The following is a 288,358-nucleotide window of genomic DNA, read 5'->3' as shown; positions in this document are numbered from 1 at the left end:
CTGTGGTCCAACCTGATTAGCTTGTATCTACCCCAGGACTTAGAACAGTGCTTCACCCATAGTAAGCACTTAACAAATACCATCATCGTTATTATTATTATTACTACTGAGTCTTTGAAACATTTCCTCTGCCCTCCTTGCTTTCACGTCCTAATTTCAGCTCTCCAAACAGCACTTGCTTAGGGTATCCTGCTGTCATTCATTCCCTTCACACGTCCTATCCAGCATAGCTGGGTTTCGATTCATCCCTTCATTCAGTTGTATTATTGAGCATTTACTGTGTGCCTAGCACTGTACTAAGCATTTGGGAAAGTACAACAATAAACAGTCACATTCCCTGCCCACAGCGAGCTTAAATGAGCAAAGCTTTGATGTGAAGAGACTGGCTGCTTTCCAGATGCTGATAGAACTGCTCAGGGAGCCAGTTGTGGGGTCCTGTCCAGCCCAGGTCTTACAGCCTTAGAGAGGGTTGGACAACACTACAGATCTGCAATCAATCAATCGATCAAGCTATGGTATTAGCTGAGTGCTTACTAGGTGCAGAGTAATGTACTAAGCGCTTGGCAGTGTACAATACAACGAAGTTGGTAGACCCGTTCTCTGCCACAGCGAGCCTATAGCTTGGTCTGGAGCCTGTTCGACAGTCTTCCAAAGAATCTGTTGCTCCTCTTGATTTGGGTTTCAGTTTCTTTATCTCTTATTGATTAGGTCATTGGTCAGTGATGCCAGCAGAAATTTGGGGGGTTTCTAGAGTCTACCATCTCTGTTATAGTGTATTCTCCCAAGCGCTTAGTAATGATAATGTTGGTATTTGTTAAGCGCTTACTATGTGCAGAGCACTGTTCTAAGCGCTGGGGTAGATACAGGGTAATCAGGTTGTCCCACGTGAGGCTCACAATCTTCATCCCCATTTTACAGATGAGGTAACTAAGGCACAGAGAAGTTAAGTGACTTTCCCACAGTCACACAACTGACAAGTGGAAGAGCAAGATTCAAACCCATGACCTCTGACTCCCAAGCCCGGGCTCTTTCCACTGAGCCACGCTTAGTACAGTGCTCTGCACACAGTAAGTGCTCAGTATGGATCATGGATTGATAGTTCAGGGTGATCCATTACCTTGATTTTCTTTTTAACCCCTGGCTGATTTGGCAAAAGTGTTTCAACAATCATTTTAATTCTGCAAATCTTATCCTCTGGAGAAATCTGAGGCCCTGGACACAAGGAAAGAGGGGAGATGGTAAGACTGGAATATAAGGAAGTCTGGAATCAAAATTGGGCTTCCAGGAGACTCTGCATCTCCGGAAATGATCCTTGGAGGGGAAATTGCCTGCCGCCAAACGGCACCCAGCTTGGGGGAGTAGATGCCCCCTATTTCTCAATTTATCTTTCCGGGCTGAGGTTGGACCCATTCCAAGCTGAGGAGAAGTGTGGCCTAGTTGAAAGTGCACAGGCCTGGGAGTGAGAGGACCTAGGTTCTAATGCCAGCTCCACCACGTGCCTGCTATGTGACACTGGGCAAGTCACTTCACTTCTCTGTGCCCAGTTAGCCTATCTGTAAAATGGGGGTTGTCAATGCCTGTCCTCCTTCTTACTGAGATTGTGAGCCCTGTTTGAGACAGGGACTGTTTTCGACATCATTATCGTGCATCTTCCCCAGCGCTTAGAACAGTGCTTGACACATAGTATGCACTTAACAAATATCGCAATTATTATCATTTTTATTCTGCAGGCCAGAAAACAGCTGAACATTTTGGGCATAGATTGGTTGAGAAAACAGAAAACCCTCTTTTAAAAAGGGAATGAAAATGGAGCTGAAAGGTACAGGGCTCTGCACAAAGGAAACAATAATTACCACCAACTGGAGTATTGCCAGTAGCTCTAGAGAGCTCCCATTCCAGTTGGTGACACCACCATGCTTATCCATTTCTCCATCTTTTTCAACTCCCTTTTTCAGTCTGTCACCAAATCCTGTCAATTCTTCCTCCAGCTTACTTCCAGAATCCATCCCTTCCCTTCCATCTAAATTCCCCCCACCCTGGCCCAGGCACTGCTCATATGCCAGCTTGACTACTTCAGCAGCTTCCTTATTAGTTTCCAATCTCTCCCCTCTCCAGCCCATACTTCATTCTGCTCCCTGGATTACTATTCTGAAATGATGTTCTGTTCACATCTCCCCACTCCTCAGAAACTCCAAAGTCTGTCCAGTCCTATCTGAATCAAGCAAGCAGTAGCATTGGCTTTAAAGCATTCACTCAGACCTTTTCCCCAATACTTACCTGTTCTCTTCTCCTACTACAGTCCACTCACAATCTTTGTTCCTCTCAAAGTAACCTATTCACTGCACCTTGTTCTCATCTCTCCCACTACCCACTTCTTGTTCATGCTCCTCTACTACTTGTAACTCCCTTCTCCCTTTGTAACCAACAGTCCACAGCTCTTTCCCCATCCGACAGTGCCCTTTTGAGACATCTTCTCCAGGAAGTCTTTTCTGAGTAATTTCAGTTCTTCCCACCTTCTATCTCCCAAATCCCACTTCAGTTCTTCCTGGCCACCTAAACACAAATTACCACAACCTCATAGCATTTGTAATACCTTATATATTCTATTATTCCTCCTATCTCTGATGGGAGAAGCAGCATGGCATAGTGGATAGAGCACAGGCCTGGGACTCAGAAGGTCATGGATTCTAATCCCGGCTCTGCCACTTGTCTGCTGTGTGACCATGGTCAAGTCACTTCACTTCTCTGTGCCTCAGTTCCCTTATCTGTAAAATGGGGATTAAGATTGTGAGCCTTGTGTGGGACAAGGACTGTGTCCAATCTTGTATCTGCCCCAGTACTTAGACCAGTGCCTGGCACATAGTAAGAGCTTAGCAAATCCCGTAATTATTTATGTGACATGTCTTTTAATTCTTTTGTACTCTCCCAAGTGCTCTTTACATAGTAGGCACTCATTAAATGCTACTGAGTGATTAAGAAAAAAGATTATCCTCTCCCTTTCTTCTCCCCTCAGATAGCCTCTTTCAAATGAGAATGCTGTTCCCTGGGAACCTCTTTGTTCTCTCATTGCACCACCTTTCAACTGCTTCCAGGCTAATGCCACATACGTATGCTTGTTCAACATGCTTGGTTGCCCTTTTTCTTGCATGGTGAGCCCTGTGTGGGATAGGGACTGTATTCAGTCTGATCATCTTCTATCTACTCCAGCACTTAGTCTAAGTACTTAATATAATAATAATAATAATAATAATAATTGTGGTATTTAAGCACTCACTTTGTGCCAAGCACGGTAGTGAGTGCTGGTGTAGATGAAACACGATAATCAGGTCAGACACAGGCTGAAACAGCTACGATGTAATCAGACTTCTCACAGCCGAAGAGGGAGAGTAAGCAGGAAATATCTCCATTTTACACATAAGGAAACTGAGTCACAGAGAACTTGAGTTGCACAAGGTCATACAGCAGGTAAGTGGCAGAGCTGGAACTAGAACCCAGATCTCCTGACTTCTAGTCCCTTGCTCTTTCCACTAGGCCATGTTGTGTCCATATATACATTGGCAATATATGCAACAGTCTCCTAGTGGTCTAAAAGAGTTAATTCTCCTCTTAAAGGGCAAATTAAGCAGCGTGATTGAGAAGCAAATCGAGAAGCATTGTGTCCCAGTGGGCGAAGCATGGGCCTGGGAGTCAGAGGACCTGAGTTCTAATCCCAGCTCCACCACTTGTTTGCTGTGTGGCTATGGGCAAGTCACTTCTCTATGCCTCAGTTACCTCATCTGTAAAATGGGGATTAATGCTATGAGCCCCAGGTGGGATATGGAATGTTTCCAACCTGATTAGCTTGTATCTATCCCAGTGCTTAGTACAGTGCCTGGCACATAATAAATGCTAAAATCTATCATAAAATATTAATTAAAAAATTGCCTAGGACAGATAGTATAGGGAGCAGTAGAAGGATGCAAGACTGAGTGGTTGTATTGATTAAGATCAAAACCCTCTTCAAAACCCTACTTAAAACTCACCTCCTCCAAGAGGTGAGACTGAGCTCCTCTTCTCCCTCTACTCCCTCTGCCATCCCCCCTTTACCTCTCCGCAGCTAAACCCTCTTTTTCCCCTTTTCCCTCTGCTCCTCCACCTCTCCCTTCCCATCCCCACAGCACTGTACTCGTCCGCTCAACTGTATGTATTTTCTTTACCCTATTTATTTTGTTAATGAATTGTACATCGCCTTGATTCTATTTAGTCGCCATTGTTTTTACGAGATGTTCTTCCCCTTGACTCTATTTATTGCCATTGTTCTTGTCTGTCCGTCTCCCCCGATTAGACTGTAAGCCCGCCAAACGGCAGGGACTGTCTCTATCTGTTGCCGACTTGTTCATCCCAAGCGCTTAGTACAGTGCTCTGCACATAGTAAGCGCTCAATAAATACTATTGAATGAATGAATAAGATAAGGTTTGCAAAATATGCAAACCCGATTAACTTTTTACAGCTATAACCAAATTCTAGGAAGTATTTGTAAAGCTGATATAATTCATATCAACTGAAAATGGAACTCGATTGAATCCCCTAAAAATAGTAAAATAGCATTGTGAAGTTTTTACAGTTTGGTCATTTAACATGTCTCTATTCTACCATTGGGATCTTGTTCCAAGTTACGAAAAGGTTGATATATTAGCCTGCAAAGCAGTAATTCAGGGTATGGTGTCTTTTTAATAACCATAGGCAGACAATGCAATATTTTGCCAGTGTTTATTCATGAAATGAAATGACAAGTTGTTAGTCCTAGAACTGATCGATAAAAGAGAAACATGCATATATATTCATTTCATTAGATAGATGAATTCATGAAAGACTATAAGAGGCAATTATATAAGTTTATATAGGATGTCTGAGGTGGTTTTTTATTTTTTATATCATTACCCTGAAATTGATTTATATTGTTAACCAATTATTTTTTAATGGTACTTGTTAAGTGCTTACTAAGTGCCAGGCACTATACCAAACACTGGAGTGGATGTAACATCATCAGGTTGGACACAGTCCCTCTCCCACGTGGTAGTCAAATTAGGAGGGAGGAGTATTTTACAGATGAGGTAAGTGGGGTGCAAAGTTAAGTGACTTGCCCACTTCACACAGCAGAGAAGTGGCAGAGCTGGGATTAGAACCCAGGTCCTGTGAGTCTCAGGCCCATGCTCTTTCCAGCTGGCCCATGCTGTGTCACTCATTCATTCCACTGTATTTACTGCAAGCTTACTGTGTGCAGAGCCCTGTACTAAATCTTTGGGAGAGTACAGTTCAACAATAAGCAGCCACATTCCCCGCCCACAGTGAGTTTACATTAGCATAAACCCTGTAAGAGGACTCATTTTTTCCCAAGTGGGGCAGTATATCAGAAAAACAATTTCAGCCTCAAGAGAAAAAATACAGAATTTGGACATTAATTCCCAGTTAAGTTGGGAATTAAAAATTTTCAGTGGCCTGATCTCTTTCAACCTGGTCTTAGCCATTTGTAAACAACTTTGAATTATCTTTGAACTATCAATATAGTTAAAAGGAGTGGCATTTTTGCAGCACCAAATGACCGGGTCCTGATTTTTGCATGTGTTTTCTGTTTCTTATTAACAAATATTGGGTCAGGAGGCTCCCCAGAAAAAGGGAATATATCTGCCCCAAGCCAGATTGTTCCAAAGGTGTCTGTAGGCCCCTCTGGTCACCCCCAATCCTGGGCTGGTCCAGGATTTCTAAACCACTATGGAGTTTGCAGACTCTGGACCTGGAGCACCCTGGATACACACTAAAAGAGGCATATATATCTTGAGAAGCGGCATGGCCTAGTGGATAGATTATGGGCATGGGAGTAAGAGGACCTGGGTTCTAATTCCAGCTCTGCCACTTGCTTGTTGGGTGAACTTGGGCAAGACACAACTTCTCTGGCCTCAGTTTCCTCAACTCTAAAATGGGGATTAAATACCTGTTCTCCCTCCTACTTAGAATGTGAGCCCCATGCGGGAAAAGGACTGTGTCCAACATAATTAACTTGTACCTACCGCAGCACTTAAAACAGTGCTTGATACATAGTAAGCACTTAACAATTATCATATATACATATGGCTCAGTGGAAAGAGCATGGGCGTGGGAGTCAGAGGTCATGGGTTCTAATCCCGGCTCCGCCACTTGTCAGCTGTATGACTTTGGGCAAGTCACTTCACTTCTCTGGGCCTCAGTTACCTCATCTGTAAAATGGGGATGAAGACTGTGAGCCCCATGAGGGATAACCTGATCACCTTTTATCCCCCCAGCACTTAGAACAGTGCTTTGCATATAGTAAGCACTTAACAAATACCAACATTATTATTATTATCATTATTATCTATATACACACACACCTGGACTCTTAAGGCCCAATCTGGCTAGGGTTGCCCAGGTGTTTGAATCACTGCTAATCTGCCCTGTCTAAAATGTGACTGCATTCCATTGGAATCTCCATGCAGGGTTTTTGGAAAAAAGTGATCCTCTTTCTTAGGCCTGCTTCATACCCCATCTGCGGATGGCCCTCTCCCAAAAGTTTTAGGCTCTAGTCAAACACCCACCTTTGGAATGGCTAGGCATAGTAGTAAGTCTAATTCTGCCTTAATGTTCCCTAAATTTACTCTCTCTTTCATAATGAAAAGTTTGAGGTAGATTGGAGTGCTTGTTTCCATATCTGTGGGGACTTTGTCCTTGGCCTTTCTTTTGAGGCTCTAGTGCCATAAAGCAGCAGATGTCATCTGGTGGCCTTTCACAAGTATTTCCTTTTTTTAAAGCCTGAATTCAATACTAATAGTCAAAGCTCAACAAATATACTTTTCTCCTATCAGTGAGGATCAAAAAGTCAAGATATGTGTAATTAGCAAACAGTATGGAAGGTAGAGAGGTATTGAGCGAACACAGCAAACAAATTCAAACAGACAGATAAGTAGAGGTAAAGATCCCTGAGAGTGGTGATTTTAAGTGACTGGTGAACTAAGCCAACATTTGTTGAACCTTGATAATAGTTGTAATGTATGTTATCTCAGAAATATGAGAGCTCTTGTTAGCTTTTAAAGAGAGAAAACCCAGCAGCAGGACCACATCAGCAAGTCAGTTTTCCTGCTCTGTAAATCAAAAAATCATAGTCTTTTTGTGTTTTTACCTTTTGATAAGGACAATCCCTTAAAGATTTGGAGTTCACATCCCTATTATAGGACTAACTCATTGCTTATTATATTGGGATGATGTTGGTTTTGCCTGAAACTCACCTGGGTCTTTATCCACTGCCAAGTTTGGCCTCAGCTTTCAAATTTATACCGATATCGGCCACCACCTTTTGGAAATCAAGACATTTAGCAAAGATTTCCTAATCCAAGGTATTTGCTGAGTGCCTTCTCTGATTTCATTTTAAGAGAAATTGTATTGCTTCAAATGCCATCAGGGAATTTTCCATATTGTTTTGTCAGCCAAAATGTCAAAAATGTTAGTCCACATAGGACATATATGTGTATACATATATGTTGCCATTCTACATAATGAAGTTACTGATGGTGAGGTCCTAGCTATTCAGGGGAAAATGGCTGTATAGACCATTGTGGGGTCAAGATTCTTCCCCACATTGTTTCCAAACGAGGCTAGACCCCTGGTGGTTTTTATGTTGTTGTTGTTGTTAGTGGGTTTGTTCAGAGTGCAGCCTTTGTCTGTGTTCTACTTTGCCTACTTTTGTCTCGGTCTTCTTGAAGCCTTTGCTCCAATCTCACCATCAGCAGTATCGTTTTTGAATAGAAGGACAACGCTACTGTTGCTTTAAGGAGAGCAATCCTCTCCTGAGGTTTCTGCCTGCCAATATGTCAGCAGTGGACAAATAGTCATCCTAAAGATGCCCTGTCAAACCTGGAAGAATTGTCAACCAGAACTGCTCAACAAGGAGCGATCCTCATGTGGTGTACACATTCTCTATTTATTACACACATTCATCAACTAGAAAGACCTACCCAATAACATGTACATATGACTACATATACATGCTATGTGTCCATTTGAGGTGGCAAGAGAAAAATGAAGGTGAAGAGATTGGAATGTGTTCCTAGTCATTAGATTGTATGCCTTCCTTTCATCAGAAATGGAATCTTTTCCTTCTTTTGTATGCTTCCCAAGCAACTCATCTAAGTGCTCTACCCAGGATTTTTAACAAGTTGATACTGAGTGTTCTCAACTATGCATCTTAATTTTAGTATTGATATTTATAAACAGTAACAGGTATTGTGCAAGAGTTAAGTATCTAAATGTTATATTTGGGATAAGAGCATTTGTTCTATTAAAGACTGCTAAATTATTATAATTTTCATAGGAAATCACACATCTAATGATGAATGTGTCAGTTTTGAAATCTTTAATAATTGGGAATAAGAGATTGATGAAAAACAGTGATGTGGAGAGGGAAATGCATTTCCACTGATAGTTATCTGAGTACCCAGACTTGGTAAAATTTCATAAAGGAAAGGTAATATGCAAAAGGATAGTTCACCCCATGAAAGAATTCTTAGGCCTATAAAAAAAATTTAGCCAAATAATTGTGGAAACACTGATATTTACATTTATTAGATATTTTGCTTTAGGGGAGAAAAGGGACCCGTGGCTCTTATTGAAAAACTCTGACAATTGATGGTTCTGCGAAGAAATTGGTGATAAATTAAGTTAATCTCCATCAGGATTACTTTGCAGCTGGGATTTAAGCAAATTGAATCAGAGGCCCGAATAGTGACAGTGAATATCTATTAGACTGTAAACATTATAATGGGCTCTGTGGATTTTAATGAATGAAGTGAATGGCTAAACTTTCACTGTTTAGGGATAGCATATGGTTAGTGATGCACAAAGTAACACAAGAATATAATGTAGGCATCTTAGTGGCTAGAATTTTGATTCCTAGAAATGTTTAAAGATCAGACTTTCCATCATCTGGTAGCTTTCAAAGGGCTTGCAGTCCTATCAGTACAACATGGCAAAATTACTTGTATAGGTAAACCATTTGGATTACCGCTTTGTAATCTCTCTCTCTATATATATAAATATATATATATATGTATGTATTTCTAGGGTTTGATTTTATCTAATCACATGGGAATGGCAGTGAAAAATATTGCAGAAGTGGCAATTGTTTATGGGTCACATTACCCAGGTACAGCCACTGGAAATTGCTCCAACTCCACCAGATACCACAAGTAGTTCTTGACCTTCCATTTGAATATAAAGACTCTAAATACTAAGCTATTTATTTGGCTACCGATACATTTCAGAGGAGTCAGATGCCCCAAACTCCGCTCCTCTAACCACCATACCTACTGCTTTTGAGTTCATCATCGTTCTTGTCTTTTACACTGGTGGTAGCTTTTTTTTCATCTTTCTTTAGGTGCCCGATGCTAATCCACCCTCTCCTATTTTTTTTATTATGAGTCCCTTGGGGACCAGGGTTTATGTCCAGTTCTCGTCCACTTATTTGTTTCCCCAGCCCTAAGTACAGTGCGTAGCCCACAGCTGGCACTTGATAAATGCTATTATTTTTACTATTACTTGCATCCCTGTCGGTCATAACAGCATCTCTTGTCCCACCTCCATCTCCTTCTGTTGCTTCCTCACTGCCACTTCTCAACTGCTCTCTCCCCATGCCTGCCATACCGCATGTTCACTCTTCCGGTTAAAGGATTTTTTTTTTTAATCTGTGGCTTTCAGCCATATCATGTTTTTGGATTGTGACTCTTTAGTTCATGAGGCTTGGCCACCCCTAATCCAGACCACAAGAAATGAACTAATAAAGAAAGGAATAAGTTAAAACGAATTTAGAGGTAATGCACTGTGGTGCACTGTGGACAGATATAGGGATAAGCAGATTTGCCTCTTGGATAAAAAGATGTTATTGTGCTCTCAGAAGTACAAGTTGAACATCATTCAAACTGTATCACTTCTTAAAAATGTGGTAAATCTGGGAAATGCACTATTAGTGTTCTGAGTTTGTTACTCTTCACTCCATTGTCTGCATTTTTTTTCAATTCTTGGCATTAACTGTATATAATAAAATGAATCTCATGTCTTGTGTAATGAGATTTTCAAATATTTACCAAGACAAAATACCTGCTGTGTGATACAGAGTTTGCTGTCATGACTGCTTTTTTGTTGTCTTAGATTTTTGGAGCTTATATAGCTTTTTAAAAAACTAAATGCTTACTTCTATGTTTTAGGCATTAGCCCAAGCGTTACAAAGTAATATCCAAGAAATGAGGAGAAGAATCAGACAAACTAAAAAAATGCACTATAACAGGAAACTTTCCAAAGGGTCAGTACACAGAGCCCAGTCCTTGGCAGCTTCTATCCTTAACATTTCTAAGACTGATCTAGAGGAAATACTAGACACAGAAGATGAAGAGGTAAGGATTATAAAGATCTTCTTCAAGTCCAATTCTTGCATTGATTCCTTTAAAGCTTATAAGTAGTTTTAAGTATTTGATTATTCTTATTAATTTCAACTGTAAAGAAGAAAAATGATCATGGCTATTGAAGAATGACAGATCTTTTGGAGCTCAAAGATAGGGCATACAGGGCCAGGTCTTCCAAGAGGGAGGTCAATGTTCCAAGCTTAGAAAAGTATTCAATCGTATTTCAATTGTATTTACTGAGCGCTTTACCATGTGCAAAGCACTGTACTAATCACTTGACTTAATGGACTGACAGACAAGAAGGTAGGCAGCGTGAAAGACACAAACTCTGACATATATGCAGAAAAACAGAGAAGCCTCCTCCCACCCCACCCAGGTTACCTCATCTGCTTAGGGTAGCTGACTAAACAGCAAGAAGCAGGGGGAGAGTTATGCTAGGGAAGAATGCTGCTTCAGCTGTTGCTGGTGCAGTTGCCATGAACTCATACTCTTCTGTCTTCTCCTACCTGTAATTTATTTTAGTGTCTATAGTCCCCAGTAGATTTGTAAACTTCTTGAAGTTAGGGATTGTTTCTTTAAGGCTATTGTAATAGCCCCAACCTAAGTGCTTAGGTCAGTGCTCTGTACACAGTAAACACTCAATAAATACCATTGATCGATTTTATCTCAGTGCTTTGTACCGAGTAAGCACTCAATAAATGCCATTGATTGACTGCACCCCATGGGCTGTCAGCTTGAGGTTTGAAGGTATGCCAAATGCCCATTCCCTTCTCAGTGATAGAACTCGAAACATAAATGGGACTGAAGCACACAGATTATACAAGCATGCCTTTGGTTATAAGCAGGTGTGCTAAGCTCTGGTCTTACCCCAGCTAAATTTTTGCAGTAGCCTCTTCACTGGTCTCCCAGCTTCTAGCCCCTACCCTCTCTCCACTCCTATCTGCTGCCTGGATCGTCTTCTTGAAGCATCACTCAGCCCACATCTCTCCTCTCCTCAAGACCCTCAAGTGACTCTCTTCTCATCAAGACCCTCAAGTGACTTCCTGTGTCTCTCTGCACCACACAAATACACCTCACAGTCGACTTCAACTCACCAACATCTGGCTCCGTCTTACCTATGTCTGCCCTCTTTACCCGCTATTTCCCAACATGCTGTGTTGGTTGCTCCCAAGCAATCTTCTTCTTATACCTCCCCCCCATTCTTCCACCTTTGTCCTCTTGCTAATGCTGTTCTCTTGGCTTGGAACCTAATTCCTCCCTCCCCACATCAGACAGACCATAGCTTTCCATGCGTTTCTATCCCTCCTAAAATATAACCTTTTCCAACAAGCTTTCCCCAAATAATGACCCAGCACCCCGAGCCCTGTCATCCTTTTATTCAACTCTAATACTTATCAATTTACCCCACTCAACATTCAAGGATTATATATGTATAGATATATATAGATATATATAGATAGATATAGATAGATATATATACATACTCAATTATTCATTTCGACCAGTTTAGTGGTAAATATTTTAATGTTTTTCTCTCCCGATAGACCGTAAACTCTTTTTGGCAGGGGACATTTCACTTCATTATTCTGTACTTCCCAAATACGTAGTATAAGGAAAGGCACTGAGTGGACCCTCAAAAAATACTACTTCTAGGTAACCAGTACTTAGTTAAGGATCACAACAGCAAGAGTCAGGAATAACCCCCATCATTAATCTTACAGTTGTTCCTATCTTAACCCTTGACTTTTCTGACCCCTGAACCTGCTGTGCTACTGTACGTCTCTTAATAACTCTTTCTGGGGCGCAGTACCCTCAGGATCTTCCCTCAGAGTTCACCCTGCTGGATCCTCTGCCTTTCTGGTGAACAGCAACTTGACACATTTCCACCCTCCAGACCATAAGCGCCTTGTGACCAGGGAATGTATCTGTCAAGTATTGTACTGTCCCAAGAGCATAGCGCAGTGCTCTGCACCTAGTAAGTGCTCAATAAATACCATTGATGATGATGATGCTCCCAGTGAACACCGGAATGGAAGCCTCTCCCCACATGCTTTCCCTTCAAATGCCTAAGATGGAGTGCCTCTAAGAGGACTGTGGAATTTTTTGCTTTGCTAGTCCCCTCCTCCTTGTCCAGCTTCTTACCTGAAGTTCACCATGCTCCTACTGGCGTCAACTGGTGGGTCATTTACATCCTAAGCAAAAATCCTTTCCCTTTGGTAAGAGTTCGGAGGAATGGACAATTTCCCTGTTCTAGCAACTTCTATGGTTCTAGCCTAGCTTGGACCCTCACATGGTGATCTCTTGAACTCCTAACCCAAAGATTCTCAATGGTACTATAATGGAATTTATCTGTGATAAGAGTTCATGAAGAACACCAGATCTTGATTGTTATGTTACTATAAACAACTTCGTCCCAAGAAGAACCCTCCACTAAACTCCATGAAATAACAAAGCTTTAAGAAAGATCCAATGTGCCCGAACCTTATATTCCATGGAGACAGTGGGATAGTTGGGTGTCGATAAGCTTATCACAATGCAATTCACAGGTAAATGATAAGACTCCTGCTCTGTATCTTTTTGCCTATGGGATTTTTTGTGCTGTCTCTGGGATGTAGGTCTGGCCTGGTCTAGTCTCAGAGTAATTCCTCCTACATAATAATCCTTCAGAAAGTGCACATTGAATCAAACTTAGTCTGAGCCCTAGCTAAATTTGTTAGCTAGGGCTCATTCATTCGTTCATTCAGTTGTATTTATTGAGCGCTTACTGTGTGCAAAGCACTGTACTAAGTGCTTGAGAGGAGTGTAGGGGAAGTGTTCTGGATCAGACTGTGCCCAAGCTTGGAGTGGGCCCCATGAATAAGCTATAGACTGGACCAAACCTATTCCAGAGTCTCAAGATTCACCCAGGGTCCAAGGGATTCAGACTGAAAATTTCAGTCTTGTAGTTTTGTTTTTTTTAATAGTATTTGTTAAGCACCCAATATGTGCCAGCCACTGTACTAAGCACTGGAATAGATAAAAACTAATCAAATTGGACAAAGTCCATGTCCCACATGGGGCTCACAGTCTTAATCCCAATTTTACAGATGAGGTAACTGAGACACAGAGAAGGTAAGTGACTTGTTCAAGGTCACACAGCAGACAATGAGTAGAGCCAGGATTAGAACCCAGGTCTTCTGACCTCTGGGTCTGTCCTCTTTCTACTAGGCTTCTCTTTACCATTTGGAAGAGAAGAAGCCCATTTAGTGGGAACTGAACTCCCATTGGTGGTATTTCTTATTTCCTGAACCTTCTCTTTTTGAAGATTCTGAACAGTTTTCAAGAACATCCTCAAGAACAACATCCCATAGAAGATATTTGGGAGTTAACAAAATAGGCAGATAACTGGCAAGGCATATCTTTTAATAAAGAACATGACCTCTACAACAAAGTCAGGGGAAATTCCTGGCTATCACTGCTGCCTGAGATAGCTGGAACAGAGGAGGCATCTGTTATAACTCCGAATTATAAAATCTTCAAGTTTAGTGCTTCCTATAGGAAGAGCATTGCAACCCAATGGGGGAAGACAATCGCACTGTGATGACAAAAAAGAAATATTTAAGAGCACATGAAAGGGTGAATAAATGAGAAAATGAGACATGAGTCCTGAGATGCCTGCAAGGATCATGTGGTTGGAATAATGAAGGAATTGACTGGGGGATGCGTCATAGACAAATCCTTGGTAGGCAGCATGACCTAGGGGAAAGAGCAAGGCTAGATGTTAGGAGACCTGAATTCTAGTCTTGGTTCCACGCTTAGGCCTGCTGTGTGACCTTAGGCAAGTCCTTTAATATCTCTGATCCTCAGTTACTTCATCTGTAAAATAAGGATAAAATACCTGTTCTCCCTCCTGCTTGGGCTGTGAGCCCTTGCGGGATGGATTGTGTCCGATCTGATTATCTTATATTCTCACCAGTACTTAGCACAGTGCTTGGCACATAGTAAATGCTTACTAACTACCGTCATTATTAGTATTTCCATTATTATGATTGTCAATAATAATAAATGACTCTTTAGAATCAAAATTGTCATTGCAGGCATTTGATTGAGTGTTACTGTGTGCAAGCCTACTGTGTATTTGATGTTTGGGAACAAAAAGATGGAAAAAAAATCTTCCAGGAGTTTAAAATCTAATGGGAGAGACAAAAAACATAAATTGAGAAATATAAAATAGTTAAAAGTATAAGAATAGATAGAAAACCAAGTGGATAAATTAATAATATATAGACAAGGATAATTCTGGGAAAAAAAAGGAATCCACCATGTAAACACAGACATAAGAACTTGATTGGGGGCTAATGTGTTCACTATTGTCTAACATATATACTTCATCAGTATCTTCCAATCAAAAGTATCCAAATGAAGGCTCAAATTCAAGATGCGAGAGGCACTGCTTAGACACGGATAGAACAGTAGGCATCCAGCCCCTCCCCAGATGCAACTGATGTTTTCAGGCCAGTTCCCCTTCTCCACTGAAAGGGTTTTTTTTTAAAATGCCTAATGATATGGTCAAGAATGTCTGCGTGTATGTGATTTCCATATTCTAGTCCCACGTTTCTCCTTATTCTTTGTTTAGGAAATTGAAAAGGCAAAGATGGCCTCTGAAAATGACAGGGCATGGCTTCATTACATTCAAAAGCTTCTGGAAGGAAAGGTATTTCTTTATTCCACTTCAAACATTTAAAATGTGTTTTAATTCTAAACCTTCCATTTTGCCACCTTTGTCTTTTTCTAAACCTGTTCATATTATCCACATCTCTTCAGCAAAGAACTGTTGAAGAAATCAGTGTTCGGAAAAATAAGTTAACACCATATTTGTACTTGCTAACTTAACAAATGAAACAAATACCTAGGGAAAACCAACACAGATCTTGGCAAATGTATTAATTAAATTATTGAGTCAGGCTGTGTGCTTGCTAAACTAAAAGGATCCATTCTCCCAGACCTCTTAGGAAAAGAGTTTCTTTATTATGTGTCTTTAAAGTTAGTTGTTGATATGGACACCTGAGGAGTTCATGGGTTTCAGTGACCTTTTACTATGGCCCTGTTTCCAGTCAATTCATGTTTTCCTCACAGCCAGACAGCTGTTTATTACTGTGTCTTCCCGCATTCTCTACAATATTTTCTACTGAGACCTCGAGCAGCTTGTTAGTGGGAAGTAAATATTGATTTGGCATCCTGTCAATGCAGAAAGAATGAAAAAATTTCCACCAGAGGCCCCTCAAACATTTTCCTATCGACATTTTCTGGGCAGAGTGGAAAGCTGCATAGAGGATGACAAGGCTGAGACCAGTTGAAGTCCCAGAGGGGTCTATTGAGACTGCTGCTGTGACCTGTGTGATACTTTTTCTTCCCTTTCAAGTAATTTTTTTTAATACACATATAGTCTGCTGGGATGCGCCCCTCTTGTAAGTGATCAAGGGCAGTTTATTGGCAGGTGAGAGTCCTGCTTTTCTAGTCCTACTCAGCTTTTGTTTTGACATTACTGACAGGAAGTAATATATTCTAAAACTTTCTTGTTGCTGTTAATTCTTTCAGTTATTTTGATTCTTTTTTTCACAGCTAAATGGAAAGAAGGTAAAGAGTGAGCTAAAACATGTAAGAGGCTATTTATATTTCCAAAATAAGATTATAAATACATTTGAAATATTTCCATCACAATGATATTTAGTCAGAATCTCCTTACAGTCCTCTCACCCCCTCTTATCTCCTCACTGATCTCCTACTACAACCCAACCTGCACACTTGGCCCCCTAACACCAATCTACTCTCTGTGCCCCGATCTCATCTATCCTGCCGCCAACCTCTTGCCCACGTCCTTCCTCGGGCCCCGGAACCCCCTTCCTATCTGACAGACCATCACTCTCCCCATCTTCAAAACCCTACTAAAATTGCATTTCCTCCAAGAGGCCTTCCCTAATTAACCCCAAACTTGCTCTATTTGCCCTCCCTTCTGGGTCAACTATGCACTTGGGTTTGTATTCCTTAAGCACTTGATATTCACCCCACTTCCAGCCTTACAGCACATCTGTACATATCTTTTACTCTGCCATTTCCCCTCTTTTATTCTGCAATTTCCCCTTTAATTTATTTTAATGTCTGTTTCGCCCAGTAGACTGTAAACTCCTTGTCAGCAGGGATCGTGTCTACCTGCTCTATTGTATTGTACTCTTCTAAGTGCTTAGGACAGTGCTCTGCATACAGTAGGTGCTCAATAAATACCACTGATTAATTGGAATATGTAACCCATTCTTTGGATTCATAGTCATAAAATTATTTTGGCCCCATATTGGCATAATGAGAAGCAGCATAGCTTAGTGGAAAGAGCACGGGCTTGGGAGTCAGAGGATGTGGGTTCTAATCCCACCTCCGCCACTTGTCTGCTGTGTGACCCTGAGCAAGTTACTTAACTTCTCTGTGTCTCAGTTACCTCACCTGGAAAATGGGGATTAAGACTGTGAGCCCCACGTGGGACAACCTGATAACCTTGTATCTACCCAGAGCTTAGAACAGTGCTTGGCACATAGGAAGGGCTTAACAAATACCATCATCATTATTATTATTATTATAAATGATCATGTATTTCTTAAGTGCATACTAAGTGCCAAGCACTGAACTAAGAACTGGGGTAGATACAAGATAATCAGGTTGAACACAGTCTCTCTCCCTCATGGAGCTCACAGTCTAAGGAGGAAGGAGTAAATAATACCTAGAGTATAATGTTTAGTATCTTATTCGAGTTGAAGGAATGTTAATCAACCGGTATCACTAAGGTAAAGAATAACCAATGTAATTAGCAATCTGTCATTTCAGTTTCAGAGCAAAAACACAGAAGTTCCGTCTTTTATAATGCACCCTCTTAGAAGTGACTAATCAGAAAATCTAATTCTAGGTTTTGATTTTCTTGCATGGAGAACATAAATCAAATTGGATAATGTATTTTAAAGTGCTCAGTTTTGATGTTGATGAATAAACCTATATTTTCTTTTTGATTTGGGATTTTCCAAAAGCATCACTTATTGAGTGAACCATTCAATTTAAGGGCAAAATTGGAATTTTTTTTGATGTAGTGATATTAGCAATGTCTTTACTGTTTGCCATTCTGTCGATGGGCAAACTTGACACTGTATGCTACTCACTGTCCAGTTAGCCTAAGAAAATGTCCTGTTGAAAATTGCATTGGACCACTTAATACTGCAGTTTGATATAGTGTCTTTTTGTGCCACTGAGACTGGACTCTGGAACATAATTGCCCAACAGTATTGATTTAATTGCCTAGGTTTATTTGTGGACTCCTAATTATTGACTGGAGGTAAATTTAATGGAGCAGCCTTTATGAACACTGGGAAACTGCTGCTGTTGCTGTTATACATAATGAACTGCATCATATCCCTATAGATCATTTTTCAAGCTAATTTTATTCCTCCGTGACAATAAGAAAACATTTTAAAAGTCAAAGATTTGTATTTTTATTACTGACATAGGAGGTTTTACTGATGTGTTAGGAATTTTTTAGGAGAAGAAAGAGGGACTTTGGTGGTTGATCTTGAATGTCACTTTATAATTACACTCAAGGGGGAAGTCTACGAAGAATAGCACTCTTCTGTTTTACCCTTTTTTTTCTTTAAGTTGCGTATGAAGATTAGTTTCATTAGAATGTCCCTGGATGGTTTCCTTTGGGTGTGAGAACCAAACCCCTTAATTCTCTTTGCCTCAGTTAGCCAGTGATTGTTAATTTGCCAGTCAGCAAATTGACAATGGTTAGTACAGTGCCTGGCACATAGTAAGCATGTAAAAAATACCATTAAAAAATCATGGTGAATTGCTGGGTATTTTAGATTACAACCCAGCAAGATTATCAGAAAAGTCCTTTCAGAAAGGATACGCAGAGGATGTGTACTCTAATACCTATTTGCTTTTCGGTCACTCAATAAATAGCATTAATTGAGCACCTATAGGGAGCAGAACTCTATAGTAAGTGCTTGGGAGAGTAAAATAGAATTAGTATTCATGAGCCCTGCCCTCAAGGAGCTTACAGTTTAGCAAGGGGATACAGACAGATTACAGATAGAAGGAACAAATGTATGGAAGTGTTTACGAAGCTGTGAGTGTTCGCTTGCTGTCTAATTCTTTTCAAGGCACTGAGCCTCATTGATTTCCCTCCATTTTTTCAGCTGTAAAGAGAAATGGTAAAAAAGTATCTGGGCCTCAGTTTCCTCATCTGTAAAACAGGGATTACATGCTTGTTCTTTGTCCTACTTAGACCGTAAGTCCTATGTAGGACAGGGACTTGTCTAACCATATTATCTTGCACCTACCCCATACTTGACACATAATAAGCACTTAAGAAAATACCATATTTATTTTCAAATGTGACCTCAAAACCTTTCTTGCCCAGGTCCCGTAAAAGCAAAGTCCTGTGCAAAAGGTGTTTTGGGGACTGAACTGCTCAGAATGTTGTTCTCTTTAGACTGCAATATTGGTCTATTTGAGTAGTCTTCCCAAGTAACTGAAACTCTGTCTAAGGTATCTTTGACTGACTCACTGTTTAGAAATGTTGAAACTGATAATCTATTCATCATAAAATAGAAAGATATTCCTCAGTGGGAGAGGTCAGTGCTGAAATATATTCTATGTTCCCCCACAGAGTATTGAACAATCACATGATGGGATCAAAAAATAAGCATTCCACACATTTTAATTGCTTGATAATTATATGAACTTAAATATTTTTCTCCAGGCTTTCTGGCAAAGTAATATATCCTATCTATGACTGATTGTGTGTGTGTGTGTGTGTGTGTGTGTGTGTGTGTGTGTACACACATCGAGAAAATCTGTTTGGTTGAATGAAATTTCTGAGTTTTACAGTAATGACAGGGGTTGAGTGGTTAAAGACTTATTTAATGCTTGTGTATTTCATTCATTTCATTTGGTATGTGGTGAGAAATTTGCAGCAATAATTATTTTTTCTGTGAAATTGATATTTTTCATTTTGACATACCAAACCTGAGTTCATATTCAGTTTTAATCCTTCAGATGGTAATCTGGAACTATAGCCTAGGGAATGAAAGGATGTGTTCTCCTTTAAGAATCCAAGAAATTCCCAAAATAATTTCACTTGTTTAAAAGTACAATTGTAAGTCACCTTTCTGAAAAGTCCACTTTTTCCTTTTTCAGGTTATGCTCCTAATAGTTTTCTATAGCTGTTAGGCTATAGATTGTAAACTCCTTGTGGCCAGGGATCACCCATAGGTACAACTAGTAAAATGTACTGTACTTTCCCTAGCACTTAGTAAGTACAGTGCTCTGCACCCAGTAAGAGCTCAATAAATAACATTGATTAAATGATTTCTATCTTTGCAATTCCTTAATATAGAGCAGGGACCACACCATTTTATCTGCCACCTTCCTCCAACTCCCCCATTTATCTCAGGGACTTAGGTACCCGTGATTTGTACAAGCACCGAGGCCTAATGGAAAGAACAAGTTCTTGGGAATCAGAGGACATGGGTCCTAATCCTGGCTTGCCTTTTGCCTGCTGTGTGACTTTGGGCAAATCAGCTCACTTCTCTGTGCCTCAGTTGCCTCATCTGCAAAAGGGAGATTCAGTACCTTCCTCCTTAGAGTGTGAACCCCATGTGGGACAGGGACTGCATCCAAACTGATTATATTACACCAACTCCATTACTTGGCACCATGTTTGGCACATTTTAAGCACCAGATTCCATTATTTTTACCATTATTAGTTTAGTACTTTGTACACAATAAACAAATATTTATTGATAATTCACTAATTTTTGTAATGTCTTAACTCTCACCTGAGGACTGCCTCTGGGTATGGCCTCAAATAGGTCTAGTTTTAGCCCTAGGACTTCAGGAATGACATCAATCCAGGTCTAGATTTGGGAGGAAAAGCAGGTTAGGCCTGAAGACAGCAGGAAAGGGCATAGAGGGCAGAGCTAGCAGACATTTTTGATCACATGACCACACATTTTACCCATTAGCAAAGTATCTCATTCTGCTCACATATCCCCGCTCCTAAAACATCTTCAGTGGTTAGCCATTCTTCTTTGCATCAAGCAGAAAGTCCTGACCATTGGCTAGAAAGCCCCCCCCATCAACCGTTTGCCCACTAAGTACCTTCTCTTTTCTCCCATACACCCCAGCTTGCATATCAGCAGCATTTATTGAGTGCTTCCCATGTGCAGGTCACTATAGTAAGTGCTTGGGAGAGTACAGTACAACAGATTCAGCATACTGCCTGGAACTCCCTCCCAATTTACATCTGGCAGACCACTACTACTCTCTCCATCTTCAAAGCTTCTTGAAAACCATCCCTGAAAGTAGGCCTTCCCTGATTAATCTCTCATCCCCCACCCTATTTCCTGCTTACTACCAGTTCAGCACTTCCCTGTCACCTAAGCACTTGGTACTTACCCTTCTTCGCCCTGTAGCACTTAAGTCCATCTCTTTACACTGTGCTGCTTCCTCCTACCTGTAATTTTTTTATGGGATTTGTTAAGCGCTTACTATATGCCCAGCACTGTTCTAAACGCTGGAATAGATAATCAGGTTGGATACAGGCCATGTCCCACATGGGGCTCCCAGTCTTAATCTCCATTTTACAGATGAGGTAACTGAGGGCCAGAGAAGAGAAGTGACTTGCCCAAGGTCACACACCAGACAAGTGACAGACCCGGGATTAGAACCCAGGTCTTTCTGAGTCCCAGGACTATGCCTGGCAGGTTGGGGAAGTTGACTGTAAACTCCTCGAGGGCAGCGATCATGTCTACCAACTCTATTGTATTGTACTCACTCATGCTCTTCTTGAGCACAGTAAGTGCTCAATAAATACCATTGATTGGAGTGGGATTTCAGAGTGTCGAGTTTAGAAATGGTACAAAAGAACTATTCATTCCTGTAGTTATTCTCAGAGGGTTGTTGGATCAAAGGTTTACTGGGAGTTCATCAGTGTTTACTGAGTATTGCACGCCAAACAGCAGTTCAGTACAGTCCAGAGGCTATCCTGGGTCCACACAAATTCCTTGAGTTTGTATCAGTACCAAGCTCGTCTAGGATTTTCCTGAGAGGGCTGCTTTCTTTGGCAAATGCTCCTACATTTCCAGGAAGTGTCTAGGAGGTCCTAGGCCTCCAGAATCCGGGGGGCTCAGATCAATTTGGCCCAGAAATGTAGCTCACTTTTGGGAAACCAATTTAAAAGGAAATCCAGAGTTTTCATCAAAGCTGATAGTAACTCATCAACTCCCTGCTGATGTTACATTATTCTTCATGTTGTTTAACTTCATTCCTACCATCCCTTTCACCAGTGTGCTCAATAGTATCTTGTTTTTGTAATGCCTACAACATGTATTTGTGCATTCACTTTTAAAAGTTGGAGCACTCCTCTTCAATTACACATAAGCAGTACATCAAACTCATATGAGTCACCCTAAACATAAAGAATTTCCTCTAGAAGCCTAAAGTAGTTTAGGAGCAATTCTACCAGAAAGGAGGAGGATGGATGGGCTGTATTTTACAGTTGTTTTCTAACCTTATTGTTCTCTAATCAAAATGGGGCTTGTAAAATTGAGAAATATGAAAGAAGATGAAAAATGTAGCCCTAACCATACTCAGTTTACCCATACTCCTAGTAGGTATCCTTTGCCTCATGGAAATCTTTCTTTGAGGTTTGTGAGACCATAGGGAGAGTGTGTGGTAAAAGGGGATGTTCATCAGGCACCACAGAGAAATCTTTTGTATTTACGGTAAATAACATTTGGGACCTATCTGGCAACATCACTTTTCTCAGAATTCTATGCCAAAGGAAAAAAAACAACAAATAAAAACAGCCCTCTTTGTATGTATGTTATTTTTTGTTTAACTTTAATTCATTCTAATTGAGCTTAATGGCCAGGCCAGTCAGTTCTACAAAGTCAAGTCACTTTCCTGAAATCTGTTGCTTTAAATTTTCCTAAAGACTGATTGATGGGCTTGGCATAATATAAACTGCTTTTAAATTGGCTCAAACCAATGCTATTTTGAAGAGAAAAGCTATAAATATTTAAAAGCCAACTTGCTTTCACTAACATTCAGCACCAGTTGGGAGTCAGAAAGACCTGGGTTCTAATCCCAGGTCCCCCATTTGTCTGCTGTGTAAACTTGGGTAAGTCACTTCACTTCTCTGTGCCTCAGTTACCTCATCTATAAAATGGAGATTAAGACCGTCAGCCCCCATGTGGAACAGGGACTGCTTCCAAATCGATTAGTTTATGTCAACTCCAGCTTTTAGAAACCTGTCTGGCACAAAGTATAAGCACTTGACAAAATGCCATGAAAAAAACAAAAAGCAAGAGGAAAATGATATTAATCTAGTGTTATCACTGAAGTATAACTTTCTCAAATAGTGGGGTTTTTTCCCCACATAAAAATCTGTAATCTAGCAATTTGGAGGCCATTTTCCTCCTATCATTGATAAGGCATGAGCTAAATGCTGGGATCTACGAATTGAATGAAAGACTGATTTTTTTTTTCAGGATTCATAACATCTGATCATCAAACCAAACTTAAGCCTGCTCAAACTGTCCTGCTAATAAAACCTTTTCTGTTTACCTTTAATGTCTTCTTTAAAGTTTCTTAAATTTCCAGAAGAGGTGAGGAAGGGTGCTGGGTAATTGGGGTAGGGTTTGCTTTGCTAGCTTTTGGAATTAGAGAAGGGAAATGCCTGGAAGGTGAGAGAAATGGGAGGCAACCCAAGATCAAAGGGAGAGAAGGCAAACCAGAGCGAAACAGTTGTGAAGAGAACGTGTATTATTGATAAGATTAACTTCTGAATATTGGGATTGTGGAAGCCAATGCATCATCATCTGTGGAACAGGAAATGCTGCAAAGCTCCTTGCTTAGAAAACGGTGTCACCGATGCATTCATTTATATTGTAGGGATCAAGTTTATCAACTTTGAAACAAAAGTTTGGGGTCATGTGGGGGACGGTTTTATATACTATTTTTCAGTTATACTAGTATTTCTTAAGTTTTGGAGCCCTCTTGTTGCTCTTTGATTTGAAAAATACAAAACTATATATGACATGTCAATTGAAGTTCCCATTTCATTTTAATGTATAGCAGATGCGATGGAATGAAAAACGTACATATAAATGAAAAATGGATTCAGAACAGATGTCATTGCTATAACTTAATCAATCCGTATGGTGAAATTTAAGGAAGGGTTCATGTAAAAAGGAAAAAAAAAAGGAACAGTAAAGAAAATTAAATTCCAAAATGGACGAGTGAGCCTCAATAGGTCAAACGTTTTATTTTCCCTTTATATTCAATCTCTTCAAAATAATTTGATTATTTTACAGGAATTGGTATATTCTAAATATCAAAATACGCCTGAAACATGCAGCAATCAAGTAGTAATTAGGTAAAACCAGAAGAAAATTGTATGGCTGAAGTATAGCAGTTCAGTTCATAATTGTTCAAGGCAATGCAGTCTAGTGGAACCACCACTGGTCTCAGGAGACCCAGGTTCTGGTCCTAGGTTTACCACTAACTTGCTGAGTGAATTGGCCTAATTACTTTACCTCTCCGGAATTCAGTTTCCCCATAAAAAGAGAGGAAAGTGATCATTCTTACCCTGCCTCCCTACCTTTCAGGATGTGAGAATCAATGAGCTTCTGACAAAAACTCTTGAGTTCTTCTAGAAGAAGGTACTCTAGGAAATCTTGATGGATTGTATACTTTCCATCCCCTCTACATTCCGACCATCCAATGTTTCTCCCACTGCGTTTTCGAAATTGGCAGTGTTATGGGAGCTAGTCTTTTCCCCACATTGGGAAGAAATCACTTGACAAAAGTAGGAGTTCATTCTTTTAATCATATCGTTTCTTTGGAAAGATCTCTTTTCATTTTGATGGTTTTACCTGGTATTATTCATATTGGTAAGCTCTGTTGTCCTCAGTGATAGGCTTCCCATAAAGCAATGAGCTAAAGGGGCAATATTGCACCATTTCCATAATGTATTGCCGTCAGAGGTGGTTTGTTGGCTTTTTTGTGTGTTGGTTTGTTTTTTAAGCAAGGAGAGGAAAAACAGGTAGGCCCCAAAATAGGGTTTTTAAACCATTTAATTATCCTGAAGGTTCAGAGTGCCAGAAAACCGATTTACAGACTAAAATTCTGAATTTCTAGGAATTGCTTCAAATTTCTTTGTACTGAGAGTAATGGTTCTGCATGCTCAAGGCAAGAAACATGAGACGATTCATTTTGGCCAAAAGTTGTGTCAGTTACAAATCCCTGCAAAAATCTTACTCAGCAATCCATACACTCGGCAATATGCCACACATTCCTCCAAACTGACTTCTTTTTAACCTCCTAATCAGTGGAGATTTTTTCTTCATTTATCCACTCAAGTTTCACTATATAACTCTTAAGATATTTGGCCGTATTTGCGGGGTGATAATATTGATGATTCTCTCTCGCTCTTTTGTGAGTGATGAACATAAAGTACTACTTGTACTGATCTTTGTGCCCTGGAGATGACTGTAACCTGTTATTGATCACCAGATTGAAGATAAATGGCAGAGCTGCTAGTATTGCAGATTACATCATTAACATGGTCAGTAAACCATGAATTGTTCAATAAGGCGTTTATCTTTTTTCATTTTACTTCTGCTCTTTTATCATTTTTATGATAAAGAACAAAATTACACACAGTAACCAGGAAGATCAGTTTAAGAGAGATCAGATAAGGAACTGTAATGTGTGCACAGTTGTCAGAAATAACTGAAGTCTAATGGTTTAAAGATATTTAGTGTATATTTTTAACCTGAAGAAAATATAGTTTTGCTCTTCATCTTTCTTTCTCCATTTCTCTTTCAGTTTCCTTTTTCCTCATATTTAATAGGTGCAGTATTGGAGAAACTAAATGAAAAGAAGAAGCTGGTAGAAGAATATATCACAATTATGAAAGATAGCAGATGATATCACTATGGACTGCTTTTCAGAATGCAAGAAGTTTTATGTGGTGTGATTGGAAAAACATGAATTGTAATCCTGATACTGTATCTTTCTCCTTCCAGTGGAAAGCTATCAATAGACACAGGTTCAATACAAAAATAAGTAGTCTCTGAGACCTAATGAATTGCTGAACAAGGGAAATTAATTACATGCATGACCATTTAAAAGGAAATAGTGTAGCATTTGATTGTGGAAGATAAATATTTTCACCAATCAATACATTTGAAAAAGCCAGCACCAGCTCACTCCACAGAGTAGGTACTAAGGGGCTGTTGGGTCGTGTGTTTGAAAACAAAGAATTGGACTTAAACGTCTTTCATCTCGGAACAGATTATTGTAAACGTAGGCTTAAGACTGAACTTGAAGAACGTCTGCTGTAAAGAGGTACCAAGTGAAATGTCAGGAGTTAAGGATGAGATATGAATAAAGTCTCAGATTGGTATCTGTGGAGACAATGGTCAGATTTCCTCTGTTCCCAGGGTTGGTGACCAAACTGCCTCACACACAATCCTTCTTCACTGGCTGGGTGGTTCAAGGAGACAGATTAGATAACCTGTGCTTCATTCATTCAGTCGGATTTATTGAGTGCTTACTGCGTGCAAAGCACTATAGGAAGTGCTTGGGTGAGTACAAGAACCAACAGACACACCCCCTGCCCACAACGAGTTTATATCCTCTTACTTTGGGTCCCCGGCAGTGGCAAGTGGCACCGTGCCCTGCTCTGACCCTTTGAGAGGAGAAGCTTTCCCCACCCATGTGGTCCCAGGCCTGGGATGGGTGTGACATTTGCCCCCCACCTACAGTTCCCTGCCCTGCCTCTCTCTTGCTAGTCCTACTGCTCCATGCTGCTCTGCTACTCCTCCCCCAGGAATGCCTGCCTGCCCTTCCCTTACCATTAAAGGATTATTTTTTTGATCGGCAGGTATTGGGCATATTACATTTTTTTGGTTTGGGGCTCTTCTGTTTATGGAAGACAGCAAGACTTAGTGGAAAGACCACCATTTTTATTATTTTCAACATTATTATTATCATCATCATCATTAAGAGGTTTGTCCACATCTGTACTACATCATGGATTCTTTTTACTTGAAATGTAACTTGCCAAAATAAAAATTATGAATGGTCAGCATATCTATAAATTGTATACTAGAAATATATTCATATTAATGTCTATCTTGCCCTCTAGAATGTAAGTTCGTTGTGGGCAGGGAACGTGTCTACCAACTCTGTATTGTAATAGGAACAGTAATGGCATTTGTTAAGTGCTTAATGTGTGCAAGGCACTGTACTAAACTCTGGGGTAGATACAAGATCATCAGGTTGGACTCAGTCCCTGACCCACATGGGGCTCACAGTCTCGATCCCCATTTTACAGATGATGTAACTGAGGCACAGAGAAGTGAAGTGATTTGCCCAAGCTTCATTCATTCATTCAATCGTATTTATTGAGCACTTACTGTGTGCAGAGCACTGTACTAAGCGCTTGGAAAGTACAATACAGTAAATAAAGAGAGACAATCCCTGCCCACATTGGACTCACAGTCTAGGGGGAGAAGACAGACACTGATACCAGTAAACAGGCATCAGCAGAAATGAGTAGAATTATAGATATACACATATACAGGGTAAACAGCAGACAAGTGGCAGGGTCGGGATTAGAATCCATGACCTTCCAACTCCCAGACCCATGCTCTATCCACTAGGCCACACTACTCACTTGGTACGGTGCTCGCACAATGTAAGTGCTCAGTAAATACCATTGGCGACGATGATGATCTGCTTTCCAGCTTCTGAAGTTCCAGTCAACACATACCTAATCACAAAAGAAAAATCAGCACCCTTTGCGGTCGCCATAATTTTCTGATCAAGTTAAGTTTCATTCTAAGAGTCAGTCCTTGGGTGGGTATAGACTAGGCTTACATCAGCGTCCTTAGAGCTGCTTTGAAAGGTTGTCACAGAGGGTGCTCCCAGCTGCTTGCACTGATGGCAGAATCACAACAGGGTTGCATAAGCTATCCTGCTCTGGACCCAGTCTTCAAGTGAGGAATGGCTGCGTAGCAATTCTTGCCCCCCGTATGAGTTACAGAGGCTCACCTCTACATAATGGGGAGACAGGGTTAGTATTTTCTTTCTTTCCCCCAGGAAATTGTGCAGCCATGCAAATTAGAATGGGCTTAGGCTCAGAATCTGAAAGGATCCTCTAAACTGTAACCTTGTCCCTCTAGACTGTAAACTCGTTGTGGGCAGAGAATGTGTCCGTTTATTGTTGTATTGTACTCTGCCGAGCGCTTAGTACACTGCTCCGCACACGGTAAGTGCTCAGTAAGTATGATTGAATGAATTAGCCAGTGCTGGTATGGCTTGGGGGGCTGCCCAGGCCACAGCTGCCCTCTGGAAGATTTGGTCCCTACCTGGAACCATTTGGAACCCCACTGGGAGTCCACTACCTGCACCCCACCTCCATCCCCTTGGGATTCCATGATCCAGCTGTCCTAGACCTACCCCTGAAATTTTCCGCTGGGCTCTGCTGTGTTACAGGCTGCCTTTGGTGAGCTCTATTTGTCGAACTATCCAGAGAGTTGGTTAAAAACCGGCAAGAGAATTGCAGAGAAGGAAAGGAGAAGCTACAGTTTCCATGAAACTAAGGGGCTGGCTCACTATATTTCCCAATATCAAGGGTTTTTTCTGCCACAGCCAAGTTTCAGAGTTGCCTTTGAAGGGTGAAGATGGGAGCTGGCTTAGCTTCTTTCCTGGCTGTGGCATAGATAGGGTGCATCTCCTAGACCTCCTAAAAGTGAGGTATTCAAAGTTGCCTATTATCACCTAATTTAAGCACTTAGGAAGGTAGGCCTTGGGAGGAGCAGGGGTTTCTTTCTCTTGTTTCTTAGAGTGGTTTACTGTGGAAGTCAACATAGTACACCATAGTTAATTGTTGATAATGAAAACTAAATTTTGGAAAGTCCATAACTGGTAAGGAAAAGCTATAGGTTATTTCTTTTGTTTGTGGAGTTTTGCCTTGGCCATGTTCTTTCTCAATATACTGAGGAGCAGCATGGCTTAGTTGAAAGAGCATGGGCTTGGCAGCCAGAGAACCTAGGTTCTAATTCTGGCTCCAATACCTGCTATGTGTGTGACCTTGAGCAAGGCCCTTAACCGCTCTGTGCCTCAGTTCCCTCAACTGTAAAATGGGGATTCAATACCTGCTTTCCTTCCTACTTAAACTGTGAGCCCCATGTGGGACAAGGACCGTATCTGATCTGACTTCCTGTGTCTACTCCAGTGCTTGGCATCTAGCAGCACTTAACATATACCACTACTATTGTCGTCATCATCATCAAGGGGCTTGGCCACTCTGTAGTATATCATGTATTTTTAAAATTTGAGAGATTTCCTCTTCCCTCCTTTCAGTTTCCCCATTTCAGCTCTCCATACAGCAGCAGTTTGGATATCAAGCATATTGTGAAGTGGATGAAATAATTTTATTTAGAAAGCCCCTTGTAAGCTGCCCCAAGCAGAGTGCCCACACTGTGCCATAGATCAGCAAGTGCTCTCCAGGAGAGACTCTGTGACTACGATGGCCTTTGCTGCCCATGTTAGCCAGCTATTTTCAGGATTCTGTCAACTCGCTGTGGGCAGGGAATGTGTTTGTTATATTGCTCTATAGTACTGCCGTAGGGGCTTAGTACAGTGCTCTATGCAGTCAGTGCTCGATAAATACGATTGATTACAAAGTCCAAATAATACTTCCTGCAGTGTGGGAGTGAAAGAGGCAGAAGTAGAGGGAGGCCTTCTGGGTTTATGCCATCAGCATTCTCCCAAGCACTTAGTACAGTGCTTTACACGCGGCACTCAAGAAATACAATTGAATGAATGAATCAGTAGTGAAGGTTTCTGACCGAAGATGTCTCTTGTGGTGGACAGGTTCCAACTCTCGACTCTCCCGGCCCCTACCCTTGCTTCCAACTGCCCCTCCGTCTGGAACTCCCTCCATCACAAATCCAATCTCAATCAATCAATAGTATTTATTGAGCACTTCCTATGTGCAGAGCACTGTACTAAGCTCTTGGGAGAGTACAATGTAATGGAATTAGCAGACACATTCCCTGCCCATAATGAGCTTACAGTCTAGAGGGGCAGTGGATATGGAGGAGAGGTCGGTCGGAGAAGGCTTCCTGGAGGAGGTGTGATTGGAAGACGGGGGGGCGGGCTATACCAAAGTCCTTCTAAAAATTGCAGTTCCTTTAGGAAGTGGGTTATACCACAGCCCTTCTAAAAATTGCAATTCAGTTAGGAAGGTTTGCCCAATTAATTCCCAACGTCTAAAATCTTATCAACCCAACAGCCTCCCCGCGACTTATGTATTTATATCCCTCCTCGGCACTTGGGTATCGTCTATATACAGCTGCATATTTACTTACTATATTTATTGTGTATTTCATCCTGGCATACTTGTTCAACTATCTAATCCTTGATCTTCCACTATTCCCAACATCTATAAATATATTTTGTTGTGCGTCTGCCCCGTTGGAACGTGGGTTTGGCTTCTGTTGTATTACTTTCCCAAGCACTTTAGTACAGGTTGTTGCACTCAATCAATCAATCGTATTTATTGAGTGCTTACTGTGTGTAGAGCGCTACACTAAGCGCTTGGGAGACGCAGAGTGGTTCCACGGCAGGGCCGCACATTTTTCTCCATGGCACGTCACTCGGGAGAAATCCTTCAAGATGATATATCAGGTGGGGCTTTTAAATATCTTCGGGGCGATCTGTCTCTCCGTTTGAATTTCGAGGTCTTCCGAGCTGGCCAGCAGGAGGAGGGGCTGGGAAACCGGGAGGCGGGGACTTTCCATGACGCTGGGGAGGAAGGAAACCAGGATGATCGAAACCGCAGGGCGAGGGGGGAAACCTGGAGCGGGAGGGAAGGAGCCGGGGAGCGGCCGTTTCTGTTGCCCAAAATGCAACATAAATCCCTTGGCTACCCTGCCTGTGGATATGACCGGCTTGGGGGGGAAGGGGGGTATCGGCGGACATGCTTTGTATTTAAAAATAAATTAAAAATCCCCCGGCGCTGGTGAGGCCGGCTTCAACCCCCCTCTCCCGGCCTCCCTCCGCGGAGCCGGGGAAGCGGAGAGGAGGGCTCAATCAGGGAAGCCTTCCTGGAGGAGATGTGCCTTTGCAGCGGCATGGGCTAGTGGCAAGAGCACGGGCTTGGGAATCAGAGAACGTGGGTTCTAATCCCGACGCCACCATTTGCCTGCCGTGTGACCTTGGGCTAGTCACTTCACTTCTCTGCACCTCAGTTACCTCATCTGTAAAATGGGGATAAAGACTGTGAGCCCCAGGTGGGACAGGGACTGTGTCCAACCTGATTACTTTGTATCTACCCCAGGGCTTAGAACAGTGCTCGGCACAAAGTAAGCGCTTAACATACCATTATTATTATTATTCAGTAAGGCTTGGGGAGGGGAGAGGGGAAGCAATTATCTGTCTGATGTGAGGAGGGAGGGCATTCCGGGCCAGATGTAGGATGTGGGCGAGACGAGAGGAGATGGAGGTACAGATACAGGTACGAGATAATACACTGTTCTAAGCGCTGGGGTAGATACAGGGTAATCAGGTTGTCCCACGTGAGGCTCACAGTTAATCCCCATTTTACAGCGGAGGTAACTTAGGCACAGAGAAGTAAAGTGACTTGCCAACAGTCACACAGCTGACAAGTGGCAGAGTCGGAATTCGAACCCATGACCTCTGACTCCCAAGCCCGGGCTCTTTCCATTGAGCCACGCTGCTTCTCATTGGAGGTACAGGGAGAAGGTTGGCATTAGAGGAGCCAAATGTGTGGGCTGGGCTGTAGTAGGAGAGCAGGGAGGTGAGGTAGGAGAGGGTAATGGAGTGCTCTAAAGCCGATGGTGAGGACTTTTTGCTCGATGCGGAGATGGGGAAGGAGACTGATTGTGACTTTTCAGCAACGTTCTCCCAGGCTGTAGGTTTCAGATCCTGTTGGCAGGAGGGACCCGACTCCAAACCCCTCGGGCAGCAGGGACAATTGAGCTGCGAATGGGGAACCAATTTGTTAAAAAAAAAAAAAAAAAGCGACTCGTGTCAGCAGCAACCAATCTAATCAAGTGGCTCATTACGGGAACGTAAATTAATCCCTTTAACTGGGTGAAGGAAGATCAGATAGGGGCGCCCGGGAAGGCCTTAACCCATCAGACTGAGTTTAGGCACCCCCATCGTCTACCCCCGGGGGACTTCCTTAAGTACCATGACTACAGCTACTATCCCTGCTCCTGTGGCTTCTACTCATTCATTCAATAGTATTTATTGAGCGCTTACTATTTGCAGAGCACTGTACTAAGCGCGTGAAATGTACAATTCGGCAACAGAGACAATCCTTACCCAATCCCTGCCCTACTCCTACAGTGGCTACTACTACCATGACTACTATCGGTCAGTCAGTCGATTGTATTCGTTCATTTATTCTGTCGTATTTATTGAGCACCGACTGTGTGCGGAGCACTGTACTAAGCGCCTGGAAAATACAATTCGGCAACAAAGACGATCCCTGCCCACAGTGGTCTAGAAGGGGGAGACAGACATCACAACAAGTAAACAGGCATCAGTAGCATTAAATCGAAACCCAGTTCTGCCACCCGCCACCAGGGACTGACCCAGAGTGGGTCAGACAAGCCAGGGTGGGAATGGAGGCCCAGGAAGGACCCCAATGTCACCTACCCTACCTTCCCCACATGCAACGCCCTGGACCCAGATAGCTGTAGGGACCAAAGGCAAGGGAAGACAGGAAAGGGGAAACCGTCATTGTGCCCTCCCAGGCCTTTTCCTTAACCCCAATAAGTCTGTCTCAGCATGGCTATAGAGGTCCTGGGAGACAGGGAGGAGTTTTGCAGCTGGGCAAAGAATGGCAGCTCAGCCGTGAAACAAGTTTAAAAATCATGAAAATGAAGCACCGTGCAGGGTACCGCCAGGTGGAGTCACGGGGGGGGGGGGGGGGGGGGGGGCAACATGACTGTTTTCCTTCCATTGAAGTTGCTTATCCTACAGTGTAACCTCTTTGACTCTGTTTACAGTAATTTAGTCATATTACTCATCTAGAACCCATTGAAGACCCAGAGTTGTGTAATTTTGGGAAAAATAAGCCATGTGAACTTCGTTCAGCAGTCAAGTTCACATTTATAACATTGTTCCTATGAGAAAATTCATTCTCACTTAAGTTTGGACATTTTCCAGGAACCAACTGGGTCCTAAACCCAAATACTACTTGGTTTTACATTCTCAATTTCTCTCATGATGACACTGAAATTTGGGTGAGCAATTACTGTGTGCAGAGCACTGTACTAAGCATTTGGGAGAATGAAATACGACAAGAGTTGCTGGACATGTTCCCTCCCCGCAACTTGCTTACAGTCTAGAGGGGGAGACAGTCATTGATATAAATAAATTATGGAGATGTACATAAGTGCTGTGGCACTGAGAGAGGGGTGACTAAAGGGTATAAATCCAAGTTCAGGAGTGATGCAGAAGGGTGTGGGGGAAGAGGAAATGAGGGCTTAGTCAGGGAAGGCCTCTTGGAGGAGGTGTGCTTTTAAATACAGCTTTGAAGGTGGAGAGAACGATCATCTGTCAGATATGAAGAGGGAGGGCGTTCCAGGCCACAGGCAGGATGTGGGCAAGAGATCAGCGGTGAGATAGATGAGATTGAGGGATGGTGAATTGGTTGCCATTAGAGGAGCGAAGGTTGTGGGCTGGGTTGGAGTAAGAAATCAGGTAGGTAAGGTAGGAGAGGGCAATGCAACGAAATGTTTTAAAACCAATGCTAAGGAGTTTCTATTTACTCTTCCTCCTCCTCCTTCTCACTGCTCCTCCTCCTCCTCCTCCTCCTCCTCCTCCTCACTGCTACTCCTACTTCCCCTTAAACTTCTAGGCTACCCTTTAAGTGACAAGAACTTCTCCCCTGGGAGGAAGGATCTCAGTTTAATATTGATGATAGTACCCTCTTGCAGGAAATGCCCCACTTTATTCTGAACCTCTTCCAATGCTATTTCCCAATGATGTTGCTGCTGTATATTCTCACTCAGCTCCCAGTAGATCTTCAAAAGATTATTTTTGATGATAATTCATTCATTCATTCAATCGTATTCATTGAGAGCTTACTGTGTGCAAAGCATTGTACTAAGCACTTGGAGAGTACAATATAATATCACATTCCCTGCCCACAATGAGCTCACAGTCCAGAGGTGGAAACAGACATTAATATAAATAAAGATAGATTCCAGATATATACATATATGCTTTGGGGAAGGGAGGGAGGATGAAGGAGGGAGCAAGTATGAGTGACACAGAAGGAGAGGTGAGGGCTCAGTCAGGGAAGGATTCCTGGAGGAGTTGTGCCTTCAATAAGCTTTGAAGTGGGGGAGAGCAATTATCTGGCTGATATGGTGTGGGAGGCGTTCCAGGCCAGAGGTAAGATGTGGGCAAAAGGTCAGCGGCAAGATGTAGAAGCAGCGTGGCTCAGCGGAAAGAGCCCGGGCTTGGGAGTCAGAGGTCATGGGTTCTAATCCCGACTCCACTGCTTGCCAGCTGTGTGACTCTAGGTGAGTCACTTAACTTCTCTGTGCCTCAGTTACCTCATCTGTAAAATGGAGCTTAAGACTGTGAGCCCCACGTGGGACAACCTGATCACCTTGTATCCCCTCAGCGCTTAGAACAGTGCTTTGCACATAGTAAGCGCTTAACAAATACCATCATCATTATTATTATTATTGAGATAGATGAGAGCGAGTTACAGTGAGAAGCTTAGCACCAAAGGAACGAAGTGTGCCAGCTGGGTTGTAGTAGGAGAGCAGCGAGGTGAGATAGGAAAGGGCAAGGTGATTAAGTGCTTTAAAGCCAATGGTGAGGAGTTTTTGCTTGATGTGGAGGTGAATGGGCAACCACTGGAATTTCTTGGGGAGTGGGGAAGCATGGTCTGAACGTTTTTGAAGGAAAATAATTCGGGCAGCAGAATGGAGTATGGAGCGGAGTGGAAAGAGACACGAGACAGGGAGGTCAGCAAGAAGGCTGATACAGTAATCAAGGCGGGATGGGATAAGTGCTTGCATTGAAGCAGTTTGGATGGAGAGGAAGGGGACGGATTTGGTGAAATCTGTTCTTGGTGAAGCAGCTGATGGCTAAGGGCAGCCACATTCCCCGCCCCACATCCTAATCTGAAGAGGTCAGGAGGTGGCCAAGGGAGGAGATTACTATGGACATATATTGGGTTGAAGAGGACCTGGAAGGCATGACTTAATTTTTTAAGGGTTTTACTTGCACACTTGACTGAGAGATAAACAAAAGAAAATAATGTGTAATTGCAATTTCAAGGAATATTTCTGATATGCAAAATATAACAAATCATTCCAAGTATAATACTTTAATCAGTCTGGTGTATTTTTCACACACTTAGCAGTTTGGAAAATTGAACTCAGTTCAGTGTTGTATGCTTTTCAGGTGCATTTTTAGAAATAAACGTCTTGACTAATATTATGATGTATGACTTTAGAAACTGATGCAAGATTTATTCTTTTTCTTAATCTCATACGGCGCTTTCCAGTTGGCAAAGCAACTGACTTAATGACTTCTAACCAATTCTCAGTTCTGCTTTAACTAAATGAGGCATTGGTTGAAGTGTGACTCTATTTCTTTTATTTCTCTGCAAAAAAATCTGAAATTGCTACTTTGAAATACTTGCACTAAGATTTATTACTGGGTTTCAATTGTGTTTATAAAATTCAATATAGCATAGCCACTCTGGGTTACAAAATCTGCTATTCAGTTTGCCATGAAGTTTTAGAATTTTCACCATACTTCCCTGGCATGATAATCCATATTAAAAATAACAAAAGGAATGATAAAGAATTAGATTCACAAAATATACACTGGAGGTGGAAAAATAAGCCACAAGATGAGAAATGACTATTCAACGGAATGGCAATAGCCTTCAATTTAGTAGGCTTATTTAAAAAACTTAGATACTGAGTTGCATAAACAGAATTCTGGGCCTTGTAGAAATCATGAAGTTCTGGTTAAAGGATACTTGAAGATTCTAGGTAAAGGTTAATTGAATAGGAAGTGATTAGAGGAAAAGAGAAGACCGAAGGTACTAATAATAGTCTTTCAGTATATGCCTGGAGACCAGATGTTTGCAACATGAACATAAGAGAAGATGAGTTTAAATCAGCAGCAGGAGGAATCACAGAGCCCTTATCAACCTTTATTATGCAAAATGAAACAAGCTAAGAAGCCTGTTTGACGAGAAGTGGAATGCCAAAGACATAGAAATACCACGTAACTCAGATCGAAACCAAACCAAGGACTTCTTCCCATCCCTCGGTGGCCTCCCAGGTTCTTTCGGTTGTCTTGGATAACATTTCCAAGCCACAGGACTATAATTATTACCCATATGGCCTTCGTTGAGAGCTCACCTATAAGGGTTATTGGAGAAGGGGACTGAGAAAAGTTCAAGGACCTCTAGCCGTTTCCCAAAGGCTTGGAGTTTAGACAAAGAATGTTAGTTTATTGCCCAAGGAGAGAAAAAAGAGAGAAAGCTAAACCAGGTCCAAATGGTTATAGATACCCAGCTATATGGGCTTCTATATACCCACAGCTATAATAACTATACCAACTTCCTTGAATACACAAAGATCTGAGCATGAGTACTCACAAGTCGACCTCCTCCCGGTGGACTCCCTCCTGCACCACCCCCCCTTCTCTAAGTCAGTTTCTCACCTATGTGTATCATTCAAAATAGCTTATGGGCCGATTGAGCATTGACTGTGTAGGAACTGTAACTGCTCATCAAAGATTCCTGGTGTGAGGAAATAACCCTCCCACTGTGAGAGAGTCTGTCATTTTTTTTTATGACTAAGCCTCATTTGGGGCCATAGAGACCTTTTCTGATGTTTTATAAGTCTGTCATCAGAACCTAGTACATAGACTCTCCAAACCTTCTTCCCTCAGGTCATACCTTTGTTCAGACTGTGCTAGACTGTGAGCTCCAATGTATCTGTTTATTGTTGTATTGTTCTCTCCCAAGCATTTAGTACAATGCTCTGCTCTCAGTAAGCGCTCAATAAATACCATTGACTGACTGACAAGGACAAAGTCCAATCTGCTTACATTGTATTTACCCCAGCACTTAGCACAGTGCCTGGCACATAGTAAGCACATAACAAAGACCAGAAAAAAGGACTTACAGTGTGGGCGGGGGAGGTGGGGGGGGGGAACGGGGACAGACATAATAAATAATTTAAGGATAATACTGTGGAGGGTGGGGTGAATATCAAATCCTTCAAGGGTACAGATCCAAGTGCATAGGTCCCACAGAAGCAAGAGGGAGTAGGACAAAATATGGTTAATCAGGGAAATGGAGGAGTATAAGGATACGTACATAAGTGCTATGTGGCTGGGTGAGGAGTTAATATCAATGTAATGTTGGTATTTGTTAAGCATTTACTATGTGCAGAGCACTGTTCTAAGCACTGGGGGAGATACAGGGTAATCAGGTTGTCCCACTTGAGGCTCACAATCTTAATCCCCATTTTACAGATGAGGGACCTGAGGCACAGAGAAGTTAAGTGACTTGCCCACAGTCACGCAGCTGACAAGTGGCATTGCTTAAAGGTACAAGTTCCAAGTGCATAAACAACACAGGATGACTAAGACAGGGAAGTGAGTGCCTAGTTGGGGAAGGCTTCTTGGAGGAGATGTGATATTAGGAAAGTTTTGAAGGTGGGGAGAGTGATGGTCTGTTGGATATGATGAGGGGGGGAGTTCCAGGCTAGAGGGAGGATGTGGGCAAGGGATTGGAGGTGAGATAGATGAGGTTGAGGTACAGTGAGAATCTTGGTGTTAAAGGAATGAAGTGTGCGGGTCGGGTCTTCCAGCACTTGGCAATCACTCGGCATCAGGAACTGTGGAAATAGTTCTAATATTTGAATCCTAGTAATGGTGGAGTCATCAAAAGAAAACGGTGGATCAACCTCAGTCCTGACACTTCTGGTGGATTGCGAGAAGTGCAGAGGCCGAGGCAGGCAATATATAACTAACCATGTAAGTGTAAAGGTTAGCACTTGGTTGGGGCTGTGTCTATGCCTCAAAGTTGCAAAGCCATGGTGTGACAACAGCAGCATGGTAGATGACGATCTTTGTCTTCAGTCTGACTCCCCTTTCCTCCCAGAGCCGATAATGCCCCTTTCCAAATTCTGTGCCAGTCATATGGATACATCTCGCGATGACATCTATAAACACTATTTTGCAAGAGCATGCTGCCCAAGTAACAATGTTTTAATGGCCTTAAGCCATACAGTACAAATGGATACCACCAAAGCAGGCATAGTGGTTTGGGGCTTTAACTGGGCCAAAGTTTTAGTCTTTTTCAGACTGTCAGTCCAATGTGTTTACCAGCTCATGCAAAACATTCTTTGAACAATTTTATGGCTCCATGAGTGTTGGCCACCTTTAAGCAGTCACCTGTGAATTCATGGATGAGACTTGCAGTGGCACAAAATCACTGTAAATGCAAGTGTTCAACTTGACTGCATGTAGTCCCCCACATTTCAAGCCTGGTAACATATAAATCAATTGAAGATACGAGGATCCTGGTGTACCACCTGAAATGAAAATTTGTTCTAAGTATATTAAACAAGGGAGGTTGAAGCTTCTTTGGCCACAGAAAAAAGTAGAAGAAAATTATAATTGCTTGATTGTTTAAGTTTGTGATAGCTCTTCTGCTGTTAATTTGTAGGGGCGGATTCCTCATTAACTGTTCCTAGACTTAATAATAATAATGGTATTTGTTAAGCGCTTACATGTGCAAAGCACGGTTCTAAGCGCTGGTGGGATACAAGGTAATCATGTTGTCCCTTGTGGGGCTCACAGTCTTAATCCCCATTTTACAGATGAGGTAACTGAGGCACAGGGAAGTTAAGTGACTTACCCAAAGTCACATAGCTGACAAGTGGCGGGGGCAGCATTAGAACCCATGACCTCTGACTCCCAAGCCTGGGCTCTTTCCACTGAGTGATGCTGCTTCTAATAAATAAAGATAAATATTGACAAATTATAACAAAGTAATGGTCCCCTGATAAACTCCCAACACCCCAAATCACATCAACCCATCACCTCTAGCTTTTACATTTTCATTGATTTATACCATTGTTATGAACTGTATTTAAGCACCCAATGGTCATCTTTCTGGCTCTCTCTCAGGAGAACTCCCACTTGCTCTTTAAATCTACCCCAATCTATGTATTTCCATTTCCTCTTCTACCAAGCACTGTACTAAGCACTGAGGTAGATTCAAGACAATCAGGCCAGACACTGTACCTGTTCCACATGAGGCTCACAGTCTAAGGCTGGCAAAGAACAGGTATTTATTTCCCATTTTACACAAGGGGAAACTGGGACACAGAGAAATTAAGTGACTTGCCACAGGTCACAAAGCAGGGAATTGGGGGAGCCAGAATTACAACTCAGGTCCCGCAACTCCTAGGCCTGTGGTCATTCCACTAGTCCATGCTTCTTCCCATAATAATAAGGAAGGGGTTCCATCCTTAAGCCCTCTTTTCTCCTACTCTCTCTCCTGTCTATGCCACCTATGCATTTGGATCTGTACCTTTGCAGCACTTGATATTCACCCCACCCTCAGCCCTACGGCTCTTATGTACATATTCTTAATTTTTTATGTACATTAATGTCTGTTTCCCCCTCCAGCCTGTAAGTTCCTTGTGGGCAGGGAACATGTCTACCCACTCTGTCTTACTGTACTCTCCCAAGTGCTTGATACAGTGCTCTGCACACAGTAAGCACTCAATAAATACCACTGATCCATTTTATAATCACTTTTCAATTCGGTGCTATTTCATAATGAATATACTGTTTTCCGTTGATTTTTTTTTACCTACTTCTTCAAAACCAATTTTGGATGGATTGCTATATGCCTGTCTCATTACAAATCATCCCCGCCATGTAATTTCAAGTGGTGGCGTGTGCTGCAGCAACAATTATATTATGATGTATGCTGCTTGAAAAGTAATTCTGAAAATGACCTCAAGATGGCAGGGTTTTATAAACTATTTACAATTTTATAGTGTCTGAAACCAAATTATTCCCTCTGTAACTTTATTTACTGAATTAAAATGCCTCTGTTCATCAGTCTCTTTCTTCTCCTGGATCTATTTCTTCAGCAGCTTGCCCTGCTCCTGTTCCTGCTTTCTTGTAAGTGGATCGTTGTCTAATGGCATTCTCCAGGTTAGAGGGGACTGTGGAAATAACAATGCCAACAGGAGGTGTCATTTTTGAACTACCTCAAAGATCAAACAAATATCCCCATTACTTCCTCTGGCCCTGCCTCTTCCACTTCTAAAGTAAAAAGCCTCGAAGTCATTTACAAGAACATAAGATCTCTCCTTCCACTTCAGTTGACTATTGGCCATGCCCAAACAGGACTGCAGCCTCAGCCTGCAAGCTTCTGGACCCATCAGTCAAATAACTTCTGCTCTCACAAAGGAGTGGGTGAGAAGCAGTGTGGCTTAGTGGAAAGAGCACAGGCTTGGGAGTCAGAGGACGCAGGTTCTAACCTCGTCTCCGCCTCTTGTCTGCTGTGTAACCTTGGGCAAGCCACTTAACTTCTCTGTGCCTCAGTTACCTCATCTGTAAAATGGGAATGAAGACTGTGAGCCCCATGTGAGACAACCTGATGACCTTGTATCTACCCCAGTGCTTAGAACAGTGCTTGGCACATAGTAAGCGCTTCACAAATACCATTATTATTATTAAGTAAAGTTTGGGTTCTTTTTCCCTGAGTTGTGAGGAGGCTCCTTCTCTCCCAACCTGAACTGGGGTGGAAGGATGGTATTGGATTTTCTTTTTCATCCCTTTTTCCTAACCCAAGCAGTTTCCTTTTAACCCAAGCAGTTTCCTTTTACTTCCTCGTACTTTCTTTTAATTTATTCTGCAGGCAGCTTAATTGTGGTCGAGATAAGGTGAAGAGCAATGATACTACTGATGATATCATTAGTCCTACTCTCTCACCAAGTCTTCCATTACATCTTCGAACAAGTAACAAGTAATGATATTGACTTAATTTAGCTTTATCTCCTCTTTTTTCCTCCTGACCTCACTCTGGGGAAGAGATAGGGTTAAAGGTATGTGTTAAGTACCTACTGGGTGCGATGCACTTCGGAAAGTATGACAGAAGCATGATTAACTGTGTTATTTGTTAAGCGCTCATTGTGTGCCAAGCACTGAACTGAGCACTGGGGTAGATGCAAGATAATCAGGTTGGACATAGTAGGACATGAGGCTCACAGTCTAAGTAGGAAGGAGAATAGGTATTTCATTTCCATTTTACAGATGGAGAACTGAGGCACAGAGATAATCATTCATTCATTCAATAGTATTTATTGAGCGCTTTCTATGTGCAGAGCACTGTACCTTGGAATGTACAATAATAATGATGCCATTTGTTAAGCACTTACTATGTGCCAAGCACTGTTCTAAGCATTGGGGTAGATACAAGGTAATCAGATTGTCCCACTTTGGGGCTCACAGTCTTCATCCCCATTTTCCAGATGATGTAACTGAGGCACAGAGAAGTTAAGTGACTTGCCCAAAGTCACACAGCTGACAAGTGGCAGAACTGGGATTAGAACCCATGATCTCTGACTCCCAAACGCGGGCTCTTTCCACTGAGCCACACTGCTTCTCTAAGATGTTAGATGAATTGCCCAAGGTCATGCATCAGGCCTCTGACTCCCAACCCCAGGCTCTTTCCACTTTTCCATGAGGCCATTCCACTTCTCTGCCCACAAGGAGCTTGCACTGTAATGGGGCAGACAGATATTAAATATTTACAGAGTAGCAGGAAAAGAAATAATTGAATGCAAACTTTAGTATGCAGATGCGCAAGATATTCCTCCAACATACACCTGGCTCCTACCCCTCCTTGACCTCTCTGCTGCCTTTGACACTGTCGACCATCCCCTCCTCCTCCATACCTTATCTCACCTTGGCTTCACGGACTCTGTCCTCTCCTGGTTCTCCTCTTACCTCTCTGGCCGATCATTCTCGGTCTCCTACGCCGGAGCCTCCTCCCCCTCCCATCCTTTAACTGTTGGAGTTCCTCAAGGGTCAGTTCTTGGCCCTCTTCTGTTCTCCATTTACACTCACTCCCTCGGTGAACTCATCCGCTCTCACGGCTTTGACTACCATCTCTACGCAGATGACACGCAGATCTACATCTCCGCCCCTGTCCTCTCCCCCTCCCTTCAGGCTCGCATCTCCTCCTGCCTCCGGGACGTCTCCACCTGGATGTCGGCCCGCCACCTAAAACTCAACATGAGCAAGACTGAGCTCCTCATCTTCCCTCCCAAGCCCGGTCCGCTCCCAGACTTCTCCATCACCGTGGATGGCACGACCATCCTTCCCGTCCCGCAGGCCCGCAATCTCGGTGTCATCCTTGACTCGTCCCTCTCGTTCACCCCACACATCCTATCCGTTACCAAGACCTGCCGGTTTCACCTCTACAATATCGCCAAGATCCGCCCTTTCCTCTCCACCCAAATGGCTACCTTACTATTACGGGCTCTCGTTATATCCCGGCTAGACTACTGTGTCAGCCTTCTCTCTGACCTCCCTTCCTCCTCTCTCGCCCCGCTCCGGTCTATTCTTCACTCCGCTGCCCGGCTCATCTTCCTGCAGAAACGATCTGGGCATGTCACTCCCCTTCTTAAACAACTCCAGTGGTTGCCTATCGACCTCCGCTCCAAACAAAAACTCCTCACTCTAGGCTTCGAGGCTCTCCATCACCTTGCCCCTTCCTACCTCTCCTCCCTTCTCTCTTTCTACCGCCCACCCCGCACGCTCCGCTCCTCTGCCGCCCACCTCCTCACCGTCCCTCGGTCTCGCCTATCCCGCCGTCGACCCCTGGGTCACGTCCTCCCGCGGTCCTGGAACGCCCTCCCTCCTCACCTCCGCCAAACTGATTCTCTTTCCCTCTTCAAAACCTTACTTAAAAATCACCTCCTCCAAGAGGCGTTCCCAGACTGAGCTCCTCTTCCCCCCTACTCCCTCTGCCATCCCCCCTTTACCTCTCCGCAGCTAAAGCCTCATTTTCCCCTTTTCCCTCTGCTCCTCCACCTCTCCCTTCCCATCCCCACAGCACTGTACTCGTCCGCTCAACTGTATATATTTTCGTTACCCTATTTATTTTGTTAATGAATTGTACATCGCCTTGATTCTATTTAGTTGCCACTGTTTTTACGAGATGTTCTTCCCCTTGACGCTGTTTAGTGCCATTGTTCTTGTCTGTCCGTCTCCCCCGATTAGACTGTAAGCCCGTCAAACGGCAGGGACTGTCTCTATCTGTTGCCGATTTGTTCATCCCAAGCGCTTAGTACAGTGCTCTGCACATAGTAAGCGCTCAATAAATACTATTGAATGAATGAATGAATGAATACCCACTGACGTTGGGCAAGACACTCACCGGGCCCGTGGGCCTTTCCTCAGTGCGCTGGTCCTGGTTGCAGAGTGGCCGTCTGGCAGAGAAAGACACGTGGCCTGCTGCTGCCCAAAGGGTCAGAGGCGACAGGTATTTATTACCTGTGGCTTGGGCCGGCCAGCTTCCATCCTCCGCTTGCTCCATCTTCACCCCTTTCATCCCCCACACCTCCTTTGGTCAGCCCGGAGGGGAGAGTCACCTACCTTTCCGTCCCGCCCCCTCCAGCCAGAGAAGGTACGTCACAAGTAGCATTTTGACCTTGGGATAGCCGGTGACCAGATTCACCTTGGCACGGGAATTACAGGCCAGTGGAACAGTGTGATTGAGGAGACAGAGGCAGGAGAGTCAGGAACAGGTTAAATAAGAGTTGGGCTTGGGAGCAGTGAAGAGTGCAAGCTGGGGAGTAGCAGTGAAAACTGATAAATAAGATGGGAAAGTGAGTGGAGAGATTTGAAGCCAATTACGAGACATTTTTACATGATGCGGAGGGCGATGGACAAACACTGGATGTTTGTGGGAGTGCAGAGACATGTACTGAATGGTGTTTCGGGAGGATGATTCAGGTAGCAGTGTGGTGTATAGACTGAAGAGGAGAGAGTCAGGGTGCAGGGCTACCAGTGAGGAGGCTGACACAGTAGATAGATGATGGTGACTAGGGAAAGAGCCAAAGAGTAAAACCTGAGAGAGGAGAAATAACAATAAACCACAGAATTAACTCCTGTATAATTGAGAATTTGCTGGACTGCTAAATTTTCACTAATGGGATCCTAGGCCTCAACAATGAAAGCTTTTTTTTTTAAAAAAAGGTATTTTTAAAAAATGCTTACTACATGCCAGGCACTGTTCTAAGCGCTGGGTAGATGCACATTAATCAGGTTGGACACAGTCCCTGTCCCGCATAGGACTCACTGTCTTAATCTTACAGATGAGGTAACTGAAGCATAAATAAGTGAAGTGACTTGCCCAAGGTCCCACAGCAGACAAGTGGAGGAGCAGGGATTAGAACTCAGGTCCTTCAGACTTGCAGGCCCGTGCTCTATCCACCAGGGCATGCAGCTTCTCTTGATTGTACCAAGGTGATCATGATCCTAATGACTCATGGAGTTTATTGCCTTATGGGTGCATTGTAAATTAGCACGGCCTAGTGGACAGGGCACAGGACTAGGAGTCAGTAGACCTAGTTCTTACCCCAGCTCTATCACTGATATGCTGTGTAACCCTGGGCAAGTTACTTGACTTCTCTGTGTTTCTCACTGCTCCTCTGTAAAATGGGTATTACATACCTGGTCTTCCTCCGCATTAGGCCCGTGTGTAGGACAAGGAAGCAGTATGGCCTTGTGGATAAAGTATGGGCCTGGGAATCAGAAGACCTGGGTTTTAATCCCAAATTTGCCACTTGACTGCTGTGTGACCTCGGGCAAGTCACTTAACTTCTCTATGCCTCATTTTCCACAACTGCAAAATGGAGATTCAATACCTGTTCTCCCTCCTACATAGACTATGAACCCCATGTGGGACAGGGACTGTGTCCAATCTGATTAACTTTTATGTACCCCAGGGCTTAGAACAATGCCTGACACATAGTAAGCATTTTAAAAAATAAAATAGGACCGAGACTGGGCGTGAGCTCCTTGTGGGCAGGGAATGTGTCCACCAACTTTATTATACTATACTCTACCAAGCTCTTAGTACAGTGTTCTGTACGAAGTATGCACTTAATAAATACCATTGATTGATTAGTATCTACCCCAGTGGGTGACATACAGTAAATGCCACAAATGCTACATTTATTATTATTACTATTATTTTGTTTCCAGAGAGTACCATAAAAGGCATTTGCTAGCCAAAGAGGTAAGATGAAGTTAGTTATTGTGGTTCAAAAGATATTCCGTTTAACGAATCGCCTTCCCAAAGCAGAAGAGCAGAATCAATATGGACATCTGACACGAGATGGCAGTAAAGTACACAACATAGTACTTGGTGATTCTTTTGGGGGATTGGATGACTGACCTCCCTTCCCAAAGACAATGGATGGGGTGACCATTTTCCTCGCTATTAACTCTGCTACAAATGGGTTGTGTAGTACAGACAATTCTGCATAGCGTTTTGACCCGAGAAATATTTCAGTTAGATTAGCAAGTCGTTCATGAGGTTTGAAATTTGGAATTTACTGAAGGTTCATTTGTAAAGGGAATGATTAATTTAGGAATTTCTTAAAACAAAACCAAAAACCACTACTAGATAGGTGTTATTAAAAACTATGAACTGAAGGGAAGGACTTTGGTAAATTGGGACAGAGGCAAGGCAAATCTGTGGGCCAAATGAAAGTTTTGATGGTCTATAATGACTTTGGAAAAATAATCCGCAAGTCTGTTCTAAAGTCAAAGTCACTCCAACTAAAAAGGTGTAAAGGAAAGGCATAGATTTCCCTCTGTGGATTAAAGATGACATTGGCACTTCTAAAGCAGAAGCAGCATGTCTTAGTGGATAGAGCATGGGCCTGGGAGTCAGAAGCTCATGAGTTCTAATCCCAGCTCCGCCACCTGTCCGCTGTGTGACCATGGTCAAGTCATTTAACTTCTTTTGGCCTCAGCTCCCCTCATCTGTAAAATGGGGATTAAGACTGTGAGTCCTATATGGGGCGGGGGCTGGGTCCAACCTGATTAGCTTGTATCTATCCCAGCACTTAGAACAGTGCCTGGCACATAGGAAGTGCTTAAGAAATACCATAATTATTATTAGTAGTATTATTATGACTGACTCCTACTCCATAAATATGACTGATGGTTAGGATGATGAGAGTTAGATAGTTTGGAATGAAAAGATTAAAAACTCACTGGTTCAGTGGAAAATACTTTACTCTATATATGCCACTATGAATTTATCACTAGTAAATAATTCCAATGCCCTTTTAAATTCACAGTAGAAAGATCACAGGCCTGGGAGTCAGAGGCTCTGAGTTCTAATTCCAACTCTGCCACTTGTCTGCTGTGTGACCTTGGGCAAGTCACTTAACTTCTCTGTGTCTCGGTTTCCTCATCTGTAAAAATGGGGATTAAATCCTACCTAGACTGTGAGTCCCAGGAAGAACAAGGACTCTGTCCAACGTCATAACCTTGTATCTATCCCAGTGCTTAGAACAGTACTTGGCATGTAGTAAGTGCTTAACAAACAGCATTAAAAAAACTATTTAAAAACTATATTCAGCAATGCAAGGATAGGAAGAGGTAGAAAACTTAATCAAAAAAGCTAGCATGTCTTATGATTGGCTCAAAGTCACAGAAAGGGGCTGACATGGCAATAAGATTCAGACACAACTGAAGGTGCATAGGGAAAATGTCGTGTCCATCTTTCTTTCTGTCAGTGAGAGCTGAACTCACTACAGAGGACACATTTAACCTCAGGAATGATTCCAGAGGCCCTGGCATGTATTCAGGCCACCACAATCTAAGCGCATAAAGTACGGAGGCAGGTGCTCTGGTATTTCCATTGCTGGTGGTTATGATTTTAAAGGGCCTGGGTCTATTGAGCCGGGCGGAACCTCCTTACCAGCAAAACATGGAAATTTCTATCCCACAGGTGTATAGAGTCAGAGCAGAAGCCACAATAGGCGAGGTGAAAGAGGTGGCCATAGGCTCTAGGTAAATCCAAGCCTTCAAGCTTGTCCTCTAGACTATGAGCTCATTTTGGGCAGGGAATATGTCTATTGTTTGTATTGTACTCTCCCAAGTGCTTAGTACAGTGTTTTGCACATAGTAAGCACTTAATAAATATGATTGAATGTATGAATATATTTCCAGTGCCTCTGGCACTTTTGGAGAGGAAAAAAGCCACTTTTTTTTCTTTTAATGGTACTATGAGCCTCACCTGGGACAGGGACTATGTCCGACATGATTAGCTTGTATCTAATCCAGTGCTTAGTACAGTGCTTGGAACATAGTGAGTATTTTACAAATACTATTAAAAAAAAAAACTAAGGAGAGCCTGGTTGACTTGGAGAACATGGGGAGGAAGACAAAAGCATCATTCCTGCCCTCAGTGAATTTTTACTATAATGGGAAAAGCCAGGGGGTGAGTGGAAGCCCAGGGCCTCGTGGCCCAGAGCTCCCCCTCCAGCAAATTTCAGGCTCCACGAGGAGTACCATTCTCCCAACAGTAACCTTGGGTGAGAAGCCCCATCCCCTCCAGAAGGTCTTCTCAATCGACCATTTAAAAGGGTAGGAAGGTTGTGGCAACTTGGACTGGGCAACTCAGATGGAGGAGATAAGGATGACTACTACTCCTGCTCCTGCTAATGATGATTGAAATCATTGCTTTTTGCTCAGTCTACACTTGACATATAAAGGCCTAATCCTAAACCTAAGGTTAGGTTAGGTGTCCTTCACTTTCAACTAAGTCTGCATTCTGAGATAAGGTGGAATTTGGGCTGTGAGCCCAGTTCCAGAACAGCAAATGAATGTGGAAGACCAAAAAGAAGTAATGTACAGTGAAGGACAGTGAAAGTGAGAGAACGTTGTTTACAGAGATGCACCTCTTAACGATCAATCAATAGCATTACTGAATAACTACTGTGTGTAGAACATTATATTAAACACTTTTACTAAGCACAAAATAATTTGAAGGCACAATCACTGCCCTAAGGAGCTTACAGTCTAGTAAGGGAGACAGACAAATGAGAGAAAAAAGAGTAATCACGTATATATGATCTGTACATATGCATTCTGGGCTGTGGGAACTTACATGCTTAGGTGGCCCAGAGAAGGTGAAGTGTAAGTAGGGGGATATAAATTGGGGAAACTAGAGATTACCTGGGGAAGGTCTCCTAGAGGGGATGTGATCTCAGAGGGGCAGAGAACATGGGGAGGACTGTGGTTTTTTGGAGGAAGCGCAGAGGGATCAGGCACTGGAAAGATGAGAACGAGGCACAGTGAGTAGGTTAGCTTGAGAGGAATGTAGAATGGGAGCTGGGGAGAAATGGAAAAATAGAGTGGTTAAGTAGGAGGAAAAAAGCTGATTGGATGCTTTAAAGTCAGTGGTAATGAGTTCCGTTTGGAGGTTCTTGAGGTATGGAAAGAAGTGTGCAGAATGACATTTGAGAAAAATGACCTGGGCAGAAGAGTGAAGTATGGACTGAAGAGGGGAGAGACACTGAAGGCAGGAAGGTTAGCAAGGATTCAGTTGTCAAGCCAAGATATGACAAGTGCCTGGACAGTTACAAACGCAATACAGAATTGCAGTCTTGAGCGTATATGTGGGTAAGAAGCCTAATATATGATGTGTTTGAAAACAATTGCTGGAAATTCAATGAAGTGCTACCAAGCCCAACTTCAAGATGATAAAGCTCCATAGACGGAAGGAGGCAAATAAAAACACTATGGAGAAAACTGAATTCATGTCATCTATGGAAAAAAAAGTGTTACATTCAAAATTGACCAGATGGAGTGGAAGAGGCAGATTCTGGAATTGTGGAGGAAATCCCGACAGTGATATTTTGGGGGATGCAATTCCTGCCTGGAGATGTACAAAAGTAGCTTTTAGGGATAAGAGCTTCTGTTACATCACATAGACATCTTCCATCCCCGCTAACCAAGAACCTGTGACCTAGTCCTGTCTGCTCTGGATTATTCATGAGACTGCAGAACAGTAAATCAAATTTGTAGCCAATGCAAATACCTCATTTTAACCCACTTAAATGGTAAGTTCCTTGAGGGCAGAGATGGTGTCTATTTTTTCTACTGTACAGTACCTTTGACTGATTTAGCCACGAGTTTCGACCTCCTCCCAACCAACCTTTTAGAGACATTGCTGCCAAATAGTAAATGTGATTGATTTGTGTTTCATATCCTTTTATGCCCCCTGCCCGCCCACCCACCAATGGAGGGGTTGTGAGCTGGCAAATGGCCAACAGCCAGTGGCAAAAAGAGGAGAAGCAAAGGGCCAGGAGAACCCCAAAGCAAATAATTAGCTGCTGGCAAACTGAGAATTGGCAGAACCAAGCCAAATTAGGGAGATTGTATGGTCTGTTTTCTAGATGCATTGGCAGAAGTTTTAAAAGCTCTTTTTTTTGCTGGAAATAAAGGATTTGATAAAGCTCTTTTCCTTTTCCACAGAGATAGAGTAAATAGAAAGAGTTCATATTATAAAGCAGAGCTTTGTGCTTTTATGTGGACAATGCAATGAAACATGTTAAGGGAGAAAGAAAAAGGGGGTGGGAGGGATTTAAAATTGCCTTTTTTCAAATGAAGGCTTGTAAGAAAACTGCCTTTCCATTGTGTATGGGGGGAAAAAAATGCTTTTCCTTGACTGGATCCTGCCAGGCCATGCCTAGGAAGGGTCATTGTTTTGTGGTTAAACTGGAAACAGGACAAATGAAGCAACATGTGCCGTAGGTTGGGGTGAGTTGTCGGGTTAAAAGCATGAATAGGATGACACCCAGATGCCTGACTACAAGTGGACTACAGTGGCCCTGCACCGTGTACTCCAACTTTTAAGTAGGTTGAGGCAATGGAATGGTGCTGTGTTTGGCAGAAGCCCCCCTCATAACCCAAGTTCCTGGATGGCAGTTTAAAATGCCTTGCTGCCCCCCACCCCTACCCCCCACTCAAGGAGAGAACCCATAGGATGCTCACCCCTGGTGCAGAACATGGGGAAGATTATAACAAGTTCTCACTTAGGACTGTTGGCCTGGAGTGGTGAGATACCCCAATATCATCCCCTCCACGTACTGTTTACTTGACATGTTTTACAGGGGCATTTTTGATGGTTGAATTTCAACTTGTGTTCACTGTTGTTTGGATTATATTTTCTCGTTATTATGTATCTACCCTTCCCCATTCAGATTATGAGTCCCTGGTGGGCCAGGTAGCAGATGTTAATTGATTTCTGTGAAGTTACCCCAGTGCTTGGTTCTGTACTCTGCACGTAGGAAGTGCTGAATAAATGTTAGTAATAATAATAAGTAAGTTATGTATGATTGGGTTGACAGTCCCAGACCTGTACTTTCTTCATGCTCTCCATCTGGGGGTCTTTTGGAATATGCTGGATGTGAGTCTGTGGTTCCATCTTTTTGGGAAATCAGTCTGGTAGATTGGATACCAAGTAAGATCAATATGCTCTGAATACAAAATTCATTGGCTAGAGTTTTCAATTTATTGCCCACATGAAAAAAACCCACTTTATTAAGAAAAAAATCATTACAAAACAATTAGTTTCTCAGATTAGGTATCATCAATCTTAGAGATGCAATTTAGCATGGAAAGTACTTGAAATAATTAAAAAGGAAGATAATGAACTTACAGGTGACTAGGGTACTAAGAAAACAACAAACCCTTTGAATAAAAAGGAACTATAAGCCTTGCTTACTACTCTTTGATTATTTTATTGTAAGATCTTAGAACTACTTTGGTATTAATCTCATCCATACTGGGTATATCGATAATTTCTTTAGCACAGCACATAAAGATTTGTTTGCATAAATACTTTTTGGTGGAATGATGTTTCCATAGCAGCAAATGATTACAGATTGTGAGAAAAAAAGTGCTAGCAATGGCAGCCAAATCTGAAATTCTGTAAATTCTTTAAGCCCTTTCAGAATTTGTGACCTTTTCTATAGCACAAAATTGTGTATCAGTCAATTAATTTATTGTATCCAAGTGCTGTGTGCAGAGCACTTGTATCAAGCATATGTGAACATAATTGTGCTTACAGTTCCCTCACTTGTGGTGAATAAGCAGATAGAAGTTTATGCCCTCCTTCTTCCTAAGATTTGAGGACCTGAGAAGAGATATCTTTTGAGTAGCAGTACTAGTAGAAGCATTTATTGAGTATCCACTTGGTGCATTGCATTTACTAGACACTTGGGAAGTACAGAGTAAAGAAGTGACACGTTCCCTGCCCATAGTAGCTGAAACTCTAAAGGGGAAGAAAAACATAAAAGTATTTACAACTCAAGTGGTCAAAATGAGGATGCACAGAGATATTAGGACTTGATGGACACTGGGGGGAGTTATTCCCAGCGGGTGGAAGGGGAAGCTCTTCATCAACCTGGCTCCAGTTGCTGTTGAATAGTTGGACTTGGGGTATTTATTGGGTTATATGATGTGAGGAGGAGGAGGAGGGAAGACTATGCCAAGAGGCAGCAGGGAGTGGGGAGAGGAAGTAGGTCTGGGGGAAGTCAGTTTGAGGTGGTAGGAACTAGAGGCAGTGGGAGGAAGAGGAGTGGCTGAACAGACCACTGGCATTTATTCAATGGCCAGACCAGCCATGGGTCCACAGAGTCTTAATCTTACATTTTGCAGATGAGGAATCTGAAACACAGAGAGTTTAAGTGATTTAATCACCTCTAAGGTCACAGGGCAGGCCAGTGGCAGAATTGGAATTAATTTCATACGCTCTCCCCACTCTCTGCTGCCTCTTGCCATTGTCTTCTCTCCTCCTCCTCTCTCATGTAATCCGATAAGTACCCCAAGTCCAACCATTCAACAGCAGCTGATATGCTTTCAGCTAGACCGTACTGCCTTTCAGAAGTGTTCCAAGCACTGGCTCTCAATAAATACCACTTCCACTGCTAATACCTAGAATATTCAATTTTCCTTGTGGGAATGTTACTCAATTTTTATATGGTTACAAGTAGTTGTACATCCCTACTTTAGAGTGCATTTATAACTCGATCCATGGTCAAGCTCAGATGACTATATTACAGGTATTGTTTCAGAAAGAAAATGGAGCTGAGAAAAGTTACCTTATTCTGTAGTACTCCACCTCACAACATTTATACCAGGCTTCTTTGAATTCACAGTGTGACAGGGACCATAGGTCAGGCATGGGACTTTCCAGCCACACCTGCTCCAAGGGAAAATTGTGTCCTCATTTTTGAAATGAAAGTTAACTGTGTACTCCACTTCCTTTTTTTTTTGGCTCAGGCACTAAAGGTATGAGTTAAGAGGAATGCATTCATAAGGTGAACTTTGTTCCAGGATTTTTTTAAATATATATAAGGATATTCCTTTGCTAGCATGTATCTGTGGTTCGCTTTCGTGTTTATTACTTCTTCTTGAATTACCTTGCACAAATATTGCCAGTAAAAAATATTTTATTTGGTAAAATATTTGGTGGGCTTTAGCCACTTGATATTGGAAACACTTGGGTAATATCTATGTGACTGATTAAAAAGTTTGTCTACAAATAAGACAGATAGCAGTTGGAATGTCTATTTTATATCATGTACTTCATTTAGGTTTATGAAGGGGAAAACTAGTTTATAAATGTTAACCCCACATTCCTTATGCATATTTCTACACTATTTTTCACCTCCCAAATTAAAGAAAGATAATATGTATACATTCCAAGGTCTAAATACTAGCATCTCACTGATCAAATCATTATCTGACTGCAAGGACAAACATCTAGTACAGGTATACCCCACAGTGCTGCTGAGTTATGTTCCTTCCCTCGAAAATGGGACTGCACCCTGAGTGGTTGTACCACGGGGTAGGTTTTTCCATAGACTTACAAGCAGTTAGTTAGGTCTTCTCCAGAATCAGCCCCAACATGACAGTTAAATCCTATAAGTCCTTGAAAATTATACTGTAGCACCCAATCTTCCACCCAATCTTATCTCCCTTTCCCCTTCCCTTTTCTTAGTGGCTTTTCCGCCCCTTGAACATGGTCTTCTCTTCCCCTTTCCCACACACCTCTCCCTGCCCCCAAGCTCTCTATTTTTTTGATTAAATTTGAATCACTACAGATAAGATCACTACTGATAAGGTGCCCAATTAATACTACTGAATGACTGACTGACACTGAATGAATGAATAAATAGAACCTTAAAAGTTGTTCAGATCACTGAAACCACATAAGGTGCTGAATTTGGGACTGTTACATGTTTCGAATTGGAGTTGGCAATACAGTGAATGTATCGAACAGTGTTATCCAAACCCTCAAGGTGTCAATGTTATATAGCGTTTCCAGGAGGAGGGAGTGGTCCACAGTGTCAAAGACAACTGTAAGGTCAAGAAGGATAAGGATATAGAGTACAGATAGTTGGATTGGGCAAGAAGGAGGAGCTCATGGGTGACCTTAGAGGGGACAGTTTCAATGGAGTCAAGGGGACAGAAGCCAGAGTGAAAGGGGTTGAGGTGAGAGTTAGAGGAAAGAAAGTGGAGGAAGCAGGTATAGACAACTCACTCATGGAATTTGGAAAGGAAAGGAAGGAATCGGACTGGGTGATAACCGGAGGGTGTCATGAGATCAAGAGAGGGGTTTACTGGGGATAGGAGACACATGTAAGTCTTTGAAGACATCAGAAGGAGCCATTGGAGAGGGAGCGTTTGAAGATGGCAGTCAGGGAGAGGCCGAGTGTTTTAATGAGGTGCAAGGGGATGGGGTCAGAGGCGCAGGTAGAGGGGGTAGAATTTGAGAGGGGGTAGGCGATTTCCTCTTGAGATATTTCCGGGAAAGATGGGAGAGTTGAAGAGGAGGCAGGAGAAGGGTGGGTCTGGAGATGAGCAGAGGAGAGTACACCTAATGGTTTCAATGCGATTGATGAAATAGATGACCACGTCATCAGAGGTAAGAGATGGGGGTGGGGCAGGGGGAACAGGGCATTTGAAGAGGGAGTTAAAAGTCTGAAAGAGCTGTTGTGGGCAGTGGTATGCGAGTCAATGAGCATTTTTGCCGGGAGGAGGAGAGGACAGACTTATAATAATAATGTTCGTATTTGTTAAGCGCTTACTACGTGCAGAGCACTGTTCTAAGCACTGGGGGAGAAACAGGGTAATCAGGTTGTCCCACGTAAGGCTCACAGTCTTAATCCCCATTTTACAGATGAGGTAACTGAGGCACGGAGAAGTTAAGTGACTCGCCCACAGTCACACAGCTGACAAGTGGCAAATGAGGATGTTTGAGATGGACGAGATGATTTAAAGGCCAGGGAGGAGGAGAATAAATTTCTTTATTCATTCAATAGTCTTTATTGAGCGCTTACTATGTGCAGAGCACTGTACTAAGCACCTGGAATGTACAATTCGGCAACAGATAGAGACAATCCCTGCCCAGTGACGGGCTCACAGTCCAATCGGGGGAGACAGACGGCAGAGCAAAACAGAACGAAACAAAAACAGGACAGCATTATCACAACAGAATCAAGGGGATGTACACCTCATTAACGAAATAAATAGGGTAATAATGACTATTGAGGCCCAGAGGTTGGTGACCACTGTCACCCCCTCCACCCCCCACCTCTGCTACTGACACTGCTGCCTTGACTGGCTTCTGCCATCGATTCTTCTGGGCCTTCCTCCTCACGGTCGGCTTTGGGGTTACAAAGGTGACCTGATAAAGGTGAGAATCCTTGAAGTGTTTCAGCAGCAGGAGTGACCGCAAAATGGCCATGGCCTCAAGATGGCAGCAGCGCAGACAATCAGAGGGGTGCCATGGCAGAACAGCTGACTTGGAGAAACTGCGACCTAATTGCGGAAGGAAATTCTGGTGGAATAAAGATGGGTCAGTCTTATGCAAAACGCATTTACGATTTTGACAAGAAAACGTTCATTTGAAAGGGAGTCATTTCATTTGAAATGCAAGTAGCTGTCAGGTACCCAATGTAGGTCGAGGCAGTAGCTGTTCCTAACAGTCTCCTAACTCCAGGAACTATGAGGGTCACTCAATCCCCTAAGCCTAGTCAGCTCTGGGGGCAACTGGACTAGTAGTAGTGTGGGAGAAGGTCACCCACAGCACAGTTATGGGGGAAGTGAGCAGCTCAAGATTATTGGACGTGAGTCAGATTTTAAGAGTCCTGAGTGATCGAATCTGGCCCAAAAAAAATCCTCCAAGGATTGCCCCTTTAGGTGGTACTTTGAGTCTCTTCAGAACCCATTTAGAGGAGACCCAAGAGGAGCAGGAGCTCATAAAGCCAGAAGTGGGTGGTGGAAATAATGACTTTTCCCCAACAGACAGAAAGCCCATGAAGGTACTCTCTCGTTACTCATTGTCCTCTACGGCTACTGCCCAGTATAAAACCCTCCTAAGAAAAAAACATAGCTGCCAGAAGCTCAAGAAGAGGTCATCAAAGGATGGTAACCCTAAGAGAAACACGTCATGGGTGCATAGGAAATGGTTTAATATAATGAAGTAGGAATATCTTCATGAAAGCATGAAGACAGCAGTATTATGCTTCTTAAGTTCTTTGGAGCTTGCAGAAAGGCCTTTCTGATTCTCAGGATACTTCATCTGTTAATTGCCAGTAAAATACTGCCAGAGTTGCAGATATTTCAGCAGAGATGGAGACAAGGAACTCTGAGGGTCATTGGCTCTTTGACTGAAAAACTTAGAGACTGCATGTTCACACTGTTTTCTTTAAAGTATTTTTTGGAAAGCAATTTAGTTTCATTATTAAGAAATTGGAATACAGGGTGGGGGGTGCAGATAGGCAAAGCTGTTTTTTGTCAGGTGTGTGCTGGATGAGTGATTCATTACTACCCTGGTGGTGATCAAGAATAATTTAAAGGGAAGGTGTGACCGCTTAGCTCATTTGGACAAGCTGCAGAGGGCTACACTGCTTTTTGTTAAAAAGCAACACTCTGAAAGTGCAATCTCTCCCTCAAAACCTTCCCTTCTGCCCGGTTTCCTGCTCCCTGTGAGAAGTGCCATGTTTCCATCTGTTTCTGAAGTGAGATCTAGGTGTTTCCTTCAATTCCTTACTCATTTTCTCTTCCCACTTTCAATCTGTCGCCACATTCTGCGCTGCCCCTTCAATCCCACAGAAACCCTCGAAGCTGTTCCTTCCTTTCGACTGTCTCAGCATTAGCCCTCTTAGCTCAGGGTTGTTCTTCTAGACTACTGTAACCTCAACAGCCCACTCATCTCTATTCCCTCCCCCATCCATCGGCCCACACTTCCACTCCTAAAAACAACGTTCTTACTTGACATTTGGATTCTACTGATTCACTGCCTCCTTAAAACCCTCCACTCACCTCCTATAGTTCTCTTCATCAAGACTAAATTTATAGTTCCTGCCCCTAAGGCCCTCCAAAATAGCATTTCAAATCCAAACAAAGCAAGCAGATAGCAAAACCATGTAGAATCTTAGAAGAAAATAATTACAGTGCTGCACTTCCAGTGTTGTAGTAGTTAACATAACCCACACCCCCTCGCTCATCTACTTCTGTTCCTTCTCTCCACCCACATACATTGCTTCAATTACCCCTGGGAAAATTGATTTTCTTTCCCTTTTGTTCCTGGCAAAAAAAAGTGAGGCAATAATCTGGGTACTCAGGGAATAATCCAGGGCATCAGATAATCAAATCATCTTTGTTTGAGTTATCCATAAATTTCAGACCAATGTGGATTTCTTTCCTTGAAACATCTGAGTAGTTGTGTCCATTCTCTTTATGTGGTTCTGCATCTGCTGATACTAGTGACTCCCAAGCACAGTAGAAGACAAGGTTCTTGTCCATCTTGGTTAAGCTTCATTTCTCCTTCCTGATGTCAAAACCCACCCCAAAATCTCACCTTTTCTTGGAAGATTTACCTGAGAAAGTGGAAGTGAGATATTGTTGCTCACACATTCAAAATACCCAGTTTGACGATAGAGAAGGAAGAAAAAACAACTATAACACCTTTTTAGAAGATTCTTCTCGATCAACCTTCTCTCTTTACAAATTCGATTTCCTAAAAGTCAAGAAATGTGTCTCTTTTATGTTCTAATTTCAGAGCCCTATGCCTTGTGAGAACTCAGGAAATATTCATCGATAATGACAAAACACACATTGGAGGTACATTCAAACACATAGTGTTCTGTTGATTTCTGAAAGACATTTCCCTCTTCTTGTGTTGGTGGCTGCATGAAACACACTGCCTTGTTATTAGACCACTGTAGGAATACAGTTATTTCTTTTGTAAATAAGAACAGGCAGTAATATTCAAAATGGAACAGTGGCTTATTTTCAAAAATTTTCTTTGTGATAACATGGCTATCTTGTTTTAAAGATTTCTCATGTTGTTTGTAAAGCTGTTTTCAACTCTTATTTCTACCACAAAAGGACTGCTGAGAATCTGATATTGCCTTCTGTGAATTTACTTATATGTTAGCAACAGCCAATTCTCTTCTATTCTCAAATTTCAGGAGAATGTCATTTTTTGTTCACAGGGAATTTTACCATAGATGTGAAAAGTGGGCAAACTGGAAACCCCTGTACTGAAAGCAACTCACTGAAGGCTTTTATGCCACAATCACATATTCCTAGACCTGCCATCCATTTGACACAATTCCTTTTTTGCATTTTTAAAAAATTATTCTTAAAGAGTGGCTCAAATTTGTTTTACCTAATTGTTCCAGAACCAAGATGAAATTTGGAGATCTTTTTTAGCATTGAGAGAGACTGTTTAATCTGAAAAACTGCACCCAGAATGTCTGGCACCTGAATTTATTTCATTCCTTCCTCCTTACTTCCTTCTCCCCTGTCTTTACAGTGCATAAAATGCTGGAGAAAGTACAAAAACTAGGTCTGTGTCCTCTTGGTGTCTTTTACCTGCATGTTTGTCTCTTTTCCCCTCAGTCCATCCCTTTCTCTGAAGAGCCTGTGCAGGCATTTAACTGATTTCGGCTAGACAATCAATCTGTACACATAACACACATTTTCACACCCCATTTTGGCTAGAATGCTGTTAGAGAATTAGGGAATGTCCTTCTGAGACAGTTAACCTGCTTGGATACAATATGCTTGGACATCCGAACAAACCATTTGTGCACTTGTGTTCTGGGTTGGACACTGTAAGTACTACAGTAAAATAATTTGCAGGGAGGGGGAAGCAACAGAATTTAAAAATATGTACGTAAATGCCATGTAGTGCAGGGGAGGAGAAACACTCAAGTGCTTAGGTGTTGCGGAAGTGCTGTGATGACAGTAATAATAATAATCATCATGGTATTTTTTTAAGTGCTTACTATGTGCCAAGCACTGTACTAAGCTTGGGGTAGATACAACGTAATTGGGTTGGACACAGTCCCCGTCTCACACTGGGCTCCCAGTCTTCATCCCCATTTTACGAATGAGCTAACTAAGTTACAGAGAAGTGACTTCCCCAAGGTCACACAGCAGACAAATGGGAGAGCTGAGATTAGAACCCAGTACCTTCTGACATCCAGGCCCATGTTCTATCCACTAGGCCATGCTGCTTCCCCATTGGGCAGAGGGGATAGAGTGTGGAGATGAGATTAATCAAGGAAGGCCTCCTGAAGGAAATGGGTTTCTGTTGCCGATAACCACCCTTGGTCGACATTGTGTCATGGTCCCTGTAGGAGAACCCTCAGCAAAAGCCACAACCCCCTGGCTCAACATAAATGTGGCTTTAAGAATGAGCCAACAAACCAGAATGTCCAAAGCAATATGATTTGCTAGGTACAGGTGATGATCCACCTGGGAATCTGAACCAGAGCAGTCAGTAGTCTCTGACCCAAAGAGGAAAGATGATGGTGGAAAAGGCCCCTTTCACCTGCTCCAAGATCCCAGGCTCCCCTCCACTTCTACCCTCAGGGTGGGCTTCTTTATCTCTGACATGTCTGCCGGAGGTTTTAGCGTGTTGATCGTATGAGGAGGTGGTTGGTATAATTTCATCTTCCCCATCCCCGTTCTCATAGAGAAGCAGCATGGCTCAGTGGAAAGAGCCTGGGCTTCGGAGTCAGAGGTCATGGGTTCGACTTCCGGCTCTGCCACTTGTCAGCTGTGTGACTGTGGGCAAGTCACTTAACTTCTCTGTGCCTCAGTTACCTCATCTGTAAAATGGTGATTAACTCTGAGTCTCACGTAGAACAACCTGATTGCCCTGTATCTCCCCCAGCGCTTAGAACAGTGCTCTGCACATAGTAAGCGCTTAACAAATACCAACATTATTATTATTATTAGAGTCGGGGCAGCGTCATCTCCAAATCTACCCTCCAGTCGTCAGCCATCATCTTTATGATCAAGGGCCATGTTTGGGGTCCCCCTCTTTAAGGTCAGGTTTTCCCTCTTATCAAACTTCTTCCTTTCTCCATGTTTACTTCTCTGCTTGCTTCTTCCCAGTTGCTCTCCTTACGGTCCCTGTGTTCCTGTCCCCTTATTTGTTGAGGTTAATTGTCTTCTGCTCTTCTGTATTTAAGACAATCTCCATCCATTCTTACCCTTTCACCCTGTATTTGCTCTCCACAACCTATTGACCTTTGACAATTGACCTATTGACAAGTCAATAACCCTTGTTCCCTTGCTGTTGCCAGCAGCCATTCCACTGGGTCTTTATGATCTTTTTGTGATATTCCCCCCAAAGACAATAGTGTGGCCTGAACTTTATATTTCAATCCCTTCCCCCTAACCCCCAGCAGATTTCAGGCTTTGAAGGAGCTCCAGGCAAGAGGAAGAGTGTGAGCAAGAGGTCTGCAGTAAGAGACATTAAAAAGATACAGTGAGTAGGCTGCTGTTAGAAGAACAAAATATCCCTGCTGGGGTGTAATGGGAGAAGAGTGAGGTTAAGTAGCAAGGGGAGAGCTAATTGAATGCCTTAAAGCTGATGGTAAGGAGTTTCTGCTTGATGCAGAGAGGAATGGACAACCGAAGCAGTGGAGAAGCAGTGGGACCTAGTGGAAAGACCACAGGCCTGCGAGTCAGAGTACCTGGCTTCGAATCCCAGCTCTGCCAATTCCTCTGCCAATTGCTTTCTGTGTGACATTGGACAAGTCACAACTTATCTGTGCCTCAGTTTCCAAGACTGTAAAACTGGGATTAAATACCTGTTCTCTCTCCTACTTTCCCACCATTTAGAACAGTGTTTGGCACAGAGTACGTTCTTAACAAATATCACAATTATTATTATTATTATTGTTATTACTACAGTGAGCCCCCCCATGAGGGACAGGGACTGTGTCTGAACCAATTAATTTGTATCTACACATAGTAAGTGCTTAACTAATACCATAAAAAAACCCTCAAAGGGTTTTTTTGAGGAATAGGAAGCAGCATGGCCTCATGGAAAGAGTACAGGACTAGGAGTCAGAGGACTTCGCTTAGTCATGGCCCTGCCACTTGTCTGCTGTGTGACCTTGGGCAGGTCACAACTCCTCTGTGTCTTGCATTCCTTATCTGTAAAATGAGGATTCAATTCCTGCTCTCCCTTCTCCTTAGACTGTGAGCCCTATATGAGACAGGGACTGTGCCCAATCTGCTTGTCTTGTATCTATTCCAATTCTTATTACAGTGCTTAACGCATAGTAAGTGCTTAACCATCACCATAATAATGACAATAATAATGGGGAGACATGTGCAGAACGATGTGTGTCCAGGTTGCTGAGTGGGTGAATGGAGTGGAGCAAGAGGTCACTGGAAGAAGCGAGTAGAGGAAGGGCCGTCAAGAACATCCATGTGGATATGGAAGTTCCCAAGGATCGATATAGGGATGGGGAAAGAGAGAAGCAATGTGAGAAAGAAATTAAAATGGTTCAGAAAGTTGGAAGAGCGGCTTGAGGGATGGTAGATGACTGTTACTCGTAACTGGAGTGGGTGGTAGAGGTGGATGATCTTGGCTTCTAAGGAAGGAAAAGAGAGGGATGGGGTGGAGGTGGGATGGTCCAAAAGCAACATTGGGGGAGGGGCAAGAAGGAAGCTGACTCCTTCCTCTTTCCAAATGAGTCTTGGGAATAGGAGAAACTGAGGCCTCTGATTGTTCCAATAGACAAGGAAGGGTTACAGTTTAACAGTGAGCAGTTTAATTTTGTTGATAAGAATACCCAAATCTGGCACAAAAAACAAGACATTTAATGCAATCTACTCAGTGGGTTCTCAGTAAATGCTATGACTCCTCCTACTACTAAAACAAGAGGCAAGGTGTTTTCCAAGGAAAATCATAGGGAAAAGTTTTAAAGAGTTAATTAAAAGAGCTTCAAAAATCTAAGGCCGTCCTTCATTCGTGAAGGTGATGTCACTGACATTTAGATCCTGTCTATGCCATTGTGGCTGAAAATACCAGCACTTTCTTTCACGTTGTTTGTATGTAAAGATAGTTCCTTGCTGTCCTAATACATTTGTCCCATAAAGAATCTCTTTCCTTTTGAACCTATTCTCTTCATAACCCAGTCTCGTTAGAGTCTTTGCTTGAGGAAAGCAGCTCCTGTCTTGACTGCTGCCCACCAAGCTGGTCTGTCAGCTCTAGTGGTATCTCAGTAGTCTATTGTTATGTTGCACCCTTTGAGACCGTGCTTCACTGTGTCTTTAAACCATTCATTATACTCACCCACCTTGAGTAATCTGGCTTGTAAGTGATGCTGGTGAAACAGTTCCAGGAACTGGATCTTTAAGCTTCTCTTGTAGAAGGCAATCTCACCGTGGATCGGGATTGTGTCTGTGAACTCTGTTTACTCTCCCAAGAGCCTAGTACAGTGCTCAGCACACAGTAAGTGCTCAAAAAATACCACTGATTGATTGATTCTGTAATTAGTTCAAGTTTCACAGCATCCAATAGGATGTTGAACCTCAGTATAATATCCCGAAAGGTTTTGCCCGCACTGTAATGCGTTTTAATACTAAACGAGAAAACAAATCTTAGCAGCTGCTTCAAAACAAGAGCTTGGAACAGGAGTCGTGCATAAATATAGGTCAGCTGCTACACCTCTAGGCCAATGACAGTGACAGAGAGACATTGTGCTCAAGTGGAGCACTCATGTTTTCATATAAAAACAGCATGTATTTTTGTATGGAAATTCATTCCTTTCAGAAACTAATAAACGACTAATAGTTTTTTTTTTAAATGGTGTGACAAGCAATCACAATTACAGAGGCTATTTTCTCCACTGCAATTATAGGATGTGAAGTTGTGGGGTGCTACAAAAAGGTTATTATTTATTACAAAAACACTATCTAGGGCATGCAATATAAAATATGTAGAGCTTCAAGTAGATATAATACATGCAAATGAATTTCAAAATTGGAATAGAGAAAATGTGGAAGATTTTTCTAGAAGTTTCTCATAGCACACATAGAAAAGTGGAGCTTCTCTCGGGAGTTGGGGGAATTTTTTGGTTAAGGAGCATAGGGGTCATTGAAGTTCTCCCTCGAGGGAGAAGAAATTTGAGAATCAGTTATCATCCTCTATAGCACTGTAGTTATCCCAAGGAAAATAACCTTATTTCTTTACATAGGTACTTTACATATGCATATGATAAAATGAAATCAAGTAAATCTAATTCTAAGTAGGCTATCATATTTCAGGAACATAAATAAACAATCCAGACCATCTTGTTTTTCTGAATTTAAAATGAACTTCATCATCTCTCCCTATCTGTTAGGATTATGAAAAAGGACAGTGAGCATGCCAGAGCTCCCTTGGTTCAGACTACTCCAGAACATGAAAATATCTAAACTAGGACCATTTGCTGTAGTATGAGATTCAACCATAGAATAACAATGCTTTCCAAAGAAGGGCAGTGGGCAATAGGGGAGGTGATTATCGGACATTATTATACAAAGCATTACCTATAGTCCTTATATTCAACTAGCTCTGCACTTTACGATGAGTATGTCTTGAGGGGTGGGATAATATAAATAGCCTCATTTTACAGGTGAGAAAATTGAGGCATAGGCAGTTACCTAACTTCCCTTAAGTTGTATTGGAAGAAACAGTCTTGTAAAGGCAGTAGAGAAATTTAAAAAAAAGTCATGTAAGGACTACAGTGGCAAAGATAGACCGATAGAATAGATATAATAAATAGAGGTAAAAAATCCACTTCCAATGACAATTTTTCCACTCCATGTTCGTTCTCTATTGCTGTCACACATCTATTTTTTGTCTCTACAACCACTGACCCACCAATTTTTTTTATTGAATGCTTACTGTGGGCAGAACAGTGTACTAAGGGCTTGGGAGAGTACAGTATTATAGACCTGGCATACACAACCCCTACCCTCAAGGAGCTTACACTCTAGTAGGGGAGACAGACATTAAAATAAATTCCAGATAGAAGAAGCAGTGCTGTGGGGCTGGCACTTTGGTGAATATCAAAATAAAAATAATAATTGTGGCATTCATTAAGTGCTTACTATTTGCCAGGCACTGTGCTAAGCATTTCTGAAGAAGTACAGACCCCAGAAAGGAGGGTGGATTGGGTGGGGAAATGAGAGATTTGTCAGAGAAAGCTTCTTGGAGGAGTTGATTTTATTAGGGCTTTGAAGATAGGGAGAGTGGTGGTCTGTCAGATATGAAGGGACAGGGAGGACATGAGCAAGTGGTTGACAGCGAGAGAGATGAGAAGGAGGCATAGTAAGTAGGTTTGTGTTAGAGGAGTGAAGTGAGTGTGCTGGGTTGTAGTGGGAGAAGAGTGAGGAGAAGGAGAAGAGCTGATTGAGTGTCTTAAAACCAATAGTGAAGAGTTTTTTTCTGGTGTGCAGATGGTTTGGCAAGGAGTGGTTTTTGAGGAGTGAGGAGATATATGCAGAACAGGATTCTAGAAAAAATGATTTTGGCAGTAGAATGAAGTATGAACTGGAGAAGGGAGAGACTGGAGACAGGAAGAGTAGCGAGGGGGATGATACAGGAGTTAAGGTGGGATATGATAAGTGCTTGGATCATTGTGGTAGCAGTTTGGATAGAGAGGAAGAGGCAGATTCTAGAGATATTTTGAAGGTAGAACCAACCGTATTCGGTGACAGATTGAATACGAGGATTGAATGAGAGTGTTGAGTCGAGGATTGGGTTAGGGTTATGGGTTTATGAGATACGGAGGACAGTGATGTTGTCTACAGTGATGGCAAAGTCATGGGGAGGAAAAGGCTTGGGTGGGGAGATGAGGAATTCTGTTTTGGAAATGTGAAGTTTAAGGTGCCAGTGGGACATCTGATTAGAGATGTCCTGAAGTCAGGAGGAAATCCAAGACTACAGAGGAGAGAGATTAAGGCTGGAGATATAGATTTGGGAATTAGCTACACAGAGATGGTAATTGAAGTCATGGGAGTGAATCAGTTCTCCAAGGGAGTAGGTATATATGGAGAACAGAAAGGGACCCAGAACTGAGCCTTGAGGAACTCCTTCCTATGTTACTCAAGGAAGTAATAATGTGTCTCAGTTTATTGTCATATGTAAACATGGTTTTCTCTCCCTTTATAGGCTGGGTTTGGCTCCCAGGACATGTTTTCTTATAAGCTTAAACAAAGACCCATAATCAAATCATTGGAGTTTTGTGTTGTCTTTCAATAACTTCACAGAGCTCATCCGAGATAAAGTTCCTAACACCATCCAAAAGAGTTTGATATGTGGGAAGTGCAGCAAAATCAGGAGTCGATACTACTTCCAAAATTATTTCAAGACATTAATTAATTCTTACTACATCACTCTTCTATTTAGTAGTATAGATGTATTTTCCTCAGTTTTAGATAAGGAATCGGATTTATGGGGCTATGATTTGTTAGAGACAGTCCTCAGTCTCCAACCCCCCAAATCTGCCCAGGGTTATAACTGACCAACTAATGACTCTCTACCTGTCTCTAAAACAAAAGCGCTTTGTTGCCACAATAGCACGTAAGCCCCTCGACTATGGATAACAAGGAGAAAGGAAATTTTTGTAAGCTAGTTCTGATATTTATCAAGCATATACTATGTGCCTTCTCAAACCTGCGCTAAACGCTGAGGTACATACAAGAAAATCAGATGTTGTTTCTGTCCCACACAGGGTTATTATAGCAGCTTCAAAGTCTGTCAAGCTGATCATTATAGAAGATTTCAATGCTCGTGTGTGTAGAAATAACAATTCAATCAATCAATCAATCCATCAGTGGTATTTATTGAGCACTTACTGAAAGAGGGTTTGGAAGAGAGCCCATGAAACATGCAGCAATGGGAAAGGCTGGGCTAGAAAGGATAGAGAAGAATCACTTCTCTGGTACATTTGTGAAAGTAGGGATCCGAACTTCAGTTGCTTCAAGAAGTGTTGAGTGAACACTGCACTCTACCGACTTGTCTAGTAAGCAACCTTTCATTTGGGGGTCGTTCTCCTTGAATTGAGGTTTCACAAAATTTGGGATGTTGAGAGCCAATTTTGAGAACGGATTGTAAATTATCAACATTTACCTCTCTAATCCCAACTACTCACTGGCCTGCACTCTAACCTCACCTTTGCTTGTACCCTCTCTCCTGCCTGAAACTCCCTCCCACTACATATTCAACAGACCAACATTCTACCCACCCCATCTTCAAGGGCCTATTCATTCATTCATTCATTCATTAAATAGTATTTATTGAGCGCTTACTATGTGCAGAGCACTGTACTAAGCGCTTGGAATGTACAAATCGGTAACAGAGACAGTCCCTGCCCTTTGATGGGCTTACAGTCTAATCGGAAGAGACAGACAGACAAGAACAATGGCAATAAATAGAATCAAGGGGAAGAACATCTCATTAAAACATAGCAAATAAATAGAAACAAGGTGATGTACATCTCATTAACAAAATAAATAGTGTAATGAAGATATATACAGTTGAGCGGACAAGTACAGTGCTGAGGGGATGGGACGGGATAGGGAGAGGAGCAGAGGGAAAGGGGGAAGAAGAGGGTTTAGCTGCAGAGAGGTGAAGGGGGGGGGGTGTTGAGGGAGCAGAGGGAAAAGGGGAGCTCAGTCTGGTAAGGCCTCTTGGAGTAGAGTTTTGAAGAGGGGAAGAGAATTAGTTTGGCGGAGGTGAGGAGGGAGGGCGTTCCAGGACCACGGGAGGACGTGGCCCAGGGGTCGACGGGATAGGCCAGAATGGGGGACAGTGAGGAGGTGGGCGGCAGAGGAACGGAGTGTGCGGGGTGGGTGGTAGAAAGAGAGAAGGGAGGAGAGGTAGGAAGGGGCAAGGTGATGTAGAGCCTTGAAGCCTAGAGTGAGAAGTTTTTGTTTCGTGCGGAGGTTGATAGCCTACTAAAATCATAACTCCTCCAGGAAGCCTTCCCTGACTAAGTTCTCATTCCCCACCCTATTTCTTCTCCATTCTACCTCACCCACACACTTAGGTACTCATTCCACCTCCATCCCCACACCACTTATGAAAACAACCCTATACCCAGTGGCTTCCTTACCTCTAATTTATTTTAATATGGGTCTCCCTACTAGATTCTAAGCTTCTTGACGGTAGGGATCATGTCCACTGACTGTACTCTAGTTTCCCAAGTACCTAGCAGAGCGCTTTACACAAAGTGCTCAATAAATACAATTGATCGATTTGAGTAAATGCAATGTGGACTAGATGATCAATCAGTAGTAGTTATTGAACACTTACTGTGTGCAGAGTGCCGTACGAAGTGTTTGGGAGAGTCCAGTACAGCAGAGTCCGTAGACATATTCCCCACCCACCAGGAGCGTACAGTCTAGACGGGGAGACAGATATTAAAATAAATTACGGATACGTTCATAAGTGCCGTGGGGCTGAGGGTGGGGTGAATATCGAGTGCTCAATAAATGCCATTAATTGATTTGCTTACGCTCAGTGAGGAATCTGCATGTCTTCCCACCTACAGTCATACGTGTGGATAGCATTTCACCCTTTCAGTATCCTCGTCAAAAACGAAGGACAGAAACATGAATAGATAAGGTCAGTCTGTGGATATTAAGTCCACAGAGCTAAAAAAAAAAAGAAGTTTTCCCGTAAAAGACAGTGATGTTGCTGTCAGACCAGAAAGGGTTTAAGGTTATCTTTATTAGGGGTTGATCAGACAAGGACTAGCAGCCAAAAGAGGCAGGGGATGATCTTCGCTAGATGAATTGTTGAAGCTCTGAGGGAGCCAGAACGCGATGGCCGAACCACCTTCCTATTACCCCTAATGAAATGAAAATCTTGGTTTTCTGGCTGCACGATGAAAAGAGAGTCGCGAGCATCTGGGCTAGGGGAGAGAAAGCAAATGGGATCACGGAGGGCTTCAGCCTTCAGTCCAGCCGGCTCTCTTGGGGTGCCTGGGCTGTCACGACTTGAGGAATTTTCATCGGCGACTGTCCGTACCGCTTCTAAAACTCAGTGCCTGTGACCGAGTCGGCGGGATTATAGACTGAGGTGAATGTGGACTTGGCGTGTGAGAGAGAGACTGGAGGGGATCAGGTAGCCACCGTGGGCACTCGCCCAGTCGCTCCGTCCGTGCCTCGCGTGGGTGGGGCGCCCTGGTCCGGCTTGCCCTTTAAGGGGCTGGATTCCCTGCCCGTGACGTCAGGGTGTCTCTCCGCCCCGAAGCCCGCTCCCTAATAACCTGTCCCGTGGCTAGGGGACGCGGCCAGAGCTTCTGACGGCAGGCGGTGGGGCGGATCCGTCGGCAGTCCTGCCACTCGCCCGATCATCGCCCTTCGTCCCGACCCCTCAGCATCTCCCCCGCTATGTCTGTGGCCGGGCTGAAGAAGCAGTTCCACAAAGCCACTCAGGTAAGTGGGTAAGCGGGGGGCGGGAGCTGGTGGTGGCGGAGCTGCAGAGCCCGGGAGGGAGGGAGATCGCCGCTCGGCTCGGCCGCTCACGAGGGCATCGGGAAGGAGCCTGGAGGGGGCTGCAGCGTTCCTTCCTGCAGCAGTCACCCAAGTCTCCCGCCGAAAGACGGGAGAAGAGAAGAAGTGATCCCGGGCCGGGCCCCTTCTCTCCTCCGCGTGCTTCGTCTCCCATTTCCCCTCCGGATCCCGGGAACCGGCTGGAGAGGAGCCGTGCAAGGAGCCCTGGCTCCCCTCGGGAGGTCCGGGAGGGGTGGGACGGGGCCGGAGCAACTCATTCGCCTCTCCCCTGCCGTCCTCGCCCTCCCCCCGAGGCCGCATCATCGTGCGGGGGCTGGTGGTCCCCGCCACCGCCGCGTTACACGCCAGCACGACGGAGGGCAGCTCTGCAGTGCGCCGCGGGTGGTGGGATCTCCCCCTCTCCTCTCCCCCCGGCTTTCCTTCCCTCCTTCTCTCCCTCCCTCTGCTGCTGCTGCTGCTCGCCGCCCCCCATCAGCGGCTCGGCAGGATCCGGGCTTTTGGTCCCATCTCAGTTAACACCTCCCGCCTTTCTCCGATCCCCCATTCCCACCCGTCCTTGCAGCCCCCTCACTCTGGACCGGCTTCGGAGGGGTCAGCGAAGCGCTGTCGCCAATAGAGGGGAAACCCGGGAGCCCATGCCACCTCTCGCCTTTGGGTTTGATGGCTTCTCTCGCAACTCGTGAGGGCAGTTGAATGGACGATTATGTAAAGTTCTTTCTCTCCACCCCAAGCTTCTCCAGTGACCTTGCGGGGAGCGCATCGACGGTGCCCTGAGATGCCCGGACACGAGCAGTCACCCCCGCTCTTCTTGGTGGCAGCAGAGATGGACACCCGTTATTGGGGTCGTTTCTCCTTTCTTTTTCCCTCACTCCACCCACCCACTCCAGAATGGATGTAGCATCCTATCATCCCCGGCCCCGTTTGACAGTTGTCTGTGGCTAAAACTCACCCGGGCACAAGCTTGCCGAGCAGATTGCCTCAATCTTTTGAAATCCTAAAAGGGTTTGCCGCCATTGATCGGCGAGGGATGTACTGTGAGGCTTAGAATGAGATTTAGAAATCTAGGTTTGGGAATATGTTTTCATAGGAGCTCTTCAAAATCCGGGTTCAGTTGGCATTATTATTATTTTTTTTAAGTCTTGGGCGTTGGAGGGTGGGGGTGGGGAGGAGACCGATAGAATGGAGGAGAATAGGGTCCCAAATAAATTCATACATAGCTGACATTTGTTATGCAGAGATGGAGCTATTGATGGTGAGATTTCATCTGTGTGTGAGTGTGTGGGAGGGGCATAAAGGCAGTCATTTCCACACATATATTTGTAAGAACAGTAGGGCACTGTTTTTAGCCTCTTGCCTAAAGAACTGAGCAATGTCTTCCAACATAGGGCTGCAGAGACCCTGCATGAAGATGTTGCTACCTTCCCAGCAACTGAGAGAAATATTGAGTTGCTTTCTTATGTGGAGTTTTGCTACTACTATGAATAATCGTACATTTTTTAAGCGCTCTTTTTATGCGCCGGGCACTGTACTAAGTCCTGAGGTAGATACAGGATTATAAGTCTCATACAGTCCATGTCCCCCATGGAGCTCGCTGCCCAAAGGGGAGGGAGAACAAGTATCTTATCCCATTTTACAGACGAGGAAGCTGAAACACCGAGAGTTGAGTGTCTTGCCCAAGATCATACAGCAGCCAGTTGGCCGATCCACGATTAGCACTCAGGTCCCCTCGCTCTTAGACCTGTGTGCTTTTCACTAGGCTATGCCTCTTTCGGGGTACATAATGTAGTAACCAAAAACCAGCAGCATCTGAAGAAATTTTTTGTTGTTGTTTTCTCCAGAGGTAGGTTAGGGAAATTACAATGAGTAGAGAAAGAATGAAGTATCCACCAATATGTTGGTTGCACGAAGCTCATTTTAGTTGACCCTTCAGTGAAATTTCTGCATATACTTTTCTACATATGTTTTTATTCTTTTAATGGAATACCTTCATCCTTTTTTGGGAAAGGTGGGTAAACTCATCAATGCAAGTTTTAACATTCATGACCTCTGGTGTTCTAGAAAAGAAAAGAATTAGTCATAGGCTCATAATCTTATCTGAACCTAGATGGAGTAGCAAAATTTTCTTCATTCCCTGTTTGACCCCTCCGCTTCGCTTCCTCCCCTTTCCTAGCTTCCTTTCCCTTGCACTTTTTTCCTCTGGGTCATGTCCCTTTTTCTCTTTGCTGTTACAGGGCACAGTGAGCCTGCAGCTACTCGGTTCTACTAATTTATTTAGAGCCTAGGAGGGTATCTAGAGAAAGCAAGCATTTGAGTTCAGTAAAGACAGAGAAAGAGGAACTGAGTCTCTGCCCCTTTGGTACAGTTATTGTCTTCTGTCTGCTGCTAGCAAATTTATTTGCTGCAGGTAGACAGACTTATTGCTTAGGATCAATCAATCATATTTACTGAGCAAGTACTGTGTGCAGAGCACTGTACTAAGTGCTTGGGAGAGTACAGTATAACAGAGTTGGTAGACACATTCCCTATCCACGATGAGCTCACAGTCTAGAAGGGGAGATACAGTGATAAAAAGGATACAATGACAGTGTGCCTTTCCCCTAACTTCTGTCCTGCGGTTGCTTCTCAGCTTGTAGGTAGCATCTCTATATCTTCCCTTCCACAGGAAAGTTTTAAATTATCCAAAGTAGGTGACAGGCAGGAATCTGGAGCTCAGGGAGCTGCCACTGTCTGGACTGCTGAATCTCCATTTTACTGGAATTTTTTCTCCTTTTTGCCTCCTGAGTGATAGTAGTCTGTGTATGAATATTCATGTATAGAAAGGCTTGCGCATGCCCAGATTGACCCTACAAAAGCAGCTTCTGGGGAAGATGTATGTACGTAAAAATGTATACCAAGCGGTCCTTGTCAGTCATATTTATTGACCGCTTACTGTGTCTACAGAGCACTTGGGAGAGTACAGTATAACAGACTTGATAAACACATTCCCTGTCTTTGAAAGATGATGATGCCTTCAGTGAGCTCCTATCCACCATGTATGCTTTTGTGATCTGGAGAGCCTTGCATATGACTGACAGTAAATTCCATATTGTTTGCATGTGAAGTGAGTTTCGAAGCATGGTGTCATAAAGACCAATTGTAGGATCTGTTTCCTTGTCTTCAAAAATGCTTCTTGAAATCCTACTTCTGCCTTTCAGGTTAGCCTTTAGACTTAAATGTTCTTCCAACAGCTATATCACATCGCTTGAAACCATAATTCACTATGTCTTTAAATTGTTTGTTTTATCTTCCCCAATAATAAAAATAATCATAGCACTAAGCACTAAATACTGCAGTAAGAACTGGGGTATATGCAAGATAACTGGTTTGGTTACAGTCACTGTCCTACATGGGATTCACAGTCTATGTAGAAGGGAGAACAGGTGCCTCCTTTTCAGTTCATCATACCTTAGCAGCTATCATCTGTTCTTCTCACAAGTCCTGCCCAGTAAAACTGTGCTCTTGTGCAGATTATTTCAATAAATCAATCTATCCAGACGGTACGGTCTTTGTGGGCCAGGATCGTGTCTACCAACTCTGTTCTGTTGTACTTTTCCAAGCGCTTAGTACAGTGCTCTGCAAACTGTAAGCGCTCAATAAATACCATTGATCGAAAAATATTTGAGTGCATATTGTAGGCAAAACACTGAATTAAGAGCTTGAGAGACGAATTAATCGACATGATCCTTGTCCTCGAGGAGTTTACAATCGAGAAGGGGGACAATTCTGGTGAGATGGTTGAGTTCCAAGGTCTCATTATTGGTAAACTTGCCCAGCTATTTGTTGTTGAGTGTGATTTGTAGGTGAGGCTGATGAAGTTGCTGAAGATGCTGGATGTGGAAAGATAAAGCCCCTTCAACTTTTTAAATTTTCAATTTGGTATTAAGTTTGCTTTCCTACTTTTGTCATACTCTCCCGAAGGCCATCCTGGTCTCCTTGATTCTGTTTTTATTTCTTGGTCTATCTTGACTTTGCATATGCCTTGGTAACAGAATTCAGTGACATGGTTGAATCTTCTATGTTGCCAGTGAAAATCTTTGGTTGTATATAAGGTTTTCTGAATGTAACCGTTATAAAACTTTAATTTTCTTCTGCCCTACTGTCAATCCACAGTGCTCGGATGACTCTGCAAAGCAGTTCATATTCATCATCAGTATTTGTGCACCTACTGTGTGCAGAGCACTGCAGTAGACCCCTGGGAGCATAACAGAGAAGTAGAAGACCCAGTCCTTGGCCTAGCAGGGTTTCCATCTAACAGGGGAGACCAGCAGACACAAAGCATGGACATGCAATGGGAAAAAAAGGAAAAGCATAGCTACAACTAGTGAAAACCAAAGAAAAAAATTATAAGCGGAAGCAGCAAGGCCTGGTGGAAAGAACACAGGACTGGGAGTCACAGGACCTGTGTTCTAATTCCGGCTCTGCCACTAGCCTGCTGGGTGACCTTGGGCAAATCACATAACCTCTCTGTGCCTCAGTTTCCTCATCTGTAAAATGGGGATTCAATATCTGTTCTTCTTTCTACCTAGACTGTGGATAAACCTGATATGGGACAAAGACTGTGTCCAACCTAATTATCCTGTAGCTAACCCAGCACTTAGTGCTTGGCACATGGTAAATGCTTAACAAATGCCATAATTATTATTAATTAATACACAGATATACACATGGCATAATGGATAGAGCACAGGCCTGGGAATCAGAAGGTCATGGGTTCTAATCCCGGCTCTGCCACGTGTCGGCTGTGTGACCTTGGGCAAGTCACTTCACTTCTCTGGGTCTCAGTTACCTCATCTGTAAAATGGGGATTGAGTTTGTGAGCCGCATGTGTGACAGGGACTGTGTCCTACCCGATTTGCTTGTATCCACCCTAAGGCCACCCTAAGGACTAGTTGAGGAATGTCTCCTGGAGTAGGTGGCTTTTTCAGGAGGGCTCGGTGGGTGGGAAGGGACGTGACTTGAGGGATTTGAAGGGTGGGAGTGGGTGGGGGTGTTCCACGCAGTGGGAAGGACTGCACAGTAGGTTGAAGGTGGTAGAGTTGAGAGCATGGCAGAAGTAGGAAGCTAGTTTAGGAGAAGCAGAGAGTGCAAGATGTGGTGTAGGAGGAGAGCAGAGAGGAACCATCTGCTTATATTCTTGTGTATGAGCTTCAAGATCAGTTACCAGCGAAAGTCTCAAAGATAATGCTGATAGCTTTTCCAGTTGGGAGATTTTACGGTGGATTGGAAACACATTGTTTTTCCAGTTTCCAGGTCCCTCACTGGATCTTCAAGCATGGTGGCATAAATGAAGTTAAACAGGCTTGTACCTGCTGCAGAGAGTCCTGCTTAATACCGATATGGTGAGGAATAAGTCATCCACGATATCTTCTGCTCTGACTTGACCAACCTTACTGGCATATAGTAGCCTAAGATTTTGGTGAACTTTTCAGAGCAACCCACTTTGCATTGCGGTTGCCAGAGCCCTGGTCTCTTGTTGAAAGGTCTACAAAACAGTACACCCAGTTGTTGATGATGTTGGTATTTATTAAGCGCTTACTATGTGGCAAGTACTATGTTTCATTCTGGGGTAGGTAGAAGATAATCAGCTTTGACAGAAACCCTGTCCCACATGGGGTTCCCATTCCATGAGGGAGGGGGAACAGATATTTTAATGCCCATTTTATAGGTGAGGAAACTGAGGCACTGAGAGGTTAAGGAGCTTGCTAAGGTCACATGCAGGTGGCTGAGCTGGGACAAGAACCCCGGTCTCCTGGCTCCTAGTCCCATCCTCTATCCATGGACACACGGCTTCCCTTCTATAATGTGGGGTTACATTTCATAAAATCCTGCATTGAGAAAAACTCATATTAAAGTACCTGTGTCCAACACTGATCACACTCGTATGCACATAAGCCATTACTTCAGACACTGTCATGCTGTATCCCAACAGGCTTATCAAATGAACATTGCCTAATAGCCAAAGCACATTGGAAAAACTTTTTTATGTTAGAACTGAGTGTATAGTGGCCCTACATTTTCCCTGTATCTGTCCTGCTGCAAGGATCATATCTGTCGTGCTGCACTTTGGTTTGAGGCTACTTGAGCTTCAGGTTGTGGGTGGTTTACACCATTCTTCAGGAGTCTATCCAGAAGGATTCAGGCCGGAATCGTGATCATCATGTAAAATGGTAGTTTAGTCTTCAAGATGATGATTTTGGTAGCATTTTTATGGAGTCCTGAGGCATTTCCTCAGTGTTCCATAAATTGAGGAAAAGCTTATACAAATGTCCGATGATTAGGTTCCCTCCTCCTTGTAGCTTTCTACAGGCATATCATGAGATCTTGATGCTTCACCATTTTTTACGACTTTTGGACAGTGAAAGTGGCTTCCTCAGAAGTTGGAGTTAAGCTCATGCCTTCACAGTTGACTTGTTTTCTGTGCTTTGAAAGGACTCCCCCTCAGTGGTTGAAGGCATCTTCAAAAAGTCTTTGTAGCGTTCTCACCATCTGTGCAAGATTCCCTCTTTTTTATGAGGGTGGTTCCATCTGTAATCTTCAGCAGTGTCATGGTTGTTTAGTGCCAGCCAGAGTTGTATCCTGCTGGCCAGTGAGAAGGATGAGACCAGCCCTCCACAGGAATGGAGAGATCCCAGAGCCCTGTTCTATGTGGCCTGAATTTCCCACTCCACCTGGCCCGTGACTGATGCGGCAGTGGTTTGAGAGGTCTAGCCGCTCATGTCATCCCTCCAACACAGCAGAGGGGAGACTGAATTGCATTTGTAATGCTTGGGAGGCTATGGACATCTGAACGAGGAGGCCTGGACTTGAGAGGTTAAGAATTAAGAATGAACCCTTATTTCATTCTTTTTTCTGAATTGCTGAATTGAACCTGTCATTTTTTTCTATGTATCTCTTCTCCACTCCCGCCACCCCTTGCCCCCTTTGGATTGTGAGCCTCTTGTGGGCCAGAGACTATATGTCAATTCATTCAGTCACATTTATTGAGCACTTACTATGTGCAGAGCACAGTACTCAGCGCGTGGAAGAGTACAATACAACAATAAACAGACACATTCCCTGCCCACAACAAAGTTACAGTCTAGAAGGGAGCCTTTTATATTGCACCACTTAAAAAATGCATTTCCTTATTGCATAAGAAACCCTCACACACTCTTATGTGTACTGTGCAGGTAATCTTTAATCAATCAATCATATTTATTGAGCACTTACTGTGTGCAGAGTATACAGTACAGTAGAGGTGATAGACATGTTCCCTGCCTACAAGGCGTTTACAATCTAGAGGGGGAGACAGACATTAAAATAAATTACAGATATGTACATAAGTTTTGTGGGGCTGAGGGTGGGGTGAGTATCAAGTGCTTAATGGGTACAGATCCCAGTGCATAGGCAAAGCAGAAGGGAGAGGGAGTAGGGGAAATGAAGGTTCAGTCGGGGAAGGCCTCTTGCAGTAGATGGGATTTTAATAAGGCTGTCAAGGTGGGGAGAGTGGTGGTCTGTTGGATATGAAGAGGGAGGGCATTCTAGGCTAGAGGTGAGGACATTGACGAGGGGTTGGCGGCAAGATAGATGAGCTAGACATTCAGTGAGTAGGTTGGCGTTAAAAGAGTGAAGTGTGCAGGCTGGGGTGTTGTAGGAAATCAGTGAAGATAAGACAGGAGGAAGCAAGCAGAGGTATTCATTGAGCCTTACAATGTGCAGAGCACTGTACTAAGTGCTTGAGAGAGTATTGCTTGAGAGAGTACGATACAGCAAACGAAACTCACTGGAGGACTCACTGGGACAAATTCTGGGGGGAAATAAATCAGGAAACACCTAGAGTTATCTCTGCTGTGATTCTGGCTCACTGCTCTGGGAGTTCACTGGAATTTTGGTCTACAGATCTTTTCAGTGTACAATCCCATACACATGCTGGAAGACAAATCCCTGTTGATTTGTAGCTCTGTTGATGAGCAACAGCTAATTTTGTGAGGGTAGCTATTTGAATGGTCACATCAAGGCACAGCTCCCAGTGAGCCGGGCAGCTTAATTTAATAAGTCTCTGAGCAATGAAGTATTGTGCCCGATCCATTCCATCATGATCTTCTGAACATGTGATTTGTAGTCTTTCAATAATGGCAGGTCAGTGGGGACGGGTGGAGAGGCTGGGTATGGAGTGTGAGAAGGGACAGACACTCCCCAAGCACCTAGTACAAGGCGTTGCACCAAATGGGTGCTCAATAAATGCTACTATTACAGTATTGGAGCTGGAATTGAAGCAAGAACTCATTGGCCAATCAGTCAGTCCAAACTGTAAGTTTATTATGTGCAGGGAACAAGTCTGTTAATTCTGTTGTATTGCACTCCCAAGTGCTTAGTAAGTGCTCTGCATGAAGTCAGTGCTGAGTAAATACCACTGATTGACTGACAGTCTTGGATCACCAAATAAGTTAAACATAATAATAATAATAATAATAATGTTGGTATTTGTTAAGCGCTTACTATGTGCAGAGCACTGTTCTAAGCGCTGGGGTAAACACAGGGGAATCAGGTTGTCCCACGTGGGGCTCACAGTCTTAATCCCCATTTTACAGATGAGGGAACTGAGGCACAGAGAAGTTAAGTGACTTGCCCACAGTCACACAGCTGACAAGTGGCCGAGGTGGGATTCGAACTCATGAGCCCTGACTCCAAAGCCCGTGCTCTTTCCACTGTGCCACGCTGCTTCGCAAAGTGAAAGTTAGTTTGTGTTCTGTCCATGACTAAGTTGCTCAGGGTGTCAAACTGTATAGACCAAATGACAAAGATTAGTCTAAATAATAATGGTATTTGTTAAGCGCTTACTGTGTTCTAGCACTGTTCTAGCAGCAAGAATGAAGGGGGAGTTTAGAGAGGTCAGATGGAGATGGTGGGCGGAGTGGTTAGTAATTTCACCAATGTCTTGCCTTTATGTCTGGTTTAGCAGCAGCCCAGAGAACACCCATGACAGTTATAGGATAATGCTCTCACTACTATTTAGCTGGAACAGCACTTAAATTCAGTTTAGTAGTACGTGTGGAGTGCCTACTGTATGTAGAGCACTGTATAGTACAGTGAATGTAAAATCAGTCAGTAGCAAACTATAGTATTTATTGAGTTTGTACAGGACATTACACTTAGTGCTTGGAAGAATTAGATAGAATTGAAAGACTTAATCTTTTATTTTAAAAGTATTTGTTAAGTGCTTACTATGTGCCAAGTGTTGTACTAAGCGCTTGGCTATATTCAAGCTAATCAGGTTGGACACAGTCCCTGTCCCACATATGACTCACAGTCTCAATCCCCATTTTACAGATGACTTGCCCAAGGTCACACAGCCGACAAGTGGTGGAGCTGGGATGAGAACGCAGGTCCTTCTGACTCCCAGGCTCGTGCTCTATCCACTAGGTTATACTGCTTCTGTAATAATCCTTGCCCTCAAGGAATTTACCTTATGTTTCCATCGCTAACCCCCTCCCCACTTAGATCCCAGGCCCCTTGAGACCAGGGACAATATCTAACTCTCATCGGTGTACTTTTTTCTTGGTGCTTAGTAAAGTGATTTGTACACAGGCACTTTATACTGTAATGCGGGTGTGTGTGAACTGATTGAGTGCTTTAAAGCTGATGGTAAGGTATTTCTGTTTTTGGAGATTCTTGAGGAGTGGGAAGATATGGACTGAATTTTTTTTAAATTTTTTTTAAGAAAAATGATCTGGGCAGCAGGATAAGGACTGGAGTAGGGAGAGACAGGAGGCAGGGAGATCAGCTAGCAGGCTGATGTAGTAGTCAAGGTGGGATATGACAATTGTTTGGATCAGCAAAATAGCAGTTAGGATGGAGAGCAAAGGGCAGATTTTAGCGACGTTGTAAAGGTAGAACCAACAGGATTGTGTGACTTAATATGTGGGTTGATTGAGAGAGATGTGTCGAGGTTAATACTAAGGTTTCAGGCTTGTGAGACAAAGTCTAGCAATCGAGATGGTGAAAAATATATTCCTGGACTAGCACATACCACTGCTATTTGTTTTTATAAATATTTCTGCAACAATAACTTTGTCTCCATAGTCGAATGACCTTTGTTTCTTTGTTAAGACTCTAAACTGTAAGCTCGTTGTGGCCGAGATTGTCTACCAACTCTGTTGTACTCTCCCAAGCACGTAGCACAGTTCTCTGCACAGTGTTCAATAGATACCTTGATTGATTTAGAAAGCCCAGGATGTTTAAGCACAAAGTAAATTTGTTCTTTAAACTGAACAAGTCGTCTGAGTCAGACTATGTTGAAGATAACACCAAATTGCTCATTTTCCTATTTTAAAGGTTAAAATATTTTCCCATATCATAGGAAAAAATAAGGCACCCTTTCCTACAGGAACATACTTCAAATGAACACATCCTTCACAAGGCATTCTCTTAGTAATCACTGTTCATGAAGTTTCATTTTAGTAATACCGTCATTTATAAAAAGTCAATTAAGGTGGTTAGAATGAATATAAAATTAGAGCAATTAATCCAGTTTTAGAAAGCTGCTTTGATAGAATGGGGAAGTTAACATTTATGTATGCATAGGTGCCCGCTCCATGGAAATGATGGAGGCAATTACTTCTATAGCTTTTTCATTCATTCAATCATATTTATTGAGGGCTTACTGTGTGCAAAGCACTATACTAAGTGCTTGGGAGAGTACAATATAACAGTAAACACTGGACTCTCGGCCTAAATCATCCCAGTTCTCTGAAAAGACCGGAAAGTTTCCAATCAGGGCTGAAAAGACCCAAACTGGTGTTTTCTAGTACATTAGTCTATGGATCCCTTTTAGCTCCTGCATTCAAAATGATAATTTAGCCCTTGTGTCACTATCATGTTGTCTGCATTTTAAAGTCTATTCTTATTCCTATAGTTCACTTTTTGGATTACATAAGGTATCCTCAATCATCATCATCAATGGTATGTGAGTGCTTACTGTGTGCAGAGAACTGTACTAAGCGCTTGGGAGAGTACAATGCAACAGATTCAGCACACACTTTCCTTGCCCCAAATTACCTTACAGTCTAGAGGGGGAGACCCAGACATTAGTATAAATGATGTATGGTAACAGTGCTGATTTTTCTAAATTGCCCACTTGTATGGGCAGGTGTATAATTTCTGTGTCATAATGGCAAAATGTCCCAAAGCATTTACTTTTCTGTTGATTCATTATATATACTTTTTTAAATCACTTGTGTGGTTTTAATTCAAATTTGAAATTTCATATCATATACTTTTCTTGACAGCATCTTTTATAAATCAGTTAAGATAATACATGTGCAGTTGATCTTAGATTTGTACATCTATTAAGTTAGAGGCAGTCCTTGGATTTATGCCATAGTTGATTCCTGAAGACCCTGTCTCAAAATGTTGTAAATTAAAACACATTTTCTCATAGGCACTATGTTATAAGTGGGGGATTGGTCCAAAAATCAAGGTTGAATATCCTAATATTATCAAAATTCCCCCAAATTGTGTACTCAGTCAAATTATGGATGAAAAATATAGCTTCATTAATGTATTTATATCAAAGCAGCGAGGTTCCATGATAAGGTGACTGACTTCAACTTCACTGTAAGTGAAATGGATGTATTGGCCCTCTTTAGTTACTCAGTTACTGGTGATAAGGTAACCCCCCACCCTATTATAATTTTAAAAATTGTTTCCCTGTTTCCCAGTTCTCCAGAGTTAGTGCCATGAATTGGGCTGGTGTCGTAAATTGAAGCCAATGTACCGAAAGGCTGAACAATGCAAATTTAGAAGCATTGCATGTGTTATATGTAATTTGAAACATTTTAGATGCATGGCTGCCTGTAACTGATTCTGTGTTCTTTGCCTGTATTTTCCAAGTCTGTCTCTGACCACAAAGGGACTCCACTAAGGAAACTCGGTTTCCAAGGCCATAAAATACTGGTGATACTCAATATCTTGCAACTAATTCAATATTTCACTTGCTATAAGATGCTTTGTACTGCACAAGACTCTAAAGAGGTGTATTTACAAACCATAAAGGTGACACGGTTTATGCCCTCAGGGCAATTTTAACCTAATCTGAAACAACTCTAAGCATTGATTTTTGATTAACTCTTAATTTAAGAACCTGTGGATTTAGGCCATTGTCTGAGATGACCAAAGCAGTTGCCCAGCCAGCTTGCTGAGTGTTGTGGTTCACTAATTGCACCTCACTGAAATTATTTGTAGGAGTTGTCAGGAAGGCAGGAGCTTCATCTTCAGATGTTACTGGGAGGGATTCCCTGCTGCACAAAATTGGGATGGTGGAAGCGAGTCATTTGATTTAACCTGTCAGCTTTTTGGAAAGGGCAGACCACCACAACTAGCTCATCCCACCCCTTAGTGCCAGGTGAGATGAATGAGAAATCATACTTTGCAGAATCATGGCATAATTTCAGTTTGGCTCCCTCCACTCCTTTTGGTATGGTCAGACACAGGCTCTCCTTCTCCAGAGCAGTGGGTTCTACCTCTGTGCCTTGGAGAGCAGGTCCCTTCTCCTCTCCCACATCCTTATCCCATGGAGCAATAGCAAAGGAGATATCTCTTGCTGCCCCTTACCCACTAGATACAAAGATGGGGGCCTCTTTCTCATCCCCACCTATCCCTGGAGTTGTGGTAGGGATTTTCTTGTGTCCTCATTTTCATCATCTTTCCACTTCTTCCCTCTTCCCCACCCCAAATCCAAAGTTGATAGAGTTTCTCTGACTCCTGGTATGACTAGGCTACAGTTGTGGAGGGGGGGTAAAGTGGGGGGCTTTTACATCTCCTGCCTTGTTGATGAACTGAGTCATGGGGAGGGGGAGAGTGAGAACACTGTGCTCCTCTGAGCAGTCTGTTGGAACACCACATTTTAAATTGCTGCTATAATGTTTAATTGTTTCTATGTTTGTGTCTTCCCCCTCTCCTCCTTCCTTCTCCCCACTAGCTTATGAGCTCCTTGTCGACAGGGGCTGTCTTTTAATTCAGTGTTTTTTTTTGCATATCTCTAAGGGCCTAATGCAGTGTTAGGTGCATTGTAGACACTCAATAAATATTTTTGATGATGCTGGATGGCGGCAAGGGCTGTGATCCACTCCTGGGCTGTGGATGGCCCGATTCTGACTGCAGCTTGGTCCTCTTCCCATCAACCCAAGTGAAGAGCAGGTAAGTGGAGTCTCTGGGTATGGGTCTCGGTCTTTGGGTTTCTTTCATGCCCCCTTCCTTTCTCCTTTTTGGGGTCACCCAAATCAGCCCCTCCTTGTAGAAGCGGAGTGAAGCAGAGGTAGGAGCCAAGGCCTGGCCCTGTGGGCAAATCCCTCCTGACCCCATCTCCATCCAGGAGGAGATGAAAAGGTCAGTAGTGGAGCCTGCAGTCGACCAATTGTGGGGAATGTCTTGTGGACAGATCCCCAGAAGACTCAAAGCCAATGTGGCCTTGGCCCCCAGCTCCACACAACCTTTTGGGTCTGGTGCCCCAGCTGGACAATCCCCGCTCTGACCTGGTGACACTAGCAGTAGTCAGAAGGTTCAGTCTGGGGCGGAGAGCCAGCCAAAGCCATTTCCACCAACAATACAAAGGTCCTCAATGATTCTGAGCCCGGAGAGTAGTGTTGCAAGCCCAAAAGCCATCCCAGTATCTGGAAGGGGGCAGGTGACCTCAGAACTGAAGTAGCAGTGAGGCTAGTGGATAGAGCCCAGGTCTGAGAGTCAGAAGGAACTGGGTTCTAATCCCGGCTCTGCCACGTGTCGGCTGTGCGTCCTTGGGCAAGTCACTTCACTTCTCTGTGCCTCGGTTCCCTCATCTGTAAAATGGGGATTAGGAATATGAGCCCCATGTGGGACAGGGACTATGTCCGAGCTGATTAGCTTGTTGCTACCCCAGTGCTTGGCACATAATGAGCATTTTACAAGTGCCATAATAATTATTTCCAGCACTTGGAACAGTGCTTGATACATAGTAAGCGCTTAACAAATACCATCATCATTATCATTTACTGAGTTTTGGGTGATGTGGACACTCCACTCCTCACTGGGACTGAACCCCACCCTACCCAGGCCTATCTGGCAGAGCAAAGGGTCTGAAGCCCTCATGGGTTGAGGAAGGGATGTCAGGGTAAAGAACAAGGACAGCATGTGAGAGGGGAAATTTCTCTGGTGGACCATGGGCAGTAATACCCTATAAGCTCTTTTAGACTAGAAGCAAGGTTGAGAGCAGGTGGAGAAAGGGTTTTCCTGGCTATACTCAGGATTGCTGCACTACTCACTTAATTGGTATTACACTGCTGGAAGGTGACATTTGTTGTAATGTAAGATACCTCAAAATAAAAGACAGATGTTCTGGAAGGGATGTGTTCAAGGATGCCTAGTGTTTACTGACCTTACAAAGAATTTGATACTATCAATAGACCAGGGCTTTGGAAATTAGATGTATTTGACTGTCCTGAGGAATTCACCAAGATCCTTAGGCTACCATCAGAGTGGTTGGTGGAGTCAGTGTTAAAGGAACCCTCTTTGACCCTTTCCAATAACCACCGGAATGAAATACAGTAGGTCCAGTCGTCTTCAACCTAGGCTAAGCCGGTATGCTTGAGGATGCAGCAAAGAATCTGGAAACCGGAGTAGAATATACTTCTGACCCACTGGGAAACTCTTCCAGTTGAACAGGAACCATCAAAAACCTTGAAGCAGAGGTTTAGAAACCACTCTAGAGGCACATGCATACATGAAGACATGCAAATGATTATGGATCACGTTGCAGATTCAGCACAGCACTGTGGATTGATCCTACGTGAAAAGAAAACTGAAGTCACGTAGCATTCCCCTCCTGAGAAACTCTATGCACAACGAAAAATTTTCATCGGAAATACAGAACTTCAAGAGGTCACTGAATGCTGCTATCTAGACAATACTCTCCAGTGATACAAGAATAGACAGAGAGGTAGGAAACAGAATCCCAAGGGCTAGCATGATGTTCAGTTGACTGCAGGACAGAGGATGGCAACCCCAGGGCATCAAGCATCATACTAAGATGGTTGTGGGGGTCTAACTTTCTATATTGCTGTGGAACTTGGACCTGCTACAGAAGAGTCCTCAAGCTTCTGGAGCAGTTTGAACCACCCTCAAACGGCTGGACAAGATTACCAACAAGGAGGTCCTGAGACATAGCAATGCTCCACAGCTAGTAATTCAGCTCCACTTGGTGGCATATGTGAAGAGAATGGAAGACAGCAAGTTCTGTGTGGTGAAACGAAAGGGCTTTTAGACACAAGCTGGAAGGACAGAATGCTGATGATGAGGACAAATGACACTTTTTCTGAGCGCTTACTTCATGAAGACCACTGTATTAGGCCCTTGGAGACAAATAGTAGAAATAAAAGATTCAGTCCTGGATCTCAAGGACCTTAGTTTAATAGAGGAAATAGGCAAACAGAAATTGCAACTATATAATCAGTAAAAGGGTAAAATCAATGATTTGCCTAGTTTTGTTTTTCTCTTGTAGTAAACTGACAAGCACATGAACACTAAGGTGATGAATTGCCACAAGCTGAACGGTTTTAACTGAAAATGCCACTTTGAGGATCACTGAAGGGAGTATGGTAGAAAGAGAAACTTAGAAATTCTGACTGACTGACTCAAGGTCCTCCACCAGCTCTCTCCTCCTAACACCTACTCTCCTCACATACTACCCCCTAGCCTGCACTCCACATACCTCCAGACAAGCCCTCTCATTGTTACTTGCTCTCATCTCTCCCAACTTCAGCCCCACGCTCATGTCCTACTCTCTGTCACACCACTCCCAGCTTAGGAACTTGGTGCATTAATGTTGGATAGGGAATTTTGCATCATTATGCTCTCTTCCTTTTTAAATCTAGAGCTCTTTTGTGTATTACCCCTACTCAGCAGTTCTCAGTTTTTAAAAATTCTGTGACCTCCCTCGTGGCTTCCATCACTCCTCTCACAAAACCTCTCCATCCAATTCAAGTCCATGTTCATCTTGTAGGTTCATCTTCAATCACCAAGAGCTGTTTATAGCTCTTTCCCTCTATTCTTCTCAGCATGGCAACAATTTTTTTTAAATATGAAGGCACTGAGTAACAGGAGAGGAGCCGGGGGGTGAATTGGCTTGGTTTCCGTATTCATATTCCTACACTGCTGAACATCTGTTGAGCGCTCTGCTGCTCTGATCTCCAAGTCTCCTTCAACCCTTTTCTGATTCCCCCCTAAAGTTCCAGCTCATGTTTTGAAAGTTTGATCTAAAGGAAAGTGAGAGGATTGCAAATGTGTTATTTTGAAGAGGATTTTATAACAGAGCTCTTTTCAAATCCCATGTCAGCCCTAGGAAAAAATGTGATCAGTCCTAGGAAAAAATGTGATTACTCTGCTAGCCTCAGGATTTATAGTATTGTAAAGAGAGGAAGTGGGAAAGGAGGAACCAAAAAGTCATGCGAAGTATATAGAGTCTATATGGAGTGAGAAGCAGCATGGTCTGGAGTCTGGACCTGGGTTCTAATTCTGGCTCTGCCACCTGTCTGCTGTGTGACCTTGAATAAGTCACTAAACTTCTCTGTGCCTCAGTTACCTCACCTGTAAAATGAGAATTAACATTGTGAGTCCAATGTGGGACGTGGACCGTGTCCAACCTGACTAGCTTGTGCCTACTGCAGTGCTTAGTTCAGTGCCTGGAAAATGGTAAGCACTTAAATACCATAAAAAACTATGACTACAAAATTTTACTCTTGATTTGCTGAGAGCTGTCTATTCTTTGGTCGTCATCAGTGGAAGCACTCATGGTCGCAGAATTTTTAAAATTTGAGAACTGCTGAGTAGGAGTAATACACAAAACAGCTCTAGATTTGAAAAGGAAGGGAGCACAGTGATGCAAAATTCTCTATCCAACATAAATGCACCAAGTTTCTAAGATGGGGGTGGTGTGACAGAGAGTAGGGCATGAGCGTGGAGTCAAAGTTGGGAGAGATGAGATGGCTTGCTTAGAGGGATGTGGAGTGCAGGCTAGGGGGTAATATGTGAGGAGAGTAGGTGTTAGGAGGAGAGAGTTGGTGGAGGGCCTTGAGTCAGTCAATAGAATTTATTAAGTGTTTAGAGCTTTGTAGAGTACAATGGAGTTAGTAGACATCATTCCTGCTACAAAGTTTGGTGAATATTCAGGTGCTAAGGAGATGTGGCAGTGGCAGTAGTGGAGGGGAAAGAGAGCGTGTAGTGGAGAACTTAATCAGGGAAGGCCTCCTGGGGGAAATATTATTTCAGAAGAGCCTTGAAGAGGGGGAGAGCCCTTTGCTGAATAGGAAGGAGGATGGAGTTCTAGGCACAAGATAGGGTGTAAGCAAGAGGCCAGTGGCAAGAGAGATGAAAATGATTGGGTTAGCCTGAGAAGAGTGAAGCTGGGCTGTAGTGGAAGTGAATGAGGATGAGTAGGGGGAGAATTCTGATGGAGTGCCTTAAAGCTAGTGTTCAGGAGTTTCTGCTGAATGTGAAGAGAAATGGGCAATCATTGGAGATTTTTGAGAAGTGGAGAGATGTGTGCAGATCGAAGTTTTAGAAAATGATCTGGGCAGCAGTGACGTGTGGACTAGAGAGGGAGAGACAAGAGGCAGGGAGGTCAGCGAGGAGGTTGCTGCAATATTTGATATGATATGTGTTTAGATCAGCATCGTAGCTTTTTGTATGGAGAGGAAGGGGTGGATTCTGCAGATGTGAAGGAAGAACTGATAGGATTTGGTGACAAATAGTATAGGGGCTGAAAGGGAGAGGAGTCAAGCCATTGGTCAACAGGTTTGGCTTGAGAGCAGGTAAAGAACAATGCAGAACAGGTGAAGGGTTTTGTCTAACGACGTAGATTTGGAAGTCATCTGAGTAAAGGGGGTAGCTGAATCCATGAGAGTGATTATATAACCCAGAACCGAACCTGTGGGACACATAGAGTTAGGGGTTGAGTGGTGGAAGAAATCCCCAAAAGAGAATGAAAACTGATTAGAAAGGTAAAAGATGAATCAGGTACACACAGTGCCAGTGAAACCAAGATCCAAAAGCATGTCTAGGAAAAAGATATGATCATCGTTGTTGAAGTCAGCCAAGAAGTCAAGAAGGATCAGAACTGATAGAGCCCAGTCAGACTTGGCTAGAAGAAAGTTGTTGGAAATGTTAGTGAACAGAGTCTCAGTAATAATACTAATAATTATGGTATTTGTTAAGCACTCACTGTGCTTAACTGTGCTAAGCACTGGGGTGGACCCAAGCAAATTGGGTTGGACACAGTCCCTGTCCCACGTGGGGCTCACAGTCTCAATCTCCATTTTACAGATGAGGAAACTGAGGCACAAAGCAGTTAAGTGATTCACCTAAGATCACACAGCAGACAAGTAGTGAAACCGGGAGTTGATGGAGAGAAAGAGAAGACAGTGGTTGCAACCGGCCTGTTCGAGGCATTTGGCCAGATATCATAACTGGGAATTTGGGAACAGCTGCAGAATAAGGAAGGATTGAAAGAGGTTTTTTAAAATCTGAGAGACTTGAGAATGATGTCAGGGGGAAAGGACTGACTGAGAAGGAGTCAAGTGAATGTGATAGGTTGAAGATGGCAGTAAGGGCAGTTTGTAAGAGCAAGTGTTTTACCCTATAAATTGGTTTCTTAAATGTAAAATTAGACAATTTTGTGAAATTCAAATGTGAAATGGATTGCAGTTTCAGGTTTGTCTTGTTTCTAAGCCTATTCATTATTTTCATTCCTTTATACTTTTTCAAATCTGCCAGACCACAGCTCTTCCCATCTTCAAAGTCTTCCTGAAACCACTTCCTTTTAGGGACTATTTCCCAAATAATTATTCCACTCATGGACCTTTTATCCCAACAACACTCCTCACCCCTAACCCCCAGCATGTATGTGCACTGTATATCAATTTATGCAGTTTGTAATTTATTCATTAATTTTCTTGCTACCATCACTTCTATTTCTATTTCTCTTGCTATATAAATGTGGTATATGTCTCCCCCAATATATTGTAAGCTTTTCAAGGTTAAGGACTGTACCTTTTCATTTTATAGTAGTCTCTCAAGCACCAATTACCATGCTTTGCACACTGTAGGTGCTTACTAAATACTCTTAAGTGAATGACTGGAGATGAAAATAACAAAAATTATCTACCATATTGTTGAATGTGCCATCCATTGTCAGCTCCATTTTACATGCTTTTCCTCTCCAGAAGGAAGTAAATGATTGAAGCGTCTGCTCGGTCATGCACAAATGTGCCTTTGTGAAAGATTTACATTTCCCTGAGGTCTTGCACTCTTTAATAGTATTCATAAAAATGCTGAAGGCTGCTACAGAAATGGAGACACAGTGCAGTAGCACTTTGAGTCTGTGCAGTGAGAATATAACCAAGATTCTGGAATAGATTCAAACTTGTATTTTTAGAAATCAAGCTGAAAAATCCATATTTTTTCAAAGTAAATGCAATATCGTTCATTTTTCTTTCATTTCAATTTGGGTTAATTAGGAATGATGTATATTCACAGTAATTTTTAATCACAAAATACCACATCTTGTAATTAATCATCCAGTCCTAGGTTTATTTTGGGACATAAATAATTTGTTGGTTTTACTTTCATATTGTGGCTAATGTCTGTAAGCTCCCTCTAGACTTTAAGCTTGTTGTGGGCAGGGAACGTGTCTATCAACTCTTTATAGGGTACTCTCCCAAGTCCTTAGTACAGTGCTCTGCACACAGTAAGTGCTCAATTCAAATTCTCAGATTGATGTCTGAGAAGTGAAGTTGTCTCATTTTGGGACTGGAGCTCAGCCATTACCGGAGCTCTGTGGGAAACAGCCTTAATGCTAGAGCTACCTCTGTTCTTACATCCAGCAGCATGAGAGCCATTTTCTTTTCCCTATGCCTTGAAAAATTATAGTTTGGCTGGCAATCATAAAAATAGTCTTGGGGACTTTTTTTTAGTGCCTACCTGTACCTGCTAAGCTCCTTGAAGGCAGGGATTGTATTTACCTACTCTACTGTACTGTCCCAAGGGCTTAGAACTGTGTTCTGCACCCAGAAAGTGGTCAGTAGTGCTCTGTAGTTAATATCTTAGCATCACATGTTATCAAAAGGATTTTGGCATCACTAAAAATAAAACTTGCCTTCACTTTCCCACTTCACATTTAAAGTTCTTTAGAGAAAAATCATAAAATGAATTTGAGATGGAAGGAAAATAATATGCCTTAACTATCTTTAGAAGCTGCTATTTGAACCTCCATACTTCTTTGCACCTCACACCCTTGAGATGACAAAGAGGATATAAAGTGTTCTTAAGTAATTTCAACAATCATAAGCATTTTATTTGGCATTGGTGCCACCTATAATTATATATGCTAATTCCACTTGCTTCTCATTCTTCCGCCTAACATTTGTTGGTAGCAAATACTCTGCTTCCCCCAAAGATGCATTATTATGAAAATAAAGCAATATGAAATTAAAAGAAGCAGAACTATATTGTCGATCAGTAGTATTTAATGAGTCCTTACTCTCTACAGAGCACTGAACAAGTGCTTGGGAGACTACATCAGCGTTAGTAGGCAAGTGCTTAGAGGATGACTATTCAAGTGCATAGATGATGAAGTGCTGATTTGACATTAGGGAGTGGGAAGATTGGAGATTAATCAGGGAAGGCCTTCTGGAGAAGATGTGATTTTTAAAAATATTTTGAAGATGAATGAATAATGCGATCTGGGGTGTAGTGCGAGAAGGGAGTAGATGAATAGAAGGGTTAACTGTAAGTGCCTTAAAGCCAATAGTCATGAGTTTCTGCTTTTATTATTACTACTATTGTATTTAAGCATTTACTATGTGTGAAGCACTGTTCTAAATGTTGGGGAAGATACAAGTTAATCAGGTTGGATACAGGAGATGCAGGACAACCAACTGGGATTTTTGAGGAGTGCGGAGATGTGTGCAGAATGATGTTTTAGAAAAATAATCTGGGCAGCAGAGTGAATTACAGACTGGACATTAGAGTGATTGATGCAGTATTTGAGGTGGGAAATGAAAAGTGTTTGGACCAATGTGGTAGCAATTTGGATGGAGAGAAAGGGGCAATGTCTGGTGATGATGTTAAGAAAGAACTGCCAGGATTTGGTAACTGACTAAATATGTGGGTTGTTATCAAGGATATATGCCAAGGTTGCAGACTTTGAAGATGAGGAGGATGGTGGTGTCAACAGTGATGGGGAGTTTTGGGCACATTGAGCTTGAGGTCTGGTTAGATCTTCTCTCTGAATTTTTTTTCTCTTAACCTAATTTTTCGGAGAAGAGTAGAGAGTGGGGATGAGAAATTGCTCTGGCAAATATCTTCAAATTATATAATATATCTTTAAATTATGTATTATAAATTACGTATTTATTATGGGCAGGGAACACGTCTGCTAATTGTGCTGTACTCTCCCAAGTGCTTAGTACAGTTCTGTGCACATAGTAAACAACAAATACCATTGATTTGTTGGAGCTTAATGAAATTTGTAAAAAATGGTATTGCTGAAAAATGTAAAATGCAGGTTTGCCCTATCGATCTAGCACAAAGCGTATTCAGTTGGGAACTTTTGAAGCCTCTTTCTATGAGAAATATGGTTACCAGAGGATTCCTCAGGACTGATCTATTTTTCAGATTCATAGGCCCATATCACTGTGTTTATGGAAAGCCCACATGGTCATAAAAGTATAAATACTTTAATCTATAAAACTGATAATTTTTGTTTTCTTATTTCAACATGTCAAATTTGAGCACCATTTAAATATAATCTTTACTATATATTCATTGGCTGGGTTTTTGGCTAAGTAATTGACAGTTGAAAAATCATCTTTCCAATAAATGAAGTAGTAAGTATTATTAGACTTTCTACAGCAGCACTGAAAATCTCCAGAAGTGATCTGAAGTGTGCTTATATGAGCAAGGTTCTCAAAGGATCATGGATTAGATGCCTATTTAGATTTGTTTAGAAATATAAAAACCTGGAGAAGTAGGGAAATACTGATTAATCTCCCCAAAATATTAAAACAGTGTTTTATGAGGAAAAATAGGATGTTTTGGGGAAAATATGTAACAAACCCAAAGGTCTTACTAACTCTCTTTTTAGATTGATGGAGTGCTTTTTGAACCCCAAAAGATTCTCAAATATTTTTATAGTTGTCCTTTATTCCTTCAAAACACCTTAATAAAGCGTACAATGTACAGATGCTTTAAGACAATTTATAGCGTTAGATAATTACTATTCCTGTTCAATTTTGTAAGTATAAGTGCATGTACATATAAATCTATATAAATGGAGAGAGAGAAGGCAAGGAGGACTCTGCTTACTGTGAGATTGCACTCTGTGCCCATGAGCATATATTAAAGAGAACATTTTCTAGTCCTTTTCTGTTCTGAACAGACATCATATCCATCCATCAATCAATGGTATTTATTGAGCATTTATTGTATACAGAGCATTGTACGAAACACATGGGAAAGTACAGTAGTATAGAGTTGGTAGACATATTCTCTGCCCACAAGGAGCTCCCAGTCTAGAGGGTAGCCATATGTAAGGATGTTCAGACACCAAGAATGTAGAATGGCACTATTGTCTCTCCCTCAGCCTGAGACCAGAATGGGACTATGTTTTCACATGGAACTTTAGGGATAGCGGGAGAGTAAATTCTACTCCCAAGAGGACGTTTGCATGAATTGTTTTTGCAGTGATTGTGATGGGTTGAGCTGAGTCATCTAAGCGCTTAGTACAGTGCTCTGCACACAGTAAGCACACAATAAATATGATTGAAGGAATCCATTCTTCTTTTACTCAATCCCACTTTGACCAGCAGCATATGTTGGGAGGCAGCTGACATGATTAATGGATCCAGTCTGTGGTTATTGAACAGAATATTTATAATATCACACCAGCAGCAGACATTGCTGAACCCCTCCCTCATATCAGTTCAATTTCAATTCAATTCAGTAGTATTTATTGAGCGCTTACTATGTGCAGAGCACTGTACTAAGCGCTTGGGATGAACAAGTCGGCAACAGATAGAGACAGTCCCTGCCGTTTGACGGGCTTACAGTCTAATCGGGGGAGACGGACAGACAAGAACAATGGCGCTAAACAGCGTCAAGGGGAAGAACATCTCGTAAAAACAATGGCAACTAAATAGAATCAAGGCGATGTACAATTCATTAACAAAATAAATAGGGTAACGAAAATATATACAGTTGAGCGGACAAGTACAGTGCTGTGGGGATGGGAAGGGAGAGGTGGAGGAGCAGAGGGAAAAGGGGAAAAAGAGGGTTTAGCTGCGGAGAGGTAAAGGTGGGGTGGCAGAGGGAGTAGAGGGAGAAGAGGAGCTCAGTCTGGGAAGGCCTCTTGGAGGAGGTGAGTTTTAAGTAGGGTTTTGAAGAGGGGAAGAGAATCAGTTTGGCGGAGGTGAGGAGGGAGGGCGTTCCGGGACCGCGGGAGGACGTGGCCCAGGGGTCGACGGCGGGATAGGCGAGACCGAGGGACGGTGAGGAGGTGGGCGGCAGAGGAGCGGAGCGTGCGGGGTGGGCGGTAGAAAGAGAGAAGGGAGGAGAGGTAGGAAGGGGCAAGGTGATGGAGAGCCTTGAAGCCTAGAGTGAGGAGTTTTTGTTTGGAGCGGAGGTCGATAGGCAACCACTGGAGTTGTTTAAGAAGGGGAGTGACATGTCCAGATCGTTTCTGCAGGAAGATGAGCCGGGCAGCGGAGTGAAGAATAGACCGGAGCGGGGCGAGAGAGGAGGAAGGGAGGTCAGAGAGAAGGCTGACACAGTAGTCTAGCCGGGATATAACGAGAGCCCGTAATAGTAAGGTAGCCGCTTGGGTGGAGAGGAAAGGGCGGATCTTGGCGATATTGTAGAGGTGAAACCGGCAGGTCTTGGTGACGGATAGGATGTGTGGGGTGAACGAGAGGGACGAGTCAAGGATGACACCGAGATTGCGGGCCTGCGGGACGGGAAGGATGGTCGTGCCATCCACGGTGATAGAGAAGTCTGGGAGCGGACCGGGTTTGGGAGGGAAGATGAGGAGCTCAGTCTTGCTCATGTTGAGTTTTAGGTGGCGGGCCAACATCCAGGTGGAGACGTCCCGGAGGCAGGAGGAGATGCGAGCCTGAAGGGAGGGGGAGAGGACAGGGGCGGAGATGTAGATCTGCGTGTCATCTGCGTAGAGATGGTAGTCAAAGCCGTGAGAGCGGATGAGTTCACCGAGGGAGTGAGTGTAAATGGAGAACAGAAGAGGGCCAAGAACTGACCCTTGAGGAACTCCAACAGTTAAAGGATGGGAGGGGGAGGAGGCTCCAGCGTAGGAGACCGAGAATGATCGGCCAGAGAGGTAAGAGGAGAACCAGGAGAGGACAGAGTCCGTGAAGCCAAGGTGAGATAAGGTATGGAGGAGGAGGGGATGGTCGACAGTGTCAAAGGCAGCAGAGAGGTCAAGGAGGATCAGAATGGAGTAGGAGCCATTGGATTTGGCAAGAAGGAGGTCATGGGTGACCTTAGAGAGAGCAGTCTCGGTAGAGTGGAGGGGACGGAAGCCAGATTGGAGGGGGTCTAGGAGAGAATGGGAGTTAAGGAATTCTAAGCATCGATTGTAGACGACTCGTTCTAGGATTTTGGAAAGGAAGGGTAGTAGGGAGATAGGACGATAACTGGAGGGGGAAGTGGGGTCAAGAGCGGGTTTTTTTAGGATGGGGGAGACGTGGGCATGTTTGAAGGCAGAGGGGAAGGAGCCCTTGGAGATTGAGTGGTTAAAAATAGAAGTTAAGGAAGGGAGGAGGGCAGTTAAGCAATGTTGAGTGTGACACTTTGGTTGCTTGCAATAAAGGCTGTATTTTTTCTTCCTCTTGCTTTCTTGGAATGAAACAATGCCCAATAAAAGATTCCACATGCAGTTTTGTGTTTTATTTGCTTAACCTTGCTTTAAGAAACGTACTTCTTGACCACCCTTTCAACTGTCTACCTATTATTATTATGGTATTTGTTAAGCACTTACTGTATGTCAAGTACTACTGTTCTAAGCATTGCACACTGATGTAAGCACTATCTTCTCTCCCCGCCCCTTCCCCCCCTCACACACACTAAGACACCTGAAGAATAGTCTTCATTCTGTCTGAGGTCAGGAATAATCTAAGAATGCTGCCTGTGGCTTATTAGCCATTTTTTAAACAAAGTACATTTTGATTACATACTTCACCCTGCCCCATCCCCATGAACGTTGCCATGCCAATAGTACATCAGTCACATTATGGTTTATCTTGTCTTGGGTTATTTCTGGATTTCTGAACTGACATTTTCCATCCACCACAGTGGTGGAGGGAAAATTACTTGGAGAAATGGAAAAACATGCTGTTAGGTGGTTTCCAAAAATACTTTCTTTAAATTTTCCATGGGCAAATACTCATAGAGAAACCCATGTCAATTTTCAGCTCTACAACCTAAGCACATAATACGTGCTTAATGAACACTATCATTAGTATTTTTATTAGTGATGTCCTTGCTTCCAGTCTAGGCTGCACTCTGCTGTCCAGATCAATTTTCTAAAAATGTTCTGTGTGGGACAAAAACATTAGTGCAACAGGGAAGAATGGGGCAGGGATAGTGGACCATATATCAGTGTTTTCAGCCACATTTGTGTGCACAGATGGAGTGTTGCCTTCAAAAATAAAGGGCAGTTATATATACTTTAGCATGATAACATGGTGGGTGTTTCATGGGTTTAGTTAAAGTGCCATGTGCTCTGTGTGTGCCAGGCTGGGATTAAAAGCTGCTGTCACATGCTCTGGAACTCCTCCACCATGGCCGAGCAAAGCATCCACAGTAACTGCCACCTTTCCTCCTTCCACAGAGGGCCCCTGCTCCCGGCTTGCTCCAAGCACACTGGGCCAGGGATAAAAGCTGCTGCCACATTCCCCCAGCAATGGCAATGGCTCCCCTCTGTGACTCTGAGGAGATTCCACCCTGTCCAGAGGGAAAGAGAAGAGCAGCCACAGCATGGGACCTCCCCAAACTGGGAAGACTGGTGGCTGCTGTAGAGGTTGCTGTGGCTATAGGTGTGCCTTAGACTCTGAGGCACAAGGAGCCTGAAATTCTGCTCCTCTACTCTTCCACAGCTAATTATGCTTCATTTTGTGCATTTGCCTGTAGTGTATTATCATTCCTGATATGTCCATCTCCAATTCCTTCTCCCCCAATTTATACTCTTTAGATTGTGAGCCCTGAGGGATAGGGCCCATGTTTAATTCTCACATGTGTATTGTACTTTGTACAATGCTCTACACAAAGTAAGGGCTTAATGAATACTATTATTACTACTACAGTCTGTCAGTTTTAGCCATACTCTTAAAGGTAGGTTTTAAATTATATGATTTTTCTTCCATATTTAAAATTTGACTTTGAAGATTCTAATCTAAAATATTGTCTTTCAAATATTACCTTCATTTTGATATCCTGGGCTCAAAATGAGAAGTTAACTTATGTTTAAATATCTACCTGTGTGAATATGATGATTTAAGGAGAAAAGGAACAATGATAGAACTTTTTTTCTTCCGGGTTTCATATTCCTTTAGTTTTAACAATTAATCTCCACCATGCACCTGAGCTTTATAAAAAATCAACCCTTTGTTCCTTTTTTGAATTCCTATGTCACTCTTCTATAACTTCTTTCAAATGTTCTATCCTTTATGAGGGTTTTTCTGCCCATTGTATTACAGGCATCTAAAATATGCAGGGCATTGAATAACAACTAGAACAAATTAGATAGGGGAATGGTATTCTGAGGACTTGCCATTAAAGTTGCATGAATCCTGGAGGTAATTCTAATGCCACAAAGCCCTTAAGAGATGGAAAAAGATCAATTTTTCAGAGAAGCCTGGAGTCTCTGTTTTAAATTCTTTAGGGCACATAGGTCCCCTGCACTTTGCATTGTGGTTTCATTAAACAAAAACGCTGTGCAAAAATGAATCCATGACAAGGAAATGTAGTTTTAAGCCTTGTAGTGGGGGCAGGCGGGGGGAAGAGAAATGGATTTTAGTTCCAGGCTCTTTAGGTTGAGCCAAGTTCACCTGCGTCCTTTTGAGCTACAGCTGGGCACATTCCAAGCCCCAGTGAGTCAATCTCCGATGGCCAATGTTCCAGGAGGCTCAGTTGAGCGTGCCTGTGCAACGGTCTCCTCGACCATTGCTACTCAGAAGGATTTGGGAAGTGCCTTGGGCCACCTGAGAACCGCCACCCCCAGCAGTTGCAGCTGAATATTCCGTTGCAGGTTAAGCTCTGTCTTCCCCCTTCCTGTAGCCCATACTTGAGTGTCAGGAAGCTCCACAAAGCTACGCACAGAGCTCCCTTCATTTGGGCCTTAGAGGATTGGCGACCTATAATCAGGCTATAGGTGGCTTGACAGTGTTGTGACTTGTCTTTAAGCCCTGTTTGGGAAGATTCAGGAGTATTTGCTCTCTTCAGGCTACATAGCCGAGCCATACTGAAGAGAAGTCTTTTTGGCAATGTCTCATAGGAGAAGCAAAGAAAATTCAGTAATACTGGGCTTCCTGGAGCCTGATCCGAGTCCTTTTCAAGACAACCCTCAGCCAAAATGAACAGATGATGTACGTGCAGGTCTCTCTCTGATGAGCTGTCTGAACCTCGAACCCTTTCCCACCCTTTTCTGGCTGTGCCCCTTGAAGGTGAGTGTCCTTAAATCTTGCAAAAGCATTTGACATATTCAGTAGATATGGAATATGGTACCTACTAAAGAGGTTTGGCTGCCCTGAGAAGTTTTGCAGGATCTTGACACTACTCTGTGATGAGAGGGCTGGTCATGTCAGAAATGGGGCTTATCTGATCCTTTCCCCATCTCCAACTGAGTGAAGCAGGCCTATCTTGTTTCACCTATTCTATGCAGTGATATCTGAGGAGGCAACAAGAAATCTGGAAGCTGGTGTCAGAATAAAATTCTAACACCCAACAGGGCATCATCAAAAATCCTTGAAGCACATATTCAGCAGCTCCTATATGGTTACAACTGTGTCTGGGAAGAACTCGCAGGAAGATAAAATAATTAAGAATCCCTTCCTAAAATCAGCCACCTTCTATGGATTGACAGTTACTCTGTAAAAGATTGAGGTTATATACCCAGGCACACCCTGTGAACCTAATACACAAGCAGGGAATCTCCGCTAGTGATAGTGACAGTGCTGAAGTCTGGTCAGTGATTTGAGCTACCTAAGCAACCTACTCGCCAATAAAACATCAAGCTCCATCACAGTATGTTTCCAGCCATCTGGATCCGCCTCCTCTCACCCAGTGGCCCAACGGCCAGAGGCCTCCCTACCTTCCTATACTTTTTTCCCTCCAGGTGCTGAGGGAGAAGAAGCCAGGATGAACGTGACTAGCAACCCCAACCCCTGGGCCCCGGCACAGTACATTCCCCACTGCCTGGACCAGTCCTCTTGCCATTCGGCACCATAGCATCCAGGCTCCTCTTCCCATAGGCACAGAGGGAGAAGAATCCAGGAAACCTGCAAATAGTGGCCATGTCCGTCAGACTGAACAAGGCACAGCTTGTTGATCACTGCTCAGACAACCAATGCCGAGGCATCCAGATCATACCCTGTCAATCCCCTTGCAAGGAGTAGAGGGAAAAGAAGTAGGGATGCACACAGAACACAGTTCCGTAACTCAAGCGACCTGGACCAAACTCTTGTCCTACCTTAACCAGTGACACCCAGAGCCCTCGCCCCCGGCTGGAGAAGAGGGAGAAGAAGCTGGGGACACAGCAGCCCCCTCCATCAGGCTCCAGCATAGCTTGCTCTAGTTACTTTACGCATCACCTGATGCCATGTCAGCTAGATGTCTTCCTCCCAGCAGAAGCAGAGGGAGAAGAAGCCTAAGCAACAACTCTTAGAATGTTGAGAAGGCTGCAGTTATTTGGCACAGTTTGGGACTGGACTGCTGATGTAGGAGGTGAGTGTTGATCAAGGAGCTGTTTCTTGCTCACTGGCTCTCTGATCCCCATCCTCAGCTTCCCTTTGCCCCCACCCATTTGCCTCCCTGGGTGGGGGCACCCCGATCTACCCAGACCCCTGCTAATTTTATCCCCACACCCCGCGGATCTCTTCTACATGACCTGGCTTCCAGCTGTGCCTCCCAGTGGTTGAGTACATTCACAACACCCCATGTCCACTTTTACCCTATTCTCTGCTCACCTTTTCCATCACTACTATAAACCACTCCTTCCTCAATAATGCCAACCATCACCTCTCTCCATCCGATGCATTGCCATCCCCCACAATCCCCTCTCACCCTATAATTTGATTTAAATGAGACCTCTGGAATCTCCACTATCTCTAGTGGGGAAGCTCCTTCTCATCATCATCACTTTCCTGAATAAGGAGAAAATACTCCTTTTCTGAAGTAAGAATTTAAGACTTGTGCATATTCTCTTAATACTAATCAATCAATTGCATTTTTGAGGGCTTACTGTGTGCAGAACAGTGCACCAAGCCCGTGGGAGAATACAACACAACAGAGTTGGTAGATACATTCCCTGTCCACAGGGATCTTACAATTTATAGGGGAGACAGATAGGTACGAAATAAATTACAGATAGGTACAAAAATGCTGGGGATGCTGTGGGTGGCACTAATAAAGGATGCAAATTCAAGTGCAGGGGCAACGCAGAAAGTAATGGAGATGGGGAAATGTGGGCTCAGTCAGGGAAAGCCTCTTGGAAGAGATGTGATTTTAATAAGGCTTTGAAGGTGGGGAGAGTGGTGGTCTGTTGGCAGGATGTGGACGAAGGGCTGTTGGCAAAATAGATGAGACCGAGATATTTTGAGTAGGTTAACATTAGAAGAGTGAAGTGTGTGTGTAACCATCAACCTCCAGGCTTATTCATGTTTCTCTAATGTTTCCTGCATTGTGCCTTACCACAGGGCACCTTAGAGGCATTAGAGGTATTTCATAATCATCCTTGGATATGTGTTCTTATTTCTAAAGTGTTGTCTCTTCAAAAAATTACTTTTAGTTAGCCTCACTGCACTGAGGGTTGCTTGCTTTTCTATATAAATCAGTTAGTCAGCCAAGGATATAAAACTGATTTGGTAAAATAGAGGGAAAGACAAAGCAGTGCAGAGGTCAACACTTGTTATCCTGCATATATTTTTCAACCTAGCAGCAGTTTTCTGGTTTCATAGGGTAGCCACTTGAAAATAATGAATACCCTTAATTTCTTTTTCTGGTTGTGTGCTCTTTACGTTTCAAGAGGTAGTGACGTGGAAGATCAGCAAAGGGAGCCAACAGTGTGAACGTTCACTTGGCTCATAAGTTTGGCACTGAAACTATGCTCATCTGGAGTGCTTTTCCATTCAGTTGTGACCCTGGTAATTTCCTAAAAAACAAAATGAGCTCTTATTGAACTGCTTATTGATTTTATCCTCCATGCCTATTTTGGTGATGTGCATGCCTTAACATAGTAGCTATGTGTATAATTTTCCCCATCTCTTTATACATCTAGGTAGAAATAACTAAATATCAAAGAGGACAACCAGCACACTGATTTTGCCCAACTCTTGCTTCTGTTGCTGGAGACAAAACACTGAGCTGGATAATTTTGTACCTAACTCTGTTTACTGTGGTAGGTAATAAGTTACCACAAACTAAACTGTGTTGGCCAAGAATGTACGGTAATAATTCTGCCCCTGGTTGTCCTGGAGAAGCAAATGGAAGGAGAAGATCATGGAATGAGAAATCATTCTAAGCCTGAAGAGATCATAATTTTATTCTATTTTATAATTATTTTTCCATTTTTTCCAACATCACATTCTGGCTAGACAGATGTACATTTTAGGAAGAGCATTCCCTAATTCCTCATCAGTAACCTATTTGAAATATAAAGTGAAAATATATGTTCTTGGGACAGCTGATTATGCAAATATATTCTCTGCATGAATTTGTGCATGCGTTAGATGCACAGAGGCTGTATTTTTCTCCATATGTCCAGTTGTCTCTTAAGCTTGGCCCAAATCCATTCTTAAGCTTTGTAGTTTGAAATTACTTTGGTGATAGGTGGGGGTTAGGCGTTGACCTTGCAAGAGTATAACATTTCTAGTTGGTGGGCTTCACTTTTGCCATATGGGGGTAGCAAGCAGATTGACTGAAAACTGAATGAATGCCCACTGTTACTTGCCACTCTTGTTCACCTCTGTGATATGGAAGATAATTTCTTCTTCCCCCAAAGTGACTTGTTTGATATTATGCAGATGCTACCATAATTTCAGTGATGGGTGTGTTCTCTTGTACTTGAAAATTTAGGGGACTGGTGTGTGCATGTTATCCAATTGTTCTAGGGTTTTTCCTGGAGCCCCAGTTCAATTATTATGATATTGGACTAAAGGGTCTGACTTCCTTTCCTGTATCAGGACCCTTGCTATAATTTTACTGTCTGTACTTGATGATTTTGTGTCCTCCCACACACAGACTAGCTTTTATTGATTGAAAAAGTGTAATGATTTACTATAAACAGGATGTAGTTTTTTTTCTTTGACAATTGGACAATTCCTTATTTCTATTATTTTGCTGTGGGAAAATTTAGAAAAGCTAAATTTCTGGGGTTTTACAAGTCTCTCCATTACCTAACAAATATTTCCTGATAATCAGTGGTTCTTGAATCTAAGCTGAGGTTCAAGGAAATCTGTTGAATTACCTTGCTGTCCAAAAAAGCTACCATTCATTTCCTACAAAGTACATTTAATCACTCCTCATTGCTATTATTTGTTCTATGAGTATTCCTTATATGTTGTTTTTTTTTCTCTCAAAGTATGAGCTAAGAGACAAGGGCTCACTCAACTCTTAAGAAAAGGTTGAGTGCTGCTAGGTACTACTATATTCTTTTCCCACTCAAACCCTGATTTGCTCCTTCTGACTTGAATTAGTTCCTTAAATACCCTATCCTATACTTTACTCCTGGAGACAACTAGTTAATATTTGTAAATCAAACTGAACAGCAAAGATCAGTTTTATTTGTGGCTGTGTTAAACTGTTCAAGTCTCTTTTAAGATTTTAGAATTTCACTTTCTATTCAGCTTCTGCAGAAAATGCAAATATAGCCCACTATCGTTTCCCGCTAATCTTTGCAGTGACTTCTGATGATGAATTCCCTCATTGTATTGATTTCAGAGCGGCATGTTTCCTCTTTACCTGGCCCAAAATTACTAGGTTATGAACTTCTCATTCCTGGATTCAATTCCTTTATGTCAGAATTACAAATGCATAGATTTAGGGCTCCATATTATATACTTTTAGTAGACACTCTGAGGTAGAGGAATCAGATTAGGAGACAAAAGTTCACTGGGGGAAAAAAAAAGCCTCAGTTCTCATTGTGTCAAGCATTCCCACCATTTGAAAGGTATCAATTTGATGGTTCTGCCTAAAATGAAGGATCAGGTCTTTGTTCTATCTGATATCTCTCCTAATAGATCGAAAGCTTTGTGAGGACAAGAGCTGGGTCTCCTCTTTAAAATGTATTCCTAGAAAAATGGTAGGCATTTTGCAGGTTTGTCTTTGTCTCTATTTCTCACCTCTCCTCTAATTGTCCTTCTGGTTCAAAAATGGTACAATTTTATCAGTTTGTGAATTGTACTGATTCATTCATTCAATAGTATTTATTGAGCGCTTACTATGTGCAGAGCACTGTACTAAGCGCTTGGGATGAACAGGTCGGCAACAGATAGAGACAGTCCCTGCCGTTTGACGGGTACTGATGCAATCTTTGTGTTTCTGACAATCCTTTCTATGTCCTGCATCACTTTTAAGATTGTCTCTTCCTACAGCACCCAGTGTAGATTTTCTTTCTCCCCTTTGGGTGTCACGATTTTTCTTGAAGCCCCTGCTCCAAGGCAATTAGCCCATTTCTTATTGTTATACTGCAGGAAGCCCTGGTCACCTGCTATCTCCCAACTTTTTATCTCAATGCCACATTTTTGTTGTTGTTGTTTTTAGTTTATCATATTTGTTAAGCACTTACCATATGCTAGGCACTGGACTAAGTAGATCTGGGGTAGATACAAGCTAATCAGCTTGGATGCAGTCCATGTCCCACATGGGGCTCACAGTCTTAATCCTCCTTTTGCAGGTGAGGTAACTAAGGCACAGAGAAATTAAGTAACTTGTCTAAGGTCACACAGTAGACAAAAGGCAGAGTTGGGATTAGAATTAGAAGAGAAGCAGCATGGTAGAGTGGCTAGAGCATGGGCCTGGGAGTAAGAAGGTCATGGGTTCTAATTTCTGTTCTGCCACTTTGCTGTGTGACCTTGGGCAAGTCACTTCACTTCTCTGTGTCTCAGTTACCTCATCTGTAAAATGGGAGTTGAGACTGTGAGCCCCACATGGGGCAGGAACTGTGTCCAACCCGAATTGCTTGTATCCACACTGGCGCTTAGTACAGTGTCTGGCATGTAATAAGCACTTAACAAATTCCATTATTATTATTATTATTAGATCAATAATTAGATCAATGTACATTGTTTGAAGCTTTAATCCATTGCATCTTTAAGACTCCTCATTTGCTCAGTCTTATGGTTATTCCATTTCATCACATTGTGGGGTAGTTTAGCTATTCATTGCCCAGCCTCATCATCTGTCACTCCCAGTGAAGGTTGAGTGGCTAGCATTGCTCTGATGTTGGTGGTCTGACTGTGTTCCAGGACCTTAATGTTTGTGATCCCAAAAGTCGTCTATAATTGATTGATGCATATCTTTTCTCTTAGAAAAATGAGTTACTTTTCAGGTGGGTAAATTAGATTGAGATGGGAATTTTGCAGGAGTGTGAGTGACAGAAAACATTCACTTTTCAATAGTTATGTGCTGATTATCCAGACCCGGTTCCTTCCTAATGCCTTTTTGTAGGCCAATTTCCTATTCTATGAGCAACTAATGCAGATGATAGGTCAAGGAAGAAAAATGAGGTGAAATTAGCCAATTTGCTAATGCTTAGTTGAAATTAAGGGCTAAAATGATGCTTTTGATTATCTGCAGATTTTAATCATGTAGTCCCTGACCTTGATTACCACAGGTAATTGAGGGTAGGATGAATATAGAAAGGAGCATAAATAGGCCCATGTGTAAGTGAGGAGACAGCACCACTCCATTATTATATGTCTGACACCTTAGTTTCATTGGCAAAACCCTTTAAAGCAGGTCTGCAGAGAGAAATATCATTTTAGAAATTCTCAAAATAAGCACAAAAAATAGCTACCAATACAAAATACGGTAACTGGTCTCATGATGTAATGCAGGGTGGGGATGTGGGGTGAGAGTCCAAACAAGGCAGGGAATGGGTGGAGAACGGAGATAAATGGGAATAGAAGTAGGGTAGAGATAGAAAAAAGAAGAGAAGGAACGAGGGAGAAGGAGCGTGAAGTGAGAGAGAGGCATGCTCCTTTGCTGCCATTGTCATCTGCCCCCTAAAACAAGGGTAGCTTCTGATGATGGAAAAGCTGGCCCCTTTGGTGGAACCTCTTGCTGCAGCTGAACTAACCCCAACTTGGTTGTTTCTCTAAGGTGCTTGATACGGCAAGGGCATACCTTCCCCTGCCCTCTGGAGACTTCAAGAAATGGTCTGGGAAAGGCCAGCTGAGCTGTGGTGGTAAATGGTGGCTGCAGCCAACAGAGAGGAAGTGAAGGAAGACACTGGGTAAATTGCTATGGGGCTCTGAGGGGCATGGCTTCCAGGGATGAAAGCCTGTCTTTCTCCCCAGCTCCCAGTGAGAGTGTAAAAAGTCCCAGGCAGGCCCAGAACTCATCAGGTGCTCAGTGTTCTTTTCATAACTTAGACTGTGAACCCCATGTGGGACGGGAACTGTGTCCGATCTGCGTTACCCCAGCATTTAGAACAGAGCTTGACACAGAGTAGATGCTTAATAAATATAAATATAATAATATGATAACCTGCAAAGGGTGAGTAGAGAGGTGAGCAGCCTGTCCACTGCTTACCAGTTATGAAGCAGCACGGGATAGTGGATGGAGCAAGGGCCTGGGAGTCAGAAGGTAATGGTTTCTAATCCTGGCTCTTCTGCTTGCTTGCTGCGTGACCTTGGATGAGTCATTTTACTTCTCTGTGCCTCAGTGACCTCATCTGTAAAATGGGGATTGAGACTGTGAGCCCCTCATGGGACAGGGACTGTGTTCAACTCGATTTGCTTGTATCCACCCCAGCACTTAGTACAGTATCTGGAACATAGTAAGCGCTTAACAAATACCATTATTATTATTATCAGCATCATCATTATGGCATTCCTGCAATCCCAGCCAAAAGCAGTACTTTAAAGCAGACCTGTCATCCAGTTTTTTGGGTGATGGGACTGAACCCACAAATTCAGGAGTGTTCCTCATTAGGCCTCTTTTTAGTACACAGTTGAGATGGTCACTAATGAATGGAATATTTTGATAGAAAAAAGTATACTCATTAGTGTAAAATCCTTATATGATACTGCATACATTGCCTAAAACCTTCAACCTCATTTTTTGTCTGTATATGTAAAGGTGAGAGAAAGTGGGAGCATATTTCTAGGGGCTTATAAATTTACTTCAATTTTTTTGTTTAAATTATTTTTATTAAATAGTGATCCGTTAACTGATGGAATGATTAAATAGGTAATGATAACTTGTGTCTCCTTTGTATGATAACTTAATAGATTAAGATTTTTATAACTATACCCTATCAAGTGTTTTCTCAGTTCAAATGGGGAAGGCACAATATTTTTTTTTCATCAGCATTCTACCAAGGAGCCCATTTAAAAAGCCCTTTTATGTTCTAATAAACAGAATCTTACAAAGAGAAATCAGTGGAAGGGCTTGTGTGGGTTTTTTGTTGTTGATGTTTGTGGGTTTTTTGTTTTTGTTTGGCCTCCTAGAATTTTGGCTGATCTGTTAAAATAATGAAGAGCTTAAGAGAAGCAGCATGATCTTGTGCAGTGCTACCCACCTTTTTTTCTTTTTGGCAGGGGTCCAATTAACCCAGAAGCCCACGAGCATGCAACCACTTGCCCTTTGCTCACCCTCTGCTCTCTCACAGCTTGTGGGGGAGGAGAGAGTGGGAACTGGGCTCACAGAAAGTATTTCAGAACCCAAGGAAGAAGCATAGCTATTGGGGGTGGAAATGAGGATGGAACAAGGGGAAAGAATGCCAGAAACAGCTGCCAAAATAATGACCTGTAATAATAGCATTACTTATTGAGCGCCAACTGGATGCCCTCTACCATACTAAGTGCTTGGACCACAGATACGTAAGACACACTGCCTACCCTCAGGGAATTTATACTACTGTCACCGTAGAGGGCATTCTTTGAATTAACCCTCTTTGCTCTAGGAATAATTTAACTTGTGGCTCTGGACACCTGGATGTGGATCCGCTGTCGTTGGCTTTGCGTAATCGTCTGTTGGACAGCCACCTACTACACTGCTCTTACCTTTATCTAGACTGGATAAAGCACCTTAGAGAAACAAACAAGGATAAGCTCCTTGTGGGCAGGTTATGTCTTTTTGTTGTTGTATTGTGCTCTCCCAAGCACTTAGTACAGTGCTCTGCACATGGTAAGGGCTCAATAAATACCATTGGCTGACTGGCTGACTTTCTTTTGAATTTAGCCAAAATAACTTACATTTAAATAACAATTTGCAGCAATATTTAACTCCCTTTAACATCTTGTTAAAAGGCTCCAAACATTTAATAATACTGAAAGCCAAATGTGTAATAGCTGTTGTATATAGTTATTGGGGGGTAATTGATGAGTAAATGAGTAATGATGACACTAGAACGAGGAAAAACTGCCACTGATCCCGGCTGTTAACAGTGCTACATCCACAATGCAGTGATAGCTGATCTAGTGACAGTATGTCCCCAGGACTATTCCTGTACACCGGTAGTCAATCAACGGGATTTATTAGACACTTACTTTGTGCAGAGCACTTGGGAAAGTACAGATGGTAGACACGATCCCTGTTGATTCTTATGCTATTCTTGTAAGAATTTTCAACAGACCACAGCCTTCGCCCTATTCAAAACCCTCCTGAAATTAAGCCTTTTCCACCATACCTTCTTTAATTTAATTCCCATTATCCCAAGTCATATAAACCCATCAGCCATCTCTATAGTACTTGCGAACCTATCTGTACACATTCCCAGTACTTATGTCTGCAAGTTTATAAAATGGTACATTCAAAGATTTATTTTGATTGCTCTGTAAATAGTTTTTTATCCGGATCCCCCGTTAGTGTTAACTCCTTGTGGGCAGGTAATGTCAGTAGGTGTTGAATACAGACATTCATGCATACTATTATGACTGCTACTTTATATACAGAAATTGTTTTTTTTTCCCCTTAAAGCCAATAACAGAGCTTCTTTGCCTAATAAACATTTTTGTTAGGCAAAGATATAGCTATTTCATTTATCTATTTTTGGAGAAGAATGCAGATTCAATGCATGCTCTCCTTCCTACTTAGACTGTGAGCCCCATGTGGGACAGTGATTGAGTCTGATGTTATTAACGTGTATCTATCACAGCGCTTAGAACAGTGCTTGACACGTAGTAAGCGTGTAAGAAATGCCATTATTATTATTATTAATCCAGTGGCCTTAGTCTCTGTAATCATATAAGACATTTTGCTATTTTAAGGAACACATATTATCTTGGCAGTGACTTTTAATTAGAGAAAGATAAAATGTTTCTGTTGAACGGTTTCACTGAAAACATCTTTTTTTTGGGGGGGAGTGGGGTGGTTGGGCTGATTTCAGTCCAGTGAAAAGACAACTGGCAAAAGAATCCCAGAGTTTAATTAACTCTGATCTTCAAAATGATGTGACTAGAAAAGTTCTGGATTCTTTGTGAAGGAAGGGATCTTTTTGAATTTATATGTAGGAGGGATCATAGAAACTTTCATGTATCATGAAGGCTGCAAAATTTCAGTGTTTACAAAACATTATTTTTGCCTTCTAATATGAATTCTGTATTAAATACTAAAATCTTGACAGCTCACTTTAATGCTTACTTAGGCTTTCCTTCCCAGTGAAGCTCATAGGAAGTAAAACAACAAGAATCAATATTCTTTATTTCTCTGCCTGAAGCCAGCCCTCATTCTAGATGAGTAGCTTTATGTAAGTCTAATATAGTAGCTTGTTAAAGTGTCATACTATAATTTCCATTTTTATCTTTAACACTATAGTAGGCGAAGAAACAAAATGGAATAATTTTCCTAACCTTTATTTTATACATATTTAACTTTTGTGTTGGGATTTAGATGCCTAGACCATCACCGTATGCCAACCTGAATGGAAAATAATTGAATTTCAATTCACTGAGGAAGAACAGAAAAGGAAAACTCGCTTCCCACCTCTCTTTCTATCATTATTGACTTCACCTCTATTCAGCTGCAGTGTTATCAGGACTTTACTCTTAAAATAATGTTGTGCATATTTGAAGTGAACTTGAATTCTTAACATTTTACACTGTAAATATCTATCAACATAGTCAAAAGTTATTGATATATTCTTGCTACTAGTCCCTTTCTGCACCCAGTTTTTTCTGGACTGTGCATCACTTCCACTTCGATAGCCCTCCTGAGAATCAATTAATTGTATTTACCAATGAGTCATATTTATTGAGTGCTTACTGTGTGCAGAGCACTGTACTAAGCGCTTGGGAGAGTATAACACAACAATATAACAGGCACATTCCCTGCCCACAGCAAGCTTACAGACTAGATGGGGAGAAAGACATTAATATGAATAAATAAATTACGGATATATGCATAAGTGCTATGGGGCTGGGAGAGGAGGATGAATAAAGGGAGCAAGTCAGAGTGATGCAGAAAGGAGTGGGAGAAAAGGAAATGAGGGCTTAGAAAAGGCTTCTTGGAGGAGATGGACATTCAATAAGGCTTTGAAAGGGGAGAGGGTAATTGTCTGTTGGATGTGAAGAGCGAGGGGGTTTCAGGCCAGAGGCAGGATGTTTTTGAGAAGCCGGTGCTGAGAGAGACGAGAGCAAGGTACAGTGAGTACATTGGCATTGGAGGAGTGAAGTGTGCAGGCTGTGTTCTAGTAGGAGAGTAGTGAGGTGAAGTAGGAGGGGGCAAGCTGATTGAGTGCTGTGAAGTTGTTGATAAGGAGTTTCTGTTTGATGTGAAGGTGGATGGGCAACCACTGGAAGATCTTGAGGAGTGGGGAAACATGGGCTGAATGTTTATGCAGAAAAATGATCTGGGTAGCCGAATGAAGTGTGGACTGGAGTGGGGAGAGACAGGAGGCAGAGAGGTGAGCAAGAAGGCTGATACAGTACAAGGTGGGATAGGATAAATGCTTGGATTAACATAGTAGCAGTTTGGATGGAGAGGAAAAGGCGGATTTTAGTGATGTTGCGAACAGAGAGGAATTAGTGATTTATTGAATATATGGGTTGAATGAGAGAGAGGAGTCAAGGATAATATCAAGGTTATGTGTTTGTGAGACAGGAAAGATAATGGTGTTGTCTACAATGATGGGAAAGTCATGGGGGATAACATAAGTTACAGATGAGGTAACTGAGGCACAGAAAAGACAAATGAGCTGCTCAAGGTCACACAGCAGACAAGTGGCAGAGCCAGGACTAGAACTCAGGTCCTTCTGACTCCCAGGGCCATGATGTATCCACTAGACCATGCTGCTTCTCCAAATACTCTCTCAAATCCTTAGTATAGTGCTATGCACACAGTATGGACTCACTAAATACCATTGATTGAGTGAAGTTTTCAACACAATACAAATAAATAGACATGATAGGCTCGAAATCTAGGCGGTGTCCAAAAACACGCAGGAGCAAGCTGAGAGCCGGAACCCTCGATGGTGAGAGGGAAGGTTCCAGTTACCATGGTGCTTTTCTCGGTGGGGATGGAGTTAACCGTAAACAGCAGAAGTTTAATTTGGGATGACAATCCATTAAGAGCTTACAGCTTAATGTCAGTGTATATTTGATCACATATTTTACTTATAATTTAAGCTATTTTTAAAGAGTTATGGAATCGCTATGGGCAGGGAACGTGTCTACCAATTCTGTTGTAGTGTACTCTCCCAAACACTTAGTACAGTGCTCTGCACACAGTAAGCACTCAATGAATACCATTGATTGATTCAATTGAGACAACATTCACTTCTTTAAAGCTTCTGACTTGTGACCTCAACATAGCGCTGTAGACACTGGCAGTTTTGGCGAATTTGAGGGAAAGCTGCAATGGTTCCATGATGGGTTGGTGCATTTTACTCTACAAAACGTTTTTTGGGTGAAATCTTTCAAGATGATATGACAGATGCATGTTTTTCAATGGGTACTTATTGATATGTCTCATAGATTGAATTACTAAGTTACCCAATCATCAGAGCAGGAGGTAATAATAATAATTATAATAAGAATTATGGTATTTGTTAAGCGCTTACTATGTGCAGAGCACTGTTCTAAGCGCTGGGGTAGATACAGGGTAATCAGATTGTCCCACATGGGCTCACATTTTTTTTTATCCCCATTTTTACAGATGAGGTAACTGAGGCACAGTGAAGTGACTTGCCCAAGGTCACACAACAGACAAGTGGCGGAGCTGGGATTAGAACCCACAACCTCTGACTCCCAAGCCCGTGCTCTTTCCACTAAACCACACTGCTTCTCTAGTAGTAGTGGTGAGGTAGTGCTGGGGAATAGGGAGGTGGGAGTTTCCATGACGCTCGGGAGGGAGGAACCTTCCGATGTTAATCATGTAGGTATAGCAGGAGCAAAAGCAAGAATGTTGGGGTCAGTAACATCAGTACATTGGGGTGAAGTGACCAAATGAATCACTGAATATGTGTAAACGTTAATGCTGAAGGTGGATGGCAAAAGCACGGGCTTGGGAGTCAGGAGGATATGGATTCTAATCCCAGCTCTGCCACTCGTCTGCTATGTGACCTTGGGCAAGTCACTTAATTTTTATGCCTCAGTTCCTCCTCTGTAAAATGGGGATTAAGACTGAGCCTCATGTGGGACAGGGACCGTGTCCAACCTGATTACCTTGTGTCTACCCCAGTGCTTGGCACATAGTAAATGCTTAACAAATACTGTTATTATTATTACCCCACCATTTAGAACAGTGCTTGACACACAGTAACAAATACCATTAAAAGAAAAATCACTCCCCCATTGCAGACCTGCTGCAACCACCCGCTTGGAGGCACAGACATTGGGATACTTATGAAAGAGAGATTTATTTCCACTTTTATGAGATACTTGAAATTTTTGACTGAAATAAAGATTTTTCACAGACGATTCCTTAGCATCCAATATAAAGGATATTTTGTGTAGAAATTGTGGTGATGCTGTATCCAGATGCCTTGAGGCACAGAGTTGGATGCTTTTGAAAGAAAGCTCTGTCTTCTTGTTTTTGATACATGAAAACATTGCCTGCGCTTTAAAAAAAAATCAACTTTTTACACAGATTACCATTCATAAATTTACTACATATAGGTTAAGAAACTGAATGGCCTTTGTGGTAATAACCAGCTTCATAATAACCCTTTAGACTGTAAGCACCTTGTGGACAGGGAATGTGTCTAGTGATTCTGTTGTACTCTCCCAAGCCCTTAGTACAGTGCTCTGCACACAGTAAGTGTTCAGTAAATGCCAATGACTGATTGATTTATCTTTACAGTGAGCTTGGGAAGTTGCTAAATAGAGCAGCTGCTCCAATAGTGCTGGGGTTTTTGGAAGCATGTGAAACAGCAAAATACTGCAGCCAAATAGCAAAATAGATGGTTGCCAAAATAAACATGTTTGATGTTAGTGCTTTTCCTTCTTTTCATGGAAAGCTTTAGTATTCACTATCCAGCAACTTTGAACCTGGAAAAAACTGCAACCTTCCAATGTAATGTGGTCTTTACCTTGCTCTGCTGAGCTCTGCACTAGAAAGTGCTGCCTCCTTTACATAAGTTTTCAGCTGATGCTGTTTAAAATTAAAATAACAAAATATTATGTTTCAATATGCAACCACACTAGATTTATTTCTGGAAAGAAAAGTCAGTAACTTTCCCTCCCCCACATCTGTCTGTCCCTATAACTCTGAAGGTTCAATAATTCTGCAACCCTGGAGAATACAATTCCCTTTATGTGCATCCTAGAGTTTGAATTTTCATTGCTTGCTAAACTACAACAGTCTGCTCATCCTTTATCCTTTTGCGTGTCTATTTTATCTGGGAATTTAAAAAACAACCTTGCCCAATAAGCGACCATTGTTGTTTAATTCCATGGTTTTTCAATTATAATTTTCTTAAGAGTCCCTACAAAATGAGATAATTTCAGTGAGGTGTGGGAATATCTAAGAATAACATAAAGACATGTTTTATCTAGCACACATATAACTGTAGCTTTTTACATCATGCCTGATTTACAAAATAATGTTAAAACCTGCTCCTGAGGAAATTGATATTAGTGCCAATGAAATATTGCTGCCTTATTTGGCTGGAAGCACCATATATCTAATCAATGGTTAATGACATTAGAGATCTTATGCAGTGGCTTTCTGAAGCACTTTAGATCCTTTGCCCCTCCTTCGTATTCAACCCCTTCCATAATATTAGCTTACTTAAAGAAAGCTCTGTGGGTGAAATTCCATTCACCTTCATTTTATATTTTGGGGTAGATTTCCTCTAAAGAATGCTTTGGGGCTTATTTTCATTATCTCCTATAAATGTCATATTGGAAAGATCATGTCTCCTCCTCTAGACTGTAAGCTCGTTGTGGGAAGACAATGTGTCTGTGATTTTGTTGTACTCTCCCAAGCACTTAGTACAGTGCTCTGCACACAGTAAGCGTTCAATGAATACGCTTGGCTGACTGATTATGATGCCAACCCACATTCTCAATGCTATTTTTCAATCGCTGATTCAGGCCACTGGCTAGGATCTTGCCAACAATGGACAGTAGTGAAATGGCTTGATGACAGTGTTACTATCAGACTGATCTTTACTGCTGAGTAATCTTCATCTTTCTTCTTGAAGATGAGCATGAGAGTGGCTTGTAGCATTTACTTAGTGGATCTGATGTTGAGAAAAAGTTTGCATAAGTATATATGTAGTGTTTCCTCCTAAGGCTTAGAGATCTCAGCAGTTCTACCATTAGGTCCACGTTTCTCGCTATTTTTCATGTCTCTGATGCAAGGGCAGACAATAATACCTTGTTTTTGTTCAGTGCTTTTTAAATTTATCCAAAATATTTTCACATTAATTATCTCATCTTATTCTCACAACGTCTCTATGAGGTAGGGAGAGGCAGGTATTATTACCCCCACTTTGCAGGTGAGGAAATGGAGGCTCAGAGAGGTTAAGTGACTTGCCCAAGGTTGCACAGCCGGCCAGAGGCAGGGTTAGGACTAGAACCAGGACTCCTGACTCCAAGGTCTATGCTCTTTCCACTAGACCACGACTTCTCCAATAGTTGCAACAGATGCCATGTGTTCACATGCTGGTAAGTTTTTTGTTTTGCCGGACCTCACCTCATTATAGAAGTTGTGTCCAAGAGTTGTTGCCATCTCTTCAGGATCCCCTCCTTATCTGTGATAAGGCCGGAGTCAGCTTCATTCTCCAGAGATGCTGTGAGGGGGTGTTTTCAGGTTCAAATGACTAACGATGTGTAAAAGTTAGTGGTGCAGCCCCAGAGCACTAATGTACATATCTTTATACTCTGCTCCTTCCCCTATTTGTAATTATTTTAATGTCTGTCACCCCGAGTAGACTGTCAGCTTCTTAAGGGCAAGGCTCTTGTCAATCTACTCTATTACTGTATTTTACTTACCCCAGTGCTTAGTATAGTGTCCTGCAAACAGTAAATGTCCAGTAAATATGATTGATTGATGGATTGATAGGTACTCTTTAGAACCTTGGATCTTTTCTGCTTTGGCATCTCACCACTTGACATGCATTTTCCTCAACTTGAATTTCATGTCACCTCCTAGGTGAATCCTATGTCACCTCATAGGATTCTCTTATCTGGATGTGAAATCCTCTAAAATGTTGTTTGTTCAGTAGTTGCCTTGCAGGAAGCAGTCTTTTTATCTTTGAGTTATTTTCATCAAGAAATATTAATGCTTTTTGAAGAAAAATCAACAAACCAGTGAAGTTTCAGTGGGTGGGCGGTGGGGGGGAGAGGGCAGCAGGAAATGAACAGTTTTAGCCAGATCTCTCAGAGAAAATCAAAGATCAGAAAAGGTCCCTTTATCAGCAAATTGTTAAGCTGGTTGAGGGGCAATTTGCTAGTACCATCAATCATTTCTGGGCAATTTTGGGATATGATATTAATGATGGAATGAAGAATATTTTTATGGAGGTTGAACTTCATTTGATAGGTGTTGGCTAAATTATAATGAGTAAATCATAATTCCAGGCATTTTTTCTTAGGGGAATCAAAATGCTTTTATCTTCATCATACTGTCAAAGGAGGGTGGGAGTGAGAGACTGTCTTAGTCTCATTTTGCAGCTAGGAGAGCTGTGTCACACAATAGGTAACATACAATGAGTCATTTGTGGCAAAGCTGAGCTAAAGCTGGAAATCGAGACTACAAGCCAGTACTGTATCTTTTTTCAGCGTGATATATTTTAAGCATGACTTTTTAATGAAGAAAAGACTGAAAATTTCACACAGGAAATAATTTAAACTCTCTGATTTTTCTGGAATGCTCTAAGAGCAGAGGTGTTAGAGGACAATCACCTAATTTTAATAAGATACATTTGAGAAGTATATTCCACAAAGTAGAAAGTGTTTTGTCTCACCCCTTGAAAAGGACATTCCTTTAAAGGGCAAGTTAAAAAAAACAAGCCTAAAAATTCTGTAGTATATTGTAATTTGGGCATGGGGGCATGATGAGTGCATAATGTGTTATACTCCCTCTGAGTCAGTGACCCATTTCCTTGAAAGATGACAGATGTGTTTCACTCCAGAGGGGGTAGGGGAGAGGGCAGGCAGTTCATTGGTACAGCTTCAGTTAATTGGGCAAAGCCATTTTGTACATTGGCAACAAAAAGAAAAATTCTGCCTAATGAAATTTCCATCCGTACTAAAAGCAGTAGGCTAGATTTTTCTGTAGGGCTCAGGGCTTATTTAGCAGGAAGTGAAGGCATGAATTACTAAGGGATCATGAGGCCCGGCACCAGTAATTGCTTCAGGAAATGAAACACCCTCAGTGCCTAGGCAAAGAATAGTGGCTCCTGTTTCTAAATGAAAGGCAGTCAACTTTTGATTATCTAGTTTGTGAATTCTAGACACTTGCTCTTTGTTCATCCCTCTCTTTGCTTTTGCCTTTTGGCCATTTTACTGCTCACTTGCTCTTCTTCCAGGGGGTGGGAGAGAAACAGAAGGGAAACTTGTATCCATTAATTTGGTTATATTTCAGCAGCTCTAGTGAAATATTTGTTGGGAAAGACATTGAAATTACTATAATAGCTTAAATAAAGAGTTTGGATTTCCTGGGGATTACAATTACCCATGCTTTTCTTTCCTTTAACAAGAGGATCTTTTATTGTTTGTTCTTGAGAGCATAATGCAAATAGAAATGTCAAGAAATGCTGGCAGTCTAGAAAGGATATTGTACTTTTCTATTCCAGAAGTTATTTTTTGAATGAAAGAACCTAGATAATCATTATCATTATTGTTATCCATCCATGTAACCCACCATTATCCAGCTACTGTGTGCTTAGATAATTTTCAGAGGATGCATAAAACACATCCCTACCCTTTAGGAACAGACAGTCAGGAGGGAGACAGACAAACACATGAAGACAAACATGCAATTAATAAACACAAGTGTAGGTTAAAAATAGCCACAAGTGACTAAATACATAATGAAAGGATGCACAAGGTGGTATTTTCTGTTGTAGTTCTACATCGAGTAGATGACATTTTAGAGATGGGCTTCAGTGGATGGAAGAGGCATAATTTGAGGAAATCAGAAGGGGAGAATATCTTATGTGTGTATGGTGTGGGAAGGAGGTTATATGTGAGCATTTCAAATATGGAGAATGTCATGGTCAATGAGTTAAAGCCACAAGAATCAATCAATCAATGGTATTTACTGAGCACTTACTAAGTTCAGAGCACTGTACTAAGAGCTTGGGCTAGTACAATTAAACTAAATTAGCATTCACGTTCCCTGCCCATAATGATCTTACTCTTATGGGAAGGAAAGCAATGGGTGGGATGTAGCAGTAGATGAAGACAGCTAGATCTCGGGGAGGCAGCTAGTGGAGAGCCTTGAAGCCAGTGGTTTGAAGCTGTTGTTTTATGTGAGAGGCAGTAAGGAGCATTTGGAAATTTTATTAGGAGTTATGTGATGAAATTAGCATTTCAGAAAAATGGTATGTGCAGCTGTGTGTCAGATGCAAGAAGAGAGAGGATGGAGGCAAGGAGAGGAGTTAGGAGCATGTTATGGAAATCCAATCTGGAGATGATTAGGGTCTGTACAAAGATCCACTCACATTGGCAGTAGAATTATGGTCCCAAGCAGACTCCAGTTCTTAAGACATCAGGGAGATGAAGTCAGTTCTTGTTCTCCCATTATTTGCCCCTTTTCCACCTTGAGGTTTGAGTTTTTGTTTCTAATTCAGCTTGGGACATGCTCCAGAAAGGTTGAGTACAATACTATGCATGTGATGAAGATGTGAAAACTTTCAGTTCTGTGGGATTAGAGATCTTGGTTGCCTTGGTGTCCCCTGTCTAGATCTCAGAGTTCCTGCTTTCCTATTGCTGCCCACTGTTTGAGAGAGTAAGTAAACTGCCCATCAGTATTAAAAAATACATAATATATGGCATTATTTAAGCACCTTCTACATGCTAAGCACTGGAGTAGATACAAGGTAATAAGATTAGACACAGTCCCTGTCCCAGATGGGGCTCACACTCTATCTTATCCCCATTTCACAGATGAGGAAATTGAGGCTCAGAGATTAAGTGCCTTGTCTAAAGTTACACTGCAGACCAATGATAGAGCTAGGACAAGAACCCAGGTCTGTTGACTCTCAGTACTGTCTCCTTTTCTTCTCCCACCATGAGACAGAGTGTAGCACTCCTACAGCTTCTTCATTCTTGAAGAGGGAGTGAGTGTATGATGTCATTCATTCATATCACTTTGCTGTCATTTGTGCCATTCATTTCCCACTGTCATGCCAACCATGAACCTCAGTACTTCGGGCCTCCCTCAATAGAGAATAATAACAATAATAATAATTTTGGTGTTTCTTAAGTGCTTACTATATGCCAAGCACTGTCCTAAGTGCTGGAGTAGATACAGGATAATAAGATCCCACATGGGGCTCGCAGCCTAAGTAGGAGGGAGACCAGGTATTGATTCCCCATTTTGCAGATGAGGGAACTGAGGCCCAGAGAAGTTAAGTGACTTGCCCAAGGTCACACAACAGTTGAGTTGTGGAGGCAGGATTAGAACCTAGGACCTCTGACTCCCAGGCCCGGGCTTTTTCCACTAGGCTATGGTGCTTCCCAGAGAATACCTATGTGCCCCAATAAAATTTATCAGCCCTCTCAGCCACATTGTGAGCTCCTTGAGGGCAGGGACCATATGTTCTCAAGAATGTTCTTGAGCACCTAGTACTGTCTTCTGCCCAGAAGAGGTGTTCAGTAAAGGCTGTTGAAGGTAATGGCATCGTTGAAACACTAATGAAATGAATGACACATGCATACCCCCTAAGAGTTCAAGATTGTAGAAGATAGACTGTAGAGCAATAACTCCTCTGAACAAAACATGATTCTTGCAGGTTTGGGGAGGGAGAGTAAGCTTGGTTTTTGTGAGGATACATTTCAGTCTCTGAAGATCTTTGTATCATCGTCAATGTGTGTGCTTTGTGTCTCATTCTGTGTGTGCTTATATGAGTTTTGTTTCTACCTTGGTTTATGTCTTTATCTTTGTGAGTCTGTTTTGGCATGCTTTCGGATCACACAAGTGTATTTCATTGTTCATTTCCAGGCCAACTAGTCAAACATGTTGCTCTCAGTGATGTCACTCATTGATGTCTTTGTGACATAATTCATAGTGGCAAGAGCATGGGCATGGGAGTCAGAGGATGTGGGTTCTAATCCCTGCTCTGCCACTTGTCTTCTGTGTGACCTTGGGCAAGTCACTTAACTTCTCCATGCCTCAGTTACCTCATCTGTAAAATGGGGATTAAGACTGTGAGCCCCACGTGGGACAACCTGATTATCTTGTGTCTACTACAGTGTTTAGAACAGTGCTTGGCACATAGTGTTCAACAAATACCATAATTATTATTATGGCTTGTTTCCTTGACAGTAGGACAGATGAGCATGGATATAGGGATTAAAAGTATATGAATAGAATCTCACTAAATGTAATCCTAAACCAAGAGTCTTTGGATTGGAGCTATGTTTAAATGAAAATGACTATCATACTTCAGCCTGAGTTGCTGTCCTTTTCACAGCTTACCTTATGATGTAATATTTTAATCTTGTTGGCTGATGAGAATGGGATAGATGGCCAGACCATTGGCATAATTCTATAAGCCTGGCAGGATTGTAAAAATCACCCATTGAAAAGTTATTTTTTAGAAACAAGTTTTAAAGCACTAGTACCATGACTACATGAATAAGTTGAGTGAACCTGAGATTCTAGAATGCCCACAAAACATTCCAAGAAGTCAAATTTGGGTATCAACCCTATGGCTGTTAGAATTCAAGCCATTGGGATTAATGGCTTTAAAACCTTCAATAACCATTTCTTTCAATTCTTATTTAAAAAGCAAAACAAAAAAATTCTACTAACTGTGAGTGTTCCTTATAGGATATAATTTTTGAAAGTAATGATTACTTTGAAGAAATAACGATGGAGTGTTCATTTTGAATGAGCAGCCACTCCCTTGGAGACCTCATTTGCTCCCATGACTTCAACTACCATCTCTATATGGGTGGTTCCCAAATCTACATCTCCAGCCTCTATCCTTCTCTTCAGTCTTGCATATCCTCCTGTCTTCAGGGCATCTCTACTTGGATGTTCCACTGAACCCTCAAATTTAACATGTCCAAAACAGAATGCCTTATCTTTCACCCAAACCATGTCCTTCTTCTGTCTTTCCCAACACTTGTCTACAGTAGACAGTACCACTATCCTCCTTAACTCATAAGCCCATAACCTTGGCGTTGTACATTACTCATCTCTCTCATTCAACCCATATATTCAATCCTGTCAGTTCTACCTTCACAGCATTGTGAAAATCTGCCCTTTCCTTTCCATCTGAACTGTTACTAGGTGGGTACAACCACTTATCCTATCCCACACTGACTACTGCATCTGCCTCCTCACAGACCTCCCTGCTTCCTGTCCCTCCCTACTCCAGCCCATACTTCACTCCGCTGCCTGGATCATTTTTCTAAAAACTGTTCATTCCATGTCTCCCCACTCCTCAAATACCTCCAGTGGTTTCCCATCCATTTCTATATGAAGCAAAAACTCCTTACCATTGACTTTAAAGCACAGAATCACCTTTCCCCTTCCTACCTTACCTCACTGATCTCCTAATACAGCCCAGCCTTGCACACTTTGCTCCACTAACATCAATTAGCTCAATGTGCCTTCGTATTGCCACCGACCTCTTTCCCACGTCCTCCCTCTGACCTGAAACTTTCTCCTCCTCCATATACACCAGGCCACCACTCTCCCCACCTTTAAAGCCTTATTACAGTCACATCTTCTCTAAGAGACCTTCCCCGACTAAGCCCCACTCCTCTTTCCCCTGACTCCCTCTCTCTTTTGCACCATCTTTGCACTTAGGTCTGTACCCTTTAATCATTTGGTATTCACCCCACACTCAGGCCCACAGCACTTAGGTATATATCTGTAAATTATTTATTTATACCAATGTCTTTCTCCCCTTCTGGACTGAAAGTTCACTGTGAGCAGGTAACGTGTCTACCAACTCTATTGTATTGTATTCTCAATCAATTGTATTTATCGAGCTCTTACTGTGTACAGAGCACTGAACCAAGCACTTGAGAAAGTACAATACATTTGAGTTGGTAAACTCATTCCCTGCCCACAACAAGCTAACAGTCTAGAGGGGGAGACAGACATTAATATAAATAAATTATGAACATGTATATAGTGCTGAGGGAGGGGTGAGTAAAGGAAGCAAATCAGGATGATGTAGAAGGGAGTGAGAAAATAAATGAGAACTCCTTTAGGGAAGGCCTCTTGGAGGAGGTGTGCCTCCAATAAGGCTTTGAAAATGGGAAGAGTAATTGTCTGTCAGATATGAAGAGGAAAGGCGTTCTAGCAAGAGGCAGAATGTGGGAAACAGTTCAGAGGCAAGATGGATGAGATCTAGGTACAGTGAGTAAATTGGCATTAGAGGAGCGAAGTGTGCTGGCTAAGTTGTAATAGGAGAGCAGTGAAGTGAGGTAGAAGAGGGCAAGATGATTGAATGTTTTCAAGCCAATGATAAGGAGTTTCTTTTTGATTTGGAGATGGATTGGCAACTGCTGGAAGTTCTTGAGGAGTGGGGAAACATGGACTAAACATTTTTGTAGAAAAATGATGTGGGCAGCAGAGTGAAGTACGGAGTGGAGTGGGGAGAGACAGGAGGCAGGGAGCTCAGCAATGAGGCTGATAGAGCAATTAAGGTGTGTTAGGGGAAGTGCCCAAACATGTAGTGCAGTACTCTGCACACAGTAACCATTCAATAAATAATAATAATAGAAATAATGTTGGTATTTGTTAAGCACTCACTATGTGCCAAGCACTATTCTAAGCGCTGGGGTAGATACAGGGTAATCAGGTTGTCCCACGTGAGGATCACAGTCTTAATCCCCATTTTACAGATGAGGTAATTGAGGCACCGAGAAGTTAAGTGACTTGTCCAAAGTCACACAGCTGACAGGTGGCAGAGCTGGGATTAGAACCCATGACCCCTGACTCCTAAACCTGGGTTCTTTCCACTGAGCCACGCTGCTTCTCTATAATGATGATGGTATTTGTTAAGTGTTTACTATGTGCCAAGCACTGTTCTAAGCACTGGGATCAATACAAAGTAATCAGATTGTCCCTTGAGGGGCTCACAGTCTTACTCCCCATTTTACAGATGAGGTAATTGAGGCACCGAGAAGTTAAGTGACTTGTCCAAAGTCACACAGCTGACAAGTGGCGGAGCTGGGATTAGAATCCACGACCTCTGACTCCCAAGCCTGGGCTCTTTCCCCTAAGCCATGTTTGAAATGCCATTGATTGATTGATGATTGGGTCATCTCTCAAAAATGAAGAATTAAAAACTTGTAAAACTTGTAACATTTAGTAGAAAGGAGAACATCACTAATTATTTCCAAGCTCATTTCTTATATTTTTAGGCTTGGGTGCCATTAATTAGAATACTTAAAATGTTACTGCTTCAAGTGCCTGAAAATCTTAAGCTTAATGCAAGTTTTCTTCTTCTAGAAACTGAAAAATAAAAATCTTTCACTGCTTTTCAAATGTTATTGGGTCACATTCATCAATGTCACAAGTCTCCGAATTGGTATCCCTCCCACTCCCTAGCGGGGTGAAACAATATTTAGGAGGTCCCTGGTTTGCAAAATCTTTGTACTCTCCTTTTCATCTCTGCCAGGCAAGGGTTTTTTTTTTTTCAATTTTTTGAGCGCGACATCAACTGGTGCAGCACTAACATTTTATGACACAGGTAGAGAAGGGACAATTTAGCAGGACAATATTTTAGTAATTGGTCCCATAATCAACAAATATCCATCTGCTCTGTCAGCTGTTTCAATAATAATGATACAATAGCAATACCTCAAATTCAGAAAATTTCACCATGCAACCTAAATAGATCAAAAAACCTACGATTTGAGATTTGCATTAATCCTGAAGTATTTTTTTATTTTAAAAATGGAATTTCTTAGGTGCTTACTATGTACCAGGCACTAAGTACTGGGGTAGATAAGGTAATCAGGTTGAACACAGTCCATGTCCCACATGGGGCTCAGTCTTATTTCCCATTTTACAGATGAGGTAGCTGAGGCCCAGAGAAGTTAAGTGACTGGCCCAGTGTCACACAGCAGACAGTGGTAGAGCCAGGTTTAGAACCAGGTCCTTCTGACTCCCAGGCCTGTGCCCTAGCCACTAGGGAACATTGCTTCTCCTTATTTTAGTTTTGAAATTGGTGCATCCTACTGTAAGTACAGATTGGACCAATGAAATTTCAGTTGCTGAAGTCTAATGATATCTGCAGACATTCATTATCTACTGTTAACTTCCTTTTTTATGGTACTTAAGTGCTTACTATGTGTCAAGTATTGTACTAAACGCTGGAGTAGATAATTAGGTTGGATTCAGCCCCTATCCTACATGGGGTTCACAGTCTAAGTAGGAGGGAGTAGGATTTAATCCCCAGTTTTCAGATGGGTAACTGAGGCACAGAGAAATTAAGTGATTCGCCCAAGATCACACAGCAGGCAAGTGGCAGAAGTAGAATTAGAACCCAGTTCCTCTGATTCCCAGGCCCTTGCTCTTTCCTCTGTGTCATGCTTTCTATTTCTTGTTTCCTGTCTCCAATGACAGTTGAGTAAACCTAAAGGACATACATTGTAAATCTCTTTTTCAAGGGTTAAAGATACTAATATAGGATTATCAATAATAATGGTTATAAAGTGACCTTCTGGTTGAATAAAAGATGTGCATTTGAGTTAGAGCAGGGGTAGCAGACTCTGGCCTGCCAATTGATTTAATCCACCCCAGCAGCAAGAACTTGGTGTTTGTGGTGATCGCTCCCAAACTCTGAAGCAATCAATCTGCCAGTCAACCAATGGTATACCCTCTAACCAGTGAGTTCATTATGGGCATAGAATTTGTCTACAAACTCTGTTATATTGCATTCTCCCAAGTGCTTAGTACAGTGCTCTTCACACAGTAAGCACTCAATAAATACAATTGATTTACTTACTCAGTGCTTACTGTGTGCAAGGTACTGTACTAAGTGAGCCCCTTGTTGGGCAGGGATTGTCTCTATCTGTTGCCAAATTGTACATTCCAAGCACTTAGTACACTGCTCTGCACTCAGTAAGTGCTCATTAAATACGATTGAATGAATGAAAGTGCTAGCTAGACATAATCCCTGACTAAAAGGAGTTTATGGTCTAGAGGGGGAGTCAGGCATTACAATAAATTGGGTAAGTTGGGTAAGCTGGGTAAATTGCATAAGTGCTGTGGGTCTGGTGGAGAGATGATTATCAAAGAGCTTAAAGGCCACACAGAAGATAGAGAGGTGTGTGAGGGTTAGTTAAGAAAGACCTCTTGGCCTCGGTAGGGCTTTGAAGATAGGGAGAAGGGTGATCTGTTGGATATGAGGGTGGAGGGAGTCCAGGCCAGAGAGAAAATGTGGGGAAGGGGCTCAGTTAGCAAGAAAGATGAAGTCAAGGTACAGATGGAAAGGTCGATGTTAGAGTGAAGTGTTCAGGTTGGGTTGAAGAGGGAGATCAGGGAGTTGAGGTAGGAAGGGGAGAGTTGGTTTAGTGCTTTAAGCTGATGGTACTGATGCGGAGATGGTTGGGCAAACACTGGAGGTTCATGAGCTCCCCAGTCTTAACTCCCATTTTATAAATGAGGTAACTGAAGCACAGATGTTATGTGACTTGCCCAGCAGGCAAGTGGTAGAACAAAGATTAGAACCCAGGTCCTTCTGACTCCCAGGCCTGTGCTCTTTCCACTAAGCCATCCTGCTTCTCTGCCTTAAAAGTTAGTAAGTAGCCCTATGAAAAACCTTCATTTTTTGCCCACCACTGTCGTAGAGAGTGCAAGGTTTATGTACCTGGAGTGACTTTCGTACAGTAGCCTGGACATTAGAAACACTGTTTATGAACACAGTTTCTTACTCTATGGCCCAAGGCAAGTTATTTAATCTCTGGGCTCAGTTTCCCCATGTGCCCTAACCAATGTTGGTGGAATATGTGAAAATAAATGGGATAAAATAGGTGACGGCTGTAAGCTCTTAGCAGCTATGTAAAACCAAGGTACTATTGATCTTTAATATGATAAAAGTCCTAGGAAATTCTATTGTGTTACAAATAATGTTCTTTCAGCCTTCTTCTCAAAGATATTGGGAATAGTCTTGTAACAGCTAGCTTCATACTGTGCAATTGGCCTCCTGCAGAATCCCAGTTGATCATCTTTTCTCCCACACAGTTGTTTTCCATTTAAAATAAATTTGCTAAAATTTGCTTTGGTTTGTCATGGCATGTTATTTTTTCTATTCCTATTTTCTTTATTTCTCTATCACTCTTCCTGACATTTTGCCATCACTCATGAATAATGATAATCCACCATGAAAACCATTAAAGACTGTAAGCTCATTGTGGGCAGGGAATGTATCTGTTATAATGTTACACTTTTCTCTCCCAAGTGCTTAGTAGAGTACTCTGCACCCCATAATTCATTCATTCAATAGTATTTATTGAGCGCTTACTATGTGCAGAGCACTGTACTAAGCACTTGGGATGAACAAGTTGGCAACAGATAGAGACAGTCCCTGCCGTTTGACGGGCTTACAGTCTTATCGGGGGAGATGGACAGACAAGAACAATGGCAATAAATAGAGTCAAGGGGAAGAACATCTCATAAAAACAATGGCATCTAAATAGAATCGAGGCGATGTACAATTCATTAACAAAATAAATAGGGTAATGGCAATATATACAGTTGAGCGGACAAGTACAGTGCTGTGGGGATGGGAAGGGAGAGGTGGAGGAGCAGAGGGAAAAGGGGAAAAAGAGGGTTTAGCTGCGGAGAGGTAAAGGTGGGGTGGCAGAGGGAGTAGAGGGAGAAGAGGAGCTCAGTCTGGGAAGGCCTCTTGGAGGAGGTGAGTTTTAAGTAGGGTTTTGAAGAGGGGAAGAGAATCAGTTTGGCGGAGGTGAGGAGGGAGGGCGTTCCGGGACCGCGGGAGGACGTGGCCCAGGGGTCGACGGCGGGATAGGCGAGGCCGAGGGACGGTGAGGAGGTGGGCGGCGGAGGAGCGGAGCGTGCGGGGTGGGTGGTAGAAAGAGAGAAGGGAGGAGAGGTAGGAAGGGGCAAGGTGATGTAGAGCCTCGAAGCCTAGAGTGAGGAGTTTTTGTTTGGAGCGGAGGTTGATAGGCAACCACTGGAGTTGTTTAAGAAGGGGAGTGACATGCCCAGATCGTTTCTGCAGGAAGATGAGCCGGGCAGCGGGGTGAAGAATAGACTGGAGCGGGGCGAGAGAGGAGGAAGGGAGGTCAGAGAGAAGGCTGACACAGTAGTCTAGCCGGGATATAACGAGAGCCTGTAGCAGTAAGGTAGCCGTTTGGGTGGAGAGGAAAGGGCGGATCTTGGCGATATCGTAGAGGTGAAACCGGCAGGTCTTGGTAACGGATAGGATGTGTGGGGTGAACGAAAGAGACGAGTCAAGGATGACACCGAGATTGCGGGCCTGAGAGATGGGAAGGATGGTCGCGCCATCCACGGTGATAGGGAAGTCTGGGAGAGGACCGGGTTTGGGCGGGAAGATGAGGAGCTCAGTCTTGCTCATGTTGAGTTTTAGGTGGCGGGCCGACATCCAGGTGGAGACGTCCTGGAGGCAGGAGGAGATGCGAGCCTGAAGGGGGGGGAGAGGACAGGGGCGGAGATGTAGATCTGCGTGTCATCTGCGTAGAGATGGTAGTCAAAGCCATGAGAGCGAATGAGTTCACCGAGGGAGTGAGTGTAAATGGAGAACAGAAGAGGGCCAAGAACTGACCCTTGAGGAACTCCAACAGTTAAAGGATGGGAGGGGGAGGAGGCGCCAGCGAAGGAGACCGAGAATGTCCGGCCAGAGAGGTAAGAGGAGAACCGGGAGAGGACAGAGTCCGTGAAGCCAAGGTGAGATAAGGTATGGAGGAGGTGGGGATGGTCGACAGTGTCAAAGGCAGCAGAGAGGTCAAGGAGGATCAGAATGGAGTAGGAGCCATTGGATTTGGCAAGAAGGAGGTCATGGGTGACCTTAGAGAGAGCAGTCTCGGTAGAGTGGAGGGGACGGAAGCCAGATCGGAGGGGGTCTAGGAGAGAATGGGAGTTAAGGAATTCTAAGCATCGATTGTAGATGACTCGTTCTAGGATTTTGGAAAGGAAGGGTAGTAGGGAGATAGGGCAATAACTGGAGGGGGAAGTGGGGTCAAGAGCGGGTTTTTTTAGGATGGGGGAGACGTGGGCATGTTTGTAGGCAGCGGGGAAGGAGCCCTTGGAGATTGAGTGATTAAAAATAGAAGTTAAGGAAGGGAGGAAGGCAGGGGCGATGGTTTTAATAAGATGAGATGGAATGGGGTCCGAGGCACAGGTGGAGGGGGTGGCACTTGCGAGGAGGGAGGAGATCTCCTCTGAGGATACTGCAGGGAAGGATGGGAAAGTAGGGGAGGGGGTTGGTTGGGGGGAGGGGAGAGGCGGAGGGGTGATTTTGGGGAGCTCAGACCTGATTGTGCTGATTTTCGTGAGGAAATAGGTGGCCAGATCATTGGGGGTGAGAGATGGGGGAGGGGGAGGAACAGGGGGCCTAAGGAGAGAGTTAAAGGTCCGGAACAATCGGCGGGGGTGACGGGCATGGGTGTCGATGAGGGAGGAGAAGAAGTTTTGCCTGGCGGAGGAGAGGGCAGAGTTAAGGCAGGAAAGGATAAATTTGAAGTGTGTGAGGTCGGCTTGGTGCTTGGACTTTCGCCAGCAGCGCTCAACAGCTCGAGCATAGGAGCGTAGGAGGCGGACAGAGGAGGTGATCCAGGGCTGTGGGTTAGTGGAGCGAGAGCTGCGGAGGGAAAGGGGGGCGAGAGAGTCGAGATGAGTAGAGAGGGTGGAGTTGAGTTTTCTAAGAACAGTTAATTGTTGGTGCTTAAACAAGAGCCCCAAAACCTCTAACCATTTGCCCCCTACCCGCCCCCCCCAAAAGCCAACTTTTTCCAGTGCTTTCCAACTTAACATCTTTCTCTTCGGAACCTCACAGGCCCTATTTATAGTCCTGGCATTATGCCTGAGCACCCCTAAAAATAACCATTTGTGTCTGCACCCTAGAGGTTCAGATATCCAGAAGGCATTGGGTTCCTCTTCCCCATGGATTGATCATGTCACCCTGATCACCTAAATTGGATAGAATAGAAGCCCTCCTCTCCATATGTTTTGAGGTCATTCTCGGATGGATGGAGTCATGGAACAAGACATCCCACGGCCCTCAAGAACAACAAAGCGACATGGTGACTTTATTTGTTGACTTCATTATTCCCCAGAAGGAAAATAATGCTTTAAATTATTTCTCAGAAGTTTCTTCAGTCTAGTGATCCTATAATTTTTTCGAACTGTGGGCAGCTTTGTAGATTAAAAATGAGACAGAATAAAGGAAACTGCCTAGAAAATGAATACATCACTTTAGTTGTGGAATCAGCTTGACAAAGTGGCAGGAGCCAGGGGACCTGGGTTCAAGTTTGAGCTGTGCCGCTAACCTGCCTTGTGACTGTGGGCAAGTCACTTAATTTTTCTGTACCTCAGTTTCTTCATCTATATAAGTAATACCTGCCTTTCCTCCATATCTCACAGGGTTATTGTGCGGGCTATAATGAACTAATTAATGTGAGAGCTCTTTGTGAATAAAAGCACTATAGGAAACCAAAGAATGAGAAGTAGTGTGACCTGGTGGGCCTGGGTTCTAATCCTGGCTCTGCCACTTGTCTTCTGTGTGACCTTGGGCAAGTCACTTAACTTCTCTATACCTCAGTTACTGCATCTATAAAGTGGGTTTTAAGACTGTAGTCCATATGGGACATGGACTCTGTACAACCTGATTAGCTTGTATCTACCCCGGTGCTTAGTACAGTGCCCGGCACATAGTTAAAAAAATGTTGGGCAGCCTTGTTGGGCAACCAAAGTCCTCTTTTTAGTCCGCACAACCAAGGGAGGACACTGTATCTTTGTTGATGTTGATCATCATTGTTGTATTTTCAGATGCTCTTTTGCAGACTCTCACTGGTAATAAGCCATGTGAGAGTATGTATGATTGTAATTCTGCCAATTAAGAAAATTAATCGAAGAGCAGATGTCATATTTAGTATTTTTAGAAACAGAGCTCACACAGGGCCAGTATATAATGATATGCAGTACAATCACTGTTTTTACCCATGCATTTACTCATTTCTAGACAATCTAATTGGTTCTTCTTTTGTCTTTTTACTGTCATCACTGACAAGGGACATTAAACTGTAGAGAGGCTGACAGGCAGACAGATAAGGTCATTTAAAAGGGTTATTTTCACTGTGTTTAATTAACTTCATAACAACAATAAGAAAATTGGGCACTGTATCTGCAGGAAGGAAGAAGAGGTTTGGATGCACGGAGCTGAGGCCTAGCCTTGAGGAATAATGGGGGTGGGGGAGTATTAAGAAATGGATTGAGGAACTATTGGGGTCTCCACATCTCTGCTGTCAGTTCTAGCAGTTCGTTCCTTAGAGGTTCAGCTCTTTCTTCTGCTGACGGGATAATTTAACTGACCTACCTCTAAGGAACACAGTGTTGGTTAACTAATTACATTTCCCTTTAAAAAACACATTTCCCTGGGGAGATGAATAATTGATGATGATGACAAACTGCTATGGAAAAGTGCTAAGTGAATGAAGCTTTCAAAATCAAATAGCTATTATTAGTGTTTGTGAAGCTGATCATAATGAAGTGGTAAATCTGTATGTTAACTTCTGTCCCTACATCCTGCTGCAATTCTGAATCTGCTTCCCTGGAGCAGTTGTTTTAACAACTGTCGAGGAAATACTTAGATCCTAAACTGATACAAGTGATGAGATTAAGGGATTTATCGATTCTCTTTATGAGAAGGTTGTAGAAAACATTTATAGACTTTCCAGTTTTAGAATGCTTCAATGCTGGGGAAAGGAAAGTAATGAAGGTAACTATTCTTTAGCATTTTCTGGTTGCTATAAGAGAGTTGCAGTGATTATATAACACCCCTAGTGGATTCTCCCTGGAGATATGGGCAGACCGGAGATCCACTAATTAATGAAATTGCTGCTGATTAACAGTTAATCTGGAATCATATTTTTTTCCTCTATTGCCTGATGATAATGCAATTGTGTTCTCAGTTCCCCCATGCTAATCTGTGTGGAGAATGTGGGTGAAACATAGTTGGGTCTTCTGTGTAATACTCAAAACAGCTTCAGAATTACCGCTGTGCACTCATTTTTCCGTATGCTTGTATCCCGGTGAGTTTTCTCTTAACATTCTTGTAGTGACTCACAATTTTCCCATTTATTGAGAAATATGGGTATCAGACTCCAACATGTTAGGGTGATGGCAATTAATAATGAATGACATTTGACTTAATTAGAATGACTTATGATCTGAATAAAGTCCAAAGGAACTTTGAAATTTTATTAGTATTGCAGGCATCACTTGACATTTCTAATTTAAATTACACCTTCATCCTAGAACATTTAATTTTGCAGATGTTTAAATGACTATAACCCCATAACTCTGAGAATCTACTTTAAAATATAATTTTATTATTAGAAAAATTTTAAAACCTAAAAACTTCAATAACTGTTTGTGACCTTATAGCAGTTTCTTTGGTGTTAGAGCGTTCTATTTTGTAGTCCAATTTTATTCTAGCAGTGAATTTTGCTTTTGGAAGATGAAAAATATATTAAAATATAGTTTCCTTAAATCTTTTCCTCAGTAGACAATAAAGATGTTATTCATACACCTTCCCTAGAGCTCTTGATTCTGAGGTTCATTTGTAAATAGAAAATTGAGTCTTCTAGGTTTTTTTCTCTTTTCAGCATTAAATTGCTGAAGGTTTTTTTTTTTCATGAGTAAGAACTACAAGTTTATTGTACCCAAATCTGATTAGTAGAAATCAGTGTGAAGAAATTCCCTGATTATCCATAGCCAAAGTTTTCAACAACACTGCATATTTATCTTCAATTATTAAAAGAAAAATGAATCTATCAATATAGATTTTAAACGGTCTGTAAAATGGTAACGTTAATCATGCTTGTTGAAACTGAGCACATTGGGATTGTGAAAAAAGACATAATAGAGTTTGTTGGGGGAATTTTGCAAGTGATCACCATTGAAGAAATAATTGTAGCTTACAGAGTTTTTGTAAATACATTTAATTTTACCAGTATCAGTTTTGAGGAATTATTTTTTAGTAAGCTGGTTGGTATTATTGGTATCCAGAGTCATAAATCATCCTGCCTGTTTTTATAGATATTATTGATATTTCCTCTCAACTTTTGGCATTTTTAAGGTAAAAAATCTTTTCAGTCTATAGAAGCTGGTCCATTCCATAATTATTTTGGTGATCTGTCCATACTTTCTCCAACTATATTTTGTCCTCTTTGAAAAACTCAGTCCAATATTCTAGGCATGGCCATACCCTGGTTTTATGTAATGGCAGAAATTCTGCTTTCTGCTTGGTTTCTTATACCTTTCCTGATGAAGTTCAGCACTTTAAAGCTAACAAACCCCGCCTCTCCTTCCTCCCCTGAAATTTATAAGCTAGTATTGCTACATTTAATAACAATAATAATAATAATGATGTTGGTATTTGTTAAGCGCTTACTTTGTGCCGAGCACTGTTCTAAGCACTGGGGTAGATATAAGGTAATCAGGTTGTCCCGCATGAGGCTCACAGTCTCAATCCCCATTTTACAGATGAGGTCACTGAGGCACAGAAAAGTGAAGTGACTTGCCCAAAGTCACACAGCTGGCAAGGGGCAGAGCAGGGATTAGAACCCATGACCTATGACTCCCAAGCCTTGGCTCTTTCCACTGAGCCATACTGCGTAGCAGCTGGCAGAAAGAGCATGTAACAATATACATGGCTAATTTAAGAAACTAAACAAAAGCATGGAAGATTAGGCAAAATTCTGCAACGATTCAGATTTGGCATTAAAATGGCTGTTGTTGCTATAACCCAACATCCTGTATTTCTTAATTGAAATGATTTCCCATTGACTTATCAGACTCAGTGTTGTGAACAAATACTGGTGAAGACCAGTTTTGAGGAATTATTTTTTAGTAAGCTGGTTGGTGTTATTGGTATCCAGAGTCATAAATCAATTTCATAGTGAAGCAAGATCTCCTAAAGCTCCCTCTTTGAATTTCAGCCCAGTGCTGTTTCAACTGCAAATGTCTCATTCAGTCATTCTGATATTAAACTTCAAACATTTTCCAATTTTACAGATTTCTGCACGGTTTTCTACCTTCTTTATTTTGGAAGCATAGGCATGTAGAAAACATTGCTTCTACTAAACACAACTGACTCCAAAGTCACTCCTGTAAATTAATTTTTATCCCTTTATACTTTATAAAGTGTTCTGCAGAGGCATGCCATTATATATGAGTGAGTTTTCTGCATACGTATGCCATCATATTTGAGATACTGTGGCCTTTCTGCCCCCATTCCTTTTGATCTTCACATGTTCTGTCTGTGATTTAGACATGTGTGGGCATCTTTATGAAGGTTAAATCCATTCTCTCGCTCCAACATGAAGGCATTTATCAATATTTAATGTAGTATTTCAGTGATTGAAGTCAATTCCCTTTTCCTGTGCACTAAAAGGTGGCATAATGACTTGAAAGAATTGAGATCCCTTGAAATGAGTTTATTCAATATTCAATAGTATTTATTGAGCGCTTACTGTGTGCAGAGCACTGTACTAAGCGCTTGGAATGAACAAGTCGGCAACAGATAGAGACAGTCCCTGCCGTTTGACGGGCTTACAGTCTAATCGGGACACAACATCATGGCAGCCCGGCACCCTGGGAGCTCAGAGGGTCACACAGGCCCATTGCCAGGGGCAGCATCCCTGCCCCTCACTGTGATGTGGGTGGCTCACGGTGTCACACGGGCCCAGAGCCATGGTGGCCTAACCTTAAAATGTCGGACATTCATTCATTCATTCAATCGTACTTATTGGGTTTATAAAGGGCCTGGAGGGCAGTTGTTCTCTATAAATCTCAGAATAGTAGATTGTTGCATTTTTTGGTGATAGGACACAGGAGATAAGAAGCCTTCCTCGATTAGGCCCTCGTTTCCCTTGCTGTCTCTCCCTTCTGCGTCATGTATGCACTTGGATCTGTGACCTCCAGACGTTTGATATTTGCCCCACCCTAAACCCCACAACACTTATGTACATACCTATAAATTGTATATTAAAAACTATTAATTTCTCTTAATGCCTATTTCTCCCTCTAGACTGTAAGCTCATTGTGGGCAGGGAATTAGTCTACCAACTTCGTTATATTGCATTCTCCCAAGCACCCAGTACAGTGCTCTGCACACAGTAAGCACTCAATAAATACCATTGATATTGATGATTGATGATGGAAAGAGCAGATGCCTGGAAGTCAGAGGACCTGGGTTCTAATCCTGGCTCCGCCACCTGCCTGCTGTGGGACCTTGGGCAAGTCGTGTAACTCCTCTGTGCCTCAGTTACCTTATCTGTAACATGGGGTTTAAATACCTGTCCTCCCTCCGACTTAGATTGTGAGCCCTATGTGGGGCAGGGACTATGCCTGATCTGATTATCTTGCATCTTTCCAGTGCTTAGAACAGTGCTTGACACATGGTAAGAAGGCACATGGGAGCTAAGGGGAAATGCTACCATGAAGGAAAAAAGAAAGGGAAAAGAGAAAAAGGAGGAAAAGGAAGGGGGGAAGTTTACAAAAAGTGGGGTGAAATGGGAGAGGCTGGGGTTTATGATAATACCCTTGAGCACACACCTGTGTTAGTATATTTTTGTGGGAGTAGGTGCATACCTGAGCATTTGAGCACGTGTGAGTGGGCAAGTGCAGATGTGGTGCAGATAAGCTGTTTATAAGCAGGTTTGCGAGTGAGTCAAGGAGTCAAAGATGATTTTTAAAGGTCTGCATCACAATCAATTGATAGAAAATTAACAGAGACAACTAATTTAATGGCTTTGAATGGTAATGATTTCTGTCCTCACCATATTTTGGTACTCTGTTGTCAGCTAATTTAAATGGTCTGAATGAATGAATTAATAATAACATTTGTGGTATTTGTTTAGCACTTACTATGTGTCAGGCACTGTTCCAATTGCTGGACTTGGTTATCTACCTTTGCGCCTTCTCCCCACCATGACCCATGCTTGCAGAGCTAGTGCCCTAAAAGAGGCCTTTGTTGCAAAGTCGAAATCCATGAGTAGTAAAACTGAAACAGGTTGTAAATTTGCACTTGTAAGTGCTTTTAACTTGAAACGTCTTAAAGACTGCTTAGATACATAAGGTTAGGTCCTTGAGTTTGTTCCATAGAGGACCTGTTTGTTTTTGAGCTTGCCTCTTGATATCTTGAACTTCATGGTGCTTTGCTCGAAGGGGTCTTGGTCCTCCTGTTGGCTCCCCACCAGGCTAGTATGTCTGCTCTAAGAGTCTTCCCACTGTCCAGTGTCACATTTTTTGATTGGTTAGTCTACCACAAAATCCAGTTTCACTAGGCTTGTTCCTCTGGTGACCAGCGTTTGAGATTGGTGAGGTAGGCAATGTTTAGGGGCCATTTTTGAGCCCCTTCTCCATTCGGGGCAAGCAGGCCATTCCTAAAGAGGGTTCGTTAGACACCGAGGTTGTCACCAGGCAGCACTGCTTCATGATCAGAGATTGCACACCAATGTCCTGGACTGCAGAATACTTTTTTGGTGGTGAGCTCCCTCTCTCAGAGCATGTGATGGAGTTAATTTTACAGTTATGGTGAGAGTTTGCACTAAAACATCCACACACTCTCACTTGATTTTCCTGTGGCCAGCAGAAGGCATTGTGAGATGGGTGATCACGGACAGGGGTGCAGCCTGGGACCATAGCACAGACTATCTCTATACTCCCTTTACAGTAGTAAACACTGATGTGCACTCAACCACTTTTTATGTCATGAAATTCAGCTGGGGTCTTTTTCTACTTACCATGAAAAACCAAGTTATGGGAGAGTAATAGAGAATGAAGAAGGGGGAAGGGCAATGCATCCTAAAGAGGTTGGAGAAGGAGAAAAGGCCACAAATGTGAATATAGGCCTGAAAATCCAGATTTGACTTCTCCACTCTGCCAGACCTCTTCTGTCCACTTTTTAAGCCACATCTTCTGGCTCTCCAGCCATGCGTGGCAGACATCCCTGCATTTGCCTTCAGGCCCACGGACCCTCTGCCTCAGGTTTGTCTCAGCCAGCTCAGACTTATCCAGTATAATCAAACGCTTGGAGATGATGACTCAGATAAAGATAACCACCCTAGGCTCCTTTGCCACTTTGTATAGCTAGATGGAGATATCTCTATTTATGTGAATGTGTGTATGCACATAAACACAAACATTCAATTCTTCTAGAAAATGCATTTTCACTGCACATTTTGGATAGAACACTTAGGGAATTAGGAAATGGGATTCCAACAGTGCATCTTTATGGATAAAATGTGGTGTGGTGTTGGAAGAGATGATTGCACATGTGTATGCAGAATTGGTAAAGGTCTGAGTTTTCCTTAATGCAGGGTTCATCTAGAATATAACCCTGATGTTCCAGGAGAGTTGAGTGTAAACATACTGGGAAAAGTGAGGGGAGGGGGGAGGCATGGAAAGAGAGAATTGAGAATTGCCTTCCATTTTAATTCTGCCTTTACTTTAGGATATAAAGGAAATAATTCATTTCCTATAATTGGCTATCTTTATTTTCAGAATCTGTTAAGAGGGTGATTTCACATTACATATATCTTGAGAAACAGTTGTTCATTTTGTATAAAGATGTCTTCCTTTTCTAATTCCACTCCATAATTCTTGGGAAGGGGAAGTGTGAGATGACTTAGAATATTGATAAAGTAGACTCTTCCTAATAGAAAGATCTGACATACTCTTCTAATATTTTTATTTTGTCTAAACTTATTCTAAAACATTTCTCAGTGATGAATAGGAACATTCATTCAATATCTTATGCAAATATCATGTGCAGCATCTCTTGGTATGCTATCATTCTGTAAATTTTAGAATAGAAAATATATTTAGACGCAACAACTGCTACAAGGAGCCATCATTAATATCATTCATTCAGTCATATTTATTGAGCACTTACTGTGTACAGAGCACTGTACTAAGCACTTGGAAAGTATGATTTAGCAATAAGAAAGACAATCCCTGCCCACAATGGGCTTACAGTCTAGAAGAGGGAAGGCAGACATCAAAACAAGTAAACAGGCATCAATGGCATCAATATAAAGAACTAGAATTATAAATATATACACTTCAAAACAAGTAAACAGGCTTTGATATAAATGAATAGAATTATAGATACTTAAATACACACACAAGTGCTGTGGGGTGGGGGGTAGAGCAAAGGGAGCAAGTTGGGGTGATGGGGAGGGGAGGGGGAGCTGAGGAAAAAGGGGGCTTAGACTGGGAAGGCCTCTTGGAGGAGGTGAGCCTTCAGTAGGGCTTTGAAGGGGGGGAAATGTGATTGGCGGATTGGAGGAGGGAGGGGATTCCAGGCCAGAGGTAGGACATGGGCCAGGGGTCAAAGGTGGGACAGGAGAGAATGAGACACAGTGAGAAGGTTAGCACCAGACACAAAGGATTCTTACTGTGTAATTTTTGAGTTCTGTTTGTTTTAGCAGTGCAATATGTCCACCACATGCAGTTTTGGGGTGACTGTTTTGGGGCATTAGGTAGGCAGGTTTTATCCTCTTTCCCATTTGGGGAGAATAGAATGCTTGCAAATAGGGCTGCTGAAACATCCAGATTGTTGCTGAATTTCGCTACTATCTCTTTGCCAATTGGATTACTCATATCCTGGGCCACCTGCTTGTGTAGGACCTTTGCTTAGGATAGGATTAGCAGGATAGGATTGGTACTGAGCCATCCACACACTGCTGGCTGGTTCCCCCATGGCTAACAGTATGCATTGTGACATGGCCACTCTGGGCTAGGTTTGCAATCTCTGATCTTGGTCTGTACCCCTGTTTGCTTCATAAGCCTCTGTAGAGAGCTCCACTCACTTTTGAATGGATTCTGTGTGGGGATTTTGTTATTGATTGTCCCAATCTTTATGTGGTTAATGTCGTTCCACAGAAGTAACCTGGATTAGAATATTTAAGGAAGTTTTGGGGGAGGTGAAACCTCTTTCTAGGCAAACGATGAAGAATGGAGTGTTGTTTGAGCATCAGTCTTTTCAGCATCATCCACAGTGATGGATAGGTTCTCCCCATCAGTAGATATTTTAAATGTGAGTGATTGCTACTCCGATGGACTTGAAGCCCTGTTTCGATGTCACATTATTGATCCCAGTGATCTATGTTGTGACTGTCTAGTTTCACTTGCCTCTCTCATCTTCACTCTAGTTGCCTGATTTGTTTATAGCTGCTCTTCTGGGAATCAGCTACCTCAGTGCATTCAATTTTGTTAGGACGGTTTAAATGCTTTTTGATTTGTGATTCTTTTTGGACATTTTATTCTGATTAGTTGATAAGTTTCGTTGATGGTTCCAAATAATTGAATTGACCAACATTTCAACTCTAGGATAAAGCTGCTTTCTAGTCCCAGCCTTGGGGGTTTATTGCAAAAGAAATAGTAAAGAGGTGACATTTCTGTTGGCTGATTTTAAGAGCTGAAAAGGAAGATGGGTGGGAATACTTTCCAATCCCGGAGAGAATTCCTATTGGTATGATATCATATGAGAGTGCACTGAAGTACGGTCACTTTTCCCCTGAAGAAAGTGCATTTCTTTAAATGCATACTGTGATCACCAACTAGAGACTAGTAAAATCATTTGTTTCAGAGAGGATAAGCATTTTAAATGTAAATTAAGCACAGCTTTACTAAAAACCCTTTAAAATGCTTTCCCACTAAAAGTACTATTTTGTATTGGCTTTATTTTCTTTGTTCCTGAGTTTTTCATATGCTGAGGTCCAACCTTTTAAAATGCCATTAGCAAAGATTTAGCTTTTTGAAGCAGCTATTGCTTTGAGCGTCAGTGTCTTCCCCATAAACTCCCAACCTTTATCTGCTCCTTTAATGTTCTGTTAGATAAATGAATTATCCTGAATATGCTTGGAAAAGTGATTCCCTGTTTAGATTTGTTATCAACTGAAATAAAATAAGGAATAGATTGATCTAGTCTTTGTGAGGGCCATGTGGTGCTTGCTTAATGTGCTTATAGAGAAGAAAGATAAGAAAAGCAGCAGTGAGCTTTAGGATTTCTGAGTTCCTAGCCCGACTCACTATTACCCACTCTGAGATAATTGCACAACCATTTCATTTCTCTGCTTTAGCAGTGATGACAGGCTCATTTTAGAGACAGGTAATCTATCAACTCCTCAGTTAATCTATCAACTCCTAGATGTTGGTGAATTTAGTAATTAGTGGTTTTACAAGGCTTTGAAACATGCATCATTGAGTCAGATCTTCCTTAGTGCCTAAGTCACTCCCCAGTGGTTAATTTAGGGGCTTAATGAAACCTATTCACTTTTTGTCACAAAGGAATTATTTACTTCAGAGTTTCTCCTTCTGGGGCACATTCACTCCCAAATGTCTACTAGGGTGCTTCAGGGCTAGCATCGGCCCATCTGTTGCCCTAATATATTGCCTGCAGCCAACCTTGGATGAATCTGGGTCACAGATATCACCTGTGGGTAAACTCCAAGGGCTTCTAGGTGTGAATCCTAATGACACCGGCTTACACAGGGTTGGCTGCAGCCCAGAGAGCCAAGCAGCAGATGGGCTAAAGTTAGTCCATCTGCTGTTCCAATACTGGGGCTGAAACTAACCCTGCATCGATTTAAGTCATGGATCCTCTCCTGGGTGCCTTGGGAGCTGTGAAAAAGTTTTGACTAAAATGGGCCTTTGGGGTACTATTGATTTAATGAACTCCTGTCCCTTTGACCTGGGAGGTTGTTTTAATTTTTTTTTCCTTTCTTATGGAGGCCAAGTGCATCAATAACCACCTTTACACACTGTTTGACCATGATTCTCCTGCCTGCATTATCTAAGCAAATAGGGCCTTTTCAAATGGCTCATTAATTATAGTGAAAGTTTGAGAATATGGGAGAGGACCAGGAGACTCAATGTCCAGAACAGAAATAGCCACATTATTGCAAGAAAAATACAGAAGGGGCAAAGAAGAATTTCCTTCCTTTTCTTATTTTTCAACCAAATTCATGATTATATTATCTTCAAACTTACTATTAGAACTTCATTATGTGTTTTCTGAAAAAATACTTTTCATCTGTAGGGAACTCTGTAACTTTCAGAAATGGGGATGGAAGTTGTCACGTTGTTCCTCTCTCCAATTCTAAAAATGTGGTAGGCCTTTGATCCCATTTGGCTTAGATATACTTCTTTATATTTTGTATTTGTTTAGCAACTTTCTTCTGAATTTCCTAAAGTGACATAAAGGGGAGTGATCATCACACTGGGTTTCGAGTCTCTCCTTGAAATCAGCACGTGGGTATCAACACCGGGTTCCGATAGAGGATAGGGTCAAGGGTGTTTGTTTTAGAGGGTATCGAGAGTGACATCTAATTGACCTCATAGAAGGTTGAGACTCCTGATGGGAAAGCAGGTGTGGCTCTAGTGAATGGAAATAGTAATTGAGATCAAAGGTGGGAATGAAGTTGGTGCCTCTGAAACTAGTAAAATGAGCCTCTGACTTGTCACTGCCACCCTCAGCCCTTGTGCTAGCACTCCCTGCTGTGAGTCTGAAGGCAGCATTGACTCACCAGGCAAGATGGCTTCCTGTATGACTATTTGACCGACATATTAAGAGTTGCCAAATCTTAAAAGGAAAGGCAGATTTTGTTGTTGAATAGCTAATCATTGCATTGAGCAGAACATATGCATGCTATGGCTCATAGAGCTACGACCCCTGTATTGACCAGAAATCCCAGCTTTGTCCTGGCCTAAATAGAGTCATCTTGACTATGAGGTCTAAGCTCAGTCAGGGCTTACAAGTAGCCAGGACCACATTTCTGAAGGCTGTGCCTACACAGTCCCATTTGTACTTCTGGGCGGCGGGGAGCCCTAGTCCTTGTCCAGGGGATGGGTTAATGTGTACAAAAGTACTTCAGTCAGCAAATAAACTGCAGCCACCTGGAAGTGAGGCCTGATGCTCACATATCCACTGCACCATATAGTTTGACATCACTGGGCCGTGGAGCCGACCACAGTTGCTCTTGAGCCCAGGCCTGGTTCCTATGTGAGTGAGCCATCCCCATCCCTGTCTAATAATAATAATAATAAAAATAATAATTATGGTACTAGTTAAGCACTTATTAGGTGCCAAGCACTGTTGGCACTGGGATAGATACAAGTTAGGTTGGACACAGTCCCTGTCCTACATGGGGCTCAGACTCTTACTCCCCATTTTACAGATGAGGTACCTGAGGCATAGAGAAGTGAAATGGCTTGCCCAAGGTCACACAGCAGACATGAGACAGAGCAAGGATTTGAACCCAGGTCCTTCTGATTCCCAAGCCCATGCTCTATCCACTAAGCCATCCATGTTGCCGCTTCCCTGCAGTGACTTCAGTTTGGCTTCTCTGCTCCATTCTACTTCTGCTTCATTTTTCATCCAATCTCATTTATTGAGCACTTACTGTGTGCAAAGCACTGTACTAAGCACCTAGGAGAGTACAACATTACATTAAACAGACACTTTCCCTTCCCACAACAAGCTGATGGCAGCAAAAGGTGGGTAGCTTGCCAGGCAGTGGGGAGGAGTGGTTTGTCCCCATGGGAATCAGGGAAAAGGACAAGTCAACTGTATGGGTGCCAGAGTGGGGAGAGAGAGCAGTGCCAGCTTGGACTTAGCTTGCTGAGGACAATAGACACCCACGGGTTTCCGGGCAAGGCTCAGTGCTGCCTCCTGCTAGCAGAAGTCAAGGAGTAGAGCCAGGCAGAATTGGGCCTGCTTCTAATAATGGGCGAGGGGAAGAGGGTTAAAAGCCCGATTTAGGGCCTCAAGGTCAAGGCCACCTCAACCTGGCAAATTCTGAAAGTGAAGGTGCTGAGATACTGGACTAAAAATGGTCCAGTTTAGCTAAATCTCACCAACAAACTTAGAAATCCACAAACTCTACTGGCCTGGTTGGGTTATTGCAGACCTTCACTAGAGTTTACATTCTGAGACATTACAACCCAAATATAACACATGTAGTTCATTGGAATATCCACCCACATATGAATTCTTTGGGTTTAGCGAAAAAGAATATACAAATTTAAGCCAACTGTTCCAGTTTTCTACAGGAGGAACTGAATTGGCGATGTTAAATAATTTCCCAAAAAGCATGTAGATCCAGAATAGAATTTATTTCTATTGATTCTCCAGTTCTCTTTATTATCCATTAATCCACCATATCGAAGATGCAGCGCTCTTCCTATTCCATTAGGATGCGTTCTTTGCCAAGTTAGTCCAACAGGTATGGGAGTTGGACTTGAGAGTTTTGTGTCACGAAGCATGGAATAAATAGCAGAACTCTTGGGGGTTAGGCAGGGCAGTTTCTTGAACACTCTGGAGAAAGCGTTACTGAACGGGGTAGGCTCTATGCCTCTCCCCTTTCCCAGCTGTAACCCTATCCATATTTGGTATCTCATCCATCTTTGCAAGAGCTATCTTAGAAGTGAAAGTGTTTGAGAAGGTGTCCTGCCAGCCCATAGGGAAAGTACCCAGGGTTAGAACCTCAGACCAGCAGAATACCCCTTGGGCCACTGTGGTGTCTGCCTCTAGGAGACCCCTTAGGTGATGCCTCTCAGCAGTTGCAGTTCAGGGTTTTGGAAAACATGGTGGAGAATTAGAGAAAGCTTCCCATTTGTCAAGGTGTTCATTCATTCCTTCAATCCTATTTATTGAGCGCTTACTGTGTGCAGAGCACTGTACTAAGCACTTGGAAAGCACAATTTGGCAACAGATAGAGACAATCCCTACCCAAAAACAGGTGTCCTGGGCATGTCTCTCCTGCCACTTATTTCTGATAGTATTTATAATCAAGAAGCGTTTTGTCAAGGTAATTAAATTCAGGCTACAACCCCTTTCTTACAGTTTTTTTTAATGGTATTTGTTAAACATTGACTATGTGCCAGACATTGTTCTACGTGGTGGGGTAGATACACACTAATCAAACTAATCCCGTCCCATGTGGGCTCACAGTCTTAATCCCTCATTTTACAGATGAGGTAACTGAGGCACAGAGAATTTAAGTGACTCACCCAAGGTGACTTGCCCAAGGTCACACAGCAAACAAGTGGCAGAGCTGGGATTAGAACCCAGGTCCTCTGATTCTCAGGCCCATGCTCTTTCCACTAGGCTGCTGCTTCTCCAAAGGTATAAAATCTTGTTTGAGAAAACTGGTTGCAGTAGAGTATTAACTTCATCAGTTTCCCTACAAAGCCTTTAGAGAGGAGAGGTTATATATAGCAGCACTGGGTCCGTTAAAGTCAATGTTGAGCGATTATGGGCATCCATTAGTATTTAACTATGAAAATCTGTGCAGTTGAAGATCTAACTTAAGATTGGGGGTAATGTCTATTTTTTTTCCAAGTTAAATGTAGTATATGTGAGATATCTAGTAGTTATTTAAAGACTCTGAAAATTAATTCCAGTCTTATATTTTTGTATCATGTAACTAAAGTGATAATTAGTCATCCCTATTAGGACCGAATGTAGGGGAATGGATTGATTTGAAAGAAGGGGGAATCAGGAAGTTTCAGAAAATGTGTTTCCAAGTGACAAAACATGAATAATTTTAGATGCAATTGCCCCTTCCTTAGTGTTAAGATGTCTTAATTTTAAAAATTAGTTCAGCAAACCCAAAACTCACTTTCGTAAGTCATTGAGTTTTAATGTGCTGGAAAATCTAACCTCTAAAACATTCAATATTTGGTATGATAAATAATAGACACATTGCAAATGCTTCCACTATCAGGAATATATTCTATCCTCCAGTTAAGAGATGCATATATAACAAATGATATCATTTGCTTTGTTACCAATTTTCAGTAAGAAAGCTGTAGAAATATTCTGTATCTACACTGTTGAATTGTTGTCTAGGGGATTTCTCTGTTAATATTTTGAAGGCTTAATTGGAAAAATCTATTTCATTAGTAAAATGGTTATAATAAACCATGATGGTTATAAATAAAGCATTCATTTATGAATCTATAAATCAGATAAACAAATTAGTCAGTTTGCACATACTCGCTCCTTGAGCCAATCTTTTAAGGAGCTGCATAGTGAATATATTATTATGAATAAATGAAATGAAATGAAAAGAGAGGTAATGAGAGAAATAATTAGTCACTCTCTCCAGGACGTGTTGATTAATATTAAACAAGAAATTGAGGAGTGGGCCGAACACTTCTGTAAACTGTGAGGCTAGTCTAAGAAGTAAAGAAGCTTCATTAGAGATGATAATGCATCTGTATCCACATTCTATGGTCTTTGATTGTGCCTCAATTATCTATGCCCATTTGTCCTGTGTTCTAATGACCTCTCTATATTTTCCAGTCCTCCATTAGTTATACCTCAATTCCATTCTTATTCCATCCAAGGAATTACTCATTAGTCGTGGGTGGGACCTGATGTGGTTTCTATTATTCTTATTATTCTATTATTATTCTTCTTCCTTGGAGTAGTCACTTCACCTTTGTGTATCTTAACTTTCCACCCATAGGAAAGGTTCCACTTTACAAGCCTCCCTAGTTCTCTACATATGTTATAGATTTATAGGTATAGCTACCTTTCATTTTTCAAGGTGATGCTACTGACAGTCCATCTTTTATGCTGATCTTTTTAGCTCTGTTTTCTACCTCACTGTTTATACCAGCCTCATTGGAGAGGGTTCTACCTGGGTCACATAATTCATTCATTCAATAGTATTTATTGAGTGCTTATTATGTGCAGAGCACTGTACTAAGCCTTGGAGTGTACAATTCGGCAACAGATAGAGACAATCCCTGCCCAATAACAGGCTCACTTCAGTGGCAGCTTTAAATTCTGTGCTGCTGATCAATCGATCAATCAGTCAATCAATCAAGTATATTTGTTGAGCACTTACTGTGTTCAGAGCACTGTACTTAAAGCTTGGGAGAGTACACTACAACAGAGTTAGTTGGCACATTCCCTGCCTACATGAACTTACACTCTCTGAAATAATATATTCCACAGCAACCATCACTTTTATGGCTATGGTGAATTTTGTCCTCACCAGACTCTTGGGCTGAGCCTAAGGCTCTCTTGCCCTCCTCTCCCCCTCGCCCCCAACATACACACACTCACACACACACACACACACACACACACTCTCACTGGAGCTCTACCCTGGGTGAGCTGAACACCTACCTCTCTAGGTGGGGTGTGGGGTGGGTGCTTGAAAAGGATGTGGTTTACATTTGAACTCCACTGATCGGTGTCATCAGGCTGGATCTGATTAGTGGGCAAATTTACCTGGTGTGGTGGCTGCAGCAGCAGAGGTGAAGCAGGCAGCTAATAACTGGGAGCCCTGAGAGTTTTCTCTGTTTTTTTTTCTCATTCTCATAAAGAACCAGCTCGCTCCCCTTCAACCACCTCCTCCACTTTCTTTCCTAGACTGATTTCATTTTTTGTCCCCTGTAGCAGGGCCAGGAAAATAGTTGAAAACCTTTAACTGGGAGCTAGGCATAAGCTCTCCTGGGTTCTTGTTAAGGCATTGTCCCTGGTTTCTGAGTAGCCTTGGGGAAAGTTAATGGAGAAGCCCAGGTTTCCTGATTCCTAACTCCCAATCTCTATTTAATCTCTATTTTACAGATGAGGAAGCTGAGGCGCGCACGCGCACACACACACACACACTCCCTCTTTTTTGAGTTGGGGAGGGGTTCATTTGTATAATACTTATGATATCGATTAAGCCCTTATAAGATTTGCTGGAATAGGTAGAAAATCATATTGGACACAGTCCCTCTGCCACATGGGGCTCACAATCTAAGGGGGTGGGAGAACAGGTAGTCAGATGGTGGAACCAGGATTAGAACCCAGGTTTCCAAATTCCAGTCCTTATTTAATCCCCATTTTACCAGTGAAGAAACTGAGGCATTCTGTCTCTATCTCTCTCTCTCTCTCCAAACTATAGGCAAGGTTTTCCCCAGCCAGTCAATAAATTAATCGTATCAAAAATATTTATTGAAAATTTTGTGTAGAGCACTGTACTAAATGTTTGATAGAGTTGACAGACAAGATCTCTGCTCTTGAGGTGTGGGAAAGACAGACACTAAAAATGAGTTACAGGTAGGTGAAAGCAAATGTGTTGAAAGATCTGTACATATGTGATAGAGGAGTGGGAGTGTGGGAGGTTTCTTTCATTTGTGCTTGCTTAGTGCCTAGAGACTTCCCCTTCCACTGGAAACCTTTAGCTAGGGCAGACTCTCAACCTCCTGGGCTCCACTCTGTCGCTTTGTGCCTCTGAAAAGATCAAAAAAACCCAACAGAAACAAATAAAAGGACAAGGTCGGGAATGAACACCACAGGAGTTAAGGTTTCATACTCTTCCACCGAGGTAGGGCTATTCAGAATCTAAAGTCCTAACAGCCAGTAATGACACAACTTCAATCTACAGAGTTCTAGAACTCTCAGAAGGTCTCAAACTACAGCTTCCCTATGCCGCTGCCACCGTGGTGGAAACGGTGGGATCACTGGGAGAGGAATGGCGACTGCTGGGTGGTGGGTCTCTGGAGAGGTGGAGGCAGTGAAGGGGATTGGCCTTGGGCCCTTGTTGCCTGTCAGCTTTTCCCTCACTTTCCTATCAATCTCCCAGCAAATGCTGGACTGGCAGGGAGATTGATAGGAAAGTGGGGTAAAAGCTGGAAAGACACGTGGAGATGAGCAGAAGCCCCATCTTACCTTCTTGCCCCCATCCTGCCCCTTTTCTGCTAGCAGTGCCAAAACTGACCCTTAGTACATTTCAGAAAGGTAATAGACAAGCAGCGTGGCTTAATGGAAAGAGCACAGACTTGGGAGTCAGAGGACGTGGGCTCTAATACCGACTCAGCCACTTGTTTGCTGTGTGATCTTAAGCAAGCCACTTAACTTCTCTGTGCCTCAGTTACCTCCTCTGTGAAATGGGGATTAAGACTGTGAGTCCCACATGGGACAACCTGACTACCTTGTCTATCCCGACTCTTAGAACAGTGCTTGGCACATACTAAGCGCTTAACAAATACCATAATTATAATTATTAATAGTCATTTTGATAAACCACCTTGAAAATGATCAGTTTCTGGAGAACTTCACAAATGGAAGGATTATGGTCCGTAAAGTCAGACTACCTTCATGGTACCTTCAAGAAATGAGGCGGGTGTCAAAATGCGGCGCTGCTGTTTCCATGCCACCACACAGCGACGGCAACCCCAGCTCCACTGTAGTGAAGAAAAACTTGAGAATCAAAAGTTGAATCCATTTGAGAAATGATCCTTATTATGACATTATATTTCGCAAATAGATTTTGAACTAGATACACCATTGATGGCACAAATAGGGTATACTTCACAAATTGGTGATATTATTGAAGAACCAATAGCCATGAAGGTCAGGGTGTGTTGTGGAAAATGAAAAAAGGACTAAAATAATGCCATTTTCTTGGAAAGGGAGAAACAAGATGACCCTCATAATTGGTTGTCATTTTAACTTAGGCTCCTAAGATAAATCATTAAACCCTTGAAACAATTTAGAAGAAAGGATTTGGATATGAATAAATTTAGCTTGTTCAAGATCAATTGGATTTCCCAAAATGATAGAATAACAGAGAGCATTAAGTATAATAAATCTAGAGTTTGATTTTTATTCTGACACAAATAACATCTCACTGCAAGAAAGATATGGTCTAGACCATTTTATTGTCAGGTGGGTATATAACCATCTGTCACGTTGGCCAGAAAATATGATTCATAGTGGCTGTGGAAACCAGGGGGATTATTTTGTGTAGTGCCCATTTTTTGTTCTGTGCTGGTGCTCTTCAGTATCTTTCTCCTTGACCTGGATTTTGCAGTTGGCGTTAAATTGGACTGGACAACTATCAAGAAAATAGAAACAGAATTCAAAGTGACCTCAATAAATTCGAAACATGTTATATAAGAGAAAGAATGATCAGTGCATACTTTCCCTTGTAATTTGAAGAAGACACCACTATGTGAAATTCACCTATGAGCGTGTGTGTGTGACTGAAAAGGTCAGTATGGGATTCACAGTCCTGGCCACACTGTGCACACAAGAAGGCCATTCCTTGTTGTCTAGTTGTATTTGATATTTGCAGCACCTGCTGCTCTTTTATTTTTTCCTCCTTGTCTGCCATTCTTTTTTTCCCAAAAAACCCTGGTATTTGTTAAGCACTTATGTACAGGCACTATACTAAGCACTGGGGTATAGATACAAGATAATCAGGTTGGACACAGTCCCTGTCCCACATAGGACTCACAGTCTTAATCCCCATTTTACAGATGAACGAACTGAGGCTCAGAGAAGTTAAGTGACTTGCCCAAGGTCACATAGCAGACATGCGGCGGAGCTGTGATTAGAACCCAGTTCCTCTGATTCCCAGACCCGTGCTCATTACACTAGGCCGCACTCCTTCTCAAGAAGCTACTTTATGAAGGTTTTGCTCAAAAGAGCCACTCCTATCTTGATAACAGTATGCCATGCTGGTTTATCCTCAGCAATTGATTCCCTGTTTTCCCTGGGTTTGCGGTATTGTCTGAGGGTTCGTTTTCCTGTGACCTTAAAACATTTCCTCTGGCTCCCTTGAAATTTCCCGATTTCCCAATTTCTGCTCTTCTTATAGCCCTGTTTTGGATATCCTGCTGTTGTTAGTTCTCCTCACCCTTCCCACCCCTTGCAGCTGTGTTGAGGGGAACACAGTTTCAGTGCTAGGAGATTGTTTCACAACATCATTGTTTATGATCTTATGTTCCATAAGTGTGTTCCATAAATGATGGTGATGGAGCTACTCAAGGAGCTGGAGCTTGGGAGGAGGCCAGGCAATCAGTCAATCAGTGTACTTATTGATTGCTTACTGTTTGCAGAGCACCACACTAAGCACATGGGAGAGTACAGTAGAGTTGGTAGGCGTGTTCCCTGCCCACAAGGAGTTTATAAAGTCTAGAGGGGGAGACAGACATTAAAATAAATTACAGATATGCAGTTGGTTAAAGGTTACAGATCCAAGTGCATAGACAATGCAGAAGGGAGCATGAGTAGGGGAAACAACGGCTTAGTTGGGGAAGGCCTCTTGGAGGAGATGTGATGTCAGGATGGCTTTGAAGATGGGAAGAGTGGTGGTCTGTTGTATATAAAGGGAGAGGAAATTCCAGGTCATAGGATGTGGGCAGGGGGTTGGTGAGAGAGACAAGTTTGAAATAAAATGAGTAGGTTGGCAAGGGAGGAGCAAAGTGTGCGGGGCTGAGTTGTTATAGGAGATTAATGAGGTAAGGTAGGAGGAGGAGAGCCTTAAAGTCAACGGTTAGGGGTTTCTATATGATGCAGAGGTGGAAGGGCAACCATTAGAGATTTTTGAGGAGTGGGGAAACCTGGACTGAATATTATTCAGGAAAATGATTCATCAACAGAGTAAAGTGTGGACTGGAGATGGGAGAGACAGAAGTCCAGGGAGTCAAAGGGGAGGCTGATGCCGTTGTCAAGGCAGCGTATATGTGCTTGGATCAGTGAGTGTGTTAGCAGTTTGGATGGAGTGGGAAGGATGAATTCTAGAGATGTTGTGATAGTAGAACAGGAGGGATTTACGAATGGATTGAATGTGTGAGTTTAATGAGAGAACTGAGTCAAAACTAATGCCAGAGCTATGGACTTGTGGGACAGGGAAACGGGGAAGTCAGGGGAAGGACAGGGTTTGGGTGGGAAGATGAGGAGTTCTGTTTTGGACATGTTAAGTTTGAGATGTTGGCAGGACATCCAAATAGAGGTGTCCTGAAGACAGGATGAAATATGAGACTGTAGAGAAGGAGAAAGATCAGGGCTGGAGATGTAGATTTGGGAATCATCCACATGGAGATGGTAGTTGAAGCCATGGGAGTGGGTGAGTTCTCCAAGGGAGTGGATGGAGATAGAGAATAGAAGGTGACCCAGAACTGAGCCTCAAGGGACTTCCACAGAGGGTGGAAGGCAGAGGTGGAGCCTGCGATAGAGACTGAGAATGAGTGGTCAGAGTTGGGAGGAGAACCAGGAAAGGAGAGTGTCAGTGATGCCAAGGTTGGATAATGATTCCAGGAGAAGGGAGTGGTCCACACTGTTGAAGGCAGCTGAGAGGTGGAGGAGGATTAGGATGGAGTAGAGGCCCTTGGATTTGTCAAGAAAGATATCATTGGTGACCTTAGAGAGGACAATTTTGGTAGAGTGAAGTGGCCAGTAACCAGATTGGAGGGTGTCAAAGAGGCAATTGGAGGAGGGGAAGTACCTCCTCCAAGAGGCCTTCCCAGACTGAGCTCCCCCCTTTTTCCCTCTGCTCCCTCTACCCCCCCTCACCTCTCCGCAGCTAAACCCTCTTCTCCCCCCTTCCCTCTCCTCCTCCCCCTCTCCCATCCCACCCCCTCAGCACTGTACTCGTCCGCTCGACTGTATATATCTTTACCACCCTATTTATTTTGTTTATTTTGTTTAATGAGATGTACATCACCCTGATTCTATTTAGTTGCCATTGTTTTTATGAGATGTTCTTCCCCTTGACTCTATTTATTGCCATTGTTCTTGTCTGCCTGTCTCCCCCGGTTAGACTGTAAACCTGTCAAGCTGCAAACCTGTCAAGCGGCAGGGACTGTCTCTATCTGTTGCTGACTTGTTCATTCCAAGTGCTTAGTACAGTGCTCTGCACATAGTAAGCACTCAATAAATACTATTGAATGAATGAATGAAGTGGAGGCAGTAGGTGTAGGCAACTCACTCTAGGAGTTTGGAGAGAAATGGTAGGAGGGAGATGGGGTGATAACTGGAAAGAGCTGTAAAGTCTAAGGAAAGTGGTTTTTTTATTATACAGAGGGCATGAGCATATTGTGAGTCATGCCAGAGGAATTCTAATATTAGCTGTTAATTGCTCCAATATTCAAGAATTTACAAAAATCCATAGATAGTGAAGAACAGCTTAAATTCAACCAATAGTTTCCTCCCCTAGACCCATGTTGTTTTTGAGATTGACAAATGTTAGTTCGATCTGGGTCTCAAGTTGGTTAGGAACATCCCCAGGTCTTTCTGTCTTTCTTTTTTTCCCTCTCTGCCTTACTTTGGGTTTGTGCAGAGAAAGCAGAATATCAGAGTACTTGAAGTTTACCTCTCTTTGTCTTAAAACAGAGCCCCACAAATTGAATGTCAAGTGAAAGTTGTACCCAACCCCATAACAGCTCTGAACCTGTCCTCCTGCCCTTAGACTCAATGGAAGAAATCCTGGTTTCCCAAAATAATCTTCCAGAGGGGTGTAATGAGAATAAGGAAAGGAGAGGGGGCTTTTGTCTATCTTGTCTTGGTTTTCTGTTACTACTCTGGTAACTGGGATGTCTCTCACAGCCTCTAACACTGGTCACTAACTACCTGGATCTGGATTTGGCTCCATTCCCAGGTTCAGAGTTTCCCTCCTGTATTGACAGCAACCCAAAAGGTGACAATGGGGAGTTGGTCATCAAATACTACAGACAAGGAAGAAAACACATGAAAAAGAATGCAGCAGCATCTGTAAAATGGTGATTAAAAAGCTGTTCTCCCTCCCCCTTAGACTGTGAGCCCCATTCCACACGGAGACTGTGTCTGATCTGATTGTATGGTAACTAACTCAGCGCTTAGTAGAGTGCTTGATACTTAGGAAGGGATTTATAAATAACACAATTATTAATCTAATTATATTATTATTATCATTGTTAGAGAAAAAATTTCTGGAACCCCATTCTGTGAGGAAGGAGTCTGAAATGTGCTGGAAAGTCTGCTTCAGGGAAGTCTGACTCCACTTCTCCCATATAGTAGAGTCCTTAGGGACTACCCATGGCTGAAGGATGGGACAAAGATTCTCTCAAGAGAGAGGAAGAAATAAAGACTCTCTGCTATGTGCCCTCATCTTGGGGGAACCAAGAGGGTACCTAGTTAGGGAATAATAATAATTATTATGGCAATTACTAAGCACTTACTATGTGCCAAGCACTGTTCTAAGCGCTGAAGTAAATACAAGGTTGTCCCACGTGGTGCTCACAGCCTCAAGCCCCATTTTACAGATGAGGTAACTGAGGCACAGAGAAGTTAAGTGACTTGCCCAAAGTCAAACAGCAGACAGGTGGTGGAGCCGGGATTAGAACCCACGACCTCTGACTCCCAAGACCCATTACTTGTCTGTAATCATAGGAACTATTCAAGAAAACGAACATGTTCCCAGTCAGGGCAATGATTAAAAAGGATCTTGACCAGGGGTATAAACCCTCTTATTAAATCACCTTTGATATCCAAATTGATCTGATCACTGAAAGATGATTTTTTTTAATCCACATCTGTTAAGTATTTTTGAATGGGAAGGGACTTTTGTACAATCCCTGCTCTCATGCATTGAAAAATCACACTCAGGCTGAGATGAGAATTATTTGTCACTTTTACTTAGCAGCTAAAAGGGATGTAGAAGGGATGTACATGAGATCTGTAGTGATTTTCTTTTTCAGCTACAAGAGATACTTATTTTCATTATCATAATAGCTTTTATTCTTTCTTAGAAATCATTCAAGTAGCTATCCAAAGTAGTGTAATGAGTTCCTGTGGTTTTCTTTTAACCATAGGCTTTTACCTAAAGGATCATAATGAAATAGGAATTATTTGTCCCCGATTTTAAAGGAGTCTGCCACTAATTTGTTGTTATTATAGAGGTTACCTAATTTCCCAAGCCTCCATTTTGGATCTAGCTCTAATTTATTTTTGTGTCTGTCTCCCCTACTAAAATATAAACTCTTTGAGGTCAGGAATCATATTTATACCTCTAATATACTCTACCAAGAACTAAATACAGTGTTCTCCACAGAGTAAACACTAGTAAGTACTATTGATTGGACTGTATGTACCTCTCTGTGGTTTGAATATGTCCCTCTAATGGTGAAAAGTTATCAGTCTTTGCAAATCTGGCTGATAAAACTGGTGAGTAATTAACAATTGCTTCCACATTATATTATTGTTATTACTATTATTATAATTGCATTTGTTCATCACTGTTCAGCACTGTACTTAGTGCTTGGGAGAAAAAGAGGAGGAAGACAGGGTTTGAGTGGGAAGATAAGGACATCTGCTCTAGTCATCTTTAGTTGGAGATGTTGGCAGGACATCCAGATAGACATGTCCTGAAGGCAGAAGGAAATGTGAGACTGCAGAGATGGAGAGTCGTCAGGGCTGGAGAGGTAGATTTGGCAATTATCTCCATAGAGATGGTAGTTGAAATCATTGGGGTGAATGAGTTCTTCAAGGGAGTGGGTGTAGATAGAGAATAGAAGGGGACCCAGAACTGAGCTTTGAGGGACCCTCACTGTCAGTTTGTGGGAGGCAGAGGAAGAGTTTGCAAAAGAGACCAAGAAAGAGCAGTAAGGGTGATAGGAGGAGAACCAAGAGAGGACAATGTCAGTGAAACCAGGGTTGGATAGTGTTTCAAGGACGGAGGGGGTGGTCTACAGCATCGAAGGTGGCTGAGAGGTCTAAAAGGATTAGGAGAGAATAGAGGCCACCAGATATATCAAGAAGAAGGTCATTGGTTCCCTTAGAGCTGTTTCTGTGGAGTGAAAGGGGTGGAACCAGATTGGAGGGGATCGAGGAGAGAATTGGAGGAAAGAAAGTGGAGACACCGGGTGTAAATAACTCCCTCAAGAAGTTTGGAAAGGAATGGTATGAGGGAGATGAGCAATAACAAGAGGGAACGTGGGGTCAAGGGAGGGATTTTTTTTGTTTTTTGTGTTTTTTTTGGATAGGCGATATGTAAAATCTGCTTGTGGCCTGGTTTGGTGGCTAGTGCAGATAACAGACCAGGGTGTGGCCATCTGACAAGCTGGTGACAAAGGTCTATCTTTTTGTGTGTCAACAGCTGCCTGCCTTCATCAACTCAGCTGGCTGTTTGTTCCTGAACATTCACCCTTTTGCTCTCAGGGACCCAGGGACCTGCGTTCAAGTCTAATTGCTCAATGAAACAACCAGATTAAGCAGTTTTTGCTGCTGAGGACCTCTCCTTTAAGCCTTTGAACATCATGTCCCCTCAATCCCCTCCCCATAATCAACCCATTCCTGTCCTTCCTTCCCAGCAACCCTCCTCATCCCCCTCATTCCAACCCCACTCCCTGCCCCATCCCTGTCCTTACCTGCTCTGCCCCTCAACTTCCTCCCCGCAACACCAGTCCCTGTCAGTTCACTCCCATCCAATCCCTCCCCATCCCCCTACTGGAGGTTCTTGAGAAGTGGGGAAACATGGAATGGATGTTTTTGTAGAAAAATGATCCAGACAGCAGAATGAAGTATGGACTGGAATATGGAGAGACAGGAGGCAGGGAGGTCAGCAAGGAGGCTGCTACAGTAATCAAGGTGGGATAGAATAAATGCTTGAAGTAAGGCAGTAGCAGTTTGGATGGAGAAAAAAGGGCAGATTTTAGCCATGTTGTGAAGGTTAAACTTACAGAATTTAGTGATAGATTGAATATGTGGGTTGAATGAGAGAGAAGAGTCAAGGATAATGACAAGGTTAAGTGCTTACTATGTGCCAAGCACTGTACTAAACCCTGGGCTAAATACAAGATAATTAGGTCAGATACAGTTTCTGTCCAACATGGAAGTCACAGTGTAAGGGGGAAGTAGAATAGGTATTTAGTCCCACTTTACAGATGAGGTAAATGAGGCACAGAGAAGTTAAATGACTTCCCCAAGGTCCCATGATTGGCAAATGGCAGTGCTGTGATTAGAACTCAGGTCTCCTGACTCCCAGGCCCGAGCACTTTCCCTATGCCACACTGTTGAGTCCTCATTCCTTAAGCATTTAGATACTTACCCCATCCCTTTCCCCCTGCACAACATTTAGGTACATATCTTTAAACTCGTTGCATCCCATCCCTATAATTTATTTTAGTATCTTTCTCTCCTGTTAGATTCTACTAGCTATTTTGTACTCTCCCCAGTGCTTAGTACAGAGCTCTGCAAAAAGTAAGCACTTAAATACTATTGATGAATTGATTGTCAGCTCTCTCCCACTTTTCTTCTTGAAAATATTGATAATGTTGACATTTTATTCAATATTCTGCATGTTGAGAAAGAGCCTATACAGAAGACTAAGCTTTACTTCCCTTCCCTGCTTGGAGATTTCACGTATATGCCATCAAATCTGGGAACTTTGCCATTCTTTCTGGCTTTGACTGCAGTAGTGACTTCATTAAATTTTGGAGTAAAATTACTGGCTGTCATAATCAAGATTTCTGCAGCTAACATGTCTCTTAAGATTTGAAAACAAATATAACATAATAGGCAAGATGACCACAGGGAAGGAAATAGTTGTAGATTGAGAAATCAGTGCTACTCCTATGATCCTTAATATTTTCCTGCAGATGGAATTAATGAAAAGAGGGAAGGAATACAATACCTCATTTTATGTTTACTCTGGGTTCTTTGATTTTTCTTTATATAAAAAGGTCTTATCCTAATGTGGTAGCTTTGGGAAGGATGACAAATGATCAGAGTTCCTTCTTGAGTCAGGTTTGCCTTTGAATAGACAGACAAGATAGAGGAATATGATCTTTGCTGGTGTGAACAAAACAGAATCTTTTCAAAATAGGCTAATTGAAAGTAATGGCTCTTTGAAATTATTATTCACATTTATTTAATATAAAGGAGTGCTATTTTGAAAGTGCATCAGGTAGAGAGAGTTAGATGTATTATTACAAGGCTGTCTATGCCAAATTCAAACCATTTATATCAAAACATAGTGATAGGATTAGTGTGGTACAGATTTGGATACACTTTTGAAAAAAATCCTCAATCTCTATTTTATGTGATGCCATCATCATCATCATCATCTTAATAATAATTGTGCTACGTGTAAAGCACTTACTCTGTGTGGATAGAAGATAATCAGGTCTGACACAGCCTTGTCCCACATGGGGCTCACAGGGTAAGTAGGAGAGAGAACAGATATTTAATCCCTATTTTATAGATGATCTAACTGAGGCTCAGAGTAATTAAGTGACTTGCCCAAGGTCACACATCAGGCAGGTGGCGGAGCTGGGATTAGAACCCCAGTCCTCTGACTCCCAGGCCTGTGCTTTCTACTTAGCCATGCTGCTACTTGGAATTGTTTAGCTGAAAGAAAATGATCGTTTTATAGACATTTTACCTCCTGAAGTGGAAGCATATACATTCTATTATGTAACATTTTGGGAGTAAACCTGCACTTTCATGCCTTGTGGTACAAACTTGGAAACATCTTGGAAAGATTACTGCCCATCAGGCTGATATGTAACAACTGAAACCAATGTCTGTAAAAAGAAACTTTCCACAGACTACCTTTTCTAAGCTTACAACATACAGTACTAAAGACACAGATATAGTTGAAGAAGTTGATTCTTTCCCCTGTAGAAGCATAGTCACCTGACTCTCAAAGAGAGTTTCCTTTGACTGGTTTTTGTATTATCATTTACAGATAGGATTTTCCTATGGTTTAAGATATTTAATATGATGAATTATTACCGAGTTTTATTTATTTTAATTTGAATATCAAGAGGGTTGGGTTTTATTTTAGCTTTTAATTTCATGTTTCACATTCAGCAATATCTGTCTGACAAAGGTTTCTTTTGTAATGTTAATTCTTTTGGGCATTGGCAAATGATTCAAATGACCAAATGAATGCGTGACAGCACAGCTCTTTGATTGGGATACATGACAATAGTGAGACAGGTTAGGGTATGTAATGGACTGTAGCATTAATTCAAGACTTAACATATCCTTAATTATTTTTAATGCCTGTCTCCCCCTCTAGACTGTAAGCTCCTTGTGAACAGGGAACGTGATGACCAACTCTGTTGTATTTTACTCTCTCAAGTGCTTATAAAGTGCTCTGCACATAGTAAGTGCTCAATAAATGATTGATCAAATAAGCAGCCTATCAGTACTATTGATTAACAATATCCAAATATGAGAAATTTATAATGGAGCTATATAAAGATACAGCTGCCCTTTGTTTTCAAAGATGCTGCTGTTGGTGGATGAGATCCCAATCGTGTGTGTGATTGCTGATTCCTGATCTACTTATCTTGTGCCTTGTTTACTTGTAGGGATAAATATTTGCTCCCTATAGGTCCAGTCTCTGTTTTCTACCCTGCTTCTTGGTCTCCAGGACTTCAAAAACCTTTGCTCCAAGAGAGCAACCTCTCTGTTGATTGCTGTCTACAACTAGTTGCAATTGTTTAAGACTGAGGCTTTGCTTTCCTATGGCTTAAATCATTTATCCTGACTTCCCAGCTTACCCCTTTCAAGTGCCTTGCTGTTGTGTATTATAAAGGCTTTTCATGCCATCCACATACCAGGGGTCTGGAAATTGCTGAGCAAATTAGGCTGTCTTGAGTAATCAGTGGGATCCCTAGGCTATATCATGTTATGTTGGTTGGGCCAGTGTTGAAGGTGCCATGATTGATCTTTTCCCTATCGCCTTCAGAGTGAAGCAAGGCTGTGTGGTAGGACATATCTGTGATACTCATTGTCTGGAAATGTGATGGGACAATCCCATTTCCTTCTTTCTGGGAAGCTGCTTCTGGTTTTTTTTTTTCCCAATCCCACTTTTAGTCCCTATAGCTCAGGGTTCTGTCACTAGCCTTGAAAACAGGCCCTCCCAGACAAACTCCTTCTTCATTTGGGTGGGTCCTGGTAATACAGAAAAAAAACTTGGTGGGCCCAGGCAGGCACAACCTGGTTCTAGATAGCTGTCTAAACTGGATGTCTGTCACTCTTCAGCATGGGGATTCCTCTTCTGGGCTGCAAGATTGTTCTTCTTCCTACTCTGTCTGGAGACCAGATTTGTAGCAGAGGAGAGGAAAAGTAGGTTGCCAGTGAGAAATAATCCAGTCTCTTGCTGAGAGTTCTGTCTCCTGAGCATTTCCTCCGTTCCTTCTCCACTGTCCGTCTAGGGAAATTTTGCTTGCTCTCTATGGAAAATAGAACTTGTGTTTTTCCATCTAAAATGGTGCCAAATGCATGTATGTTGTGTCAGAAATGCCTACCCGTGGGCTTCATGTGGCTTTGGAGGATGCTACATTGTTTTTCAAATCCTCTACTCTTTTGGTCTCGGTCTAGAAGATACCTTTCTTTAGCCAAACCTTTGGCTCGGGCATGGGGTACACACGTCTGGTTTCAGTTGGGCTGACCATTTGTTACAGTGAGCCCTCATCAAGTACTTCCCTTCAATTCTGCCTCAGTCAGGTGAGCTGCTTTCCAGGTCACCCAAGTGAGCTGGAGACAAAGAACATCTACCAGCATTCAATATAATAATTTTTAAATAAATTTAATAATGATGCCCCAGGAGTAGGTGACTTGTGGAAATCAGTAATGGGGCTGTAATCTTTTACCAGAGCTGGTGGTTTGCGCAGATGTTAACTGGAAGTGCACTTCACCCACTATGTTATTACTGTTTAAAATACAGCTTCATTTTTCCCTGGGTTCTGCATTTACCATTAAGATATATCTGGCTTCAGAAAAAAAGTCTTCATGCCTCAATCCTGGTATATCTTTTCCTTGGAGAAGAAATGTGGAAATGTAGATTGATGGGTGCTTTTGAAGAATGAAATGCATTTTTGCCCAGCACATTCCAAATTAATATGTTCACTTTACCAAATCTCTCTATACCCACACCACACACAAACATAAACACATTGATCCGTGAGGCTCTTCATGTGTCTTCTCCTTTTTATCAAATCCCAACTGAGAGAGACTTGCCATTTTTTTAGGGATTCTTCAAGCTCAAATTGAGTTTACATTTGCTATATTCATGGGAGTTCATTAGAAGCTTCTGTGCTTAGCGGACAAATTATTTCTCTCTCTCCCTCTCTCTCCCCACCCACTCTCTCCTCACCCACTCTCCACCCTGAATCCCATATGTTTCTGAGTCTCTTGAACTGAGTCTTTTCCCTTTTCATCTGTCCTCTCCATTCCCACTTTCTTTTTCTTTATCCTATTCCTTTGAAGTCATCTTAGATATCCTCCTTCTGCCATCTAACTTTTCAGTCTGTTGATTTTCACAGTCTCCCATCTCTCCCATTGTCATAGAGCCATTTCTCATTTATATGGCTAAATGTTTTTTGTGTACTTCCAGGACTGTTTTAATCCTTGGTTCCTCTTATGACCTGTGTTAAGTAGTTTTGCTTCTGTCTAAAGGCTTCTTAGGAAACTGCCAAAAGCCTATGTTAAAATCATAAGAAAAATAATAAGGGAACATGAAACCATTTAAAATCTGAGAATGCATTAAATGCTGCTATTTTGTTGGGGTTGCAGCCAACTCGGTATTATGTGACTTGACAGCAGCCCCTAGCGCCCATTGGATTCAGCTAATACAAGGTGAAGGTTGATAATGGGAAAGGATAGCTGAGGTAGGTGAGAGTGTCGTGAATTGATGCATTGAGGGAGATCTTACCTGTTTTATCTTACCTGCCGCAGTTAAGTCCTAACTCCAAGCTGTGTTAGGAACCTCTTTAAAAATCCATCTCTGGACTTCTATGATTCTGAGTGTAGGTCACTCAATGCTGCCATGCCAAAACATACAATAGAAACTTACTAAATATTATTATCAATCAATCAGTGTATTGAGCACTGACTGTATGCAGTGCACTGTGCTAAATGCTTGGTAGAGTACACTATAACAGAGTTGGGGAACACGTTTCCTCTCCACAATGAGCTTACAGTCTAGAGGGGGGAGAAAGATATCAGTATAAATAAATAAATTACCAATATGTACATAAGTGCTATAGGGCTCAGGGAGGGGTGATTATCCCTTGTAAATCCTCACATAAGGGTGATGCAGAAGGGAGTGGGACAAGAGGAAGTGAGAGCTTGGTTGAGAAAAGTCTCTTGAAGGAGATGTGTTTTAGTACTCTTCTCCTTGAAACCTTATCCAACCTTGGATTCATTGACACTGTTCTGTCTTGGTTCTCCTTCTATCTCTCTGACTGCTCCTTCTTAGTCTCTTTCTCTGGCTCTTCCTGGGCTTCCCACCTTCTTACAGTAGGTGCCCCTCAGGGCTCAGTTCTAGGTCCCTTTCTAGTCTCCCTCTACACCCACTTCCTTGGAGAACTCATTCACTCCCATGGCTTCAACTACCATCTGTATGCAGATGGTTCCCAAATCTACATTTCCACCCCTGCCCTCGCTCCTTCCCTGCAATCTGGCATTTCCTTCTGCCTTCAAGACATATCTACTTGGATGTCCCGTTGACACCTCAAATTAAACAGGTCTAAAGCAGAACTCCTTATCTTCCCACCGAAACCTTCTCCTCCCCATTTTTCCCATCACTTTAGACATCATCACTATCCTTCCTACCTCACAAGCCTGTAACCTCAGAGCTGTCCTCGACTCATCTCTTTAATTCCATCCACATATTCAATCTGTCATCAAATTCTGTTGGTTTTACCTTCACATCATGGCTAAAATCCATCCTTTCCTCTCCATCCAAACTGTTACCATGCTGACCCAAGCACTTACCCTATCCTATCCTGAAGTAGCATGGCTTAGTGGATAGAGCACGGGCCTCGGAGTCAGAAGGACCTGGGTTCTAATCCTGGCTCCACCACTTGTCTGCTGTGTGAACTTGGGAAAATCACTTCACTTCTCTGTATCTCTGATATTTGATATTTGCCCCAACCCCACAGCACTTATGTACACATCTTTAAATTATATATTATACATTACTTATTTACTCATATTAATGTTTGTCCCCCCCCAGACTGTAAGTAACCTCATCATGGGCAGGGAATGTGTCTGCTAATTCTGTTGTACTCTCTCAAGCAATTAGTACAGCACTCTGCACATAATAAATATGATTGATCAATTAATAAGGCTTTGAAGATAGGGAGAGTGAACAGCTACGTCTACATTACTATTTCTACATGTATAATTAAAACCCTAGAACAGAAGACGAATATAATTACCATCTCTGGGGAAGACAACCATGCTGAAACATTTAAAAAGGCACTTTGTGTACACTTTTACCCTCTATAAAACACAAAGCAACAGACAATCACTGAATTGAACTATATCTGGTTGGTTTCCTTAGTATCCTGACAGTAATGTCGTTCTGGCAGAAGCTGTTGGTGGTGGTGCTGGGGGGCATGTCAATTGGTTATCCTTTTTGCTAATCCGGATTTTGCTCTGACCTGAATGAAGCCAGTGCATCCTCCTGCACTTAGAAAATGGCTTAGGACTGATACAGCATGCTCTAAAATAGCCTCTCATGGAGTCTCAAATAAGTCACTGTAAAAATAGTCAGTTTTCATGATTCAGTTAAGGGCTATTCAGGTACCTCAGTGAACCATTAACTTCGGGCACTTCCCACCTTCAAATGAAATGTACCCTTATCCAAGTTGGTGAAGAAATATTTTAAAGAAATAACAGTGGCTTAGAGATAATGAGTCTAATTATTACCTCTCATTGAGGGGATCGTGGTTTTTTGTATATCCATTCTGACTTGACCAGCCTGGTTTCTGCTGTAGGAGAATAGCCACCCACACATGCTAATAATAATAGTAATAATGATAATGGTTGTATTTGTATAGTGCTTACTCTGTCAAACACTGTTCTAAATGCTGGGGTAGATACAAGATAAGCATGCTGCACACAGTCCCTGTCTGACATTGGGGCTCATGGTCCAAGTAGAAGGGAGAACAGGGTTTGAATCCCCATTTTACAGATGAGGTAACTGAGGCACAGAACAGTTAAGTGACTTGCCCAAGGTTACACAGCAAGCAAGTGGCAGAACCAAAGTTAGACCTCAGGTCCTCTGATACCCATTTCTATGCTCTTTCCCATATGCTGCTTCTCACTTCCTGGCAGGCAGTGTAGCTCTAGGAAAGAGTGTGGGACTGGGGGTCAGGAGATAGGTTCTAGCACCAGCTCGGCCACTGGTCTGCTGTGAGATCTGGTACAAGTCATTTAACCTCTGTTCCTCAATTTTTTCATCTGTAAAATGGAGATGAGTCCTGCTCTACCTGTACCATTTAGATTCCTAAAAATGGTAAAAACTAACTGTCAGATTATTTTGATCACAAGGTGAAATCTTAAATAATCTTACTTTTAGCCCATTTTTAATCTAAGTATATGAACATGAAGTATGTTGGTTTCATCCAATTAGTCTGGTTACTATATCACATAATAGCACTCATCTTTCATTAGTCTTTCATTAGTTCATTAGTTTCTTTAGTCAAACAATGACTAAAAAAAAAAATTAACTCCATTTTTTGTTTGTTGGAAATTCCACTGTTCAGAAGTTCAATAGAATGTGTCGTATTGGGATGTATGTATATATGCATTTTAACTCCTCACTAGCTTCCTTGGAGTCACTTTCTCCATCTATGTCTCACCAACCTTCTCCAATCAATCAATGAGTGGTATTTATTGAGCGCTTCCTCTGCAGAGTGCTATATTATGCACTTGGGAATAATAATAATTATGGTATTTCTTAAGTGCTTACTATGTATCAAGCACTATTCTAAGTGCTAGGGTAGATACAAGTGGAAAAAGCCCGGGCTTTGGAGTCAGAGGTCATGGGTTCAAATCCCGGCTCTGCCACTTGGCAGCTGTGTGACTGTGGGTAAGTCACTTAACTTCTCGGTGTCTCAGTTACCTCATCTGTAAAATGGGGATTAATTGTGAGCCTCATGTGGGACAAGCTGATTACCCTGTATCTACCCCAGTGCTTAGAACAGTGCTCTGCACATAGTAAGCACTTAACAAATACCAACATTATTAAGGTAATCAGACTATCCCACATGGGACACAGTCTTAATCCCCATTTTACAGATGTGGTAACTGAAGCACAGATAAGTTAAGTGGCTTGCCCAAAGTCACCCAGCAGACTAGTGGCGGACTCGGGATTAGAACCCAGGTCCTCTGACTCCCAAGCACATGCTCTTTCCACTAAGCCACGTTGCTTAGCACAAGAGCACAGCACGACTCCACTCATATTATTAGCATCAGCCTAAGGTCCTGACAGTTGCCACAGCTGCTACTGCACCTGCTATTCTTCCTGCCCCTATAAGGGCCAATTGTTAACTCCTCTTCACATGCCCTTTGGGCAGTTTCCCCCCCAGATACAGTGGTCCCCTGTGGATAGCGGTCTAGGAGATGCATGAGACATCACATCATATGCCATACACCAGACTAGACGTACACCCTAACGTTACGACATCCCACGGGCCATTTGCAGAAGTGTGTTGAGTCTACCTGAACCTTGATGATTTCTCTGGGGAGGGTAGGCGGGGGGGGAGCGGGGATCCGCTGATTCCCCCCTACTTTCTTTAGAGCCATTGCCTTCCTGTGAACTTAGTTTCTACTTGTGAGCCAAGGAATCTGGTGGCCAGAGCTGAGGTGGAGGGAGTCCAGATATTTGAAATGAAAATAACATTTGGCATAAAGACATCCAGGGCCATATCAGTCCCGGACAGCGGACAGACCAGCTGAAACCTGGAAAATGTACACCTTACTCAGAGCCTTGAGAGTGCACCAATATGTTTGATTTAAAGTGTGATTTTTTTTTCTCAGTGTTATTTCTTATTTATGGGATTTTCCAAGAATTGTCATTTGGCTACCCCAGTATGTGGTGTTCATCTCTTAGTTTCATTCATCTGGACAACCCATGAGCTAGTTTCCTTATTTCTTTCCTCCTTCTACCTGTGACCATGGCCAAATACTCTGAAAAAAGTAACATTCATTCAATCATATTTATTGAGCACTTACTGTGTGGAGAGCACTGTACTAAGTGCTTGTCAAGTACAATTTGGCAACAGAGACAATCCCTACCCAACAACAAGCTCAATAAAGTGAACAATTGAATTCTCAATAAAATGCTTAGGGAGCAGTGATCCCTATGTAGCCCAATATTTGGGGAATACCACAGTGTCTGGAAAGCCCCACTGGGTTGTGAGCAAAGGGTCAAATGTAAAAAAAAAAATCACTAAATGTTAAAGACAGCGACTAGATGGCTGAATTTATATTCATGGCACTGCTATTTCCGCTACTGCTTTCACAACCCCTCAATCTGTGTTCCTGTAGGGTTTGGGTTGTTTTTGTTTTTTTTTTTTTAACAGAGAAGAGTTCCACATGAGACTAATAATCTTCTATGCTCTTTCTGAGGTTGTCTATTGACCTTTGTGTGGTGATATATGCTCTGAGGTCTAAGGATAAAATCAGACAAAACAATAGAAAGATGGATAAAGCATTAGGCTTCCTTTCTCATCTGCCAATCTATCTTGCTGATGCATTTAGTACAACTAATAGAGTGTTCCTGGTGTTAGTGAAACTGACAAAATATAGGTATTTGTGTTCAGACTTGGAGCTCATATGAAATTGAAATACTAAATGTATTGGATTACATTTCAATTATAAACTATTTGTGAAAACTATACCGACTAAATAATAGCTTTAGAAGATGCCTTTCTTCCACATAATTTACAGCTGTTTCATATATAGCATGTCATTTTAACATTACAATATCCATGTATGGAGGTTAAGAGATTTATTAGTTTTTTAAAGATGGAAACTAAAGCATGGTAAGATAAAATTATTTGTCTGAGGGCACATAGGTTGTCGGTGTCAGGGTCAGAACTACTTCACCTAATTTTTTAGCCCCTTCCTCTTTCCTCAAGATCACCCTGCCTTTCTTGCAGAGATAATGTAAGGCATATATACCCAGTTGTTTTGTTGGAAAGTACATTTCATATGCACAAACTAAATGCATTTCTCTAAAATAGCACTGACATCCTCACCAATGTGTAGCTTGTGAAAACTCAATTTTAAAAAGGGAATTAGCTAAAAGTCTCACACAGAAAATAGTCTTTTTAAGATTAGTATTTCTGCATTTATTGTAATGTTTCAGCTAGTTTATTGTTAATGTGTATATTTGAATACTGAGAAATCCTTATTGCTTTCATAATAATATATAATGAAGTTTAAAGTTTGCATATTAAAATTGATGACTGGATTAACAACAGTCTGTGTAATTCATCAGTCTACTTTTCATCAACTCCATCAAAAATTTCAATGCATAAGTATACAAAAATTTAACCCCACTCAGGAACATCGAATGTATTCCTTAGTGCAATTAACCAGGACAGTCTTTCTAGTGTGTTCTAGTTTAAAACTGTGGATAGAGGTGGAAGATTTACATGAAATTAATTTTTGACACCATCCAATATCTAGTCCTGACTCTGCCATTTTTCTGCTGTGTAACCTTGGACAAATCACTTAACTTCTCTGTTCCTCTGTTTCCTCATCTATGAAATGGGAATTCAATACCTTTACTCTCTGCTACTGTGAATTGTATGTGACAGGGAGTGTATCACAACCCGATTGTCTTGTATCTACCCCAGCATTTATTGCATAGCTTGGCACGTAGTAAGTGCTTAACAAATGCCACAATTATTATTATTGTTGTTATAATAACCTGATTCTTTCTTTTGTTTCCCCATGGGAATTAGAGACAATATGACTACAAATATTAGGTTTTAGAAAAAAAGCATAGTCTGTTTTCCATAGATGATTTCAGTAGGTGATTTCCTCTACGACTAATGTTTCCTAGTATAGTACTTTGTACCATCTATCAAAAGTTACCTTTGTGGCCTAAAAGTATTAATGACCCATCCAGAAGAGCACTTGATTCCAGAGAATGTTTTATTCACTTTGCATATGAGGCCTGTCATCTCAGAAGGCTTCACCCACGGAGGGTATCGAGTCATATGAGCAGGGAGAGCAACAGTTTATTTGCTGGGTTGGTGCATTTAAGAGCACTCCCATGAGAGCTAAAAACCCTGTTTGCAAACTGAAAATTTCGACAACTGGGACGATTAATGAGGGGGAAACTGAAAAATCAGCATTTACTTTCTCTGAGCACAGTCAGAAATTGCCACTTACCCATCTTGAGAAGTCACTTGAAGAAAAACATTACCCAACAGGCTTTCATCAGACCTAATAGTTCACTCAGGCTCGTCTCCAGTAAATTGTTACTTTAAAGATGTCATTTTAAGATTATATGTGAATGGGCAATGAAAACTATTGTCCCTAATGAAACAGGCAGAATTTTAGTTACCCACTGCATAGTTTCATGTTCTGAATGGTGTGCCCACTAGAAGAAATACCAGGATAGTCAGAGATGCCCAACTCTCTGATGGGTTAGACTGCATAACTGGAGTCAGGTTTGGAGCCTATATTTACCTGTACCTCCTCAGATACCTTTTCAATCTCTGCAAATAGAGTCCTACCCAACATTTAGGACAGGTCTAGTGTGGGGATCTGGTGTGGCAATAAATGTTGAGAGAACAAAGGGTATGGTGAACAACATTCTATGTAAGTTACTGGAGTGCAAGTGGCCGCAGCCTGCCTTCTTTAATTTTCTTTTGCTATTATCAATCAATAGTATTTACTGAGTACTCACTATGTGCAGAGCACTGTTCTAAGTGCTTGGGGGAGTACCATACAAAAGAATTAGCTGCCACATTCCCTGCCCAAACGATCAATCAGTCATTTATTAAGCACTTATTGTGTGCTGAGCACTGTATGAAGCACTTGGGAGAGTAAAATATAAAAGGTAGCCACATTCCCTGCCCACAGTGAGCTTACAGTCTAGAGGGGGGACATACATTAGTATACATAAATAAATTGTGGATATGTATATAAGTGCTGTGGGGCTGAAGGAGGGGTGAAAAAACAGAACAAATCCCAGTGCAAGGGCTATGCAGAAGGGAGAGGGAGAAGAGGAACTGAGGGCTTAGACAGGGAAGGCCTCTTAGAGGAGATGCTCTTCAATAAGGCTTTGAAGGTGGGGAGAGTAATTGTCAGATATGAAAAGGAAGGATGTTCCAGGCCAGAGGCAGGATGTGGGCAAGAGGTGGGCGGGGAGATAGCCAACATTGAGGTACAGTTAGTAGGTTAGCATTGGAGGAGCAATGTGTGTAGGCTGGGTTGTAGTGGCAGATCCGTGAGGTAAGCTAGGAGGTGGTAAGGTGACTTTACTCTTCGTTCTCCAAGTGGGGGAATGCCTGCTGAGGCTATGCCATCAGCAGCGATGGGTTCTTCAGCAATAAAAACCTATGATATTCCACGAGGTGGACAAGTCCAGCAGGAATTCTGAAAAAATAACTGGATAATGTGGGCAACAAAAATAATAACAGCTACTAAGGCAAATATCCTGGGGTCACTATGCTATGGCACAATGTTCTACCCATAAAAAAAGTCTTTGCTTGCATTTTCATTTTGCTTCACCCTGCCTGCTTGTTGCACTCCATTCCAGCTAAAACACAACTGACAGAGACAGAGGAGTATTAGTAACTCTGCACAAATCATTATCACCGTAATCAAATTCTTTACTCATATTTGTGGGTCTCAAGTTCAGAAGGTTCATCTGTTGTTCCCAAGGGAAACCTCTTTTATTACCATATAAAATCCTGACGTACCCAGTCCCTACACATATGTGCCTCTTAGGGGAAGACACTGTTTGTTCCTGGGATGCGCAAAGTACTAAGCTTCGTGGGCTGAAGAAGCTCAAAGTCTCTTGTCAATCATTCAATCAATCAGTTGTATTCATTGAACACTTACCGTGTGCAGAGCATTATACCAAGCACTTGGGAGACTACAACGGAGCTGGTAGATACATTCCCTGCCCACAAGGAGTTTACAATCTAGAGGATCATCCAGTCACAAAATGGACTGGAAATAATGCATCAGATTGTTCCTTGCGCTCTAGCAACCTCACCATATTAGTGGTGTCTATTACATAAAAAACACACAGAGTCACATTTCCAGCTCCAAAGGGGGAGGAAAGATCTGGTTTTTTTCTTTTCTTTTCCTTTCCTTTCCTTTCCTTTTTCCTTTCCTTTCCTTTTTCCTTTCCTTTCCTTTTTCCTTTCCTTTCCTTTTCCTTTCTTCCTTTCCTTTCCTTTCCTTTCCTTTCCTTTCCTTTCCTTTCCTTTCCTTTCCTTTCCTTTCCTTTCCTTTCCTTTCCTTTCCTTTCCTTTCCTTTCCTTTCCTTTCCTTTCCTTTCCTTTCCTTTCCTTTCCTTTCCTTTCCTTTCCTTTCCTTTCCTTTCCTTTCCTTTCCTTTCCTTTCCTTTCCTTTCCTTTCCTGCAGGTTCTGTACTGTAGCTTGATGCCCATGTTTTGGGAGGAGCCTGGTACCCTGAAGCTGTATGACTTATACAGAGTTACTGGGATAGGCCAGGGTAACAGCGATCAGTACAGGTGATGACTGTGGTTTGCTGGATTCCTATTTTCATTCACTCTTAATGGGTGCTTCTGGAGAGGCAAGAAAACTGCTACGGTAGAGTATTCTTGGTTTATTTTTTGAAGGATGTGATGGGATGGGATCTTGGTCTTTCTACAGTGTGTGTACCCAGTAGGTACTAACTAAATATTATTACCACTACTGTATAATCCACCAAATTTTACACCTACTCCTAGTTGTAAATAGTAAATTGTTTAATGGATTTTGTATATTCCAGAATATTATCTATTTCTCAACTCATTATATTTAGAGTTATATTCCTTGCCCTTGGAATTCTTTGTTAATTAAACCACTAAGACCCTCCATATTTATAAGCCCTATTTTTTCATCATTTAAATTTTAATCTGGAGGGGTTATTTGTTTTCTTATAATTACATCTCAATCCTGAAGTCCCTTAAGCATTGTCCGTTTATTAATTACAGTTGAAATAAAACTTGCAGAATGAGTTTTCCCACATGAATTAAGAGTGTCTGTGATGCAACAGTAATATTGCCACCAAGGAGCGAGGCGTATCATGAACAGCCCCAGGTTCCTTTGGAATCCTCTCGCTGTTGTCCAAGATATCAATTTACAGTACAGGATATATGTATTTTTAATGCAAAGTGCATTTGAAACAAATGCCTTCTAACTAGAATAACTTCATATTTCTCAGGGGTAAAGAAAGTCAGAACAAACTACAGCAGCAGTTGAGGATATTTTAAATGAATGCAGGCATTCTAGTTAGGCTGGTGTGTGAGTCTGTAAACTAAAGTAATTGGCTCCTCTTCTCTCATTTCAGAGTTTTGTATCTTTGCAGTTGTGATAATATGTCCTTTGTTGTTTATCATCATGATCTGAGTAGCCCAATCCCATGTCTAATATTGTGGTGTGTGTTTTTTACCTTTGGGGAGGTTGTTTTCAAAGTATTCCATGTTTCTTCACCTTTTTGTTATGTTTCCCTCATCGAGGTATCACCTTACGCAGTGATTGCTCTCTGACTTTTGCAGAGAGGGAGGCCTTTTGAATTTTCAGCAGCTGCTACCTGGTGTGGCCTAGAAGAGGGATTTAGACTCAGTGCCCTTTTTAACCCTTGATCTTTTTGTCCTAGATTGGATCAGTCAAAAGCTGATATGTATGGTGGTTTTCCATGACATACTTGATGTTAATCTGACCTCTGTAGTTTTAGGTTTCCATCTGAAGCCAGTGGGATGCCATATAATTGATGAGTTTTGAAGTATAATGATGCCCCGGGGAGCTCTTTGGTGAGCTGCAAACCATCCTGTAAGCTAATTTTTCTTGCCATATTTCAGTTTCTGAGTTATCTGGATCAGTTTGTTGTTACAAATGAGAAATTGTGCCCAGTGGAGTTTACAAAGTAAATTGAAGAGGTATAATGAGCTAATGCTAGCACAAAACTCTACGGGTGCTTTATCTCTAGAAATTTACACTATCAACATGCTTAAGGAAAGTCTTTACTTATCCTCAAATACAACTGTGATTTTAAAGAATTAGGGAATATTCTTATCATGATGCAAGCCTGTTTGGAAAGCAGCGTGGCTTAGTGGAAAGAGCACGGGCTTGGGAGTCAGAGGTCATGGGTTCTAATCCCGGTTCCGCCGCTTGTCAGCTGTGTGACCTTGGGTAACTTCTCTGGGCCTCAGTTACCTCATCTGTCAAATGGGGATGAAGACCGTGAGCCCTACGTGGGACAACCTGATTAACTTGTACGTACCCCAGCGCTTAGAACAGTGCTTGGCACGTAGTAAGCACTTGACAAATACCATTATTATTATTATTGAGCTTGGCATACCTTGTAACTGGAAGCATCTGAGTGAGCGTGTGTGCATGAGTATGTGGAATCAGAATGGGTGAGCACTGCATTGTGAATTTTCCTGTATGTGAGGGTTTTCAAGACCAGCCCTCACATTATAAGAGAACATGGGTAGATAATTGTTGTTGTTATAGCACTTGTTTTCATTACACCATATGGCTATAACATCAAGAAAAGATTAGGGAATATTCTTTCCAAAGTGTGAGTCTATTTGGGGTATAATGTGACCTTCAAGGTGGCACAAGTAGATTGGGTGGCATTGCTTAAGGCAGAATGCTGCTATGCTTCCCGGTTTCTGTGTCGGCCTTACTATAGTGTTGTTTCTTGATGTTTTTGCAACTTTCCAATATTTAGTCAATAAAATAGTAATGAAGAGCAAGCCTGTAAGTATTCTGCCAGTGTGCTCATTGTGGATGAGAATGTGTCGCTTAATATTGTACTCTCCCAAGTGCTTAGTATGGTGCTCTGCACACAGTAAGTACTCAATCAATATGATTGACTGATTGATTAGACAGAACAAAAACGCTAGAATTTATTTCAAAAATGGTCATCTTTTCTAACACTTTAACCCATTAATTCCTATTTATTCATCACTAGAAGGCAAATTTCCATGAACATGATTACCTCATTTCACCAAAAATGACTTTCTATAAAAAACACACAGTTTGTACAAAATATAGAAAAAGGACACATGCACACACAGATACAGAATATAGAAAAAGGACCTCCCCACACATGTGCGTGTGTGTGGGGGTCCTTTTTCTACATTCTGTAAACATGCACTTTATATGAATATGAAAATGCTCCCCACACTCTCTTTAAACTCTTTATAAAGAGAAGTTAAGGTCACACAGCAGATATTTGGCAGAGCTGAGATTGGAACCCATGATCTTCTGATTTTCAGGCCTGTGCTCTATCCACTAGGCGATGATAAGATCCCTTTGCCTGTACATGTTTAAAATTCTACCATTGAACTTGTTTTGCCGAGATTGTCCTGCCATGGAAACTGCCAAAGGGTACAGATGTCTCTGGGAAAGGCTATTATGTTCCAGGTGTCCTCTCCCCAGCTTTCCTGAGGTTCGTTACCAGTACCAGCTGCTTCCCTACATCACTTGCACTTTTGGCAGTCCTGCCTCTCCACGTCAGAACAATATTGTTAATTTCTTACATTTCTTGGTTCTTGGCCTGACAATGAAAAAATGGCTCCTTTCTGGGAGGACTACTCCTCCAATAGATAGTAGGGATGCCTCCCCTTTATAAGAACCATTTACTCTCTTCTCATTGATATGACCAGACCTACTGAGTAGTCACCCCTCTCAGAGTTGCACCTGGAGAGTTTCTATTACTCTACCAGTCTCGAGTATGGGAAGGAGAGTAAAGCAGAGGCATACCCATTCCATTCCTAGCTTGGGCAGTGGCTAATGAGTGGAAGGCAATCTGCTACAAGTCAAAACTCACCTGTGCTGGGCAGCAGCGGCATGAGAGAGTAAAGGATGGAGACTCAAGTTTACTGTGTGGAAGGAGGCAAGGGTAAACCACTTCCAAATTTTTAACAAGAAAACTATGGATATACTATCGAAAGATTATAAATGTAGGCAGGTCATTCTGGAGAGATGTGTCCATTGTGTCACTATGGGTTGAAGACAATTTGACATCATAAGCCAAGACAAGACCAAGTAGTCATTCACATCATGACAAGTATTTCAAAAGTACCTATAAGGTGTTGCTCTGCTAAACAAGGAAGTTAACACCCACAGTATCTGTCGTCATGGAGCTCACAGTTTAAGATGTTTCAGTATCTCCTAACAAAAAAAACGTCCCTTAATGTTTTAATCTTAAATTTGTTTCCCTTTTTTTGAAATCTTGTATATGGTTTTCCAAACTATTTCATACTTTAGACCAAGCAAATGAGCAAAGAAAATTGGTGAAAATGCACATGAGCAATTGATTGTCCATTTTGATAGATAAAGCCTGAAAACAGTTGCTCATCTTATGATCAAATTGAATTCTGCACAAAATAAGCACCTCAGTTCACCACCTCAATTTCCTATCCAGGCAAATGAACATTAGATATAAGATAGGTTTCTGGAACAAGATTAGGTGAGAAAGTGAATTGGATTCAGCTCCAATAATTCATCTGCTGTCTTCAGCTTGAGGAAGGAACTCAGCCTTTTTATTGTTTTTGACATGTTATGTATAACAGAAACCCAGGTGAAATAATAACAATATCAAATTAAGAAAAATAGAGAGAAGATGGATGTGAGTGCTTTACCTTGGAAAGATATTGTTCTTAAGCATTATAAAAACAATTTAGAATTCTAGGGATGTTGTCATTTTCAAGTGGTAAACCATAGGGTGGTTATTATCACTATTTAGGATATATTAGATGCACATGCTCTGTGGAATGTTGCATATTGTTCAGCATTCTGCCCTCTTAGTGCTACATTCTGAAGTTGGAGCGGACAGACTGGTGGGTGTAAGAATAAGATCAGAAGCAATATGGAGTTGAATGGGGCGAAAGAAATGAGAACTATCCAAAAGTTATGAGATGGCAAACAGAGCCCAGATTTCATTGATTCAGAAAATGTACATTTGCATCACAAGAGAGTTATACGCAGCGATGGCAGTTGTTAAAAAAACGAATATTGAATAAAGTAGTTTTTTCTGTGAAGACCTTTTCTCATCCTTCATTTTGGAGACATTATTAATGGTAGTAGTAATAGTGTTTATTAAGTATTTACTGCATACAGAGCACTGCACTAAACACTGGGAGAGTAGTAGTAGTATTTATCATAGCAGAAGCACCATGGTTCAGTGGAAATAGCACAATCTTGGGAGTCAGAGGTTATGGGTTCTAATCTCAGCTCCGCCGCTTGTCAGCTGTGTGACTCTGGGCAAATCACTCTTCTCTGGGCCTCAGTTCCCTCATCTGTAAAATTGGGATGAAGACTGTGAGCCCCACGTGGGCAACCTGATCACCCTGTATCCCCCCCAGCGCTTAGAACAGTCCTTTGCACATAGTAAGTGCTTAGCAAATACCATCATTATTATTATTATTATCATGCACTTACTTTCTACAGAGCACTGTATTAAGCTCTGGGAGAGAATAAACAGATAGGAATTAGACATGGTCTCTGACCCTCGGACAGCTCACAGTCTAAGAGTATAAGTGGGGAGAAGGGACGGGAGACAGACCCATCATGAATGATGAAACGTTAAAACATAACACAGACAAATGCATATACACACACATACATGCACATACAATCCAGTAGTGTGCTGTGGCTACAGGAGCAGAATTTCAGGCTCCTTGTGGTTCAGATTATGAGGAACAACCAGAGCCCCAGCAACCACTGCAGCATCTTCCAGCCTTTTGTGGAGGCCTCATGTTGTCGCTGCTGTTCTCTTTGCTGCCTGGGTGGCGGAACGCAGGACAGGATGGAGTCTCCTCAGTGGCATGGAAGGGAGCCAGTATCAGGTCTTGGGGACAGATAGCATACCAAACTGTCTGGTGTGTGTATATATATGTGGTGGGGGGGATGCTGAGAGCATGTGGGAGCAGCTTTTATCCTTAGCCCAATGGGCACGGAGCCTTTGGGGAGCGGGGACCCTCGGTGGCAAGAGGGAAGGCGACAGATATGAAGGTATGCTTTGCTTGGCTGTGGTGGAAATTATTGGAATGGATGTTTTCTTGGACAATTAAATTTTTCGATTGTTGGAATGTGTCTCCAACAAAATGTTTTCCAAAGCAAAGGCATCCTTACAAAATCCCTGCCAATGTAGATTTGCCTGGATTTAACTTATTTCCCTTAACTCTGTGTGAATGGAGCTGTTGACCCCACTAGGTGCATTCTGAATTGACCCAATAACATTCTGGTAGTTATTTATAATAATAGTAATAATAATGGTGATACTTAAGCACTTACTATGTGCAAAGCACTGCTATAAGCACTGGAGGGATACAAGGTGATCAGGTTGTCCCACGTGGGGCTCACAGTCTTAATCCCCATTTTACAGATGAGGGAACTGAGGCCCAAGGAAGTGAAATGACTTGCCCAAGGTCACACAGCAGACAAGTGGTGGAGGCAGGATTAGAGCGCATGACCTTCTGACTCCCATGCCGGGTCTCTATCCACTACACCATGCTGCTTCTATGGGCAGAGGAACTGTTCTCTATCAGTATCACCTTGACCCTCTTGCTACCCCTAGATAATTGCTGCTGGACTAGTACACTAGCACCTAATTATTCACTGAATATTTAAGAATGAAATCAATCCAAATCAATCCTTGTACTCCTAACTTTCAGAAATTCAAGAAAACCATGCCCCATTTATGATTTAGGGGCACCATTTTGTGAGTGTCTTGCCTTTTGCAATGAACTTTTTAATTCAGTCTTTTCAGGGTGGATTTTACTAAGTCTTAAATGTAAAGCAATAGCAGTAGTAATAATAATAATGGTATTTGTTAAGCACTTAATATGTGCCCAGCACTGTACTAAGTAAGAGGTGAGGGGGAATACAAGCAAATCAGGTTGGACACAGTCCCTGTCCCAAGTGGGGCTCACAGACTCAATCCCCATTTTACAGATGAGGTAACTGAGGCCCAGAGAAGTGAAGTGACTTGCCCAAGGCCACACAACAAACAAGTGGTGGAGATGGGATTAGAACCCATGACATTCTGACTCCCAGGCCCCTGCTTTATACATTAGTAGTAGTATTAGGATTTATTGAGCACCCATTTGGTGCAGTATACTGTAGCAGGTGCTTGGAACGTACAGAATAAGGAGTTTATGCAATAATGGAGGAGACAAATATGTGCATATTTTGAAGAATAATCAAAATAAATAAGTGCATTGCTGGAAAGGAAGATCTCTAGATGCTTCCCACTAAGAAATGTTAATGCCATAAGCAGATGTAATTCTCTCAAGAGGAAATAAATTTATAGAAAATAGTGCAGGATTTCACAAGTAAAGTCCTTGAGTCTTGTAGGAGCTGAGTGCAGTCAATTACTTACAGCTGTCTTATATTTCCTTGTCTATGTGTGGCCATTGACTGACCTCACGGACATCAGACAGACACAGGTGATGTCGCACGCGTTACGCTGAGCCCACAGCGTGACATGATGACATCACACAAGCCATTGGGCAGTAGGGACCCATTAAATTTTTGACCCACTTTCTCACTGGTACTTTGTAAAAACTGCCTTGGTGGTGGGAGCAGCTTCTGTGGCCAAGCATATTTTTGAAGGGAATTTCTTTGTTAAAATTAGATTTTTGACTCAGATCTGCATGAGGCAAATATCACATTAAATGCCGGTCTAATGTTAGTAGAGAGCTTGCCGATCACACAGAGCCAATGTTTCTGGAAACGTGCATCACTAGTCTTTCCCCTTAGATTGTTCCAGAAACACGTCATTCTGCTGCCTAATTGACCGAGAGCATTTCAGGCTGTTGACCCTTCATTCTTGCCTCCACTTCACCCTGCTTCTTCTTAAGGGGAGGGCCTCAAGATAGCCCCAGTTTCCACTCTCCTCCTGCTCCAACGTATGTACTCTAATCATTACAGTGTTCTCCCACTACCCTAGAGACTAAGTAGATTCAGTTCACGAAGGTACATGAAGGCTCTCCTTCCTTGGCTTTGTATCTGAGTCATCAATCTTAAGGCATCATTCATTTACAAAGTCAGGGGAAGGAATCTCTCTCAAGGGAAATCAGTGAATGACTCCAGAGTGTGAATATGCCAGAGTATGACATAAGCATCAACTCCAACTGTGCATTACTATTTATAGCATATGTTGCTCTTTATATTTAGTGCCGCCACAATAGCTTCTGATATCGCATGGGAACTACTCGGAAAAATCTGGTCCCCAGATACAATGTCCCTGAAGGAGGTTGGTTTTATATGTCTATCATTCTTGTGAGGCCAGAGGATCCCACAGCAATTATGACCTGATTCAGCAGTGAGTAGTCTCTGAGGAAGAGTAAAGAACTATGGTATGCATGAGAAGCAGCATGGCTTAGTGGAAAGAGCCCAGGCATCGGAGTTCAGAGGTCCTTGGTTCTAATTCCACCCCAATGTAAATGCGATGGGCATCGTTTGATGCTAGTGTTGCATTCATCTGTTCATTCAGTGGTAATGTACTTGGATCCCTATGCTTTGGGCACTTGGTATTAACTCCACCCTCAGCCCCACAGCCATTATTTACCTGTTCATTATGTATATATTGTAGCTCTTTGTGGGCAGGGAAAATTTCTACCAACTCTGTTAGATTGTACTCTCTGAAGACCTTAGCATAAGTGCTCTGAACCGGTAAGCCATCAATAAGCATGATTGATTGATTGATTTATGTCTGTCTTCCTTTCTAGACTGTAAGCCCATTGTGGGCAGGGAGCGTGTCCACCAATTCTGTTGTATTGTACTCTCCCAAGTGGTTAGTGTGGTGCTTTATACACAGAAAGTGCTCAGTGAATACCATTGATTGAACACCCAGCAGGTGCAGAGCACTGTACTATGTACTCACAAGAGTACAATAAATGTAAAATACATGTTTCCTGCCCTTGTGGAGCTCTCTGGGATCTCACTGTATACTGTATAGGTTATCCCATCTAGCCACATGGTGTGTTGAAACTGCTCTAATAATAATAATAATAATAATACTTGTGGCACATTTACTTTGTGTCAAGCACTGTTTTAAGTGCTGGGATAGATACAAGATAACCAGGTCGGAGAAAGCCCCTGTCCCACATGCGATTCACAGTCTCCATAGGAGGAATTCGAACTCAATCCCCCCATTTTGTGGAGGAGGATACTGAGGCAGAGAGAAGTTGTGACTTGCCCAAAGTCACACAGTAGGCAAGTGGAAGAGCTGAGATCGGAAGTGGAATGTGATGTGTATAAAAGGTCCAGGTTTCACAACCTTAAAGATAATTGGGCATCACAGTTGCATTGTATACAATTGTGGTATTCATTAATCGCTTACTATGTACCAGCCACTGTACTAAGTGCTGGGATAGATATGAGGTAATCATATTGGACACAGTCCATGTCCCACATAGGGCTCACAGTCTTCATGCCCATTTTACGGATGAGGTGACAGACACAGAGAATTTAAGTGATTTGCCCAAAGTCATACAGCAGACAAGTGGCAGACCCAAGATTGAACCCAGGTCTGGCATGAATCTTGAAGCCGTGTTGACATCAATGTGTCTTTGAGCCTCCCAAAGGATACAATAGCCTTGTTCATTCAGCTTTTTCTCCATACTTATTCTTGCACCACTGGATAATGTGTTTCTAATGTAACAAAATTTAGTAATGCCATTCAATTCTTTGTAACTGAAGTTGATTCTTGGTTATGTGTAGGGTTAGCCAGATGTGGGTTGGTTCAAATCTTCAGTCTTCAGATTATTGCCCATCCATAGTGCTTTGCTCAATCTAACAAGCAGGTCATAATCATCTGCATTTCTTCGTGTGTGTGTGTGTGTGTGTGTGTGTGTCCAGCATTGTTATCAATTTATAGGAGTAAATGGTATTTTAGGGACTCTTTCAGTTCTACAGGCTGAGAGCATATCGAGAGTTTCCCAGAGGATAAGAATCCTATTTGGATACCAACTTCCAGATGCCCTGCTGCCACTTCAAGCATAGCTACATACAGAAGTTTGAATGGACTAGACCTAGTTCATAAGCCCACTTTACTCCCTTGGTGATGGGAAAAGGATCTGACGAGGTCCCTCCAGTTCAAATCTAGCTGACAGTATTACTGTGAAGTAGTTTGGGGATCTTGGCAGGGTTTTCAGGGCAACCAAGTAATTGCCAGAAATCACATCTAAGGTGTCCAATATTTTCTACTGTCTTTGAACAACTTTTTGAGGCCCTGCTTTGTTTTTCTGCATTTCTCTCATATCTCACCTGCTGCTAAGATCATGTCTGCTGTGTCCCCATGTGGTCTGAAGCCATGTTGTGATTTGGGGAGGGTGTTGTTACCAATGTTCTTCAGTAGTTCATCCAAGAGTGACCTGGCCAGGATATTGCCAGCAATGGAAAGCCATGAGATCCCACAATTTCTGCAGTCAGTCTGCTCCCCTTTGAGGACGGTGATAATGATGACTTTGAAATACTGTGACATTTCCCTAGTGTTATGTATGTTGAGAAAGAGCCTTGCTTGTAAGCTCATTATGGGTAGGGAACATGTCTGCTGATTTCTCGTATACTACTCTCCCAAGTGCTTAGAACAGTGCTCCTTACATAGTAAGAGTTCAGTAAATATCATCGATTGATTTTAGATCTCAGCCTGTATAAAATATTTGTAGAAATTATTTAGTGCCATCTCTCCAAATAATTGAAATTTGTGTACTGTATCTCATTGATATTTCCAGCATAAGTGTGTGGTAGGTAGATAGTAGAGTAGTATTTTCTGCAGAGTTCTCAGACTAGAAATATGGAATTTTTAAAAAGTTATCACTTTTCATGCTAAAGAACAGCTCGGGAGACATTTGAATTTTCAAAGCAACTTTTGTATTCTGAACATAGAATATATTCAATAGAAAAATGGTAATAAAATAAATGGGAATTGTCATTCAAACTGAGCATAGATGGATGAGATGGGGAAAATGAATTCCACTGCACTGATTTATTTTCAAGATATACAGAAGTCACACAATCCTCATCTACGGTGGATCCAAGTGAGTCTGTAGTATTTAAGGAGAAATTGTTCCATTGTATTGGTGTTATATTTAAGTGGAACTTTTCTATCTATTTTGACACCATCATTTCCAGTGAATTATATCAATGCCTCTCTCCCCCTCTATACTGTAACCTTGTTAATAATAATAATAATAATAAATTAAGACATTTGTGAAGCGCTTACTATGTGCCAAACACTGTTCTAAGCACTGGGGTAGATACAAGGTAATCAGGTTGTCCCACATGGGGCTCACACTTTTAATTCCCATTTTACAGATGAGGTAACTGAGACACGGAGAAGTGAATTGGCTTGCCCAAGGTCACACAGTGGACAAGTGGCAAAGCCGGGATTAGAACCCACGTTCTCTGACTCCCAAGCTCGTGCTCTTTCCAGTAAGCCAAGCTGCTCCTCTTGTTGAGGGCAGATAGTTCATTCAATAGTATTTATTGAGCGCTTACTATGTGCAGAGCACTGTACTAAGCGCTTGGAATGTACAAATCGGTAACAGATAGAGACAGTCCCTGCCCTTTGATGGGCTTACAGTCTAATGGAGTGTGTCCATCAACTGTTAGATAATATTCTCCCAAGCACTTCGTACAGTGTTCTGCAAACAGTAAGCACTCAATAAATGTGATTGATTGATGATCAGTTCCTCCAGGATAAACTCAAGTAGATGCATGGAAATATTGGCCATTGTCCATTGGAGTTCAGAAAAGTTAGGTTTCTCTGATGGACAGAATGGTATAATTTGCAAAACTTTCATTATATGCCATGTTTTTTAAGCAGGGTATTCAAGTATTAAAGTTGAATATAGCCTTCCATATCAGTTACAGAATATCACTAAACGCCCAATGGCTGCATACATTCAACCAAACAACAAATGTTGTGTGGTTTTCACTCCCCTGCACTCATGAATTTTCAACATGCCATCAAATATTCTTGATTCTCATTCATTATTTAAGACTTTCCCTTCTGTTAATATTTTATATGATTTCATGAAGAGCCTGATTCAAGGTTAGGCTTCCTGTGTTGATATGGTTGTTGATTTTACTTGTAAATTCTGAATGAATTAGTCAACTTCCTATGGGAATATCGGTTGGGATTGTTGTGGTAGCCCAAGGATGCTTGTGCCTGAAATAATGTTAGTTATTCATTAATATCTGTTTACCTAGGATTTACATACACTCCCCTCCCCCCTCAGCTTTGCCAAGCTGCAGGTCTCCCATACTTCTAAGCCATTCTAAAAAGCTATCTTCTGCAGGAGGCAGTCCCTGATTTATTTTCTCACCTTTCTGGTCATACCACCCTCTCAGCCACCACAGCACACTTAAGCCCTTATGAGTGTGTATCTTGTTTATGGCTTTATGTCCCCCCTTGTATTTCAGTATTTATACTCTTCACACTCCTAACTCTTGTCCATTGTTGTCTACTTGTTTTCTTCATGAAACTATAAGCTTCTTGAGGGCAAAGATCACATTTTGTACTTTTATATTTCCCTCAGTGGTGCTTGGTTCAGAGTAGTTACTCTCCTGAATGGCACTGATGATGAAGTTTACAGTACCTATTGATGAAAACAGGATTTACTGATGGCATCATTTCCCAGTTCAGTACATGTATAACAGCAGTCTGTGCACTATAGTAGAATCAAAGATATTTTCTATGTGCAGTGCACTGTGCTAAACAAGGGGCAATTGAAAAGTAAACAAATTTGACAAGGTAGAATCTTGCATGACTTAGGGATAGGGATTCCTATTTGCTCCCATTCTGGGGGCTACACAGTCTGAGGGAAACTTTAGTCCTGGGAAACACAGAGACTGTGTTGCAGTCACACATGCCCAAAGAATTATGTATAGTATTAATAGTACATATGAAACACCTACTGTGTGTAAAGCACTGTAGTAAGCTCTAGGAAAAATGTATGGGTGACAACTAGATGTGGTCCTTGGCCCTCAGTGGTTCCCAAACTAAGAATAAAGTGGGAAGAGGGAATTGACACTGAAGTAAAACAACATAAAAGACAATAACGGCAATAAAAAGGATGAGAGCAGTAGGGGACTGTGGCTCGAGGAGTGTTTTAGCCCTCTTAGGGCTCAACACAACAGTCATAGCGCATCCACAATCTCAGTCTTTTCAACATTCTAAAGGTTAAGAAGACCTCATGCTGCTGGAGTTTATTTACCCTTTCCCAGCCCAGAGCTTGGACTGATGGGTAGTTCTGAGGGCATTCCGTCTCCTGAGCTGCAAGTCCTGGTAGTCCTGTGGAGAAGGTGGGGGGTGTCAGCGGCCTTCCGCGGCTTTACCCTTCCTGGTCTGAGGTAGGAAAGCATTGGAAAAATGCACACTTAAGGAAGAAGCTGAGAAGGGGAGTTAAAAAATAAGTAACTTACCAGAAACGTGAAAAGTGTTTAAAAAAACAAACTAAAACACCTCCATAATAAGACCAGGTAGAATACATGCCCCAGAATGACCAAAACAAAACACAAAATGGGTGATCAAACAGAAACCCTGTTTGGCTAACTGATAAAAAGACCACATAGGAAGAAAGATAATCCTTTCAGAAATGGAAAACTCATTCTAGAAAGGAGAATCACAAAGTCCATTAACAGGGCAAGTCAAGTGCGAATAGGAAGATCTGAAGCTCAGTGAGTGGGCTGAAAATTAGCAGATGAGCTTCAGTGTAAACAAATGCAAGGTAATGCACCCAACTAGGGTAAAAGAATCCAAATTATAGCTACAGGTTGATGAGCTTAGAGAAACACAGGAGGTAGAATGGCCTAGGGGAAAGAGTGGGGAACCGGGAGTCAAGATATCCGGGTTCAAGTCCTAACTCTGCTGCTTGTCCACTGTGCGATCCTGGACAAGTCAGTTAATTTCCAGTGCTTCAATTTCCTCTTCTGTAAAATGGGAATAAAATATCTGTTCTCCTGTCCACTTAGACTGTATGGAACAATGATTGAGTGCAAACAGATTATGCTATACCTTTCCCAGAACTCAGCACAGTATTTGGCACATTGAAAGCACTTAAGTTCCCAAAGAAATTTTGATGTCACTTGTTGACTCTTCACTCATTTAGTCAGCATGGTTTTTTCAATCAATCATTCGCATATATTGAGTACTTACTCTGTGCAGAGCACTGTACGAAGTGCTTGGGAGAGTACAATATAACAGAGTTGGTATACACATTCCCTGACCACAATGAGCTGACAGTCTAGAGGGGAAAACTGCACTGTGTACTGTATGGTTATTGAAACTGTACTGTGTTTTGGGAGTGTACAATAAAAGTAAAAGGCAAAATCCCTGCCCTCAAGGAGTTTAAAGTCTAATGAAGGAGTTTACAGTTCAGTTGATTGTTCATTAAACTTAACAGTACACTGTACATCAGTGGTAGAAAGGCCAACTCAGTGTTGGACACCATCAGGAAAGAGCTAGAAAGGAAAGCAAAAAGCAATAGTTTGCCATGATATGAAACTAATAACTACTACCTTTCCTCCTGCCACTGAGGGTCCTCGCTCTCAGCATGCTCTATGCTCACCAGGCAGGGAAAAAATCTGCTATCGTGTGTATCCACAGCATGAAGCCTCCACAAAACCTGAGGAGATGGGTGGCTGTGGGTGTGCCCTGAACTCTGAGCCCCAAGAAGCCTGTAATTCTGCTCCTCTAGCCACAGCACCTTATTGATTCTGTTTATATTTTGTGTAAGTCTGGGCTCTGTTTCCATGTTTCGTCATTCATTCACTCAATCAATCGCATTTATTGAGCACTCACTGTGTATTAAACTCTTGGGAAAGTACATGTGTGTGTGAGGTGACTGTCTCTAGTCCCTTCTCCCAACTTGTATTCTTAGAATGTGAGCCCCCCCAAGGGTTAAGAACCATATCTAATTCCCTTTTGTGTATTCTTTCCCAGTGCTTAGTACAGTGCTCCATACTCAGTGAGCACTTAATAAATACTATTACTACCACCACCAAGGTTCACGTTTTACAAGGTTTAGGGATGGGTAATCAAGATGATCAGGAAATTGACTAAAATTCTATTAGGATGAGCTGAAAGGGTCATGATGCTTCAGTTTGGAAAGATGCAGTCTGAGAAGGAACATGATTGAAGTCTAGACTACACCTGAGAGTTTCCAGTTAGGGCTGAGAAAATCCCAGATAATGCCTTTCTGACCTATTAGCTTTTTTGTGAATCCTGCCCTATCCCAGTTTTCATCCCCACTAAAGCCCCTGCCCTCCCCGCTTTCTTCCCGCCCCCCAGCCCTGCACCCATTCTCCCTTTCACACAAAAAGGCACCTTTGGCTTTGCAATACTTCATTTAGGTTATTAATAGTAACTGAAAATGATTAGGTGATGCTGAAATACCTTCTGTTACACGTAGTTATTGCTATGAACTGAGTCCCAGTGTGTACATTGGCAGTTTTTCTAAAGAAAAGTATTTCAGGTCCTTTTAACTAAACCAGTTAAGAAAAGTTTTTATCCATTTGCCATTTGGATAAACTTCCCAATTGCCTACCTAAAATTATATTGAGTTCTTTCCAATTAGAGAAAAGTTAAGTGGATTTCCTCCTGGCTAATGACTGGTGTACCTTCCTACTATACCCAATATGTCAGAAGAAAAACGCTTTTATATAATGTTTTCTCTTGAACCTGAGCTCAAGAAAACTTTATTTTTATTTATCTCCTACAGAAAGTGAGTGAGAAGGTTGGAGGGGCCGAAGGAACCAAGCTAGATGAGGACTTCAAAGAAATGGAGAGGGTAAGTGTGTTTTTGCAATCCTTGAATTTTGAAGTTGGAGAATTTGCAAGTGAATGGGAAAATTGGCATGGAATAATCCAGTGCTTAATTTGCAGTGACTGTTTTACCTGAGCGATATTCATTATTGTTTTTCATCTTAACTTAACAAATGAGAAGATAAGCAGGGCCAGGGATAGTCTTAAGAATGTGCTTTACTGAACAACACATACGTGTAAAAGCAAGTAAGTTTTCTAACTAGTTGTTCTAATTTCAAAATCTGAGTTGCTTGAACAGATGAAAAATTCTCTCCATTTCAAGTCACCGATCAATCTTTGGTATTTACTGAGTGCTTATTGTGTGCAGAGCACTATACCAAGGGCTTGGGAGAGCACAGTCCAATGGAATAAGTAGACATGATTCCCAACCGCACGGAGACTAGAGTCTACAGTTACAGACTAGAGGGTGAGACAGCTATTAAAGTAAATTACACATGGAGGAAGGGTAGAAATCATAGTGCTTAAGAACTACGGACCTATTTGCACAGGCGACATGGAAGGGAAGCATTGACAGGGAATCAATCAATCAATGGTATTTACTGAGTTCTTACTGTGTGTGGAGCACTGTACTAAGCTCTTGGGAAAGTGCAATATACTCGAGTTGGTAGATACAATCCCTGCCCACAAGGAGCTTATAGCCTACAAGGGGAGACAGGCATTAAAATAATTACAGTTAGGGGAAATAGTGGAATATAATCAATCATATTTATTGAGTGCTTACTATGTGCAGGAGCAGTGTATTAAGTGCTTAGGTTAGCACAATATAACAATATAGCAGACACATTTCCTGCCCACAGTGAGCTTACAGTTTAGAGGATAAGGATCTGTACATGAGAGAAGTGAGGGCTTAGTCAGGGAAGGCCTACTGGAGGGCTTTGAAAATGGGGAGAATGGTGATCTGGCAGAAATGAAGAGAGAGGGAATTCCAGGCCAGAGGGAGGACATGGGCAAGGGTTTGGTGGTAATATATATGAAATCAAGATACAGTGAGTAAGTTATATCCTTCAAGATTTAAAGAGGGAAGGAAATGGTTTTACCTTCATCATCATCATTAGTAGTATTTATTGAGTGCTTACTGTGTGCAGAGCACTGTTCTAAGCACTTGGGAAAGTACAATATGACAGAGTTGGTAGACACATTTGTGGTTATTAGTAACCACGCAAGCACATTTTCTAGTCAAATGATGCCTAGATTAATCGGTACTTATTCAGTCTCCAACAGGTGCATTGCCTCCTTTCAGAAACAAATTGCCTAGTAATCTGTGTTTCCAGCATTCAAGTGTGAAAGGGAAATGGCTTTGGTGAAATGTAAAAGCTGAATTCAAAACAAAGCAAGATCACACAAACCTATATGGTGCTTTAAAATTAATTTAATCACTTTAGACTATTTTATTTTCAAATTTTTGCATTACTTGCATGTGGCTGTACAGCTCAACCAATCGCATGGCTTCAGCTGCAATCATAAATCTACCTCACCAGTCCTAGCCTCTTTTTTGTTTTACAACTATTCATTCATTCAATAGTATTTATTGAGCACTTACTATGTGCAGAGCACTCTACTAAGCGCTTGGAATGTACAAATCGGTAACAGATAGAGGCAGTCCCTGCCCTTTGACGGGTTTACAGTCTAATCGGGAAAGACAGACAGACAAGAACAATAGCAATAAATAGAATCAAGGGGATGAACATCTCATTAAAACAATAGCAAATAAAGAGAATCAAGGTGATGTACATCTCATTAACAAAATAAATAGGGTAATGAAAATATATACAGTTTAGCGGATGAGTACGGTGCTGAGGGGATGGGAGGGGGGGGGGAGGAGCAGAGGAAAGGGGAAAGGGAAACTACATTTCCTCCTGCCTCCAGGTCACACCCAGATGAATGTTCCTCTGGTACTTCAAACTGAATATGCCCCAAACTGAACTCCTTATGTCCCCAACTAAATCCACTCTTCCTTCAAACTTCCCCACTCTAGTTAACAATACCACTCTCACAGTGCAGTGTCTTTTTAAAAAAATGGTATTTTTAAGCACTTACTATGTTCCTGGCACTGTACTAAGCACTGGGGTAGGTAGATACAAGCTAATCAGGTTGGACACAGTCCAGGTCCCATGTGAGGCTCACAGTCTTAATCCCTATTTTACAGATAAGGTAACTGAGGCACAGAGAAGTTAAGTCACTTGCCCAAAGTTACACAGCAGACACATGGTGGAATAAGGTTTAGAACCCAAGTCCCCTGACCCCCAGGTCACACTCTTTCCACTAGACCACACTGCTTTTCATCTGTGTAATCTTTGATTCCTCACTGGCTTCAAAGCTCTCCACCAACCCTCCCTACAATTCTCACTATACACTCCTCCCAAATTAATTTACTCACTCTCACCACTCCCATCTCCAGTTCCTGGCTAATGCCTCCACTTTGCCTGGAACTCCCTCCTCTTTTCTAATCCAGTAGATCACAGTCGTCATCTTCCCCCCTCCCCCCCAATTTTTACAATCCTTCTGAAATCTTACCTTCTCCAGTTAATTTTCTTCTCCCCAAGTCACATGTGCCCAACTACTACCTAAACAGGTATGCATTCTGAACCACCCAGACCACTTATTCACATATCAATTTACATACACAAATATTTAAACATTTATTTCTGCACTTATCTATCTTTCCAGTCCCTTTTTCCTACAAACTAAATTAGTGTTCCCCGTTAGAGTTTTAAGGACATGGATCACATCTTTTACCTCTATTGTACTCTCCTATACGCGTAGTACAGTACTGTGTACACAGGTGCACAATAAATATCATTGATTGAATGTTGTCAAGTAACTGCAATAAGAACCATTAAATTTTTCAATGCTGAGTTAAGCATAACTCCAAGCAATATTTTTCTCAAGGCCTAAAAAGATATGCATTTCCTAGGTCCAATGTTTAAATTCCTACTGATAGATTTGTACTACACAGGCCTTTAAGTTGGCCAGTTGGATCACTGGAGAGCTAGTGTTTGTCTTCAGCCTTTCTGATGACTGCATAGCTATGATCAATTAAGACTGGAAAAATTGAAGAATTATATGGCTGGATTAAATTATTGACATGGAATATTGCAATTTATTATTATGCAGCCAACTATGATTGTTCAGGGAGTTGGCTTCCAAGGCTGTTGTTTAACCATTTGCTCCCCTCTTCTTTCTTCCCCTTCCCACCTTCTGTCCACCCTTTGGCCACTCTGCTGCTGGCCCTCCAGGGGGAGGACTGGTGGTGAATTGGCAGAACTTTTAATAAAGTCCCATCAAGAAAAAAAATAATTCAGTTCCTACACTTTATTTTCCAATTAAAAATAAATTCAACATTGTATATATTTTGGGAGTGTTCATGCTCGCTATCAAGCAGCACTGGAGAGTATTGTTTTACGCCTACAGGCAGGTTCGACAGCTGAAATCAGTAAGATGAAACAAAAGAATCCCAGTGGTAAATGCAGGTAGGGCATTTGAAATGCAGGAATTACACTCCCACGTTTGGTGGTTTACTATTTCATCATTGCAAATCAGGATGTGCTCTTCTATTTGGACACAGCCCCCAGAAGAGGGACATTCCCTTTTGGAGTCCATGATGGGGGAGGGTAAATTGCAGGATGCGGGGCATTGGAGAAATAAGAACATGGCCCTGCGCTGTATTCCCCCCTTTAGGATCAAGGGTTCATATTTAGAGGGGTCAGAAAAAGAAAAGAGAGAAAGTGAAACAAATTGTCCTGATTCCTATTAGGACAATTAAATCGTCTTATGGGAAAGAAGATAGAAGCTATTAGGTAAAATGTGGTTTGGAGGTTTATCTAGGATTTCTGTCTCTTCTTGCCATCCTTCTCCCCCGCTAGTATTACTAATTTGGCTATCCGGTTGTTCTGAGGTAGGGATTTGTCCATGAGTGCACATAGATGATGACCTATGTTATTTCTTACAAAGATTATTCTCAGACAATTCTACATCAATTCTACCATTATGAGGACATATAGATTTTCAAGATGGAATCCGATCCTCAGAGAAGAGCACCCTAAATCAGTAATCACAAATTCAATTCTCAGCCCAGATATTAATTCATCATTTCTCCAGTAAAGAGTAAAAATGATCCAATACCATTCCACTTCTTACAGGCCTGTATGGTTGAATAAGTTGACAGGACATACCAGGGAAACAGGATGGACTAGTGGAAAGGGCACGGTCCTGAGAGTTAGTGGCCCTGGGTTCTAATCCTGCTCCGCTACTTCCCTGCTGTGTAACCTTGGACAAGTCACTTAACTTCCTGTGCCTCAGCTTCCTCATATGTAAAATAAGGATTCAATATTTGTTCTCCTTCTCCTGCACTTAGATTTGCACCCTTTATTCACCCCACCATCAGCCCCACAAGACTTATGTACATATCCATAATGTATTTGATCCATGTCTGTCTCCCCCTCTAAACTGTAAACTCCTTGTGGGCAGGGGACATTTCTACTAAATTTGTTATATTGTACTCTCCCAAGCACTTAGTATGGTGCTTGGCACACAGTAAGTCCTCAATAAATATAATTGATTAATTGATTGATTCCCACATTGACTCTGAGCCCCCTGTGGGACAGGAACTGCATCCAACTTGATTATGTTGAATCTATCCCAGTGGTTAGTACAGTGCTTGGTACATAAGTAAGCCCTTAACAATCACCACAATTATTACAATTAATCATTGATGAGTCTGGAGCCCTATCGTTGATTGAAGGGAGATGAGAGCTGCAGAGTCACTCTTAAGTGATGGCTCCTCTTATTGCTATGTTGAAGAGCTGGAGCAATAGCAACTTACCTAAAATTAAGATGTTTAGGAACCCCAAGAATTTGAACTTTCCTTCATCTTCCTTTTCTGAACACTATCAAGGAAAGAGAAGACAGCAGAAGCCCAGGTGTGTGTTGTATGCATTAGTTAGGGGTACAGAGTACTAGGTTCAGTTAGGTGCGTTAGGACATATTGCTCCCCACTGGGCTTCATGAAATGTTGTTTTTTCTGGCCCTGCTGCTCAAAATATCCAGCTGGAATCTCAGTGATACATGGTTAGCAAACCACAGAAGCCAACTTTCTTTGCAAGCTTTTGGGTTCATCATAAATTGATCTGGGAAGAAAGGAGGGCCTTCTGTATTTAACTGAAAAGCATCCTGCTCTCTGCTCACGTCGGGCAGATCTTTCTTCTCGTCTGCCATGCTTTGCTACATATTCTGTATTCTCTGAACTGCCTGACCATTAATGTGAGGCTTCCCATGGGGATTGAGAATGGAGTCTAGGCAACAAAGAGCCACAAAGTAGCTCCACAAGGAATATTTTACTCTGGATTTGATATCTCATATCATTTTTCCTTTTTCTTTTGTGTGATGCTCACATAAAAGCATGTAGACTCACCTTTCCAAAACCTAAATAGAATCACCTTTCCCCAGAAGGTTTTCAAATTCCGGGCCTTTATTTTGTAGTTCTTTTTTTTTTTTTTCCCATAGAGGTACAATTAGGAATCCTAATTTATTAAATAATAATAATAATGTTGGTATTTGTTAAGCGCTTACTATGTGCAGAGCACTGTTCTAAGCGCTGGGGTAGACACAGGGGAATCAGGTTGTCCCACGTGGGGCTCACAGTCTTAATCCCCATTTTACAGATGAGGGAACTGAGGCACAGAGAAGTTAAGTGACTTGCCCACAGTCACACAGCTGACAAAATGGCAGAGCTGGAATTCGAATTAAATAGTACCACTCTGAAAAGCAAGCAGGGATTCTGGAGTTTGTTTCTCTAATCAAGCAAAAAATACACTCTCCAACTGATAAATACAAAAAAACCACACCAGTGCACATCTTAACCCTGGCACCATCTTCCTCAAGGAGCCATGGTAATGTAACAGTGTGGTTATTTGGTCACAGTAGGAACTGGGCACAGTAATTCAGCCTCTTCATTCAAATACAAAAATGTGAAATTGCTTTAAAGAATGATATTGGCTACTTACAGGCTCCAAGTGTAGGCACCTGGTCCAGATGCCTGCAGGATTTACCAAATGGGGAACCAAAGCTTCCAGATTTAAAAAAAATTGGAGTGAATTCTGATATTTTTAACTGACATTCCCGTTTCCTTTCAGCAGTATCCTTGAGTGTATTCCAACTGGACTGAGATATGCTGCCATACAAGCAGACAAAAGCATCTTCTCCTTTTGATTGAGTCTCAAGAAAAAAATGTTCCCTCCTTAGATATTCTCTAGCAGAATGAGCATATTAACTGTATGTGAAGCAAACAATAGTGTCTAATATAGATCTACATATAAGTGGATCACATACATCTCAAATATGGTTAGAGAAATTACTTCTTTGAACATTCGTTTGTCATCAGATAATGGAGTTTGGCTATATGATGATGATGGTATGTGTTGTGTTATCACATGCACATAGAATTTGATGAATAAAAATTTCAGGAGAATCAAGCCCTTGTAGAGATGAACCTTTTATTCCTAAAGAAACAGTTCCCAGGTTTTAGCCATCAATTTTTCTGCAACCTCCAAATGAAATGCTTTGTAAAGTGAATTAATTTCCATGTGCACAATTCAGAGTCCAAATTGCGCTAGGGTAAGAATAAGACAGAAATAGTCAAACTATAGTACACATACATTGACTAGTGTTGTGCAAATGGTTTACTCTGGGTAAACTTAACTTCTCTGTGCCTTAGTTGCCTCAGTTATAAAATGTGGATTTAGTACCCAATATGTCTTGCCTTAAGACTGTGATCCCCAAGTGGGACAGGAACTGTGTCTGATTGTTTTGTATTTATACCAGTGCTTAGCACAGTGTTTAACACATCATAAACACTTAACAAATACCACAATTATTATTATTTTACCAACATTTAGTGGCATTCTATCCAGAATGCAGATTGTCAGAATAGCATTTTCTATTTTCCAAAACACGTAGTCCACCTTGACTACTGCATCTGCTTCCTTGATGACCTCCCTGCCTCCTTTCTCTCTCCACTCCAGTCCATACTTTACTCTGTTGCCTGGATCATTTTTCTAAACATTCAGACCATGTCTCCCGACTCCTCAATAACTTCCAATGGATGCCCATCTACCTCTGTATCAAATAGAAAGTCCTTACTCAATCAACTCGCCCACTCCTGCCTTACCTCACTAAAGTACTTCAGCCCAGACAGCACACTTTGCTCCTCTAGCACCAGCTTACTCAGTGCCCTGATCTTGTCTACCTCACCACCGACCCCATTCCCAAGTTCTCCCCCTCATCTGGAACTCCCTCCCCCTCCATATATGCCAGACCACCACTTTCCCCAAATTCAAAGCCTTAATAAGGTCTCATCTCCTCCAAGAAGCCTTCCTTTATTAAGCCCTATTTTCCTCAGCCCCCTCTTCCTTCTGTGTCATCCATGTACTTGTATCTGTGACATTCGGGCATTTTATATTCACCCCACCCTCAGCCCCACAGCACTTATGGATGTATCTATAAATCATACGTTTATTATTTATTTATATTAGTGTCTGTCTCCCTCTATAGACTGTAAGCTCGTTGTGGGCAGGGAACATGTCTATCAACTCTTGTGTTCTTGTATTGTGCTCTCCTGAGCACTTAGTACAGAGTGCTCTGCAAACAGTAAGCACTCAGTAAATACCGTTGATGATGGTGGAAACACATTTTATATAAGAACTGAGTATGCACAAAATTCCCCAGCACACTTTCCCTTCATGCTTCACAGCCTCTAAAGAGATAGTGAAATAAAATGAGACTTTACTACTGGCCTGGACAATTGAATAATTGGCTGCCTTCATGGCTACCTTGGTCACAGCTCTTCAAAGGTGTAGAATTCCTCAATAAGAATTGATGAGTGGCAGGGTTTATTTTTATCAGTGCTTGTCAGGAGCTTCTTTTGTATGTGCTTTTCATAATGGAGGGGAAGACATTTGTCTAAATTTTCTACAGGCTGCTAATTAACTTTGCAAATGGAAACCTCAACACTTACAACTTAACACATTTTTGCCAATCTAAATGAAACTGTTGAATGCTTCTACTTTCGGGCAGTATTTTACATGACTCTAAAATTTCTTTGTTAATATGAGTTAGTTGCACTTTGTGACTGAAAGTACTACTACTATTTTATTTATTTTTATGGTATTTGTTAAGTGCTTACTATGAGCTAGGCACTGTACTAAGCACTGTGGTAGATACAAGCCAATAATGCCATAAACTTGGCATTATCCTTGACTCTTCTCTCTCATTCAACCCACGTATTCAATCCATCACTAAATCCTGTCAGTTCCACCTTCACAACATCGCTAAACTCCCCCCTTTCCTCTCCATCCAGGGTGCTACAGTGTTAACCCAATCACTTATCCTGTCCTGCATTTATTGCTCTATCAGTCTCCTTGCTGATCACCCGGCCTCCTGTCTCTCCCCACTCCAGTCCATACTTCACTCTGCTGCCTGGATCATTTTTCTACGAAAACATTCAGGCCACATTTCCTCATTTCTCAAGAACCTTCATTGTTCGCCCAATCAGCTCTACATCAGATAGAAACGCCTCACCATTGGCTTTAAAGCAGGCAATCACCTTGCCCTCTCCTACCTTACCTCGCTATCCTCCTACTATACCCCAGCCCACACACTTCGCTTCTCTAATGCTAACCTTATTACTGTACCTCGATCTCATCTATCTTGCCACAACCTCTCTCCCATGTCCTGCCTCTGGCCTGGAACGCCCTCCGTCCTTATATCCAACAGACTCTCCCCACCATCAAAACCTTATTGAAGGCACATCTTCTCCAAGAGGCCTTCCCTGACAAAGCTCTCCTTGCCTCTTCTCCCACTGCCTTCTGCATCACCCTGACTTGCTCCCTTTATTCATCCCCCTTCCCAGCCCCACAGCACTTTTGTACATATCTGTAATTTTATTTATTTATATGGATGTCTGTCTCCCCCTCTAGACAGGAAATGTGCTTGTCTATTGTTATTTTGTACTCTCCCAAGGGCTTTGTATAGTGTTCTGTACCCAGGAAAGATCAATAAATATGATTGACACAGTCCATTTCCCAGATGGGGATTACAATCTTAATCCCCATTTCTCAGGTGAGGTAACTGAGGCAAGGTAAGTTAATCAACTTGCCCAAGGTCACACAGCAGACTAGTGACAGAGTTAGGATTAGAACCCAGGTCCCTCTGACTCCCACACACATGCTCTATCCACTAGACCATGCTGGCCTCTCGTGCTTTTATGTGCAGTTAAATCTGCACAGAAGTCCACCCAGGAAATTAAGTGGTTTTGAAGTGTTTCAGAATTTAAAAGCATACTAAGCCAATTTATTCTGACAGTTTGCCTCTCAGGTCTCCTTTGCCTTCCCTTTTATGCTCCTGATGGCCTACTGAAGTGTTTCTCATTAATGCAGATTGAGAATGACCTCTATCTTAGAAGACGAAGAAACTGAGGCACAGAGATGTTAAGCGACTTGCCCAAGGTCATGCAGCAGACAAGAGGCAGAGCCAGGATTAGAACCCATGTCCTCTGACTCCCAAGCCCATGCTTTTTCCCTTGTTGGCCATCATCAGGGAATGGAACAAGATATATCTTTAGTTTGTTTCTGATTAGGTAAAATAAAAATTGAGGTTGCAATAAGTCTCCTTGTGTGCTTAAATGCTTCTTAGTTCTCAAAATGCATTCAAAGTTAATCAATGGCATTTATTGAATGTTTACTATGTGTGGAGAACTGTACTAAGCACTTGGGAGAGTACAATACAGTAGAGTTGGTAGACGTGTTTAGTCCTAAGCAGTACTGCTATTGCAAGTCTGTTTATGAATGGCCCCACGTTCTTTGATATTTTACTCTAGCAGGCAATGACAAGCTCAGTGGACATGTGTCCTTGTCCTTTACATTGCTGGACTTGAAATGCCTTTCCTGGAATCAGCCCAAATCTATAAAGAAGTGAGAACGACCTTCTCCAACTACTGCCCAACTGTCTATAGTCTTGGATTTTTTTTATAAACTCTTTGTTCTTCTATTTCAGAAAGTGGATGTCACCAGCAGGGCAGTGATGGAAATAATGACTAAAACAATAGAATATCTTCAACCCAACCCAGGTAATGGAACAACAGACTGAGTTCAAGTGTCATTTGAAAGTTTCTGAAGTAGTTTCTCATCTAGTTGATATGCAAGAGAGTTTTGTTGATTTCCTGCACTTTCACTTCAAATTAATCTTCTCTAGAGTTACAGCTTCTCTAAATGTAGAGCATTCCTGTTCAGATTGATATGTTTATTTTTCTTAAATTAAATGAACTGCAAGGGGCTATCAAGTGGATTTTGTTGCTGCTGCATTTAAATTGATTTCATTACAGTTAACATCTGCATTATGCTCTTGGAAATATGAGGAATTATTCTGAAAAAGAAGCACCTTCTAAGGCCCTAACCCAAAAGCAAGTAATAACTTACTCCAACAGGATCTGTCCTTGCATTTAAGTATTCTAACCCTTTTGAAAAGGGCACAAGTACTACCCTTGGGAATATTATTATTCTGTATCATAGAGTATTATAGTATGTTTGAATATTCAATACAACTTTTGTTATCTGAAATGGTGAGGAAATAGGAGGTTCCAGTAAGTAAACAATCCTGATTAAGAATCAGTGATGGAGAGTCAGGGCTGCCTTGGAGAATCATTAGGGAAAGCAGCTGTTTGCTAATCAGAATAGCAAGAACACCTTGTTGCTTGCAAGTACTCCAAGTACCCAAGACAACCCTGTAGGACTCAACAGAGAGATTTTGAGGGAGAGTTTCAGGGAATTGCACACAGCTTGACTTCATTAGCCCCTTCTCTCCCGACAGGAAGGACTTAAATATACTGTCATCTTTGCAGGCTTCAATAAATTCCAGTTATTAGATATTTCCACTTGGTAAAATGCTTCAAAGTAAAGCTTTTACTCAGAATATACATTTTTATATTATAAAATGTATTATAATACATGATTTGTCTTAAATAGTATTGTTATACTTTATATATAACCCTTTTTATTTAATCAGGTGATGCATATCAGCTCCTTACCTGATTGATCTTTGGATTGTGGGTCATTTTTCCTCAGAAAAATGAATTTACATGTCAAAGTTTTCCATTTCCCTTTTACAACTTAAAAATATCTACTACATGATAGTGATTTTACCAGAATCTGTAAAATACACCCAGTTCAGTATATACAGTATGATATATTTCCTCCTCTGACCCTTAGTGTTTTTACAGAGTTGGAGACTATCAATGTTTTTTTTTAAAAAAATAATTGAACCGTGAAGAACCTCCAAATCTAAAAGAATAAGTCTTCAAGTTAAGAACTAAATGAAAAAATATTTTAACAGGAGGAAGAATCCAGTCTACACTCAAGTCCCATGTTGTTTTCCAGAAAAAATTGCATTTCTTTTGAATGACTATATGTTACAGTTGTATCTGATTTTCAAAAATGACTTAGTTACTTCCTCTTTAAATCAGCATCCTACTGTGTCTGTTCAGAAGCTTTCCAAAGAATTTTAAAAAAATTAAACATTATTTATAGAATGGTACCTGTGGAAAGAAAATTTAACCAGAATATTTAAAATGTCCTCACAGCTCCTAGCACAGGCATTAAATCTAAATTATTATAGCATTTGTTCCCTCAGGCAACATTTTGCACCTTTTCATCTACTAATAATTCTTCCTATAGAGATGAATGGATATAGAAAATAATGAATAGAAATAATGAGCAGCAAAGAAACTGAAAATTGCAAGTGGAGGAATAGCTGATTTCACCCACTAGTGTTGAGCTCAAGCTGAATAATTTGAATGAGGACAATTTAGGGAAGCTAATTAGTAGGCATAGGTCAAATAGAGATGAAAAGCCATCAGAACCCAACTTGGCTATATTTTGAATTCTTCTATGGCTAAAAAAATAAATAACATTCAGTGTGTAAATAAGAACACATTTCCAAGGATATGTATGTGGGAAAAGAATTAGTAAGTAAGGACAAAATTTAGAAAAGCCAAAAGTACAGCATCAGATGCAACTAGCAGGAGAAAGAATAGGTGTTGTAAGCATTTTACAAATGTACTAGAGGCAAGAGAAAAATAATGGCCCACTGGTTGACAGGGGAGAGAAGCAAATAGCAGCTGATTAATTTAAATAAGGCTAAGGTTTTTACTTCTTCTACTATGACATAATGTAGCTGGAAGACTAATTAAAAATCTCTCCAAAAAATCTTCTTGCCAGCTGCGGAAATTAGGTTACATAACAGGTTTGATACCCTTTAGCCGAGCTTCAGAGTCCAAAGCAAATTGGTTCTGATGAAATTTAAGCTGCTCAAAAAATAAAACCTAGTTTTACAATACCCTTGCATTTGAAGATTTCTGGACAAATGGCAATCTCCAAATTCAATTCCATACTTTCAATAAGGAAATGAAGAGGAATTTGTCCGTCTCTGAAAATGGACTGGAGCAATTCATTTGAAAACTGACTGTCAAACTCCTGCTAAAAATTAAGTCAGTTCAGCAGGCAATATGCTTTGTTAAAAACAAATGAAGCCAAGCTAATACAATTTCCATTTTGGATGAATTAGTATTCTTCCTGGCTAAGGGGGAGTATGGATGAGCATACGAAGACGTCTAACACTATTTCTTCAGAATATTGACAAAGTAGTAGAATACTAGAGATCCATGCCTATAACCGTGCCATAATTGGAGAAAGATGTGAGTGTCTGGCAGAGGCTGGAGAGAAGAGCCGCAGTAATGAGCACAGGCCTGAAAAATCAATTGTCTCTGTTTTTTAATCGAAAATTGTTGGGGTCGATTACACAAGAGAGCAGTGATATTAGGAGGTGCTGTAGGTGCAGTTGCTCAGCTCAACTAGACAAGTAACATATTACACCAATACACCACAATATATTGGTAGGGTCAACTAAGTGCCTGACCACCACTGAACCCAATGATCTGGGAATTACTCCTGAGACAGGCTGGTTCAGTTCATCAAACCACCAGACAGCAATCCTGTTATCCCTGATTCAGTCAGGATGAGTGCACTATAATAATCCTGTCACCTGGCTGAAAGAGATGAGGTTCAGAATGAACTGATCCTGAGATAGTCGATTAGCATGACTCTAGGGGGCAGAAGTGGATGAATGGAGGAAGGAATGCATGGTTGGGGAAGGATTATATATTAAAAAAGGAAAAAAGGGTGTTCTTTACCTGAGATGTAACCTGTCAACATGTAACCCTCACCACTGAATGTAGATCTACTGCCTTGATACGAGTCAGCAGGTCATGGGTTCAAATCCTGACTCCAGCGCTTGTCTGCTGTGTGACTTTGGGCAAGTCACTTAACTTCTCTGTGCCTCAGTTACCTCATCTGTAAAATGGGGCTTAAGACTGTGAGCCCCACAAGGGACAACCTGATTAACTTGTATCTACCCCAGTGCTTAGAACAGTGCTTGGCACATAGTAAATGCTTATCAAGTACCATAATTATTATTGTACTGTCCAAGTGCTTAGTACAGTGTTCTGTACACAATAAGTGCTCAATAAATACTATTGAATGAATGTCCTTTCTGGAAGAATCTAACATATTGATAACCCACCCAGGAGGAGTGAAGTATCAAGTAAATATGGGCAATAGAAGGGTAGGGTAAAGTGTGGAATTGTGTAGGGACTTTAAGGGATAATTTACAGGGAGCTTTTCATGTGTTTTGGGGAGCTCAGAAAGATTTTTAATGTGTCTTCTGTTTTAAGGGGAGCTCAAAAGAGCATTTAGCATCTTGAAAGGGAAATAAGGAGACAGAGTCAGGAGCCATTGGAAAGAGTAACATGGATCTTGCTCAAGGAGGTTTCTGAAGTGTCCCAACTCTCCATCCTGTGAAATTCTATTTGAGGGGAACTAACTGGATTTAGTGACAGGATCATTTAGAAAAATGAACTTTGAACATTTATGTGTCCTCCTCACAGAAGATTCTGAACCCCCAGCCCCAGGACTCATAGATATCCAAAATGGATTTAGTCCATATGTTCTAACACATTTCCTTACCAGAGGGCCAATTGTAACATGCATTATACACATGGGACAGGGACTGAATTCAACCCGATTTGCTTGTATCCACCCAAGCGCTTAGTACATTGCCTGGTACATAGTAAGCGCTTAACAGATTCCATCATTAATTAATCAATTAATTAATGGTCTTCTCCACTGCCCCCCACACCCTAACTGTGGGAGTCCCTCAAGGCTCGGTTCTGGGCCCCTGTTTTTTCTCTTCATCTATAACCATTCCCTTGGAGAACTCACTCGCTCCCATGATTTCAACTACCATCTCTATGTGGATGATTCCCAAATCTATATCTCCAGGCTTGATTTCTCTCCTTCTCTGCAGTCTCATACCTCTTTCTGTCTTCAGGACATCTCTAGTTGAATGTCCTGCTGTCTTTCAAACCTAACTTGTCCAAAACAGAACTCCTTATCTTCCCACCCCAACTGTGCCCTCCCCTTGACTTTTTCATCATTTTGATGGCAGCACCATCCTCCCTGTCTCTTGTCTTATGCTTTCAAGTCATCTCCGACCCATAGCGACTCCATGGACACATGTCTCCCAGAACGTCCCACTTCCATCTGCAATTGTTGTTCTGGTAGTGTATCCATAAAGTTTTCTTGGTAAAAATATGAAAGTGGTTTCCCGTTTTGGGGTAGGGATTGTCTCTATCTGTTGCCCGAATTGTACTTTCCAAGCACTTAGTATGGTGCTGTGTACACAATAAGCGCTCAATAAATACAATTGAATGGATACCATTGCCTCCTTCCACGCAGCTAAACCTGAGTCTCTGCCCTCGACTCTCTCCCCTGCTGCTGCTGCCCAGCACAGGGGAGTCTTGACTTGAAGCAGATTGCCTTCCACTTGCTAGCCACTGCCCAAATTAGGAAAGGAATGGATAAGCCTCTGCTTGGCTCTTCCTCCCATAGTCGAGGCTGGTAAAGTACTGGAAACTCTCCAGGTGTGACCCTGAGAGGGGCCTCCCTGTCTCACAAGGCCATAATCTTGCCATTATCCTTGACTCTTCTCTCTCATTCAACCCACATATTCAATCTGTCTCCAAATCCTGTTGTTTCAACCTTCACAACATTGTTAAAATCCTCCCTTTCCTCTCCATCCAAACTGCTACCTGTTGATGCAAGCACTTATCCTATCCTGCTGTGAGTACCGCATCAGCCTTCTTGCTGACCTCCCTGCCTCCTGTCTATCCCCACTCCAGTCCGTACTTCACTTTGCAACCTGGGTCATTTTTCTATTAAAACGTTCAGTCCATGTTTCCTCACTCCTCAAGAACTTCCAGTGGTTTCCCATCCACCTCTGTATCAAACAGAAACTCCTTACCATCGGCTTTAAAAGCACTCAGTCATCTTACCCACTCCTCCCGCCCCCATCCCCCGCTGGCCTTACCTCTCTGATTTATTGCTACAACCCAGCCCTGCACTCTTGGCTCCTCTAATGCCAATCTATTCACTATATCTCGATCTTTTCTACCTCACCACTGACCTCTCGCTCACATTTGCCTCTGGCCTGGAACATCCTCCCACTTCATGTTGAAGGTCAGAGGCAAGAGAGTCATGAACAAGGCACAGTGTGAAGATGAACTTGGGAGAAATGAAGCGTGTTCGCTGGGGGAGAAATGAGGAAGAGTAGCAATAGTATTTAATGAGCATCTACTATTTACAGTGCACTGAACTAAGTACTTGGGAAGTACTAAGCAAATGACACATTCCCTGCTCATGAGGAGCTTACAATCTAATGGTAAAGGAGGTTTTCAAAATATTTACAAACAGAATTATACAAAGCACTAATCAAGTGTCCAATTGTGTAACGTACTGAGTATTCTTAAACCAGTAATTAGGAGTTCCTTCTTGAAGTGGAGAGGAATGGGTAACCTTTGAAGGTTTTGTGTTAGAATAAGCGAAAATCAAAACAGATGGTAAAATGGATTTCTAACAATTTTTTTCTTGGTGAGAGAAAGCAATGCCATATTGGTCCCTGAAGACCTACATTCTGAATTAAGCAATGACTCCAAAGTTTGCTTGGAAGATTAGGGGCATCCATCCTCACAGATTTAACAAAAAATATATTTTCTAACATCCTTAACATTTCCCTCAAGTAACCTATTAGGGACCTCTCATCCATTAATCTATCTGAACTCTTAATGAGCTATCTAACTTCTTTAACTTTTCCTCTAATAACCAATTATGGATCTGTAGTTCATGAAGTTATCCAAGCTGTCTTGAACATATCGATATTTTCTGCCTGAACAAGACACTATGGTAATGACATTTTATGCTTACTACTGTATTTCCATGATAATTAAATGCCACATACTTCCAACTTCTGTGACTAAATCCTATCAGAGTGCTCCTTGGGGGACCATCCTTTTTAAAATGACTTTACATATAAAGAGAGTCTTTTTTTCAAAAGAGCTTAAAGCATTTACCAGCCTTACTTCCAGCCCAAAAAAGTGCAACATGTCTCTCATTTTAAAGAAGTGGAAATATAATTGAACAAGGAACAAAATGACAGTCTCCTGATTCTTTGTTTCAGTGAAAAGAACACTGTACTATCTTTTCAGATAACACATGGTCATTAAGAACTTTCCTTGGTGAACAAGAAATCAGGTCGTAGAACAGAGGGCACACAATAAGAAATCAGGTCTTAGAACAGAGGGCACACAGTAAGCATTCAGTAAATGCTATCAATGAGAATAATCTGTAGAGCTAACAAAGGAGAATAGTAGTAGCAGCAAGAGGCCTTCCCTCACACAGGTGTTAATGAATGAAAATTGGTTAATTGACTATATGCCATAGTTTAGCAAGGACAGTCAAGGATCTTTATAGGCTGACTTGAGTATTAGTAGTACTAAATATATTTATTAAGAGCTTACTTTGTGCAGAACACTGTACTAAGTCTGGAAAGAATACACATGTGGGAATTAGATACAGCCCCTGGCTCTCAAGGGGCTTACAATCTAAAAATATAAGAAAGAGTGGCAACAGAAGACAGGCACACAAAGTGTAGTGAAAAAATTGAACACTAAAAAATAAAAAACAAAAGACAAATGCACAAAATAAAAATAAATAGCAGTAGGGTGCTATGTCAAAAGAATAATTTCAGACTTCAGTCATATTTATTGAGTATTTACTATGTGCAGATCATTGTACTAAGTGCTTGGGAGAGTACAATACAACAATAAACAGATACGTTTCCTGCCCACAACAAACTTACAGTCTAGTCCCTTGGAGTCCAAGGTACATCCATAGCCACAGCAACTGCTATAATAGCCACCATAGTCCTCCTGAGATTTTGTAAATGCCTTATGAAGTGAGTATATTTCTCTTTCCTACCCAGGTGGAGGAAGGCAGGATGGAATGGACTTTCCTTGGTGGCACAGAGGGAAGCTGGTATAGGTACCTGGGGAGGCAGAATGTCTGTCCAGTGGGGGAGATGCCAAGGGCCCTTAAATTCCCTGAGTCTGGAGCACAGAAAGCATGTCACTCAGTCAATCACTGGTATTTATTGAGAGCTTTCTGCATACTCTCTAAGCATTGGGGAGAATAGAGTACAATAGAGTTGGCAGGCATAATCCCTTACAGGGGGAGACAGACCTTAAAATAAACTCTGTGGCCTAGTGGATACAGCACAGGCCTGGGAGTCAGAAAGACCTGGGTTCTAGTCCCAGCTCTGCCACGTCTTCTGGGTGACTTTGGGTAAGCCACTTCACTTCTGTGTGCCTCAGTTACCTCATCTGTAAAATGGGGATTAATACTTGTCTGCTGCGTGACCTTGGGCAAGTCACTTAACTTCTCCACGTCTCAGTTACTACATCTGTAAAATGGGGATTAAGACTGTGAGCCCCATGTGGGACCTGGATTGTATCCAACCTGATTACCTTGTATCTACCCCAGGACTTAGAACAGTGCCTGGTATATAGCACTTAACAAATACACTAAGAAAGGTAGGGAAAATACCAGAGTATAAGGATATGTACATAAGTGCTGTGGGGCTGGACAAGTGTTGAATATAAAAGTGCTTAACAGGAACAAACCCAAGTGCATAGGCAGTGCAAAAGGGAGCGAGAATAGGGGAATTGAAAGGTAAGTCAGGGAAGGTCTCTTAGTGGAAATATGATTTTAGAGGGGTTTGAATGTAAGTTGGGAGAGTGGTGGCCTGTCAGATAAGAAGGGGAAGGGAGATCCAGGCCAGAGAGAGGACATGAGAAAGGTGTTGATGGCAAGACAGAAGAGATTGAAGCACAGTTTATAGTGCACAGCAATAATCAGTTGGCAGATTTTGAGCAATATCATTTCCTACTTTATTCTACAATAAAGATATTTATTTGAGGAACAAAAGTGCACATACTGAGTTTCATAAAAGAGCAGATGTATAATGAGCAATATATTGGTTGATCTAATGTATCAATGAAAACTAGAAGAAATGTAGGCCTTCTGATTTTTTTTCTTGTTCATTTGTGTTATGTTAAGTAATTAATAGTCAATATGAAAATAGTGGAGGTCCAGCAGATCCTACGTTCTCTAGCTTTCTGCTGAAGCTACCAACTTAACCTGCAGTAAGTAGTTCTGGAGAAGAAACAAAGCAGTCATCTGACTGAAACTGCCAAGCACCTGTAATTAGAGAGGTTTCTATTCTGCTCACAACAGAACATTGACTTACATTTCACTCTAGAATCAAAAAGCACATCTGTGAAAACTCCAGGTGACTTTCAAGTTGAGAGCTGACTTGGCTGATGCTGTGTTTGCCTCAGAAGTCTCCCTAAAACGATCCTAGAGTTCTGGCCAGTGCTAAAAATGAAACTCCTAATTTCAGCAAGTAACGCAGCAATGGAAGGCATTTGGGGGATTTTTTTTTTAAATCTGTCCTTTTGGGCTTATTTTATTTCAACCTTTCTGCTCTTTTAGCAAGGTCCTCAAGAGTTCTTCTGAAAATAAACCAAGGTTTAAATTCATTAATCTAGTTACTTTAGTTGCCTGTCTTACAGGGCTCCTTCCAGTTATCTCCCCATCTCCCTTCTACCATTCCTCTCCAAAATCCTTGAGTGAGTTTTCTACACCCACTGTCTCCAGTTCCTGTCCTCCAATTCTCTCCCTCACCTCCTTCAATCTGACTTCCATCCCCTTCACTCCACAGAAACCGCCCTCTCAAAGGTCACAAATGATTTCTTTCTTGCCAAATTCAATGACCTCTACTCTGACCTAATCCTCCTAGACCTCTCAGCTCCCTTCAACATTGTGGCCCACCCCCTTCTCCTGGAAACATTATCCAACTTTGGTTTCCTCTCCTGGTTCTCCGCCTATTTCTCTGGCCGCTCATTTTCAACCTCTGTCACGGGATCCTCCTCTGCTTCCCACCCCCTAACTGTGAAAGCCCCTTAAGGTTCAGTTCTGGGTCCCCTTTTATTTTCCATCTTCACCCACTGCTTTGGAGAATTCATTCACTTCCATGGCATCAACGACCACATCTATCTCTCTCCCGCTCTTCAGTCTCTCATTTCCTCCTGCCTTCCAGACATCTCTACTTGAATGTCCTGCAGACACCTCAAACTTAACATGTCCAAAACAGAACTCTTTATGCTCCCACCCAAACCCTGTCCTCCCTGTAATTTTCTGATCACTGTATACAGCACCACCATCCTTGACTCACAGGCCTTTAACCTTGATGTTATCCTTGTTTCATCTCTCTCATTCAACCCACATATTCAGTCTGTCACTAAATCCTGTCGGTCCAACCTTTATGATGTTGCTAAACTCCACCCTTTCCTTTCCATCCAAACTGCAACCACATTAATCTAAGCATTTATCTTATTCCACCTTGATTACTTTATCAGTCTCCTTGCTGACTTCCCTGCTTCCTATCTCTCCCCACTCCAGTCCATACTTCACTTTGCTGCTTGCTGCCATTCTAATCCCCCTTGACCTCTCTGCTGCCTTTGACACTGTCGACCATCCCCTCCTCCTCCATACCTTATCTCACCTTGGCTTCACGGACTCTGTCCTCTCCTGGTTCTCCTCTTACCTCTCTGGCCGGTCATTCTCGGTCTCCTTCGCTGGAGCCTCCTCCCCCTCCCATCCTTTAACTGTTGGAGTTCCTCAAGGGTCAGTTCTTGGCCCTCTTCTGTTCTCCATTTACACTCACTCCCTCGGTGAACTCATTCGCTCTCATGGCTTTGACTACCATCTCTACGCAGATGACACGCAGATCTACATCTCCGCCCCTGTCCTCTCCCCCTCCCTTCAGGCTCGCATCTCCTCCTGCCTCCGGGACATCTCCACCTGGATGTCGGCCCGCCACCTAAAACTCAACATGAGCAAGACTGAGCTCCTCATCTTCCCTCCCAAACCCGGTCCTCTCCCAGACTTCTCTATCACCGTCGATGGCACGACCATCCTTCCCGTCTCTCAGGCCCACAGTCTCGGTGTCATCCTTGACTCGTCTCTCTCGTTCACCCCACACATCCTATCTGTTACCAAGACCTGCCGGTTTCACCTCTACAATATCGCCAAGATCCGCCCTTTCCTCTCCACCCAAACGGCTACCTTACTGTTACAGGCTCTCGTTATATCCCGGCTAGACTACTGTGTCAGCCTTCTCTCTGACCTCCCTTCCTCCTCTCTCGCCCCGCTCCAGTCTATTCTTCACCCCGCTGTCCGGCTCATCTTCCTGCAGAAACGATCTGGGCATGTCACTCCCCTTCTTAAACAACTCCAGTGGTTGCCTATCAACCTCCGCTCCAAACAAAAACTCCTCACTCTAGTCTTCAAGGCTCTCCATCACCTTGCCCCTTCCTACCTCTCCTCCCTTCTCTCTTTCTACCGCCCACCCCGCATGCTCCGCTCCTCTGCCGCCCACCTCCTCACTGTCCCTCGGTCTCGCCTATCCCGCCGTCGACCCCTGGGTCACGTCCTCCCGCGGTCCTGGAACGCCCTCCCTCCTCACCTCTGCCAAACTGATTCTCTTTCCCTCTTCAAAACCCTACTTAAAACTCACCTCCTCCAAGAGGCGTTCCCAGACTGAGCTCCTCTTCTCCCTCTACTCCCTCTGCCATCCCCCCTTTACCTCTCCGCAGTTAAACCCTCTTTTTCCCCTTTTCCCTCTGCTCCTCCACCTCTCCCTTCCCATCCCCACAGCACTGTACTCGTCCGCTCAACTGTATATATTTTCGTTACCCTATTTATTTTGTTAATGAACTGTACATCGCCTTGATTCTATTTAGTTGCCATTGTTTTTACGAGATATTCTTCCCCTTGACTCTATTTATTGCCATTGTTCTTGTCTGTCCGTCTCCCCCGATTAGACTGTAAGCCCGTCAAACAGCAGGGACTGTCTCTATCTGTTGCCGACTTGTTCATCCCAAGCGCTTAGTACAGTGCTCTGCACATAGTAAGCGCTCAATAAATACTATTGAATGAATGAATGAATGAATGCTTGGATCATTTTTCTCTGAAAGCATTCAGTCCATGTTTTCTCACTCCTCAAGAACTTTCAGTGGTTTCCCATCCACTTCTGTATCAAACAGAAACTCCTTACCATTGACTTTAAAGCACTCAGTCACCTTGCTCCCTTCTATCTTACCTTGCTGCTCTCCTACTATAACCCAGCCCGCAAACTTCACTATTCTGGTGCCAACTTACTCTCTGTACCTCAGTCTCATCTATCTCGCCACTGACCTCTCGCCACATCTGCCTCTGCCCTGGATCCCCTCCCTCTTCATATCCAACTCATTATTACTTTCCCCACCTTCAAATCCTTATTGAAGGTATTTCTCCTACAAAAGGCCTCCCTGGATTAAGCCCTCCTTTCATCTTCCCCCACTCCCTTTGGCATGCCCTTGCACTGGAAATATATTTCCTTTATTCACCCTTCCCTCAACCCCACAGCTCTTATGTACATATCTGTAATTTGTTCATATTAATGTCTGTCTCCCCCTTTAGACTCTAAGCTGGTTGTGGGCAGGGAACATGTCTACCAACTCTGTAAGATTGAATGCTCCCAAGCACTTAGTAATACCTCAATAAATATGATTGATTGATTGGTTACTCCTTGTGAGAAACATACTTTCTTCTATTTTAAAGAGATCTTTTTATTTGAACTTTCTTCTTTGGTAAAAACAAAACAAAACAAAACTGCATCTCTGTCCAGCATCTACAGGTAATGTACAGTGGTTAAACTACTGTCCTGAGAGTAGACAGTTAAGAATGAATTTCTTGTTTGGCCACTGATTTCCCTGTGATCGGCACCTCAATTTTCTCTTAGATAAAATGGAGAAAACTTCATCTGTTAATAAGGCTTGGGGCTTTTAGGTTAGAATTTTTTGTAAGCCAAAGTGTTTTAATTTCCCTTTTCTCATATTGTGGTGGATAGATTTTTCTGTGAATACACAAACACATATATTAAATATAATATAAATATAATATAAATATAATATGTATAAATATATGTATATATAGAGAAAACATGCACACTGCACTTTTGGTTTTACGATGATCCTACTGATAGAAAAATTTAAGCAGTTTATGTGAGGGTGACTGATAAGCCCAATGCTCGACCCTCCCAAATCTGCATGCATGCAAAATACCTTTTTGAATGCATTTTTGCCTGACATCATTTTGCTTCACCTTCTTGGAGTTATAAACTTCTCTTCACAGTGACCTTGTTTCTAAGTGCTCTATGCCTAAATGATATGAGTCCTCCTGGCTTCTAACTACCTATGCTAAGTCATTTAGTTCTTTGTATATTCAATGTGTTTTTTCTGTCCACTTTTCTAATCATTAACCCATTTCATCTCACTTTTAAGTATTTGCTTGGGAAACTTGCTTTTATCTAATCTTCTCAGGAGCCTATCTAGCCCTATTGGGATATAGAGGCTGTTGATTTAATGCCAACTGACCACTGACTGTATAAAAGGACCTCATTGTTGATGAACCTGTCTTCGCAGTCTTTTCAGGATCTCATTATCAGTAGCATCATCTTATAAAAAAGAGACAGATGTGCGACACTTTTCAGTCTCCCAAATAATATATTAGCCATCTTAATTTTTTTTTCTTAATTCTCCATCTATCTGCATTGGACAATGTGCTGCCTAAATATTGGATTTCAGTGACAGCATTCAGCTCGGTGTTGGTGATAGAGACTCTTGGCTGTATGTAGGTTTGTCAGATGGACACTACTACGTAATAGTTACTAAGAATTCTTTTGTACTGATGGTGTCGAATGCTTTTGCAAGGCCTATCTATAAACTCCATGTATAGATTTGATGTTTCTCATATTGCTCTTGTATCTGAAGTGCCACAAAGATAATAATAACAATAATGTTGGTATTTGTTAAGCGATTATTATGTGCACAGCACTGTTCTAAGCTCTGGGGGGATACAAGGTGATCTGGTTGTCCCTCATGGGGCTCACAGTCTTCATCCCCATTTTACAGATGAGGTAACTGAGGCCCAGAGAAGTTAAATGACTTGCCCAAAGTCACACAGCTGACACGTGGTGGAGCCGGGATTAGAACCCATGACCTCTGACTCCCAAGCCCGTGCTCTTTCCCTTGAGCCATGGTGCTTCTCTAAGATCGTGTCTGTTGTGCTCCACTGTGCCCCTCCGTTGTTTGAAGCTGCATTGAGATTCTGGAAGTGCATGTTTGTTTTTCTTCATGATAATGATAATGGTGGCAATTTTACAATTCTGTGATTGACATTTCTTCAGGTTTCTATGTTTTCAAAGAAGTCCATTAGATCACATTACTTCTTCTTTTACACTGAGAAACAGCTGAGCTTCCCCCATCCCACTCAATGCTCGAACTTTCCTTACTCATTTAATCAAACTATGAGCCTACTTCTTTCAAAGCCTCACGAAATTGTCACTTCCTCCAAATCACATTCCACCCTCCCCACAGAAAGCTGTGGGGGTTAGCCTAAAAGCATCGTCCCACAGTGCCAAGTACGCAGTGGGTCATGGCCCCCACAGAGTGGGCACCTATGATAAAAGCCCTCCTTCTGGGAAGAAATGAGTGTGCAATCATGTGCCTAAGTGAGATTATTAATAAATGGAAGGCATTTCTTCACCTGAAAACAAAGTGCAACTGGATTTAATTCATCTCTTCCCTAATCCCCTCATCTTCTTCCCTCATTAATAGACACTTGCCTTTTCTTTTCCTGTTATTTAGTATTTACTCATTTCTATTGCCCAATCCTTGCCCTATTTCCTTTGCTCATTTGTGTGTGTCTGTTTTTAGCCATTACCAAAGGAAGCTGTCCCATGATTTCAAAAACTTGAGTGGGCCCAGCCTTTGTGGTGGGGGCCCATCCACAGCTCCAAGAAGGGGATCTAGCAAAGCTCCAGGCCTCCAGATTTGGGGCTCAATCAGATCAAGGATTTTGGAGGCTTATGGAGTTACTATTGTAGGTGCACTAGCCAGGAGTATGAATTCCAGAAGTTACCCATGCTTCTGATGACAGGGTGTCAGGGGGCTGGTATAGAACTCTGACTTTCACCCGTGAAGCATTGTTCCACTCCACCGGTGTTAGCCATCACTCTTAAGAGAATCTGATAATATATTTTGAAGATCATTTTACATGCCATTTCCTCTGTGGCAGTTTCAACAGGCAAAAAAGAAAGAGAAGGAGTTACTCAGGGTGGCATAAATATGCAATTCAAAATCGATCAAATTGGTTATGCACAAAAGCCTTCATCTTTTCCCAATGAAAATGAGCTAAACTGCCCCCTGGTTTTCAGGGGCTTAAGTTGAATTCTGCAGTAATGCTGCAAAAACTCTGCAGAACTACTTTCCAGTTTGGGTCTTTGGTGATATGCTCTTTCACATATACTGGCCTGTCACATCTTCAGGATAGTGAATATTACTTATCTCCATGGAGTAATTTAGAGCTCAAATTCTTATTGAGAAAGCAACCCGATAATAGCTAATGTCTCTACTCTCGTTCATCTGATGAAGAAAAGTCCAGAATGTGGTGTACACTGTATGTTTTCCAATTGGGTTTTCCCATGGTAACCTCTGTTATCTACCTACAGCTTCCAGAGCTAAACTCAGCATGATAAACACAATGTCAAAGATCCGAGGCCAAGAGAAAGGACCAGGCTATCCTCAGGCTGAAGCCCTGCTGGCAGAAGCTATGCTGAAATTCGGAAGAGAACTTGGAGATGAATGCAACTTCGGTCGTTTTTATTTCCTTCCTTTCATTTCCCTTTTGAGGGTTCTTCAGATCATCCAGGGGATTAATGGGCTAGGAATGGCATTATGTCTCCTGGGCATTCAGATTTGTTTTATTTGAGGCAAATAATAAAAATTTTGATTTGCTGGGGGAACTTGGAAAAAAAAAAAAGAGATTCTTGAAGCTTTCCAGAACAAACCAGCAAAGAAAAAGCATTATTCCTAATTCTCTAAGCAAGCTACAGTAGGAGTTAAGGCCACAAAATGCATCTCAGTTTTCCCAGTCGCTAGCTCACCATCTTATGGAAAAGAACCCTAGGAGGCCATTTGCCAGGGCTACTGGGTCTGAATTTTTTTTATGGCTAAGCATGTTAAGGTTAGGGTGAAGCCTTGGGTAGGCTTTTCTGACTCCACCTTAGTCCTCATTTCTGCAGAATTACATTTCGCCTTTGCATTTTAAAGTAAAGAGAAATATTCTCCTGTTCCAGGCCCAGCCCTTGGTGATGTGGGGGAAGCTATGAGGGAACTCTCTGAGGTGAAAGATTCTTTGGACATGGAAGTGAAGCAGAACTTCATTGATCCTCTCCAGAATCTCCATGATAAGGATCTGAGAGAAATACAGGTATCTGTAATTGTTGATTTCTTAGACCCCAGTGGAGGGTTGTGTCACAGCCACAGCTTTGTAGATCCCTTCTTAGGTATCAGTGCTATAAAGGTGAAGCTCGGCTATGGCCAAACCTTTGTGGCCGAAGCTCCCCGATCCAAAGAACATGCCTCAACACAGCTCTTCTGCCCCTCCTGAACCTTGACTCTTTCCATACCTTGAGTCTGAGCCATAGGGACAGCTGCTGTATATCTCTGCCCACACCCTTGGTTCTACCCACCAGGGTATCTCTGGTGCTTAAGCGTGAATACAAGTTCATTCTCCTTGAGGAGATTAAGCAGAGGACTGACTTTTTCAGTCTTGTATGCATTTTCTTTACCCTCCTTTTCCATCCTATTTTATGAAGTTTTATGCAACAGCCCTGTTATTGGTACAGTGGAAAGAGTATACTGCTCTGGGAACCAGGAGACTAGGGCTCTAACGCCAGTTCCACTTGTTATGCCTCCGCCATCAGGATTCTGACTGAAGAACCATCTCAAGTGTTCCATGACGTGGACGGGCCTTGCAGGAATCTTGAAAAATAGCTGGCTAATATGGGCAGCAAAGTCCACAGCCAGCTATCAAGGCAACCACCTGCTAGCTCATGGTGCTAGGACACAGCGTAAGCACTATGCTGCAGGTCATATCAACCGCAGAGGTGTCCCGCTGGTACCAAAGTTTTCACGTGCACTTGGCAGTGTGCTGAACTCCTACCTGCCTACCTGCTCATTTTACTTTGGGTGCCAGCAGCGGGCCTGGCAGGGAAGAGAGAGTGCAAATGGCACTGCGGAAACCACCAGCACTGTAATCGATTCCTCTGCACAGGTTCTCGATCCTGAAGTCACAGGACTGGGAATCATCTGTTGTTCCCACTGTGGGACTCCATCTTCATTGTCTGAGGGATTAAAATGGGTTAACTATCCTACAGTGGCTACTCTTGGTTAACTCCTATCATAACTTTAACATGCACATTTGTGTACGGCTATCATCTTGATTCTTTTTTTATCCTTCTTCAGGTTGCCAGTGTCTGTTCATTAGGCGTGAGTTGTTTATGTGGGATTTAACGGGGCCCAACTTGGTTCAATTCCATTGCTCCTACATTTCTGAGCACCTAGAGTTGACGTTCCGTGCTTAGTATTCTGCAGAATAGTATTATGCACCTTATGTTGCCATGTTACTCCTTTGAGTTCACTCCTTCAGTAATCCAGAAGCTTTAGTGGATTTCAGGAGTGGCAGCTGAAGTCAGTGTGTACGATATATTTTCAAGGTTCATTTTCACTAGGAGGGCGAAAGCTCATTTTGCAAATCCCTAAACCACCTGTGTGATGTTCTTTCTAGGTAACAAAATTCCTTGCTTTTTCAACTTGGATGTAAGGATTAAGATCAGTAGGTAAATTCTAATAGAATAAATCACAACCGCTTTTCTTCCTCCCAAAAGTACCCAAACTGTTAGCTTCCAAAGCTGGGCCTGGCTGAGAGCAAGGTTGCTGAAGAGAGGATGGTATTGTTCTCAGAACAAAGTTAGGGCTAGCTAGATATTTGCTCTCCTGGTCCTTACCTTTATTATTGATTGTTTATTAAAACACCCATTGTGGGTTTATCATTACTTCAGATCTTGTTGCATTGCCTTTATCTGTGTCAGAGAAGGACAAATTAAAGGAATAGTGCCTGGTACTAGAAATTCAGCTTTGATGTGGAAATGCCAAAGAATTTGGAGAAATGGAGAGGCATCTTAATGTAGGTGTCCATGAGTTAATTGCACCTCATTCAGAGGAATTACTGTCCATTGAGGATCTCATTGAAAATCCAAGGCATCATTACAAGAGGAGAAACGGAGGAAGAAGTTATAGTTTCTTCTTCCAAAGATAAGAATCTTAGAATTTAAAAGACTTATACCTATTTTCAGCAAAACACGTGCATTTATAAATATGATTTAAATAGAAAACCCTATGAGGAGAGGAATGTAAAGGTTTACAGGAGTGCTCAGGAGAGGTTTGCCCGCTATAGGGTGCTTTAAGAAGAGCAGAAGAAGGTTAATGTTCAACCTAAATTACACAAATTCTTCACTTCTTTTGGGGGCGGAAATGTGGCCTGGTTGAAAAGCACAAGATTGGGTATCTGGAAGCTGGGCTCTAGTCCCAGCTCGATCTCCGGTCTACGGACTCCAGTCTACGGAGTGATTTGGGGAAAGTAGCTTAACCTCACTGGGCCTTGGTTTTCTCATCTGTGAAATGGAGATTAAAATAGATTGTGAGCCCCTTGTGCAACACATTATCCATTCTGATAATATTATTTTCTTCCCTTGATTAATTCTAAAATTAAAAAAAAACTACTGCAGTCAGCAAAGTAAGCTTCTACATTTGCAGCCTTCTGAAAAATCTTATGACCCTATTACAATACCTCATTTCAAATTGTGATGTTTTGCTTTGAATTTAATAAAGTTTAAACAATAGTGATAGTTGTCATGATAAAAGATGGTGTTGATAGGAATTTCATATTTCTTTTACAAAGGTTACTTTTCCAGATCAAATTTGTAGTATGTAGGCCTAAAGGAAAATGGTCCTCACTATATCACCGGTCATGACACAATCACATTTTCAAGAACATAGCTTAGTTGCATGCCTATGTGTGTGTACATCAATCCTTCTATCTATGTAAATACATATTAACAACTATGGTAATACTATTTCATAGCATTAGAACATTAATTCAGTGATTTAATTGTAGTTCTATAGTCAATCTCACTTTCATCATAAACCCCTTCAGGTGAATTTGAGAAATCTTAAAACATACTCAGATACAGACGTTTCTACATTGTGTTAAGGTGTTAATAGTATTCAGCTGCAGAGGAGTTAAAAGGTAACTTAGATATACTCAAACTGTGATTTATCCCTATCTAATATTTTCCACTAGGCTCTTTCACTCTTAGATTCATCACTTTTCTGAAAGCCTTACGTATGCTCAGACATTAAGACTCCTATCCTTACTTTCTACTGAGTCTTAGATTGTGAGCACTCTTGTAGGTCAAGGACCTTGTCTCAGTAAATATCCTTGTTAATTTATGTCCCCTGCAATTTCTCTGTACTTTGCAAAAAGTAAATTCTTCATAAATGTGATAATAATGGTAACATTGCAAATGTTCACCCTTTGGGGAAACTAATGGGACTGAAGATAAGTGAGCAGGGAAAGAGAGATTTTTCATTTGCCCCCAAGGGTGAAAATAATAATAAAAAAAAATCCAGCCTTTACACGTATACATCACACACCTTACGTTATACACATAGAATAACGGGTCAGTTTCATGCGAAGGGTAAAAATAAAAATAAGACAGGGGTCACTGAGTTAGGGCTCCATCCCCTCCCTATCCTGTCACCTGTTAAGTAGTAGACAGAAACTTCTTGTAGAAGGACCGGGGGAGGGATTTACTATTCCCCTCAACCTCTCCTCCCCTCTCCCAAAGTAGCTTCTGCCCTGCAACCGGGGGGGGGCATTGACCCCCGCTGGTCCAGCCATCCAAGGGATATGGGAGGGGGCTGGCCTCTCTTATTTGAACCTGAGTTTTCCCTCTTCCTCCTCCATATTGTGTGACCACTTCTTTCCTGGAACCACCCCCCGACCCCCGACCCCTAGTCCCTTCCCGAACACATCAGTTGCTGCAGTGGTGGGAGGAAGGGAGTAGCCACTCTTTTTTCCTTCTTCAAAGAGTAGGATTGCAGGGCTTGGGGCAGGGGTCGTTGAGCAGCAGTGGGCTTGATGCCTAGGTGGCTGGGCGAGCATTAAGGTGAAAGCTGAGGATTCAGTTTGAACCAGACCACGTTGGAGAGGAATCACATAGCTCAAACTTGTCCTCCTAACAGCATTACCTCCAGTCTACCTCCCCAGGCAATGCTCACTCTCCTACAGGTACTCCCTGTGCAGAAGACTCACCTTGGGAGCAGTCTCCTCCCCAATACCCCTCAACTGGAGCCACGCCAAGCTCCCGGGTCAGTGTGAAGTCAGTTGTAGCCATTGGCCAAGTGAGGATCAGCTTTTCCAAATAATTCACACCAGAATGCCCATTCCAGCTCTCATTTTTTACTGGAACCCTCTTCCAGTGAGTTCTGGTATAGTTACACTACTGTTTGTCTCTCAAAAACATTCCCATACCCTTTTCCACCCCTAACTTTACAGCACCACCTAAAGAAGTTAGAGGGTCGTCGTCTGGACTTTGATTACAAGAAGAAGCGACAAGGCAAAATTCCAGATGAGGAGCTGCGCCAAGCCCTGGAAAAATTTGATGAATCGAAAGAAATTGCGGAGTCGAGCATGTTCAATCTCCTGGAAATGGATGTGAGCAAATTCCTTACTGCTTTTATTTTGGTTTTGATTTTTGTTCTGTGCTATTGCCTAATTGGTTAGGGCTGAACGTGAAATATAGGTGATGTATCTGAATAAAGTGTTAAACAGGCAAATAAATAAAAATGTTTATGGCCACGTTATTGGGAAATTGAGTGGGAGTCCAAGCCATCGATGCATTTGACCTCAAGTCAGAAGATATGGAGGATTTAAGATGTTGTTAAGACTTGTAAACAGAAAAATAGTGAAACATTTTGAATTGCATTGTTGATTAAGAAGTTCTAAGCATGGAACATGTCTACCAACTCTGTCATAGTTTTCTCTCCCAAGCGCTTAGTACAGTGCTCTCAAACGATTGATTGATTTTAAAGCATATTTTACTTTAGAGGAGACAGAAGAACATTTTGGACTGAGGTGCCAACTTTAAATGAGGGGGCAATTTGGGATGGGGATCAAGGAGTGGAGTATCTAGAGATTAGCCCTGGTGAGGACATGGAGGGAGAAAGCTTGTTAGGGGCAGGAAACGTGTCTGCTAATTCTGTTGTATTGTACTCTCCCAAGTGCTTAGTACAGATCTCTGCACATAGTAAGTGTTTAATAAATATAATTGATTCATTAGCTGATTGTAAAAGGGGAGTTAAAGGAAGGGATAGCTATATGGGTGGCGGAATTCAAGGGGGAAGGATTTGGAGGGGAATAAAGGGACCTGGAGGGAGGGAAGGAGAGTTAGGGAGAGAATGGGGAGGAGTTGGGTAAGAGAAGGAAATTCATTCATTCATTCATTCAGTAGTATTTATTGAGCGCTTACTATGTGCAGAGCACTGTACTAAGCGCTTAGAATGTACAAATCGGTAACAGAGACAGTTCCTGCCCTTTGATGGGCTTACAGTCTAATCGGGGGAGACAGACAGACAAGCACAATGGCAATAAATAGAATCGAGGGGAAGAGCATCTCATTAAAACAATAGCAAATAAATAGAATCAGGGTGATGTACATCTCATTAACAAAATAAATAGAAATTAAAAGAGGAGGGTGGGGGAGAAGGTCAAAGTATTCACCATCATTCATTCAATCATATTTATTGAGCACTTACTTTGGGCAGAGCACATTACTAAGATGTTGGGAGAGTTCACTATAACAATGTAACAATAAACAGACTCAATCCCTGCCCACAGTGATTTTACAGTCTAGGGGCTGTCTCTGTGAGAGCAATCCAGTTCCTCCACTTACCCTTCCTCCTCTCAATCTGCCCAGATAGCTTCTGAAGACAAAGTGAGGGCTGGGACACCAGTTCCAAAACACCAAATTAAATTCTGCAGGACTGCAATTATGGACCGCTTCCTGGCCTAGCTCCTGATGCTGCTTCCTGCTTCTTTGGTAGAGGCAGCAGCAGGACCTGGTTGGAAAATTGGCCCAGAGCTGCCACCCTAAAGGTTTTAAATGAGCAATGCAGCATTCCACCAGCTGCCCGGGTGGACCAAGCAGAGAAGAGATGGCCAGGCAGTTCACCCTCACTGGGCATTTGGCCTGGGAGTGAGAACAGCCCTGGTCCCAAAGCCCAGGAAGAAAGAAAAAAGCAATGTTAGCATCCCTCTTCTTCTCTGCTGTCAAGGAGCAAGAGGGGGAGCTATAATCTCAGCTCTATCTCTGGTCCCTTTGTGGCTGGCAGGTCTCGTAAAGGAGGCCAACTATGATGGCCTGCCCTGAGCGAAAAACCATGAGGCAAATTTCATGGCTGCCCCCACTCAGAGCCAGCCCTATGGGGACCATCACCCACTTGGCCTCCAAAGAGTTGGTGTTCATGGGTTTAGATAATCTATTCTAAAAATCATATCATTCATGTAAATACCCTATTGAAGTACAGGTCATTAGAACATAGGTTTTGGCAGTTCCCCTCAAAATTAGGACATTGTTAAATTCAAATTGAGTCCTCTCTGTAGATTCAGTTGTATTTTAAAATGTGAAATTGTTTTATGATATTTGTTAAGCATTTTCTCTGTGTCAAACCCTGTTCTAAGCTCTGAGGTAGATACAAGTCAATTAGGTCGGTCCCAATTCCTGTCCCTATGGGATTAACGTTCTAAATAGGAGGGATAACATGTATCCTGATTATACAGTTGAGGAAGCACAGGCACAGAGAAGTTAAGCGACTTGCCCAAGGTCACACAGCAAGCAATTGGCAGAGCAGGACTAGAACCCAGATCCTCCTGACTCCAGGCCTGTGCTCTCTCCACTAGGCCACACTGCTTCTCACTTCCTTTCAAAATACAACCCATATCGAGGCAGAATCTTCCAAGTATCTAAACTTGGTGCTGAAAATAAATCAGCTACTGTGGGAAGCTGTGTTAACTCTTTAGTGAAAGTAGTAGTAATATGTCACAGTAACAGAGGAAGTAGTAAATAGAGAATGAACCAAAATTCCTAATATAGCTTCCTCAGATTTGTCAATTACTTTCAGAACATATCTTAGGCCCTTGGGAAAACTTGGTCCATTTGTTCTTTCTCTCTTGATCTGTCCTGTCCCAGTGCAGTCACAGAATGAATGGTGATGTTGTTTTATATGGTGGAGATCAATATTAACTTTTGAGCTAATATAACAATTCTGATGAAACTGAAATGTTTCTTCCAAACAGTTAATTGGAAAGAAGTATCTGCCAATTGGGATTTTCACTTTGAATTTGTGTGCCTATTTCATCCCCCTGTGTATTTTTAATTTTCTGAAAATATATCTGCAGAATTCTTAGTTTTTTCCAGGCTTTGGTCATGGTAACATTTTGTTACTCTATGATCCCCTAATTCACCTTTTCAAGAAGATCCCAATTTTAAGTGTGGGTGTTTGGAGTCAGACTCCCAAGTACCACCCCTAGACAATAATTTGCTGCCACTGGATTTTGCAGTGAGCCGTTCGGGGAACAGCCTTGCTTGCTACGCCTCATTCATAGATAATATAACAGCCGCAGCAGTTTCGGTGAACAACAAGTGAAGAAATCAGAAAGATAGTCAGCATGGTCCTCTCCGATTTTCTTATTAGAGTGGAATTAGAATCTTCATATCCCACTGCCTAAATGAAATGGCCCACCCAGCTTTAAAATCATCTAGCAACTGGGAATGTGATGACAGAGTACTCCTTTCAAATTTTGAGTTAAAGACATGATAAAGAATCTGCTGGGAAACATCGCTGAAGCCTCACTAGATTCTGTTGCAATAAAATTGTCGTGTTGCTCAAAATCACCGTACTAAAATTTGCTTTTCCATTTTGATCCCTAGATTGAGCAGGTGAGCCAGCTTTCTGCCCTTGTGCAAGCCCAGCTGGAATACCACAAGCAGGCATCTCAGATTCTGCAACAAGTTACCGTCAGGCTGGAAGAAAGGTAGTGAACCCTTCTCACCGAGATATTGACTTTATACCACAGTAAATAGATACAGGGATTTCCCCTATAATGCAGGGGCTGTTCTAGAAGAACCCAGTATTATGAAAAAAATCCACATTATGTCATCATTGATTTATTGGGAATGAATGGATTAGGGCCAGGTGATTTAGAAGATATAGATGGGACTGATGTTTTTCAATATAAATTCCTATATTATCATGTCCACAACTAGCAGAGTGCTTTACACCCTTACCACTCACTGTTATTTTATTGCAAAGGAACACGAAAACACACTTAGGTATAATAGGGCAGAGGCAGAGGCAGGGGAGCATAGCAGCATCACGCCTTCACAAATGGCCCAAATCTACTTCTGGCAACCTGTAGATTGTGTTATTACAGAACAGACTGGCGTTGTGGGAAGATTACTCCATAATTCTACCATCGTATTACATCCAGATTGGGTAATAAGAAAGGCCTGTTTTAGCACATCTAGGTGTAGTTGGCACAGAATGACTACGTATAAGAGAATGACAAACAATGACCAAAGGGACTGGAGTTATACAACACTGATGGAGGGTACTCCCCCCTTGACCCCAATCCAAAGATTTGCCAGTCCTATAATCCAGCCCAGGGACATGGATTCCCATAGGCTGTTATAACAATGTCCCATTGTGATGTGAAGCTGATGTGTTTATGTTGTACACATGGTTTTCTTGCTAGAAAATGGCAAGAAGGTTTTGTTTTAGAGAAAAGACCTTTTTATTTCAAAATCTTTTTTAAATTCTTAAAATTCCACTGACCCAAGTGGTACTCGTAGGTTTTCTGTTGTTGAATGATGTGTGTGGCTTGTGATCCCGTGAATCTTTTCAAGATGTGTTGAAACTAAGAATATTTTGGACACAATGTTTCATGGCTGTGGAAGAGGCTACTTTTAAATCAAAGCTCCGTGTGATTGATGACCTGATTCTAGAGACCAAGCCCATCTGCCTAACTATAGAGAGTCCTATTGAGAAGGATAATGTTTGTTAGCAGCTTTGAAAACTGGTATGCTGGATAGAAAATGATAGGATTTTTGATAATTAGACTCTCCTCAATTACTTTGAGAGCGTGGTTCCTAAAGCCAAACCCTTTATTCATGGCAAGCCAGACACATTTTTGGCTTGAAATGTATCATTTCTCAACTGTTGACTTCCCCAAATGCTTATTACAGTCCATTGCTCTGAAAGTAATAGTAATAGTATTTATTAGGATCTTACTGTGTGCAGAACACTGTACTAAGTGCTGAGCACTGCTCAAGATATAGCACCAGGCACTGCAAAATTAAGCACAATAAACATATCAAGAAACAAGCTTTTTGAGTGCTTATTATGGCTGAGACTGTGAGATCCTGCATTTGCCTTTTTAGCCAAAGAGGCACTTCACTGTCAATGTTGTCTTATATGATTAAAATAAGCACCATACAAAAAATATATATATATACACTAAATGACTACTGTTACTCATACTATTTAAACACAGAATCCAATCATAGGTTACCTTAATTTGGATTTTTCATTGCTCTTTTTTATGGTATTTGTTAAGCGTTTACTATGTGTCACACACTGTTCTAAGTGCAGGGGTAGGTACAAATTAATAAGGTTGGACTGGGTCCCAGTCCCTATCCAGCATGGGGCTCACAGTCTAAGTAGGAGGAAGAATGAGTATCCTCATTTTACAGTTGCAGAAACTGAGGCACAGATAAGTTAAGAAACTTGTCCAAGGACACACAGCAAGCAATTGGCAGAGCCGGGATAAGAACAGCGTGGCTCAGTGGAAAGAGCACGGATTTGGGAGTCAGAGGTCATAGGTTCTCATCCCGGCTCCACTACTTATCTGCTGTGTGACTTTGGGCAGGTCACTTAACTTCTCTGTGCCTCAATTACTAAATCTGTAAATGGGGATTAAGACTCTGAGCCCCATGTGGGACAACTTGATAACCTTGTGTCTACCCCAGTGCTTAGAACAGTGCTTGGCACATAGTAAGCGCTTAACAAATACCATCATCATCATCAACCTAGGTCCTTTTGACTCCCAGACCCATGCTCTCTCCCCTAGGCCATGCTGCTTCTCAGTGCAGTGTCAAAAGGTGCAAGTGTGTTCCCTTCCTTGTGCCCTCTAGCCCTTCAGATGAAGATGCACTGCAGATATCAATAGGAGAAAATTGGATCTTTTCATAAATACTGATACTGCCTTAATGAGACAATATTTCCTGCATTGACATAGTTTATGATAGTTGATTTTCTTAATTGTAATCTTTTTCCCTTTGGTTTTCCATGCAGAATAAGAGATGCTTCATCTCAGCCCAGGAGAGAATATCAGCCCAAACCCCGTATGAGCCTTGATTTTTCAACTGGGGACAATGCCCAGCATAATGGAGGGCTTTCCCACACTGGCACTCCTAAACCAACAGGTAAAAAGCAGGAAAGGTTGCCTTAGCTTAATCTTATAACCCTTTCCATTGAAATCCTCATAAGGAGTCTTGAGACTAGTCTTCCTTGAGTTTACCCCAGGCCTAGTCTCCAGTAGCATTTTTCTGCTGTGATGGATTGGCATTATAATCTAGGTCTCTTTATGTATCTCTCTCTCTGTCTCTGTTGCTCTATCTCTCCTTTCTATTTCTTCTCTTTCCTCTTTTCTCCCTTCTCTTCTCCTTCTCTTTCTCCTATCTCTCTATGTTCCATTCCTTAAGTCTAGATATACACACTTCAGCTTTCTATTCCTCCACTTCCCTGCCTCCCAATATTGAAATATTAAGCCTTTCTCTTGAGAAAATGAATACCACCAGCCCTAGCCCATGGTCTAGCCTGTCAATCCGGGGAAACTCTTATTTCAAGTCTGAAATCCGTTTCCACTTCCATTTAACTATTCTCCCATTTCTTTCTCTCCCTCCAAGATCCTGTAGTCAGATCCTTATAGCAGTAGTATTGTACGTGCCCTGAATATTGATGCACTCTGAGTCACGACACCCGCTCATTTTCTTTCAGTTCATTATGCCTTGCTATCAGGGCTGAGGCAATATAAGATAAATTATCCTTCCTGCTGGGGAAATTGATGCATACATAGTAATGCATTCTTTAAAGTTCTCCTTTTTTTTCCTCATTCAAAACAAAAGCCTTTGGGTGATGCATTTTGCAAACAGTCTAAGATTTTAATATTTTCTCAGTTGAAGAAAGGGAAGAAGTTTTACATTGGAACATGCTTCCTAAGGTGTTTGGGGCCCTTGCTTCCCTTTCTCTGATTCTCTAGTGTTTGCTCTTCTTCTGCAGTAATAAAATAGAATGGAGTAGCTCCCCGGAAGATCAAGATGAAAGAGTTGTGAGGTGTTTAAAAGTAAAGGTAGTCTTCTGCTCCATGGGTGTGCCTCAGCCGGAAAAATGCTCAAAAGTTTCTGAGGTAGCCCCTCAGGTGGGAGGCCGACTCTGCGGGGATTTCATCTTCCCTGTCCTCCCCATCCAAAAAAAAAACAACCACATTTCATTCAAATCCAGGAACTTATTCCACTGTTTCCTCCAGAATGAACACAAGAGAAGGAGCAGCAAGACAAGCTTGCTCTTGAGAAGTCTGACGGGGGGCTGTGGGGAAGGGAGGGTGAAAACTGGATTTATAGGGGCTGGCATGTGTGATCAGAGGCTGGCTTATTCCAAAGCAGTTTAGTTCTTCCTGATCTTTCCATGAATCACAATGGGAAATGACATGCCATTACAATAGCCCATTACAACTCCATGAGCAATCAGGTCCTCTGCCTCAGACTCCTCTAGGGCTGGATGCAACATAAAGTTAGGCGTAAGAGAAATAAAGACAGAATGTAGCGGGCTGCTGCCAAGAATCTGAGACCTGAGCGAGGCTGTTCCTTTGGAAAAGAAAGCAGCAGGGTAGAGTATGCAGCAGCTGTAGCTTATACATATATATATCAGGTTTAGTCTTGTGAGACAAAACGGGGAAAGAGATCAGTAAATCAAATGGAAATTGAAGAAATGCGTATCGGTGAATAATAGGGGGATTTCAACTGCCAGTATGTTAATGGTGTTCTTCTGTGTTGTCCTCTTCCTAAACCCCCATAGGTGTCCCGATGGATCAGCCCTGCTGCAGAGCCCTGTATGACTTTGATCCTGAGAATGAAGGGGAATTGGGGTTCAAAGAGGGTGATGTCATTACTCTCACCAACCAGATTGATGAGAACTGGTATGAGGGAATGCTGCATGGCCAGTCTGGCTTCTTTCCCATCAACTATGTGGATATTCTGGTTGCTCTGCCCCATTAGGATGGTAGACAAGCTAGCTGGCGTGCTAACTAACCAACTCTTGACCCATATAGTTAAGTTTTATACCACTGCTTTGGAAATGCTGCTTTATGATACATCCCAAGTGCAAACCGCAGTGGTAAAAGTCATCGAGTCCCACTGAGCATATTTGGTTGCTATATGATGAGGTCCTGCATGGTGATGGTGATGGGTGATGTCTTCTCAACCCGCATGGCTTGCCCCGGGTTGGTGCTCGCTGTATCACTGCGCACCAATGTTTCCTCAGCTCTGTGGAAACAGTGGTGCCCAAATAGACACGTCATGCCGTACAGTAATCTCACCACAGGGAAGATAATGCCTATCACCACACATTCATTTTTAAGTCTTAGCTCTCCATGGAAAGAGGAGGAAGTTATTACCATTCCTATTTTCCCCTCCCACGGAAACGGTTCATACTGGTTTAATATTGCCTCACCAGCACTGTGTCTTCTGATCCGAATGCATTTGTGTCTTGTTGCTCTCAGCAGAAAAAGTACACTGTTGGTCCTAAGTGTTCTCTGAAAAGGAACTGCCATCATATTCATTGTTGATGTGCAGCCCGACTTTCTCTTCTAAGGTGTTTGAGAAAAGCCCGATTTGATTTCCAGGTAAAAGACTATCAGAAGATAAAGAAATACCGAACTAGGAGTTCTCAGTAAGAGGGTTAGGTTGCAAACTTCATTTTGCTTGCTTGCAGAAACCGTGCATGTGATCAAAATATTTCTGCAATATAGATGGGGAGGAGAAAGAAATGTGAACCTAAGTTTGATTTATGTATTCTATGTGAAGTTTTGGCACAGAGTCTCACAGGAAAAGCACCAGGAACTCTGTGTACACTCATTTATAGACCAAGAAAAAAACGGTAACTATTTTTTGCTTTCATTTTCACCTTGTGTTCTTCGAACATCATTTGTGCGTATTCTGCCCTCAATGAGGACTAAATAAAGATGATTTTTGTGCTGAGCAACTCAAGACGTCTGGCTAAATATGCAGAAATGTTACCCAGTTAGATTATTTTACTCCTTCCCTCTTCCTTCTTCGTTTTGTGTGTAAAGTGCTGTGTGTAGCCTATCAGCATTCTTTCTGAAACAGTCGTAAAAGTCCTCTTAGTCTAGTTATTCAGAGTTCTATTTATCTAAACTGTACAGACCCTTTCAGAGGTTTATTGTGCTGCTTTGGATGTGCCACTTCAGTACTGGATCATGTGAGATAAAAGGCAAATCCTGCTTAATGTAAAAACTATTCCATGGAAAGTCTTGATGTTTCCAATAAACAGTGCTGACAAAGTAACCGGGATGTTGTATCCTTTATTCTGTTTACTTCTTTTTGTCTTAAAAATGAATTGCTGTCCACTTCCTTTTGACTGCAGTAGCTCTTCCTTTCTGTAGTGTCATTTAAGTGTTTTGCTCTCTAACATGGATAAATCAGACGATTTGTTCTCCAATAACTTAAATCTCAAACTCAAAGTGGTATCCTAGAAAGCACATCCAAGTGACATTGGGAGAGGAGCAAAGACAGATGAATCCATTACTAGAAGTCAGTGTTTTAGAAGTTTGAAACTGAATTTAGGAATAGAGACTTCAGAGATTAACAGGAGTCATCTATTGTCACTAAATCCCTTCCATACCTGTATTTCTAAAACCCATATGTTGATTAAGAATTAGCATTAACTACCAGAAGCACATGGAGGAAATAATAATAATAACAGTAATGGAATTTGTTACGAGCTTACTATGGGCTAGGCACTGTGCTAAGTTATGGGGTAGATACAAGATCATCAGGTTGGACTCAGTCCCTGTCCCATGTGGGGCTCAAAGTCTCGATCCCCATTTTCTAGATGAGGCAACTGAGGCCCAGAGGAGTACTTTGTACTCCAGGAGTGCCTAACTCACTTCAGTGTTGGTGCTTAATACATACTTAATGATGATTGTTTCTTAGAAGTTCATTCATTCAATAGTATTTATTGAGCACTTACTATGTGCAGAGCACTGTACTAAGCGCTTGGAATGTACAAATCGGTAACAGATAGAGACAATCCCTGCCCTTTGATGGGCTTACAGTTTAATCGGGGGAGACAGACAGACAAGAACAGTGGCAATAAAATTTGGAGTTGTAATGATACATAACTGAATGTTGTGTCTCATTGACCAACATTCAATCCACTCTTTTGTCCCTTTATTTACGCATACTCCCTAAGATCTAAAAGATGCTGGAGGATTGTCATCTAAGAACAGCTTTTCTCAGATATAGTACCTTTGGCTTCATATAACCTCCTGAGGACTTCTGTAGAGCTAAAGAGATGCACAGGCAGAAACAATTGTAAAAGGTAGGCACTAATAAAGACTGAGACACACAGGCAAAGTTGGAGAGAAAATTAAGAGGTACACCTAGGCAGTGAGAAAAGCAACACATGCATTTATGTAGTATGACTGTTTCATAGGTCCTGCCCATGGTGATTCTTTCCAGTTTGCAATGTTATAAGCTCGTCCTCTAGACTGTAAACTTGTGGTGGGCAGAAAACGTATCTACCAACTCCGTTACATTGTACTCTTCCAAGCAGTGCTCTGCACACAGTCAGCACTCAAAAAATATGATTGAGTGATTGATTAAATTCAGCTTGGTCATTATCCTGTTCGAGAATCAGATTCAGCCATAATTACTGGGGTTTTCACAGAGCTATCCACTGGATCCTGGCTGTAGAATCGAATCCTGCACTTTCCTTGGATTGTGTTTAGTCAGTCCTAAAACTTGGCTTGGGAGAAGTGGCTGGAATAGGATTTAGCCTAGGAGAAATTAGCACATTCTAGTTTGTTTTTACTCCAGGTCTACCTTAAGCAGAGCGAAATACATCTCCTCATGGAACTTCTTCTGGCTGGGTTCCAGAGGAGTGGACAGTCAATCAGAGCCCAGGAAGCAAAACGTAATTGCCTCTTTTCCAGTCTCTCCCTGAGGAAAACTCTGCCTCACCCCCTTGGAGATGGAGTTCTTCCACTATTGGCAGAGAAGCCAAACTCCTTCCAGAACATCCCAATAGCTTCTTGTAGACCAAAAACAGCTCCTTCACATTGTGGTTTTTGTAGTTTGCACTTATGCTTCCATTCCTGTAATTCTCCTGCCAGGGCTCTTTTGAACAGATTTTCAAGGGCACCACTAAGGCTGTGACTTCACCATCAAAAACAAGGGGCTCTTTGTGACCTATATAACCATGGACCAAAGATCAGACTTCCACATGTCCCTAGTTGTGGCCACAGTGATGAACTACTTTTGACTCTAGACCACCCCCAAAGTTATCTTTATTGAGCCACTCCTGTGGTTCACCCACTCTGGACACCCGCTGATGCTTGTTACTAGGACAGTGTCTGTAAATTGTCAAAAAAAAAAATCTTTCATCCAAGAGCAACTTTTGGGCAACCCCGCTTTGCTTTTCTCTCACAAAGTCTGACTTGATGCCCGAATCCTGAAGATCTTAAGAGGTGCTCTGTTGCTAATTGAACAATCCAGACCTCAGGCAATGGGATTGAAAAGAATCAATCAATCACTGGTATTTATTGAACATTTACTATGTGCAGAGCACTGTTCTAAGTGGTTGGGAGAGTAGAATACAAGAGAAATTAGCAGACATGTTCCCTGACCACAATGAACTTACAGTCTAGAGGTATCAGAGTTATTTCTCTCCCCACAAACAATTCATTCCAGATTCTAGGAAATAAAAAAATCAGTGCAAACCATAAAACAAAAGAGAAGGAGAATCCCACTCAAAGAGGGACCCTAATGACCCTATTCAAAAGGAACAGAAAAATAAGATGTAAGTAATACGTAACAGACAAATTGAAGCCAAGGACCAAAAAACAAAGCCTGAAATCATCCCAACCATGATACACCCAACTATCAGCAAGCAATATATACCAACAACAGGGGTAACGAAGATAGGTTGCAGTTAACCAGAGAATGCAATTAGGAAAGCTGGATACAGTGGAGCAGGGGTAATTTAGGAGACCTAGTCCAAAAAGGCAGAAGACTTATCAATAGTAATAATAATAATAATTGTGATATTTGTTAAGCACTCATTATGTGCCAAGCACTGTACAAAGTGCTGGGGTAGATACAATGTAATTGGGTTGGAAGCAGTCCCTGTTCGACAAAGGGCTCATAGTCTTAATCCCCATTTTACAGTGAGGTAACTGAGGCACAGAGAAGTGAAGTGACTTGCCCAATGTCACACAGCAGTGTCACCCGTCGCCAGGGACAGGTTCTTTCGGAATCGGCATGGCTAGAGAGAGAGAGAGAGGCCGGGGATGGAAAACCTGAGTTTTGTATAGAATTTATTCTGTGGGGCGAATTTAATTAATTAATTATTTAGACGTGACAATCGGCCTTCCCTTTTGGGGGAAACATGGTGTTAAAGCTTCTGCTTTGGGAGGAATATGGGGTTAGAGCTTCCCTAAGGGGAGGAATACACTGGTATGTTACTCGAGTGTGGGTGGACACCAGGGCCCGCCCAGGCAGAGCTGGGCAGAGTATGGTTTACTCACAACGTAGTGAGGCGGCTAGTTCCCACCATGTGCGCACCCACTCAGGAGGAACCCATTTAGGCGTTAAACCCACTTGCACGTTAAAACCCACTTATACATTAGACCCACTTGTACGTTAAAACCCACTTATGGCGTTAAGTTCGCGTATGCGATATTTGCACGTGGTGAGGTGGCTAGCTTTCACCATGTGTGCACCCACTTGGGAGGAATCCACTTAAACGTTCAATCTACTTATGCACTGAACCCACTTATGCCTTAGATTTACTGATGTGTTACACTCACGTGCGCGTTAAACTCACTTGAGCATTACACTCGCTTATACGCTACCCACTTACACACTAAACTCACATGTGCGTTATACTCACTTATACATTGCCCGCTTATGCACTAAGCTCACATATGTGTTACACTCATATGTTACCCACTTATGCATTAAACCCAGTTATGCATTACACTCACCCATCCTGCCTGACCGACCATTAGGACGGTCATAGGCAACCTGTAAGAGGGCCTTGGCCCACCCAAACCAGGAATAAACTAGGACAGAAATTATCAATGGGACTTATAAGGGTCCATCAAATTTGGGTTGGAAAGGTTGTCTTTTTAAAACAAATTTTCTTACTCTGGCCCTATCCCCAACGTTGCATTCTTGCACACTGTTTGTTGAGGGATTTCACTGCATGCCTGAGATGAGTCCCCACTTTTGCCACCTCCACCGATAGTTGATGCATCTCCCTTACTTACTTGGTGATGGTGTTCAGCCACTTTTCTGATAGCCAGGACCTCAAGTGCCTCCTCCTTCTCTTCTCCATTTGCAAGTGATGCCTGTGGTTTATGGTAGTGGACTGGAGCTGCTCTAATTGTTAGTTAACATCCCCAGGTTATCCAACACAAAGAGACACTCACTGTCTGAAGAGAGCTGAATTTATTCATTAATTAATTCAATCGTATTTATTGAGCACTTACCCTGTTCAGAGCACTGTACTAAGCGCTTGGGAAAGTACACTCTTTGGTCACCCAACAGACCCCAGCTGAAATCAACATCCTCCGTTCATTCATTCATTCAATCGTATTTATTGAGCGCTTACTGTCTGCAGAGCACTGTACTAAGCACTTGGAATGTACAATTCGGCAACAGATAGAGACAATCCCTGCCCAACAATGGGCTCACTGTCTAAAAAGGGGAGACAACAAAACAAAACAAGTAGTCAGGCATCAATATCATCAAAATAAATAAATAGAATCATTGATATATACACATCATTAAAAAATAGAGTAATAAGTAATATGTACAAATATGCACAAGTGCTGTGGGGAGGGGAAGGGGTAGAGCAGAGGGAGGGAGTAGGGGGAATGGGCAGGGGAGGAGGGGCAGAAGGAAAGGGGGGCTCAGTCTAGGAAGGCCTCCTGCATCAGAGCTCACATTTTATTGCCCACGGTTCCCGTGTGCACTTCCAAGAGGGTGGATCGATGTTGGTCACTTCCCTTCCCATCTACACATTCTAATGCATCAGATTAGCGTGCCCTTGTGTTATGGACCCCGGACATGACTATTTCAACGAATCTCTTGCGATGTAAAAACCATCCGCTTTCCAAATGTACATATCTGGTCACCATGGTGAAACCACAGGTCAGCTCTTAGGTGGTCAGTCTCACAGACATTGCAGTGAGGTCCTTGTTAATTTCCAGTTGGGAAGCAGCGTGGCCTAGTAGGTAAAGCATAAGCCTGGAAGCCGGAAGATCTAGGGGTTTTAATCCCTGCTCTGCCATTTGCCTGCTATGTAACCTTTGGCAAGACAGTTAACTTATTTGTGCTTCAGTTTCCTCATCTGTAAAATGAGGAATTCAGTACCTGTTCTCCCTCCCACATTAACTGTGAGCCCCATGAGGGACAATGTCCAATCTGAGTATCCTGCATCTATACTGCTTTCATAAAGTAAGTGCTTAAATATTATCATTTTTATTATTATTAATAACTAGGGGTTAGTGGGAGTCTGCAAAAAACACTGCTAATGCTTAGGCAGAAGGTTTGCTGTGCCTCTACGGTGAGACTAGTTAGCACTTTGTCTTGAGAGACAGACACAGATAAGAGGCATAGGAAAATGGAAAAATGGCTGTCTGGAGATGCTAATGCTCATGCCTACCCACTCTTTACTCTGCTTCCTGTTTCCTGCTCCTTGGGGACTGATTTGAGGTCACAGGGCTGAAAGGGAAATCATTGAGGTGCTCTCTGTCAAGGATGGATGGTTTCCCTGAGTGGTTTTGAAGTCAGGAGACAAGCTGTGGATGTCTCCATTAACATCATCCAAGCTCAGTAAATTTTAGGGATCTCAGATCAGGCTTGGCCCTGTGGGTATTTTGTTCACAGCAACTCAGAAACTCAGACAGTAGACACTCTGGAGCTACAGCCACATAATGAAACAACATCCATGCACAACAAATGATAGGGTGACCTCTTAGGCTGTTTAATGCTGTCTAGAGGTGAAAAGGAATCCATTTAGCTCTCACCCAGTGACTTCACCCTTCATTGTTAATTAATGTTGGCATTTGTTAAGCGCTTACTATGTGCCGAGCACTGTTCTAAGCGCTGGGGTAGACACAGGGGAATCAGGATGTCCCACGTGGGGCTCACAGTCTTAATCCCCATTTTACAGATGAGGTAACTGAGGCACAGAGATGTTAAGTGACTTGCCCACAGTCACACAGCTGACAAGTGGCAGAGCTGGGATTCGAACTCATGACCTCCGACTCCAAAGCCCGTGCTCTTTCCACTGAGCCACGCTGCTTCTCTAAAGCTTCTCATTGTCTTCAAGAAGAGTACTGAGAATTGTTTGGTGTGTGAAGAGAGAATTTTTTAATAGTGAACAACGTGTGGAAGAGGGACATGTATCCTTTCCTTTCCTTTCCTTTCCTTTCCAAAGGCCCACACTGTTCTGGATGCCATTTGATGTGGTTATTAAGGAGATTTTGAAAGTAGCTGCCAAGTGTTTGCAAACTGCTTTTCCTATTTTAGTTAATTGTTTTAGGCCACATTTCAAGCATTGTTTTTCCTAATGAATGATCCACTAATACACTGTATTATTTAAATAACAATCCTATTTGTGAAAATAAAAACTAGATTAAAGGCTCATGCAAATGATAAGGCAGGACAGGGAGGAGCAAGTACAAGTTCTGGCAGGACTGGTAGCTTTAGGGATGGGGAATGAGTGGAAGGTGGTCAGAAAATGTTGACCCAGGGATCTGCAGGTAGAGAGGTAGAAGGGCTAGTAAGTCTGGCTCTACTAGCCTGCCCACTGCCCTCCTGGCTGCTCTGCCTCTCTCTCAACCCTACAGCTTTTTGCAGAGAGTGGCAGGATTGATGTTAAATTAGTTGATCAGGAATCTCACACTGTCCCACTTGTGCTTCTAAAAATATGGCCCCTTTATGTTACAGACAAATGCTCCCTTTGTTGAAGACAGACGCTTATTTTAAAAAGGCCATGAATTGGCACCTGGCTCCCCTTTTAACTTCTCCTGGAATTAAGGAAAGAAATATATCTGCAGTCAAAGAATAAGAGCTGGAATATATTCAATCTGTCACATAGTCAATCTGTCACCAAATCCTGTCGATTCAATCTTCACAGCATCACTAACATATGCCCTTCCCTGTCCATCCAAACTGCCTCCACTTTGATTCAATCACTTAGACTATCCCACCTTGATTACTGCATCAGCCTCCTTGCTGACCTCACTGCCTCTTGTCTCTCCCCACTTCAGTCCATACTTCACTCTGTTGCCTGGAACCTTTTTCTACAAAACTGTTCAATCTCCTAAAGAACCTCCAGTGGTTGCCTATCGACTGCTCGTTGTGAACAGGGAATGTGTCTGTTTATTGTTGTATTGTACTCTCCCATACACTTCGCACAGTGATCTGCACAGAGCGCTCTGCCCAATAAATATGATTGAATGAGTGAAGATCAAATGGAAACTCCTTGCTATTAGCTTAAAACACTCAATAACTTTGCCCTCTCCTACCTTACCTCTCTGATTTTCTACTACAACCCAGCTCACACACTTCACTCCTCTATGCATTATCCCTCTGCCTCATCTATCTCTCCACTGACCCCTCGCCCATGTCCTGCCTCTGACCTACAACTCCCTCCCCCTTCATGTTTGACAGAGAATCACTCTTCCCACCTTTAGAGCCTTATTAAAAGCAAATCTCCTCCAAGAGGCCTTTCCTGACTAAGCCCTCATTTCCTCTTCTCCCACTCCCTTCTGCATCGGCCGTGCACTTGGATACATACCCTTTATTCCCCCCTGCCTTCAGCCCTGCAGAACCACAGTTCATTTATTTATATTAATGTTTATCTCCCTTTCTAGACTGTAAGCTCATTGTGGGCAGGGAATGTGTCTACCATTATATTGCACTCTCCTAAACACTTAGTACAGTTCTCTGCACACAGTAAACACTCAATATTTATTGCTTGGGAGAAGGGAGAGATAGATTAGCCTGACTTACATGATCTTTTTTGAGTTTTTAGAGATATTGTTCTAAATCACACCTACAAGTGAAGAAGTTTATACATAAAGCTGTGTTTATTTCCTTGGTCTTTGACTGGAGCTTTTTCACTTTTTTTTAAATTAAGCAAACAGAATAACTAACAGTATGGTGATGGTTATCTTCCCTGCATTGTTTTCATTATTCCCAGACCTTAGAATTTGAATTAGTAAATTGGAAAGCTAGGAGATGTGTATACTCCCAGTAAATTTTACAGTTGACTTTGGATGGGGTGAGGCTGGGGAGGGAGGTAGGGTGTGTGTATGTGTGTGTGTGAGTGTGAGAGTGTAGTGTGTGTGTGTGTTTGTGTGTGTGTGTGAGAGAGTGTTGTGTGTGTGTGTGTTTGTGTGTGTGAGTGTGAGAGTGTAGTGTGTGTGTTTGTGTGTGTATGTAAACACATTGGTTTCTGTACACTTGCTTGCCCTCTAGTGGCTTAAAATGAAAAGCAGCGTGGTTTAGTGGGAAGAGCCCTGGCTTGGGAGTCAGAGATCGTGGGTTCTAATCCCGACCCTGCCACTTGTCAGCTGTGTGACTTTGGGCAAGTCATTCAACTTCTCCGTGCCTCAGTTACCTCATCTGCAAAATGGGGATTAAGACTGTGAGTCCCACGTGGGAAAACCTGACTACCTTGTATCTACCCCAGTGCTTAGAACAGTGCTGGACACAAAATAAGCACTTAGCAAATACCATTATCATTATAAAATATTTTTAAAAGATTATAGAAAAAGCCTACAGGTCTCTCTTTTTTCTTCCATTTTATGATTCCTATAGTCATCAGCTGTAAACGAGATTTAAACCTCCATCTTTCCAGTCATGCACTGCCAAGTCGTTCAGTCATTCTCTGTTAATCAGCTAGTCACTGGAAGAGTTTCAAAGTGCCATAGTGATATGTAACATATTCTTGGGTATCCTGGGAGTAAAATGCTCCTTTACTTATTTGAGGCTGAATTCTGATTCATACTATGGGATTTCTACCATGAGATACAAATATCCAGCAATGTAAATTTGGGGATGTTCACATCATATCCAACAGAACTTCAAACTAAATATGACTCCAAGCCTATAAATTGGCAGTATCTAATGCAGCAATTTCCTTCCTATACTAAATTGCAATTGTGCATTGGCAGGATCCTTTCCAGTGCTCTCATACTGCAATAGCAGTTGAAATGTCTATTTATCCAATAACGTTTTGTTACTGAGAGGAGGAAGTTCTATAATCAAGAAATATAAAGGCACCTTAGTCCAATATTTTGTTACTCATGGGGCTACCAAGATTTTAAAACAATGGCTTTCAAGGTTGTTTTAGTTCATAACTCTGAAGATCTCTGAATCTCCTGTGTGCTTCTGTCAACCTTACGTGTATACACACACACACACACACACACACACACACAAAACCTTTTTGACAGTATGTATTTATGCAGGCACTGCCCTCACCAAATAACCTGCCCAGGACTGTCCAGTCCTCCCACTTGGCATTTTAGTAGGTCTCAAAAGATAAAGTAGTAAGCCAGCAAGGAGAGAATCCAGAAGATAGAGAAGGTTGGCTCGCCCATGTAATAAATGTCTAGTTCACTCCTACCAGCACCAACTGTTTGACAACACTGACTCTATAGACCTCTTGAAACTTCCTTATGATCCTCCAGGTAGTTCTGTTTATCAGTTTGAGAACAACTGGCTTAGTAGGAACAAGTTCCATATTTCCATATTATTGTCTGAATGACACGGCAATAAAATGTTGAAATGATGGTATAATAAAACAATAACAGATAATAATGATAATGATAATAATAATAATGATAACTTTGGCATTTTTAGGCATTTACCATGTACAAGCAGGGATAGGATTAGAAAATCCTCTAAGTGGGTCTAAAAAGGTAAAAGATTAAGTGGGCCTCAAGATATTCTTTGTTCAGTGACAGCCTTTTCCATTAGACTCTTCCATTCTTTCCATGAAGTCTATTTTGGGGGCAGATATCAAATGGATGGGGTGAAAATGGAATGGAAAATGAAGGAATCAAGCAATGGTATTTATTGAGCACTTACTATATGCAGAGCACTGTACTAATCACTTGGAGGGTACCGAACAACAGAGTTGGTAGGCATGTTCCCTGCTCACCAATAGCTTACAGTCTAGAGGAAAGACAGACATTAAAATGAATTATGGATATGGACATTCATTCATTCATTCGATGGTATTTATTGAGCACTTACTATGTGCAGAGCACTGTACTAAGCGCTTGGAATGTATAATTCGGCAACAGAGGCAATCCCTGCCCATTGACGGGCTCACAGTCTAATCAGGGGAGACAGATGGCACAGCAAAACAAAACGAAACAAAAACAAGACAACATTATCATGATAAATAGAATCAAGGGGATGTGCACCTCATTAACAAAATGAATAGGGTAATAAATAATATATATGAATGAGCACAGTGCTGAGGGGAGGGGAAAGGGGAGGGAGAGGAGCAGAGGATGGGGTGGAGAGGGGAGGAGGAGCAGTGGGAAAGGGGGCTCAGCTGAGGGGAGGTGAAGGGGGAAGGGGGAGGAGCAGAGGGAAAAGGGGATAGCTCAGTTTGGGAAGGCCTCTTGGAGGAGGTGAGCTCTCAGTAGGACTTTGAAGAGGGGAAGAGAATTAGTTTGGGGGAGGTGAGGAGGGAGGGCATTCCAGGACAGTGGTAGGATGTGGGCCAGAGGTTGCCTGCGGGATAGGTGTTAACGGGGTATAGTGAGGCAGAGGAGCAGAGTGTACGGGGTGGGCAGTAGAAAGAGAGAAGGGAGGTGAGGTAGGAGGGGACAAGGGGATGGAGAGCTTCGAAGCCAAGAGTGAGGAGTTTTTGTTTTGTGTGGACATAATTGCTGTGGGGCTGAGTATGGGTGAAAAGCGCTTAAAGGATACCAATCCAAGTGAATAGATGGCACAGAAAGAAGAGGGACTAGGAGGAAATGAGGGCCTGGTAGAGAAGGCCTCTTGGAGCAGGTGGAATTTTAATAAGGCTCTCAAAGTGGGGACAATAGTGATCTGTTGTTAATGAAAGGGGAGGAAGTTCTAGGAGAGAAAGAGGACATGAGCAAGGGATCGGTGGTAAGATAGATGAGATCGGGGTTCAGTGAGCAGGTTGCTATTGAAGGAGAGAAGCACGCAGGTTGGGTTGGATAGGAAATCAGCGAGATAAGTTAGAAGGGGGCAAGCTGATTGAGTGCTTTAAAGCCCATGGTAAAGAGTTTCTGTTTGACATGTAGGTACAAGTCAGTTAGGTTGGACACAGTCCCCGTCATGCAAGGGGGTCACAGTCTAAGTAGTAGGGAGAACAGCATAACTGAGGGACAGAGAAGTTATGTGACTTACCCAAGGTCACACAGCAAGCAATTGGCAGAGCTTGAATTAGAACTCAGGTCCTCTGACTCCCAGGTCCATGTTCTTTCCACTAGGCCATGCTGCTTCTGTTTCTCTTATTCCTGTAATGTTGCAGCTGAGTTTATAAAATGGGTTTTTCTGTGTTCCTGGTTTATATACATTATGCAACAAATGAAAACACATAGAACATATCAATCAATCAGTCATATTCATTGAGCGCTTACTGTGTGCAGAGCACTATACTAAGTGCTTGAGAGAGTACGATATAACAATATAACAGATGGTAATAATAATGTTGGTATTTGTTAAGCACTTACTATGTGCAGAGCACTGTTCTAAGCGCTGGGGTAGATTCAGGGTAATCAGGTTGTCCCACGTGAGGCTCACAGTCTTCATCCACATTTTAAAGATGAGGTCACTGAGACACAGAGAAGTTAAGTGACTTGCCCAAAGTCACACAGCTGACAAGTGGCAGATCCGGGATTCGAACCCATAACCTCTGACTCCCAAGCCCGGGGTCTTTCCACTGAGCCACGTTCCCTGCCCACAACGAGCTTAAAATCTAGAGAGGGAGACAGACATTAATATAAATGCATAAATAAATGCAGCTATATATATAAAGGAAGCATATCGGGGTGATCCAGAAGGGAGTAAGAGAAGAGGAAGTGAAGCTTTGACAGGGAAGACCTCTAGGCAGACATGAGCCTTCAATAAGACTTTGAAGGGGGAGAGTAATTATTGGAAATGAAGAGGGAGGGCATTGCAGGCCAGAGACAGGATGTGGGCGAGAGGTGGGCGACATGATAGGTGAGATCAAGTACAGAGAGTAGGTTTGCACCAGAGGAGCAAAGTGTGTGGGCTAGGTTGTAGTAAGATAACAGTGAGGTGAGGTCATAGGGGTCAAAGTGATTGAGTGATCCAAAGCTGATAGTAAGGAGTTTCTGTTCGATGTAAAAGTGGAGGACAACCACAGAAGTCTTAGCAGATTTGGTACTCAGGCAAAAGCCATGTGCAGATGAGCATATTGAGGGTGCAATCATCATCTTCCATTTGAGATCCTTCACATTTCCATTTAAAGTGGTCACTTAGTCTGCCCTTATGTGGTCTCATGCTGGGAACAGGAGTACATTGACTAAATCCCCTAAACTTCTTCATATTCCATTCCAACCACTCAGTGAATCATTGGTATTTAGTGAGCACTTACTGTGCTTAAGTGCTTGGGAGAGTACACTACAACGGAGTTCGTAGACACGATCACGGCCTACAAGGAGCTTACAGTTTAGAGGGGGAGACAGACATCAAAATAAATAACAAATATGGTGAAAACTTTCAAAAGGGTCCAGTCTGGCAAACCCAGTATGAGTCATGAAAGAAATGATCTTTGTCAGGAGTTATCCTTGTCATGGTCCAGGTAGGAAGAGAGCCTTTTTTAGACCTATTTTTCTACAATGTTTGCTATCACTTGCCTCCTCCAGAAGGACGTACCTTCTGTATTTGTTTACCTACTCTAGCCAGTAGAGGGAACCCTTGTATTTGAATACAGCCAAACTTTAGTGACAGGAAAAACTACCTAATTCCTGCTCTCCACTGACTTTTTTTTTCCAGTGACAAGAAAGTTGGAGTTACTAAATTGGGGTTACCTTCTCAAAAGAAGCTAAATAACCATTTGGGGTATGAAATTTAATTTATTTTGTAATGGGAGTGTGGAATGAACTTGTGCATAGTCTAGGCTTGTCTTATGCTGTCGAGTCGTCTCCGACCCATAGGGACTCCATGGACACATCTCTCCTAGAATGCCCTACTTTCCATCTGCAATCGTTCTGGTAGTGTATCCATAGAGTGTTCTTGGTAAAAATATGGAAGTGGTTTGCCATTGCCTCCGTCCACACAGTATACTTGAGTCTCTGGCGTTGACTCTCTCGCATGCCGCTGTTGTTTGGCACAGGTGAGTTATGACTTGTAGCAGATTGCCTTCCACTCGTTAGCCACTGCCCAAGCTAGGAATGGAACGGGTGTGCCTCCCCTTGACTCTCCCTCCGATAGCCAAGACTGGTAGAATACTGGAAACTCTCCAGGTGTGATCCTGAGAGGAGCTTTGCGAAATAATCAATCAACAATAACTGTGGTATTTGTTAAATGCTAACCCTGTGCCAAATACTGGGGTAGGAACACTGTAATCAGATCAGACACAATCCCTGTCCTACACGGACTCAAATTCTATTTAAGAGGGAGAACAAGTATTGAATCTCCATTTTACAGATGAGGAAAGCAAGGCACAGAGAACTAAAGTGACTTGCCCACGCTCACATAGCAGGAAATTGGTGGACACATGTCCTCCTATTCCCAGGCCTGTGCTCTTTCCATTAGGCTGCACTGCTTTCCAATAGTATTTATTGAGTGTTTACTGTGTGCAGAGCACAGCACTAAGGGTTTGGGTGAGTGCAGTAGAAGTCAGAGTCCCCACCCACAAGTTCCTTGCAGTCTAGGAGGAAAGATGGGCATGTACAAATGTGAAGAAGTGCTTTGATAGTAGAGTATGTAAAGCGATGTGTACTAAAGTCCAGCGAGAACTAGTGAGTGCAAAAGTGCTGAGAGGGGATATGGCCTGGGGAAAAGGAAAATTAATCTGGGAAAGCCTCCTGAACGTAGGATTTCTGAAGGCTTCCAAAGAGGTGCTAGAACTGTTGTCTGGTGAAGGGTGGAAGGAATTCCAAGCAGGAAGAAGGGAATGAGCCAGTGATCAGAGGCATGATAGTTGAGAATGAGGTACCATGAGGATTTGATCTTGGGAGGAATCAGAGTGCAGTCTGGAATAGGTAAGAGAGAAAAAACTGATGGAGTGCCTTAAACCATAATAATTGCAGTATTTACTATGTGCCAAGCCCTGTACTAAACACTGTGGTAGATACAAGATAATCTGGTCAGACACAATCCTTTTTCCACATGGGGCTCACAATCTCAATAGGAAAGAGAGCAGCTACTGAGTCCCTAGTTTATAGATGAGGTAACTGAAGCACAGAGAACATAAGTGACTTGCCCAGGGTCACACAGTGGACGAGTGGCTCAGCCGGGATTGGAACGCAGGCCCTCTGACTCCCAAGCCCATGCTCTTTCCACTAGACCTCACAACTTCAATGGTCAGGCATTTCTGTTTGATTTAAAGATAAGCAGATAACCATTGGAGTTTTTGAGGAATGGAGAGATGTGTGTAGATTGACATTTTCAAAATATGATCCAGGCAGCAGAGTGAAGTATAGACTGGAGAACAGAGAAGCTGGAGGCAGCGAGACCAATCATAAGATTGAGATTTTTACAGTAATTTTAAGCCAGGATATGACAATCTACTGGACCAGGGTGGTGGACATTTCGATGGAGAGGCAGGGGCTGATGTGGAAAATGTTGAGGAGGAAATTTCCTAAGGTTGAACATGAAAGTGGTATAACCTTACTTTATTTACTTCCTTCTTCTCTGGATCCTCCTCCCGGCCCCGCCCCGTATCCTCAAGCCAACCCTTCACTTTTATCCTGTGCATCTTCTTGTAATTGCTTTTTTTTCCTCTCCTCAACTCCTTGAGCATATCTTCATACTGCCTCCATTTTCTCTCTCTCTGCTCTCTTGTCTTAAACCCACTCTTCACTCTTCACTCTTGTTAAAACTGCTTTTGCTTGAGTTGGGAAAATCCAATGGTTATTTCTCTGGCTGTATCTTTCTGGAATTCTGATGACTGAAAATGCTAATCATCCTCTTCTCCATAAAACTCTTTCTTTAAGCATGCTGATTCTACTGATGCCTTTTTGGCCACTCTCGTTTCCCAACTCCCTTTACCTTCTGCATCACCTACGCACTCTGATCTGTACTCTTTAAGCACTAGATATTCACCTTACCCTCAGCTCGGGATCTCTCACATACATATCCATAGTTTATTTTAATGTCTGCCTCTCCCTCTAGACTGTAAGCTCCTTGTGGGCAGAGAATATATCTATTAACTCTGATGTAGTGTACTCTTCCAAGTGCTTAATATAGTGATCGGCACATAGTGAGTGCTCAATAAATACCATTAATTGATTAATTCTCCTCTTCTTATCACATTTCAATGGTGGGTGCACTCCCATGGTTTCTGTCCTGTGATTTCTCCACTTTTCTCTTTGTTTTTCTCTTTCTCCTGGAAAGCTCATCCATTCGTACAATATCCTGTCCTGACTTCTCACTTCTTTTTAAACTCTGCTATAGACCCACCTCTTTTAAGCATCTTTCTGAGATTAATCAATCAATTAGTGGTATTTATTGAACATTTACTGTGTGCAAAGCACTGTACTAAGTACTTGGGAGAGAATAATATAGTAGAGTTGGTAGACATGTTCTCTGCCTTCGAGGAACTTGTAATCCAGTGGGGGAGTAAGGCGTAAATTAAAGTAAATTAAAGTAAATTATAAATAGAAGATGCTGCAGAATATAAAGGCATGTACCACCTGACTGAGTCATGTCTTTTCAGTTCCCACCAATATTTCTTTAATGCTGGAAATTACCCATATATGTGTTTTCCTTGAGTCTTGGTGAAATTTTGAATCAGTTTTGGTAATAGTATTTATTGAATGTATACTTTGTGCAGAGCACTTTCTAGGCCATTGGGGTACATACAAAAGAAGAAGCATGCAATCTGTACCCTTGAGGAGTTTACAGTATAATGGAGGGGACAGTAGACATGAATGGACAATTATACAATGTTGAGGCTGAAAGTTGGGGAAGTGACTTTATGGGAGATCTTTGAAGGAAGGGAGGTGCATGATGAGGCAAAGCTGAGAGGGATAGGTATTTAAGGCAGAGGGTAAAAGTGAACAAAAGTGAACAAGAGCCCACAAGGGAGGAAGAGAAGAGCAAAAGCCTAAGCTGAGTGTGTGCAAGATAGTGAATAGAGCTGTAAGAGGCCATCTGTAAGTAAGCTTTGAAGCCTATGATCAAACCTTTTTGCTTTATTTGAGGAGCAGTGGGAGCTAGAAGAGATTTTTGAGGGAGTATTATGCTCCAATTAGTGTTTCAGATAGTATTTGTGTTTTGTGTTTGAATTAAAGCTGATTTTTATATTAGATCATAAAACCCTTGAGGGCAAACACCCAGTCATCTCCCATCCTTTGCATTCCCCAAAATACCCAATATCTTGCTCTGCCTATACTAGACATTCAATATTGTTCATTTAATTCTGGGCAGAAATGAGGGCCTAGGTCCTCATCTTTCATTTAAAATGTTTTTACCATTGGTTTCCCTGGAGCATTAGAGAGTTTAGGAAAGTAACTCATTGAGATTCCATTTAGCGCAGTGGTTCCCTACCAGAATGGCTTAGAGAGATCTCCCAAGTGTGCCCTGGAAATTCTTGGGGACCATCATAATTAGTTTCATTTTGCAGGCCTTGGTATATGCTCCCTACTTGAGCCCAGGGCCTTTTTTTTCCAAGACGCATCAAAAACCTTAGGGGTGTTTACAACCCTCTCTCCCTTGCTCTCTCTCCCTGACTCTTTTTGCTTTGTGTTGGGGGTAGAGGTTGCCCACCACACTACTTCAAAATAAGCTGAGGAGCATTGATTGAGAACACTGCCGCAGAAATCCATTTCTGATTTGTTGTCTCCCGCTCTAAGCTGTCATCTCCTTGTGGAAAGGTAACATGTCATATTGTACTCCCCCAAGCTCTTAGTACAGTGCTCTCCACACAATAAGCACTCAATAAATACCACTGATTGATTGATTGCTTTTCTTTTGAACATAAAGGATATCTCTAGGTCTCTCTTAGAACTCTGAAGGTAGTGTTACACTTTGAAGAGATAGCTAGAGATGTCATATATACGGCAAATCAAATTTAGGATGATTGCTTAGAAAACTGTGCAATAGAAGGGTTGCCAGACAAATGAATTATTCATTCATTCATTCAATAGTATTTATTGAGCACTTACTATGTGCAGAGCACTGTACTAAGCGCTTGGAGTGTACAAATCGGTAACAGATAGAGACAGTCCCTGCCCTTTGATGGGCTTACAGTCTAATCGGGGGAGACAGACAGACAAGAACAATGGCAATAAATAGAATCAAGGGGAAGAACATCTCATTAAAATAGTAACAAATAAATAGAATCAGGGTGATGTACATCTCATTAACAAAATAAATAGGGTAATGAAGATATATACAGTTGAGCGGATGAGTACAGTGCTGAGGGGATGGGATGGGATGGGAGAGGGGGAGGAGCAGAGGGAAAGGGGGGAGAAGAGGGTTAAGCTGCGGAGAGGTGAAGGGGGGGTAGAGGGAGCAGAGGGAAAAGGGGAGCTCAGTCTGGGAAGGTCTCTTGGAGGAGGTGAGCTTTAAGTAAAGTTTTGAAGAGGGGAAGAGAATTAGATTGTTGGAGGTGAGGAGGGAGGGCATTCCAGGACCGTGCGAGGACGTGGCCCAGGGGTCATCGGCGGTATAGGCGAGAATGGGGGATGGAGAGGAGGTGGGAGGCAGAGGAGCAGAGCGTGTGGGGTGGGCAGTAGAAAGAGAGAAGGGAGGAGAGGTAGGAAGGGGCAAGGTGATGGAGAGCCTTGAAGCATCATACTTTGACTTTATATGGGTCTTCCTTTTCTCCACGTGCCTTCCCATCAGTTGTCTCATCTTATCCTCAGAGCATCCTTCATTCATTCAATTAGTATTTGTTGAGCGCTTACTATGTGCAGAGCACTGTACTACTGCTTGGAATGTACAATTCGGCAACAGATAGAGACAATCGCTGCCCAATGACGGGCTCAGAGTCTAATCCCTGTAAGATAGGGAGAGGCAGATCTGATCATCCTCATTCCCCAGATGAAGAAACTGAAGCACAGAGAAGTAAATGACTTGCCTGAGGTCATATAGTGGCATAAAAATTTGGGACTAGAATCTGGGTCTCCTGACTGCCAGGTTCAGGCTGCCTTCCATATCCAGGAGTCTCTCATATCATTTAGTCAGTCAATCAATGGTATTTACTGAGCGCTTACTGTGCTCAGAGCACGACAGTAAGTGTTTGGGAGAGTACGGTAAAACAGAGATGGTGGACATATTCCCTGCTTACAGGGAGTTTACAGACTATGGGGGAGCCAGATATTAAGGTAAATAAATAACTTATGGATATGTACATAAGTGCTGTGGGCCCAAGGGTATAGTGAGTGTCAAATGCCCAAGGGAGAGGAAATGGGGGAAAAGGAGGCTTAATCGGGGTTATCTTGGAGGAGAAATCCACAAGATTGTCCCTTATTTCACCACCTTGCCTGTTTTTCCAGATAGGAGTGGTGGTGATAGGGGAGGGTCTGAGACCCACTTCCCCAGAGGAGAGGATGGATAAAATCAGGCTGCAGGTGGTAGTCTATATTCTTGGAACTGAAAACTGACTACTCTAAGTAATAATCAAGGCAAAAGAGAATTGATTCAGAGAAAAGAGACTGTGCAGCTTTGCGTAGGTAGAAGGCCAGGTTGTGTTTCTAGAAATGGTGTAGAAGAAGTGGCAGGAAATGAGCGTGAGAACCTGGGAAGGAAGAATATGTGAGGGGTCCACACTCTTCCTGTCTATCCTGGACTGTACCTAAATACCATTCATTCATTCATTCATTCATTCATTCATTCATTAATATTTACTGAGCACTTACTATGTGCAGAGCACTGTACTAAGCACTTGGAATGTACAATTGGGCAACAGATAGAGACAATCCCTGCCCATTGATGGGCTTACAGTTTAATGAGGCTACAGTGCTCTCCATTGTAAATTCACTACATATTAATTTGAGTATTACCACACCGTTGCTCAAGTTGTGAAAAGGCGAAAGATGACCAACAAAATGAAGAATGTGCAATTCAGCAGGGAAAACCCGAATGCGAGGGAAGTGTAGGATCGGGGAGCGGTTATTATATACTTACTAAACAGAAAAAGTGTTCTCGTTGACATGCAATCCTCCTAGATGTTAAGAAAATGATTGATTAGCTGAAATGTTTTACTGCTTTTAGAAACTTTAATCATGCCAAAATAATTTCCAAATAATCTAAATTGGTATCATTTTGGATAGAAGTGATTTTTTTTTAGTTTATTTGCTTGATTGGTGCAAAGTTGTTTACTTTAGAAAGCGAGCGGACTTGATGATTACAGTTTATTTCTATTATGTATAAACTCCATAAATGCAGCTTCTAGAAAGAACTAGTTGGGAATGGCTTTTCTCTGCCAGTTGGTTTCTTCTGGTCCTGTGTGTAAAGTTGAAATAAATGAATACTTTGCTTTTGAGGAGCCTGAAGCTATATTCAGAGCAAACACTGCTAGTATGAAAATAGGGAGTCTGAGTGTCAGGGAGGAATGAAAAGTCTCCTTGAAGCTTTATTACTTCCAGGTCAACGACATATAGTAAAACACTAACAGGCTGGTGTGACACATTCCTCGCTAATCGACTAAGAGTCACAAAAGTCTACTGAAGGGTGCTCTCTGTCTGCTGGCAGAGCTTCTGCAATTGTAGGGGCTAATCCAGGAGCACTGGGCCCAGTGAAGCCTTCAATCCCCATTCATTCATTCATTCATTCATTCATTCATTCATTTTTTCGTTCAATTGTATTTATTGAGAGCTTACTGTGTGCAAAACCCTGTACTGAGCACTTGGGAGAGTACAATATAACAATAAACAGACCTCAGCAACCATTAGTACCCAGGCGTCTAGCTGTTTTATTCCATTTACTGCTTGATTTCTTTATTGCATTTTTTTCATTGCATTCTGAACTCATGGATTCTTCTGAATGATTATCCCTGGAGTTTGTTTGGTCTTTTTTATATTCCCCAAAGTCTTTCCACTTAATCCTGATGATATCCTTTTATCCTGGTGACATCCTTGTGACAGATGTTATTATTCTTATTTTTACAGTTGAAAAACCTAACCCCAGAGAGGTTAACTGACTTGTTCAAGGTCACACAGAAAGCCCAGTGGTGTAACTCAGGTTGTCAGAATTCTAGACCTGTATCCTTTCCACCACACCATGTTGCCTCAGTGCTGACACAGCATGGAAGTGGCATGGTATAGTGGAAAGAGCACGGCCCAAAGAGCACGGGCCTGAGAGTCAGAGGATGTAGGTTCTAATACAGGCTCTGCCACATGTGTGCTGGGTGACCTTGGGCAAAGTCACTTAACTTCTCTGTGCCCCACTTACTTCATCTGTAAAATGGGTATTAATAGTAATAATAATTATGATTCTTGTTAAGCATTTACTATGTGCCAAGCACTGTTCTAAGCACTGAGGTAGATACTCATTACTCAGTTAAGAAATAGTCCTTGCCCAACATGGGGTTCACACTCTTAATCCCTGTTTTAGAGATGAGGTAACTGAGGCCCAGGGAAGTTAAGTGATTTGCCCAAGGTCACACAGCAGACAGGTGGCAGAGCAGGGATTAGAACCTAGTCTTTCTGACTCTCGGGCTGGTGCTCTTTGTCCAACCTGATTACCTTGTATCTACTCTTGCACTTATAACAGTGCTTGGCACATAGTAAGTGCTTAACAAGCACCATAATTATTATTAATGCTATTATTGTTGCTGATGAATGGTTGAGGATCCCAGAATTTGTTCCTCTAAACAAGAGTGATCAACCTCTCCACAAGCACCTTTCATTTTCCAGAGGCAGTGAAGACTAGGAGGCCAGACAAGCAGAAGCCTGAAAACTGGAGACATTAAAAACAAAATCAAAGAAAGCTAAGAAGGCCAAGAAGCATCTTAGTAGTTCTTGGTAGGCAACAACATAGCTGGTGCTGTTAACCAGGTAAGTTTATTCATTCATTCAATAGTATTTATTGAGTGCTTACTATGTGCAGAGCACTGTACTAAGCGCTTGGGATGAACAAGTCGGCAACAGATAGAGACAGTCCCTGCCGTTTGACGGGCTTACAGTCTAATCGGGGGAGATGGACAGACAAGAACAATGGCAATAAATAGAGTCAAGGGGAAGAACATCTCGTAAAAAACATTTACCCTCACCCCATCCATCCTCTATCCTCTCTACTCCTTACTGCTCCTTAAAACTTTTTCTCCTTCCCATTTCCTTGTAGGTCTCCTGTCTCTTCTGTGCAGGACCCTTTCCAGCTAGCTGTGCAGTCCCTTCCCTGGGGTTGCAGCCTCAGGGATCAATCACCCAAGGGACTGGACTAGACTGGGGTGGAGAAAGGGACCATCACCACCATCTTCTCCCCATTTTGCATGGGTCTGGTCCCTGCAGCTTTGGTGGTCCCAGGCTTCAAGCCAACAAAGGAGATAGCCATGGTGAAACAAGGTAAAAATATAAATGGCGTGGGCAGCAGAAGAGGGGACTTGAAAGAACAGGAATGAGGTGTGCACGGACCTGCTGGAACATGCAGAAAGGCATTTATGAAGTATAGGGAGGAAGGTGAGAAAGGCAAGAAAGTTGGATTTGAAGGAACGGAGGGTTGTTTGGGAGAAAACTGGGATGGGGAGGAAGGAAGGTGAGAGTGGGCTTACCAAGACACCAGCTGGGCGTACCAACTGGGGATGACAAGACAATTTTACTTGCAGGACTGAAAAAAGGATGTCTGGCTGTAGTGTGAGTTTCATTCAGAGCTATACAGTGCTATGCCCTGCAGCTCATTGTGTCCAAATGTTAAATGGAATTAAAAAGTGTGCCATTTTGCAAGGGCCTCCAATCCAATCATACTTCCCTGTGCCTCTATTTTTAGTGTCTTGCTGCTCACCTCGTCAGCACTGTCTTCAGCACCACTGGCAGGGAGGGAATATCATGTGTCCCCCTCCTTCTCAAGCAGGGATCTACTCATATTTTACATCTTCTTCCCCTTTTTTCTCCTCAACTCTCAGCAGCTGTTTTAAGTGGTACTGCCCAACCTAATCTTGATGTATTCAGAGGCATTGTTGGCTATAAACATGTATACCCCAAACCCATCACATATGTGTCCTTCCAGTACAGAGGATATCATGACTCAAGTAGACCTCCACTACATGGCAACTGCCACACAAACAACTCTGCACATCACCATCTCTATCATTGGCCACTGGTGTGCTGGGAGGATTCATGAAATTGAGTCCCCTGTGTTTCATTCCTCCTTGGAAGATAGATGTTCCATATGTGAGTACAAATAATTATATGGAAACAATACTAAGAAAAGCTATGGAATATTTATTAAGCAACAACAATCACATAAAAGGCACACACAAGAAAAGGTCATTATATGTTTGTCCTCCGACTGTAAGCTCCTTGAAGGCAAAGGATTGTGCCAACCAACTTATTACTGTTCTAAGTAGCAGCTTACTACATTACTCTGTACATGGTAAGGGTTCAATGAATACCATTCATTGACTGACTAAGTAAACCTTGTTGACATAAAGTTAAGTGCTCCATTTTGGAATTTAACTATTTCAATTTCAATGACAAGACTACTGGGATTTGTAATAGGAAAGAACAACAAAAATTTGCCCACCCCAGGACTTAATTTGAATCTGGAGTTAAATTTTTATTTTTATTTTTGTGGTCTTAGATTTGATCATTGGTTAAATTGCATATGATATACAATCCATAATAGTACCTCTAATGGGAGTTTTTCCTTTCAAAAATATTCTAAATTAATGATCCCAATTCACTGAGCTGAGCAGTTTGAATAAAAGGTCAGTACAGTAGAGTTGATTAAAATTAAGAATGAGGTGTACTGGATGGACAGCATGGAGAAGTCTCTACAGAGGTGACCTTTCAGTTCAAAGATGACATTAGTGACCATGATCTCCTACCAATGCACAAGAATGTGGCCAAAAAGGCAGGGTAAACAATGTGGGAGAGGATGTGTTGATTCTACAACAAAACCTCCCACATTGTTTACAAGTAAATAGTTATCATACTGCAAGATTAAAGTTCAAAAGTTTACCAGGCCCTGTGCTCTAGTGAGCCATTCTTGAGGTTGGTGAGGAAAGCAATGTTTAAGTCACCTTTTTGAGCTGCTCCCACATTCCGGGTGAGCACTGGATCCCTAAGTAGGACTGTTCAGACCCTCAGGGCACCACCAAGCACTGCTGTCATCTCATCGGTGATTGAACAACCAATATCCCAAGCCACCTACTTACATAGGAATTTTTTTTAGGGGCAAGACTAGTTTTTTGGGTTTTTTTTTAATTTTATTTTCTGTATAGTGATGGTTTGCACTGAATCATCCCCCTCTCTCAACCTGTCCCCTTGTGACTGTCAGCTTCTTATGGATAGGGAATATATCTACCAAATCTGTCATACTGTACTCTCCAAAACACTTATTACAGTGATCTACAAACAGTAAGCACTCAGTAAATATGATTGATTGATTGACCAGAGATGAACCCCAAAACTACATCTACTTTGCTCTGAAAAACATATTTGGCAAAATCAGTTTTAATTTACTAACAGGTGGTTAGTGCCCAGACCCATTATGAAAGATGAAGGGGGGGAAAGCCCTTCTGCCTCAAATAAACCATTTAGTGAAACCAACATTTTAAGAGGAGTTGGAATAGTTTCCTCTGCTGTTTCACAGAGACTTCATTACCTCAGGTCTACCCATATCATGGAAGAAGTTTATCGTGCTTGGGATCGCTGGCTTCCCCAAGTACACTCACCCACCCTCTTGACTCTTTCTCTTTAGTTTTCTGTAATAAGAAGCATTCCTAGCTCAAGCAGCATTAGCACATCTTCTGAATTCCTTGCATTCTTCCTATATAGAAAAGAACTTCCATTGTGCTTGCTTTTAAAGCATAACCAAGGCAATACACACAGAAGTTTCCCTCTCCTAACTGGCACTGAAAATGAAAAGGAACTTGAAAGCAGTGGGAAAAAAATGTAAGAGTTTGGGGCAGAAGAGTTAGGCCGGGAACTCAGAGACCCCAAGGGTTTCAGGACTGGGGCAAGGGATGGAAGGGTTTTTGAGGGGAAAGGAGTAAATCGACCAGGCAGGATGAGGGAAGTGGTGGGACTCGGAGGATTTTGAATGTGCTTACAGTCCTGCTTTCATGAATAACTGGGCGAGTTTTCGCCTCTCTCTCAACTCCTTGACAACTCTGAGTCCCTGGCTCTGAGCCAGGGTGGAGAGAAATGGATCCCTGCACATACCAGACCTGTAGCGCGGTGGGAAAGGCTCACATGCCGCAGAGTCACAGCTATCGCAGAAAAATCTCAGAGATGAAGGTGGGGATTGGGGTGGGGGGGTGGGGAGAAAGGTGGGGCAGAGGAGAAGAATTAAATGCATTTAGAAGTGATTAGTAGCTTATTTCTACTTTTTTCCTCAGTCAGTTTCTCCAAGAGCTTATTAACTGTTGAACTTCCAAATATGATTTAGCTAAGCATGCTTTTGCTGGAGTAGGCGTAATAAACAGGACTTGTGCTTTCCTTCAACCCACTGTCGGATAAAGTCACGTCTTGGGGAGTTCAGCCTTGGAGTTGAAATCAAGTTAAATCTTAGGAAAGGAGTTCCAGTGCCTCTTCTTCCTCCCAAAGGAACTCAGACCATAAGAAGTTTCCATAAATCCAATGGAGTGTTCTTTGATGGCTCTTTCCCCCTGAAATAGGGGCAGATTTTGGATGAAATATTGCATTTTAGTGAAATGGATTATGAATAAAACCCTGAACACTTTCTTTAGGGAAAAACTGGATCTGCTTAAATTGGATTTGTTACCTGGGGGAAGTTCAAGATCAATAGAGGGAGAGGGGTTTCACTAAAATGATATCAGCGTTTTTCCTCCGATTCTTTGGGCTGTGATTGATCTCAATGAGAGGAATAGCAGAGGTCTCTGTTTCTAAATATGTCTCCTGAAAATGTTCCTACATAGGAATATTTACACTGTAAATAGACTCTAGAATGTAAGCTCATTATGGACAGGAACATGTCTATCATAATCGTTATATCAAACTCTCCCAAGCACTAAATGCATTGTTCTGTGCACAGTAAGTGCTCAATAAATATGGTTCATTGATTGATTGATTGACATAGTTGATTTGCTTCCATGTTCATCTGGATATAACTCTTAATGATGTAGCTCCTTCACTGCAATGGGCAAGTGTTTATGGGAGAATGCTAGTGGAAGCTGGCAAGGCTCCTTTGAAACTTTCACCCATGAGGTCACCAGTGCATTCTACCTTGGTTCCACATCTATTGGTGGGACAAATCTAAGGAAGGGATTTATCCTCCTGCAGAGTGTATTTTCCTTGAGACTTCCCCATGGTGTGCTGAAGAGTAATTTGACCTAAAATTCTTGACATCTCAAAAAAACCAAAGGTTTTGTGTGAAGAATGACCGAATGTTTTGAAACAAGATATAAGGTCAATCTTTTTGGCAATGAAAAATTTACCTTGACAAATCTAGCCAGATACTCTGCCTTATAGCTAGACTAGCCGTATTCTTTGTATTGAAAACTGGAATAACAGGACATCATCTCCAGATTATGTGCCTTCTCCTGATCTCTTAAAGGTTGTGAGAGTGGGGCATGGGGTGGGAGAAGAGGGAAATGGGAGGTTAAAGCCCCTTAGCATTCTGGGTTCTCATACTAGAAGGCCCAGAATATTGAGCATGCACTGAGTATTCTCTAGGCCAGATGTGGAAGTCTAAGCATTGGGAGTGGGTGTCAGAGCACATAGACTGACCAGTGAGGCCTAGATAGTTCCAGTTCTGAGACATGTGTAAGCTTTTCTAAAATGATCTAGGATAGATTATAAAAATCTGGGACTCTCATAAAAAATAGGGACATATAGCCAGCCTACTTATACATGTGCTTTGTTAGCATTTAATTGAAAAATAAATATGTCTTTGTGGTTATTAATGCCCACCAGAAATCTTTCGCTATTGTCAGCAGCAGCATTTATTGAGCACTGTGTGAGAGCACTGTACTAAGTGTTTGGGAGCATAATAATAATAATTGTGGTGTTTTGTTAAGCGCTTACTGTGTCTGAGGCACTTTATTAAGCACTGGGGTAAGTGCAAGGTAAATGGATCCCACGTGTGGCTCGCAGTCTAAGTAGGAGAGAGAACAGACACTGACTCCCCATTTTGCAAATGAAGGAACCGAGGCACCGAGAACTTAAGTCACTTGCCCAAGGCCTCACAATGGGTAAGTGGAGAAGCCGGTATTAGAACTCAGGTCCCCTGACTCCAAGGCTTGTGCACTTTCCACTGGGCTATGCTGCTCCCCCTACACTACAACAAAAGTAAAAATCAAGGTGCCTACCCACGGAGAATAGTTCTCCTCTTCTCTCTCTTTGGAGTATACCTGTGCCTTCAACTCCAGGAATCCTTCTCACTCCTTGGGGCTACAGGGATGATTTTTACTGGGGGAAAAGTAGCAGTACGGTCCTTGGTAAAAGTCTAGTTTTCCCGGAGAACCTAAATGTCTAAGAAATGAGAGTGCTTGATTTCCTATTGCTTTCCCTCCCCCGTTTTAATTAGAAATAAACAGGGGGTAGGTTAAATACTCCTGTGCAATCCCAGCCTATCATCAAGACAGCATACATGCATTCCCTGCCTGGAAAGTGTAGTAATGTAGGTCCAGACCACACCTTCTGTCTCCCAACTCCCACTCTGCAAATCACATGCCTTCTCACTCAAACCATTTGGGAAGCCCCAGCAGGGAAGGTTCCCAGTTCTGGGAGTCTAGCCTCCAGCCAAAGGCAACAGAGCAGAGATATGAGTCTGGTTAAACTCCATTTGGCCACCCGCTTCGCCTTCTTCCACCTCTCCCCCGCCACAATCCCCCACCAGCTCTACCCACTCCATGCTTTATCTAAATAGTAAAAGAGCACTTTTTAATTTGTATCATTGTGGTAACTAGTTTTCCAATCAGGAGCTGTAACTAAGGGAGTGTGTGCCTGGTGCTGGGACACATGCTCACATACTCTTAGTTGAGATTTCTTAGTTACATCTTGCAGAGTTCAACTATGAAACCAGGTGGCAGTCACAGAGCAGTGCTTGCCCCAATGCCACTTCACAAATATGAGCAACTGGGTGCCGTTTTCCCTACTGGAATGAGTTGAGTTTTGAGACAAAATTGTGGGTATGGAATTTTAGAAATTTTTTTTGGGTGGGGGGTGGGCAGTTTGGCAAACCCAGAGACTCTCGCCACTGTACCATTTGGAAACTTTCTCATTTGCAACTTCAATCACTGAATTACAGGTCCTCCTGGAGACCCTCTTTCAGATGTACAAGGCCCAGAGTTTCCAAGCCTTGAGTAGTTCTGGCTTCTTCCTGTGGGGGGCTTCGGGCCATCTCCCACCATCTCAGGTACTCTGGAGGCTGCTGCACTTCAAGGATGGACAGAAGCCTGGACTCATAGGTTCCTGGGATGGCCGAAGGTTACTTGATGCTCAGATCTGCCATCCGGTTCAACTGCCTCCCTCTGAATCAGCAGCATTCCCTTGTTTTGTATATATCCCAGAGCTTAGTACAGTGCCTGGCACATAATTATTGTCATATTGTATTCCCCAAAGTGCTTAGTACAGTGCTCTGCTCACAGTAAGCATTCAGTAAATATGATTGACTGACCTAATAAGCATTTAACAAATACCATAAAAACAAGTCAGAAACTTGTTCTCGCAATTGTGAACCAGAGTTCAAAATATTTTGTTAGGAGTAGGAATTGCCCCATTGCCCTTTTAATTTCCAGCACCAGGCTTACCAAGTGTTTCCAGTTTTTTTTAAAGTTGTATTTGTTAAGCAATTACTATGTGCCAGGCACTGTGCAAAGCACTGGAGTATATACAGGATAATCAGGTTGGACCCAACCCATGTCCCACATGGGGCTCACAGTCTTTATCCCCAGATGAGGTAAATGAGACATAGACAAGTTAAGCAACCTGCCCATGGTCACCCAGCAGACAAGTGGCGGAGCTGAGATTAGAACCCAGGTCTTCCTGACTCCCAGCCCCATGCAATATGCACTAGGCCACGTTGCTGTTCCAGTCTTAACTGAACGATGCTGATATATCTATATGGAGACACACACACATACACCTATACTTGCAAAAAGGAAAGGAATCTTAGCTTTAGCCTCTCCCTCTAATCTAATAATTTCTATTTTCTTCTGCGTCTCTCATTCACCGGGCTGATGTAGTATATCCATTTGCCCATGAAAGAAAGAGAATAGAAGATAGGGGATGCAGAGTAAAATGAACTTGTATTAAACCCATTCCTAGGTTCAATTATATCTGTCCTGGTCCCTCTTAGGTTCTGACACATGCACCAGAATTTATTTTCCTCACATATCCCACCCCCATCACAGCCCTGTTTCACCCTACCTACCCACCCTTAGTAGCCCTACTAAGAGCTCACCTCCTCCAAGAGGCCTTCCCAGACTGAGATACCCCCTCTTCCCTCTGCTCCCCCTCCGCCCTCTGCTCCTCCCCTTCCCCCTTCCCCTCCCCTCAGCTGAGCCCCCTTTCCCTCTGCTCCTCCCCCTCCTCCTTCCCCTCCCCTCAGCACTGTGCTCATTTGTATATATTTTTATTACCCTATTCATTTTGTTAATGAGGTGTACATCCCCTTGATTCTATTTATTGTGATAATGTTGTCCTGTTTTTGTTTCGTTCTGTTTTGCTCTGCCATCTGTCTCCCCCAATTAGACTGTGAACCCATCATTGGGCAGGGATTGTCTCTATCTGTTGCCAAATTGTACATTCCAAGTGCTTAGTACAGTGCTCTGCACATAGTAAGCGCTCAATAAATACTATTGAACGAATGAATGAATATTATTTTAATATTAATGATTAATAATTGTATTTGTAGTCAAGTTTTTCCTTCCTTGTTCCTCTGCATTTGAGATCATCTGTTTATTTGTGGTATAAAGAGAATATGTTCCCAAATAAACTACCAGGGAGAGAGATTTGTCTCATCTCTATCAAGGCACAGTGATTTTCAAATTCTGCCTAGTAATGCAGATTAGTCCTGGATGTTTCCAGTCACTTCAGTAGGGTCCTATCCAAAATCAATATTGATCATTGCCTCTGATCCAATTTAGAATTGTAGTGATAGTATGCCTCATTTCGCCTCTTCTATTCTTCATAATCGACTCACCTCTCCCCCCCATCCCCATCACCCTTTAATCCCACCTTGAAGGAACTTCATTTGGATCTAGTCGTCTTGCCCCCATTTAAGGGCTGACTCATGAGTTGATTCAGTGGGTTGAAATAGGAGCTGGGTATGGCATGACTGTTTTTTAACACATGCACAATACATGCATTGAGCTGTCATCAAAAGAAAGTGACAGTTTTATGGGAGAGGTACTACATATAAAAACCAGCAGTGGGCATTTCCAGTACACACCCACTTCAGAACGTGATGTGCATTGAGCTTATCCTTTCAGGAACCAAGCATCTACAGTATTGGAAATCTTGAAAACTATCCTACCAAAAACACAGCCTTATTTGTGGATTTTTAAAAACGGAGTCTTCCCCCGGCCCCCTTTTGTGTATCAGTCAGTCAGTAGTGTTGATTGATTGATTGTGCGGAGAGGTATACAGAGGTATACAGAGAACTTGGGAGAGCAATGCTTAACAAAATGATACCAAACAAGAATAATTCTGAAAATATAGACACAAGAGCATGTTTACACATAAAAACTTTAATACTGATGGAGTTGTAATCCTCACCAGTGGTACTAGAAACAACTGAATATCCTAAAGCTGAGAGTGGCTGGCACAAAACTTCTTTTATATCCATATAACAAGAACAGTCTAGTTCTTCTAGTGTACTTTGGATGCATTTCTACAGTATTTCTCCATTCTCCCTTTCTAAGAGAATTCCCCCTTCGCCATTAAGTTGTAAGAGTACATGATACAAGCATGAGTTGCCTAAAATATGTTTGATTGAATTACGGCCGTCCCTGGGCACCCCTCTCTGATCGTCCTCCACCCAGTTGAAGGGGTTGATTTACGACAGGCTCATGAGCTATGTCCTCTGATTGGTTCCTGTAGACAGGATCTGATTGCCTGGAAGATCTGATATGATAATCTTCTGCAGCAGTGAAATCATGGTGGGACTCAGAGACTGAACAAGAGAGAGAGAGGGAGAGAGAGAGACTGTTTCTGAAAAATCAAAATCAATATCTTTATCTGTGAGCCTGACAATGTTGCATCCTGTTTTCACAGCAGGGGAGAATCGGGGGTGGAAACACTGAGGTGGCTCTGTCCCAGATCCTTGGGAGGAGTAGTGCCCACCCAAGGCATTCCCCCCACATAGCCACCAACCCCATAGCCACCTCCCCTCGGGAGAATGGAAATGAAGTGGTAGGGGGCTCCAGGAAGAGTTGTGTCAGTGAAGGGGGACAGAGAGGAGAATGTGGGAGGGGTAGGAGCCAGGCCCACCAGAATGTCCCATCTCCCTCTTCCCTAGCTCCACTCCCTTGTTCCTAACCTGGTGACAAATGTAGTTTAAACCACCTGGGCAACGGCTGAGCCGTTGAGAACTACAGCAGCTTATTTGCTCATCTTGGAGGACTTCACCAGATAAACGAGTTGTAGTTCAAAATGGCAATAATCCTTCATGGAAAGAGTTGTAGTAGTTACACTTAGTAAGCAGTTCCAGTGTGTGAAGCAGTGTACTAGGCATTGGGAAAAATTCATGGGTATTAACTTAGGCACAGTTCCTGGCACAAGAAGGCCTAAAATTCTAATAGAGGTTTAGGTGGGAGCAGGTGGGGAAAAAAAACACACAGTCTCTGTGTCCCACTATATGATTTCACTGCTTCAGAAGATTATCAGATCTTCCAGGCAATCAGATCCTGTATGCAAGAACCAATCAGAGAACATAGCTCATGAGCCTGTTGTAAATCGACCCTTTCATCTGGGTGGAGGACGATCAGTTAGGGGGGCCCAGGGACAGCAGTAATTCAATCAAACATATTTTAGGCAACTCATGCCTGGATCATGTACTCCTATAGCTAAACCACATCAGAAAATGTAATAGGGAAAGAAAATAGTAATTCATTTCTTGTTTCCTCACTGCTCTGTTTGGGTCAACCACCATAAGCTTACTAATATTTGAAATGTTTTGGGAAGAGATTCTCCTTCCCATGTTGGGTGAGAAATGTGTGTGTGATGTCAATTGTTAGGCTGAACCCAGCAGCCCCTGAAGCCTCAGGCTTCGTGCCCCGCCACCCCCCCCCCCCCTCACACACGCATCTGCTTCTTGGGAAGGATGGGATCATGACTTCTCCTTGAACTGTCAGGTAGTGATTGTTTTGCCTGTGGCCCTTCAGGATAAGCAGGAAATGAAATCACTTTTGAGTTCATTGATTATGACATTACGTGGGGCTGTTTTTTTGCCAACCAGGACTCTGAACAGAGTTGGTTGTTCAGTTTCACTACCTAGAACCAATCACACAAAGCTAAAGAATGGAGATGAAATTAAAATGAATTACTTTCCTAGTATTTGATGTTGACTTTCGATGTTTCTTTCATAAGGCTCTTTGAATGTGATTGATTGGATAAGGTGAGTGAAACTTGAAGATAAACTGATGAAAGTAGACAGAAAAGGTGCTATCTGGCCTAGGGCATAGGTGCCAATTCTGGGACAATAACCCTGCCAGAATAAGGACTTTGGAGACAAAGTAATGTACTCTCTGTGGGTAAGGAATATGTCTACCAACTACGTTATGTTGTGCTCTCCACACAGTAAACACTCAGTAAATACGGTTGATTGATTGATTGATGGATTCAACACCCCCCCCCCAACCCCCCACAGCATTTTGGGTAGGGCCGGTAGACATTCTAAGCCTGCCATGTCCTTAGAGCCGAGATGGCAGCCCCACTTCCCCTTTGTCCCTGCCATGACAGGATATGGGAGGAGCGCTGTGTCAATGCTGACAGTGCCAGAGCCCAAAGCAACAGAGGTTGCTATCAGTGCTAACTGCCTACATGTGCCTTACTGCATAGCATCGGCAGCAGCAGCAGCAGCAGCATTCATTGAGCACCTATGTGCAGAGCACTGTACTAGGTGCGTGGGAACATAAAATGGTAATGTGGCCACTTCCCTCAATGTGCTTAGAATGCATTCATAATCACATGAACTGCTTCACCCCAACTCAGAAATGAGGCCAGACCCACGGGGCCACCTGGAGCTTTAGATCACATACAGGTCTCAGTAGTAATTCATTCAATCGTATTTATTGAGTGCTTATTCTATGCAAAGCACCGTACTAAGTGCTTGGGAGAGTATAATACATTCCCTGCCCACAACGAACTTGCAGTCTAGAGGGGACAGAGGTCTGGCACCCTTGGACAGAGCCAGGCCCCATGGTTTGGGCTCATGCAGAGTGCTAGTTTATTGACCCCTGTTCTTGCCTTATTTACACCATTCACTGTGAGATGTATTAAAACTAATTTAACCTCTATGAGTCTAAATTACTCCTTGTGTTAACATGAAGAAAATAAAATTTGCTATATATTTACGAAGAGTGTTGCGAAGATAAATGAGGAAACATACACTAAATGCCCTTTAAAATATCTACATGAATGAAAGATTTATGATTAATGTGAGTGTCACCCTCAATAGCGGCTGAGGAAATGGGTAAATACCTACTGCTGAGGAACATTCATAGACATTTTTTGTGCCATGACCATAGACTGCACCCAGCCCCCACTGTGGCTGACAGCTGCCTTGTAATGAATGGTGTTTTCCCCATGAGCACTGGGGAATAGAATGTAGATGACTCAGCCCAACCCATCACCTCTAGTGAAAAGACAAAAACAAATCAGGAACTGTCCCACTACTGATTAATTGGATATGCCTTCCCCCCAACCTTCTCATCGTCCCACCCACAACCTAAATTAAAGCTCCTTGTACTTAGGTAGCCAATTGCTGTTCTCACAATCGCTGAAGAGGCAGTAACCGCCCTTCCTTAAAAGAGGCCAGAAAAATGCCCATCTCATTTTGTCTGTGCAAAACTTGGAAGACATACATTTGTATAAAATCCACCGTCGTAACATCATCTTTGAATAGAAAGGGCAGCTAAACACACTCGAATGATTAATGACTTCAGGATTCTGTTCCTTTAAGACCTCTCCCCCTAAAGAGGAGAGAGGAAGAAGAGTTTGCAACACAATTTAGCCTGGGCCTGTTGGGACTTCTTCCAGGGCTTTTGAGGAGTGATTTGGCACTGTTGGCAGAGAAGGCTGTGGCAGCTGAAAGTGAGGAAGCCAAGACCCTGAAGGAGAAGACTGGATCTGGGTTTTTTTCTGGTTGCCTACCTGGGACCAGTCTGAGAGCTGCAGAATATCCCTGCCACATAGGTCTCCACGGCAAGGGAAGCAGGGTGGTCTAATGGAAAGAGCTTGGGTTTGGGAATCAGAGGAGCTGGGTTCTAATCTCGGCTTTGCCAGTTGCCTGCTGTGTGAACTTGAGAAAGTGACTTCACTTCTCTGTGCCTCAGTTCCCTCATCTTTGAAGTGGGTATTAAATCCTCCTCCCTCCTACTTAGGCTGTGAGCCTTATGTGGGACAGTGACTGTGACCAACCTGATTATCTTTCAACTACTCCTGTGCTTAGTATAGTCCTTGACATATGTATAGTAAGTGCTCACCTAGTACCATTAAAAAAAAAAAAATTACCTCCCTCTCCTACCTCCTGTATTTGGGAATGAAACTCTGCAAGAGATTGAGAGAGAATACCTCACAGTCCACTGTGACTTTTGACAACAATTACTGTCAATACAGACAAGTGTGAAAACCCATTCCCACCAGAGAGGGAACTTCCCTTTCCAGTAACTTATTCCAGTGAACATCTGTCCCATAACATTGTAATCATGTTGAGGGTAGGGATCATCTCTAGTAGCAGTAATAGTATTTACTGAGTACCTACTATGTGCAAAGCACTGCATTAATTTCTGAATTAGTACACAGATGCTAATTCTATCGTACTCTCAATTCCTTGGTACAGTGCTCGACACACAGGAGTTACTCAATAAATGCTATCAATTTATTCTACTGTGATCTGGAAAAGTCATGTCTTGGGTCTAATTATGAAGTAGGTTATATGGTGAGAGGGACAGTACAAGCTTTCCATGTGCCGCTCATCCATTTCCTTCATACCTGTTCTAAACTCTCTTGCATTTAGAAGTGGGCGAGGTTGTTCGGTGTCTAAGGTTTATGTAGCCTTTGAATCAAAGCCACCAGGTGAAAATCTAGATTCTATAATGCAGAACCTCTTTATTAAGAAGTTGGATAACTTTATGTATTTGCTAAGTGCTTTCTATGTGCCAGACACTGTACTACACACTGGGGTAGATTCAAGCTTAAGCAGTTTGGACACAGTTCATTTCCAGTGTAAGGCTCTCACTCTTAATCTTCATTTTACAGAGGATGTAAATGAGGCACAGAGAAGTTAAGTGACTTGCCCAAGGTCACAGAGCAGACACGTGGCAAAGCCTGGATTAGAATCCAGAATCCAGGTCCTTCTGACCTCCAGGCCCATGCTCTATCGACTAGGCCACAATGCTTCTATTCCAGTATATAAACTCCCATGTGCCAGAAAAAGATATGTGCCAATATCATCCCTTGCTTATAAATAGACTATTCTCACTCCTGGTACCGGCTTGTATAGCTTTAATAAAGACACTTGTTTCCTGTTTTTAACTAAGTGTCTCCTGGCCATTTGAGGAGTGAATACTCATTTTTCTGTAACATACAATAAGGTAAATCTGAACAATTATGTAACCTTAGCCTGGAGAGTTTCTAGTACTTTGCCAGTCTCGACTATGGGAGGGAGAGTCACACATACCCATTCCATTCCTAGCTTGACCATTGGCTAGTGAGTGGAAGGCAATCTGCTACAAGTCAAGAGTCTCCTGTTCTGGGTAGCAGCGGCATGGGAGAGAGCGGAGACTCAGGCTTACTGCGCAGAAGGAGTCAAAGGTAAACCACTTCCGTATCTGTACTCAGCAAATTCTATGGATATACTACCAGAGCGCTGGGAGATGGAGGTGGGGCATTCTGGGAGAGATTATTATTATTATATTATTTGTTAAGTGCTTACTATGTGTCAAGCACTGTTCTAAGCGCTGGGGTAGATAAAAGGTAATCAGGTTGTCCCCCCCATGGGGCTCACAATCTTAATTCCCATTTTACAGATGCGATAACTGAGCGAGGCCCAGAGAAGTGAAGTGGCTTGCCCAAGGTCACACAACAGACAAGTGGGTGAGCCGGGATTAGAACCCATGTCCTCCGACTCCCAAGTCCAGGCTCTTTCCACTAAGCCACGCTGCTTCTCTTAAGATGTGTCCATGGTGTCGCTATGGCTCGAAGACAACTCAACAGCATAAGACATGACAAAGCCTAGTGGAAAGAGCACAGTGGAGTCAGGAGATGAGGGTTCTAATCCTGGCTCCATCACTTGCCTTCTGTGAGACCTTGGGCAAGTCACTCAACTGCTCCATGCCTCAGTTTTCTCATCAGCAAAATGGGAGGATTAAATACCTGTTCTCTCCTCCTTTAGACTGTGATCCTTCTGTGGGACAGTTACTGTGATCAATATGATTATCCTGCATCTCCCTCAGTGCTTAGCACAGTACTTGGTACTCGGTCAGGGCTCAACAAGTAACAGCTTGGCCTATCAGCCTATAAACTAGTCTCTAGACTGTGAGTTCATTGGGGGCAGGGAATGTGTCCGTTATATTATTGGGTCGTACTCTCCCAAGTGCGTCGTTCAGTGTCCTGCATAAATTAAGCGCCCAATAAATACGATTTATTGGTTGATTGATTGAGGGCCGGCTCAATTACCCTGGGGTCGCAAATCAGCAGGTAAACTCAGTAATCCAGTCAGGGACTCATTCCAGTCACTAGGTGGCAGCAAAGATCCCCTGTTAGGCAATAGGTGTATTTAACATGGCAGAGGCAATTTTTTCTCATGAATTCAGCAACATTTAATAAAATTACCCTTGCCCCTCACCCATCCTAGACGTTTTCCTTTCCAATGTGGATATAATCATTAATTTCCCTCTCCCCCCCACCCCAAAACAATGTCGTTTCCTCTTTGTTACAGCATTTTACAGACTGATAAATGAACAAGGAGATTTACTTATGATGATTGCATTTCCCTGTTAAACTTGTTTTTAGCTTTTTGGAAAAGCAAGTTTCCTATGAGTAGTGCTAGTCTGATTAGAGAAAAAGGAGAGAGTGTTAGGTCACATATTCCCAACCATTTAATAACTGATGTTTCGGAAAGCAAATCATCACTCTGTTCTTTCAAAGCTTCTATTGGTGCTGTAGGAGACAGATTCTGGGCTAGATGGACCATACTACCATTGTTTATGCTCCCATGTTGACTACTTGTTTTTTTATATACCCCATTTTTAGCAGCCATAGGTTACATATGCACTCATTTCTGACATAGCACGTGTTTTCAATACGTGGTTTTGCTAGATCACAGGGAGGAATTGGGGAGCATAGTTGTTTTGTTTTTTTTTTTAATAACACAAGCCTGTTTCAATTTAGTGTTATCTAAGAAACTACTTGTGGGCATGTGTGCAAAAGTTTGCATATAACCCTGGAATGGGTGAGTACTACAGAGAGCAAGTTTGCCTTAGCATGAGGTTTCTCAAGAACTGGATGTATGAAAATAAAAAATCTGAAAGGCTCTCAGGTGTATCAAATGTACCACTAAATGAATGAGGGCAGAAAGGTCTTATTTCCCAAAGCTCCCATGACTGGTGTCTTCATTCTAAGCCGCTTTCCCAGGAGCTTATCAATTTCTAGCATGCACTTCAGAGTTGAGGCTATGGGAAACAGACCTCACCCAGATGCAAAGAAGGTCTATAAGGAGAGTATCTGAGAAATTATCAGAAGGTTGGAGAGGTCTACACCAGGATAGGCACTTTTGCTCTAAATTATAATCCAAGGCAGGCAAATATGTAATACTAAGAAACACTAATCTCTGGTAACACAGAGTGAGCTAGGAAAATATACGACTCTTAATTCATCGCCCACTCACCCCTGTTTCTTAAAAAACAAAGAGATCCTTTCCAGAATCATTTGCTGTGATCTCTGCCTTTTGAAGTTTTTGTGGAAGAATTGAGGACTACTTTCTTTGTTGAAAAGTTCTAAAGCCCAAGATCTGAGAACTATGAAAGAAAAAGAAGAGAATCATCTGTGTACCGGTTTTTGCTAGCAGAAAATGTTATCCAGGAAAAATGATGATGTACCCTCTTTATAAGGAGTCTCATTAGCTTTTCAGCATCACTTCCAGGCTGTTTATTATCTCTTATTTCTTTTCACTTCCTTATAATACATGACTGGAGGTAACTGAAATAAACCTTCATTATCTCACATTTCTTTCTACTTCCTTATATTTCATGACTGGAGATAACTGAAATAAAGCTGGGCTCATTTTGAGGTAATCTTCAGATATGTATGTCTTGGTTTAAGTATTCTGTTCAATATTCATTCATCTTTAGTGTAATCACGGCCTTGAAGATCTTTACTTTTCCTTTAGTCATAGTTCTACGTGGCTGTCATCCATATGCATTTCCGGCTCCTCTGATGATCTTTCTGGCATTTTTTTCTGGGAATTCTCCTCACGTAAACCCCTCTGAACGTCAGTGTGTTTCCTACTTTAGACTCTCTTGTTCTCCCTTAGGCTTGGCCAGAAAATAATGATAATGTTATGATGATAATAATATGGTATTTGTAAAGTGCTTACTAAGTATCGAGCACTGGGATAGATAGCGGATACCAGGTCTACATGGGGCACACAGACTAAGTAGGAGAAAGAACAGGTATTGAATTCCCATTTATCAGAAGAATAAACTGAGGCACAGAAAAGTTGAGAGACTTGCCAGGGTCACAGAGCAGACAAGCGGTGGACCTGGAATTAGAACCCAGGTCCTCTGACTCCCATTGCCATGCTCTTTCCACTAGGCCATGAACAGAAAAAGATTATCTTGGTCCATAAAACCTAAGACCTGAAACCCCTCTCCTATTAGCAATGAGTTGCCATTAACCCAGATCGTATGAAGTTACTTTGGGCTAGCATTTGGTGTTCTCCTTCCTACTGAAAGGCAGTAGCTGAAGGTCAGGAAGCAATTAAGCACAAAACGAATCCAGAATTAATGTTAGATTTGAGAAGAGGACTTTATTGTTTTTTGTTTTTCCATGAGTGGGCAAGGTAAGTTGGTCTCCTCAAGAGTTCTTGAACTATTTTGTGGTATTTGGGCTATAATTCTCGACCCAATAAAAACAATCCAAATTCTCCAAAATGAAGTAAAGGTTGGCATTTTATTTAAAATAATTATCTTCAATTTTAAAATGCTAAAATCCTTCAACTAAATGTTTGCATTTCTTATTTTTTTTTGTCCCCAGAGACCCCAACGATTGTTCCTAATTAGTTACTGGCCTTCTGTAAATGTTGAAAAAAACTCCAAAAATCCTTTGATTGTGAAACATTCTCAATGGGACTCTGCTGTATAACTGGAATGCTGTCCAACACTAGAGGATAATGAAATAAATAGTTAACCACAATTTTGCAGCCTACTTAGAACATCTTCAGTTTGGCCTTCCAACTGTCCTTTAAAATTCTGATTATCAGTTTTAGAATCCTGCTGCCGGTTTCTTACTTGGTGAAGCATGTGCATAATGGCATTGTGGTATACTCCCTGTTAGAAATGGGCTTTTATTTAATTATTTCAACCACTTTCACATGCCTCATTTTAATCTGTTAAGTATTTCAAGATGAAGGAATCTCTCTCAATAAACAAGGAAATAAGGAAGTGTTCTTTGCTCACATTTCTGTTCCAGCAGAAGAACTCACTAACTTACAGCTAAAAATATTTTAGTGAATACCAAAGTTCTCCAAGATTTTTACATTGACCTAGAAAAAAAAACCATAAAGAATGTTTCTTGGTATGTGAAAAACCACCCTGTAAATAGACGATTGATTCAAAAGGTGCTGTTAATGCTCCCTGTGTTCACTGATTAATGCAAACCCCTCAGGAATGTAAAGAATAGATTCTAAGTTGCCAGAAAAACCACAATCTTCTTAGAATTCATGTCCACCCACAAAGCGTGCGGTGACTATTCTGAAGAACCATGTGGGCCAGCCACCTTTGTGACATGATATACCTGAGATTCAAGTCAGCATTTTCCTTGTGTGACTATAAAAATGGAAACACAGAATCCTAGGGCTGAAAGGGGCTTTGAGAGGTCATCCTGACCACCCTCCCAAGGGACAGCATTTTTGGTTTCTGTGTGTTCAGTCAAGAACAGGATCTGTGCTGGCATTCCTGCCTCAGTGCAGAGGGGAGTCTAGAAGTTCCAAGTAGAGACTATTGGATAGAAATGCTTGGGCCTCACATCACTTGATGTGCACTGGAGCCCAGAAGTTTTTGTTTAATCAGCAGCAATCCTAAATGTTCAGCTACTCTGTTACAGCCCTGTGAGATTGTTAAGAATTTAATATAAGCAAATTTGGCAGCCCTGACCTATGCATTTGGACAATGCAAGATTAAATGCACTTAGGACACCTTCCTCCTAAAATATCATGTGTGTTCACGAATCTAAACAAGTCTCCTAGCAGAGGAGGAAGGATGTCTGGAACCAGAGAAAGACAGAGGCCCCTACATTGGCATTTAAAATGTTGAGATGACCGAGGCTGATTGAGACAGTTTAAAACTACTAATTCTTAGACTTGAAAGTTTGAAACTACACAGTTCCCCTCCTGACAATTCCAGCTCCTCACCCTTCAGGCAATATAACCACTAAAGCTGACCTGATACCCTGTATCAATCAATTAATCCTATTTATTGAGTGCATATTGTGTGCGAGATACTGTACCAAGCCCTTGGAAAACATTAGAGTTTGTAGAAATGATCCCTTCCCTCAAGGAGTTTAAAATCCAATAATGTGGTTTCAAAATCTAATAATTGTGGTAATTGTTAAGTGCCTACTATGTACCAAGTATTGGGGTGGATACAAGAGGTCCCATATGGGGTTCACTGTCTAAGTAGGAGGGAGAACAGGAATTGAGTCCCCATTTTGCACAGGAGGTAACTGATGCACAGAGAATTGAGTGATTTGCCCAAGGTCACACAGCAGACAAGTGTCAGAGCTGGGATTAGAACCTAGATCTTCTGAATCCCAGATCGTTCCACTCGGCCAGACTGCTTTTAGATGGGGAGTCAGACAGTGAAATAATTTAAAGACAAGAGGAAGAAGCTGTCTGAATTGGATAAGTCACTCAACTTCTCCATGCTTCAGCTGCCTCATCTGTAAAATGGGGAATAAGACTGTGAGCCCCAAATGGAACAGGGACTGTAACCAATCTGATAAAACCTGTATCTACCCCAGCACTTAGTACAGTGCCAGGCAAATAGTAAATGCTTAATGAATACCATAAAAAGTTTTAACAAAAAAAGGAGCTATGTTTATGATTTAGTGCTTAGGAAATAGGATTTGGAAGATCTGTGAAAAAGTGTACCGGGTGGTCATGAGCATTTAAGTGCTTAAGCACCATAGAGGTACTGAACGGACTCTGGTGGAAGTGGGGGAAATAGAAATTCATTGGGGAAGTTCCCCCTGAAGGAGATGTGAATTCCATCAGAAGGGCTTTTGAAAAAGGGGGAGAGCTGTTGTCTATCAAATTTGAAGGGGGAGGGAGTTCCAAGCAGGCGGTTTGGCAGCAGAGAAGAGAATAGAATGAGGCATGCTGAGATAGTGAGCTGGGGAGAAAATAAAGAGTGCAGGCTGGCATGTACAGGGAGAAGAGGATGGTTAAGAAAGAGGGAGAGAGATGATGAAGTGTCACAGACAATGGTCAGGAGTTTCTGTCAACCACCTGAGGAGCTCTTGAGGAGTGTGGAAGACATAAACGGAATGACATTTTAGAAAGATTATTTGGATGGCGGAGCAAAGTATGACCTGGAGAGAGGAAAGACAGGAGGCAGGGAAATCAGTGAGAAAGTGCTGATGCAGTTGTCACACTAGAATATGACAAGAGCCTGGACTGGCATAATGGTCATCTAGATGGAGATGAAGGAGTGGATCCTGGAGATATTGTGGAAGAAAAACCAACAGGATTTGACAACAGAGTGAATATAGACTTTGAAAGAGAGGTGGAAGTCCAGGATAATGCCAAGGTTGTGGGTCTCAGGTATGAGAGGATTGCAGTGTTGACAACTGTGATGTGACAGGTGGAAGAGAGGGTTGTGGAGGAAAGATGAGGAGTTCATCTTTGGACATATTGAGCATGAGGTGCCAGCAGGAGATGTTTTGGATACAGGGAGAATTGTGAGATTGCTCAGAAGGAGCTGAGATGTTGGGCCTAGCAAGGTAGGTTTGGGGGTCATCCAGTGATAGTTGAAACCGTGGAAGAAAATGAACACTCAAAGGGTGTGAGCGTGTAATGAGAAGAGGAGGGGACCCAAAATAGAGTCTTGAACGACACTCAGAATTGGGGATTGGGAGAAAGGCAAAGAGTCAGTAAAAGAAAATGAGAAGACTCCGCCAGAGAGGTAAGGGGAGAACCAGAAGTGTCAGTAAAACCGAGTTTTATAGTGCTTCCAATAGTATGGAGTGATCCACCATGGTCAGGGCAGCCAAAACATAGAGGAGATGGACAAGGATGAGAGAGTGGATGTAATTGCGAAGGTAGCTGGGGAGATGAGTTGGGAGACTTTTGGGGAGCTCATGCCTGATGGTTCTGATTTTGCCAGCGAAGCAGTTGGCAAGGTTATCACAGGCAAGAGATGGGGGGAGGTGGCCCTGGGTGTTTTAAGAGAGAGTTAAAGGTCTGGAAAAACAGGTGGGGAAAATGGGCAATGGAATCAACAAGGGAGGAGAATTAGCCTAGCTGTGCTTAAGAGTGCTGAGTTAGCCTGGCACACACACTACTCTTTCTGTGACCACTTCAACCCTTCCTCTCCACACCACACTCACCATATCTCAGTTCTCCTCTCTCACCAATCAATCAATCGTGTTTATTGAGTGTGTGCCAACATTGGACTAAACACTTGGGAGAGTATAATATAACAGTCAGTCAATTATATTTATTGAGTGCTTACTGTGTGTAGAACACTGTACTAGACACTTGGAAGAGGACAATTTAGCAGTCAGTCAGTCATTGGTATTTACTGAGCACTTACTGTAATGATAACAATAATAACAATAATGGTATTTGTTAAGCACTTACTATGTGCGAAGCACTGTTCTAAGCAGTGGGGGGATACAGGTGATCAGGTTGTCCCACATGGGGCTCACAGTCTTAATCCCCCTTTTATGGATGAGGCAACTGAGGCACAGAGAAGTGAAGTGACTTGTCCAAAGTCACACAGCTGACAAGCGGCGGAGCTAGGTTTAGAACCTATGACCACTGACCCCCAAGCTCGTGCTCTTTCCACTGAATCATGCTGCTTCTCTTGTGAGTACTGTGTGCAGAGCGTTGTACTCAGCGCTTGGGAGAGTATAATGTATCAATATAACAAACACATTCCCCGCCCACAATCAGCTTACAGTCTGAGTTGGTAGGGGAAGGATAGCCCTAGGCCTTAGAATCTGTATTCTCATCCCAGCTCAGCCTCCAGCCCACTGGGTAATCTTGATCAAATCACTTAGCCTCCCTGTGCTTCGGTTTCCTCACCTAAACTAAAACAAGTCCAAGTTATTATTGTTAACAGACCCATCTTGCGGCATTTGAGTAAATCACAGTGCACTTTTTAGATATGGATGCTACAGGTTAATTCAGAGAAAGAGTGCCAACCACTGAATCAAAGTCAAAGGCTCTATGGCCTCCCTAGAGTCTTTCATTGAAAACGCTACACAAGCCCAGCCCTGCTTATCTGAAGATGCCTGACAAGCTCACAGCTGGAAGTAGTATCCTTCCTGCCAGTGGTCTTATTTATGATATTAGGTGCTGTCTTTACACTAGGTGTTATTGTTTTAACACTTCATTTATTTCCTTTGAGATTGTTGGTTGGTTGGTTGGGACTCTTATCATTGTCTTTTCATAAACCTCGGAAATAGGAGTGAATAAACAAGCACAAAACATTCTTGGAATCATTTCAACAGCAATTGCGTATCATACAGGAATTTGATTTGGATGAAATGCAGAACCAAGTCCTTCTTTCAAATAAATCAAAATCTAGTGTCCAAGAACACAGAGATTAAATTTAGGAAGCTAACAATGCAGAATGTGCAGATATAGGCATACAATTCTGCAATTAAAGGATACACCTGTCCCACTCAAGAAATCTTCTCAGGCATCTTTTAAGATTAATGCTTCAACTGCAACTTTTCTTTCTCTCCCCCTAAATGTGTTCCTACTTAGAGGAGTGAGGGTGGGGTATATACCCACCATGTGAAACATCAATACATTTTTCAGCTACTCATGATTATAACAACATGAGATGAGAACAAAGGTCCAGTCAAGAAACCTGGATTACCAGTGGTGGGACACCAAAGCTGAAGAGATCCAGGGATGTACTGATTGCCACCAAACTAAGAATTTTTATTAATCACTTAAAAAGCTCCATGTCCCCATGCACATTAGTTTGGCATCACTTAAGAGTCACTCATAACACAAACAATGAGGGAATTTACATAGCTAGCAAGAACATTAAACGCCACCAGAGGCCTTACCAGATTAAGCCCTTTATTTCCCCATCCCCTCTTCTCCAACTCTGCATTTGGCCATGTATCCAAACACTTTGCTACTCACCCCAGCGCCACAATTCTTATGTAAATGTTCTTATATTTTACTATTTCTCCTATCCCTAAATTATTTTAATAGTTGTAGACTGTAAACTCCTTGGGAGCAGGGATCATGTCTACAAACCTCAGTTGTCCTGTACTTTCCCAAGGGCTTAATACAGTGCTCTGCACACAGTAAGCACTCAATAAATATCATTGATTGGTGGATTGAGTAATATTCAGAACATATCTTCCTCCCAGAGAAATTCTCCTATAACTCATCAGATGTATTCTTGTGAAAATTTGCATTACGGAAAGCCTGTACTGTAGCAATCTCCTGTTCTGCTTTGTTCTGATACTACATGCACACCGACACACACAGGCAGCTTCTTTACTAACAGGGCATGACGATCCCAAACCGGCTCCTGTTGTCAGAAGAATGTACCCTAATTCTCTAACCACATTCTCGCCAAAAAGCCTATTGAAAACATGTGTTATGGCAAAATTGGATGCATTCAAATATTTTTTTGAGTACCCTATTCTATTGCTCCTCTCTTTTGTCAATTGTCTATTTTAGGTCAATCAATCCAGTAATGATATTTATTGAGTGCTTACTATGTGCAGAGCACTGTAGTAAGTACTTGGGAGAGTACAATGCACCTGAATTAGCAGACATGTTCCCAGCCCACAATGAGCGTGCAGTGTAGAGACTTACAATCAATCTTTAATTTGTACGTTGTACATTTAAAATGGTAGAAATCTCTTTGCAACTCTCGCATTGATTTTATAAATAAATTCCTTCTCACAATGTATCGAAAGGCAGAGCATAATCAACGTAGGGTATTTTATGACATTTAGGTATGCTAACTTGGTAAGACCTTTTAGATGCTTTATTTTTGTTAAAGGAAAAGAGGCTTCAAACTTCTCATATCTATCCAGCACTTCATACAGTTTTTGGCACTAAATGCTAAACACATATCCCAGAGATTAAATATGGTTGTTTTCATATCCAGCTTTCAATCAATATTTTATCACTTTTCAGTTATTGAAGGAAAAGGGGCCTTTTTCATACTCACTTTTTAAAATCAGCATTTCCATATTTTAACAGTATTTTATCATTTTCAGTTATTAAAAGGAAAAGGAGCCTTTAGACTAAAATATGGTTCTATTCATATCTATAATTTATAGTATATATCACCTTATCTAAAGAATTAAGGTGCATCATTTCTAAAGCACGAAGGTAATGCTTATTCTTCTTGGAACTATCCTTCAAAGCAGGAGATTTTCCACTACAGAGTTGTTTGCAGATGACAAATGTCCCTCCCTCACTGGGCAGAAGATCAAGAAAAAGACAAGATTGATTGTATCCTACAATTCTTGAACCTATTCATTTCCTGGGGAGAAATTCTGTAGATTGTGACAATCAAATTCCAGAGTTTAGATACGCCTCCATTATCAAAACTGTTTATGTTTTCCCAGTTACAGCCAGAAATTGTGGCATTTTGATCCATTTCTCTGGCTCTTCTCTCTGCCTTTCTCAAGTATCAGTATTGCTGTTCACTGCAAGTATGTTCAATTTGGCCCAGTATGACTTCATTAACGGGGGCTATTTCTCATGGGGTATGGAAGAAGGAGCACCTCCCTGTAGTGCAGGGATATTGACAGAGTCGAATCTGTGCTACATGGGAACAGTGTGTGAAGAAATGCTTGGCACTAGAAAAGCATTTGGGCTCCAGCAGTTGAACTGCTAAAATCTGATGGGACTTTGCAGCCAAACCACAGTGTCCCAACCTTTTGGTTGAGGAAGCCTGAATTTAACAAGCATCGGTATGGAATCAGTTTGGTCAACTGTACTGCACACTGATTTCTTCACACCGTGGCCCTTAATGGTTTAGCTGGAAAACAGAAAGATCTATGTTGCTTAAATGCAGGCACCGAGGTTCTCCTCTTGAACTAGAACAGCTTGCGATGTTCCTAAAGGAATAGTAGAGTTGTTGACATAAGAGGTATCAGGACCTTTTAAAAAGTGAACATTTTACTTTAAAAATTCTTAGAAATTCATTAGGGCTATTTGGCTTCTGCTGGAAAGATTGTGGGTACAATATTTGTTCTCTGATAATCCATCAACAAAATTATCCCCTCACCAAACAATTACATCTGGGAGAGATCTCACTAGGCCTTTAGAGGACTGTATTCAGATCATGTGGCAACAATTTCTTTCTCTCACTAACAAATGGCAGAGCCATTTTAGCCTTTGGGATAACTTGGCATTTCCTCAAAGTCCAGAGTTCTCAGTAGGCAAGGCCCACAGCAGTCAGGAACCACAGTCAGATTCGAAAAATATATCTGATTTTTTACCTTGGCTCCCAACATCTGTACCACCTAGAAAGAGTTCAGTGAGAGAAGCAATGAGGCACAGTGGAACGAGCATAGGCCTGGGAGTCAGAGGACTGGGGTTCTAATCCCAGCTCCCTCACTTGTCTTCTGTATGCGACTTTGGGGATTTGATAAGTGTTCTCTCTCCCTCTTAGACTGTGAGCCCCATGGGGGAGAGAGGCTGTATCCTATCTGATTATCTTGTACAACCCCAGCCTTAGTAAAGTGCTTGGAACATAGTAAGCACTTAATAAATGCCACAATTATTATTATCATTGCTATTATTAAGGCCTGGGAGAAATGATCAAATATTCCATCAGGAATGATGACAAAGTCTCAAATCGGACACTGGAGAATTTGTGTGAAGGAACCGATTATAATGCTAGTAGTTTATGCAGTCTGGTCACACCTTTCTTCTTATCCTTGCCAGTGGTGTTCCCATGGGGGTACATAGTGCAACAAGTGAGAAAGTGGGCAGGGATGTAGCACATCACAAAACATATGTCAGCCAGGTACAGGCAGACCCAGGACTAGTTCCATTATTCCCAAAGCACTGCTCTTTCCCTTGGGCCATCAGCAGGGCTCCCTGGGAGAGAATGGTGCAGGCCTTCCCCGACTAGGCCTTCATTTCTTCTTCTCCCCTTCCCTTCTGTGTTACCCTTGCACTTGCTCCCTTTATTCACCCCCTTCGGCCCCACAGCACTTATGTACATATCTGTCATTTATTCATTTATATTAAGGTCTGTCTCCCCCTCTAGACTGTAAGCTTGTTGTAGGCAGGCAATGTGTCTACCAACTCTGTTATATTGTACTCTCCCAAGCATTTAGTACAGTGTTCTGCACACAGTATGTGCTCACTAAATACCATTGATTGACTGATCGATTGATTATAAACCAGGGAAGATCATGTTTTCTGGGGAGGAGTGTAAGATACAGAATTATAGGCTTGGTGCCTGTAGCTTTCCCTGTCCAGTTGTACCAGAACCATAAACTGGTCTTAACAACTGTATTTACTCACAAAACTGTCTCCACCACATTAACCTCTCCTTCTCCTACGAATTTTGAGGAGGAATTAAAAGATTACTTTTGTAAGCAGTGATAAAGCACACTTGATCTTTATCTTGATTCTTCTTGTAATAGGTGTGTGCCTGGGTAGAAAAAGAAGGGAGTAAGAATACCATGATTCGTTAAGTACCAATTGCATCTAGAACTTGGGAGAGTGAATTAGAAGTGACACAGTCCTGTTTCATCTTACCTTCTTCTTCCTTTTGTTCTTATCTTTTTTCTCCTTCTCCCTTAAAGAGTATACATAGTATAAATAAGCAGATGAGTAAAATTAATTCATAAAGTGTCTATTGTATGCAGCACTTGGGAGTGCAGTAGAAGTATTGGACTCCCGATATAGAATATTGACTATCCCAGTATAGAATAGAAGCTGCCCGGATTATCTTTCTACAGAAATGCTCTGAGCATGTCACCCCCCTACCCCGGCCCCCAACATCTCCAGTGGTTGTCCATCAACCTTAACATGAAGCTAAAACTCCTCAATACTGGCTTCAAAGCTCTCCATCAGCTTGCCCCATCCTACATCACCTCCCTTCTCTCCTTCTACAGCCCAGCCCACACACTGTCCTCCTCTGCCGCTAACTTCCTCACTGTGCCTCGTTCTCTCCTGTCCTGTTGTCGACCCCTGGCCCACATCCTACCTCTGGCCTGGAATGCCCTCCCTCCTCACATCCGACAAACTAGCTCTCTTTCCCCCTTCAAAGCCCGAATGAGAGCTCACCTCCTCCAGGAGGCCTTCCCTGACTGAGCCCCCTTTTCCTCTGCTCCTCCTCCCCTCCCCATCACCCCTACTCCCTCCCTCTGCTCTACCCCTTTCCCTGCCCCACAGCACTCATATATATTTGTACATATTTATTATTCTATTAATTTTATTAATGATGTGTATATATTTATAATTCCATTGATCTATTTTGATGCTATTGATGCCTGTCTACTTGTTTTGTTGTCTGTCTCCCCTTTTTATTCATTCATTCATTCATTCATTCATGCAGTCAACAGTATTTATTGAGCACATACTATGTGCAGAGCATTGTACTAAGTGCTGGGAATGTACAATTCAGCAACAGATAGAGATAATCCCTGCCCAATGATGGGCTCAGTCTCAACGGGGGAGGCAGACAGCAAAACAAAACGGAACAAAACAAAACAAGACAACATCATCAAGATAAATAGAATCAAGGATATATACAACTCATTAACAAAATAAATAGGGTAATAAATAATATATACAAATGAGCACAGTGCTGAGGGGAGGGGAAGGGGGAAGAGCAGGGTGTGGGGGGGAGTAGGGAGAAAGGGGGGGCCTCAGTCTGGGAAGGCCTCCTGGAGGAGGTGAGCTCTCAGTAGTGCTTTCAAGAGGAAAAGAGAGTTTGGTGGAGGTAAGGAGGGAGGGCATTCAAGGACAGTGGTAGGACATGGGCCAGGGGTTGACGGTGGGATAGGCATGAACGGGGGACAATGAGGAGGTGAGCGTCAGAGGAGTGGAGTGTATGTATGGGGTGGGCAGTAGAAAGAGAGAAGGGAGGTAAGGTAGGAGGGGGCAAGGTGATGGAGAGCCTTGAAGCCAAGACTGAGGAGTTTTTGTTTCATGCGAAGGTTGATAGGCAACCACTGGAGGTTTTTGAGGAGGGGAGTGACATGCCCAGAGAGTTTCTGTAGGAAGATGATCCGGGCAGCGGAATGAAGAATAGACTGGAGTGGGGAGAGACAGGAGGAAGGGAGATCAGAGAGGATGCTGACACAATAATCCAGTCGGGATATTATGAGACCCCGTTGTTGGGTAGGAATTGACTCTATCTGTTGCCGAATTGTACTTTCTAAGTGCTTAGTACAGTGCTCTGCACACAGTAAGCACTCAATAAATACGATTAAATGAATGAATGAAGGAATGAAGTACCATATTCAATCTTAAGTGTCCTCTTACCTTCCTCTTCCTTCTCCCCTCCTTTACTTCTTTTTTTCTCCTGCTTCCCTCATTGTGATACTTAATTCCCTACAGAAGAGTCCATCCTCTGCTTTTGGGTTGGAAAAATTATGTGAAACCACGGGGCAATTTTGTGAGTAAATAGTCTGTGTTTCAAAGATGACTTCTCTCTATGTTTGTATTTTCATATAGATTATTTGTGTCTGCATTTGCCTGTGAGTGTGGTTATTGTGACTACAGTCAACTCTTAATTTATTTAGAGTCCAGTTTGTGGACTCTCTGGGTTTTATGATTCTTCTCTATTTCCCTTGTTTTACTCTTTGGCTATTTCACTGCTAAGAATAGCGGAAAAAAGCAAAAGAAAATGTAATTCAAAAAGTTGAATTATGCTGCTTGTTAGCAGACCCATTTAAAGGCCAGTTGGGAAAAATGGTTAGGGCTGTTGGTTCAAATGAGATGTTGATATTATCTGTGAATTAAATTTGTCCATAATGTCTCTGTTCTTCATTATCATGATTAATTTAGAGGACTGCTTGCAAATTCAATTACATTTTCATGGAGAAATATGACATTTGCCAAATTGTAAAGATGGGGAAGAGTGCAACTTTCAGCGTTTTTTGTTTTCCCTCACATTTCAATGCCATCATGATAGATTGGCATGATTTTATGTCTCCTGTCTACACATCAAGAAGAATGGCACTCAGAAATCCTATAATAAGAAAATTACAATTGAGGTATTTGTTAAGGACTTACTATGTGTCAGGCACTGTACTAAGCTCTGGGGTGGATACAAGCAAATCGAGTTGGACACAGTCTCTGTCCCACGTGGAGGTCACAGTCTCAATCCCCATTTTACAGATGAGGTAACTGAGGCACAGAGATTGAAGTGACTTGCCCAAGGTCACCCGCCAGACAGGTGGCAGAGCCAGAATTAGAACCCATGACCTTCCAACTCCCAGACCTGTGCTCTATCCACTAGGCTATGCTGCTTCTCAAACCCCTTGCTAAGGGAAACTCACATTATAGTACGCACAGTTTGACAAATGCCAAGGGCAATAACCTGACCATTTCATCCAGCATTGCATTCAATCTAGATAGATGCACATTGATGGAAGAATGTTCCCTAATTACCTAACAGCATTCTATCCAAAATGCATAGTGAAAGCATGTCATACAAAAACTGGGTGTACTATCAAGCTGTACTCCACAATGGTGATTAGGAGTCAGTATTGTCAAGGGGAAAGACCACAAAGTTTGGGAGTCAGTGGACCCAGGGCCTAGGCTCAGTTCTGCCATTGGCTTAGTGTGTGACCCTAGGCAAGTCACCTAACCTCTCTGGATCTCAGTTTCTTCATTGACAAAATGAAGACAAGTGGCACTAGGGACTGTACCTTTTACCCACCCAGCACTTAGCACATGATGATGATGATGATGATGAAGACGGTTAAGCACTTACCATGTACCACACACTGTTCTAAGGGCTGGGGTAGATACAGGGTAATCAGGTTGTCGCATGTGGGGCTCACAATCTTAACCCGCATTTTACAGATGAGGTAACTGAGGCACAGAGATTGAAGTGACTCGAACAAGGTCACCCGACAGACAAGTGGCAGAGCCGGGATTTGAACCCACAATCTCTGACTCCCAAGCCTATGCTCTTTCCACTAAGCCATGCTTTTTCTCAAGAACATGGTAAGTGCTTAATGAACACTATAATTAGTATTTTTGTGAATGTTGCTTATGTGGCTAAATTTTCTCCTTCTATAAATTGATTTCTCAACAGCTACAGTTATGGGGAAAATACAAGATGGAAGCAAATGGCACGCTTCCTTTTCAGCCTACTTAGGCATTCTCAGGGAATGTAAAATGGAGCCATGTTCCAGTATGCACTTACGTGGCCCTTAATCTAAGTGACCACATTTTCCAGAGTTCAAAGTGGGACAAGGGATTGAACCCCTAAGGAGAGGATCTTCTATTTTGTGAGGGCAAAAAAGAAGGAAAGGAAATTCAAAAAAGAAGGACAGGTCGGAATTCAGTTCTGGTAAAAGAAAATGCCCCAGAATAGCTGTTCTGCAATGAATATTATTTTGCTGCCATGGGAGCAGAAGCAGTTGCCCTTTTGGCCAGTTGGCCTCTAATGTGGACCCATCCCTACCTCCAAATCCTGCTGTCTCTTACTTGCCAGCAACTGCCACCCCATATTTCACATTTTACTCTGGGTGCCTGGTATTTAGTGTGTGTCATTTCTATTGCATCCTATCCAGTGGCTCACCACCTGCCACTCCTTGCCCTCTTCTAGCAGGCTGTGGTTCCCAGCTTGGCCTGAGGAATTATGGGAGCAATCTGGGTCCTCCCCTTGGACAGGGGTGGCTTTCTGGTTATAAAAATGTTTTTACTTTCTTCCTGAGGAAGGCAGATAGGCACAGAGGATGAGGCATGGACAGGAATGGTATGAAACTCAAAGATGGACACACATAGAGACACATGGAAACATTCACCCAGAGATACACAGTGACACAGAAACACAGAGACGCACACAAGCTTCCACAGATAGAGTCACATGCATATAAACAGACAGAGCAAGGCACATGCAGAGCCCCAGAGATAGAGGGAAAAGGAAATAACCACACAAATATAAGCACACCTACACACAAACTCTCTGTCTTACATGAACACACACGTGCACGCACACACACACACAAACTGAATCAAGCAATGAGATAATATTTCAAGACGGCCAAAGAACCAGAGCAAATTAGCTGAGTGAGTGGTACCTTTCCTCAGTGTTCTCTTTAGGCTGCAGCTTGCTGAAAGCCATTGGGCCAGCTCAGCCCCTGGAATCTGTTCTTGTAGGTTTCCAGTATAGAGCGGTCATCTTGAAGGGAGTTCACAGCCCTGGACACACCGGGAAACAAAATCTGAAAAAGTGGCAAGTGGCCATGGTGACAGATTTACAATGGGGAGGACTAGCTCACCTGTCTCTCTGGTCTTGTCTATTCCCTGCTGTTGCTATCCTGCTGTAAATACTCCTATTGCCATGGAGACTCCAATGACCTTTTTACCATGCCTCATTCTTGACTTGCCTCTCTCTGATCTCTTGCTTGAAATTCCCTCCCCCTTCAAATCTACTACTGCTTTCTCCCATTTTCAAAGGTCTCCTTAAACCCCACTCCCTTAAGGTAGGAATTCACCTTTCCAAGTCACATCTATCAACAGCCAGTTTAGTGCTTCTGCTTAAACACCCCATTTTACATGCATATTCTCATCTTAGATTAATTTACACTTATTTATCTATGTAGCTTTCCATACTACTGCTGTCAACAGCCACAACATCGTTAAGAGTAGTAGTAATATGGTTTATTAAGCATTTTCTATTGTTTTCAAGGGCAAGGTGGATTACCAATTCTCAGAAAGCCAGTTTTTTTCATCTAAACCCTAGGAGGAGTTCCTAGGCAAAAGTACCCATCTGACCTACTGGGTTATTTGGGAATGACTCCTGGATTCAGATAAGAGTTTTAAGATTAAATTCCTTAGACTAAAATACCCCAAACAGGCACCTAATGACACCCTACAGCAATTTTAAAGAAAGAACACATGAAATCGATCTATTTGGAAAATCAGAATGCTCTTAGCGAAGCAATCTGGATCATCTTTGTTGCCCATTGTCGTTCTCCAGTTATGTCAGTGACCTGCCGAAATCCAGTCCTGTGAAACACTCTTTAAGATGGGACTGAAATACATCCCCTTTTGGAATCCTTCCCTTTCTGAAAAAAGTGTGAAATATTTTAGAGATCATGAGAAAGCAGGTGAAGGCAGGGAGAGGGCCTGGTTTACAGATGAGATTTAGACAGAGCTGGAATGTAGCATAGCCCTGTTGGAGCACTTATTTAACTATTTTCAAGAGACCTTCCTAAACCATGCCTTGACCTAAGTGCCAAGAAATATTCTGGGAAATTTTGGGAGACGATCTGGTTGGACTCTTTCCCTTTATCTTGGAACCTTTAAACAAAGCTGTGTTCCAACTGTTGACCAGAAGCCTAGGACTCACCTAATAGAATCCTCTGGGGAATTAGTTTGGTTTCTAATCCCTCCCCCTTCATATCTAACAAACCCCCACTCTCCCCCCTCTTCAAAGCCTTATTAAAGTCACATCTCCTCCAAGAGGCTTCCCTGACTAAGCTCTCTTTTCCCCAATCCCTCTTCCTTCTGCATTACCCTGCACTTAGATTTGTACCCTTGTAAGCCCTTGATATTCACCCCACCCTCAGCCCCCCAGCATTTACATACAGATCTGTTATTTATTTTAATTTCTGTCTCCTCCACTGGAATGTAAGCTCTCTGTGAGCAGGGAACAGGTCTACCAACTCTGTTGCACTGTACTCTCCCAAGCACTTAGTACAGTGCTCTGCGCAGAATAGGCACTCGATAAATACCATTCACTGATTGGTTAGTCACTGAAGGCCATTTGCCTCTGAAGCGCAGTGCAGTAGAGTCAGGAAACATTGAGGAAGACCTGCATTTAGGATCAAAAGAACCAGAACTTTGGTTGTTCTACAAAGCAGTATCATCAGTCTAATTTGCCGCAGCCACTGAAAACAATATGACCCTTATTGTTGATGTCATCTCCAAATAGACACATCTCAAATTAAGAATGCACACTATCTAAGAACACATGTGTAAAAGTACAATGAGAACCTCTAATCTAATATTTTCACACCAGCAGAATTTGTATGCCTAGCAACAATTCTATTTTTTTGTGTGTTTTATCCTCCTTCCCAGCTTCCTTGCTAGGCTTTTGGGAATTAGCAGGGCTTACCACCAATTGGATTGCAGAGTTTTTTGGCTCAGAATAAGGCTTGCTATCATCAGGTATGTAAAACCCTGCCCAGTTTAGTCAGAAGTTAAAACCAAACCATCATAAACCTGCAGGACTTTTGACCCCACAGGACCCAGGGGAGTTTCCTGGACCAGACCTCAGTGGAAATTTGCCCAAAACCCCAAATGGGAAATATATATACTGACTCAGTGCAGTATGCCGACAGAGGCGACAGCGGAATACTTTTATGCACTGATTCAATGATAGATTTGCCTGCATTTCATCCTAGGTTGGGTGTTTGTTTAGAAGAGGCTTCCTTTCCCACCCCTCCTCATTCCCTGTTAATAGTCCAACAGGTCTGGTCACTGACAACAGGATTGTTCTTTTGTGATGAAATTAGTCCATATTTGAACCAGTGTTAAATGAAGGACATGCCATGGGTCATGGTTGTAGTTGAAGATGCAGAACCTTCATTTTTGCACCTTTTTGAGGGAAAGAAGGGAACTATAAGAATAATGATGGTGTTTATTAAGCATTTACTATGTACTAAGCACTGTCTTAGATACAAGATGATCAGATTGGACACAGTTCCTGTGCATCACAGGGCTGATGGTGTAAGAAGGAAGGAACAAGTATTTTATTCCCACTTTAAGGTTGAGGAAAGTTACTTGCCCAAAGTCATACAGGAGGCAAGTGGCAGAGCCGGGACTGGAACGAAGGTCTTCTGACTACACGTCCTGTACATTTTCCACTAGACCGCGCTGCTTTTAAGCACAAAGTGTCGGGGATGATACCAAAGGTCTAGGCTTCTGGGACAAGGAGGATGTTGACCTTTTTAGACCTGTAAAAGGAGGAAATAGGGTGGCTGCTTCAGAGTAAAGAAGCAGAAGCACAGAAACAGAATCCTTTCTTGGAGGACTGGAAGTGGTGGGAATGGGAAGTGAAAGTTAAGAGGATCCACTGACAGACAGGGTGGATGGCCCAAGGGAGCTGGGACTGTATATTGAAAGATGGGGTTCCCGTTTTTTTTTTAATCTTTTTTTCCACTGTAATAGAGTGGCATTATTTTACTTTAAAGTAAATTTGGTGGACATAGAAAGGGCCAGATCAAACCCATTTGAAATGACATTTTATAAACAAGGCTAAGGGATCTTACAGAGAAAGCCATTATACCCCTTAGTTTTGCAAAGCACTTTCATTTCTGAAAATGAAACTGGTGAAGCAGAAAATGAACTTACCCCAGCCTCCAAGCCATCTGCACCTCCAAGAATTTTTACCCACCAGGAATGGAGGAAGGAGGTTAGAAAGCAACAGAGCCACTGGGTTTTGGGGGGAGGTGGGAGGGGAAGGAAGGAAAGAGAGGCAAGACAGCAAGATTCAAAAGTGATCTGGTAATAGAGAGAGGAGCTCTTTGGGTTTCTGGAAGGGAAATGAGGGTTTGGAATATAAGGAATTCTGATCCATCTACTATGTACTCTGGGATTAGAATGAAGAAAAAAAGGGAAAAACAGGGAAAAAGAGTATGTGGAAATCAGGAAGGAGCAGCCCTGACTTCCAGTCCTGTGTCTTCTTTCACTAGAACATTTCAGCAATGATTCTGGGGCAGGGAAACAAAGAGTCTATAAATGTATTGTATATAATTTGACATATATTGCAAAATAATTAATGTAATCATTTACCATTAGGTGAAACCTTTTTGAAAGAGTGAGAAGATGGGACTTTTTGTGGTATTTGTTAAGCACTTACTATGTGCTAGATACTGCACTAAATTCTGGAGTAGATTTAAGCTAATCAGGTTGGACATAGTCCATGCCCCACATAGGGCTCACAAGTCTTAATCCCCATTTTACAATTGAGGTAACTGAGGCACAGAGAATTTAATTGATTTGCCCAAGGTCCCACTGCAGACAAGTGGCAGAGCTGGGATTAGAACCCAGGTCCTTCTGACTCCCAGGCCTGTGTTCTATTCATTAGGCCAGGCTGCTTCTCATGGTATATAATCTCGTGAAATTTATTTTTTAAAAGGATAATATTCAAATAGGGAAGTGTACATCTCTATATTAGTATTAGTGTGTTACCTTGATTGATATCAAGGTTCATTCACTGAGAAAGAAAATATATTTGACACGAGAGCTCTTGCCACTGTATTCATTCATTGCTTATTGACTGTAAGCAACCCCCAGTGGCTCTACCAATCTGATCAAAAGTAGCCTTGAAGCTTGTGGGTGATGCCCAAAGAAAACAACAAGATTGGTGTGATGAGAGTAATTCCAAGAAAGCAAAGCTACTTGCAGTGAAACAAGTAAATACATCAACAACACTTTGCAGCTGTTCCCATCTCTGCCAAATGGATGCTTATTGAAGCCTAAGTCATAGAATCCAGACAAGCTTCCTATTTGTTTCAATAATAATCATGATAATTGGGTATTTGTTGGGACTCACTTTCTAAATCGGAGGGAGAACAGTTAATTATTCCCCATTTTACAGATGAGGGAATTGAGGCATGCAGAAGTGAAGTGACTTGCTCAAAGTCACACAGGAGGCAAATGGCAGGGCTGGGATTAGAATCCTGGTCCCCTGATCCATAGGCCTGGGCTCTTTTTACTAGGCCACACTGTTTCTCCATTAGATGGAAGGCCAAGTGTGAAGAGATATAAAATTCACAGACTCTCTCTAGGCGCCCCAACCCAATCTGACCACCACAACACACAGCTCTATCCTCATTCAAAATCAAAGGGTAAATCTTAAGGACATGTCAACAACACTTTGACAATTTTCTTACCATTTGAGGATACCACTTCATGAAGAAAAGTTAATCTGCCAGCATGTAAAGGCATGGTTTTCACTACCTGATTAAGTCGACACTTACGGAACAGCTATGAAGAATGCCAAAGCTCCCAGACCTGATGGCTACCTGTTGAGAACTACATACGAGAGGGAGATTTGCTTCTATGTCACCTCTATGTATTCTCCCTCAACATATGAATTTTTGAGGAAAATCACCAGATTTCAAAAATGCCACCATGATTGCAGTGGCAGTTTTCTTGGGCTTGCTTATCATTTGCCACCAAAGAGAGATGCAGTTTCAGATCACAGTAGACATGATCTTTGTTGAATGCTGGATACAGAAGAAATTGAGGCATCTACATTAAAACTGTAGAACTTTGAGAAGCATGTGAAACCATTAAGAAAACTGGACTCTGGAAACTATTAGAATTGTGAAAATTTGGCTCTCTTGAGAAATTTATCAAGATCCTAAGATTTCTCTATGAAAATATGGCTGACTAGAACGGAATTGGAGGGAACTTGTAATCTTTTCCCTAACACAAAGAGTGAAGCAAGGCTCTGCATTAGGTAATCTTGTGCAATTTACTCTATGCAGTCATTCTTTACAAAATTAGAGAATCTAGTAGCTGATATCAGAATATCATTCTGCTCTTCTAAGCAATTCTTTCAGCTCAACAGTCTGAGCGCATAAATCCTTAAATCATCAATGCATGAGCTGAGTATTATGATATAGAAGCACACACACAAGAAGACCTTCAGATAATTATGAATCACTTATAGAAACCAGAAAGGTGTTATGGACCAACAATAATTCTGAAGAAGATCGAGAATCGGTACAAACCCACCTGTGGTAAACCAAATTCACCGGAACTTCATTGGTGACACATAGTTGGATGCTATCACTGAATTCTACTACTTAGTCAGCACACTACCCAAAGATTCAAGAATAGTCAAAAAGTTAGAATGATGAATTAAGAAGGCTACTGTGGCAATTGGGAACTCAACAGACAGGGTATGGCCCAAAATTCAGACCAAACTAAAAGTCCATAAAGCAGCTGTAATGTCCAACTTTCTTTAAGACTGAGACTTGGACCTGCCACACAAACACCACACTAACAGAAGAGGTTCACTGAAGTCACCCATGTTCTGGGCTTGACAACAATTAGCTGACTCACAAAAACTGAGGTCTTGGATAGCAATGTCTGTCATCATCATCATCATCATCAATGGCATTTCATTCAATTGTATTTATTGAGTGCTTGCCATGTGCAGAGCACCATACTAAGCACCTGGAAAGTACAATTCAGCAATAAAGAGAAACAATCCCTGCCCACGCCAGGATTACAGTGCTTACTGTATGCAGAACACTGTATTAAGCACTTGGGAGAGTACAATATAATAGAGTTGGTAGTCATGTTCCCTGCCCACAGTGAATTTACAGCAGTCATATCATACCTTTGTTGGGTGGAATACATGAGGAGAATGAAAAACTGCAGGATAACCAATGCATTAGGTAATCTTGTGCAATTTACTCTATGCAGTCATTCTTTACAAAATTAGAGAATCTAGTAGCTGATATCAGAATATCATTCTGCTTTTCTAAGCAATTCTTTCAGCTCAACAGGCTGAGCGCATAAATACTTAAATCATCAATGCATGAGCTCTATGATGTTGCTCTATGATGAGCAATTCTCTATGATAAGCAATTCTTTCAGCTCAATAGGCTGAGTGCATAAATCCTTAAATCATCAATGCATGAGCTGAGTATTATGATATAGAAGCACACACACAAGAAGACCTTCAGATAATTATGAATCACTTATAGAAACCAGAAAGGTGTTATGGACCAACAATTGCTCTATGATGATGATGTTGCTCTATGATGAGCTCAAATGAAATAAAGCGGGTAGAAGAAATGCTTTAAAGGCACATTGAAACAAAGTGTTAAATTGTATGACATACCAGTGTACATTTGAAATATCAGCCAAAGGCAGATCAGACAGACATACAGCAATTAGAAATGGTATGATTGTCTTAAGACAGAGGTTTCAGGAACATTGTGATATCAGAAAGGAGAAACAAAAAATGGTGTGAGAAACTATGGGTAACAAATGTGACAGGGCAGGAAAAGATAAATGTAAAGGATGTGGGAATAAAATCTCACAGTGACTAAGCACCATTTTAGAACCTGAGAAATATATATAAGTAAAACCTCCAAGACCGAATGCTCAAGAGGCATTTCCCCAACTTTCAGAATGAATGTATAACCACAAAGGGCTTTTAGGAAGCATTTTATAGACATCACACAATGAACCTTTCATTAATGTGCTAGCTATTTAAATTGGGGTAATTTCAGTGTGGCCCTCTAAAATGTTAGCTGTAATTTTTCAAAAAATTATTAATTCCTAGATAATAATATTTGCAGAAATATTGCCAACTGGGAATAGCAACCTGGATGGTAGGGACTCAATGTGCTTGGTAGATAGGGGACGGCACCTCCAATGAATCAACTATCAATCAATGGCATTTATTGAGTGCTTACATTGTGCAAAGCACTATATTCAGTGCTTGGGAGAGTACAGTAGAGGAGCAGCTTACAATCTTGTGGGGAAGATGGGCTTGAAACAATTTTTAGAGAGAGGAGAAAAAAAGGAATGGAAATGTTGATATTATGGCAGGTGCTTTAATAGTAGGACATGTGATTTGGGATTCACTTATATAAGAGAAGCAGTATGGTCTGTTATGTGGTCTTGGGCAAGTCACTTCTCTGACCCTCAGCTTCCTCATCTGCAAAATGGGGATTGAGTACCTTCTCCCCTCCTTCTTATTCTAACTGTGGTACTTATGTGATAATCACAGTTATGTGATTATAACTATGATACTTGGTAGGCACTTTTTATGTGCAAAGCACGGTACTAAACGCAGTGGTAGATAGAAGATAATCAGGACCCACAGTCTAAGTAGTGTGTTACAGGTAGTTGTGAGTGCATAAGTTCTATGGTGGTAATTGGCAGGATACTATCTGGAGTGAAGAAAAGTTAATAGGGGAAAGTCTCTTTGATGAGATAGGATTTCAGAAGGGATTTGAAAATATGGAAAGATGTGGTCTGGCAAGTTTTAAGGGTGCGGGGGGGGGGGGGGGGAGGATTTCCAGGCAGGAAGAAGTACCAGAGCAAGGTGTCAGAAGCATGAGAGTCATGTAAAGGGCCCAATAAGAAAGAAAGCTTGGGCAGAACCAAAGGAGCAAGCTGGAGTGTAGTAGATGAAAACTGCCAAGTAAAAAGGAGAAAGGGAAGCAGCATGGTGTAGTGGCTAGAGCACAGGCCTGGGAGTTAGAATGTCATGCGTTCTAATCCCTGCTCTGCCACTTGTCTGCTGTGTGACCTTGGGCAAGTTACTTAGCTTCTCTGTGCCTCAGTTGCCTCATCTGCAAAATGGAGATGGAGACTGTGAGCCCCATGTGGGACAAGGGACTGTGTCCAACCCAAATTGCTTGTCCACCACAGTGCTGAGTACATAGCAAGCACTTAAATGTTATAATAATTATTATTATTATTGATGAAGGTGTGTGTGTGTGTGTGTTGGGGGAAGGTGGGGCGGGAGGTATAGGGGGTTTTTTAGTCAACCAGTCTGACAACAACATTTACTGAATTCTCATTTGCAGATTGATTTGAAAATTAAACTAAAAAATAGGTTTTGGGTCTAAATTACCTATAATCATTCATCATTAAAAAACCCAATACTACTTAAAATATCCAGAAAATGAAGTCCAAAATGTATTACATGGGTCTGAATTATCCAGATAATTTTCATGTACAGACAACCATAGTGTGTAGAATACTATAATGGGTGTCACAAGTTTCAAAGGTGTAAGATGCTACCCTAACCTTGTCCTTCTGGAGTTTATAGTCTAATCACCAAGAGGAGGCTAAGCATAACTATACACTCAAAAATGTCATAGAAATATGTAAACATGCATCAGTAATACATACTCACAATTCTGTCAACATTCTTCATCTGGTTTACATGACCTTTGAACACATTTTGTCTGGCTCTTCCATTGGATTGTAAATTCGAGGACCGGGAACATGTCTCTTGTTACCGTTGTACTCTTGCCTCACACTCAGTATGCGAAGGAAGGAAGGAAGGAAGGAAGGAAGGAAGGAAGGAAGGAAGGAAGGAAGGAAGGAAGGAAGGAAGGAAGGAAGGAAGGAAGGAAGGAAGGAGGGAAGGAGGGAAGGAGGGAGGGAGGGAGGGAGGGAGGGAGGGAGGGAGGGAGGGAGGGAGGGACGGAGGAAGGAAGGAAGGAATGTATGAATTTCATTGACTGAAGTCAGATATATAATCTGGTAGGAGTCTAGTTAAGGAAATGGATCTTAAGTTGATTTTTGCAGGAGGGAATATTCATAATTTAGCAAAAAAGGGTAGAAAAGGTGTTCTGAATCAAGACGATGGGCTGTACAGTGGCTCAGAGAGGCGTGTATGTGTGTCTGTGTGTGTTAACAAATAGGTCTGTCATACTGAAATGGAGACGGTAGGGCTATGGTGTAAGAAAAGATAAAGATAATTAGATAATAGGGCTCGAATGGGGCTGAGACTTAAAGCCTATGGTAAGAAGTTATACAGAGTTATACCTTCCTTGACATTCATCCTCGTGGTTAGGGACCCTCCCTTCTAACTGCCTTAAACCTTTTTCTTAGTAAATGAGGAAAGAAAACATTCTGGGATTATAATAACTGTGGTACTTGGTAGGTGCTTTTTATGTGCAAAACACTGGGGTAGATAGAAGATAGTCAGATTCCACTTGGTCTTCACAGTCTAGGTAGGAGGGAGAGCAGGTAGGGAATCCCCATTTTGCAGATGAGGAAGCTGAGTCTCAGAAAAGTTAAGTGACTTGCCCAAGTCCAAACAGCAGGTACATTCTAAAGGCAGGATTGGAACCCTGGTCCTCTGACACCCAAACCCATGATCTTTCCACTAGGCCATGCTGCTTCTCTAAGTGAAATACCAAATCTTCCTAATTTTGGCAAAATCTCAGTATTACGATAGTGAATGCAGTGTGTGTTGGTTCTTTGTCAGAGTCTCTGGAAGGTAGCAATTGTTTCCTCATAGTTATCATCATTATCACTTGCTTTTATTGAGCAACTATTGTGGCCAGAGCACTGTATGAACACTTACGGACCGTACTGAAGTCGAATATTATTCAGTCTCTACCCTTGGAGAATGTAAATAGAAAAAATCCAAATTAGAGAACACATGACACTTGATAAATATTGAAATTTAGCACATCTTTACAACCTAGTCAGTCATATTTATTGAGCACTTACTGTGTGCAGAGCACTGTACTAAGCACTTGGGAGAGTATGAGAGAACAATGTAACAGCCACATTCCCTTCTCAGAGGTGCCCACCCATGAACCCAGCTTTAGGGAGCGAGCAAGTCTCATCCAAAAAGTGCTGAGCAAGATGATTTCGTATGTCAGAGTGTTAAGTGATCTCAAAATAGTTCTGCTCCACCCTTTATAGAGTTGTTTGCCCTGAGTCTCTTTACTTAACCCAAAAGATGCCAAAACTTCACAATAAATGGTTACCCTGGAAACCGAGGGAAACCCAGGGTAAACCCAAGGAATGATGTCATTGTTTAGAATGTCTCAGGCCTGCTGTTTCTAATTTTCAGTTAGCACTTTTTGGATAGTGTTTCTGTTGCTGAGGTGGGACCCTTAAACTGTATACAGTTCATAACAGAAGGGCACTCAAATCTGTTCAGAAGGGACCAAATTTAATGGAATTATGTTCCCCTTCTGATTTGATTTGATTTGATTTGATTTGACTTCTAAGCCAAATTCAATACCAAACAAAAATCCACATCATCAGTTACTCTGAGTTCAAAGTTCACACTAAGATCTAGGGTTCAAAAAGAATGTCTGTCCTAACTAAGCCTAAGTAGCACTTTACTTTCTCTTCCCTGACTTGCCTGAGGTTTTTGTGAGAACGAGATACATAAAAATGATTTTGTCTGTGAACCTGGATAGTTGGCAGCCACTCATCCTGCTTAGAAGGACCAGGAAGGAGGATTTGAGGATAGCACACTCTCTTCCTCTGTTTTTGCCATGTCATTTGACATCCTAGTAACTGCTAAGCATCCTGCCTGCTCTGATATTTTGTAAAGGAACAATGGGATGTTGTAGCTCTGCAGTAATCAGTATGTTGTAGTGTAGATGTATTTGAAGGTTTTGGTAAGAACATGCCATTAGCCTCTTAAACAAGTATTCATTGAGCACCTATAAGGTTAGAATAAATAATAATAATTAGGGTATTTGTTAAGCTCATGCTATGTGCCAAAGACTGTTCTAAGCGCTGGGATAAATACAAGGTAATCAGGTTCTCCCACGTGGGGAACCACGGTCTTAATCCCCATTTTACAGATAACTGAGGCACAGAGAAGTTAAGTGGCTTGTCCAAGGTCACACAGCAGAGAAGTGGTGGAACAAAGATTAGAACCCATGTCCTTTGACTCTCAGCTCATGCTCTTTCCACTAAGCCACACTGCTTCTCTTGAGTGGCCATTAGAGAGTGGCCATTTGTCCGGTTTTATACTGGGAAATGGGATTTCCAGCTAGCCTGTCCCTTGTCAAGTAACAAGATAGAACCATATCCTTTTATGTTGGGGAAGCAGCATGGCCTAGTGGAAGGAGCATGGCCTTGGGAGTCAAATGACCGGGATTCTAATCCCACTTCTGCCACTTGTCTGCTGTGTGACTTGGGGTAAGTCATTTTACTGCTCTGTGCTCCAGTTTCCTCAACTGCAAAATGATGATTCAATACCAGTTCTTCTTACCACTTAAACTGTGAGCCCCATGAGATATAGGGACTGTGTCCAATTTGATCATCCTGTATCTACCCCAGCATTTAGCACAGTGCTTGATACTTTAAGTACTTTACCAAATACCACAATTGTGGTAATTTTCAATAATATCATCCTAGAAACGTATAGCAGTACCACTGATTAGCTGAATAGAGGGTACTACTTCAGAGTATTGAGTTCAAGCTATAATCAAAATTGTTACTAAATATCATGAACTTGCTTTGCAAAACGTCCAAATTTTAATCGTATATTCTTCTTCATTTTCCTCTATGCCATCCTCCCTAGTTGCAAAGGGTTGGAGGATGGTCTCAGATTCTGCAAGGGTCAGCTGGAAAAGTGTGTCTTGAAGTACTTTACAGAAGCAGTGTGGCTTAGTGGATAGAGCACGGGCCTGGGAGTCAGATTTTTCACTGTTTCTGTGTCACTCTTGCACTTGGATTTGTACTATGTATTCACTTCATCCTCAGCCTCACAGCACTTACATACATATCCATGACGCCTGAAGAGAACAGTGATTGGCACACAGTAAGAGCTTAACAAGTAGCATCATTATTATTATTGTTATTATTATTATTATTAAGCCTTTGAATTTGGTCTCTATCTGCTTTTCCTGGATAAGGAAAATGTTGGCAGGGATGTGGGCATAAACTTTTCATTTTGAGTGTGGGAGCAAATGGCTTTCTTGGGGGAAAAAAAATGAAGGAAGGTTGATGAACTTTCAGCACCTTCCCCTCCCCCTGAGCATGCTGTTCATAACCATGCCTTACATACCCACTGTAGCCTTGCGTGTTGCTCAGCTGATGGAGAGGGTGAGAGTATCATTTTGCCCACTTCTTCCTACAAGCTTGTCCTCCTGGCTCCATGAGCATTTTTCTCTCCCTGTTACTATTTTAGAATCCATTGCCCAGCTGGGGGTTGGTAATCTAAAATAAGCTCTGGGGAGGATGTTTGCAGAGGGATATATGTGCGGAGGTAGGGAGGAGATGCCAGGCACCATTACTGGGTGCTGTTGGAGGCAGTTCCCCCCTCCTCCCTCAAAGAGTTGCTGCCTATGTCCGGGGCCTTCATCTTAGAAAACTACCAGCTAGTTTGGAGGCAGTAATGAGAAGATGACAGGCTCTTGGCTCATTGTTGATATACGTTGTTGTTAGGCATCAGTGTTTAATAGGGTCTCGTGAGAGCACTGTAGATATATGGAACTTGGAAAAGGAGTGTACTGCTTTGAACTGTTTTGAACGTTCTCTAATATGTACAGCACTTTCAGTCCCTGCACACTAATGCTTTTTTTTTTTTTGAATGAGGAATAGTTATAAAGTTTTGAAAAAGTGATCTTTTGTCAGCATCCAAACTCCTGGAATTTGGTGTTGATTTGGATAAAGTTGCCAAATACATTCACATCCTAAATAAAACAACGGGCTAGAAAAAGTGGAAGAACCAACCCAAATGAGCACACGACATGAATTCTCTCCAAATGTTCTGCAGTTGAAGGAAAACTGGGCGGATGATTTGGGATTGCATCCAAACAGCTTTAAGTTGCAGTATCGGCACTTACACCGATGATCTATCTAGGTCTTACTGGACTTGGCAATGTTATAGGGGTCATATTTTTTTTTCTGCCTGGGTGAGCCATTCTTGAACAATTTCGGCAATGTGTTAGACATCAACTGGCTCAATTTCAATATTAGGCATGCGGGATCTTCTTCTTTCTCTAGTATATGTATTGAGATCCATGTGTCCCAAGTGTATTTGTTTTATCAACACACCCATTCACCATTATATACACACACACACACACACACACATATGTTTCTGTCCTTCATATTCAAAGATGATGCTACTGCTGGGGAGGATGGAGGTCCCATTTAATCAGTGTGACTGAAAAGAATGATGAATCAATTAGTGGTACTGATTGAGCTCTTCCTTTATGCAGAGCCCTGGACTAACTGCTTATACTGTGGGATACACCCCCCTCGCATTGTTTACAAATAAAAGGTCACCGCACCATCAGTTTAAAGTTCACCAGGCACAGTCCATGGATGAGACACTTTTGATATTGGAGAGCAGGTAATGTTTAGGGCAAATATTGGAATAAAGAGAGACATTCCCTGCCCACAGTGAGCTCAAGGTATAGAGCGGGGAGACAGACACTGATACAAATAAACAGATATCAATATAAATGAATAAAATTGCAGATATATACATAAGTGCTGTGGGGTGGGGAGAGGGTTCCTGGAAACAAATAACATGGCCTAGGGGCTAGAGTATGGGCCTGGTTATGGGTTCTAATTCTGGCTCCACCACTTGTCTGCTGTGTGACCTTGGTCAAGTCACTTTACTTCTCTGTGCCTCAGTCACCTCATCGATAAAATGGGGATTGAGACTGTGAGGTCCATTTGGACCAGGGACTGTGTCCCACTGATTTATTGGTATCTTCCCCAGTGCTTAGTACAGTGCTTGGCACATAGTAAGTGCTTAACAAATACTATACTGATTTTTATTATTAGAAAGAATTTTCTCATAGGAGTTATATAAGTGGAGCTTTTGCTCCAGAAACAAGGTTGGATGCCCTATTTTTAACCAGTACTATCCAGAATTGTATACTCAATCAATTTTAGATGAATAATTTGGTTACATGAATGCATTTGTATTGAATCAAAGAGGTTCTGTAATAGGGTAGCCTCCTTGGCTGACCTCTCCAGTCCATACTTCACTCTGCCTCCTGGATTATTTTCCAAAACAACATTCAATCCATGACTCTCCACTCCTCAAAAACCTCAAATGGTTGCCCATCCATTTCTGCATCAGAAAAACATTTTACCTTTGGCTTTAAGGCACTCAACCAGCTGTCCCCTTCCCGATTTACCTCGCTAATCTCCTACTACAACCCAGCCCACACAGTTTGCTCCTCTAATGCAACCTACTCAACTGTACCTTGAGCTCATCTGTCTCACTACCAATTCTTTGCCCACATCCTCCATCTTACTTGAAACTTCCTCCAATTTCATACCCAGCAAATATCTACTCTCCTCCCACCCTTCAAAGCCTTACTAAAATCTCATATCCTTCAAAATGCCTTCTCCAAGTAATTCTTCATTTCCCTACTGTATTTACCCTCCCCTCTGTGTCACCAATGCTCTTGGGCCTGTACTTCTTAAGCACTTTGATATCCCACCTCCAGCCCCACAGCACTCATGTTATATATTCTTATACTCTGCCATTTCCCCTATGTGTAATCTATTTTAAAGTCTGTCTCGCCCCGCTAGACTGCAAACTCCTTTTCATTCATTCATTCATATTTATTGAGTGTTTACTGTGTGCAGAGCACTGTACTAAACACTTGGGAGAGTACAATATAACAATAAACAGACACATTCCCTGCCCACAGTGAGCTTTTTGGTAGGGATTGTGCCTACCAACTCTCTTTCATTGTCCTCTTCCAAGTGCTTAGTACAGTGCTCAGCACACAGTGTTGAATAAAAACCAGAGATTGATTTAAAATTGCTTCCCCATTTTCCCAGGGCTCTTCTGCTCCCATCAGATACCACCAGGAGCTCAGGGGCTAGTGCTATAATAATGACAGTGGTATTTATTAAGTGCTTACTATGTACCTAGCACTGTGCTAGATACAAGGTAATCATATCAGACTCAAGGATTCTAGGTCACCTACTAGTGGTGGAGGTGAGACTAGAATATGGGTTTCCTGTTTCCCGATCCTGTGCTCTTTCCACTAAGCCATGCTACCTCCTATGAAGGAGACTGTTTTAAAGTAGAAACCGATGTGTTGTAAAAGTGAGAACAAGGTACAAATTTAGAAATGTTGTAAGTGCCATTTGTGGTACCTTGAAATGTCTTAAGTTGAAGACTGCCTTTATCCTGAAGCATGTTGTGGCAACTCACTTCTATCTATAATTCCATGTGTTTGTTCAGTCATTAACCTCAGCTCTTTGGTGGAAGCAAACCTCTGTGGGAAAATATTTGCTTCGAGTTCAAGTTATAAAGGAAACTATTAAGTTGAAAGCACAGTAATGTAGAAAGCAACAGCTTTTTTCCCCAAGTCCTTAAAATCTCACTCTAGGAGACTAGTGTATATTTAACCACCTTTTTTTACAGGTCATTCAATTATATTTTTCCAAAGTCTTTTCATGAAATTAGTTTGCCTCTGTTCATTCATCCCTAGGGTTGTATTGTCATTTAGATCAGAAAGCCAACACCTTGTCGAACTTTAGAGCTCTGAAAGTCATTAGTCTTTTTAATATCGTGGAGTTCAATAATCACTGAGAGAGAACCACTTGTTCTTCAGAGACTACCACATACCCAAGACACATTGCTCTTGGTATATTTAAGAACAGGTGGTCACTAAGGATCCGTGGGTGGGTTAAAATGAGAACTTGAGCTTCATCATTGCTACATTAATAAATAATTAGTGAAATTAGAAATGAATATTGAAGAGAAGATACTTTTTCAGGGTAGCATTGCCTGATGATTATATGTTTTGTAATACAGATTTTTCTTGTTCAAAATAAAAACTAAATCAATTGCTACACTCTGTACTGGTGAAATGGAAAGAAGGAAACAATTACAATTTATTATTTTAGTTAATACATTAGCCACAGATTTCAAAACAACCTGCCCACAAAACTTTATTAAATGAAGGACAAACCTCTGGGAAACATATTCATTTCTTCAGTGATGGATTAAATATGGCTAATAGATATAACTTTGTTTAAGACCATAATGTGTTGCAACAATTTGGCATCAGGAAGTTAAGTTACAGGTGCTCTGGCAAGCTTTGCTCTGGAAGACTTATTTGCCTTTTTTAATACCATGTACTTAAAATGTCTTTTTTTTTAGTTGGAATAGATGCTGCAGCAAATACTATTGGACCTACCTGGGTAGGTCTTTTTTGTGAAGTGATAAGAATTAGATGACATGCTCGCTTCAGTTTCTAGTATGGTGGCTTTGAGTCAAGATCATGGGGATGTTCTTGATGCAAATGGAAAGAGATAAAATGAAAAAGATTTATAAAAATTCAAGGTATTGTACATATGACGAGAGTGAGGTCTGGAGAAGCTGAATGTCAGTTGGGGCAGAGGGGAGGAGTGAATTTAAGAAAATTGATTGATCTATTATCAAAAAATAATATGAACCTAAAATTTTTGGGGATTTTAGTACTGAAGTATCCCCAAGCACTTCACAAAACAAATATATATGTATCTCTGGAACACACTTAAGTCTGCCATGGAAGATGTTAAATTAACCAAAACATGGCACTCTCAGAATTTGGGGAAAACGTAGTGGAGGAGGAATCATGTCATCCACCACTTGCGAGCAACTACCACTTCTTGAGAAAAAGTGCTTGTCTGGAGCAGAACGGTTTTAAAATCAGGTTTTGTTCTATGTGAAATGAATAGAGGATGGAGTTTTGTAAAAGCTGTACACATACAACTGGGATGAAATAAAACGGTTCCTTGTTGGATACTGACAATTCCCTGTAGTGCATTCTAGCTCGATGATGTAAAGTAGTTCGGGTGTGGGAAGCCATACCATGAAGCACAGGAAATAGTTTAAATCTTCTGAAATATTTTTAAGGTTAAGTAAATGGGGAAATAGTTCAAGACAGGATTGCCAACCACTTCAGAGTAATTTTTACTGGCAGATGGTCATTTTTTATTGTCAGTGTTCCTCTCCAATCACATACACAACCTAGGTACGTGGGTAGGTCCTGTGTACTGGGTACAGAATGTACTTTTGTAATAGCTATTTTCAGTTTTACCACTTTCAGTGGCACCGCTGTCATACCGAGTCATCCTGGCTCCTGAGGAGCGTTGTCAATGGACTGAACATCTATAACAAGACTGTAGTGCTGTTTAAGGCTTGCAGTTGCTCAAAACTGGGTAGGTATGATTGAGAGTCCCACAGAAACCAAAGAATATGTGTGTTGGTAGCTACACAATGTAAACGCTCCAGGTACTGAATGCCCAGGCAATAGCGGGGTGGCCCCAACTCTCTAGTATCATAAATGGCCCCTTTCAGACCCTTTACACCCTTTAGAATGGTCAAAATGCAGACTGGTAACAGCTTCTGGCCCAACAGGACT

General features: G+C 42.1%; 2 protein-coding genes and 2 non-coding genes across 4 annotated transcripts in view; 3 read left to right on the top strand and 1 right to left on the bottom strand.

Moving 5' to 3' along the window:
* Positions 1-25,944, top strand: part of CNTLN (centlein) — a 215,630-nt gene extending 189,686 nt beyond the window's left edge. The window contains exons 25-27 of the mRNA XM_039910751.1: positions 10,249-10,434; positions 15,059-15,136; positions 25,357-25,944. Of these exons, the coding sequence (XP_039766685.1) occupies positions 10,249-10,434; positions 15,059-15,136; positions 25,357-25,458 (366 nt within the window). The 3' untranslated portion in view covers positions 25,459-25,944. The remainder of the gene's footprint in view (positions 1-10,248; positions 10,435-15,058; positions 15,137-25,356) is intronic.
* A 41,333-nt stretch (positions 25,945-67,277) lies between these two features.
* Positions 67,278-218,642, top strand: SH3GL2 (SH3 domain containing GRB2 like 2, endophilin A1). The gene is made up of 9 exons (XM_007655640.4): positions 67,278-67,446; positions 179,332-179,400; positions 189,483-189,555; positions 204,546-204,689; positions 205,173-205,306; positions 209,498-209,656; positions 212,931-213,034; positions 215,353-215,483; positions 217,135-218,642. The coding sequence occupies exons 1-9, from the start codon at positions 67,402-67,404 to the stop codon at positions 217,332-217,334; spliced, it is 1,059 nt and encodes a 352-aa protein (XP_007653830.1). The 5' UTR covers positions 67,278-67,401; the 3' UTR covers positions 217,335-218,642.
* Positions 167,279-167,416, top strand: LOC114808417. The gene has a single exon (XR_003756265.1). It is a non-coding gene; the product is annotated as a small nucleolar RNA SNORA7 (small nucleolar RNA).
* Positions 218,643-231,739: 13,097 nt separating the features above from the next.
* LOC114808450 lies at positions 231,740-231,877 on the bottom strand. The gene has a single exon (XR_003756298.1). It is a non-coding gene; the product is annotated as a small nucleolar RNA SNORA7 (small nucleolar RNA).
* Between the last annotated feature and the right edge of the window lie 56,481 nt (positions 231,878-288,358).

Source organism: Ornithorhynchus anatinus, chromosome X5, assembly GCF_004115215.2.
Source record: "Ornithorhynchus anatinus isolate Pmale09 chromosome X5, mOrnAna1.pri.v4, whole genome shotgun sequence".
Lineage (NCBI taxonomy): Eukaryota > Metazoa > Chordata > Mammalia > Monotremata > Ornithorhynchidae > Ornithorhynchus > Ornithorhynchus anatinus.
The sequence above is the reverse complement of the archived record's forward strand: the minus strand, read 5'-3'. Positions and strand labels throughout refer to the sequence as shown.

Coding starts and splice junctions, on each gene's coding strand:
- SH3GL2 (XM_007655640.4), top strand. CDS start 67,402: ATGTCTGTGGCCGGGCTGAAGAAGCAGTTCCACAAAGCCACTCAG. Junction 204,690..205,172: donor TGGAGATGAATGCAACTTCG/GTCGTTTTTATT, acceptor CTCCTGTTCCAG/GCCCAGCCCTTGGTGATGTG. Junction 209,657..212,930: donor TCAATCTCCTGGAAATGGAT/GTGAGCAAATTC, acceptor TTTGATCCCTAG/ATTGAGCAGGTGAGCCAGCT.